General features: G+C 29.3%; 15 protein-coding genes and 1 pseudogene across 25 annotated transcripts; 11 read left to right on the forward strand and 5 right to left on the reverse strand.

Moving 5' to 3' along the window:
* The first annotated feature begins 29,908 nt into the window (after positions 1–29,908).
* Positions 29,909–142,661, forward strand: LOC113548490 (insulin gene enhancer protein ISL-2B-like). Of its 6 annotated transcripts, none has more exons than XM_026949387.1 (7): positions 29,909–30,243; positions 82,297–82,350; positions 118,234–118,335; positions 133,378–133,648; positions 136,370–136,495; positions 136,785–136,929; positions 140,363–142,661. In XM_026949387.1, the coding sequence occupies exons 3-7, from the start codon at positions 118,263–118,265 to the stop codon at positions 140,894–140,896; spliced, it is 1,149 nt and encodes a 382-aa protein (XP_026805188.1). In that variant the 5' UTR covers positions 29,909–30,243; positions 82,297–82,350; positions 118,234–118,262; the 3' UTR covers positions 140,897–142,661. The 6 variants fall into 6 exon arrangements, with proteins under 6 accessions (XP_026805188.1, XP_026805190.1, XP_026805192.1 ...); XM_026949391.1 differs by lacking the exon at positions 29,909–30,243 and adding an exon at positions 46,158–46,512 and having other exon boundaries at positions 140,366–142,661; XM_026949386.1 differs by lacking the exon at positions 29,909–30,243 and adding an exon at positions 46,160–46,512.
* Positions 142,662–145,905: 3,244 nt separating this feature from the next.
* On the reverse strand, positions 145,906–148,274 carry LOC113548897 (exosome complex component RRP41). Its single transcript, XM_026949997.1, has 4 exons — positions 147,963–148,274; positions 147,555–147,758; positions 146,280–146,489; positions 145,906–146,213 (listed from the first exon to the last, which is right to left on the reverse strand). The coding sequence occupies exons 1-4, from the start codon at positions 148,122–148,124 to the stop codon at positions 146,040–146,042; spliced, it is 750 nt and encodes a 249-aa protein (XP_026805798.1). The 5' UTR covers positions 148,125–148,274; the 3' UTR covers positions 145,906–146,039.
* A 5,226-nt stretch (positions 148,275–153,500) lies between these two features.
* Positions 153,501–158,683, forward strand: LOC113555274 (eukaryotic translation initiation factor 3 subunit C). Of its 2 annotated transcripts, XM_026959696.1 has the most exons (15): positions 153,501–153,633; positions 153,706–153,819; positions 154,800–154,932; positions 154,990–155,366; positions 155,445–155,569; positions 155,650–155,788; positions 155,863–156,125; positions 156,200–156,412; positions 156,481–156,634; positions 156,893–157,108; positions 157,196–157,336; positions 157,412–157,550; positions 157,638–157,831; positions 157,889–158,231; positions 158,306–158,683. In XM_026959696.1, exons 2-15 carry the CDS (start codon positions 153,727–153,729, stop codon positions 158,488–158,490), a joined length of 2,715 nt encoding a protein of 904 aa, XP_026815497.1. In that variant the 5' UTR covers positions 153,501–153,633; positions 153,706–153,726; the 3' UTR covers positions 158,491–158,683. The 2 variants fall into 2 exon arrangements, with proteins under 2 accessions (XP_026815497.1, XP_026815503.1); XM_026959702.1 differs by lacking the exon at positions 153,501–153,633 and having other exon boundaries at positions 153,641–153,819.
* A 3,365-nt stretch (positions 158,684–162,048) lies between these two features.
* Positions 162,049–168,251, forward strand: LOC113556878 (serine/threonine-protein kinase polo-like). The gene is made up of 9 exons (XM_026962091.1): positions 162,049–162,751; positions 164,171–164,415; positions 166,074–166,271; positions 166,334–166,429; positions 166,497–166,798; positions 166,872–167,081; positions 167,147–167,300; positions 167,374–167,620; positions 167,707–168,251. Exons 1-9 carry the CDS (start codon positions 162,653–162,655, stop codon positions 167,899–167,901), a joined length of 1,746 nt encoding a protein of 581 aa, XP_026817892.1. The 5' UTR covers positions 162,049–162,652; the 3' UTR covers positions 167,902–168,251.
* A 2,672-nt stretch (positions 168,252–170,923) lies between these two features.
* On the forward strand, positions 170,924–175,318 carry LOC113560544 (GATOR complex protein WDR59). The gene is made up of 3 exons (XM_026966479.1): positions 170,924–171,068; positions 172,216–172,339; positions 172,425–175,318. The coding sequence occupies exon 3, from the start codon at positions 172,433–172,435 to the stop codon at positions 175,190–175,192; it is 2,760 nt and encodes a 919-aa protein (XP_026822280.1). The 5' UTR covers positions 170,924–171,068; positions 172,216–172,339; positions 172,425–172,432; the 3' UTR covers positions 175,193–175,318.
* A 5,892-nt stretch (positions 175,319–181,210) lies between these two features.
* On the reverse strand, positions 181,211–186,909 carry LOC113550651. Its single transcript, XM_026952613.1, has 2 exons — positions 185,347–186,909; positions 181,211–181,502 (listed from the first exon to the last, which is right to left on the reverse strand). Exon 1 carries the CDS (start codon positions 186,659–186,661, stop codon positions 185,465–185,467), a length of 1,197 nt encoding a protein of 398 aa, XP_026808414.1. The 5' UTR covers positions 186,662–186,909; the 3' UTR covers positions 181,211–181,502; positions 185,347–185,464.
* On the forward strand, positions 181,526–182,795 carry LOC113550652 (THAP domain-containing protein 2-like). Its single transcript, XM_026952614.1, has 4 exons — positions 181,526–181,824; positions 181,920–182,155; positions 182,254–182,373; positions 182,444–182,795. Exons 1-4 carry the CDS (start codon positions 181,751–181,753, stop codon positions 182,614–182,616), a joined length of 603 nt encoding a protein of 200 aa, XP_026808415.1. The 5' UTR covers positions 181,526–181,750; the 3' UTR covers positions 182,617–182,795.
* Positions 186,910–189,157: 2,248 nt separating the features above from the next.
* On the forward strand, positions 189,158–189,775 carry LOC113560801 (annotated as a pseudogene).
* Positions 189,776–191,021: 1,246 nt separating this feature from the next.
* Positions 191,022–196,230, reverse strand: LOC113548401. The gene is made up of 5 exons (XM_026949264.1): positions 195,087–196,230; positions 192,285–192,407; positions 191,970–192,174; positions 191,587–191,827; positions 191,022–191,488 (listed from the first exon to the last, which is right to left on the reverse strand). Exons 1-5 carry the CDS (start codon positions 196,126–196,128, stop codon positions 191,321–191,323), a joined length of 1,779 nt encoding a protein of 592 aa, XP_026805065.1. The 5' UTR covers positions 196,129–196,230; the 3' UTR covers positions 191,022–191,320.
* A 4,204-nt stretch (positions 196,231–200,434) lies between these two features.
* Positions 200,435–202,350, reverse strand: LOC113560809. Its single transcript, XM_026966898.1, has 3 exons — positions 202,225–202,350; positions 202,030–202,146; positions 200,435–201,250 (listed from the first exon to the last, which is right to left on the reverse strand). The coding sequence occupies exons 1-3, from the start codon at positions 202,348–202,350 to the stop codon at positions 200,435–200,437; spliced, it is 1,059 nt and encodes a 352-aa protein (XP_026822699.1).
* Positions 202,351–202,761: 411 nt separating this feature from the next.
* On the forward strand, positions 202,762–204,469 carry LOC113550096. The gene is made up of 6 exons (XM_026951734.1): positions 202,762–202,818; positions 202,961–202,987; positions 203,602–203,700; positions 203,776–203,951; positions 204,057–204,231; positions 204,339–204,469. Exons 1-6 carry the CDS (start codon positions 202,762–202,764, stop codon positions 204,345–204,347), a joined length of 543 nt encoding a protein of 180 aa, XP_026807535.1. The 3' UTR covers positions 204,348–204,469.
* A 6,149-nt stretch (positions 204,470–210,618) lies between these two features.
* LOC113550273 (keratin-associated protein 5-3-like) lies at positions 210,619–210,999 on the forward strand. The gene is made up of 2 exons (XM_026952006.1): positions 210,619–210,681; positions 210,778–210,999. Exons 1-2 carry the CDS (start codon positions 210,619–210,621, stop codon positions 210,997–210,999), a joined length of 285 nt encoding a protein of 94 aa, XP_026807807.1.
* Positions 211,000–211,697: 698 nt separating this feature from the next.
* On the forward strand, positions 211,698–214,321 carry LOC113555530 (RNA-binding protein 25-like). The gene is made up of 2 exons (XM_026959920.1): positions 211,698–211,893; positions 211,977–214,321. The coding sequence occupies exon 2, from the start codon at positions 211,997–211,999 to the stop codon at positions 214,217–214,219; it is 2,223 nt and encodes a 740-aa protein (XP_026815721.1). The 5' UTR covers positions 211,698–211,893; positions 211,977–211,996; the 3' UTR covers positions 214,220–214,321.
* A 2,767-nt stretch (positions 214,322–217,088) lies between these two features.
* On the reverse strand, positions 217,089–219,631 carry LOC113550635 (40S ribosomal protein S3-like). Of its 2 annotated transcripts, none has more exons than XM_026952592.1 (4): positions 219,513–219,631; positions 219,399–219,436; positions 217,400–217,907; positions 217,089–217,326 (listed from the first exon to the last, which is right to left on the reverse strand). In XM_026952592.1, the coding sequence occupies exons 2-4, from the start codon at positions 219,429–219,431 to the stop codon at positions 217,130–217,132; spliced, it is 738 nt and encodes a 245-aa protein (XP_026808393.1). In that variant the 5' UTR covers positions 219,432–219,436; positions 219,513–219,631; the 3' UTR covers positions 217,089–217,129. The 2 variants fall into 2 exon arrangements, with proteins under 2 accessions (XP_026808393.1, XP_026808394.1); XM_026952593.1 differs by having other exon boundaries at positions 219,399–219,431; positions 219,513–219,618.
* Positions 219,632–223,412: 3,781 nt separating this feature from the next.
* Positions 223,413–230,910, forward strand: LOC113548083 (nucleoredoxin-like). Of its 2 annotated transcripts, XM_026948752.1 has the most exons (8): positions 223,413–223,533; positions 224,500–224,587; positions 224,660–224,847; positions 228,415–228,648; positions 228,709–228,806; positions 229,755–229,950; positions 230,011–230,220; positions 230,419–230,910. In XM_026948752.1, exons 2-8 carry the CDS (start codon positions 224,524–224,526, stop codon positions 230,608–230,610), a joined length of 1,182 nt encoding a protein of 393 aa, XP_026804553.1. In that variant the 5' UTR covers positions 223,413–223,533; positions 224,500–224,523; the 3' UTR covers positions 230,611–230,910. The 2 variants fall into 2 exon arrangements, with proteins under 2 accessions (XP_026804553.1, XP_026804552.1); XM_026948751.1 differs by having other exon boundaries at positions 224,500–224,847; positions 230,419–230,909.
* Positions 230,911–232,428: 1,518 nt separating this feature from the next.
* Positions 232,429–243,585, forward strand: LOC113560926 (ATP-binding cassette sub-family A member 5-like). Of its 3 annotated transcripts, XM_026967053.1 has the most exons (20): positions 232,429–232,513; positions 234,107–234,248; positions 234,337–234,498; positions 234,645–234,814; positions 235,145–235,449; positions 235,529–235,869; positions 236,243–236,753; positions 236,970–237,226; positions 237,372–237,611; positions 237,681–237,820; positions 238,111–238,434; positions 238,745–238,977; positions 239,408–239,660; positions 240,029–240,179; positions 240,529–241,215; positions 241,285–241,506; positions 241,602–241,762; positions 241,882–242,181; positions 242,245–242,465; positions 243,433–243,585. In XM_026967053.1, exons 2-20 carry the CDS (start codon positions 234,150–234,152, stop codon positions 243,546–243,548), a joined length of 4,893 nt encoding a protein of 1,630 aa, XP_026822854.1. In that variant the 5' UTR covers positions 232,429–232,513; positions 234,107–234,149; the 3' UTR covers positions 243,549–243,585. The 3 variants fall into 3 exon arrangements, 2 of the variants coding, with proteins under 2 accessions (XP_026822854.1, XP_026822855.1); XR_003406138.1 differs by lacking the exons at positions 242,245–242,465; positions 243,433–243,585 and having other exon boundaries at positions 241,615–241,762; positions 241,882–242,019; XM_026967054.1 differs by lacking the exons at positions 241,602–241,762; positions 241,882–242,181; positions 242,245–242,465; positions 243,433–243,585 and having other exon boundaries at positions 240,529–241,222; positions 241,285–241,500.
* Positions 243,586–243,793: the final 208 nt, after the last annotated feature.

The raw sequence follows: 243,793 nt of genomic DNA on the forward strand, positions 1-243,793 counted from the left end.
AAGACGTCGAACTGGACGTAAAACACAACACAGCAGCGATCACACTGGACAATTGCGTGTGAGATAGACACGGGTAGGCATGTTTCAACCGCGCGACCAAAACAACTATAATTTGCGACACACGCGAAGATGGCGGGCGTGCGGAGACTAGATCCGCACGGGCCGAACGCCGGAGAGCAAAAGCGTCGTATAAGTTAAAGGCTGGCGGCACAGCTTATATTAATTAGCACTCGCGGCAGACGGGACGGTGGCGAACTCAGAAGAGATAGCAGCGGGTAAAACCGGCTTGAGAAGATTCGGCACCCGTTACACGATCTAGGGGGAATTATCTAATTTCGATAAGGCGCGTTAATCGATCCGCGTTCGAACATGCGTGAACAACCGAATGGGTTGAACACAGTGCGCCGTCCGTGTAAAATAAAATCGAAAACATCGATTTCAATTTTTGTTCAAATTTAAAGTATTGGCGTGAGTGCTCGTTACAAGTTTTTGAAATTTAATAATCACATTAGATATTGGCGCGTAGACTAATTGACGCGGACACTAAAAAAAAAAAAAATACCGAGATATGGTACATTGGTACCTTATATATAAGATATCAAATATTACCTCAGTGGAAGTTTTATTAACAGCAGGATATTTACCGCTTTTATCGGTGTTTAAAAACAATCCAGATTCAGTATCAAGTCCTTCGAACGAATGCCTTACCGACAGGAACATAACTTTTAGTTAATGTTTTTAAATACAATTGTTTGCACATATACGTAAAGTTGTTCTGACGAGTTTAAACTGCAAAAACTATAAACTTTAGATACTTCTTTTGGTCATATGGGCAATAATGGTTTTATAGTTTTACAAAATGTGATCAACTCGTAATTTGGACAAAAAGGTTATGATCATAACTCGCAAAAAAATGACCAAGTGACATAGTCAATTTTTACTAATTCAATTAGATAATGCTAAAAGACAATTTGGTCAAAATGATAACGTATTAAGTATTTAAGTGATTCCTGAACTCTTTATTACACCTACCGCTTGAATACTTTTTCCACACATTTATTGATATGTTCTATTTAATACTTATATAACATATATAATATTATGTACAATATTTAATATTATACTTATATAATTATGAATGTTATTGTAATAGGTGAAAATCTGAAACAGGTATTAATACTCTGCAATAAAGTTGTCGATCAACTTTATTGGAGGGTATAACTGTACACTATATAAGTATGTACAGTTGCATATAATGTTAATATTGATTATAATTTTCGGACCTTTAAAACCTTTAAAAATTTAATAAAATTCAACAGTCTTTGTATAAGCAATATAAGAACTTTCTTCCATGAAATTCAAATGTGTGGCGTAGTTCATTTTTATAATTAAATTGACTGTACTGTTGTTAAAATAATTTCTTATATCTATATATCTATCTTATTTCTATAATTATTCATCGAATTTGGAGAATTATTGTTAACATTTTTAGTATGGTACATTTAATACATAACATAATTTTCTTAAATAATTTATATGCTTACCATTAAACACAATTTAAATAATTTAAATCCAGTGGTGTAAGCAGGATTTTTCAAAAATGATAAAGGACTTGAAAAAGAAATAGGTATGTACTTAGTAAGAAACAAGATTAGGTTTGATGTCTGAATGAATAAAATCGGTTCTTACTCCTCTCCTACTATTATATTAGATTCTGAACGGAGTGATGAATGTATTGATTTTACAAAGGTGTGTGTTTTTATATTTTATTTTTGTGTCTGTCATCACGTTTTGGAGTGGTAATAATGCTTCGATTTTCGACTTCAACTTGAAAAGGAAAATTCATCTAGTTGGTACTTTGGGGGGTCAAAAGTAAAAAATGTCCAGTAGTTTTCAAAAGCGTCGGGAAAAACCCTGAAAAAATAACGGAAAAACGGGAATTTTTGCGTATAACCACTTTTCGACAAAATCGAGTTTTTGATTTTGTTGTAACTCAAAAACGAATCATCGTAAATACTTGAAATTTTTACCAAATATTTATATTAGCTTTATCTATTTACGATTAAATTTTCAAAATATTTCGACCTTTTTTAAGCTACTTATAGACAATTTAAATTTTCTACTTTTCTAAGTTTTTTTTCTTGAAATGCTGATAAAAAAAATTTGGCAATCCAAAAAATCTTTAAAACTTAATACAAGGTTTATTATAAGTTGTACTTATCGTAGTAAAAAAACATCAAAAATCGTTAGTCACAATTTTTGTTTATAAGCATTTAAAGTTCAAATGCTGACGAAATATATCAAAATCACGAAAATTTGCAAAGAATTTTGAAGTTGAAAATTCATAAAATTTTTGTGATTTATACTTAAGGTTAAAAAATCCAATACTAGGTTATCCATAAGTTTTCCTTTAAGTAGCTGTAAAAAAAAAATTCCATTGTTAATATAGAAAACATTTTATGAGCGTATGAAATTTAATTTTTTACGAAATCGTGTAAATTAACGATATATTACAATTTAAATATAGGTAATAATATAATATATATTACTAATTATCATTGACTGACAAATCATCTCCGTTTAGAATCGTTTTTCGTATACAATGATACCTGCCGTTGCATTCAAATTTAACACATCCATTATAGAGACCAGTGACCTACCCTCCATCTCTACTATACAGCAGAGCGATACTCACTTGCCCACTTTTTTATTTTAATTATATTTTTGACTATTTTATTATTATAAGCAGCCAGCAGGTATAAAAAAATGTATTAAATATATAACATATTACACATAGATACATAGATAAATGAAAATAAATAAATAAATGAATGATTTTATAAAATGGATTGATATTCAAACCAATATACCTGCTACTATTCAAAATTATCTGAAAAACAAATACGGATAAATTTATCATCGGTTCTTATTTTTTTTTCTATTTAACTTCCTTATTAGACTACCTATACTATTTATGAAAAACAAAAAATTTTATTTTAAGCGTAATCTATCAAAAATGTGGTACTAAAATTGAGAAAATAGCAATAATTATTTTAAATTAAGAGGACGCCATACCCGCATGTGTTGTCTCTATCTTACTAACGTACATCATAACAAATTTTTATTCAGAAGAATACATTTTGTGATGTTAGCTTTAATATTAGAGTAAATTTACCTTATATCAAATTTAAAGATAAGAATATTATCTGGTCAATGACATATTCTTTTATTGATATTATCATTTTAAAGCGAGTTATGAACATTTTAGAGTTGTAAAATTGTACATAGCTATAACTCACTTTAAAATGATAATATCAATAAAAGCATTTGTCATTGTCTGGATAATAGTCTTACCTTTAAATTTGATAATAGGTAAATTTATTCTAATATTAAAGCTAATATCACAAAATGTATTCTGCTGAAAAAAAATTTGTTATGATGTACATTAGTAAGACAGAGACAACACATGCGGGTATGGCGCCCTCTTAATAAATTATGAAACATTGAATTGGAAAAATTTAGCACTTGACCAAAATATAGGTTCATCATCCCTGTAGACTGTAATATAGGTAGGCATAGGCACCCATACTCATAATACTGTGTAGTATTTATTTTTAAAGAATAACAGTTATATAGGTAACGATGACTATTGATTTGTTATTGATGAGTATTGGATTAGATAAGAAAAAAAATGCACGACGTGCCGTTGTGCCTACTTAGACTTTATAGCGAATGACTTATAGAAAGCATATTTTAGGGAAATTATAACTCCTTCCCTCTTGAGCACGTGTTATTTATTAATTATTTTGTTTCGATTGGTTGATTGTTTTTATTAGATTTATTTTTTTTTAAACACAAACTATATTTAATTGAGACATGTATAGTAATATATAATACATTAAATAACTACCTAGTAATTATATTTATTGGTTATATTCTCTTTAAAAAAAATTCAAGATACGCCACTAATACTGTAGTCTGTAGTGTATAATGCAATAATAATTAGGTTCATTATGTAATACTCTCCGTTGAGCTGTCCTAAATTTGGAAGGAAATTTATTGTCGTCAGTGATGGAACACGTATCTAACATAATGTTTAGATTGTGTTTATCGCTACTTTTGGTAATTTTTTTATCGTTTTAAACCGTTATGTATATAGTGCCTATATATAGTATTTTGGATTTCCGCAGCCCACAGGTATTACGTAAACGATTTTTGGCTGCTGTTATTACATAAACATTTAAAACGACTTGAGTGGAAAGTGGAGACGTTTATGATAAAAAAGTAGGAAACGGGTGTATTACCCTCCCTATAGTCTGTCAACTTGTAACAGGTGCAGCATCACGATGCCGATACACGGACACACGCAATCACACGGTCGTCTTCGCGCACGTTGAGCACAATAATATTGTCACGCGTTCTTCGTGTGTCGTGTGTCAGGACCCGTCGTCATCGTTATTGGACTATAATATTTTATTAAGCAACATAAAATAAATACCTTTCAATTGTCATCGTGTGATGTGTGTGTAGATAAAATGTACAATGCTCTCATATTTTTCTAATTTTGATCGTACGATACTATAATATAATATCTAGACAATATATATATTATATTATACACGTTACAGACGAGATGAAATTAAAAATATGAAAAAAACAATAGCTTTAAATAGTTTTAATCTTTAATCGTTAAAAAAAACGCGTTAATAAGAATAATGAAAGACGAGCTTTTGGGTAATCGGTGGCGAAGGTGAGATAATTAATCTGATTGTAATAACGTTATTACCATTTACCTATTATCACGGATTAAATATAAATTAATATATTAATAATATATTATTATATAATTTGACTATAATATTATTAGATAAACGTTAATTTGTACGATCCTGGATTATTTGGCTGAATTGAATATTCATTCAACAGCATTGGTTTTAAACTTTAGTATAACTGGTATTAGTGGTATTCATTGTTTCTAGTGTTTAATTTTTTTAGCAGAATCATCCTATGTATAATTTTTTTAAATAACAGTATCAGTATGTATTTGCAAACTTGATAAAAAAAAACTTGTTATTGTGAGTTTTTTACTAATTATACTAACAATTTCTTCCGATAATTGTTAATTTTTTTAGATCTAAATATGGAAATAATGATGAGTAGAAAAATTAACAAATCATCTACTCATATTAGATAATTAACTACTTATATTTTATTATGAACAACATTACTATTTCCTTTGAATGTTATACATTATATTTCACCAGCATCGTTCAAATCCATATTAAAAACGTTATTCTATTCGCCGTAAATTTTAAATTATTTCACTGACGTTTTATTAATAACTAAAACATTAATGCTCCAATTACACACACAAATGTATTACAGAAAATGGCATTTATTATGTACCCTTTAATATCCATTTTTCATGTTGATATCTGTACATAATATTATTATGTTCATTTGTTTTTGCTATTATTCAAATTTAAAATTGAAATTACCAACAAGACAAACATTTTTTTGACTTTCACAGACGTGATAGATTGTATATGAATATGATAGTAAGTAACGGCATATTTTATGTGGCTAGAAAAACTGAGATTGTTATGTATCTACATTTATGTATTTATATATTATAAATTTCAAGTGTTCAATTTGAATCATCATTGAATATTGGTATTGTGTATTTGTGTACAAAATTTAAAATATCAGTTATTGGCGTTATTGCACAAAATAAGAAGAATAGTTTAACCGCTTCAGTGATAAAATTCTTTCAAAATTATAAATTATTAGCCAATTACTGCAGCGTTGTCACTTAAACAGTGATCAGTATGATTGGGCTTGACCAGCACTTTCAAATAATGTCAGATCGGCCAGGGACACCTGTTAACACTGTATCCACATTTATGATAATATAAATCTATACATTATAGTATAATACGATTTAGAACCACTGCATTATACACTATGGTCTATGATCATATAAGATGATGAAAAATAACCATTCGAGCAGTTTAGTAATTTTTATAGGTACTAAGAATTAATTAAGATTTTAACTGACGATTAAACGATACTTGATTTACTATTAATTAAAAACTCTTGAAATCCCGAGAATACAACTTTCCATCTCGGTAGACAATTAGATTCTATTTTAATGAATTACAGAATAAACCTTATTTAAATAGTTTTCACCTTAAAGTTCTTATCTGGACAGTGATGGCTATTGGTAATAACAAACGTTACATTTTTTCCAAGATTTATTCTTTTAAATTTTAAATGAAGTTTATGAGAAATGTTTTATTGGTTCTTACAATTTTGCACTGATACTACTGAGTACTAATACTATGAATAGTATTTCTAGTAATTACGTAATATTATTAATTGAGTAAAATGTTTTGAGCAATTTATTTAAAAAAATGAAATTTTCAAAACATTTGAAGAGTTTTTAAGTTTTCGATTCAAGACATTTAGGAATTACTATTTCGATTTTAATATAATTTTATTTTTCGGTCAAAAAGGTTTAAACATTGAATTTAAGGTTCTTAATATTTTTTATGTTTTTAATGTCCAAATGTCTCTGCATCCAAAGGTTGTCTCTATTCGTTGTAAATCGAAATGAATTGCTTGGTGTATGTCATTTGGTATATATTATGTCATAACATGTTTGTCGTTTGGACGTAATAGCGATTTCTATATAGCCAGATGTGACAAATTTCTTGATCACATTTCCTAATTTTATTTAGGATAGTAGTTTATATAATTAAAATACCCATATTGATGATTAAAAAAAAAAAAATTGTTTAAAAAAATGATACTCAATTACTTTTATAAAAAGTTTACATTTGAAAATTAGAAGTTGATAATGTTTTTACAAAGTTCACGTTAATTCAATTAATGAGTTATAAATTAAATACAAATTAATAAATAATTAAATGATAAAACTTAAAAACTACCATATATTATAATATTATGTAATGATAAAATTGTTGTAGTTTGTGAGGTGGATCATAAATATATAAATATTTTCGCCAAATTTTTTTAAATAAAATATGTACTGTTAATTGAATGCTATATGTTATATATTAATATGTAGTGCAAATATTCGTGTAAATAGGTAAATTGCGTTTTGGTTTTGGTTTCAGATTAAAATTCCCTATAGGTATGCGAGTATTATATTATTTGAATTTTGGGATTTAAATACGGTTATCGATGTTTAAATATTATACGTGTTTAATGTTTAAAATATCATTGATAACTGATTCTGGCATTTACTGTTTTAATACTATAATCTATGTTTAATATTACATTTTTTTTAACGTATTTTATTAAAATGAAATGTATTAAGTATATATAGTTAAAACATACACGTGAATTGGGGGTGACTACCTATATAATAATCAAAAATATTGAATATGAGTAATTCGTTGATAATTCCTATTCATGCGTGTGTTGTTTATATTGTAAAAGTACATATGTGTAGTAAAAAAAAAACCATTAATATTATGCGTTTGATTAATCGATGAAACATATATACGACAATAATACATGCAAATACGAGTGTAGCCGTTGATATATAATAACTAATAACTAATAATGAATAACACAGAACAATATTATCATAAAATATATATAATATGAAATATAAAAAATACAAACGACAATACCAGTCAATATCTATTGCTTTAATATCATATAGTAACTAAATAATAATATGTTTGGTGGTTAGTTAATTGTTTGTTTTATGTTAGTTTATTTGATTCAGTCGATAGAACCGTTGTTATTGTTCTTTTATTATTTTTCAATCAATTTTGCAGTGGTTTTCTATTTTCTATGATATTATTATGAATTGGGTTCCAGTATTCGTAGTATGAATAATATAATTTAGTATCTTAAGTAAACCTTTAGTAGTTCAGTCTAGCTTTGGATTATTCATATTAATATATTGTACTCAGATTATATTTTATCATGTATTATATGGTATTACGGCGATTCTCGTTTGGTATACCTTCAAAACATTATGACGTGAGTTAGTATAAATTCAATGTATATATATATATATACAATATTGAATATACATCCATCGTAATGAACGTAATATTGTGATGTACGGTTTATATTAATTTGATTGAAAAACTGTATATACGACCGTATCGCGACCGTAATGCACTAACTGGTATTGGATATTATTTAATCAATCGTTAAAACGCTTTTCGTATACCTACCTAACGGAAAATTCTCCCATACTTTCAACTACTACGTCTACTCTTTTCGTGAATTTAATTAAATTAGTGACGTATACGCTAACACCGCCCTTGTTATTATGAATAAAAGGTATATCCTTGGAAAAGATTTTGGAAAATTTTGCCAGGGGCTATTTTTAGAATGTTAATTATTTGCTGGTTTAAAGTTTAAATTGCTTTATTTCCCAACAATATTTCTGCACGTATTATATAGTATACAATTATATAAAATGCGTCTTGTATATTGTACGAGATTCAAAAGTGTTTTGGTTAAAATAATTTACCGTCGTTCTTATTTAAATGGTTCTTTTTAAACTGTCTAAATCGTCATGTACACACAAATATACTATATAAATATATTATATAAAATATACGCAAAAAGAAAGTTTCTTCGGTAACGCATCTTTTTCAGAGCTGCCCTAACAAAATCGATCACGACACTCGATGTGTGAACGAACGAACGATTGAAAATTGTTTATTGAGCGAATTATCACTATATATTTGTAAATAATAATTTTTAAAGCAGTAAAAAACGAAATAGATAGCAATAGCGAGGAACAATTTAGTAAGCGTAATATACCTTTAATGTTTAACTATGTATACACGGAGCTAGTTAACCATTAATTATTAAAGCGTAAAGGTTTATATTTTCAACCTGTACACAGAACAAGTAAAAGTAGGAACAATACCGAGTACCAATTCTACAGAATAAATAGTAAAAGTCTTTACATTGATTTTATATAGTCACAGGTTTATCTAAATTGAATTTAAATTAAATTACCTATGAATGTATAGGTACTACGCGTGTATTCGATGTTTACCGTTCGTTATTCGGTGAAATTTGTAAATAGTGCCTCGAGTATTGGTTTTAACATTCAGGTGTCGGTTTATCATGATTCATAACTGTTAGTTTTCATCGGTTCATATTGTATAATATGTGAACTGTGCTGTTGAACCATTTGAACCAGTAAACATGTTAGAGTGTGGTTTTTAAATTAAAAATTATATCAAGGTCCATTGGGTAAAAGCATAGATTGAAATTGAATGGCTAAATAACTATATTATTACACATATGTTTTTTTTACCAGAATGTTTTTGAACAGCGGTGGTGCGAATCTTTTTACAAGAAAATTATAGCTGCACTGTGCGACACCTAGATAGATTTTATTTTCTTATCGCATCGACGTAGCGTGGATCCGTGGATGGCAGTATAATGATAGTATGAGACTTCAATACAAGTATAATTATAATTATGATTTGATAAATAGGTACAGCTATTATTTAAATTATAACCATTATTAAAAAATAAATTCAAATGATAGATATTTTAATAGCTTTTAACTATCAACATTAATTGTGTAATAAATATGTTAATGTTAGAAGTTAGAACTATACTATAGGGCTATTAAGTCTGTTTTTATAAAAAAATTTTCTTAAAATGTATCATATTCACAATAATGTATGCATCTGTTTTCACCTTTTGGTGTGGTAAAAGGTCAAATAATACTATAAAATAAAAAAATTGTGTATTATAGAGTAGATTTAGAAAGTAACAGTTATTTACTTGAAAAATTGTATGTAGCATTTGTTTAGAATGGGAAGACCTAATCATTTACATATACACGTATAATGTATACGTATAACCGAGGTTATGCATTGCAAAATAAAACTCTGAAAGTCTGAATGTGATGGTATATCAAGAGATTTTCGACTTAAGTTATTTATTAGTATAAAACTACATTCAGACTATTCAGAGTTATATTTATAATATAATTTTCAGGTCAGTATTCTCCGAATTTACACCACGCATGAGTTATTCTGATATTAAAATAAAAATTCGTAGATATTGCTAATATTTGTATTATGATTACCTATCTATATCATAAACTGTATATTAAATTATTTGGAAATATTATTAAGTTAAATAATAATGGAAGCATTATATTTTTGTTGAAAATTGGACAAAATATGCGAGATGGATAATTCAGCTAGTAAACTATATAAATATTATTAAATGTATTGCCCGAAAATAAAACCAAATATGATAAAAAAATAAAATTCATTTTACTAGTTTAAAGATCACGTATTATAATGTATACTAAAATAATGATTGGACATAGTGATTTAGCATTATGTAAATATAGATACTTTAAAAAATATTTAGATCGTCAATATTTTTTATTAGTGTTTGTTCTTTGGGCATTTTTTTTCAGAAAATCTTGCTATTTATTGTTCAAGTACATTGATATTTAAGCGTTTTTTTTTTTTTCTATAGTCTTCCAAAACAGCTTCCCGTTTCATGTTGTTAAAGTTTCATCAATATTTATTTTCGAAAACTACAATAATGTTATAGATAGTATATATATTCTTGATTCATTGTATTAAATTTTTTCAAACGTAACAATTTTCCGCCAAAGTGACCTTTAACCTTTATCACAGTGTCTATTTTCCACTAAAGGTTATATTATAAAAATATTACAATTTCGTCAAAAACAAAATTAATACGTTATTTTTGATATATTTTGTGAACCTAAATCCATCATATCGTAATGACTACGATACATTTTTCAACGTATATGTTATTATAGTTGGAGTTATGTTTGATACACAGTGTTTAAAAGTCTATTAGTATAATACACTTATTATTGTTGTGAAAGGGTTAAGCGTATCAAAGTTTTATAACCATTCTTTAAATTTATTACGAATAATATACCTAATGTATTAACAGTATAGGTACATTATAAATATTAAATGCACAAACATATTTATTCAAATTTAATATTACTTCGAAATAAATTAATTATAAAATTAATAAAATAGTTATTCAATTACATTAATTATTTGCTTAGTTAGACAATAAAATAAATATTTCTTATATAATGTGGTTATAGGAGATATTTTTATTCTGTACTTTTTTTACATTTTTTTTTAAATACAAAAGGATGTTTACATCTTTTCCAGATTAAAGTTTATAAATATAAATAATACCTTATTATGAAATAAAAATAAAAAAATTGAAAATACTATTTTTTGTTTATTAATTTATAATATTTTAATTTTTGACATTGAATAGCTAGGTATTTCGTTTTTTTGCGTACTTACTTGTATTTATTAGAAATATAATTTTGGGAATCTGCAGTTTACAAATTACACATACATTTATAATTTTTTAATGTTGAATTTTGTTTTTACACATGGAATACATTTTCACTATTATTGGATGAATAATTGTCGGGTTACCGGGACACTAAGTATAGAAAAACAAGATTTTTCTATGTTTTTAAAAATGTAATATGTATACATGAAATTAGTAAAGAACTAGGTATAATACAAAAACAAATTTATATTTAAATTTGCATTCACATTTCCATTAATATTGAGTGTGTATATTGTATATAGGTATCTAAAAACTTGAAAATTAGTTAAAAGTTTTATCTAAGGATATTTTGAAAAGTTATAAATATTCAAAGCATTGTGAATAAAAGGATATAAATTAACAAAGTATGATACACAAACTTTAATTAGAGCGATAAAATGGGATATTAAAGTTTTGATATTTAAAAGGAGTATTATTAACAATATTCAATTACTTATACATACTTACAAACTTAGGAATCGAAGCTATTATTATAAATTTATTACAAAGTACAATTTTAGAGATTTAAAACTATTAACTCTTATTTTCATTAATTATTTAACAGGAGCACATTTTTTTAATATTATATTAGTTATTTTATTATGCAAAAATATATTCAATTAATGATATTAGTCTTCTAATTTATTTTTTTAAATTTTTATACAAATTATATTTTGATTTTATTTTTAGCAAATTGGTAATACTTTTATTTTGAATTTCGTAAAATATTTGAGTACTTAACCAAACTAAAAAGTATTAATATTTAATCAAGATTACGCATGGATCGCAATAGTCAACAGGCAACAACCCTGCAGTCAAAAAACAATATATTTTTAAAATTTAAAATTGTCTTATGTTATAAGTTACTATGTTAGTAACAATAACCTTAATATTTTACACTATATACATATTCTAGTAATCTAGTATCAGTAGTATTGTACCTATATTACACACACACACGTATATACATAAATTATATGATATATGTATCATAAACACGTCATTTTTCTTATTCTCAAATAATCTGATTTAATACGACGATAATAATATTTTTAAAGCAATTCTCTTTATAATGTTATAAATATGTTATATGTTATTAGTTGTTTAAAGTTATGCAAACAAGTTAGTGTTTGAAAATATAAATTGGAATCATATATAATGATGAAGACGATTTTAATTTACGTTGTATTAAACTTCGTCGAGAATGAATTATGCGATAAAATAATATTCCTGGAAAAATTTAAATATTTGTAGATGTTATGTTCATTTAAAATGTATATGTTATTATGAGACATTCAAAACACATAAACCAAACAAATTAGTAAAATGTAAATTAGCAATTTTAAACTGTATATTAAAACGAAACAAATAAAAATTGTTTACACTAAATTTACCCCGCCAACTATGTAATTTAAAAATGATCATTTTGGTGGATGTTTTATAGCATGACTGTTAGAAAAACGGTTAGTATAATGAATTAAGGTAATTTAATTTGTTTTTAATGTTTCTAGACTCTGTTATAAAGAGGGACGTTACTGTATTGTATGCTATTTTTTATCGAGCGGCTACGATATTCAATCTGGGTCGAATATAATGGATTTAATTTAAAAATTTAATTTTTAATTTTTAATTAGAACAATTTTGTTTTAAGACATGTTTCTCATTTTATTTTGTTTGTTAATATTATGAATACTCTTTAAAAGTATATATAATTTCCTAGAAAAAAAACAATTACAACTTTTTATTCAAACTTTTTAACTAAGTTGAATAAATTACTTTATTTAACTTTTAATTTAACTAGTTATTTTTATACACCATATATTATTAAAATTTATTCTCAATGCTTAAAAGGTTGCATTTTTGTTCACTGTAAAAAACAAAAAATGTTAGATTTAATTGTTTTTAAAATGTTTCTTTGCATATTATCTTCTCATTTTTTCATTGAAATAATCTAATTTATTTAAGTATTACTTTGTAAATTGAATTTGTAAACATAATTTGTATATGTACTGTCATACCTGTCATATAATAAATTTTCAACACAAACTTATTTTACAATTAAAAGTAATGTTTTTAGTTTTATTCCCTTTATTTAAAGTGCAAAATCTGTATAAATTAACCCAATGAGTGTGTATGTCATGATGTTATGAGATTACAGACATGGGTAACATGAGTAAAAAGCCACTCATTAGTGACACTATAGGCGTGGGTTCCTATTAATTAATTTAATATAATTATAACATCGAAGACCATTTAAGATAAGGTGCGGGTACAATAATAAGTAGGTATTTAATAACGTTGTATTGATAATTAAAAGTACAGAGATAGAGATATAATTATTAAGGACTACGGTGTACGTTGTTTGTATAATACAGCGTAAGAAAGGAAGTCGAGGGATTAATTAACGTCATAAGATCGGAAAGAAATATCAATAACACTGTTCCATTTTTAGAATTATTCGAGTCGAAGCAACAGAATCTTACGCGGTGAGCGAAGGCGGATGTGTTGAAAAAGGAACACTGTGTGTTTTTATTTTATTAAGACTTAATTAGTTCGGACAATTATTTAAGAAAAAAATATTTAATTTTGTCATCTCTTAAAGTTTGATAAATGAGCAATTGACTAGACTCGACGAATTTGGTTGGGTTGCTTTTGTCCTTGATAAAGCGTGGTTTGAAACGTGATATCCCTCATATTTGATCCAGCGGAAAGCATGATTATATAGATATATAAACTGTATGCCCATATTTGTGACATTGTGGCTATGTCTGTATTTCCTATTTGCTAACCGTGTGTAATAATTATGGTATAGGTCGAGTATTTTCTTATTATAAGGTTTGAGGTTTATGAAAATAAGAGGTGGAGGTCGGTGGACGACGGATGTTCGTATTTTATACTTATTACAATAACGCTTTATACGGAATGGTTCAATTCTGGTAGAGCCTCAGAAATAACGGCGTCGAGAATTGTACGGTGAAGTCGGTGAAGGTTTCTGATAATGACACTATAAGACTGTTATAGGAGAAATGTGTGATAGCTGATGTTTGTGCTGCACACGTGATTTCAAGTTAGCGTTATAATTCGAGCACCAGTGAGGAAATAACGCAAAAGCTGTTCTCGCGGCGTCATCAAAATGAAAAAAGCGTCTGTTAGGGCGAATAATCAAAAATGTATTAAATGTCAAATTTACACGAGGATCCACTATTTTTTCAGAAAAATATTGTTTTAAACGAATTTTGATAGGTGTCAAAATTCGTTAATCGTCAATGTTGTAAATATTATTGGATAAGTTAGCTATGAGTAAGGTTATTTCTATCGTCCACGCGTGATAATAAAATTACGTTATTAGGTATTTATTTTTTTTTCAAGGCAGCGACGGTGCGCGGGATATTGTTGATTGTTATTGCACTGTCAACCAAACTCTTTTTACTTAAATATTTTCCATTGGTCAACATTAATGTAATATAACGCCCGTATACCTACTTATTTTCTCAGCGTCTGTTTGTTCGGTTATCAGATTTAAACAGTTTTCGCGTCACTATCTTCGAGTGCTAATATAATAATATATTTTAATGGCAGATCTAGTGTGATAGTATTCCGGAAAAGCGAGTCTAATTGTCAGGTATATATTTGTCATCCTCACCACGGTTTCTGGTCTAATGAAACGCGTTTTCCAAAAATTATGAGGTTATGTCAATGTAAGACGTATAACAGTCACATAATATGTTAATATGTTCACTGCGGCAGCTGTTCCTTATTATAGGTATTAAAGGAATAGACGGCTGCAAGCCTGCAACTGCACGGCCGTCAATTACAATTTTTTTTATAATATTTCATTAACGCGAGTGCATATTATCTATAACCGTATATATAGGTTTATAAAATCTAAGTAAAACCTTAGTGATAAATAGTCACGATAAACAAGCTGCGATATGATGGTTTTCAGAGTCGCAGCATGTTAATTTGCGCTCCTGGTCATTTAACATATTTCCGCCCTTGTACAAAATATTTACCCCCTCCCTCTCGTCCACGTAAACATATAAAAGATTTATACATTTGTTATTTTATTTTTATTAGCTATTATAATAGTTATTATATTTAATAAGAAAAAAAACACTGCCAAACTTATTATAACCTTACATAATAGTTTAAAAAATAATTGTAATTTTATACATTTCAAAATTTCATTTTTCGTATTTTTTTAGTAGCAAATTCATCTATAATATTTTCAAAATTAATTTTTGAATCCAATTCACGTTATATAATAATCAATATAATACTCATATTTGTCAATTTTTCCTGTGACATTTTAGACCTTAGATAGTTTTTAATAATTTTCAGTTTTCTAAAACTTCTTTCACAAGTGTTTCCTTTAATGGACTGATACAAAAAGACTAAATATTAAAATAGGAATAGTTATCTACTACCCATAAATATGAATAAATTGATGAAGGTCTTAAAAATATAAAAATAAAGCATTTAGAATCCTAATTTTAAATTAAACATGCAGCTATGAGTTAATAATAATAATCGATTCTGAAAATCATTATGTTAACAATTGTCATGCGTGCCGAGGTGGGGTGGTGGTATAAACAAAAGTTTATAAAGAAGCTTCTGTAAAATAAAAATAAATACACATTATCGGCAACTAACAGTTCTTAAAATATCACTCGGGCACTCGGTGTCTCGGTGTTATATTATAACGATATATTATTTTGTAAACACTTGTAAATTGTAATATTTTTGTACACAACACGTTATAATAAAGTACTATAGCGTAGATATTCTAGTATTATAAATTATTTTGCCCATATTCTAAATAAAATGTATGTTATTAATCATTGGTATAGGTAATATATGGTATATTTTATTCTGGATTTTGCGCCCCTGGCCTGGGCCAGTTTCACCAAGCCCTAGCTACGGCTTTGATGGTTTTAGTAAGAACGTATAGTCGGATAAATATAAAGTGTTATTGAGCATTATTCTAAGATACGTAGACCAGATATATACAATAGCGGGATGATGATAAGTTGTATGAAAATAGCAAAGGAGGGTTTACGATTTAAAAATTTGGCGTTGAAGAGATAGAAGAAAATGTACTAAAATACACCGATCAATGTAAAAAATATAAAGCATCAAAATAAATACTATATAGTGAGTGTATTTACTATATTAAATAGTGCAGTAATACATAATATTAAGTAAGATATACCTATCGTCTATACTACTTTTTTTATTTTTAAATTTAAATTTATTATTTATTTTTTTAAGATATCAATTGCGTGATTTTTTCTATCTTATAATTTACATTTGTTTTTTAAATTTATAAGTCATTAATAGCAGCTCGTTGTGTATAAGTTATAGAATTCTTATACTTTTTTTGAATATATATTTTAAAATTAATTATAATTTTATGGGTAACAATGGTTTAATTTTGAAGTGAGTTTATATATTAAAATAATTTTTAAAACAAATTTTAGTACAATTTGTTACAAGAACTGTGACCAATAATTATTTTACTGCATATTTTTTGTGGTAAGAAGTATCGTACGGATTTATAAATTGAGTTTTTAAAATCACAGATATGAATGTAGTACAATATATTCTTAAAAATGTTGTACGAATTTCAAAACTTGATGTACACATCTACAAGAATTTCGCGTTTTATATTCGTTACAAATCTTTTCAAAAAACTTATAAAACTATTTGAAAAGGTTTAACTTACCATATTATTGCAAAAATGTATTGCTATTATAGATTTTATTTTTATAAACATTAAACAAAAACAATATATATATATATATATATATAGTATTTTGACACCGCAGCACGCGCGGTGTATATACGTAATATACATATTTCTTTTGGTTTAAAGTTCAGTGTAGTTAATTGTATAAGTGGTTCTTGGGTGTTGAGCATCTTATTAAATTTGGCAAAACGATCGAATATACTGCATAGTTGACTGTACAAAATAATCATAATTTGACTATAGGTATATAGAATGTAAATACCGCTCGTGAAGTCATGTCTAGTCTCGCAGCAAAGCTTGTGCTTCTGTATGGTATATACTCGTATATATTATGCTAGTGCAGTGTTTCTCAACCGGTGTTCCGTGGAACATAAGTGTGCCGCGAGTCGCAACCGTGGTACACGCGTAGAGTATTATTAGGTATTAAAAATAGAAATTTCACAGTACTTAATTTTCGTAGTGTTCCGTCAAAATGTATGGTTATACGGAATATGCCGTGAGTATAAAAAGTTTGAGACCACTGTGCTAGTATGATCCATATTTAGGTGCCTTACCGTCGTATTTATAAAAGTATTTATTATTTATATATATAGTATATATTCTTTATGATTATGATATATTTTAAAATATGTTTACTGTTTTTTTACTTTTTTAAATAATAGCAAACATTTTAAGTTTCATATTTAAAATTAAAATATTATTTAAAGTATTTTGATATATTTCAAAAAAATACCTATACTTAATAGGTATTTTAAATTCTTAAATAGCAGTATAAAGCGACATAGCACATAGAGCTTCCATCTAAAATGTTGGTCTGTTACTCCGCCAAAATAGGTACTTAAGTTTATGTTATAAACTTATAACTAATTATAACCACTTCTTCGAAATTCGTTTTTATTGTATCAAAGTATTGCAAAAAAAATATTCTGTTTCAAAATACAAATTTAAAAAAGTATGTTATTCAAAATTTTAAAAATGGCAAAAATAATACATTTTAAGAAATATGTATAATATTTTTTCCAAAATAACATAAAATTATGTGAAAATGATATTTAAAAAAAGTTAAGACTTTTCAATATAATTGTGTATAGAAACTTACACGGATCGTCTTATATAATTGTACATACAATTTGTGATAAGAATTAAAAAACTAATAGAAAATTACTTTTTAAAGTTATAGAGTTTAATATTGTTTAATATACCGTATTTTACGGTTAAATGGTTTTAATAATTTTTATTAATTAGATAATATTAGGCTCTAGTTTTATTTTAATAAAAAGTTGAATAAATGTATTTTAAGTTTTTCAGATACGATATTTAAAGGTTGTTAAATGTATTGAATTAAGTTTTAGGTTTTACATTATTGAATTTGATTATAACTGTGAAATTTTAAGAGTAGCACATGAAAGTTAAAAGGTCCAAGAAAGATATTTTAATATTAAATAGATTCTCCAAAGAACACTAAACTATACGAATCTCTAAAAAAATAAATGATTTATTCAGATCTAGGAAATATCATTACTCGATAAAGTATATCATGTAAGTACTGGGATGTTAAAAATGTACAACATTTATTTATAAAATACTAAGTGATTGATTTTTGATTCTTGACTATGACATTACAACTGGACGGAACCAATTCTATACGACTTATTCAATAAACGTCACCTGACACCTTGTATCGTATGTATAACCACTAACCAGTCTGTATTTATATTATATTATATATAGGGACAGTATGGACGGTTTCTGCGCACAAAACACGTTTTAAAAACGAATTATTATATTTCAGCAAACAGGGTAATGGCGGGTGAATAGCAGCAGTATACATAGGGTGGTCAAGGGGTTGGATAAAATTAATTGCGTCCGGTCCTTATATATATATAAATATGTGAGTGTGTGTTTGTGTGTGCACGCGTATGTGTCTGTGTACGATTTGCCCCGTCGTCCGAAAAGATAAAAGAAAACTAATCAAAAAGTTTTTAATTAGAATTTTTTCCGCTTTGTATTGGATTTTGTTTGTGTGTAGTTGGCCGGAAACTAATTATCGGAAGTTTTTTGCTGTTATCCAGATTTCAGGGTTATGACGTGTCCGTTATTTTTGGGGAAATTGTGTTTGATATTCTTATTCTTGCTTTTTCGTTTCCCAATTACCGGTTACACATAAATAAGTGTCCTTAAACGTATTATAATAGTAGCATCAACGTATACACACTATAAGGGTTGTTGTTTATGTCATAATTAGACTGCAAATACTTTCAATTAGCGAAATTATGTAAATTGACATAACGTAATATCAAAGAATTCAGTAAAAAAAAAAAAATACGTTCAATAAATAAACCCCTTTAATATTTGTATTGTAAAAATTAAAATATTAACCCCATATGTACACAATTTATCAAAAAACTGTTCTGACAAATCTATGTGTAATAATAATGTACACTTTTCTTATATATCTATGTAGAAGACATCTACAGGTTCTAAAATAACGTACAACACCACATTGGAAATAATTCCACATATCTAATTTACTCAATTATAAGGAAATTATTATGTAACATTAAAAATATTTGTTATATTTATTATATCTTTTTATAAAAGAATTTTCAGCACAATTTTTTTTCAAATTAAATCTTTTAATAAGGAAGATCTTGTCAGATTTGTATTAGTTAGAACCAAAAATTAGTAATTATTCAGTTATTTAAATTAGTGTCACATTTATGCTTGTATATTATAAACCTATTCAAGGAAAATGTTAACCTTAGCTCTATAATTAATATATTTTTTTAAATGCAATAATATAATTATTGTAAAGATTTTAAAAAGAATATATATACAATATACTCGTATATTTATTCTTTATTCATGAGAAATTACGATTTAGTGATTATTGGTATTTTTCGCCAAGCGACGGTGAGTTTGAATGTGTATAATAATAGGAAAAAGTAAAAAAAGAAGAAATTTAGGATCGAGGGATTTAACACTATGTCTTATTGTAAACGATGTTGGCGATGCGTTGACCTTTTCCCTTACTTTGAAATTTGAACCTCATATTCGGTGTAACATGATTGCGGTGGTTTTATTCTTTTACCTACTGTATTTTGTAGTGTTCAATTATAATATTTATATTTTAGTAAATTAAATCGTGAGTTCTAAAATTTATTAGGAAAAAACAATAATGTTAATTTATTTTACAGAACTTACAAGAAAATAGTATAAAATTATAAATTAGGTATTAATAAAGTTATTATTATTTATTAAAGCTTTAGTGTAAACATCTATGATATTATAAGGAAATTGAAAAGCATAAATCAATGAAGTCAATGTATGGAATTTATAAATTACTATCCATTTTTTTTTATTTTCTCTTATTAAAGACTATATTACTATAGAATTCTAAATAATTAAGGAAATTTAATATGTTAAAACACTTTCACAAAGTTCTAATATTAGTAAAATATTGAAGCAACCATTTATCTAAAATAATAAAATGTCATATTATATTTGGGTTTTGATATTTATAAGAAATTTATACACAAAATATTCGAAATAAATAATATGCAATATAAATATAAAATATTATTATGAGATATTAATATAAATAACCAAGTTGAAAAATATTTAATAATAATAAGTAGATATTTTTCTGCAATGACATAGGTATTTTAATTAAAGTAAAACTAAAAACGTAATTACTACATATTACATTTTATTGAATGTAACAATTGCATATAATCGTCTTTAAAATCAAACTTTGATAAATGATGGTAGCGTTGTTGAATAATAATACAGATTTTTGTGGGTGTCAACTTTTAATTTAGAATATTAATTTATCATTGAAATTAAATAAACATTTAATTTAATTTTAATTCGTGATAAAAGAATTTTGAAATGAAAAATGTTTAAGTTGATAAATAGTTATAAATAATATTATAAATCATATATTATTAAGAGAACTCTAGATCCGCATGCGTTATGTCCGTTTTACAAATACATAACATAACAAACCGTACGTTATAAATAATACATTTCATTCTGTTTTGTTTAATATTATAGTAAATTGACAAATTATAAAATTTAAATATAAGAAATAGGAATATTATATAGTGAATCTCGTTGGTTATTTTTTATATACTTAAATTTTAAATCGAGCTATGAGAATTTTAAAATCTACAAACAATAATTTACAGTTACAAATTTATGATAATTTGCTTTAAAATTAAAATATGAAACACCTAGGTCAATTTACTTTATAATAATATTATACAATAGAGTTAAATGGATTGTTTAGAACATACAACTCGCTATGTTATTCGTTTGTAAGACGGAAACAACGTATTGTGATAAAAAGTATACTTATAAGTCATTTTAGAGTTTATTACATTTACGTATAGTAATTAGTAGCAGTAAAATGAATTAAATTATTTTTTTTATCGATAAGAAAAATACTGTTTTTAATTCTTATGTCACATCAAAAGAAGTTAAATAATAAAGTAGAATAGTATACTTGTGTACTCGTTATAACACCCCATTTTTATAGGTACTTCTTCACACTATTAAATTTAATTGTATATACATATTCTAAATTTTTGAACACTGGACAACACGTCGTTTACAAAATATTTTCGTTTAGAATTGTTTGTAATTTTTAAATTCGTTTTATGGCGTGTGCAAGGAAATCTGTCCTTTCCTATATTCCCTCTCCTATCATTGCACAGGTCTGCAGTGTTTTAAGCGGCTAAATTTGTCGGTAGTTTTTGGGGACGTTTTATGACATAAATCGTGCTGTGCCACCTGTACTGTTTAAATTGATACAAAAACCTATCAATTGAAATTATAAAAAGTAATATCTAATAATCGTAATGATTCCGGCGCGATATCTGCAGGAGTTTATACACCGACCCCGTCCCATAGCGGTATGATATACGTATATAATAGTCGGCGGTACCGCCGCTGCTGTCTATTCTCAACTATACGCGTGAAGGACTTCTAGCGAGGGTGGCGTTACAAAAATATAATGTATAGCAACGTGTTGGGTGGTCGTGAGGGGTGGAAGAAGCCGTGTTACGGTCGTGTCTTTACGATATCTTCTCCTCCACTCGTCCACCAAGCCCCTTTAAATGTTGATATCCGGTTGTTTTTCAATTTTTAATCTTTTAACGCAGCTCCGAGCTCTTATTTCTTATTAAACGCCCGGCAAGTCCGTTCAATTATAATTCCATTAGGTTGGTCCACGCGTGCGGCGCGGTCAGCGTTCAGCAACACACACACACACTTGCGCGCGTTTTACTCGCTTTAGCTATACACTTATTTATGTGCACACAGATCTCTACACATATATATGGTGTATATACAGGTCGGAATCGAATGTATATATTATTATATCTGAGCGCGCTCGTGCGAATGTGTGTGTAGGTATACTACCGTGTTAGCCGTTCGCTTTCGTGTAGGGCAATGTAGGGGGGGGGGTGAAAATGAAATAATAATAATAATAAAAAAAAAACAATAAAAACATTAGCGAAATTGAGCTACGCCCTTCGGAGATATATACTGTGTGTGTGTGTGTGTGTGTGTGTGTGTGGGTATATAATAATAATATATATACAAGGGAAAACGCGCAGTGGAAGAGAAATCTATATGTTGATTGGTTCGGCGGTGGTGGTCGTGGACGGTTTGGGCAAACGAGAAAACTATATATGTATAGGTGAGGGTAGACTGGAAGGCTGCGAGGGCAGTCGGAGAAGGATATATAATGGGCCAGGAAAAGGATATAATATATATATATATATATATATGTATATAAATGAAGTGTATGGGTGGCGGGTGAAATGGCGAGCGCGCGGTGTGTGCAGAAAGAGCGCAATTTAATTGGATTGGCAATAGATCTCTCTCGCAGCCGGTCGTTCCATTAATTTATGGAAAATGTATAATGCAAGGCGGCCTCAGACGGCAATCGAATTACCGCGGCCGCCACAGCACGCGGCCGCCCAACGCGCGCACACCGGTGGCTTTTCACCGAAATTACCAGTTTACCAGTACATCCTTCGTCCGTTGCTTCCGCCGCCGCGTCCGGTGTAATATACACGACGTTTTGAGTGTCCGTCGGCCGTTCGATCACCGGACAATGATATCCGTTGATTACCGCCTCTCGCGCAACGTCCGCAATAACGTTATAGTTTCAGTGTTCCGTGTGCAGCATTCTGTGAATATTGTTATCGTAAGCTGCAATGCGCGTGTCACAGCCCCTCCCCCCCCCAAACATTTTTAATTCGTTTAGTCTTTCAGGCGAACCAAAAAAATGTGAATTTGATGAAAAAAACCTCGTATTTTTTTATTTGGATCGTTTATACTAATATGATGATATAGACTATATAGAGAGTTTCAAGTTATTATTTCGCTCCACTGCTCCTAAAATTTAGTTTTAACCTGTCTAAATCGACTTTTCAAATTTTGACCGCAATGTCAGCGTAAATTGCATATTTTGGCGGTGAGACTAGATTTTGACTCGTTGTATTTAACAGTTAACTATGACTTTTAGGGTCGTTACCGATTTGTTCACTTATGACGTGCAACTCATGTGTGTTACGTATGGGTTATACTGTATATTGCACGTTGTATCGTTATACACATATTATCAGGCACGTATAAAAAATAATTTCTTGGGGGAGGGGGTCAAAATATAGCAATACAAATTGTACCGAAACATAAAAATATAATTTCTTCCTCGTTACTCGAAATTATTTTGAGCGACTGAACACCAAACCACTCTGTATACGTGCCTGCGTATTATAATATACGGTTTCTAACATCAGTCATCAACCTGGTAGCTGGTTAGCTTTTTCGCGCATTCGTCATTCAAATTTCATAGTCTTATCGTCCGCTCTTAATAATAATATATGTTATTTCTACGTAATATTATTATAATGTACAATATTATATTTTATAGAACGAGTGAATGTAATTATATAATAATTGATTGATAAATATATGACAACACCTTGACAACAAACCCACGGCTGTTTATAAGTAACAAACAAATTCAGTAAAGATATTCAATGAATATTTTACGCGTTATGGGTAAAGATTTTATTTTTGTTGACAAGATGAAATATTTCAATGGCTTAATATTATAAAATAGATAAGTTACTTTACTTTGTGTAGTACATAGTAAATCAGTTAACCAGTAAAATTCGTTTGAAAAGATGCTTTAATTTTAATTCGTATTTATTAGTTTCAATCTCGGAATAGTAGAAGAGAATGACAATCTTAAGCTTCTCTTTAAATTAAAAGAATGTTTCAGTCATAAAATTAAAATTCTTTACAAATGGTTTGAAAGTGCGAAAAAATAAACCATTAAATTAAGCTAACAATAGACGTGATTCATTGCGTAGGTTATAATTATGTATTTATGTAAATCTTTAACGAACTGCAGCGAGTCCTTTTCGTTACATGATTACTATTAATTATAATATAGTAATAACTAATATGATTTAAAACAATAAAGTGAATCGAAAAAAATTAATTTACGGCTGAAGATGGTCTTATGGATTTTTATTTTTTAAGAACTCTGAGCTGTACTAATTAAACTTCAAAATGTTACGTAAAATAATTATTATGGTTATAAAATCAGAACATATAGTAGTTTTAATTACATTATTGTCATTCTTCATCATCAACTTTTATATTAAATATCTCGTCTTAGGGTCGACTTCTCCCTTTTAATTAATCCTATCCCCTTGTTATTGGCCCTTTATATCTCGTCAACCACCTTTTTTTAGCTCCCCTTTTTCAATACGATCCACGTGACAAAATTATATTCTTCCCATGGTAAACCTCAACAACTAAAGTGTATAATAATAATATTTTAACTCTACTCATGATTTAATGGTTTTAATGGTAAAGTGTCAAATAATTATTAATTATAATTGCCCATATTATATATATATATATACTTACTATATTATTATAATTAATTTCGTCAAAATTAAATTTAATTCGCACAATATTAATAGAATTTTTAATTTAAAAGCTCATAAAAATATAACACAGGTACCTAATATAGTAATAAAATGGAACATTCGCATCCAATTTATTAAATGCATTTTGATGTTAAGAATATTATAATATTATGTATTTTTCAATGTAGTATGCTTTGTAGTTTATTGTTTATTGTATTAGTGATTATGTGCTTAAACGCCTTATTTTATATTATCGTTGTATTATACATTCCTGATATTTGTAATATCAAATGTGTTTAGAATGGAAATTATTATTTTTATCTATATGCACTAATTGATGCATTCATCTAGAAATTGAATTTGAAACCGATAAAAGGGAAGTTACTATATCACGTTTTGAAATGTTTGTAAAAATAAAATCTAATAACACAGCTATATAATAACAGACTTGTATAGTTGTTTCGATAATTATAATAACGTATAAGTACTACTAAGTGGTAGGTATTATAGTATAATATCATTGGTTAAATAAATATACATGGAAAATAATAAGCTTTGATTATAATATTATTATTCAATTAGGTTTATTTTTTAATACGTATACTTATACTACTACATAAATTATTTTAATATTAAACTTTTAATAGTTTTATAGTATAATATACATTAAATTTTATTCATAGAATAACGATTTATAAAAGTAAATATTTTAAGTAATTTGATTTATACATGAAATTTAATTTAAATTTTTTAAACTTTATATCTTAAAAAATTGATGATTTAACATTTTTGATCTCGTCATATAGGTTTTTATAAATAAAAAAAATTGTTGTTGAAAGTTTATAAGTAATCATTTTGATTGTTGTTATTTAAAACCTATTAATGTTATTATTCTTCCTAAATTGCTTAATTGAAGTAATGGTATATCTCTGTACCGTCTAGTTTTAGATTTCGAGCGTTTATAATGGATAAAGCTATTGTTTTTACAATGATATGTATTTTGTTTTTAGAAAATACTTTTTGAAACTCCTTCTATTATAGATTGCACAATAAACTCAAATGGTGGTACAAAGAGCTGATGTTAATATATTTTTGAAGGAATTGCAAGGAATAATGATAGAATTATTTTAATTTAATGTAAACCGTGCCATATTATATACGTACCTATATCTATTGTATAAAAACCTATATTTAATCATTTAATGAATTTCTGAAAAATATGTACACAATTTATTTTTATAAGTTACTAAACTTTAAAAAATAAAATAAATAAAGCAGTACTTGTATTTTAGTTATTTTAGTAGAAAATAGTATTAAACTTTTTAGATATGCAATTTACAACATTATTGATGAATATTCTACAATCTTGTTTAAATTTAAGTATTTATAAATATTAATTTATATCTTGAAATATATTTTTATAGCTGATACAATTTATGTATTTAGTATTCTGTATTTAACGCTGTTTTGATGGGCAGTCATTGTGAAACATGAAATTAAATCAAAGTCAGACATATTGTAAACGATAAGAATACTAATATTTAATAATGACTAAAAAGATGAATTTTGAGAATTTTTATTAATGACTAAATTAGCATCATAATTTAAATTTGTAAATTTAATTAGTTATTAAATTTGTAAGACCAATGTTCGATTCAACCAAATTATTAAAGTTGAAGACATTTAAATCAACTAATATATTCCTTGTTCCACTTGAAATCAAAAACAATTTTACTAATTTTATATAGTAACAAAACATTGACAATCGTTTATATTTTAATCACTTATATGTATAATATGCTTTAAAAATTTGATATTATTGTACAATAGTGCAGAGTTTATGAACATAGTCAGTACTTAATAATATGTAATTTATTATTTTATTTTCATTATATTAATTTGCGACATATTTTTACATATTAAACAGAATATTACGTATAAATTTATAAATTACTAATATTGCAGCACCTTAAAAAATCAGAGCTTTTGCTGGGAAAGCAAATCTTTTTTTAAAAAAAAAAAGAAATGTGAAATATAAGTGTAAGCGTGACAAATGATAATTAAAAATAAATATAGACTCATTTATACTATACAAAAATATTATAATCGAGCATCTAATGGGGTACAAAATCTAATAACAAAAGTCCAATAAATAAAATAGATAGACAATAAGTGATAAATATAGTATAGGTAGTAACTGAAATTTTATACAATCTAAATCTAATTGTTTTGTATATTTTATTAAAGTAGTTAAATTCTTAAAATTATTTAAATGAATATTAAAATGAAACACATAAATGTAATACAATATAAAATGTAATTTTTTGACTATAAACTTTAGTACAATTTGGTAAGCATGTAAAACCTGTATGTGATAATATAATGATAAAAGTAATAGTATTTAATATAAGCTTCAAAACTTATTAACCTAACTTAACGTTTGTATTGCAATAGTTAATTTCATACTCGGTTCTTAAGAGTTGTAAATTTGTAATACCTAAGTAAAAAAAACTAAAAATAATTTAATATAATTTAAAAATTAAATGATACAAATTTACATTTATATTTTATAAAAATATATTTCTCGTTGATTTGAAAAATTTTAATTTATTTTTGAATAATAATATAAATAAATAAGTCATACACTTGTATAATATTTATACATATATATGTATATATAATTATTCAAATTCTATAATTTTATGAAAAAAAGAAGATTGAATGACATTTTAATTTAAGATTTCTGGTAAATTATAACTTATAAGCCATAAGGGGTTTAGAATTTAGAATCTTCAATTACGCAGGTTAATGGCATTAGTAACAGCGACTAATTTAATTTATATTTAAAAATCTGGTTAAGATGCATAAATAATTAGTATTTTGTACTATACTACTATAACTCAACTAGTAAATTTTATTTAATTGATAATTCCAGGAACCAAAAGTAGGAAATACTTTTAAGAAAAATTGACAACAAAATTTTACAAACAATTTTGTAGTTGACGTCGTGGTATAATTTTTTTTTTATAGTTTGGCTATTTAAATTGTTGACTTTTTCATTATATTTTATTTATATTGATAAAATATTTTTTTTTAGATTAATAAAATATTTATACAAGATATTTAACGCAAGACTTCTAATAAGTTGTTTTTTCGATAGAAAAAAATATTAATATATATTGTCACAGTTATTTTTAACATTTTAAGTTAAAATGATAATGATATTCGTGTTAACATTTGCCAACTATTTGATGGTAAAAATGTAAAATAATAGGTATCTACTCGTATTATGATACCTATTATGATAATCAAAAAAATTATATTTTTTTTTTTTTTAAACCACGATCCATCATGTATTAACATTTATTAAATTCGATGGTGATTTTTGGTTATAGACATAAAAGTTTAATGTAACTAATATAAATGTGGTTCGTAATTCATATTTTAGTGTTAGAATAACATTATAAAAATAAACGTATAACTCAATAATTAATAATTATTAATTACACAACAAATGCCTATAAAGTTTATCAAGTACCATTGATTAGATACTTAACAATAGTTAATATTATCTTAGGTGATAACTTTTGTTTTTCTGTTTCTATTTTGAGATTCTGATTAATACTAAGAATATATTGGTTTTTTTTTCTCATGTTTTTCTCATTATTATATTATCTAATATTATTCTATAAACGCTTTTTCGATTTGATAAATTTTTTTAAAAGTTATAGTGATTGTAAACGAGTCTAGTTAGTAGTTTAAACAGTTAATTTTTCAGTTTTATCAGTAGTTTCACCAAAATCAAGTAAAAACTACCAACAAGGTCGACAATAGTTTTTCGTATGCATTGATTTATCATCGCTTTCAAAGTTTTAAATAGTATATTGCCATAAATTATAATAATATTTATAGGAAAAATTATCTCAGACAAGTGTCTAACACTGAACCCCCTTGTCTCTATGTTTTATTCTTTTTGAACTTGTATTGCATGATTTGATTTTTGCATTTTATAGTTTACGCGTTCAATCAATTGTTCATAGTTTTAGTAATAACATTGATTTTAGGTATAATATATTATGTTGAAAAATCAATGATGATCATAGAAGGTACATAAAATATTCTTAAAGGAATATTAATATATAAATATACATTATTGAAAACCTATTTTATTTTGTGTACACTTCAGTATAGCGTCATAATATTATATATGTACAACTGTACAAAGAATAATTAATAGTTATATTATTTAAATAAACGAATTGTATAATCGGGATACGTATTTGTAGTTTGAATAATAAATAAATACGAGAAGAACGATGGTAAATAAAGAAATAACAAATATTTAACACTGCATTTAAAATACAATTTTAAATAATACATTGCCGGTTGTATTTGCCTCTTGACTTGTAAAAATTACGAGTATTATTGTAACAACTGATTTTTGAATGGTAAACGTCTCATAAATTAAACTGTTTTTGTAGTTATATATTATGTTACTGACATTTAGATGACGAACATTTTATTGTTTCCATATCTTCGATAATAATAATACATTTACATATTTTGTTGATTTGTTCTCATATTGCTGTTGTCAGAAATCATGTAAATATGCATAATTTACATTCAATGATTGACATTATATTTTATCGACTACTAATAAAAATACACGTAAGTTTGTGGAAGTGTACATAAAAAAGTGATTCGTGTTAATAAATATTAAAAGGTATTACGTAGTTTTACATACGGTAAACATATATTTAAATTTTGTTTCCATTCGTGTATATAGGCGTTTTACTATATAAAGTCGTCGAGTGAAAGAGGTTAAACGAGTTCAATAAGCAATTTGAATGATCAAAATTCATAGTTATAGTTCGATTTTATTTTTCTAGATGTCTTACGTCAATGGATGTTTTTTTGCTGTGAGCAAATAATGAATAAGCTATAATTGGTTTAATAATGAAGCGACTTTTTAATTTTTTTTCATAAACAATTGTTATTAATACTGTGAAAGCAAATTAAAAATTCGTATAAGGTAATATTCAGTCAATCGAAAGAACTGAATAAAGATATTCATCTGAACATTCGTTTGAAGTGGAACACATGTGAAAATTAGGAACATCATAATCAACAATTGAGAAAATTAAATGAACTTAAACCGATCAGGTAAATTTTTAATTTTAAATCTTACGCTTTCAAACTCCGATCAAAGTCACTTTTTAAATGTTTTGATTGATTTATTAGAGTTAAACATAATAATATATAATATAATATTTTTAGTTGAAACATTAAGCAAGTGTATTCCATTATAATGAATTAATGTAATCTGCAAACAGATTTTTTTTTTTATAATTTTATAAAGTTTAAGGACCATTAAAAAAAAAAAATATATATTTATTTTAGCTAGCAGTAACTCGAGAGTCACATTCTGTCAGTAGTCCTTAAAGTTAGTGAGTGTGAATGTAATTTTTCGAAAGACCATTTAATATAAGAAAGTTCTATACATGTAATGTAATAAAGTTCTTCCAAGTCTCCGATGCCACCCACTTCTCTATTTGATGATGATATAAACTTCAAATGTAAACTTATATTATACTCTCCGACCATAGTTTAATAATCGTATTTAGTGGTCATAATCATCAGTCATTATGTTTAGATTAAGTATTTTATCGAGTATACACTCTGATCGAACGGCCTATATAAATCCTGTACTAAGATAAGACATTATATACGATTACTATACATCTCGTATTATAATATAAAATGTTTACAACGGTTTTATTATATAAATTAATGAATTTAACATCTAGAAGAAAATAGATTCGTTCAAAAGGAATTAAAACTTTATATAATAAACTTTTATTGTACATTTATACATGAAGGTATAATAATGTTGGATTGTTTAACTTATTATCTGATAACATAACTTTTTAATACAAGGGTGATCGATCCATTTCACACACAACACTAATTTGCTCGGTCGATATTATAACATAATACTTATACATATATACAGAGTGTTCAATAAGTTTGGAAACGATTATTAGATTAATTGGAACTAATAGACGATAACATGATATAATTAATGAGGTTATTAAATATTTAATATCATAAATGTAAAACAGTGTTTAATATTTTGGCTCCACGTAAGTATTAAAATATTCATATAGTAATTAAAAGTTTCTAAACTTATTGAAGACTTGGTATATATTATATTACCTATACAATGTTAAAAAAAAAGTTGTTTAATTTAGTTTGGATATACTTATGGTTCTAAAATGTTTCTATTTTTTATTTAAGCATGATTTTTACATATTTGATATTTTATGTAAATGGCACAATCCATAATTATAATTTTAAATTCCTAAGGAGAGTTTTTTTCTACAAATATGGGATAGATGATTTATTCTATTATTTCCTTTACATTTCATTTTAGATTGTAGTAAAAATAGCAAATTCCGCTATATTATTTAAGGAAATTGTTAAAAAAATATTGAAATACTTGAATTAATTGGGAGTATAAATATTAAAAAAAATTGCGTTTCTTTACTTATAACAATATTTGTAGAAACTATTGCAACATGTAGGAATATGTTATTAAATACGTATATCCTTATTTTAGTAGGCTATTAAGTAACTTTTAACAAGTATTTCATGCTTGTTTATTGATTTTTGAGATACCCACATTCATATTATAATAAAAGTATAGCAGGTGTACACAAAATATTAACGAATATGTTTATGAACTATTTCTCAGTCTTAGTTTTGTATTAAAATGTTTTTATTCTTATATTGTTTTATTATTTAGGTCAATACATTAAGGCGGTTGGTATAATGAGTTTTCATTTAAAGTTTTAAAATACATGCTTCAAAATCCAATGAGGATATTTTTAATTTAACGTTTTAAGTAGATTTATCCAGACGATATACACAGTGTTCTATTTAATATTGATATATGTATAATTACAACTTGTGATTTAATTTGATTTTTGTTCGTTTTGATCACAACAGTTATATCTATAATGTGCTTTTCTGATAACCAAAAGTCAAAGAAAACAAGAAAATATTATTATAAATACAGTTATTTATAGACTAATCACTTACCTTGAAACTACATTTTGGGTGGTCCATTCATTTGTACAACGATCTTGGTCTTTAGACGAAAATCCGGGTCAGTTATTTAATGTTAAATAACAAATAAATGGGTAATGGCTAATGGGTGTTGGATTTTTCTTGCAATGCTAATAAATATAAGTAATAAAACTTTTTAAATTTTATTTTTATTTCTGTTTTTTCTAAGTAAGAATGATGAGTTACACATTTTGTGACTGAATAATATTTAATTTATACAACTATACTGCGTACGTTTCATTGTGGTTATTATTATTTGAAAACTTTCAACTTTTGAAAAAAAATATATCTATTTTTGTGTTTTGAAATGTGCTTGCCTTAACATTTCAAGAAATTCTCTTTGTTTGTATCTCTGTATAACTAAATACCTAGAAAACAATTATATAAATATTTTAAAACATTGTAATAAAGTACCGTTTTTTAATGAAGATACGTCTGCGAAATTAATTAATAATATTTATGTAAAATACACTTTAATGATAAATAATAAATAAAATAGTAAATATGTGAGATAAATTCGAATATGTATAAACGAATAATTGTTATGAAAATCTTTTAACTGAAATATTTACTTCAAGTAATATAAAGTTTTTTTTTTTATCATGTACCTATGTCCTACTAATTAATATTTAATTATTTTAAAGTTTTATAATTTCAGATTTTAAATTGAAAATAGCGATTGAAATTTAAAATTGTGCGTTGATTTCAAAAGATTGAGTTTATTATTTAATTTATGATTATCTTTTCCCCTCTGCATTCCTAATAATAATAATGTAATTTTCAATGTACACATTTTTAAAAGAGAACAGTTTGAATGCATCATTAACAGAAGAGGAACCAAATAGATATCTGTTTACTGTATGTAGTTCGTAGCCTGTAGGTATATAAATAAGTGTAATTACAACTAGCATATAAACAAAATAGTTTATCTTTAATCTATATAATATATTTTTTCTTTTTATTGATGTTTTTGAATAATTCTAAGATTGATGTTTTGTAACAAAACATGTTGGAATTCACCTATTATAATACTATTATTATAGTGACTCGGCGATACCTACAACAAATATTGTATAGCCTTAAACGTTTGTTATGTATATGGTATATATCTATATATCTATAGTCACGTGGAACCATTGGTGCAACCAAACCAATATTTTTGGGTGTGCGCAAATTGTATAAAATTCTCAGACCTTCAGACCCTTCTCACTGAATTTATATTAAAAATAATTTCAAATATATATTTATATACCCACTATATTTATTTAAATATGAGTAAAAAAAAATTATAGCTTCTTGATTACCCAAATCAGTAATACCATTACCTACAATTATTTGTAGTCTGTTGTGAACTTTTTAAGTAAGTCAGGCTGATTTAAACCAGAAGTAGAATAGCTAGAAACTGGAATACCTATAGATCGTCAATTTATTTTCTAGTATTTTTTTTTTTTTGTATTTTAAAAATACTATAGGAATTTTTTAATATCTTTTATTATTTGTTTAATATTATCTATAATATAATATAGGTAATAGATAATATTGATAACGGCATTGATTATAGAATATAGATTAAAGAATAGTATATTTTATAATTAATGGTAATAGTATAAACATAAAAAAATCCACGAACAACACAATTTAACAGTTTACTTGTATTTTAACAAATTATATAAAACAATAATGTAAACGTGCTCACATTCACAAGCTATCTTATATCTTGCCATAAATAAATAAAAATATGGTTAACTTGTGTTATAATTAATAATACAATATTATTATGATTATTGTAAATTTATACCATAAATAGTTACGTATTTGTGACCAGTTGGCTGTTAAACACAATATTAAATAAGCTTAAGTTTATTTTATATTATGCTCTATAGCTGGTAACATAATAGGTATCATCGAATATAAATATAACAGTATAAACAGTACAGGTATACCTAGTACCAACAACATGCTTATATTTATAATTTATTGATAATATTTATTTCAAAACAATAAAAATATAATAGAAAAAAGGCTTTTTATTTATTTATTTATTATTATTATTTTTTTTATTGGTCATAAGTCCCCTGTGCACGCTCGTGTTGTGTCAAAACGCAGTACCTACATGTGAAAATATTGCATTCATATGTCTATGCAAGCATATTGATATTGTTGTTTTAAATTGTAACGAATTTACACAAATAACAAAAAAATTACCTATTAGTAAACATGGATAAAAATTACGTATTTTTTATGATAGACTAAGTATCAAAACTACTGACAATATACGCATGATATATGTACCTCTAATTATGATACATTATTTCCTTTGCGAGTATCAAAAAACTAATAATAATGTTGTAATATAATTAATATAAACACAATTTACTAGTTTTATAAGTGAATCTACCTATAATACATATAATATAAATGGATTTTAAACGCCCTTCTTCGATTGCGACGACTAATATCTAACCATCTAACCACAAGAGCGATCGGGAATCGACAAAATATTTGTTACGATAACTTGGACGAACAGAGAGGAGAACTGCCGTCAAATCGTTTTGACTTTAAACTCTAATTATAGTGGACGGTGAAAAGTAAACAAAAGGAAATTTTATTATTCTGTGCGGGACATTTCCGAAAACGATCAGTATAAGTACACTTTATAGGCAGACATATATATTACATTACGCGCGTCGAGTGCTGCGGTCAACGGATAACATAAAAAACACGCGTACCATATACTTAATATAATATATGGCCTGTAAACTATTTTTGGAAAGAGTGACTGAAGGAGTGCTCAAAAAGTTTCACGTAGCCTATATTTGTCGATCGAAAAACGAGTCTACAAGATATAGTATGAATACTATTACCCCTATATACAATACAAGAGGTAATTTTTTGATATTCTCGATAGATTCATGCGTATTATATATATATAAATATATATGAAATCTGGAAAAACTTCACATTGTCGTTGCAAAGATTTTTGGAAAAATACAAACAAGCCGAGCTAGTTTTCAGCTCAAAATTAGAGAAAGAGGGTTATTAATGACGTAATATCAGATTATGAACAAATAATGTTTTAAAGTATCTAAGTTAATTTTTTGTTGAAATAATGAGTATAGTGATTTAAATACCTAAATAGATCACCTTGTTTATGTAGCGTACACAAGTCTCTTCAAGTCTATCCGAATACTTGCAGTACCCAAGTGCACTTCGTGAGTGATTAGACGGAAAACATGTATAGGAATACATACACAAACTATAGACTGGACTTTTACGATAATTATATAATTTATAAAATGTATTATTAAGTAAGCTGCAGACTATAATAAACGTGTATTATTTACGCACGGTGTATATATATAATATACAAGTTCACCCCGTATAACTAACTTCTCATTTACAACTTTTACATTATATATTATTTACGTTCGCTGCATATGACGTATAGTTTCGTTTCCTAGTTTTTTTTGTTTAGTCCTTTATTTGCGAGAGTATGACTAAACCGACGAATACCATGCGCACCACGAGCATAGAACTTCTAATTACCGGAGCGCGGAATTTTGACGAAACGTCTGCACCGACTAATATGTGCCTTCTATCCATTTTAAGACTCGAGATTCATTAATTTCAAACCGAACCAGATCATTAATTCTGACGCGCGATTAATAACAGTGTTACACCGGTGTCGTCGTCATCGCCACCACCACCGTCGTCACACAGGAAGGCCTTTGTGCTGCATTTTTTTATTCTTCAAACACAAAGTTCATATTTCCCATCCGTTGCCATTACCTCCGCCGCCGCCGTTCACTAAACATAGGTCTCGCATTAATTTCACTTAAAATTGTCGCAGGCACGAGTTCTTAATTAAACAGGCCACCCGGTAATTTGTATAACAAGAATTAATTGCCGTTTTTAATTAAAATTTACAATAACAATAACGAGGGATAAAATAAAAAAATTGTATATATATAAACATAAGAAGGAAAAACGCAAGTCCGAAAAGGCCAATTATTATACACGACGGTAGCGTTAACTTTTCCCTTTGTTCCTGGAAATTAGGTAGTTTTTCTTCTTTACTCTTTTTCGAATAAATCTTACAACCTTGCCCGCCCCCATTTCCATGCACCTATCTACGCTCTTCTCCTCGTTTATATTACATATTATAATAACGGTACGTTGCAGCTGTAGGACGTGCGTAGTCCCTCGTTGTTGTGCTTGCGCGGAGACGGTCGCGTAGATTTGTTGTGTTTAATATATATATATATATATATAATAACATTTTGTGCTTCTACTAATCATCTAGAAATATATGGTTGTTTAAAGTTTTTAATTTTTTTAATGTACGTCGAGACTCGGACGTCCGGGAAACTTTTAGAGGCGGACATACCTTGTCAGTTTTGGGTGGTTCATATAATATACGAGGGTAGTTATGTACGACGTCTCTCTCTATCTCTCTCTCTCTCTATATATATATATATATATATCCGTCGTTTATACATATAAATAGTGAAATCACGGGAAATTACAGAGGGGTAAACAATTGCCGTCGTCGTTTCGACACCGCGTCGAAAATCCTTTCACGATCCCCACTGCCATCACCACTATACCGCCATTACGAAGGCTTTTAAATGAGTCGTGGCCGAAATCAAAAACAAAAAATCTTAAAAATACTATAAGAATACTTATTGCGTTTCTTTTTCACCGGTTCTTTTACGACGTTCCAAACGTTATTGTTTGTTTTTACCTCAAAATAGGGCAGTTTATACGCATGTATACACAATATATACATATCATATACTCGTACAGTATAATTATATGATATTATATGATTTTGAGACATTTAGTTTTCTGCAGCTATTAAGTTTAGACACCATATTGAGAGCATTCAATAAAAAGTTAATTAATGCGTTTTTTTGAAAAAAATCGAACATTATTATGTTTAAAACGACACTATGTATGTATAACTCTATATTGATTATTAAAATACAAATTACATAATTAAAACTAATATGGTATACTAATTTTGTTTGTGCTTTATATTAAATGTAGAAAACGTGATTTGGATTCTTTTATAGGATAGGGTATATACTAACATTTAATAATACATAGTGAATAAATGACCTAATATCAAACTTAACGGTAAGAAAATTGTGTGTGTTTCTTGTAGTTTTTTTCATGATGTTTTAATTTTTAAGCAACTTTTAAGTAAGTATTATGTAAAATATTACGATTTAACAACATTCTTAAACATTGAAATATCGTACAAACACACATAAAAAACAAATAATTTGCTTATCTTTAAGTTTGATAATTCACTATTTTTTCATAAATGAAATTTAAACTGTTGAACATCTAATTGCTATGCTGTACGTTTGTAAAACGGAAACCACACACCCAGATATGGTGTCTTCTTAAAAACGCAGAAACGAGATAGCGATAAACTGACCTCGGAACCGTTATTGCTATTTTCGATCTCGACGTCGAAGTAATGTTTAAGAAGGTAATGAATTTTTTTTCTTTATTCTATTCTCTTTGATAAGTTTTTTTTTTACTTCTACAAATGCGTTGGCGATTAGTGTTTATTATTATAATAAAGTAGGTTGGTCAAACCCCTCACTTAATCAAAAACAAAAATATATAGTTGAATTCGCTTTTAAAATGAAACAATAAAAATAGTAAATCAGTATTTAATAAAGACACTCCAGTTTTTTTATCTCTGTACAGAAACGCGCCAGACGAATACAGTGTTTTCCCATTTCCTTTTTCGTCGTGTATATACCCCATAATCGAGCAGTGGATATACCACAAATTACCCGTGCGTGCAAATTATATTGGAACGAAGAGCGAAAATTGAATTTTTTTACGGATGACGTACATGCAAAATCAAATCAATCTGAATATAATATAACAGGAATTGTAACTTTAAGATTAAAGAAAAAAAGCTTTTGTTGTAAAATTAATGAATTGCTTAATGATTACGCCCTAATATTCTCGGCGGTTTACCAATTGCGCCTAAAATTACTTTTTTATGTACGATTCGCGTTCTAAACATTTTAGGGTCAATAAACCAATTGTACTTTATACGTTGTACAATACTTAAGGAAAATGTATTAGTTAGTTATAATTATTAATTATATGATAAATGAAAACATTAATCGATTTTTTTTGTGAGTATATTTTTGATCGTCAATTATTTAAAATTAAATACCAGTTACATTACATTATAATTAATTTCATAAAATTCCCGATACTGTTATAAAATATATTATACTCAGACACCCAGTCACTTTAACCAGTAATTAATTGATCAATATATAAGTTTTAATTTTCAAGCACTTTAGTATGTGTTATACAAGCGCGATTGGTATACTAATCCTTAATCATAATGAGCGCAATTTGTATATTGACCCTAAACGAAAGTGTTGTGTTAAGCGCAATTGGTCCATGGTGCCTATATTTTCATCCGTATAATGTATTGAAACATTTGAAACACAATGTGTGTTATTGTGTGCACTTACTTTATACTGTAGTAGTATACAAATAAATAAAATAAAAAGGACTACGTTTGGCATTATTATTTATTTGTAGTAGAATAAAAACAAAGAGTTTAAAAGTACATGTAATATCCTTAAGGGATATTAGTAAGAAATACGTAAAACACGATCTGTACTAACAGGAAGCCGGAAGGTCAATGATCTAACAAAAAATTGGTCCTTCCAAAAGGAGAATGTTACGACGATCCTTGTTACTAAACTACACGTGCTAAACGTCATGTAATAAATTAATAAACCATATGTAATTATATTTTAAATTACCATACTTATTTGTATCTTGCAAATGCGTGTAATATTTCTATAAAAACTGACAAATCGACACATTTAGTTTCTATAGCTCTGTATGTGACGTTTTTATGGTTTTAAAATTGTATGCGTTTCACAGTGCTTAAGACTAACACCGACAGAGGATGTCCTTACCTATGATAGGTAATAGGTATACGGTATACTATTATAGTATTATGCGATGTAAAAATGGCAGATTTCTCAAATATTTTGTGATATTTTCTGCGTACGTACAATTGATTTTGAAAAAGTTTTAAGATTATGAATTAGAAGAGTGTATTTATTTTTTATCGACGGTTATTGTAATTCTGTTATTAGATATTGTTTTTATTGTACCTTATACCTGAGATTCTGCAGACTCTTTTTTAAAGAGTTTAATGAGTGACTAGTGGGACCAATTAAATCATTTAAGTCATTAAAAATTAGTGAATATTTCCCGAAATGGTAATTAGACACGTCATAAGTTTTAAAACACTCCTAAAAAATGTAAATTATATCTGGAATCTATGTTTCCGCACGTTCGGTATAGTACTTCTATATACTTAGTATACATATACTATATAGAAACTATTAACAACTGATAAAATAATATAGCCTATCAAACGTCACACTAAGATCATCATTCATAATATTTACTATTTAGGCATATTAATAATATATTATACCTCATACCAATATTTTTGTATATGTATCACTGTCAATGCGTCCTCGGTGTTTTCTCAAATATTAATTATATCATTCCCACGCTACAGTCATCGCGAGTATGGGGTAATATAGTACTCTCAGTAAAATAATTTTGAAAGTTTAATTTACTCTCTGTTAATGACAATACCTTCAAAAGACAGCGTCAAATTGTTTATATTTATTTGTGCAAGGTATATCTATAAGTAAAATAGTTGTGGTCGTTATCATTGTTTCTTTCGACGCGCAATCGATAGACTCGGTAAATAATCACATTGCAGCGTGCCGAACAAACCCTTTCCCAAAATCCAGACGGTCTTCTCTGTCTGTGGAAAGCTCGAGCTATACGCACCTATTATAGTGTATATTATGCATATTACACGTACCACTTGTACCGGAGTTCATTAAACGCGTTGTCGAGAAACACATATAGGTGCGGTACACAAATAACCGTTTGTTTTCACAACCCGCTAAATTTTCTCATTGTCGTCAAAAAGTGAAAGGAGAATTATTCCAGTGTTTCGAAATGAAATAAAAATGTATCTATACATCCGTAATATAATTATAATAACACGTACACTTGTCTGACCGTAAAATGAGTTAATTAATTTTTCTGTATCGAAATAACATTATCTAATCCACTAATACCTATATCAACTATGAAACCAAACATGCGTGTATTATGTATAATACATATATTATATTGTAAAAAATCGAATTAATATGTGAGTTATATAAGATTATAGATAGAATACAATTTAATAAAACACAAATGGGTACAACGAAGGCGTTTGACGATGCTTATTTTATAATTATTGTAATTGAGTATTTTAATTTCCGAAATGAATTTATAAGATATCGATTTCCACCATACTAATAACGTAGTGGTTTTATTATTTTTTCGAAAGATAATGCAATAATGGAATATAAAAAAATAAATATTTATTTATAATGGAGGTCATTACTTATAATTTATAAATTATAATTATGTGTACGTTATGTTACTTTACTAATAATAATTCAACTACGCTCCATTTTATACTTGTCCAAATTTTTTTAATTGACAGGATAAATCTAAAAAAAAACAAGAAATATTTTTCAAACCTTTTGGCAACCACACAAAGTCAACTTACTATTTTTTTACAAGTATACTTGATTTTTTTAAGGATAATTATTATCTTACTATGATTAAATAGTAATAGCATTGTGTTATAACATTATACCAATTATTATTACATCAAGCATACTGCAGAGTTAACAATATACAAACCAAATATAACAAACATGTCTTGATTAATGTTTAAAATTGGGAAAATGTTAACAACATTAACGTATTTATTTTTATATTATAATTGAGAAAAATATAAATTATAATACGACATTAAAAAATGAATAAGATATAAATCTCTGTAACTTAGGTTGCCAAGTGGAAATGATTGTATATATATGACACCCACTCGATCTAGGAAATGTATTTCTTAATTAATCTGTTTATTCCTTGTATATGGCTAATGATATCGGTGTCGTTCAATTTTTTTTTAAAGTGCAAGATTATATGTTTAATAAATGTGATATAAACATTTTTTTAAATATTTAAATATAATAAATTAATATCATGCGGTTTTTTTAGGCAAACATAATAATAGAATTTCCTTATAGCTATATATGTAAATTAAAATTATACCTTACAAGAATATAATAAACAGTTTTTTCTACGAAATCATAAATCGGAGAGTTCATTAACTGTTGGTTTATAATGCCGACATAGTTTTTAAATTATTTTTTAGACATGTTTTTCCAATTACAATATAAAAAAAGGTTTTACAACTATATTATATGTTACTTTTTGAAGAGTTTTTACAAACGTTTAAATTATTTTCTGAACTGTAAAACTAATTTTTACTTTATGAAAAATGTAAATAAAAAAATAATAAAATATTTCTTTTTTCGTTATAATAAAAATACCTTAAAAAATTAATTATAATATTTTAATACCATAGCTCTAATTTCTAAACTATATGTAAATCTACAAAATAGCAATGGGTTTAAGTACGATACAATTATTAGTTTATAATGTTATAGCGTTCAAACAATTATATACTGTATCTTGGGTAATATTATGTTTGGTCATAAAAGAAATAACCTTTTTATTGATCATAAACTTATTATATTTTATTTGGGACTCTCTTCTAACCTACATCCTAGTTACTATCAACCATTATATATGTATACAATACATATAATCAGATAGTCTATATACGAGAAAAAAATAATCTAATCATATTTATTTCAATGGATAAAGTAAGCTTGTAATATTTGAACTCGTCAACACGATTCAAAATTATAAGTTAGATTAATTTTTTCAAGTAAAAATAAATAATATTTTCCAAGTACTAAAATATTAAAGAGAAACATTGGAAAATTGAGTAATAATAATTGAATATTTACTACATACATAATTGTGTTACAAATATTGCTTGTTTATAAATTATAAAAAAAATCAATTAACCTATATATAGCTGCTCAATTTTTTTTATATAATTTATAGTATAATGATATTTAGACACTCTCTAAAACTGCAATCTCATATAGTTTCCATGAGAATCATTAATTTTATTGGTCGTTATTTTAGGTATGTTCTCTGTATTTCTGTTGCATAAAATGTATTTTATATACTATGAACTATAGTAACTACTGAGAACTCCCCAATTCAATACTATATAATTCCACCACCTTCATTTATACCATTGACTATGGCGACGACAACACGAGCATATATACGCTACCGCTAGTCGACTTTATAATATATAAATCGAGTGTGCATATAGACGCATAGTGAAGGAACTGCGCGCACACGGTATACACTTATTCAGCTGTATACCTACTATTTCCGCAGTGGTTAATAATATTACTATTTAAGTTCCTCCACTCGTTCGTCCGTCTTTGAATCTCTTGTGGCCCGATGTTAGGTGGGCAGTAAGATACTTTGCGCAATAGTTGGTCCTAAATTTCTACGCGTCTTTTTTCCTAATCGGAAAACTCAAAGTAGCATCGATCATCGATGACTGACGTTTAATACTCCGTTACCCGAATGGAATATATAATATATATATATATACACATACATAACTGCAGGGGTAACCAATGTCCGATGGATTTATGATTAAATTTTCCCCGACGCGTTTCTCCTCTCAAAAAACAATGATTATAAAAATTAATAGGATTGATGACTTTTTAAACGTCACAATAATTAATAACAACTAGGTGTGCGCGCGCGCTGACAAATGACGCTGTCGAGGCAAGATGGAACTTAAAGTGATGATTTGGGCCGCTGGAATATTCGCTTCGTTATTTCCACTCAGATATCACTTTTCCTACTGTCCGTCTAGCTATTCAATTATAATTTATATGATATTATCGCTAGGCGCGTACATATAATATGATATTTTATTATACGAAAACTGCAGGCATATGTAGGCTGTATTCCTATATGCTCGAAGATAGCTAAAATGCATGTTAGTGTTATATAATTACATAATTTACATCTAGAGTATATATTTGTTTTACTATTTTCGTGAAGAAAGGTCATAGTTTTCTAATCATTTGAAGGGGGGACTTGAGTACTTCTTAACCTAGTTAAACCTCCCAAATCCCTTGTCCTAATTACGCACCGTAACCGCAGAATAAAGAGAAAATAGGACAATGTTCTCGGATATATTATATAACCTAAATAGAATTCCGTACGGACACGAACGCACCTATATGATATAAAAAATAAATATGCACTCGATCGTTTGTGTAGATTGCTTGGTCACGGTTCGGTTTTTTTTTTTTTGTATTGTTTTTGATTTGAATTATAAAACCATGTAAGTACCTATATATATGCTACATTCGTATAACAAAACCATGTAATTTTCGCAGTTGTTATCGGTTTGTAGGTAAGTACGAGAAAAAAGTTATCCTCGGTAAAACGTATGAATATTATAATCACTACTTGGTTCATAAAAACAAACTGGATTACTCTGTATTATTATTACCATTAACGCAAAATGATTAACACCTCTTCGAGTGCGCGTGCATAGTTAGGTATACATACGTTTTCAAACGGTATGATAAACATCTCCGGAGAAACGGTTTTACCCGCTTTTTAAAGTTCGTTACACTCCACCCGAATAATAATATATACATATAATACGTTGTTGTTGTTTTAATTTATAAATATTTAATATGTTAATTATGCGAGTAATCCCGAACAGTTACCGGATTATATAGTGTAATATAGGTGGTATATATCCGTGACGACGAGTGTAAACAGACGCATGTATGCATGTATAGTATACAGTATACATATACTTACTATGTACAAAAGAAATCCAATGATATGTGCATATGCGCGCTACTACACTGATTCAAAGTATTTTAATTTACAACCGAAAATAACTTAAGAGATCATTCCACCCCTTTCCTAGAGCGCGATAAATTGCAGTTGTAGGTTAGGTATGTGTAGGTACCTATACTTATATTGTACATAAGATTATTAAATTATGTTTTACCAAAGGAAGAAATGTATTATGGCATAATGTATATTCAAGTATAAATTGTATTATACTTTAAACAGCTATATATGTATTCATGTAGTATACATCATATATATATATTTATTATATTACCGTGTGCGTCCGAGAGGAAAATGCAATACAAACAAATAACCTCCCCCCAACCATCAACACCCGAGTTATTGTAAAATAGTTTATAATTAATTTAATTCACGTTATTATAATACGCATTATTATAGTATGGTGAAATTTAATACGTCCACGAAAATCTAGTGTATGTACATAGACATAATATATTTGTATTACATGTGTAATTGGGCAGAACACGTTTAAGCCACCACATTAAACGCACGCGTACCATAAATTATTATTGGGCTTAAGGACTTTTTTTAATTTTGTCAAGAAAGGTCGTATAACAATGTGTTATGCGAGTGATCAATAAATATATTTTATAACATTAAGTAGCACCATTTAAAATTATGTTGAGAAATTGGCATAGGTTTGCATATTTTGCTGTTAGTGAGTATACAAAATGCATATTAGAGTATATAAGAAAAATTAAAAAAATTACGCAATTTTTGAATATAGCAGTGTTAAATAAGTTGACAAATAAAAACATACTTGGAATATTTCACTATTGTGAGGTTATATTTAAACCGATTTGACAAATCGATAAATCGCCCCGCCCACGCGAATATGATGTGTATCTATGCTTATTAGTTATTACATTCAACGTATGAAGTGTAGAAATTAACTTTAGTAGTTTTATTGTCTACATAGACCTTATACTTGTAATATAATGATTGTGGTATTATTTTTGTCCGTAATAATTTATTAAGAGACAGATTATTGTGAGCACCCACGACGTATTTTCATTACGTGAATTTCGATGTATATGATGAAGATGAAGAAAGAAATTAATTATCAAGTTTTTATTTCATTACATTTTCAAAATATAATATTTTTTTACATTATGTATTTCATATTAACGCTATCATTTTTTATACATATTTTTGAATATTTTGTTCCTATAATGATTATTGAATACACTTTTAAGTAAGTGTACATTTATTTTAACTTATAAGTACAATAATCACTTATTATAAGTCGTTACATAATTTAATAATTACAATTTACTTACTGATAAAATATATTTTTCATTTATTTACGTTTCGTGATTATTCAATGTATAACAAATTTATATTTTATACATGAATGATGTCTTAGATATAAAATAGTTGCTGTAAGAGATTTTTAAATATCATATAGTTCCAAAAATCGAAATACTTTTGGTTTATGCAGGGGTCAAATCAATTGCCACCCTTTTTCAAGATATCTTCAGAAATATTTAAATAGGTAAATAGACCTTTGTTTAAGGTTGTAACTTTTTTATACTATTACATTATATTTAATTTATTCCCAATAATGCAAAGAAAAATGTTTTCAGCGCCTTTCCAAGATACAGATACAAGTTCAAGAGCTTATTATTATAATATATTACTCAGTACTCAGAATAATTTCAATTTAGTATCTAATTAAATTAACAATATTTAATTATAATATTGCTGTTAGTTTTATCTGAATACAAATAAGATAACCATTTATATAGTTGTAATGTAATCGTCGAAAGTTGAAGCGTAATCAAATGTCAAAATAAATATTATTTTTCTAATGCTAATATTTCGCAATAAAATAAAAAAATCTTTAAAGTGATGACTGGATAACACAATATACAGTGAAAACGACAAATAAAATTCGGTTCCGTATTCGAAACTCCAAAAATTACGTCTGTTAAAATTGCAGATAGGAAAAAATAATGACGCCGCGGCGCAGGAGTCGGCGGTAGCGGCGATTACCGAAGACAGCGGCGACCGTAGCCGATGCGGTTTGCGCGGGAACACAGCGGATGGACCGCCACGCTCACGCACACCGCCGACGTCTGTCAGTCTGGCACCACGGCGCCCCGCGTGCACGATCATTTGTAGTAGGTACAGCTCCGCACCGGTCTCGCACTCGACTCGTCGCCTGTTTTTACGTTCAGTCTTCGACAAGCGTTCGGTTCGCGCGTTTACTCGTGTCCCGTTTACGCGTATATTAATCACCGCCAATCGTGTGTCGTTTGCCGGTTTCTTTTTTTTTTCAAACCGTGTCCGAAACAACGATATTTTTATCTAGTCAGAAAACACGCAAGAGAGAAGTCGGTCAGCCGCCGTTTCAGAGACGAACAGGTAAGAGTGTAAGACGTTATTTACTATTATTACTAATGCCATTAGCGTTATTCGTGTAGGACAAACTGGAAATAGGTGTAGATATAATAAATTATAATTTTAACTAAATGTGCATATATTACATGTATCGCAATAATAGAATTCGAATTTAAAACCAATAAAAAACAATCACGAATAGTGGTTATTTCTTTACGAGAAAAAACTCATTACTGAAACCCAAGGGCCATACGTCACGCTGTGTGATCATTAATACACGACCATGTATGTTATACGCCTCATATGCAGTGATAATCATATGATACAAAAGTGGGTTCTTAATAATTAAAATCGCATTATACCTCGAATGTGTCTTACGTATTTTAATATTTTAGGCATTTTCTTAAAAATATTCTCGTTAAAAAAAAATCAGTCTATCAGTGATGAGTTTATCCAAAAGCTTTTTTGAATATATCAGGAGGAAAAAAGGAGCTGTTCTTAAGCTCTGGGTTTTTATCTAATCTATAGCGATACACCTCTTTTTTAATTTCAATAGTATTTAACATTCTAAAATTTTCCATTTACGGGTTCTTTGGAATTCTTATTGACATTTATTTGTATAGTATATATTATTGGTACCTCTATATAGATATGGATCCGAGTAATACTAACTTTAAAAAAAATTAACACTGGTGTATGACATTTTATCTAATGTTATCGTCAAGGCGTAACCATCACTGCTTGAATTTTCACTTAAAGACAAAAAGTACGTGATAATAGTTTTTAACGACTCGTTAATTTAAACGGCTACCTCTGGGAACAGGTTTTTACTTATTACGTTTTATGAATTTACGATGTATTATATTCACTGTAGATCTGTTCCGAAATAATTTAATAGGTATAATAAATATTAATGGTCAACGTAACATATGCGCGTAATATCAATATAATAATATTTTACTCGTCACACAATGTTGCCTATAAATACGGACCGACTATTTTGTAATTTGTTACGACGTCAAAATGTACATAATCGCTATTGTAGTATCTAACTAATAAGATATTTAATTTTCTTAGGAAAAAAAGTGCGATACACGATATATTTAAATATTTAATATCATTAAGTGCCTATCGACTATCAACACGTTTAAGAATTGTAGTGTTTTTAAATTGAGTAGTGGTATACTACTATAGTATACTATTGTATATATGTTACTATCACATGGTCGAATACGAACAGTGACGGTCGTTATACTACTCATATCGTTCTACATAATATGACTTAATATAATAGGCACTAGGTACCTTTCATTAATTATTTGTTTATCTTTTCTTTCGACAATTGATTTTATATTACTATATTAGCTATAATGTAATATAGGTATATTAATTATTGATCAATTGAGTTGGTCAAACAAAAAAGATAATCATGAAAAAATGTATTATTGCTATTGATAGTTGTAATTTTAACTAACGCATTATGCATGTATGTAGTAAAGTTATAACGGATTAAATTCGATAGTGCGTATATGACTACTGAAGCAACAACTCGTAACTATTACCATTATTATTATGGAGTGGGTCAAATCCAATGTTATTCGTGTAGTGTTATGGAGATCGTTGGACATCTGTAATATTGGCGGGGGTGAAATGGGAAAGATAGAGATATAACGTAGCGAACAAGTGAAAATCAGTGTCTCGCCGTCGGAGGAGAAAATTTGTTTTCTTATTTTGATTTTCGTGTACATCCTCTCCCGGCCCACTGCCGTCTTTTTTCGACGGACTCCAGATGGTGGCGGTGGCGACGGCGTGTCTCCGCAGAAGAACGGTCTTTTGTAAAAATGTATATACAAAAACGGTTACTATATTATTATTATTATTATTACGGGCGCATCCAAAATCTGCGGTTCCTACAGCACTTTTTAACCGTGTAGTGCACGTCTCTCTCGACTATAGTCGCGGTTGCTGTATTGTATTATTATGATGTGTAGTTGTTGGTCTCGAGATTAAAGAACGAAAATCGTTTCCCCCTTTTTTTGAATGCGCGTTCGTTATCCCACGCGCGCGTTCGCGCGTATAATAATATATAATATCACACGCACACGCGCACAAAAGAGCCCTAATTACGGGACCGAGTCGGCTCTCCTGCATCATCGTTGCCGACGTCGTCGATAGAAAAAGGACACCTTACGTTCCTAAACGCGCTCAATATAAAATAATAATAATAATAATATCGCGTTCGGTAATATAATAACGCGTATCGTGGCGTGCGTGCGTGTGTATATGGAAATCAAAGAGCCCATTGTGGGAATGAGCTCGAGGATCGCGGTCGTCGGTATATACATATATATATAGGTATACACGCGCGCGATCGGGATCGGTCTCGCGGGGCCGGTGTGACGAGCGTCGGCGTCGTTGTGGGGGGGGGGGGGTGAAGGGGAGCGAGAAATTTTAATAACCGCCGCCGAAACAGCGGTGGGTCGGCGTGTAGCCTCGGCGGGGGTGGCCTACGGTTGTGTGTTTGGGGGGGGGAGGGGATGGTCGGTCGGTGCGAAAACGCAATTACACGGATTGTGTGCGTGAGCGCGGGCCGATGCGAGTGCGTCCGCGGCGCGCGTATAATTACGAAATACCGGGAATTAATTAAACACATTGTTGGTGCCCGCCGGTTAGACAATCGGTATAAATTACCCCCGCGCGCAAAACAATTAACCGGCGAAACGCGCGCGTACTCGACGCGGTGGTGCGGCGTCGCCGCCGCCGCCGCCGTCGTCGTCGTCCGTTACCCACCAGTAGCCGGTGGTGGCCGATTTGGATTCCGGGCCGGTGGCGTCCGAGTTCGATTCCGTCGACGAGTTTGTGTCCGCCCGTTGGCGATTTATTTAGTTGTCGCACGTTTTGGTCCGACGCGTGTCGCGTGCACTGAAATTGCGATACAATTATTTGACATCATCTCGACGCAGTGCCTACCCGTATTATTATGATATTATATTGATTGTACGTAGGAGTATATTACGTTCTAAATAATCGAAAATCCGTCGTTTACGCGATCTGCTCTTCACTGGCTTTTGGTTTATTCACGAGACGGCGGTGATGAAAATACTATCATATATCTACATTATAGTTATCAGTGTTTATCACGTATACGCTCTAATTTTTGTACTAGTTTTCTTATATCTTACGCATATTATTGTTTACAACAATATTTGCATTTTATTCCGCAGAGGTGTTTTTTACGCCTTAAGGCCTTTTCGTCTGTGGTAATCGAGGTCCATCGAATTATTATATACATGGTGGCGATAAGAGGATAATATGACTAACATATGAGTATAGTGTCTAAAACACTCGAACATATGTCGTTGTAGAAAGTGAATGAATAGTAGTCGAATAAAATCCGTCCCGTTAACACTTTTACGTGATTGAAAGAATTGTGTTCAAATATTCAATTATAATAATTGATTAGCTATGATGAATAACGTATAATTCAATTAATAATTGTTTTTTTTTTGTACTAGATAAAAATCGGTATTAAACAAATTTTTAATTATTCGATTAATTTGTACATATTGATTTCATTATTGTTGGTGAAATATATAAAATTAATTAAAATTGTAATGGGACAAATAGTATTCGAACAGCTGAGTATACAAAAATCTGGAACAGTTATAACATAATGTATATTCTTCTTATATATAAATGTAGTACTTGTAGTAGTTGTAGTGTTATACCTACTTACATATTTAACATACTCTAGAAGAATATATGTATGAATATATGGAATGTCATAATAAATCTATCTATCTTTCTATATATATTAAACGATTAAGTGAAGTATGCCGACGTATACTTACCTTTTTTTATTTATTTTCGGGTTACCCGTGTTCTCACTGAGATAACTCGATGATAATATCACAATAGGTATAAGAAAAAAAATATAAGGCAAACGGTGTTCTGCAGTCAACTAATCCAGTTATTATGCAACAAAGATATTACCAGATGATTTTAGCTTATAGTGTTTATATACATACATATATTTGAACGCGTATATTATTTATTCAAATATACGGTGACGAATACTTGTTACTATTTATATACTGTTCTTTATCTTATTTTTAAAACGTAATCGTGTAATAATCTTTTAAACAGTTGAAATCCTTTGAGGAAGTTTTTAGATAATAGATTTCCATTAGTGGTGTTTCTTATATACTGTGTAGTAAGCAAAGAGGAAGTGAAATTTTGTCATATGCTTCCACCGTATGTATCATGTAAAAGTATATACTATATAAAAAAACGTTCTTTGCACCCCTCTATCTGTTTTAGACTGTGTGTAGACGTTTTTAATCCAGTAAATAAACCCTAACCCAACCTTTCCGTCCCCCAGTTTTAGGAACCTCATTAGCTAAAGGTATTTTCTCCCTTTTCTTCCGATTCCCAGCCCGTAAAGCGAAGTTACTTAGTTTATTTAGCTAGAAGAACCCAATTAAATATAACAACTACAGAAGTTACCCGGGCGACGTTGACGGTTGAACGGGGCGGGAGAGGGGGACTCGTGATGCGGTAGGAAGGCGGGTCTGATTTAATTAGAATGTAAATTACCTCTCTCTGTGTCGCCGAGCTTATATGTGTATACAGGGCGGTTCGTTTAAGATATTGGCACTATTTCGTTCCTTGTTTTTCATCATATATAGTAAATAAAGATTTATTTTATACATTTGCGTACGATTTCTTTGTAATATATTTTTTGTGTAGAAATAAATATATATGTATAGTGTATACTTATACATATTATATATAATTAGGATTAATCTATATAAACATATGGGTTGTAAAACATTTATCATTAATTCATATTGTTGAAAATCATTTTAACATATATTCTATTCATTATATTTAAATTTTAGATTAATGTCGTGGTTTACCTAATCATTTTTTTTTCTTATTTTCATAATTTATCATTGAAATTACAGTATCAATCTCTGTCTATGTCTTATCACTAGGAAGGGGTAGAGTGTACCTAGCGCACTACTATACCCTCTTCTCCAAGAAGAGAATTTTTACTTGGGTATACATACGTTACTCCCGGTGGAGAGTGGTCCCGTCGGAGGAAAATTAGAGCATTTGAAACGATAGCGAGGGGGAATAAGGAGCTACAATATGATAAACATTTATTCACCAATAATTAAATAATAGTTAATTTTAACGAATCATCCTGTACGTATGTAACTATTATTATTGACGATGTACAAAGAGAACGAGAGTAGTCTAGAGGCCGAAGTGACTTTTTATCTTTACAACTTTTAATTATGTCGGGTATTACTAGTGAAACTTTTAAATCGATCATCAGAGCTGGCCGATTAGTTTTAATTAAACGGCAAACGACCTGACCCTCCTCTTATTTTAAATCGGTGAGCGGGGGGAAGGTTATTGTTCCGAGGAAGGGTTACTTTTGCGTTCCGTTGTTTTCCGGTTGAATACGGTACGGTACGAGGCGGAGACACGAGAGAGAACGAACCGTGCAGGATTAATTTACGAATTACTATTATCTACCCTCTTTTCTACTTGACAATTCAGTCTGTGTATAAAACGAATATATGCCGAAGCTCAGAGTACCTATATAGTGACTTTAATATATGTGTGACACGTATATATGAAAAATTAAATAAAGCTATACAAATTATAATATAATAAATCAAGGTAAAATTCGTATTATCTTAAATTTTACAATGCATTTAGATCATAAATAATTAAACACATTTTGTTAACAATTATGTCATTATTTAGTTATTATGATTTGATTTCTTATAATTTATAACCTATAAAAATTATGTAATAATTATTAATTATTATGCGTTATGGTTGTAACCAGATTATATCATAAAATGTGTTACACTGATGAAAATACTAAAAAAAATTAGGTTTGTTTTATACGATAGTCATGCTGTAAATAGGGACAAGCTCGAATGGTTTAAAACAGTTATTTACTTTTAATTAAAAACATTATTGAGATTTTTGGTCTTTTATTTGAAAACTGAATAGAAAAACGTAGTAAGTTACAATGAGAAAAAAATATTAGTTTAAAAGATCATTGCATTATTATCTTCCTACTTTGTTAAAATCCGACAATTCATTGAACAATAGCTGCTATTGGCATCGATTGATCGACGATAATGTTATTTCGCTCTACCCCCGACAACGTGGTCTGGATTTCTGTGACACATGTGCACCATGTGGTGTTATTTTAGCTATAAAAATTCTTCAATACTTCTGCACATATACATTCGACATGTGGTCTCTTTAGAGTTGCTATAAATTTCCATCTCTATCAAAACATCCGCAGTGTAAAAATCCCAAACGAGTAAACATTCCTGCAGGGGAAGGGAAAAAAATCCAATTTAAATGTCTGTGCAAATGTTATTTTTTATTTCGGGATTAAACTTTTATATTGTTTATTTTAATAATCGCATACATCGGGTTAACGAGGCATAATAATAATAGTTGTCGGCCGTATAAATAAAAAGAACCGGTGGGATTATCGTTGAAACAGTAGTGGCAATTGCGAGGAGGTGGGCTAATTAAACACAGGAAATTAAAAAAAAAAATAGAAAGAAAGAAAAATAATTGCGATACGTAATTAGCATGCCAGTGTACTATAACGTATAATACTTGGCGTGCAAAAAAATATATATATTGCATTCAGAGGGATAGAAGAGAAAGAGAGAGAGAGAAAGAGAAAGAGAGAAAAAAACAATTATCGTAAATTAATTTTGACCTCGGACGGAAATGGTGAAATTTTACTAATGGATTTTTTTAGTCGCGCTTTTCACTTCGCCCCTCAACCATTTTTTTCCTTTTGAATGGCTATTAATTGCTAAGTGTTAAAAACTGAATGATTTTTATTATATAGGTATGCGACATAAATGTGTGATTGCTGTGTGTTCACTAAATACGATTTAAAGGATTTGAAGCTTACACGCGATTAAACTGAATTATCAAATTTTACACTTTTTTAACCGTAACCTTAGTAGCGCGGGATTCATAGTGTAGTAGTAATGGTGGAGAATAAAAAATATATTTATAGATATTTAAAACGTGCATTTCTATACGAATATGTTTGTGGTGGGGTGTGATGAGGAAAAGAGTTGCAAACGTCTGTAGAGAAAAGGACAAAACCAAGACCATGTTTGACATTGTGCCATTTACTATAACGAGAAACAACAACAACTGAATGTAATTTAGAACGAGGGGTAGTAAGGGAAAATATAATACATATAACGATCAGTGGAGGCCCTGTTTGGACGGACATAACGAGATGCCCAGAATGCACGAACATCGAAGCCAATTGACGGCTAAACAGAAAATCGTACGATTATTTTTTTCTCAAATCGAAAGGACAGTCATAAATTGGCATATTTAGAACTCCCAAGTCAATGAACTAGAAATATAAAAGGTAATATTTTTCTAAGAAATGCTCTCGGCAGTTTTGTAATTCATTTCAAATTCTCGTATACATTTTGGATTTGTATAATATACAATCGTTACACGTTATGTAAGAAAACAAATATCTATTTTGTTAATTAATTCAAAACAGTAATTTTATAACTGTCATATTGATGAATGTTATTTGTATTGTGAATATCAGTGCAAGCAACTAATATTTTAAGTTTTAGTAATATTTCATTTGATAAACATTATTATACTAATAGTAATTACTATTAATAATAATAGATTAACCAAGATAAAAACTTTAGTAATTCTTACATATTATTTGTGTTCTTAAATTCATATTAAAGTAGGTACCTATTATTCGAATATTACTATACAATATCAAATATTTACATATTAAGTAATAATAATACTCATAATATGATATGAAAATTTGCGTTCAGAAAAACTGCAATCATGATGTGTTGTTAGCTTTAAAATGTTGAACGTATTGACTAATTATTAACATTTAAAGTTTATGGGCATATAAATTATTAACTATTTAAAAATGCTCTTACATATTGCCAAAAAATTGAAATGTAAAAAACCAACTATAACATAATTTATGGATAATGTACTTTACTTTATGTTAGATAATAAGTCAATTTACTAATATTAAATCTAACAACACAAGTTTAATTTTTATGAATGCGAATTTGCTATGTTCACGTTAGTCAGAGAAAGAGAGAACAAATAGTGCGCTGATATCCTCTTCAAACGTCAAAATTACGAATAATGTTGTATACATAATATAGGTTTTCGTTTGTAATAATTTTTTATCGTGTATAATAATATATCGTTGAATTCAAATTTATCATCCATTATAGGGAGCTACTCAATGATGAGGTACACTCTACACCTACTGTACTTCTTCGATTTGTTTGCTTAATTATTTTTTTTTTGGGCAGATGTATGATAAATTTAGTTTTAATTAAGTAAATGTATAAGCGTATAAAATGTATATACGTACTCGATAAAAGTTGTTCGAATTTCCTTATTGTACAAACAATAAAACGTTTTATCTAATTTGAAGTTTATTAATTAAATTTTAAATATACTCTCTAAAATATTATATAAATCTTAAATTGTTCATTGTTCATTAACTTTAACCGATAAAATAGGTGAACAAATCAACAAAATATAGAAGTGTAAAGTGGAACCGCTAAAGAAAAATTATTATTTATTACTAAATAGAAAACAATTACATTTTCCGAGTATGATAACATAGATGGTCGATTGTATGAACAAAAGCGAGCATACGAGCATTTGTAAATGTATGTTTATGTGTGTATGTCAAAATTACTTTTGCCATCCTCTACCGCTGCCGTCATCGTTACAACAGAGCAACGTGTAATTGAATTTCGGGCGGCAGCCCGGCGGAATTAAACGCGCATTCGACGGGTAATTGAGTTTTAATAAGTAAACAGCTCTCGTTCGGTGGTGTCTTTACGACCGGTTATGTGGCAAAACGGAAAATTGCTGGTTTATGCTAATGGTGTCGGAGATAAGACCCCGTCCATCGTCTGTACACACACACACATTTATATGTATAAAATTATGTGGCGTAAAATAATCGTTGATATCCAGTTAGTTTGTATTGTATATAGGTGGGTGGTATACTTACGGAAAGCGGAAAGAGAACAATATTGTTCATATATCGGTGTAGGATAAGGGAGTACCTAAGTGCCGTCACCGTATCAGTAAAAAAAATTACGAGCGTATCAATTAACACTATCTTGAAACTGAATACACGTCATCAGAGAGAAGTAGAAAACAAATACAAACACTTAGTCGCTAATGCTTTCATAGTTCGTTCGATTATTTTCCGTTGTTATCGAATTCTCGTGTTGTTTTATAATACAGTGAGTATATATTATATTATTACCGATATTTTGTTTGTATTTACCAAATAATCAATCTTTTTTTTTAATTTTGAAATTTTTCCCCAAATAACTCATCAGTGATAGAGAGGTTTAAGTCTTGACTTAAGGAAACATTATAGATACGTATTGTAGTCACACGTCTTGCGTGTGTACACAAACACAACTATAAGTAAATGACATCATAATACATGTATAGTTGCATGTAAAATTCATATAATGTGTGTCATATAGCCTATAGATAATGTTTAGATACGCATTTATTATTGGATTTATAGTTACTACTATATAATATTATATTGTGGGTACTAAACTATTGAAAAAAGGTGGTAATCCGATATTTGTGTTATAAATGTTTTAACATTTATTTTGTCAAAAAAAAATCGTTGATAGGTTTTAGTGTGAGGGAAAAATAAGAAACGAACATACTGAATGGAATAAGAGGTTTGCCAAACTCAAGCTAATTTGGTGGACACGTCTCGTTGGAGGTCTAACGAGTGGAGAAAACGGGTGTACAGGCAGTGGTTGCGGCTAGTAGAGGGTAATTGCTTTTGGTTGTGCCACACTTGTGGCTCGTTCCACCTCTCCTACATAGCATATTTTGCTCATCGACCAATCAACAACCTGATCGTCAGTTTTCTCATTTATCTCTCTCTCCCTTCTAGCCAAGAATCCCACGTGATCAGGTAATTTCCACGGACACATATCTTTTATTTATCGACAAATCCCTATCAATTCTGTTATACACGACAAATGGAATCAGTCGTATACTCAAACACGAGTCGAACTTGGGGTCGACCGGTACATATACAGCTATTGTGCACGTCGTCGAAATTCAAGAATGGATGATATTGTTCGGAAATCATCATTATACATCGAGGGTTTTCGTACACGACCTTTTATCCCGTTTACCAAGGTTTAGTTCAAACTTCTCTTCGTTAATAACGATGTAGATATATATATATATATATCAGTCAGCGCGCAGTATATAATAATTAATATTATGTATAATATAACCCGTTGAGGTGAAAACAATTTGGTTTGGCATCTAAAATGTATTATATTATTATAACATGATATGTATTTGAATTGGTCTAAAATGGATGGGCCATAATATATGTTTAAGGTTGTCGTCAAAATATATTTTATTGACAGTAATTATTATTCCTCTCCAGTCCTCCTCATACACGCACCAGTACTTAAATAAGTATAATATAAAATCAGTATTGTACGCATATGTTGTTATTTAAACGACACTGTTCGCCATGTCATTCTCTAATTAATGTACTTATTTCTGTTTTAAATTATTCGAAAATGTATAAAATTAAATTATTTATTACAATAAATTAAATATTATTATAATAATTTGTATTTGCGCCGTACAACTACAAACGTAAAGCCGGTGTTTAATGAAAAAATAACCATCGTTTTGGACACAGCGTATCAGAAAATACCTAACACGTTCGCGGTAAATATTTATCATGGCATCACGTCCTAACCCTCCATATATGTGTATGAATATGATAATCATTTACAACTACGGGGCAACGGTTTAATATGATATGTAATGTGTTGCTCTCGCGTCCGCATCGTATGTAAGTTGCAACTAGATATTTTTTAGTTAATTTGACGATGGCTAGGCGCGGGAGACGGTTACTCTGAGCGGTAAGAGCGGTGAAGGGCTGGTCGGTGGGTAATGCCGTGAGGAGGAGGAGGTGGATATAGAAAAGATCATTAATTTCATTTGCTTTTAATTATTTTCCCTCCTTTTGTGTGTGATCCGCGCGAGCGGACCATGCGGGCGTTATTACTACACGACTGCCGGAGTGATAATTAAAAATATTTATAATTAAATTCGATTGGAATCCTTTTTTCCATCTCCCTGCACCTCTTCCCACAGTCTCTCTTTCACTCTTTTTGTCCCTCACCGCGCGCGTGATTCGTCTTTCTCTTCCGCACCGTTAAGCGTATTAATGGAGTTTGGTGGTATTGTCCGCGATCTTTCCCCCGCCGTCGTCTCAGTTTCCACTGTCTCTTACTCACATTCTCTGCCTCTCACTCTGAACAATGTCAATCGGTTTTTAGTTTGGCCGAATTTAATCTAAATTGTCTATCGACCGGCGTGCAGTGGTACGGGAGTGAATTACCCGGAGAAATGAGTAGGTTTAAGCGACATACCGGTTATATTTGTGAGAAAAATATAGAATTTCCTAATGTTTAATCATTTATGAAATTAACGCTACTAGGGAAATAGTAAGTCATAATGTGATAAATGTGTCCGAATCGGATTAAACACAATAACACGAAAGACTACTTTTTTAAATAAGTAAGTTGGCACATGATTCATATTCCATGATTTATATACATGTGTTCACTGTAAATATTCATTCTGAACGTTAAAATGTGTTAAACTCAACTGGTTTGGTAATTAACATAAACAGCATGTTTAGACTTAAAATTCAAAACTATGGATTCTATAGGGTACCTTTATTATACTATAATATAGTAACATTAGTAACAGTATTTAATAAAAATTAACGTCTTAAGATAATTATTTAGAATACTAATTTTTGCTTTGTGCTATTTGCATCTTGAAAAAAATGCAATCATTTAAATAAAAATATATAATATAACTATAATAAACTATACAATTTAGCAAAGTTATATATCATCTTTTCAACATGTTCGGTAGTTAATGTTTGCGAAGAAGAATATTATACAATTCTTACTCTTCAATAAAGAAATTAAATAGGTATACTATATGGTTTTGTTCACATGTTGTTGTACTACGTTAATGGAAAGATGCTAACGATGTAACTATTTGAAGACATTTTCTTTGGCATCTAATATAGTTCTCATTATATCTACACAATGAGCGTGGCGTTGTTGAAACCTCAAGTGAATAACGACAGAAAATCATATGTTTTAATTACATGACTTGACGAAGTCCTTTAGCTAAGAATAATATAATGTCACAATTCACAAAAACGTAATTTAACTAACTATTTGACTATAGATTAATTGTTTATAAACAATTTTATTATCAATTGAATATAATTAAATTTTTAATCATTTTAATATCGTTTAAATCTTATTTTAGGTTGTCTATTATAACCAATTTGACTTTTATTTTTAATTCAAAATTACTGCTTACATTTTAAGATTATTTTTTGCGCTATTGATAGATACGTTAAATTTCTGTTTTTTCTCTAAAAGCTTAAGTTATTTTGTTGTTATTTAAAATATCATCTGTATAAACTTGAAATATTATTACTTTTATTGTCATTTCGAAATATTTAAACTGTTTTTAATTTGATTTTTAAACTATTTATAGGCATTTGAAATGTCCAAATATTTATTTTTTCTTGGTTTATATTTGTTTTGATTTAAGCTTGACTCTTTATCCACGGCTCCTAATTATTGTATAACAATTTGGAAATAGAAAAATATACAAATACAATTTTGTTTTTATATGCTGTGACTGAAGTTCAAATTTCAACGAAATCGGATATTTGTTTGTACAAAAGATAATAATTTTAATATTTAACCAAAAATATTAAACTGTTTTCTATTAAGTAGGTATATTATTAATATTTTTTAAATAACATTTAGACTTATTTTAGGCTATTTTAACTCGTACATATTGCACGTAATTTTTTATGATATCGATTTATCAGTTTTAAATTATAATACATTTATGATTTTTAACAAAAATTAGTTGAACCAACTAAATTAAGAAAAAACTAGGTAAAAATAATACATTAATATTATCTTAATCTAATCCTTCTCATTTGTTCAAAATCGTTTTTAATGTATTATTATGATGTATCATTTATTTTAAATAGGTATAGCGTATACATTCAGCAGCGACTTACTCATTGACTATATTAACGAAGGATATTCGAAACTTAATATTATATTGCAGAGCGAGTTCCGTGATTTTTTTTTTTATTATTAATTGGTATCTAGGTTATATCGTATTCAACAATGAACCAAAAGATACAACATAGAATTTCGATATTTTTTTTTTATATCAATTTGATATTATATGTTATATTGAATATACGTTTTTCGCCCCTTGTCCGGAGGCCTCGAGAGTGTATATTATTACAAAGTTTTTGGCGGTTATTGCGTCACGGCATGGCGACCATGTAACGTAAAATTGGCAAAAGTAATTTCCTCGATTCTCCCATAGTTTCTCTACCACCATGAACATATGGAGGGGCAGTGTGTGTGTGTGAGTGCGCGAGAAAGAAAGGGTGGAATAGTAAGAGAAGAGCAGGGAAAGAACGAGAGAAATGCATATAAAATATATAATAGTAATAATAAAAAAGGAAAACCGTCTGGGCGTTTCGGTTTATGAACGGTTTATTCGCCGAATACAATATTAAAAAATATACCGAAAACGCGAGGCATATTGTTCGCAAACAGGGCTGTGCGTTGTACGGATATTGACGATATTAAAAAGTGCCTTATATATAGTTATGTCCAAGACTTCTTATTCTTTTCTTTCGTCCCATTTTTTTAATTTACCGTTTAAAACGCTTAGAACGTCTCTAGGGTGATATTACGCGACATTCCCCCATTTTCAATTATAACGTATCTCTGTCCCCTACCCTAAATAACTTTGTAGTTTTGTGTAAAATCGAGAGATTTATATTGTTTATTCGGCAGTACACTGTACTATTTCGATCGAAACGAATTTCCCAAGACGATCGGATTCGATTTTATGTAAGGATTCCGGTAAAGGCCCCGTGGGTCATCGGGCCGGTGTCGCATTTAAATAGAAGATTCTTCCCCGCCCGTTTACTTTCGATCAGTGACAATGCAGCTGTTCTCTCAAGGAATAGGAGTAAAAGGCAAACCAGAAATTGGCTTTTCAATTTGTGATCAGAACGTGCTTGCTGAATTGGGGGTATGCACACAGTACACTACTCATATATCCGTGTACACACTTGCACATAAAAGGTCCTATGTAAATGTAAAGCCCTACGGGCGTCGTCAAAAATTGATAAAAAAAAAAAAAAAACATTTTCCTCGGGATCCAATTTTCCACGAAATATGAGGAGTAGGGGTTGGAGGTATTATTGTTGTCCGGTCTCTAAAATAATTGTTTAACGTACTCCAAAATTGGATCGGACCGCCGGGGTAGTATTATATTATTTTTTGATATGTTATTAAACCAGCATTGGCGGCGGAGAAATGAGAAAAAAGTACCGGGGACCAGAGAAACAATTTCCAAAACGCAAATAGTAGTCACTTCATTATTCAGTATCGATATAAAATACTAAAAACCATTTAAAAAAACAACAATGGCGAACCGCCTTTCACCCTCATTCATTGTAGAGTTAGGAATTGGAAGAGACCGCGTGCAGCCGATTTAAAGGAAGTAAAAACGATAAGCGTCGGGTGCGAGGGTGAAGAGTAAACGAATAAAAAACAGGGTCTTATAGAGGGAAAATTTGATTTGAAATTTAAATAAGTTTGTTTGTCTTTATTTATATGCAGCATCATTGTTTTGAAATATATTGTAAATAAATATATTAATAGCCATTGAGTGGAAAGTTTTGACTCTGTAATTGATACGAATATTTCATTCGATAAAGTGAATACTGAAAACTCTTTTCAACAATTTCCAAGTTTGTCCAAATTATAATATCAGATTTCTGATTTATAATGTACTTTTACAACATGTACATATTTCATTTTTTTAATAATTGTTTTAAGTAGTAGACTATGTAGTAATTAATTAGCAATATTAAATTACAATTTAAATAGAAACAATTATCATAGTTCTATAATAATAATAAATGGAAATAATCAATTTAACATAATAGCTAATACAAAAAGCCATCATCTGTGAATCGCTGTTATTAGTTATGATGTATAATGGGTATCTATGATTGAAAATAAAAAGCGTGTTAAATATAATAACGTATGGTATAAGTAATAACTTTAATAATATTCTGTAACAGCATTATATTAGATTTTCAGTTGTAAAATAATACATATCATGAAATTCTTCAGAATATTATAATTGATAATATTAATAATCATAATTCATAATTATTATTTAAGTGTTCAAATAATTTTTGGTAAAAAAGTAACTTTAAATTTAATTTATAATTTTTAAATAATGGCTAGAATAATAACGAAGAACGTCTATCGGAAGTGCAAATTATAAAACTCACAAAACTACTTATTTGGTTGAAAATTGTGTTTTTAAAAGTTTTGTATATATAGCTCAAAAGTATCTTATTGGATTTTATGTCCGTTACTTTTGCAAGTTTTCCAGTTTTTGTGTAGATGTAGTTACGTATACTATAGAAGGAAAGGTTATGACCGAGTAATTCAAAACTACCTACATTAACTGGTTAAATTTAGTGGTATTTGTTTGGTATAGTAGTAAAATAAAATCACACAAATATGAAACATATTTTTATATAAAAAAAAAATAATAATAACAAAAATGCTTAAAATTAATAGTTTAATATAAAATATCAGCTCGTGTTTTTTTTTTTTTTTATGATTTGTATTTAGTTTTGATATAAGGATCATACAAAATATAATTTAATTACTTTTAATTTGAATGGTATACGTAATATTCTGCTATGAACAACTTTATTATTATATAAAATAACATTGTATCAAATTATGTTATATTAAATCATTATATTATCCTTTTGATTATATGTTTTTCGATGAATTAATTAACTTATATTCAGACACTAAATTAAAATAAATAATAGCTTGATAAGTATTATATGTTATTAAATATTTCTCAATATAGGTCGGTGTGCATACCAGCAATGAAATATACATAATAAGACAAATTGCAGTTGTATAAATTGTATTTCAAGATTGAACTTAAGGGTTATATATTATACTTTACTTAAGATAAATGTGTTGAGATACTTAAAATACACCTTAGATGTCCACTTATGGTCAAAAAGAAGATAAAGATTATAATATGTGAAACTCAATGAATATGATCGCTTTTACACGCCAAGTGAAGTGCAATAAATGCGAATATTGTCGACGAAGCAATGACCCTTAACGGGTGACATCGGTACGGCATCGGCAGGGGGAGGATCTTTTAGATAGGAAAATCACTTTTAAAATAATAATTACATCATGTGGTGTTAATACTTTTGATGTTTTAGCTGATAGGTGATCAGAACTAGTATATATAATTTTTAGAATATATTAATTTAATTGGGAGTTACGATACATTGACACTTAATACTTATATTTTTAAATTATACACATTTTACAATGTATTAGTTGTAAATTACAAGCTCGTAATTCAAAAGACAAAAATATTTGTAAATAGTTAATTCCATATATAAAAATAAAACCCTGTGGGATAGGTTAATTTTTAATTTTTAATTCTGAGCCGGCTCTGAACAATGAATGTATTTGATTCGATAACGTATAATAATATTTTTATTTTTATTTTTATAATTGGTTATTGTTTTAATTTTAACTTACAGCTGGTATTACGTTATTTTTTAAATCTTTATTAGGTATATCCAAAACTAATAGTATAAAATTGATTTAAAAAAAAATTAATTAACGTTACGAAATTAGTAATAAATGCACAATATTACTGTGCTGTAAGAGCATAAATTAAAGTGCAATATTTCGTTTTATAACTATTTTCACAGAAAAATATAATATAAATTATCTACGGAGTAGGGTGTGAGACGATTTAGTGAAATTTTCATGTTGTACTAAAAACAATAACCACGGCACGTGTGACAGCGTTTTGGTCAATTACCCGGTCGTACACACATTTTAGACAGCACAAGGTAAAAGGGTGATTTCCGGCTTCCGGAAAAGCTCGACAACGTCAAAACTATCCTTGCTATATATATATATATATATATATGCCTCACCAAGGTAGTGGTGGTGGTGGTGGTGGTGTAACGAGATGTTGATTTGAAGGATTGCCGTGTATAGCAGTAGCACGCTCTTTTCCTTCTCTCTCACTCGCTGTATATATATATATACAATGTCTCTTACCATCCCTTTGTGGCTCTCTCACTTCCTCTCCGTACGGATAGTTTTTATTAATAAAAATGTCTCACCCTACCGTCCGTCAACGGCCCACTTCAATTATGGTCCGCTCAGTGGTTCTCATTCTATCAACACTATTATTATTATTATTATTTTATAACACTTTTCTATGGATAAAAATGTTATAACTAAGAAAAATATCGTCATAATTATTTAAGTCTTATTTTTTTTTTTGCTATTTATTATAAATGTATACCTATAATATTTACTGTAGGAAACTGAAAATAATAATTGTATATATCTATTTTGAAAAATGTTATAATACATGGTAAAATTAATTTTACATTAGCATATTAATTATACAAGTACTAATATATTTTGTAAATATGTAGGTAAAACCTTATTTCTAATTTTATTTTATTTATTTCTATATTATTGTAGGTAATTCCAAAATAATGTGTATGTACGATGTACGTACATAATTAAATCGATTAATTACAAATACTTTATTTATTATTTTCTACTATTTATGTGGCATTTTATTAATTAAAATAATTTTGCTTAGTAAATATGTTACGATACGTTTAGAAGACATTTATCATATAACAATTTTATTATTTGGTTTTTAAGAGTTATTAGAGTTAATCAATACAGTTTTCTGACGTTTTTTATGTAGACAAATATTACAAACAATTTTTATAATATATAGGTGCACTTTTCTGACCACTGCCATGTGTAGGGTAGCTTGGAGGATTATTTTTTTTTATTAAACCCACCCCTAGTAAAATTTTCCACTCTTACTCTCTGGTTTCTACTAGAAGGGACGGGTTGGACGTTATCTAATAAAAATATCGGTTGCACCCTTGGAGCCGTTTTCAATTTCGCAGGCGCTCGCCGTCTCGTGGTGAGCTAATGACTTTCGCCTCAATATACACCACGCCTACTGTTCTTTTTTTTAATTTAAATCTCTTCAGTCCTCCCTGTTTCGTAAAGAGAGCCAAGTGATGGGAAACAATCAAGGGGACGCAAACACTGTCAAAATCAGTTAATGGAATAAGTTATTTAATTTATGTCCGGAGATGAATGCGGAAAGTTTTGTACACCACTATACTTCGTAGTTATGATTAATCGTAAAAAGAAGCATATAAAAAGCATTAATGATATTTACCACGCCTATGAATAGTCAATAAGAGAGCCAATTTATCTATGATAAAAATACAACTATGAATGTGGTATAATAGTGAGATATAGGTTTTTGTTTAGGCAAAAAATGTCCAAAAATTTAATAAGTTTGTTTGGTTTGTGTGTTAGCACTTACGACAATGACAGGTGAACTAAAATAAAATATTGCCCTGCAATATTGGAATACCCATTGCTACTACCCTTCTCCCATTCCTTTGTAAGGTCCTAGGGATGATACGAAACGAGAAAAAAGCAATATAAACTACCCTCCGACCACCACCCAGGTCAGGGGTCGTCAACATTTGATATTAGAAAATTTAATTTCTTCGTGACGTCATCGGTTACGTTCCCTGCAGTTCCCACTATGATATTGCGAACATAATATATAATATAAACATAAAATAAATATATTATAAAACATATTTGTTGAAAATTAAATAGATTTTTTTTATGACTGTCTATAAAGAAATTCCATTTTTATACTTCTTCTTAATCAAATTGTATAGTAAATACCTATACTGATCAGTGATAGTTGCTAAGTTATTATATTAATATTACATTATGTTAGTGTCGTATTATTGGTTTTGCGAGTGAGGTCAACATTATTGTGAAATAGTTGAGTTTTTCACGAAAGTCTGCATCATATTAAAGATAATATTGTTTGATTATTTATATTCATCAGAATGATTGTATTTGGGTAATAAAAAAATAATAGTTATAATCACATGTCATTTTCATTTGTTATGAGCGTATCTCCTTATTTTAGCAGATAAACTTTTAGCATATAAGTAGAATGTAGAGCCCAATTAGTATTTCTGTTTACAATATTAATTTGGAAAGATATATTAAATACAACTAAACTAGATAGCCACATGTCAGTTACCACATTATTTAAATATTATATTTATAAGCTAAAAATGAAATAAATCGAAAAAATTGTTTAAATAAAATACATAACATTTTATTATTATTTTTATTGATTTTATAATACCAGGTTTTAAACTAAACCCTATTCTAGATTCTAGTGCAACGCTTATATTATTAGATGACAGTTACGTTATTATCATTATTAGTAGATGTATCAGTTGTATATGACACATTATTTAACCTATAGCCTATATAGATATTAGGTATTGTAACATTGTTACGACAATTTTTACTTAATCATAACACTTAGAAAAAATGTTTAATTACTTCCTATGCGATTGTGATATGATTTTAATATTGCATAGGTACCTATTTGAGTAATCACTTGAGATATAAACGAATTCATGAAATAAATTCTTAATCAGGAAACAAATTTTAATAATTTTTAATCCTATTTGTTTCTTTGATAAAAAAATAGCTATAATATAATATTAATATAGGTATCGTAGGTATTATGATTATGAATAATAGGATAATATCAAATTACAAATTCCTTACATTTCCTTTCCGACGGTTATAAATGTATAATTTCTGGAATTTATTAGTATCGATTGTACCTAAAATTGAGGATTACCGCCCGTCACATAACTAATATAAATTATATCCAATCTGTATAAATCTATCATTGTTATAATAATCAAAAGATATTAGAATCAAACATCAAGGATAGAAAACAATATTGAACGGTATAGGATAAGATCTAATGAAAAAAATTTTCACTTCGATAATTTTTCCATTAACGATATTTATATATAGTTGTCTTATAATAATTTTTAACGTCGGCTACGAAAACATTCGGTGGAAATGAAGACTGTGATGGAGGTTGCAGGGTAATAACTAAACTCATTTCACTTCTTCTCCTGCACTCGCTCTGTTCCGAACCTTATATATATCGTCGTGTGTATGATGAGAAATAGATTACTACCGTGGTGGCGAGGGTATGTGTTTTTTCTCTTGTCAATTACGGACCGGAAAATAACGAATGGTCACTAAAGATAAGGTTTCTGCAATAATAATAAAAATAAAAAACCCGGCAAATCGAAAATTCTTTTCTTGTTTTTTCTTTATTCTTTAAGCCAATACGTGTAATTAGATCCGTTTGAGAGATACAAATTTATTGCAGGATTTGACTTTTCAATTTATTGTATTACATTTTTCTGCGTACCTACAACATACGTGTATCCCCTGGTATACTAGTATATAATATATTATTATATTTCCAATACAAATATTACTTTTTTTTAAGTCACAATAGAAAGTCATTAAAAACTGCATTTGTCATAAACTAAAAAAAAAAAACGTAAGTATTTCATGTCACCCTGAGCGCACGCCGTCTGTTTTCTTCGGGGTCGGTAGGTTTTCCTTGAACACTGTATGACGACGAGTAAAGATTGCGGTTGCACGCAAACAAGAGATTCGTTAGGACTGAAGCTGCAGACAAAAACGTAGACCACTCCAATTACGTGTCTACTAGGCCTGTATGCATTCAATGAGCGCATGCAAATGTCGACGATGTCCTGGGCTGCCTCGCACGTATCCTTCCGTACACGGCGCAATTACCATGGACTCGGACGAGATTTTATTACACAAAAGATAAATTCGATGATTCCCCCTCATCATCATTCCACCACCCTTTTTGTAAAAATAACCCTTTAAGCTTTTTTTATTTTATTTTTCGTTATTATATTTTTTTTCCTTTTCTTTTACGGCCACTGGCTTTATTATTCAAATCGGCAATCGCGATCTCTTTTTATCTCATTATAGACGTACGCACACCACACGTATTTCAAATATTCTCCCGTACGAAATTTCAGTATTTTATAATCATAAAAAAAGAAGATTTAACGTACGCGTTCGGGTGAAAACGTAAGGGGAGCTCGAGTAATATAACGCCTCCGGTCGTGTGAATTAAATTGTGACGACACGATGAAAAAGGGTGTAACATTTTTGGCAACAGACGTTTGGTTGTTAGACATAATACAACGAACGGGATCATTTTCAAGTTGTTCTAGACGTATGTTATTTATTAATAACAATAATGTATCTTCCCAAATATGTATAGACTAATATATAGTGCCTACATTTTTTTTTTTATAGTCAACAATTCGCCTAAATAAGGACAGCAATTTCGGTTAATGTTTTGTTGTTATAAAGTTGAATTAATATAAAAGCGTCAGCTTATAAAACGATAAAACTATTACCAAATCTTACAAAATAAATTACGTTGTTGAAATATGTATCAATCTTAAAATTATTTCTATGCATAATAGATTAATATACTGTTATACTATATTCAATCTCAAAATAGTTTTTATGTTACACCTTGCACGTAATATCATATGGATGTGCTAGTAAACTTTGGTTAAAATGCATTTCAGTTGCGTGTACAGTTTATGTTTCGCTATAAATTTTCAACCCTTTTCGTGTATAGTTGTTTTATAATTGGCATAAATGGCAATTTCACGGATCTACCTACCTACCTATAGTAACACACTAATACATAACGTATTAACGTTAATACGTATAAAAAATATATCGTCTGGTCAGTCATTTTGGAGCTATTTTAGGTACAGTAGATAGATTTTTATTCATATCACTGATTATTTATTGTAATAATTAATAAACTATATAGTGTGTAACAGTTCCACTTCGTGGCTCTTATCCCGAGGCGGATGCAAAAACGGTTATGAAATAATTTTAATTGCGTTTTAATTTAACTTCATACATACATTCGTACCTACATTTTACTCCAAATAGCAGGTGGCTACAAATGATTTTTTTTCAATCTAAATATTTGTATGTAGTAACATAATTTATTTTGTTAATAATCATTATTAAGGAAAACTCTAGTTTATAAATTTTATAACTTTTTAAGTACGCTTAAATATACTTTTGTTATTGAATTAATTAATTATAACTAATTATTTTATGAGCTTAAAGAATCAAATTTAACTTTAAATATATATGAAAGATTAATGAATAATACTTATGAAGATTTATAGATTTAACGTTATTAAAACTATATTGAAGTTTTAAAACCTAAAATAACGATAAAGTTATCGTTAATTATTTTTAATTAGATTAAAAAATGGTTATTTGATGTTAAGATTGAATTAAAATATGTAACAATTTAAAATTAATTGCAATCTTCTGATTTTAAAAATAAATTGGTTGTATACATAAAAAAAATGTCTACAAAAATAGACTGTAACTAATTCACTAATTAAAATATAATACTTTTATATTCAAATAAATATTTAAGAATAATTTTAAAATATTATTCTAACAACAATTTTAAAATGTATATTAGTTAAACACTTTTAATGTTGTTTTCTAATTACTTTTTCTAATAAAACCTACTTTTATATTATATTAAATTTCATGATTTATACTTAAATTATATAGCATTGGTACTTCAGAAATCAGAAACTTAAATTATATGTTTTAATATCTAATTTTTTACTTTGGAAATTAATATTTTGAATAGATATTTGTAATTAATTTAAATTAAATAATGCATTCATTAATATAATATACTATATGTACCTAGGCACATAATGGGGTACCTAATAATGGCGATATATTTGATGTATCTTTTTTATAACCGATCTATAGTTGTTTTGTATTTTTATAAATTTTGGGTGTACAAAAATTAAATTTTGAATATTTAAGTTTTGAAATTGTTGTGATAATAATACATTCTTATCAATATTCTTCATCTCAATGAATACAGCCGTGACATTGGTTCAAATTTATTTATATACATGAACACTTATTGTTTTATTGCATATATATTCATGGTTATTAAATAATATGGAATTATTGAATTCAATATATTAGTTTCAATACATACGACTATAATACGAGCATTAAGAAGTAAAAATATACGAGTTTTTGATTTTTTGGTTTGAGTCTACAATATACATGAGCTATAATATAGTAATCGTTGGCACACGTTGAACGTTGCACCATTCGTGTGTTAAAAGCTTTTATTCAGACGCAGGAACGAGGAACCTATTCGAGAACGAAATGATCCGTAGGAAGGGTCAATGAAGAGGGGAATTAAAACACTTTCTGTAATTGACATTGCTTGTACAACATTAGGAGTCGGACACACCATTAGTGTACATATACTATATACATATCTGACCGACCACTCGAAATGCAGCAATCTCTCTTTATTTAAACACAGCCCCCGTTAGTCCGGAACAATCAAATAAATGAATTTAGTGGGGACATGACTTGTTTTTACTGTATACATATAATATATACCGAAATCTTGTTTTATTTTAAATCTTTATAGTCCGAGTTACGAAAGTAAAAGAGAGAGAAATAAAAGAATCATAATTTTTTTGAGTGGCCGTTATTCCAGACCGATTAATAACGCCGAACAAAATAGAAATATCTGATCGTGTTAGTCGTTATGAAGAAATTAACATTATACAAATATTATTACATCATATTTATTTTGAACGGTATGATGTTTTTAAGTTTAATTAAAACAAAATATTATCGTGTATATAACAGAGGAATATAAATGTAAAAAATGTTAGACAAAAAGTCAATATCTTCGGTCGTCCGATATTCTGCAACAGTGATAGAATAAATACCGTTTTGTCTTGGTCTCTGAACGGTTTACAAACAGACTTATGTTTCCGTGTGGGTTTTATATTAAAAGAAATGGGTCTTTTTAATGTCCCGAGTAAGCGTTGGTTTCTCTATTGGTACCAATAAAAGCCGACACGTTCTCTCTTTGACGTTTTTTGCCTCTCCCCACAACGCGTAGCGCCCATCCAAATCCAATATAACCCTATGTTGTATGCACTGCACTGCTGTACTTCGATATTTGCTCAGAAGACCATGACCAACTACCGAGAAACCGTAATATAGTAAGACTTGCGAATGAAAACTGTGGAATATTAAATAAATAAGGTCTTTTGTGATGTGCATGTATGTGTGTGTGTGTGTATGTATGTAGAATAGTAAATGACGTATTAACACTATGTATATATTTTTGCCTTTCCCGTGCTATGCAAAAGCATCAGCTCCGGTGACTATAATATCACTGTGCAAGTATACTGTACATATTATATATAAACGGATTTTGTCAAAAGAGGTTTTAAGACAAATGAAACGTTTAAATATACGTTATATTCGACTTAAAAAATTCAAGTACCTGCAGCATGCGTTCGAGGAAGGCAAGAAAGTGTATTATAAAAGTCTAAATAGATTTTGACATGTTTGCTGTGTACGTTTATACTTTATTTTCTGTATACAGTTGAATTTAAAAGTTTTAAGCTGGAATGATTTTAACATTAGTGTAGGACCGTTACAAATAAAAATAAATACAATTTCACAGCTGTTTACTAAAGATTTTCGATCAACAGTCAATACGAAACGTAAATATTTACATATCAAACCTGTTTCTTTCAAGCGGATACTTCTATGATGGTTATATTAAGGGCGCATTTTCTAATATTATTTCTAAAAATAGCAATAGGTATAATTCATTCAAATTAATTTTTACGATAAATGAAAAACCAAGAAAAATACTTTTATGTTTAGTATTTTTTATTTATTAAAAAAAGAGACAAGTATATATATTTTTATCGTCTAATGGAATATCTTATTAGGATTTAACTGTACATAGAATTTCTTAGTTCTTATAATTCAGCCGTTATTGTTGATTTTTTTCTCATAAATATGACTGGATCAAGATAAAAGTAATTTTTATTAAAAATAAATGTATCTATTTATCCTTTCATTTTGAGAATAGTTATTTCATGTTTAAAAATTGTTAATAATAATGACATTCTATTGTGATGTTCACTATAAAAAAATAAAATACAAGGAAAAGTATTTAAAAACGAAAATTATCATTATGCATGATAATTATTCTAAAGAATAATACACGTCTCTATAATTGGTAATACATGCCGTTTATATAATGCACATTATTAACCGCGAGAACAAAACGATAATAGTAATGGACGGAATCGAGTGTTAAGAGAATAATATGTAAAATAATATAATCTAATAATAACGAACAAATTATACCCAAAGTGTCTCGAACACGTATTTTTAATGACTTAGATGATTTCGATTTGCTTATATGGCCTACCGATCTATTAATTATTATTGTACAGAAGGGATAAGTAATCTCCACCACATAATATAATTTTATATTATACAGGTTATAACTTATAATACGATAACCCATTTCAGAGTCGCAGTATTGTGAACTCGCACACTCACACACCTGTTCCCAATACTACTTAAAACTTATTCTAAGTTTAAATATGTTTTTCAACGTTAAAAAAAAGTAATGTTTTATTTTTTGTCGTTTAACGGGTATGCATTCTGTGTTTATAGGTATATAAATATAAATATATATTACTATATTATGTACTAGCATGAGAGTTATTTTAAAATTAAGCGTACGCATCCGGACGATATGAAGCGATTAAATAATTTAATCGTCATTCAGTTTTCCAACATACCTATGTGGGTATATAAACACATTATCTATATCGCAGTCGTTGTCTACCGGTAAGTAATCGGTGGCGGCGCGCGGCGGCGGCAACCAAGTTGTCGGATAAGAGACGACGTTCGGTGGCGGGCGTAAGACATTCACATAATATACGTGTATTATAATATATTACCGTCATCAGCTGCAGGTGTCTTATTTGCCATCTCGATCTGACGAGTCGTTTTAAAAACTTGTAATCCGGTTGATTTAAAAAAAAAAATCAGTTTTTTCGTCTTTGTACGTTATTTATAATATTTTAATGTACATCTCATAGCGGCGGTAGTAGTATTCAAAACGAGTATTACCTACCCGTATAATATCTTTATAATATATTAATAACAATATTAACGTGATAGCCGTAGTCTTGAGGTCTTGCAGGGAATATAAAAACAAAACTACACATTACACAAAATATTTACTAGAGTTTTTTACAGTTTAAAATATTGCGATTAGCTAATGAGGTTGTCCCACGTATATCTGCCTCCGCACGCGTGTATATATGTATATACGCTGTAGCCTGTTATATTTGTACGAATTAAAGCGCGTCGTCGTTATTAAAATTAGAAACCGTTTTCGAGAGAACAAAGACGTGGCTTTTTGCGTTGTTATAATAATAACGCGCCGCCACCGCTGCCCACCGCCACCGATGAACTCTTCTCTGAGTCGTGGAAATCGGGGACGGGTAGTGTATACAATATAGAGGTGCGTATGGCGGCGAAGAAGGCGGTTTGTTAGTTAGCGAGTTAAGTTCGTCTGCTTGACGCGCGCGCATGTGTGTGCATGTATATAAAATATATAACATCCCTCTACCCCTAACCCTACCAATCCGAGCCTCTCCGCGCCACCGCCCGTCAGACACGGGTCGACAATATAATGAGGTTCGCCCCGGTTAAATTAGAACTCGGCCGGCGACGACGATGACGACGATGACGACTACGGTGTTAGCGACGAGGGCTTTTTAATGAGTATGAACCAATTAGACGCAGTAATAGAACAACGCGCCCAACAAAGACCCTGCTCTTCATTCCCCGCCATTTTCGGGCGACACGCAATATACGCGTATAATATGTATATAAAGTCGGCAGTGTGTTATATATATTTAATGACAAAAATGTGTGTGTGTGTGTGTGTGTGTGTTGTAACTTACCCTAGCTTATACACCGCTGGCCTGGAAATTCAGTACTCGATTTCGATTCGAAAATTAACAATAACTTTGTTATTAATGAGTAATTAAATATTGTAATACACGATCTTACAAAAGTGCGTATATCGTGAAATAATATTTTCGCGGGACTGCTATTATAGCGTGAATTACAATATAATATCTAATACTATTTACTGGGCGGTAGGCACACAATACGAAAATATCATTTAATTAGCTACTATACACAATATAGATCATATAAACATGCCGAGTGCGGAACCAAGACATGGCGCGCAAATAGATCATCGGGATGAACGTAACATTATATTTTACTCAAAAGGATTTGTGACTGAATTATAAAAATAATAAGTAACAAAATCACGTGGCTGATTGTTAGCAGGCTGGGGTACTCTAAATGGCAAAATTATTGAGGTCTCAGTTTTCCATTGTTAATAAATAATAATTATGTATTTAAATATAAAATTATCGAACATTTTTTTTTTCATTAATTATTTGTTATACTATAACAAGTCATGACTAAAATTTGAAATTAGAATTTTTATTGTTTATTACAGTTATTATTTATATTATATATTATTACGAATATTACCTATGTCAAGGTGTAAACTATTTACCTAATTTTGTTTTATTGCGAATATCGTTAATATTGCGCGTTTATACTACTGCAGCCGATTTAATTAGTTTCCATTTAGTTGTTTTTGCGATTACACGATAGTTACTTGTTTACACTATATATTCTATCCTTTATAACATTCTCGTTATAACACATAATAATATATTGGAGTTAAACAATACAATTTATAGCAATATTTAAATATTTATCTGCTTTACAATTGTTACGTGAAAAATGATTATTCCTTTTTCGAGACAATTATTATCATTAATATAATTACCCAACAATATTCGGTTTTAATGAATTCGTTTGAAATAATTTTTTTTTATCATTCGTGTATTGTCATATTCGTGGATAACTGTCCCTATCTCATTGTTTCGCCGACAAATTGGAAAATATATTCATCGTTCAGTTTTTAATTAATTTTTTATTGTCAATTCGTAAAAACATAAACACATAAATTGTTGTTTTATTATTCGATTTCAATTTGTTACGCGTACTCTATCATTTATTAAACACTCAAGAGTATAGAACTAGGACAGTGCACGCAGATAGGAATAAAAGAAATGCTGTTTAACAATTACTGAATATCCACTTACTAGTCGACAAGTGGAATAGTAAACATAATAAGTTTTATTGTACAGTCAAAATTAGTGTTAAATAGAAATATATTTATTTTTAGTTTGTTTCAATAGTAGGTACTTATTAAGTTCCAAAAATTTGATTAAAACTCAAAGTTCGCAGAGTAATGTTTCTTAGTATTTTTATTTTTTCCTCTTTATTAGTTGCTGAGTACGTTTAGGTAGGTTGTCTACCCGTTAGATATTCTGAAAAAAATTTGAATATTTGAATATTTTTATCTGAAGTATTGAGACTTGGGACTTGGACAATCATAAATCGATTTATAAAATAGTATGGTAAATATTATTGTACAAACATTATTATAATGAATTTCAAATATACAAGGTAATTTTTTTTCTCTATTAAATGAAAACATTTTACGTTATATTAAAATTAAACACACGAGGAAACTTATCCTATCTACATATTATATTATAGTTAACTACTAGTGTTTTATACTAGTTCTCCATTAAATACATAAGCAAACATGTTTATTCTTGCTGTAGCAATGTAATAAGTTATTTTAGTAACAGTTCTTTGAATAAAAAATTATAAATGATTATTTAATTGTAAATTATTTGGTACACGAGTTATTAAATTATTAAGTGGAATATATTTTTTTTTAATGTAATATTTATTTTGTTTATAATATTATTCTGTACGTTAATGACAACAAGGTTAATTTTGTGGAAAATGGTATAAAAACGGATAGGTATATTAGTTGAAACGTTGATAAAATGTAACAAAAAAATATACCAATATACCATTTCGATCCCAATCTTGGGAATCTATAGAATATCGAACTAGAAATTTTCTAATCCGTCACGGCTAAAAATAAATTGTGTAAATGAAAGTTGATCAGGAGATTTAATTTACACATTAGAAGTTGGTGTATACCTATAGTTTCTATGACCTTACGCAAATTCTACATTATACTTTACTAAAAAAAAAAAAGAAAATTATTTTATTTCGTGTGACGTACCGTGGTATATATATATATCACATCATCGCTAACCATGTTATTATTATTACGGCATCCCCGAATCGTTGGCGGCATATAACAGGATTGTTTACGGGTGCTCGCGCGTCCCGAGGGGGCGTCGCGGCGCGTCGTTCGCTCGGCTAGTTATTGATGAGAAGTTGTCGAAGAAGTATAAACGATACAATAATAATAACATATATATAACTGCGGACTGGAGTCTGAGAAAATAATACCTGGAGCGTTCCTCCAATTAACACAGACGCCATGTATACACCTATATGGCCATACCTACATATCTATAAAACGGTTGGAAAACACAGTTGTGGCTGCGAGCATAACCGCATTACCTCATTTGTGGTATAACTGGTATAAGCCTAGTCGCGCGTTTTCGGCGTCATCGGTTGGGTGACCAAATGAAGATTCAGAATAACGATAATCCGTGTGTGTGTATATGAGAGCCTTAAGGCTTTCTGTGTCTGAAAATCGCGCATGCACTTTAAAATAATACAATAAATGCCTAGCCGTGCTCTGTGGACAAAAACACTTGCTTCAAAGACAAATTTTAGTACAACAAAGTTCACAAACACCGAGCAATTACCTCACCGCTCCTTAGGTTATTTAAAAAAAAACTGTCGTCCACTCTTTAGTCGAGATATTTATTCACTATACCATTAGCCGAACGATACATGCCCCTAACTAAGCACGCCATGCACTCATTTCTACGATGAAACGTCGATTTGATTACTTTTTGAACGAGTCAAATATAATTGGATGCATAAAAAATGTGTGTGCACATTATTATGAATATACACCCAATTAAAATCAACCGCAATATAACGTAAAGTACGATGAAATATGATTAACAATTAGTTGTAAAGGTTTTTAAAAGATAAAATCGGGACGGTCGGCTGTGCATTCGTCACAAAACTTTGGAAGTATATCCGCCATACGATATTAATTGGCTTTTGTTCGTTTCTTGGGCCTTGTTTCTGTACGGGGTGTGATACGACTCGTGGCAAGACACCCTATACATAATAATGTTATACATAGCTACACACATACAACACGCGTGAAATACACAACTGCAGCGAACGATGCCCGTGTGAACGCCGTCTTTCACAATAATTATTATTATTATTATCATCATTTGTACGATTACCGCCGCCGCGCGTTATTATTATGTAGTTCCGTGCGCGCTACTGCAGCTTGTTAGGAGGGCACGCCGTCGTGCCACTGCATGCTCTCCGGTGCCAACCGCTCGGAGGCGTTGCAAGTTATAAAGCGGGCGCGCGTCTAATTAGTGTCTCGTGTCGCCGCCGCCGACACTCGAAACATTATTATAATAATAATGACGGGGACGACGACGGTGATACTACTACTCTGTATGCTGACGAATCGAACATCTGGTATTAATTATTATTATTTACCTCGGCGCGGGAACGGGAGTCATGCACTCTTTTCCTCTCTTGGATTTATGTATGATTTTGTTTTTTTTTTTTTTTAATTGGCCCTTTAAAGGTTCGATGCCGTGTTTTTATTGCGGCAGTGTAATTATCCCGCTCGTAATTACAAGTCCGTCGGACAACGTTGGTTCTCTCCGAAAGTTACGGGGTTACGGGCGTTTTCGCAGATGGAAACACAATTAAATAATATAATATTTAAGAGGTTTCCGCCGAAAGAAATTTTATTTGCACAACATAAATATTTTTGTCTTAATAACGTACTCGCGCTGGAGTCTCCGTTTATCACAAACGAGATGTGCCCTCAGGAATAAACAGAGCAAGCATATCACTAAACTAGCGAGGATTGTCTGCAGCGAATTTTCCGAAGCACCCGCGAGTGATAGAGAGATAGTTAGAGAAAGAGTGGAGAAGAGAGAGAGAGAGAAACAGAGCATTTTGTATTCTCGTTAGCGCGGCCCAATTAGCGGCACAACCCCACGTCAGACCATAAGGCGCCGTTTGCTCGTCGCCGCTATATACTACACCACCACCGCCACCGCAACCGTACCCTTAACGAGCTCGATACCCTCCCACCATCGCTGGAAACCCTCCCACCATATTACTAACCCCGAACGACCAACGTCGACGTTTGTGGTTTTTTCCTCGTTTTTTATTTTTTTTTCGCAAGCTGAGCTGATGATGTATGGCCAAGGCGGCTCCTCGTTGGCATCACATAATATTCTTGTTGTACTATATTATTATGTATATGATGCGCGCGAGAATTACCCTATATACTTGATCTTTGTATTTTTTATAATATAAGCATTTTAAATCATAGATATGTATATTTAATAGGTATACATACATGGTTTAAATTTGCATAGGTATAGCAAAGAAATTATAATTTTTGTCATTAGAAAAAATTCCGGTTATTTCTTAAATTTGTTTCTTCTGCAGAAGATCTGTATTATAGGTACACTATCGTTTCTTAATTTTTATCATCACGACTAAAATACGCATATTCATATCATCATCATTAGAACTACCCTACTACCCATTATAAATACTATTATATAATATAATTCATGTTATAAAGTTAAATAATACATTTATAACAACGAGATCGCTTCGATCTCTTACGGAATATAATACTATATATTATTTATACAAGGCGCACATGTTTTATATACATCTAGATATTATACATAAAGGCGAGAGTGACTTTAATGGTTTTGCCATTACTGGTATCCGGAGTCTCTTTATCCGTCTATGGTGTATTTTTTTTCTGGAAGAAAAATCTCTCCGTCAACTCTTAGATAGTTATATATGTACCTACTTAATACACAATATATATATATATATTAGATGCTGACCAAAAGATTCCATCACTATCCATTTACACTCAACACAAACACGAGGTGCCAAATATTTGATCTAAAGATGCTCGTCTTTCTGGATAATTTACGCGTGTCCCTTTTCTGCAGTATTTATTTTTCGCCCTCAGTCCCACACACATTATAGAAACGCTGCAGGTGGGTTCACCTAATGTATGTAGTATGTTATATACACAAAACTTTAAAATATTTAAAATAAATCACTATTATTATGTACGATCAGTCTGTTATGTAACTTAGACATTTTTTATTAAGAACGAAGATTAGACATTGACGATTGTACGTAGTGTAAGTATTTCATTGAGAATTTAAACACTATATTATTGAGATTTTAGTGTTTGGGCGTCAGTCTTTGTTGTCCCCAAAAGTTACACCACATTGTAATATAATAGTATAAAAATACACTCTCCAGAATGCGATCCAAAATATTCCCGTGCAATAATAATAATAAGGAAGGATGGAATATAATACAACAATAATAGAACCAATAAAAAAAACCAGTCGTATTATTGGTGAATGTGTCAAATTTTATAATATATAAATAAGGGACCTAATAACGTAATTATTATGAGATCGTCGTAGAGTGTAGACAATATTCATTTTGCAACTGACAAAAATAAGATTTAAATAAACAATCACACCCTGCACGTCACCTATACTATAATATACTTTATATGATGAAAATTCGATTTGACTATTTTGCGGTACTTCACGCGTTTCCTAATTTTAGTGTAATGGGCAGACAACGACGTGCGGTATAGAAATGATTAAACCACCACTTACGTGGTTCGCACGTGCTAATTCGCCGAGGCGTGGTTGAACATAATATTATTTTCTGCAGTGCGTATAATTAGTTTGGAATGACATCTGTGCGAACAAATTGAAGTGGCGAGCCGCGTCGAGATCGTCGTTTTTATTTCTCTCGGGTGGTCCTCTACCCCGCTCATCTACTTGCGTACCGCCACTTGTACCACTTGTACTCACCGATAAAAAAGATTTTAATGTTTTTACTTTCGTAGCATAAAACATTTAAACATAATGATATAAACGAACGATATGTCAATACTCGATATATATATATATATATATATATATATATATACCACTCTTGTGCTGTGATTTCATTTATAATACATTGCAGTACAAAGCGTTCTGTCGATAAAGTTAATTTTATTCCTCGACTTATAATCCGATTCTTGGCAAAGTTTAAACATATTTCATTATATGTAAACATAACGTAAATACACGCGTGATCACTTGTACTGCAATTCACGTATATAGCCGCGATATGCAGACTATATTTCAAAGATACCTATTCAACTGCAGCACTCGACCGCTATGCCATTCACTCGGTATTTAATAAATATAATATATCGGATTCTATTGCATTCTGGTAATTGTCCAATCCGAGATGGTTGTAAATTCGATGGTTATACTCGTACGTATGAAATATTATAATATCGAGTAGTTCTATGTAATATTATAACAAAGTAGTGCATAAACGTGTCGGTCTGTGTTCGAGTGCGAATCGGAACTGTCATCATTTTCAATAATCTGTCACTTTAAAAATAAAATAAAAACGCAAGATAAAATTAATTTTTATTAAAACGTTTTTATTTTTGATTTTTTTTTCGTCCGACAACCCACCTGCTATGCATAGATCATTCGTCCGATTTAGTGGCTAGTTGGTCTCGGCGGGAGTGCGATATATATTTTATTCGATAATTACCTCTGTATGCGCGGTCCATTGGTTTGACGTTCGTATGTACCTCGTATGCGTAGGCATCTTGTTTTAATATATATAAAAACATGGTATATTATGTAAATCGACAGTAAAATGCAGGCCAATAAACAAAAACGGATCTATTTCAATGCCTCGGGCTTTTCCGTGATAAATAACAAAAAAAAAATGAAATTCAACGCGGCGAAGTATGTCGGGATGAGAGAAAAAAACCTGAGCATTCAAAAAAGCAGTTTAACACTGGATCCTATATCATAGTTCTGTATAATTAATAATATGATACAATATTATATAAACCTGTTCGAATAATCCGTCCCTTAATGTGAACGTCACATAACTGCCTCCGGATTACGTTCTCGTCTCCCGTCCGCACGTAATCTCCTACACCAACAGCACTACAATAATATAATACAATATGCTTTATATATAAATACCTCCTGAACTATTATTATTATTTTTTTTTATGCTACGTTACAATAGGTCACTCGATTATATATTTTTTTCGTCTGTATCAGTTTTTTTTACTCGAGGGGTGGTGGTTGCTTGTTCGAGTAATTATCAATCATAAGGACACAAATAAAGTTCAACAAATACTATAATATGTTTTGTGACTACATAAAAAATAATAGAATAAAATAATAATAACGTTAATAAAAGTTATTGATTAGGAACATTTTTAACTTGTTCCGATGCATTCTTCTGGGAGAGTTTTGAACAAATACTCCGATGACATATTATCTACTCCACTAAACACTTTATATTGATGTTTCCCTCCATGGACTATCCAGTATTATTTCTTACACATCAGTCGATTCTATAAGAAATATAATATGTTTTCGTTAGAGTTAAAGTTGAAAGCGTTCACTCTGGAGTGAAGAGATAACATTGCTAACTTTGCAACAGTATTTTTATATTAGTTTCCATTAAGTACGATGATGAGCAATTGATTATGGCTGCAGGCACAGTTAGAATTTGGATTAATACTTGTTTTTTGTTGTTGCCTTCGTGTATTATAATACATACTATATAGACTCTAGACAACTCTATAGTCCGAGTTTACTACTGACTGCAGTATTGCAATATACGCATGATTAAATTATGTCTCCAAACAAACACAAATAATCGAAAACCGTCCTGCTTAAATTGAGCTGCTATTTCGTACTTATAATAATATTTATGACCGTAAAAAGTTATGACGACATAACAGACATTTTGCGATCGATCTAGACATATATAGCCTATAAATCATCAGGTAACCTGACCGACTAAAGAAAGTTAGTTAGAGACAAACTTTAAGTTGAAAATTAATACATTGCGGAATAAACTATGCACTTTCTGATGTGGTATTTTATAACGTATTTATATATACACATACGACAAACCAATATTTAAAATAACAAAAAATTGATGTCGCCCATAACCAAAACACGGAGCCAAAACGTGTGATATTGGGACAACTACTGCAATATTATATGCTATCAATAAACGCAATTATTATCTTCTAGTCCCGATATAGCAATTTCTATTATTTTATAATAATATATTATAAGTGTGTAATTTTTATTAACATAGTACTATACGTAAAAATCATTAATTTGCAGGATAATTCTCATAAAAATTGTTGCCGTATTTTTTCGAATTGACATACGCCTACAGTGTATATAATATATACTATAGCATTATAGCTAAAATATATTATATATGACAGTACCTATTTTTATAAATGATTTTTTTTTTTAGAATATATTTTGGTTTTTACAATGTGCTTAGAAATTATACGACAAATAAACAAATAATTGTAGTTGTTAAATAAAAAAAAATTTTTTTTCAGACATCTGCTGTATAAAGAATTTGAAAAGAAATTGTTGCCGTTATAAATGACTAGGTGAGTAAATTACTTAACAATATCGAAATTATAAAATACTTTTATATTATAATTTATAATTGCACTCGTATTATTCTTATGGATGTTAAATGTGACTCATATAATATAAGATTAATACATGGTGTAAGAGATAGAAAGGTTTATAGTAAGTACATATTTTTAAACACTCGAAATAGCTTTGATGCCAACTTATATGCCATGGTATTTTTTATACACATATATAATAAATAAATGTGTTTCGATTGTATACGTTTATAATGGTACAATTATATAGTTTAAATATTTAAACAGCTAAAGTTATTAAATTATTTTATGATCCGAATACTCGTGAAAATATAAGATATAACAATTTCATTACAATTATGTTCAAACGATAAGTAGCCGCTTATACATTTACATACGAGCGATACGCGTATAGTATAGGTACGCTTGTCTCTTACGTAAAATACATATTTTATACTATAAACATATTATTTATTTAAGACATTTCAAATTATAAGTTTGTCGTAAATGTAAAATTAGTGAACTAATTATTGTTAAAGACACGTTATGTATATTAAATCTATATGTGTCTAAATTTCTCATCTCTATGAAGACGAATGATATCGATCCATTGATAGCATTCAAACGAGATAAATTCGTTTAATATAAATTACATATTATTATGTAGATAATTATCAAATATTTATATTCTTAAATTTTAACTATTTTTACTAAATATGAGAATGATAATAATTGGGTATAAAAGAACATAACAGAATTACTTCAAGCGTAAATCTTAAAAATTGACATTTAGTTGAGAAGAGAAAACGTTCTCGAAATAACTCAGAGAAGTAATTAAGAAATTTATTAGAAAACTTATTATCTCAGTAATCGTACTTAATGAAATGAAAAATTACAACAAACAAACAAAATTGGGTCAATTAAAAATTAAAACATAAATTATTTACGATACTTTTATTAATTGGATTTTGTTTTCATTCAGAACAATATATTATGTCGATATTGATCATTATTTCGTATTATTAACTCAATGATCAGATTCGTTTTTTTTTTTTTACATCGAAGTTTTTTTTTAATTGTTCTTTATATTTAAATTAGTCAATAAACTCATAAAAGAGTATATAAAAAATATATAGGTATATATACTATACAGGTATGTATGATATATATGTATTAGCTGCATTATAATTGTACGCGTTATTACTCTCAAATAAGAAATAATTATGTTTAGGTATTAAAACCGATACGTTCCTATATATTTTATGCGTTAAGTTATTATTATTATTACACAAAAAAACGAATAATTTATCCGTGGAAATCATAGTATACCGGTGAAAAGAAAGGGGGGGGATTATTCTATAGATTTTTTCACGAAGGCACGCGGTCGATAACATTGAATCATGTCTCTATAAATAGATGTAATGCACTCGTATTCCGATTAATAACGGCATAGGCCAAGTGCACTGAAATTATAATAAAAAAGTACAAGACTTCCTCCACCGCCATCCGGAAATCGAACTATTATTACATTATATTGTTTTATCGTAGGTATATAATAGAATAATCTAATATAGCCATGTATGTGTATGTGTGTGTGTGTGTGCTTTTCACTGCCGCGGAGACATAGCACACATGTGTAACGCCGCATCGTCCGTACGGAATTCCCGGATGTTGTTGTTCTCGTCGTCAAATGTAATTAGAGCAGCCACACATATTATTATTATTAAATAACGGGTGAGCGAAGCGATGTGTGGGGAGGTAGAGGTTTTCTGAAAATACGGTTTACGCAATTATGCAACGTAGAAACCAATTTTGTGTTCGTCCCTCTTTAGCTTGTCGTGCCGTTCGCCCTTCTGTCGGTATGATATATATGTATATATTTGTATATATACCCAGAATTTGTGTGTGTGTGTGCCAAGTATATATTATATGTATAAATGTGTCGGCTGTGGGTGAGGGTGGAGAAGTTTCTGTCAAAGGGACGCTGCACGCACGCACTTGCTCGTGTAATAATGAAAATTAATACCTAATGGGATTAATTTAATATGTACACCGGTTGGCGTGAACAATGCACCGCGCGAATACGCACCGTCAAACCGTCAAAACGTTCCGTTTCCGCTGCCGTCGCCTCGGCAGGGGATTTCTAAAAAGTTTCCTTGATTAATTAAAACGTCCCCGCACCACCGCCCTCTTCACTCAGCCCGTATATTTTGGCGAGTCGATTACTTTTGACGTTAATTAAGTTTGATCTCGTGGGCGGCTGTAGGACCGCACCTTACTATATATAGATAATGAGAGATCCTTTTCGGTCACTGCCTTCTGGTCATCAAAAATGACCAATATATTATTACGTGTAATATTGTTTATTTTAAAAAGATAAGAGTACTGAGTAGGCTTGTGCAAATTTTTTTTTTATATATATATTTAGTTCAGGGTCCAAGTTTACTCGTAATAATCCTTTTTGCTCTCACCACTAATAAAACCGATATATATGAATCTGCGTATAATATAACATATATAGTATTATAGTGTATTAAATATATTTCGAAGATTAGCATTATAAAGTTGTAACATGCCCCATATTGTTAATTGTTATACTACTTGCTGCATATTTTTATAGTATAAAAATAGTAGCTACCTTCGTATAGTAAATCCATGTTTGGTATGGTATGTGGTATAATATCAATGCCGCTGTGTGCTGTTTTAATCGGAATTCATTTTAGTTTCGGTTAATTCGCCTCGAATGCCGCCGTCGCCTGTGCTGACAATGATGACCGTCCAACCCGACCCAGCAGCCATCGTGTATATCACCACGAGCACGCAAAAGTCTAGCAATTAAAACGACGTCCATTTACCCGCTCGTTACCGAAGCAACCGCAATTACGAGGAGCCAGGGAATTTACGCCGGATCGTAAATCCGGATCTACTCGCCGCCGCCTGAGTGCTGTCGTAATTAGTTAGGTCTTGCAGCTTTGCGCTACTAAAAATCTGGCCGTAGTAAAAGAGCTTTTGATATTGTTTTCGTTTAGTATCGTCAGTAAACCGCCCAGAGATAGCTATGATCTTTAATTATAATTTATATATTTATATACACATATGACATAATATTATATTATAAGAAACAAAGCCTCCCGATAAAAATCCTTTTCTATTCAATTTCTGTTTATCGTGAGAATTATGACACCCGACCGTTTTTTAATGTGCCTATAAGTTTTTTACATTTCTCAACTACGACACACAAACTTTTATTTTCTACTTTTCATCATCGGCAAAAGGAAATTCAGCAGCAGTGTTAGAATATTGATCGATAAATACTGTACTTACTTTTAGACGACTGACGTGGATATTGCATTTTTTCAATATTTCTCGCTGAATATAATTTTAATGTACCATTATATATGTTTATTTCATATAATATATTGTACTATGCTGTAGCACCAGGTGGCTGAAATCTCACTCTTTTAAAAGTGAAACAAATTAAATTTATTCTGTAATTGACTTTAACGGATACCAGTTTATGATGTTGGACGTTTTTGATAACACGATTATAAGTCGGCCCAGCCGACCCTCCATATTTATGTGATATAGGGATTATAAATAATCTTTTCAGATGGGGGTGAATATAAATATATAATAAAATCTTTCACAATATTTGTAGAAATATTACAAATATTATAAATAAATTACTTGTATTTTAAATTATTAACTAGGTTTTTTAAAGTTTTATTAAATTATGACTTCGTTGAATAAAAAATATTTATTATTTGTACGCATCGGTTTTAATTATATTTCTTAAAGAAAAAAATTTACATTAAAATATTTTTACTTGGTATTTGGAAAATAATAACTTGTTTGCCAAAATTTACCATTCTCAATAATATAATTGATTATCTCATGTATATACCTAGAAATTATAAATTGATATAATTAAAAAATTCGTCTAATTGTACTTACAATGAACGGTTAATAAAACTCAATTGCACCTATATATTAATGTAAATGTGTGTTTTTTGAGAAAAAAAAATCCTATAACAGTGAGGTGATTATAATCTATATAGTATGTATAATAGCCACTTCAGTCCCCTCTTGTAGCTATGTAATCTACGTGTAGATCGTTTAGAAAAAAGTAATAATAATGATCGATATACATTTTTTTTAAAGCAAGCCTCGCGATGTCAGACTGGTGACCGATATTGTGAGGCCAAAATATTATTAGAGTGCTGTGACGGGGATACCTATGCATGTATAAAAGGAGCCCGCGGCGTCGAACTTTAAAATCCCGAAGGCGAACGCGTGCCTCCGTCTATAAGTTGCAATCGCAACTCCTCTCGTCGCGCGACCTATATCTGCACCACTCTACCCACTGACTACCTCACCTGCACCGTCCGAAGTCGTCCAGGTATATGTACACACTTAGGGTGTATACCATATATACGCACTTTCCTTTATAAGTTTTCTCATCCATTACGCGTGGGTGTTGCTAGTCGGGATCGGCGGCGAAAAAGAGAGGGGGAGGGTGCACTCGTCGCACAACTTTAAAGCCATCCACGCGCACTCCCGTCTCGTGTTGACGGTGTATATACTGTATATATATATTATGGCAACGGTCGGTGGGGGCAACGGTGGCAGTAGTGGATGCCGCGCGCGTCCCTTATCGATATAACCCCGCGGTAACCGTGGTCGGGCGGGTCGCGGTATAGAAGAACCACTCTCCGGGTCTGCCGCCGCCGTAGTCACCACTCAAAACCCATTAATGGGCTCTAATGGAGCTCTCTGGTTTTTCACTCATCTCCCGCACGCCGCTTGTCCCACCCGATCCTCGGGTCCATTATAACGCCGAGCTCGTATACTTCTGTCTAAATCCTATCCGCTTACACGTTTTAGAGGAGAGACGAGACCCGAAGAAAGAGTACACACTCGCACACTCGTATATATATATAATGTATATGGTTAGAAGGAGAGTGGATGTTGCTCCTCGGTGGCAAACTCACTCACTGGCATATGCGGGGAGGACTAAGTGACAAACCGTTCGATTAATAATAAAAACCGTTCCCTTAATTGACTACAATAAGGGATTCGGGTACCGCTCCCACCACCAACCTTCCTCAGTTGCAGAGAGAGTATAGTACGCTCGGCTGCTACATTCGTGAAAAGTTAATGCGTGCCATCCCCTCTACAACCCGTCCGGTCACGTTTCCTCTTTGCCAACATCGTACGTGAGTACGCACACACGCACACTTACAATGACGGTCGCTTATGACGAAAACACAGAAATTAGATACATGTAGAAAACCCTCGACTTTACTGCTCTAATGTATATGTTATGTTTTGTAATATTATAATTCGTTTAAATTGCGTGTATGTATAATAATTTAATATGTTAGTAGATACTACGATCGTCTAAAATCTTCACTCTGTTCATAACTAGGTGTATTGACTAGTCTTTAATTCTAATGAAATATTTAAAATATGTCACTAACATGATAAATGTTTAATTTTAATATGTCTGGAAAAAAGAATGTAGTAATAAAGCGTTTTTCGATAAATATTATATTATTGTAATAAATTTGACTTTAATATATGCATATAAAATTAAATTATTGCTGTTCGATAATTCGAATCGAATTCTAAATGTACATATTTGATACGATTAAGATTCTGATCTTTGTGTTTCTCTGTAACAGTCATCAGGTGGTATACTATATTATGGAATTAGAAAACGATATTTGTGTCATGCTGGGGTAAGAGCGGTGTATCAAAAGCGTCGTCATTACCATTTCGAGTTTTTAATGACGCCACCAACCCGTGTCATAACAAACCCTCAATCAAAAAGGATTTTGTTATGATAATAATACCTCGAAGGGGTTGTAATTTAAAGGGTACTGACGTACTATGGCCTTTACTATTCATGATTTGCATACGATTTAAGTGCTCTGCAGTATGTGCATATGTATATAAAAATAAATCATTAAAACGTTTTATTATTATTATTTTGCCGATGCGTGAGAACAAACATTCGCTACAATACATAGGACAATAACGATATAATGCATTCAGGATAGAAAGAAAAAACCCGTGATATTTATTTGCACTCATTTTGTGATTTAATCCATTGCTCTTTGTACTGTACTACTGTCTACAAAAACACAGTACACTAGGGAAATCTATTTGTTTTTTTTATTATCCTTTCTTTCCCATGCGAAAGATACATGTAAATATTTCAGATCATTCGACGTAAACGATTATTCCACCAGTCTCCTTACGCATTATAGGAACTGAAAAATCGCCTATTCCGGCATCGATGATTTTAAATAAAATAAAATATACGTCTACGCTCGAATTCGTTTTAACCATTATCAATATCATCAAATTTAACTTCACTACTATTCCCGAAGTGGCACTACACATGTATAACATATATATATATACACACAAACAACCAGGGGTGTCATTTCAATTTTTTTTATTTTGTACGCATAAATATTGAGCAGGGCACTATTTATTTTTTTTCGACATATTTGATATTATTGTGATGTGGCCGAGCGGGCCAAAATTTACAATTTAGAATTTTAGGTATGCAAATGTATACCCTGTGTACCGCAAATGACGCCCCTGCATACAACACGACAATACGATGTGTGTATATATATATATTATATAATATAGGTAAGAAAAGTAACAAAAATATTGTTATGTACAATACATGAGTATACAAGACAGCTTAAGTGTCTTAGTATCTACATAGACTATAAGTCAACAACTATTTGTAACAACTTATACGATTCAAATCTTATTCGATCACACATATATACTATTACATATTTCGAATTCAAACAGATATTAACTACATAATCAAGTAAATTATAGGTTGAATTTTTATATACTATGATAAAGCATAGCGACAACATATATTATCTGAGTTCCATTTTTTTATGTACAGTTGTCGATTGCATAACTTTTAGAGCGTTTCTTTGTTTACACGTATTTTTAACACATAATTGGTAAGCTGCGTAGTGCTTAGAAAAAATATAGCTGTTTTAAATTTTTTAAAGCCGTTAAAAAAAGTATTTTTATTTTTATTTGCTATGATTAATTACAATTTAAAAAAAAATATGATGTTTTTAAAATAAATACAAATAATGACAGGAAATGGCGTTGTCATATCACATGTTTTATAACTAACTAATGACTAATGAGGTACGATAAAGAACCCGTTGTAATAATGATTTGGTAGAGTTATTTAGATCATTACCTTGACAACTTTCCTTAATTAACCTAATTTACATTTAAATATAAATCGAGTGATAAAGTATTTCGACAAATATTGAATCGTATTTTGGTAATAGTGTTTATTTTACAATCGAGATACAACAAATAAGAGTATATGTATACAGCGTAATTTATGTCAATAATTCATCAAAAAATACTATTTTGTTATTCACTTAAAAGCCGTAGTGGTATTACATAAAAAAAATGAAATGTGCCATATTTGTGACTATAATGGTCCCATATATCTTGGATGTTATACTTACTTACGAAATAAATTACGCACTGTAGCGAGAGCCAAAAAAAAAAAAAAAACAAACAAAAACAACCGTATTATACAACAATAGTACTCCAGACAAGTTAAAAAATATAATACAATTTGTCTGGCGCAAGTTAAATAAACAACAAAGTTCAATTGTATTTAGTGTAAAGACCAATAACACTGACTCGGAATATACGAGTAATATTACATAAATTATATAGTACAAATCACTAGTTAAATAAACCACGTATAATCAAACAACGGTCGCGGGGTCTGAATAAACATGTGTGTTAAAGAAATCGGAATTATTATTAATGCCGGAACGTATTTAATGATACTATGTATGTCTTATTATATTATATTAATGTTATGAGTATACTACTTATCGGCGAGAGTAAACATTTCCCGTGTATAGACGTATTTCCATTGTCTTTTAAGTTACCCGATGAATACGATGTAACAATGACATGGTACCGCTTGTTATAATAATAGGTACCTACCTATCGTTTAAAAGTTCTGTAGGCGGAGAAAACTTACATTTTGTTGGAGACTAAGTCCTATACCGTACATAGGTACCACTTGTACTTATAATATAGTTTTGGTGTTATTTTGTATCGTTTTGACGAACGACCTTCGTAGAGTAATAATATTATATGTAGGTATTTGCACGTCATGTGTACTCGTATATATACGCTCGATCGCGGTTGATATTCAATAGTAAACCACGAGGTGTAATTTGGCGGGATCGCTGTTATTTGTAAATCGAATCTATTGGCGATTGGATTTTGGTTTGGTGCCGGATGTCACACGGGTGTCCGTAAACGATGGAAATAAACACGCGAATCAATCGTATATAAATATGTGTAAGTCATATACGTGTTACTATAATATAATATATTGTTACTGATTGGGTTTGTCGGCGTTTTTGAACTTAAATGGGGTGGGTATAAGAAGGCAGTATAAGTGTTCGAGAAAACGAGCACAAAAGAAAAACGTAAGATGAAATTCCAAAGGGAATTTATACATGTACAAGAATAAAACGGAATTATGATTTATAATACTGACATCGATTGCTACCGTTCGAGGTGGATATTATGCAAAACGAAATTTCGCCCGTGTGTGTCCATCGGGATAGGAGCGTCGTAATAATAATAACAATAATAGTAATAGCGCATATATATAGGAAAGGCGGTAGAAGTAGTCGTCGTCGTCGTTGTCGCAAAGGCAATTTAACGGCAGAGTACGCAGAGGGCCAGCTATATATATATGCGTGTGCATGCGTGTGTATGTGTGTAAGGAAAAAGTAGGAGCAGCAGCAGCAGAGCAAGCAGCCCATGTATCATGTGTGATAGTTATCGATTAAATAACACCCGACCGACGGGTATTGGTTTCGGCGGCGATACTCGAAATTGGTTTTTCTTCCCCATTTCATTCATATATTAGATTCGGAAAACGATTTTCCTCCTCCTGTCCTACTCCGTCCCCTTTTTATCCCTCCGTCACACCATCTCATCCCCTCCGCGCGCGCGTCTCATTCATGACCTACTCCTCGCCGTGAACCCCCTTATTTAAGGTGTTTTCGATCAAACACTCCTACATCTCTTCGCAATATTGCTAAGAGGTTTTTTCACCCCGCTGCCCGTCGTTGTCGTTTCGACGTCCGCCCGCACCCGCTGCACCGGTGTTATATCGATTTGGACCTTTTCGCCGCATATGTAATATAACTCTCTCTCTCTGACCTCTCTGGCAGGCAGCAGGCAGGCTGGCTAGCCCATCGGAAATTCTAATAATAAAGTCAACGGAACCCCCTGCGGACCCGCATGGTCCACCACCGCTGTTTCCACTACTACCGGTATGAGTGGGAGTAAGAGTGAGTGAGAAAGATTGATAGGACGGGGAGAGCTTTTGCCAGGTTCCGGTTATTGCTCAATGTTTCAACCCTCGTGGAAATTATTGAAATTGGCGGCCGCAATGGGTATAACAATAACGACATTATATTATTATTATTATTATTCCAGAACATAATATTGGATAGGAAAAATAATACTTATTGGCTGACAATGGCATATATTATTACATTTATACGCATCACACAATTTATACACATATGTATCTCCGACATAAATCATCGATATACCTCGTTATGGAAGCTACTGTGTTTTTATTATAAATGCAAAATCGAATAACTATTTAGGAAAATTGTCTAGTTATCCGAACGATATAGGTAATATATTATAATTTGTTTTATAGATCAGAAAAAACAAGTAATAATGAAATTTCTATTGATCATAACTTACACGAATATTGCTATAAATGTTGTATATTTATAATGTACACATAAGTTTAGGGTAATGTTATAATACGATATCAATTTATTTTAGTGAAATACATGTATGTCAGACCCGTGTACAATATTGAAAGTTATTGGATATATGAAACTTATTTTACTATAATAATCCTAAATTATTACATTTTGCAATTTATACTGTTGTACTATTGATCATTATTTAATTATCATATTCATATTTATAATATTTAAATGTTTAATTATTTTTAATAAAAATAAAACCATAATATTATATATTATAATATTTTTTATTTTATGTATATAATATTATAATATATAAAAATAGATAAGATATTATTGTAAATTTTGTAAACACCGTGTATTGCAAAACAAATCAATTATTTTTTTAAAAAAATCAATTGCATCGCGTAAACGGTGTAAACCGTTAAAATAAAACTGAAATCGCCACCAATAAAGGTACTTTCCAATTTTATAATTTATCAAAGCGAAATTGTCCATTTTATTATTTAATTATTTTGAAACGATATTATTTTTTTCCGGCTAGGGTTTTGATTTTAAAATACATTTATAAATTCTACATAGGTATACCGTGATGTCATTACGGTCCAATCAGTTTTCGATTTTCATCAACGCAAATTGCTTTAATATAATACGGGTGACGTAGAGAGAACAACAAACAATAACCGGAAAGAAAATGAATATATTCGAATGTTACATACCACCTATATAGTATATAATATATACATCATACATTACACATAAACGCATCTATATACCGTAGACGGGGATAGTGGCAGTTAGGAATACATATATTTATATACATATAAGTGTATATATGTGTGTGTGTGTATATATTAGTTTGTGTTGAAATACCGAACTGTTGTAGCGGATTTTTTTAATTAATAGTAACGATTCGTGGCATGCGGGTGGGCAGTCGGGCGGAGTCGAGGGTTTAAAGCCATTCGAATTATCCGCGGACTGCCTTTTCCGCTAATGAAGCCGGTTCCGGAAAACTGCGTGGAAATTCATTACGTTCCCGATTCAGCACTCTTCCCACGTTAATTAAATCTACCCTCAGACCAGTCAGACCTCACTACTGCTATATTCCTGTACGTCCACCCATCCGTCCTACCACAATACCGGGAACACTTAAGACACCCAGTTTCCTCTATTTAATAAAATCACCTTATATATTACACAGAGTAGTATATGTACTATTAGTATGTGTATGTTGCTAACCATAACCCCCATTCTTCTTCACAACAGCTACTTTTTTACTGTTCATTTCATCCCCTAAAAATGTATGACTGTACATAATTAGTTAACATTTTTTTTTTTTACTAATAGCGAGTTAAAAATTAAATTAAAATATGTACATTAATAAGCTAATAATAGGTTTCGATATAATCTAAAAATACATGATTTATCGTTTAGAAAATCGTTTTAGTGTTAAACATACATTCATACATATTATATTTGATCTACTTGTTGTAGAATTATTTTGTTATAAGTATAAACAATAAATAAGTTCAACAGTATTATAATACAGCCAGGAAAAACGATTTCCAGTTATATGTTTTATCATGCGTTATTAATACGTCTTATATATACAATATTCGCATAAGTACCTAGCTAAAATCCCTCTAATCGAATTATTATTCTAAAACTATAATATAATATAGGTATCTCTTTGTGTATTCGCGAAGGAGTTAAATACCCCAAGAAATATTTTCGACTCCATTTTGGCATTTGATGTTTAATGTACAGTAAGAACGTATTATTCTAATTTAGTTTTAAATTTGAATTATTATATATATGAATGTATTCTAAAAAAAATGAACAATGCTTTTTTGTGTCAGGTGATATATCTCTTATAACTAGCGTGCTAGAAAAATAAATGGACTCTCTTATTTATAAACGTTTATTGAAATTGCCGACTTCACTTTGTAGCAAGAATAAAAAATATCTTGTCGAATGTTATTATAAACCGTAACAAGATTTTACACCGCATTTTTCTTTGATTTTTAGATTATATTTCATAGATATATGTATAATAAACAATATATGACAAGCGTGTCTAGATGGAATTGAATAACGAAAATTACAATTCAGTCAATAAATAGATGTCTAAGTTAAATTCGAATAAAAACTCGATGGTGAAGATTGTTTAAAATTCCGGTTCAGCCTAAAATATTTTAACTTCAAAATTTTAATCTAATTAACTGTACTTATTAACGTATAATGAATCATATATAACTTTTTTATTAATCCCACGGCTATAAATTCATAATCACAGAATAATATATTATATACTTTTTTATTTTAATGGTTTATTAATTATTTTTATATAAAAAGTTAAAGATTTTTTTTATTATATGAATATTTTGTCACGATGCCATTGTTCTCATCAATATCTACTTTAAAACACATGCCGAGATAATGTAGAATATATAAGTATAATATAGCATTACACTGAAGTGGTATAAACAAACAGTTTTTTTCTGTGAGCTAAACGATTATGTATATAAATAAAATAAAAAACCTTTTTTTTTAAACGTATTTAAATATACATACTTATAACATAGTGTATATATATAGTATACATATATATTTACCATAATAGAATATACTTATACTCGCATATAGAGTTTTGGTTGGTAAATAACTGATAATGAGATTGTATATATTAATACTACATCATATTACTTTTTTTAAATAGCCAATAAACACTTATTAATTTAGTATTAAAAATTCGATCTATTGGAATGTCATATTTGAATACTTTGTGGTAAAATCAAATATATTTTAACAACTTCACCCCACTGCAGAACACCTGAGCTAATGAAATTCTTACAAGCAAACAATGAAATATAAAAGTATCTAATAAAATACTTGCTTGGATGTCTCTTTATATAAAACAACAGTTATTATATATAAAGTCAAATAGTTGATAGACTTACCACGAATATGTCGATTAAAATTTAAAATTGACATTCATTTAAACGAAATTAATTTTAATAAAAACCTCTTTTTGAATAATTATTATTAGATTGCCGGTCGGCCGTTTGCATATTTTACTTATTTTTATTCTCCCTCAAAGACATCCGCCGATATATTTATAAAATTTTAATATACCGGAGAGGATGAGAAAATGTCGGGGGTTTTTTCCTCTCATTCCGTCGTACGATACGAAAAACCTAAAAGCTATTAAATAATGCCGTTAAAGACATTCGTTGTGGAATTGGGCTATATGGTCGGACGAGGTCGGAGAGGGGTTGGGACCTGAAGAGAAACGTAGTCCAATGGAAACTTATTTCGAGAGTGACGTCCTAAGTTACTGCCGGTCGCCGCAATAAAGTATATTGATATCCATGAAATATTCAGAGACGGCATGGCACGTTTTTTTTTTTAGATAGATTTCAATTTGTCTGAAAGCTAATATCGCGGTAATGTGCCGAAAAAAACATCGACGCAGCCACTACAAGACTTAGCTCTAAGCACTTTCGCGGATCTTTGTGGATTGGCTTTGTATATATAGATATATTATATGTATATGTATATAGTTATAATACAAATCCACAATAGAAACCCAAACGGAACACACTGCACTTATTTTATAAATATTATTTTATAATAATCGTTTAGACAATTTTTTTTAAACATACTATCTCGTTTTCTTGATCGACTTAAGTGATTATGAAAAAAATTATATTATTTATTGGATTTAATTAAAAATGCATCTTCATAACTTATAACATTATGGTTTTTGAGATTTTTTACCATGTAAAACAACTCATATCATTCAGCAGTATAATTTTATGAAAATATTTGTTACGAAATATCGCTGTATTTATAAATCAATAATGATAATAAACAGATTTCGATCACATGTATAAATAGTATATTGTATAATATATATATAATAATATCGTATAATTTATCAAATAAATATTTAAATATAGTTGACAAAATATAAACACTAAATAATATTCTAAATAACATCTGTGCACTTACTGTTTATTATTGTATATTAAATTTGAATAATATGTACAGTATAACGTTAATGATTATTTAGCATATTTATACACATTAATTCATTCGAAATTAAAAGAAAGCCTTATGATATAAGTGATATAATTATTATAATACAAGTATCCGCTTATTATTGGCCAAACATATGTGTGTGTGTGTGTGTTTGTGGAAAGTGGGAGCTGTATAAGGTTTCAATATCCCCAAATTGTTTTTCATATTATGTAACCTAACATAAATTTAACACAGTTTTTTTTTTTTAATAACATTTCATAACTCCTTTCCCACTTCCTGAAAATTTGTTCTGAGTACGGCTAATATAATGTGGTGACGTGCACAATTTTTTATATAAATTATTTTAATAAACGTCATACGCACGTACTTCGTGATATAAATATTATATTTTTTAATTCATCCAAATGGACGCGCACGCACACATGCGTCGTAGTAATTATCGTTGTAAACAAACGGCGTGGAGGTATTTGGTCGGTCGATCCAGCTGGTATACTGCAGAAGGGTCGCGAAACGTCGTTGTCAGGGTGCTGTGGCGGCATCAGAGGTGGTGTCAGTCATCGGTCGTCGTTCGAGCGTGTATACCTCATCGGTTTGTGTCTGTTGTTAATATAAATTATATGATATATTTATATATATACCAATAGATTATCGTTACTATTAATTATAATACGAAAAGCGCATACAGACACACGCACGAATTATATAGGCACATAATCCGCGTTATTTCAATCGATTTCATACAGGCAAACACAAAAACGGGGCAGCGGGTTTAAAATAAAAAAGTTTTTAAAACGACGACAACACGTACACACACACATGCACGTTATTATATAAATATGAGGGTAATTTGGCACGGAACCCAACGCCCCGCCACCCGGCACCCCATTGATCAGATAACGTTTTTAAAAGGCTCTCCAGCGGTGGAACCACCCTGCCACACTCGCCGTCACCCCTGTCCAGCCACCCTCGAGCGCGGTAGTTTCGAGAGGAGCTGCATACGACTGATTGAATCGAGTTCACGTCACTTGTCTCCGCCGGCGAATATAATATATATTATAACAACCGGGGCAGCCAACAGCAGTGTGTAAACGCGATTAATAAAATGATAACGATAATAATGAAAACATAAAATTGCGTTCGGGCCGTTATATTATTATATTATATTATAATACTTTATGTACCGGTACCGCGGTATAATAGCAGCAGTAGTGCGGTGTGCGTGTCGGGCTTTTAATTCCGGACCCATTGTGCTCGCGAGCGGCGGCCGTTCGAGTACGGCAATTTGGGGACCGCATTGTGTACACATAATCGAATTAGCCTCCGTATGTACATGCGTATGTATATACTATATACGTGGGTGTATATATGTGTGTGTATCGAGCACGTGACTCTCCGCCGATGCGCTCTTATCGCCGCCGAGCGGACTGCCCGTTCAGTGGCGGAGATGACTCAGAGCGGTGGTTGGACAATTTTTCATTCGATAAACGACGGGCGGGCAACGACGATGACGATAAAATAATAACGCTTAAAAAAACAGACGTTAAAAAAAATTTCATTCTCACGCACCAAATCTATTCGACGTGCGAATGTCGCATTTGTAGTGACGTACACGGAAACTCTTACAGTAATTTTTCGGTTCGGCATTCGCGTATAATATTATACTGTATGGTAGCAGGTATCTAACCATCATTCGGATAGAAATCGATAAAATAACAACTATTTATTATTAATATTAATTATTTATTATATACTCTCGTCCAGATTGCAGTATCCAGTGTTTATTATTTCCATAATCATCGTCGAGTATCATTTGTAGCCTTATTTATAACATAATATACCTAAAAAATATACAATATATACCTATTATACCTAATATAATATTATAATATATTAGATGGATGATGAAACGTTTAATTTTTTTTTCCATACGTAATACTATACAAACTAATCATTAATCCTACGCAATATATCAGAGACGTATTTTCAACTTTTGTATAAATACCGGTATTAGAAAATAGTCCTTAGTAGATTATATGATTATACAGTTATATTCATAGATATTAAAAATTCCATGGTTGATTTAAAAAGATAAATATTGATTCTCATCTATAACGGTTATTTAAAGCTGACTATGTATAATAAATTATACCTAAAATATTGTGTACCTACACTTATTGTAACAAGTATACTGTATATGCGTGTAGTATGTGTTTAGTCTTTTCTATAACCATCTTCAATTGTATTATAATATAATATTAAATTAATATTTCAATAGCTTTAGTTATCCTATCCTTTTTTCGGTTTTGCATGAGTCCGATACGTAAAATTAAGTTTTTATGTAAGTACTCGCACTATTTGTATAATATGCATATATTCTACCTACATATATAATATATTGATATTATATCTGTGTATTATAGTAAACTGCAAATTGCAAATTATAAGTGTATAAGTTTAAACATATTATATTAAAACAAATATTTGAATTCATCGCGATGTTTTAACCAACTGTGTGTAGTGAAAATTTGTTTATTTTCAGTAAAAGTTTGTTAGGTTGTTTTCAATAACGTCGTAATTGACAATTTAATATATGTTTGTATACATAATATAACAGGTACTGTGAAAATTTAACGGTAAAAAATATTCTTTTTTTCCATAAATTATAGCCTACGTATATTATTTTATTGTTAATCAATAATGAATTCATTTTTTTATTCCATCTCTATTTTTCTTCTTCGAAACTAGAAAACTAATACAATCCAAACTATTGAATTTTTTTCAGACAACTTAATTAAATTTTGACACGCAGTAGTACAGTTTCAATTAAATAAAGTTTGGAATTAATTTTATGATATCGATTATAAGATGTTGATTAAGAATTACTTAATGATGTATAACTGCAACGTTGTTAGAAATTAACTACAAATATAAAGGTCAACTGTATCATGGATGATTGGAAATTCATTAAAATTAAAATCAGTCTATATGGATGTGTAGTGTTACTGTGTCAACCTCTCAACTTCTTCCCCTGAGAATTGTTTTAATATTTTTTAACAGTATGAATTGGCATATTAGTGAATCTACTATCCGCTGCCTTACCAATAGTATTTTTTCGGGACAGACCTGCAAAACCGTAAAATAAAACTTATTCTGTATTTTTCCATGCCAAGACCATAAAAATATGTATTCAAAATTACACTACTACTACAGCTATATTCGTGGATATGTACGCTTATTTTTTTTTTTTTTTGGAGGGGGGTATTTTTCGCGCGTAGTAATGTAATCATTTCATCTTATTTATACCGAATCTTAATCAGTAAACCTAATTTTCAGTAGATTACATTATTGCTGTCATCTACTATAGCATTTTGCAGCTACAATTATAAATAACTGCTTATCATTTATCTAATAATACAACTTTAATTGTATTAAACAGTTATTGTTGTTATAGCACCTAATTCGTAAAGTATTACATACATAATTTATTAATAATTAGGATTTCATACATTTCATAATTAATGAAATAATATTATGTTTTTTCATTTTGTGAAAATTTATCATTTCTTGTACGTACGCCATTAGTTATTTTCACAAACATGTAGGTAATATTAAAACCTTTAAACACGATTAGTAAAAAATCATACATTTTTTATACTTATAACTTACCTTGATTCTGAAACATCGAAACCCCGTAGTTATTTTTTTCCTGCATATATTTATTAAATCATCATAACAACAGATTGAAAGGAAAACCCAGTTGTACCTAATCTTTTATATAAACTTTTTCGCAAATGGGTGAAACCACCTCATTAACAAAATTAGTTTGTTAATAATATTGCAATCTCATTTTACGCTTTGTGTACAGAATCAGCAATATAATCTTTGTTGATTTGAACAAACGTTTTTTTTTTTAATTTTAAAACCCCTCGGTTAGGTAGCAATTAATTTTGCTTATTTAAACAATTATTATGTTTGTAGATCATTAACAAAATTAGTTTGTTGATAGTACAACCATTTTGTGTTCCTTATTATTACATTATTATAACTATACTCCATTATACGTGCATACCTATTATGTATTTATATATAGAGATTATATTATGTTTAGTTTTCGTTACAATAATAATTAAAGTGAAAGATATATTAATCTATTTTAAATTGTAATTATCTATTAACCTACATATCGGTATTAAATCGTGTGCAATCATAAACTGTATAAATTATAATTTTAAAGAAACTCTATTTTTCCATATTAAATAAAAACATATTATACATATACTAGTATATTATATACACACTTATGGTCCATTTAGAGAATCTGATATTATGTTTTTATATGTTTTCGATTAGTGACGGCCGAATTAATTAAAATACTTACCCATTTATATACAATATACATAGAAATTATGTATACCTATATGACTATATACAGAGTGCGGCATAAGTCGGTTCCTACTGTTAATAGTAATAATAATAAGCAGTTTTTCGATAACAAGACAGTGGGAACCGACTTATGCCGCACTGTGTATTATGCACAAGTATTATGACATATAGTATTTCTATTAGGATTTAAATGTATTTCACAATCACGTCGTAAACAAAACGCGTGTCGTCAACTTAGCCACAGTGTGTAGTTGCATTTACGTATTACTCATGTAATCATTTCGGATATGATATATTAGTATACAGGTACTTCGATTTATTTATAATACGAAATACGTATTTGTGTGGTTTGCACGCGTTAACTACGAGTAGGTATACTGTGCTAATCAGATGAATGCGTAGGATTATTATTAACACAACAGGTGGCTATGATCGATTTCTTTGAAAATTATACCCGGGCATTGGTGTTCTTTGAAGGCCGATATACGTGACACAGTGTCTAGTGTTTAAAAACATACAATATAATTAATATTATATTATATTATTTATACACAACGCGCGTGTATATAAACGGTGTGTATATACGATTGCAAGAATATTTGGTTCATATAGATCGTACAACCGAATACACTGCAGTACAATGTGTTGAATATATAATGTGATTATTAATTTTTTTTTTCACCGAGAAATCCGCGCACGGTCGGTTTATCAATGTTATTATAGGTATTGTATTCGGTTTTCTTCTTCTTTTTCCTTTGGATCGAAGCCAATAACTCTACGCATAGCCGCATATAGTTGCATTAACGTTCAAGATTTCAAGTCACGCGCACAATCCGTATTTGGGGATTTATGTAACGCGTCATGTGCGCGTAAGGAAGTATAAACGCAACCCGCAAGTCACACACACACTCCCTCACACTTATTCACATACACATGGTCATACGCATTACACAGTGGTACACACATCACATATTATATTATATATACACGAGTTGCCTCTACTTCGTACGACGATATGTCGTACCTATATATGCGTATACGAAGAATTAGAATTCGTTGCGTGCCATATAAAATGAAAAAATATATCATACATGCAAAATTGGAAAAAAAAATATAGTATTTCTCGCCCTATAAGACAGCGGTAGAGAACACGATATGACCGGGTTTACGCGAACGAAACAACAATTAAACCTCGCACATGCCTTATATGAATTTAAAAAAAAAATAAGTAACAACCAATAATAAAAATGGTAGGAGCAGTGTAAATTGTGAGAAATCAAAAGAAAAAGAAGAGAAAAAAATTGAAAAAAAACTTCCGTCGTTTTCTAGGTCCGTGGGATGACGACTATTACTGCACGTCAGGCGGATATAGCTAACTGTCTCACTGGTTCTGACGCGGGAGAACATGTACTACCTACATCTGGGCAGTTTATAAACCATACCGGTGACAACGACTGGTGCAGTTGCATTCTCTGCACTGCGGTGTATCTGCCCCGCGGTGACAATAAGTATATGATATTATTGCTTACTGCAGCAATGTCAATTGTTGATGACCGGTCGATCGTACAATCGACAGGAGCTACTAAAACTCGATTTTAAGTGTGCTCTAAAAAAGGCTTATAACATGACGATCGCAACGGTTTACCTAACTTCGATATCACTACCATATCATCACGACTTCGGTTTTGCAAATTCCCACGGCTCTCAACAATATTGTTTAGAACGATACGCATAACAAAATGGTTAAGTTTATTTTTTTACTTAATATGTTTACATAAGTAAATCATTGAACGTCGGTTATATCAACAGTAATTAATTTTATTATTTTATACTTTTATATTAATATCCATTCGATGTAATATGGGTAATTTATCTAACCGGAATATGATAGGTATCGCGCAATTTATAGCATGGTCGTTTATAATTAATTCGAAATGTGGTTCATATTAAAATGTATAATATTTTCCTACATTATACATTATGTTTTTTTTTTTTTTTTTTTAATTAATTCTCTATAAATTTCCATATGTTACAGGTAATATCATTACTATACCTTAATGCTTTTAAATACATTTGTTAACTGAACGGAAACCCGTATTCTTTAAAAGGTTAGTTTTTTTTTTATAAACATTTCACGAACACCAATTTATCTGTGCACTCATCTTTCATTTGGTAATTTTCATCATACCTATACCGCATCGAGTGTGAACGATTAACTGGTTACCACAATAGCTGGTTTGTTTACAGTATGCGGATAAATAAATTGGTAACGGATATAAAAAAACGGATGCGTAGCATATACTGCACGATATTTGTATTTACGCGTGTCATAAATGACCTACGTGACTACTAGTGTTGAAAACGGACCGAACATAGGTTTTTAAACAAATAAAAACCGTACATAGTAAATTAAATACGATTAATATATGGTTAATATCTGCAACGTATCATTGCGTTGTGTATAAGCTTTTCACAATTACACGTTACAACAAAACCTGATACTTACCGTGTATTCAACAAACTGAACAAACGTATGTATATATACTCATACATATCTTCCTACGAGTTATATCGCAAACGTCTGATTAGTAAATGAAAAAAAAAAGAGCTAAAAAGTAATTAGGTACTATAGTGGCATGGCGTAGTTATAAATTGGAAATATCGAAGAGGAGGTCGAGACGAACGAACACATACGGATATACATCGTCGACGGCGACGGCGGCGGCACCCAAGTCTCTCAACCGGCGGCCGAGTTAATTGGACTGTTCGTCTGTTCGGATAGCTGAATGCCCACGTGATTAATGACAACAAAATATCGCTGGTTCTCCGCACACGCTTGTGTGTACATACTTCGTCGTCGTGATAATTATACGAAACGTATTATAATACTAATATTAATATTATTATTACACGAGTACCAGCGCTATCGGTAAATGAATATTATACGCTACGACGGACCAGAATTGTTCTTGATTTCTATATCATATTTTATAATAACTATGTACATAAAGTATACATTGTATGTGGTTAATAGGTTTTGGGAATGAGGTTTTCCGTTTCATCGACCGGTGGACGGGAAACGCACTAGCAATAGGGTTAGAAATGTATTTCAAGGAAATTAAAATATATTATAATAATATGTATATAATATGTGTACATACACTTTACAATTTACATACATATACGAACACAAAAACCAGATTAAAACGTGACCGTCTCACATGATTGGCTTGTTCCGAATTCCGTTCAGGGAAAAAAACAATTTAAATGCTTTAAGGTTGCACACACAATGAGGCCCATTGTTTGGACACGATCTTCGTGTGTAATAGGGGAAAAAGTGGCGGTGGCAACGGCGAGGGAAAATTATTATTATATTGTGTGCAGTGTCCGCGCCGAAGCAAAAAAAAAAACACTCGCGCACACACAGCCAGTGTGTACGGCGGCGGTCCCGTAAATTGTTTTCGGATTCATATATTTTATAATCGAACTAAAACTCGAAATTAATTCATAGGGTTAGTATATATACACTTCACATGGTGGTCGTGTCCCAGTGGACGGGGGAAAATGAGTCCGGGAATCTCTTTTCCCACGGGCGTTCCCCCCCCCTTTTACCTCACCATAATGACGAGCCTACTACAACTCACCTCTCACCCACCACTAAACCCGCCAGAATTAATAAATGCATTTTTAATACATTGTACACTGCAGCTGCGCACGAGTTGATTTTAATATGATTGATGTCCAGTTTGCATAATATCTATTATAATGTGTAATGCGTATTTAAGAAAACATTTCGCTTCAGATATTAAGCGTATCGACTGCGACAAATGATTTTTTGCAGTATACGAATTTTATCAGTGTTAAAAATCAAAGCGTTCACGCATGTGTATAGTATATTATTCATATTTTATACTTTAATAATATCATGATTATTGTTTGTTAAACGTCAAGCGAAAATTGTACATATCATAACAAATATGATAATGAGATGTATGTGAGTAGATATAGGTATAATAAATATGGTATATGATTATATAGTATTATAAACCATATATTATTACATAGGTAATATAATATTGTAATTAACGTGAGTACATCATTTTAGTATAATATAGATTAGAAATCAGGTAAAATAACGTTTAAAAGTATAGCTTATAAATTTACATTTTAATTTTAATTTTTACATTTACTTTTTACCAAATAACTTTTGAAATGCAAGTATGTACATACTCTTAGCGGTTTTCAGCGAGCTTGTTTTCGAACAAATTCGGTATATATTTTTTAGATATTTAGCAGTTGACGAAGCGAAAAATGCATTAGTCTTAAAATGTTATGTTTTTTTTTCATTTTTGATGATAGTTAATTCTATAGATCGTACGTGTTGCTTTGGTTGCTTTGAAAAAGTAATTTTACAATCTTCTCTGAGACCACAGTAACCTTTTATTCCTTTTATTTTCGACAATTAATATGACGGTGATTAAGTGTCTGATGTAGTGGACGTAAGAAAAACCACTGCAGCATTGGCTATAGAGAGGCGGTGTATCCTGCATAAGTCTCTCAAATCTCAATTGTATCAATTACATTAATTATTGTAAGCGCGCCCGCCAGTAATCCAATTACTTGGAAAAGGAAAAAAATGTAAAGTTCACTTTATATTATGATTATATTTTATGTCCGTTTTCTCTTTTATATATTATTCATTTTTGAACCTTAAGTTTTCAATTCAACTAATTGGTTCGTTTGGGCGCGCGTGCGCGGGGATGGTTCGCTTTGTTATCTGTCTCGCTTTTGTTAAACACAATATTTATTTTTATTTTTATTTCTCTTTTTGCCGCGCCGCGTTTCTACAGCAGCCCCTACTCCGCAACGTCGTCGGTCGCGCTCATAGACCCCAAAGACCGCTGCCAGGAAGAAGAGGAACGGAGAAAAACGAGTGGCGACGGCGATGGCGGTGGAGTACCAATTAACGTGCTGAGCGGACTAAAAGTTAGCTCTTTAATAACGACGATAAGTTTAATTGTTCTCGATAGCCACCGCCGCTGCCATTGACTCAGGATGGATATATTTTAAAGCGAAATGGTTTATACGCGCTCCACTCGAGCCGATTTTGTTTTTAAACGGCAATAATTAAAATTAAAGAATAATTCTCAATTATCGTAATTAAGTAAATACACGCGGATATAATACTATTATATACCTACGTAGGCAGCCACAAAGCACGGCGGCAGCAGAGTGTTCTTATAATAGTATAATATACATTATTATTATTGCATTTTACGGTTGTCGTTAACCGCCATTGTATACACGCAACAATATAATAATAACAATAATAATAATATTGCGGTCGTTTTTCATTAACCGCCCTTTTTAATTCATTTCGCGTAAAACCTCAAACCCTTCAGTTATTATTATTATTCACCTCCGACGCCAACGTTTGTTTTTACCATAATTTTATCATTATATCACATAACCGCGTCGTCCATTACTTAGACAGTCGTCACCATTAACTTTCGGTAATTACAAAATGTGATATAATACAGTTAGATTATAGATATACTCTTATATACCGTGCAGTCCATCCGAAGTAAGAACAGAAATCATTTTTACCGCCACACGTTTCAAATAAATCATTTTAAATTAGCCTGACGAGTGTGTTTTGATGAATTTTATATAATTATAGTTGTATCATATTCGCTTTGATCGTGATTTGTGAGCGTTATAATAATATATAACCTCACTGCGGTGACTTTCTGTTATCGTTTCAAAAACGCGACTTCGGGTGGTAAACTTTTAAAAAATGTATCGACAAATAATCGCATTTTTGGTCAAATCAAGTTCGTACTTTGTTGAAGATTTCATCAAACGCGCTAATTTACAATTGTATACTGGAGCTCGATCACTCACTATGTTTTTATCGAAAACAAACCATTAGTTATGTGTTGTTGAGCAGACGTCGCGGAGTTTAAAGTACGGGACGCATGGTCTCTATCCCGGCCCACCTGGTATGTGTATTAGCGCCTAAACATTTATTTTTATTTTACGAGATCGACCGTTGAATGGTTTAAAAATAAAATGACATTCTTTTGTCCACTTTATATATATATAGACGTAATGTCTTGTCACATTTTACGCCTTAAAAGACGTGTACTCCAATGTCTGCATTCTCATCAATCGCTTAACTCCGTAACATTTAACAAGGTGTAGGTGTATTGTATAATGTGTATATAAATATCCCTAAGGGCCGTAGCTGTTTTTAATTTTCCTCATAAAACTAACACAGCAGGATAACGGGTGAGTGATCCACTCTGTAAATGTATGTGTATCCTGATTCCGAATATTCGAAGTCGTAAGTTCATAACATTATACCTGTATTATACGCGATTAATACGAGCCCATCATTATCTCGTCGTGTTTATTTTTCATTAAAATTAAGTTATATTTTAGAATGTCTGAAAATATATGAAAATCTAATTCATCGCACTTTGTGTAATAAACTTTGTTACAGCCCAATTCTCATTAATAAGTAATCCCTTCCCAATTAACCCATCAGACCCTAAAGAAAATAAATTATACCTCTTAAAAGAACTTCGCCAAGTTGATTAATCCATTCAGTTTTTTGAATTAACCTTTTTAAACTCCGAAACAATCTCGTCAGGAAATCCTTTAATCGTGTTACGGAAACTTATATTTTAGTTACAACGATTTGATTTACTATTAAATACATTTTCGGCTTTGCTTATTTTATCAAGTATAACAGAAATTTGCACATAAACGTGTTAGTTAAATTCACTTTGTTGTACGCTGTATTATAGTTGGCGGAGTATAACGTTCAAAACAGAATCATGTTAACTGTATTGACATAATGGAGGTATTACTTAACATAATTTAGTTTATCGGTTCGCGCTGCACAGTATAGACTATATAAGGTTAGTCGATTCTGTATAACTTTTTATTTGCGGTTTACCGGTAATTTCCATACCTAAGGACAAAATTTATATGATGAATTTAATAAATTATCGACTTGTAACTTTCAAACCGATAACGATGTCGATTTTCATGCTGGAAAAATTACCAAAGTTTTTTATTTGCACATTATTTGTCTTAAGTCTAATGGATTCGCTACGTATTTAGCTGTTATGTATTATTTACAAGTGTTCGGTACGATTTAACTAGAACGAATTACAACGATGGCTGGTGTAAAACTTTGAATCCCCGACATTGAAGAGATAATCGATATGTGTGTATAATATGTTGAATACTATTAACTATTAAGATAATTTAAACAGAATCACATTTATTTATTCTTATTTTATTATTTCAATATTAGTAAAACGTATTTAGCTGTTATACTTTCTAATGCTCGATATCTTTGTAGTATAGAGTTTAGGGATATACTCGACGTATAGTTCTAAAAATATGAACTACCAGAGAACGGGTCGAGTTACAAGTGAGTGAAAAATAGTTTTGTTTTTATCGTATTAATAGATACAACGTAATTTTTCGTTACCAAGAGTAGATTTTAATAAGTCTGTCTTTTAAATTTATTGTCAATATAAACGTAGAAAACATGCTTTAACAACGAACTATAATTATATTATAAATGTTAAGCGTTTATGACAATTTTTGTCGTCACAATTTCGTGTATCGTTAATGCTAACTTTTGGTATGCCTCACTAAAAGATCAACGCATACTCAAAAAATCTAAAAGACTATAAAGTGTAAAATATTACCGATATAATGACAGAGTAACTGTCGGTGGCAGCGTCGTGATTGTAGTAGATTGTTTGGGTGCCTAGTTTTTAAATTAATTTCAAATAATTGATATCGCCATTATCGTACCAAGTATAAATAGTATGATATAAATTATATATTGCATAATTATGCAATATTATATTAACATATAATAATGAAATTTTTAGTAGCATAATATTATATCACGTGTAAAATCTCGGTTTTTTTCATATTTATAAAATGTTTGATATGCTTAATATATATTATATAGAAACCAAGCATCTCGTTAAACGTAAATTTTAAAAGTATAGAGTGAGTATACATATGTTTAAATTTCAGACTATATAGTATTCTAACTACACTACTTGTTTATACTTACTTGTAAACGATATGCACCTACTTAAATACACGAACATACTATTGGTAACATAAACATACACTAATACTCAGGAATACGAATAATATGATGTACGAAAATCGAAATGGAGACGGATAAAGACGTTGTCATATCGGTGCATATATATTATATAAAGATATAGTATTTACCTATAAGGCTGTACCTATATATAATTTATATAGGTATAGCCTTATAAATATATCTTTGTGTGTGTAGGTATAAGCGGCGGTCGAAAAACCGACCCAAACGTATATGCGTATTTTATTTATTATTATTATTATTTTTTTTTTTTTGTGAAATTGTTTCCGTTTTTGACAGACAATATCGCGTTATCGGTCTCGGGACAGTTTCGAAATTGCCGTGCCGTATAATATACCTCGCGCGCACGCACACATACAAACAGCAACAGAGCAACGCACTCCAATCGAATTCCCAATTTTCCGCGCGGTTTATCCCGGGGATGATAGCGGGCCGGTCCAGACGGAAAATTGGCCGTTACACATATAATATATAATATATATGTATACACACTACACGCGCACCCACGCACGGCCTTCCGCCCGCATCGCCGCCGGACAATAACGTGTACGTATACAACCCGTATTCTTTCTCAATCAAATCGCACTCTCCTCCACCTCTGCCCATCTGACCATCCAGCCGTTAACCCCAAAGTCGATACACGATCGCCCGCTCGCCCGTAGAAAACATTATGTTCCGGACAAACCTTACCACACATAATTTACTGTGCAGTACCGACCTATGTCTTTCAACTATGGTTTACGAATTTTTATTATTATTGTATGAGTTATGTATGAGCTATTTAATTATTAGAATAATTACCTAAACACGTAAAATTTGTGGTTATAAAAATCAAAAACAAATCAGAAATCGTCTACTGATAATGTACGCTTGACCTATGGTATATTTTATTTAAGATATTAACACCAAGCATGCTCAATGCTCACCCTATTTTTTCCAATAAAACAAATAAGTCGTATCCTGATTTTTGGTATTTTTAAACATACTTATGTACTACTTTAAGAAAAGTCTTTTGTGTCTGTAGCAATACAAACTTCTGTTTTTTTTTTTTATCAAATTATCTAGTGGATAATTATTTTTTAATTTTGGTGTTAATTTAACTAATTCAACATTTAAACGAGTTGTTTTTCAGTTTTTCAGTCTACGGATAAAAGATCATAAAAATGGTTTTTAATTTAATGTTAATTATATTTGGAACATTTTTCCAAATTATAAATATTGATAGATAAATATGAATAATATGAAAATACAACTTTGAAAAACAAATGTTCCTTTTTTGAAAGTGCACTCCTAGATCAAAGAAATATTACACTTTTGAAAATATTTAAATTTGGTCTTAAAATATATTTAAAAACTCCAAAAATTAGATTTTCAATAATTGTAATTTTAAAGAAAAGGGAGTGAGCATGCAGAGTGATTTACTCTGTTTTATATTAAAATGTGCATCTATGACTTACCTTAGTACCTTCAATGACTAATTAACGGACTTCATTAAAATATTTACACCAGTCGAAAGTGGTAGTTTAAAACGCGTGCATGGAGGCGGACCTTCGCACGAACGCGATCGTTTTAATAAAGCCACTGCAAATAACACGCCGATTTTATTGTTATTATACTCATTATGCCATCGTTACCTAACTCTGTTGGCAGGTAATTTTTTATATCTAGAGCTTGTTTTTCAAAAACTGCTCAAAATTGTTGTATACCTAAATACGTTACAGCGTACACACATCATTACAGAAATGTGTACAATCATCACCACAATTGCTTCTGGACCATCCTACGAAAGTCCCTCGACTGCAATTACCGTATTATACAGACTGTACGCAATAATGTATTATATAATATTACTAGCTTAATAACCCGGCTTCGCTCGTGCCATACTCGATTTATATATATATCGGTTTTTTATTATAGAATTAAACTAGCCTAAATTAAATAATGAATACAATGAAATTAAAAAAATAGATCACTCATAAGAGTATTTGGAACAATTCTGTAAAAAAAAAAAAAATCGTTACATTATTTAAATAACACTCTAAAAACCCGTAACCTTTAAATATAATCCCTCCTCAGATAAAAAAAAATTAAAAATCAGGCAATTTGATGACACTCGGGAGAATATTTGAAACAACTTGTGAAAAAAATATTAGAAAAAAATGAAATAGTGTCATCACAAAATAGAAACATAATAGAAGTCTGTTCTTTTTTTATAATGATTATAGTAAAATTCTAATTTTCGTAAGTTTTTAAAATTATCTTGCAGTCTCCCTTGCGTTTAATTAACGAATTTGTATTGTTTATCAAAATATTTATATTATTTTTTATGTTTAGCCAATGAATTTAATTTATATGTATTATTATATTGTTAACTGGCTTGTAAGGAAATAAAACGTTTTCAACAGTCATTAAAAATCGTGCTTTTTTACAATCGATTAAATAAGTACAACATTTTATTCCGCGCGTTGTTCCATAACTTCGTAATAACTCACTGTGGTGTCATCGTCTATTGTTTTCTTTTAGCTAGGCGTATAAAATAAATCGGCATTGCAGATAATTTATAACGCATTAGGACGTGAATATAATGTTCATTTTTTTTTCATCGCTTTTACTCATGTGCAACGCGCGTAAAATATGATGTCCTGCAATGTTCATATTTCATTTATATACAGTCTTATAAACTTCTGGACGCTGGATTGTCAAGCGAACGATTTAATTTTTATAAATCGAAAATATATATACAATATTGACTTTTATAGCATGATGTATAAAATCATAATAATTAATAATCTATATCAATATTTTCTAGGTCTTGTTCCTTTATTGTATATTTGGCAATACATAACATAATATTATCTATCGATGAGACTACGTGTCGATGAAAATATATCTTCTATAATATTTTTACCGTCGTATAACATTGATACAATATTATAATTTCAAAATCCGTCTACTTCATATGAATGAACTGAACATATAAATAATGTGAATAATGTGCAAGCACTTATAATAGAAAACACACGGGCACAACGTATTATTATAGTATTATACCATCTATCTATATTCAGTCGTTCAAAAAAGCAGTGTAAAAATATAAATACACCGTATAGGTATTGACGTATTGTAATTTTTCGTTTCAAAAGTTCTTTTATAATATATACTATATATATATACAGGAACGTGCGTAGTAAGAATATTTTTACAGCTTCCCAAAAGCTTTCGGTCTCGGGCACTAAAGACAAGGGAAATCAAAATCGAATCCGATTGGATTGGCTAAACTCGAAAAGGTTCTTTTTCCACCGGAGTCGTCCCCCACACTTTGCGCACAATGTCCGCGCCACTGTTTCCGTAGCTGCAGAAGTGTATATAGTTGTCTTCTTAAGAAACCCGAACGAAAACACGAAGCTTTTAAAAAGCTTTCGGGCATCGGAATTTGCGTAATGACGCTAAACTAATGTATCGGAGGTAATAAAACGAAGGGGAGACCGAATAACGGCGGCGGTGGCGGCAGGGTGAAAGATAAACACAGAACAAGAGAGAGGCATTAACTATAAAAGTAAATGGAATCTTTTAACGGAATTCGAGAGTATTGAATGTGACAGGGACGACGTCGCGCGCGCACAGAGTAAACCGGGGTGAGCGGTGGTATAGAGGAGAGCGAGATAGATGACGACGCGACAACGGCGGTGTGGAATGCCGCATAAGAGATGGAGAGAGAGAAATACAGACAGACAGACGGACGATCAGAGGACGGAATGGAAGAGAGTTTTTCTAATGCATTTCGCATTTTGTGTGTGCAGCGGACGGCGCATTAACACAATGCCAAAGTGGAAAACCCGTGTTATTCTTTTTAGAAGCGTCTCCGCGCACAGTATCCTACAGACTTATCTACCACCGTCGCCGCCTCCCCCCGATGCACACACATACACACACACACACACACACATATATATTTATATATTATATACACTGTTTTAGACTTTAGAGATCGGGCTCATAAATAAATGGAACCGGCGGCAATATCGTTTAAGGGGAACGACGTTCGTGTGCACACACACACACACATATACGAGCGGTCGTAGCGTACAACTTCTGTGAAGAGGCGGGTTAGGGGAGGGAAAAAACCGCAAACCACTCTACAAATTAATTCTGGGGGCTAGGAGAATCAATACGCCCCCCCTCAACAGTCTCTTTCTATCCGTTCACACATACACACGCACACATGCGTTCGCTCGCTATGTCTTTCGCTCTCTTTTGGATTGATTGCCTCGGTGGAAAAGCTATTTTCATCAACGCTAATGAACAATACGAATGGGTTTTCCGCCCGGCAAAAGCTTTTACGACGAATGAGATCTTCCGCCACCCGGACCACGGGAGAACTGCGCGCGTATACGTGCAAGGCGAAGCGGGGGCGGTTGGCGGGTGGCGTGCGCGAAACGTGTGCCGGCTAATTGTGAATTGGACGCGCGAGCGGGACAGCATAAATTTGATCAAACTGACGCTTTTAGTGGGATTACCAATAATCCTGTGCAATATTCATTGTTCCTCCCCTCCCTGCACCGCACCATCATCAACCGACACGTAGGGCCGTTCGCGTATCCTGCTCGTGCTAAACTCATTAATATATATACAATATACATGCACACACACACATTCACACATAAACGCTTTAAGTAAGTGTAGGGTAATTAAATTTTTTTTTCAAATTACCAATAGTGTGTCGACTAATTTTGAATTCAATTAACCATGTACCTAAATATACGTTCGTGCGTTAGAGGTATAAAAATAAATTAAATAAATGAAAACATTAATATCCTCTGGCCCTCTGCATTCGGTCGCTGCAAGTCCGCTGCTCTGCCACCGACGACACGTACGAAATTATTTCCATAGCATTGATAAATTTCTTTTCAGTGTAGGTATATCCAAAATCATCTTTAAAATAGTATTAAACCATGTATGCTACTTCCATGTAATACTCTGTATATATAGAAACATAGGTATTTGTATATGTATTATGTTTATATATTATAGTGCTGCGAGAAAACACTTAAACAAATTGGCCAAGTTTTCCGAGTATTTTGTTTGGCCTCAATTACTTTTATTACGTAAAACATTAATATAATGTTTTTCGAAAAATGAGTTTTTATTTTGTCACCATCAATCATAGGTTATATTAAAAGTTAGAGGTGATGGATGATTTATCGTAGAAAATTTGGTACTATTTTGATATAATTATTATTATTTTATCCATACCAGAGTTGTGTTATTATCTTTACACATAGTTTATTATCAACGTCTATATGTAGCTGAGTACAAACTGTGTTCATTTTCCTTTTTAAACAAACTATTTTGATTAGTTTAAATATATATTTGAAATGTCAATCTTATATTTCAACTCATTGAACTGTCTAGACTCGCTGAAAAATTTACCGTGCACTGCCTTAGTCATAGACACGGTGAATGTATTAATTATATCTTCAAAAACCTCAGGTATATTTGTTTAACAAAATTAAATACTATAAAAAAAATAATAAATAATATTATATTAATAGACACTAAACGTCAATAAAAATAAACACACGGGTATGTAATATTTGATTGGTATTATATATGTACCAATAATACCTATGCGTATATACAGTATACACTGTACACATTAGTACACTTATGCGTACATACATATGAACATACGTTCATGTATACATAACGAATTCCGCCCTTTTTTGCATAGTCGGTACCCAACGGCGTTTCCGTCGCTAATTTCCGGTTTTCCCCAGTTAGTTCCGACGAACTCCTATTCCATTTCCTCTTTTTTTAAATCCCATATTAATATAAAGGTTCCATCAGATCGATGAGCCTTGAACAGAATTAATAACAGTCAGCGAAATTTAAACATCACAACAGCCGATGTGTACGTCACTATAAAATTCATTAAAAAAATGAGTTAGTGGATAGCGAAGCAGTGAGGGAAATCCAATTCCATTATTATTATTTTTTTAAATTAATCGAGGAAACCCGGCGCCATTGCTGTTGAACACCTAACACAACTATGTAATGTTTAATTATAAACATTTCATTAACTTTTAAAAACCTAATGGCTTTTTTTTGGATTGTTCGAAATCGACGGGTTGGTGGTTGTGGAGGGAGCGTTGCCGCGGTGTGTCGGCAGTGGCGGTGCTTTCATCAAAATTATTACTGTGCTTTGGGGAGTCCGTTTTTTTTTCTGTTATTCATTAAACGAATGATACATCAATTTTATCCATTGTGCCGTTTGTTTGTTCAGTAATTTCCAAAATTAAACAACCGAAAACCTATATATATATAAGCACGCCTGCACCGAATATTGTCGGGCTAGAAATGGGGGAAATTGGTTTCTTAAACGCTAAACTAATTTCATTTCATTTCTTGATTGCTGTTGGTTAGGCCCGATTGTTATACAGTGGACTGCTGGTGATTTATTCAAACCTACCCCGTATATACGTGATTTTAACACGATAATTAGAAGTCATTTATGGAAGTCTGCGTTTTCAAACGGATTTAATTCAATTCAAATGCCTATACACGTCCATGTACGACGGTGCTTGTTAATTGAAATATTTGTTCCGTCATTTTCTAACTTATTCGCAATCTCACGTTCCGTTTAATTATTTCCCGCAATTTCCTTTTGCGTTACGCATAAAACGCGCAGACGGATTTTAACTTTATTCTATATACCATCTGTTTACCGTTTTAAGCAGTGGACGCTTGGCAATTGTGTTCCTAAAAAAAAAAAATTAATAAATAAAAACCCATTAGACTAATTTAGGGAGCCCGGATGTTAATGACGATGCATATTTATTTTTTTGTATTTATAAATACGGCTAAATCGGAAACGAACTCATTTATCATATAAGTAGTGTAATATTTACATTGTAACTATTTTAATGTTTCCACACGATAAAAATGAACGCTACTCCATTCTGCTAAGGTCTTTGATGCCTATTAAAAATTTAAAACATTAAAGTGTATTCTATAGTTCAATGCTTATTTCGAATTTAGATAATTAATTAAACCACGAAAACTGAAACATAATGCAAACACAATTGCTAACAAAAAATAAAATAATAATAATAATAAATACCATTTACAAATATTTATTTTTCAAATTTAACTTTATTCTAAATTCAATTCAATTAAACTACCCACAGAACACTAAAGTGGTTTTTTTATAAATAAGTTCGAAGTAATTTTACCTTTTCAACAATTTTACTTTTATAGGATCTAAGTAATTACATTTTATAAATCCTACCGCATAACAATCAAAACTTAGTTCTCATTACATTAAGAGTTTTTTTTTAGTTTTTTGGTAACTGGCAAGATCCATTAAATAAAAACCGTAGATTAAATTCAAAAAATGAAATACCCCATATTATAGAATGTATAAAAAACATTTTCATTTCATTTTAAGTTAAAACTAAGTACTATATTTTTTAATAGTTTATCACGATCAATATTATTGAATATTTTTTTTTTTTTTTGTAAAGTATAGGTGAAAATATCTATCCCGACAAATTTAGATAAAACATTAAATTTCTTGTCAAAGCGATTTTATAATAAACATTCAAAATTATTAAAACACTGTAATCTAAATAAACAAAACGATACGGTGTAATATAAACTAATGAACAATATAATATTTTTCCGGGTGTTAATTCACTGTCAGCTTTAATTTCAAAAAATTACATTAAAAAAATCGTATAATTTGAACAAAATATAAAATTTGAATACAATCAATTGAAATTGAATACAAATCATTATGTTTACGTGCTTACATCTATGTTAAATTTGTGACGAATACATATAGCTGGTATGAAGACTATAATATATATGTCGTTGTAGTCTACTAGAATGATGTGTTTGATAACGTAGAGAAGGAAGAAAAAAGGTCGAAAATTGAAAATTCACATAGGACTCACATATTGTTGGAGGTAGAAGAGGGATGAGGGGTACCACGTTTTATATAAATTCTCTACTGATTGAGACGGAGCGGGTAAAAACACGTTTCTCAAAGGACGACCTAATTGTGACGATTGCCTATCGGCCGCCGCCACTGCCGACAATGAACCGTAATGAAACGATTGCCCTTCGCTTCCGCCGAAAAGGGACTGTTGATTGGGTTCAGGAGACCGTGGATAAACCATCAGCTGCAGCACTCTATCCTTCCACTCGTCCCCTCACAATGGTCACCCATCTAGATTTTTATTTTTATTATTGTCGTCGTTGTTGTTGTTGTCGTCATCATTACATATTATTATATGATATACAAATACAACTATCGAATGTGTTTCGAACACTGGTACAAATATCACGCTCATAGTGTATGCGTACGGTGAATATTTTTGTAATATTATAACCGACGAGGGATGGGGGTCGAATATATCGCAAAGGGAGTGTACATCGAACAGACCATGAAAAGGTTTTCTTTCATTAGTTGTTCTTAAAAATCGGTTTTCTATAAACGTATTTACACACACGCGTACCCATACCTGTATAACGTGTTATCTACATACCAGATATGTACAAACCAGTGTATGCATTATATACATATAATATGTGTAGATAAGTTTTAAAGAAAAAAATATATTTGAATTTTTTCCCACTGCATACAACTAGTGTAGCGGTGGTGGTAGTGAAGAGCACGCGCATACGTGATTATAATGCGGTTAGGTTTTATGTAAAGGCAAATGAAGCAAACGAGTGTTCAGTTCGCAATCAGCGGTGGTGCGGGAGACGGTCGAGGAAATACCGACGCCCGTCGGTGGTGGTGAATTGGAGTTGATTGAGTGTACCATCGAGACGTGCCTTTTTGTTGAAATAAAATGCGTTCATTATATTGCTTACACACACACATACATGCAACACACACACACGCGCGCGCTTGCGCAGACAGGCACACGAACGTATGGAGGAAGAATTGCTGCCGGGAAGGAGAAATAATATTGGTCTTTTTTATTTTATTTTTTTCATCAGCGAAACAGGTGGACAATTTAACCTTAATACGAGTTCTGCATAGGGAATTACTGTAAAAACTTATTTTTTTTTAGCCCCGGGATTTCTTTGATTATTTAGAAGTCGGGAAAAAGAACTTCGTGATTATCGGCACGTTCTCGACAAAATGTTAAAAAAAAATAAATCCCAAGATTTAACACGGCGTTTTAATAATAATAATAATATATTCTCACGATAGAGAATTGGTTCACGTATGGATCTATAGTGTATATATATATATATAGGTATACTTCCTAACCTACTATACGAGTTTCTATCTAACGTCTTATAAACGCTGTAGAACTGCTTTACAATTGTAAGGAATCAATAACACAATGTACAAAATATACAATAATTTTTTTTTTATCGTCATCATTAACTGCACGTTGTGGCTAACAGTTAGTATATTTTTAACCGTTTCAGATGGACTGCTATAGAAATGGACGCCCGGTATGGATGTCCGTAGAAGAAACACCGTTGTAAACTGTCCGACTGATACGACGATGTTGAACATTGTAGAAAACGGTAAGTCACACGTGAATATTAAAAATCAAACCCCGCCCCAGTCGAGCAGATATATAATATACGTATATTTATTGTGTGTACAATGTACATAATATGTGTGTGTGTGTGTGTTGCTGTAGTGTAGTATTATAGTCGCGTGTCACTCGTAAAGAAAGAAAATGGAACATTTCTGTTCCATAATGCATCCGACGTTAGGAATACGGGTGTTAAATAAATCGTGCGCGACGAAGAGTAGAAAATGCGCGGAAATGAAAACCGACCGTTTTGGCCCTGGAGAGGGAGATGAAGAAAAAACGACGGGTTATTCCTTAGGCGACCATTTTCCAAATTGAATATGTGTGTAACAATACATAACCCTTTGTTTTGCGTCCGTACATGTATACGCGAATTCCCGATCGGAACCCGACCCCTCTCACACCACCACACCAAACCCTCGGAGTCGTCCAAATAAATATATATATATGTGCTATGTAATATGCTCTCTCCAAAGTTTTTTTCCTCCGCCGTTGTAGTTCTCCTCTTATTTTTCTCCCGCCACTCTTAGATTCTTGGATTTACAACCTACGGGATTTTGGGTACACCTATTTAGCGTTCCGGTTACGAAATTATTAGTTACACTTCGTGTCGACGGTCTTAGGGGAGAGTAGGCAGCACATATTTAAAATCCGCAATAACACACACATACACATGCAATTTATATAATAATACAAGTTATAATCAACACACTGCACTATTAGTATTACTACTATACTAAATTATACTGCTACCTATATATATTATTATATTATATATTTATAAAACCGCTGCGCGTGTGGAGTGTATTAGAAAAATGTCTCTCATCTGTCCAAACCAAAACTCGTCTCCGCTCCAAACGCGTCTGTAAACCGACAACGTCCGGCCCCGGTATAAACGAATATTGAAAATCCCTCGATATTAAATTGGCTCTGTGTGAGAAACGGTTATATCCGCCGCGTTCCGTACACATTTAATATTCTCCGATCTCCCGGACGACGGCGACGACGATACACGCGCATTCCTTCTGGTTTTAAAGGTCTCCTTATACATAAATATATATTATGTAATACGTAGTATGAGAGGAGTAGTGTAATATAATAATATATTATAGGAGCGTGTGCATAAACAGCGGGGATGAGGTCCCCACAATCCATCCAAAAGTCATTTCTGGATACTATTAATATATATATTTTTATGTATAATAATAATAAATATTGAGAGAAAAATAGCTCTCTTTTGTTTATATTTTATTGAAAAAATATAAACATTTATTTATAAATCCTTAAACCGAAGAATGTTTCTTCAATAATAAATGTATACGGTGGTCGGAAAATGCGCTTCATTCCTTCAGATTATAAATGTATACATACTTATTAAATACACTTAGTAAAGAGGACATGTGTACGGTATACACTGCAGTGGCGTATGAATGAAGAACAGTGCTTAGCTACCGATTGTATGTAGGATGTGTGCATTTAAAAATTACATTATGACTAATGCTGTGTGGTGTTTTGGGGACGTATAAAAGACAAGAGAAACATACATTTTGTAGTACTTTTCTTTTTGACAAAAAAAAAAAAAAAAACAAAATTGAATATCATTACTGCATGGATATGGTGTATAGAACATGGCTATATTATATTATTATAACTATGGAAGATTACACGAAGAAAATGATATCTTCTGTTTGTTTTAATTTTTCAGGATAATACTACATTAGCATACAAATATCACATTTTGAAACGAACGATAAATTTTGAAATGTTAAACACTATATTTATTAACAATTAGTTTTTTTTTTCTCAACGCAGAAGGAGATTTAAGTGTATTATATAGCTGTAAGTTTGATCTTTTAAGTCCCTTTTTTTTCTGTTAACGCTTTTTATTTGTATTTTCTTTTGTTGACGTTACGTGTAGAATTTTTATTTTCAATATACATCTTATATCTAGACTATCATTATATTTCGACTCGCTAAGAAATCGTGTCTTTGAAAATAATTTGTGATGTTAATCAAGTTTAAGTTTCATAGTAATTAAAAGCCCTCGCGGTGAAATTTTTGTACCATCACTCAATCGTTTAATACGCTTAAATATAAAAACGGTTGTTTATATCAGAGTTCACGAAAGTATATATTTCCATTGGTAATATTTGATTGATTAAACAGAAATGAATGCATCAGAGTAAAATACGACCGAAAACGATTAATGTATTATAGGTTCTGATGTGTTTTCGAAGGCACACAGTATATTTTATTCCGTTTATTAATATAGCTACACGGGAATCGAATAGTTTTCTCGAGTTAACCAAACATACGACAGCCAAACCAATTTATCCTTATATATATATATATATGTGTGCGTGTGTATATTATATACTCCTCCGGGGTCTGCGTGCGTCGAACAATATTTACTCGTCTTTCTTACATGCCACCCCGTTAATCATGTGCGCCCGTTTGTACATTTTCGCAAGTAAACGTTGATAAAGATGAAAAGATATTTGTTCAGGATTATTTGGATTGATGAAATGGTATATATATTATATAATATGTTGGCCTGTGGGGATGTGGTAACAACTTTTTTAATAGATCTATATACCCGATGACCTCGGTTGCCGGCGGCGTCTTTTATTCGGTGGTTCTATGAAAATTCGAAATTTCTACATAAAACTGAATAATCATAATATCGTTTTGCAAAATTATCAAACGGACTCGTTTGCGAACGTTCGAGTACATAAGTTGTGTATGTATATTGTATATTATTTATTTTTAGTACACATACACGTGTAATTTAATACATCTCACCGCCATTCAAATACTAATCCTGTATTTAAAATAATAGTAAAAAAAAAAAAATATGAAAACGTTGCTGGAATATTTGCGTTTCGACACGTAGCCAACAATACTGCGTCAATTCCGGGAGAATTTTCGAGGACGCGCGACCAATTCAATTTTCTATTCACGGCGCGATACGCAGTCTGGTGGAAATAAATCGATCTCGCTAAGTTAATAATAATCCGGCAACAACACGCGTCCATTTTTATGTACGGCCGTAATGCTATTACGTTATTATGGCCTACGAGCGACGTTTAAATCGATGCGCGAGCATTAGAAGGCAATAAGCGGAATTGAACACAGTGTGCCACTCACTCGGACCCTTATATTATATAGATATATGTATCGAATTATCCTTAGGGATATGTCCGTTTTCTGCAAACTTCTACTGTTTTCTTTGGGAGTTTTTTTTTTTTTTTTTGAAAAATCGAGTTTTTAGAAAGCGGATGACACCCCGGGGAATCCCCCGTTGAATGGATTATAGGCAGGATGAAGAAGGTCGGGCGTTCCTCTCTGCTCTAAACGGACAGCGTGCCCGGACACACCTTCCGAATGACAAATAACCTTATAACTGTCGGCCCACAAAACGTTTTTCCGTGTAAAAGCTGACTTCGGCTATTACGCTCGTAAGTCATAATGTTTTTGTTTCATCTCGTGTTGTGGTGGAGTTCCGATCACATTGATATATATATATATATGTTTGGTATACGCCTGTTACAGCACATAGTGACTCTAGAGGGCAAAGAATAGGACCTAAACAAGAGACGGCGTCCAGAAAAACGTTAGACCCCGAGGAATTTATAAACCATTGCTATTTTTTGACAAATAGCCAACTCAACTTTGCCAAACATTGTGTAATAACGACCAATCATTGTCTATCTATACTCGTAACATTTTATTGTCTAGGACACAAAATCGATTAAACTGCAAAGTAAATACAAAATATAATTCGATATAATTTGAATCTAACAGCGATATATACTTTTTGAGTGCAATGCCATCTCATTGCAGTTGATTATTAACACGTATAACGTATTCAGACTTCGATCGAAATCGTCGAAAAAAATACTTTTATGTAATAGGTATTATAATTTATAAAGATAATGATTTGTATCATCAAACAATCAGAAAGTTAAAGTTTTTATCAATATATTACATTAGAATGTAACTGATATGTATACAAAAACTTTATTTAAATTAATACTACGCGTGCAATGCATTGGCTTAGTAACGCTCCTTGATAAAATCAACCTGTAATAAATTCAGATTAACGTTAATTAAATGTATCCAATTGTATACGCAACGTGAACAAAACAAACTTAGTACGCTGTAAAATTAATAATCTTTCATTTTACTCGCGCACATATACAACGGCTGAATTGAAATTATTTTTCAATAATCTTTGCAGTAAAACCGTAACTATAATTTTATTAATTGTTATAGTAATTATATATTATATTGTTATAAACTTACGTTTAGATTCCATATTAAACACTGCAGGAATAATTAAAACACTAAAAACTAAATAAAATATGTATATATCTGAGAAATTATAGAAAATTCCCCTTTGTGGTATAGCGAACGACGAGGAATTTCAAAAGATATAAAAAATTATTATTATTGATATAATCAATGAAATATTAAAATTTGAATTCAGCCACATATCTACTTTAAAGTTTGAATTTGAACAATGCAAATTATTACTATCAGCATACATACTATGTATAAAACACGAAAAATAGTGCCCTGTACTCGGCCCCATCGAACTATATTATCGAAGCTCAAATAATATATTTATCTACAGATTATAGACTATAATATAATATCATAAATGTATATCTGTGTACCTCGTAATGTTCATAATTAATATAGCTGCGACTAATTTAGCGAATGCTATAGGATATCATATTATTATTACCTTTTATTATTATTATTATTATTATTATTATTATTATTATTATTATTTAGCATTGTGCTGTGCCATGTGTTTTGAAGACGCTAATTAACTCGTCCAAGAAAATTCATTAACGGACAAAAACGGCTCAGGCCTGTTTATTGTGGAATTAATTACTTGCATATTAAGCAACGGAGTTCTCTGAGTTTGTTTGATTGTTAGTCCGCGCGTGTGTGTGTGTGTGTGTGTTTCTCTCTCACTCACTCTATCTCCTCTTCGTCCCTTTCCCTGTCACTCGACTCCCTTATACAACGCACGCGATCTCTCCCCCGCTCACCATCTCCTTATTTTCTCATCTGCGTCAGAACCGAGTTTCGATTAATAGTTTAATTACGTGTTCCGTTTGTTCGTGGCTCCGTTGTTTTACGATGGGCAACCCGCAATCGCACGCAGGTATTTATACACGCGAAAGAAAAGGTAGCTGCAGCAGTGTGGCGTAGGAGGGTGGATGACGCAAACCTCGTTGATTATAATATCGCCCGAGTCCGGCGAATATTGCTTGTTTACCGGCCGAAGGAAGGATAGGCCGGGGTATAGTACCCTGCGCCTATATATATATATGAAGTCAAAACGCCATTTCGTCTCCCATTCCCTTTCAAAAGGCTCGTGCGCGCGCGCTCGTAATTATACGTGCAAATGTATACACGCCCGCGCGTGCGTGGATACGTGTACGAGTTTAATGCAAACATTGTTAGTGCGACTATACGGTAGTAAGGGCTAAAAAAATAACGAAACACAATTATAAAGGAAAATTTTAATGATGCGGGGGACTTAGGGAGCGTTTTATGTTGTGTGTAGTGTGTACACCACCCGTACATAATGTTTACTTATCTGTACAGCAGTGGCCGTGAGCAATTAAAGTTGGCAACCAATTAGGAGATATATGTGTTTGTTTTAAAACGAGTGTATAGCGGTGGTGGCTTTGACGGCGTAGTGTAGAAGGAGGGGGAGGTCGAAAGAAGGGATAGGCTATTGCAGACAACTATACTGCAAATAGGGTCGGCGGGGGGTTTATTTAAATTATACATAGCAGCGCGCCCACGACCGCCCCTCTAGTCGAAAAAGAGAAATTCAGGGAATACGTCGTCGTTGGGGGTGGGAGGCGGTGTGTGTGGGCAGGAGTGGGACTCGAGTCTTTCTTAATGAGTTGCATCGTTAGCGGAACGCCCGAGCGCTTTCCGCGAAGGTTTTCGACGTTGAAACGGGAAACTGGAGGTTACTTTTCTCTGTTTAATCATTCGCCACAATTACATAGGACACCCTGTACCCTGTGTTTTGATGTTTTCGCGCGGCTACAGTGGTATTGATATGTGTGTTTGTGTGTGTGTGTGTGTGTGTGTGTGAATATATGCGCGTACATAGTAAAGAGGGGGATAATGAACCGCGGTAATAGGAGGACACTGGTTTAATTAAAACGGCGTGGTGGGCACGCCGCACGCGCGTTTCGCGGAGCCACGCGCATTCCGCGAGTTGTCGGAAAACGTCTTGCAATTAACCGCCGCCCCGTCAACATAATATTATTATATCAACCAGTGGCTGCTCTAGGGGAGGGAACCAGGGGGTTATGCCCCCCCCAAAAGAAAAAAAATCCAAAAACAAACAGGTGAATTTAATAATAATATAATATGTATATGATACGCTTATATTATTACAGTTTATTATTATAAACTGTATAATATAATATAATATAATATTTTAAATTATATTAGTTTACTAGATATCAATTAATTGTAAATTCTCGTTAGCCGTTATCTAATATATTCGCGTAGTACACTAGTATGTAGTATTGTAGTATGAAAAAGGTTTTCCGATGGGACTCTCGGATTTTCTATATGATATATTTCTAATTTGGTTGATTTCTTATTGTTAATATGTTTGACACTTTGACGACTGTCGTATTTAGACGTTCAAATTAATATCGTTTTAAATATTTAATTTTTGTAGCTTCATTTTACCAAAGCCATTTTACACGAGCAGACGACCAAAATAGTTACCATTGTAAAAAATTTAACCTCTGGCTTGTAATTTGTATTGTAATGATACGTATTATTTCAGCATATTAAATTAAAAATTATTTGATTAATTTCTTTACTCTAAACTCTTTATTTTATTTCGATAAGTGTTTACTATACTATAATTTTAGAATTTAGATTATTATTTAAAAAAAAAAAAAATGTTTTTATAAATTAATGTTTTTAATGATTACACTAAACGACTAAACCATATAAGTTATATACAATGAATTATTGTATACAATAAAAAACGATTGTGAACGGAATGAACGGAGACGGAATTAAGTTTCTAATATTAGTATGGAATTTTGACAAATTTTATAACAATTCTAACTTCAAATGCTAAAAAAATATAGTGCATATTATATATTTTAAAGTTTTTTAAACTACTGTAAGCCATATTTTTACCTGCGTTATATAATAATTTTATATGGTAATATAATCAATTAAATATATTTTTATTTTTAACATTAGGCATAATATAATTATATAGATATAAATTTAAGTAAAACACCAATAACTGTAAATGTTTTTAATCTCACTTTAATGAACAATTTTAAAATAGCATCCCAATTCCCAATAGGTATTTTTATATTTTTGGAAGTTTTAGTTAAATTGAAATTATATCAAACAGAATATGGTCATATAAAAATCAATAACAGCAGTAATAACATAAAATCATTAACCATTAAAAAAAAAAAAATCATAATATGATCTCAGTTTAGAAAAAATTTTAAAAGCAATAGATAATTATAACCTAACCTAACCTCGCTCTCATGCACATTCATCGAGACAATCTATAGACATAGATAAAGTTATAGATAGATTTGCTAAAAATAAAAATCGAAAATTAGAATTTGTTTTATAAAATATAATTATTATATATATATTTATTTTATATAGTTTTTTGCACTAATGATTAATGTGGGTAATATATGGCACTAATTTGAATAAATATATTATAAAATATTTTTAAAAAAATTGTGTGATGTTTATGCCCCCCCCCCCCAAAATCAAACTCTAGAGCCGCCACTGATATTAACTACTGTAATAGAAATATTAGTATACCTACCTATTGCTTAATGTTATCAAACATACTTTGTAGTGTGGTTTACCGGCCAAACATTGTGATAGATCGCGATTATGTAGACAATACTCGACGGTCGTATGTCGATAGAAGATCGTTGTATATAGGAATCAAACTCTAATTGCATTGTTATTCGATGCACAACTATTACCACTGACAATGGTTGAGAATATCACGCCAAAGTTTCAAACAAATCATTTACCTAAACTATTAAAACGCTTGAAGATATAGAATTTCGGTTGTTTTGTAAATCCTATGTTTACAAAGGTTAAAGCATAACATAATCACGTTTGTATTGTGTCAAATACAGGAATTAAGTAAATAAATTAAAACCATGTTTATTGGTAAATTGCAAACTATTTACACTAGCGTAGCGTGTACGTCCATGATACTAATTAGGTTAATTGGTGTTATAGTCATGTATAAAATGTTTATATACATGGTAAGGAAACCTAGAAGTTAATAGTTGAAAAGGGTGTGTATAGTGTATACGCGTGTAAATTAATAATTTCGTACTACACCTCGGTCGACGGTCATGGTTTATCGTATATCAAATAAAATTCTAAGACGAGCTGCAAAATATCGTGACTCAGTATATTTTAAAAACCGAGGAATGAATGAAATATTTTAATTAATTAGTGTGTATTAATAAAGTAGCGCTTTTAAATCGAATTCGGGTAAGTGACGGCTGTCGGTGGTAGTTCGTTTGAGTGCACTTAATTTCTGAGAAACGTGTTCAAACCATGTTTCGTTTGACGAAAGCAGATTCGTTATACTTTTTCTATACAGCCCGTAATCGTGTTACTAAAAGCTCGTGCTCTCAAATCTCGGAGATTTCGTAATCTAAAAAAAAAATAAAATTTAAAAAAAAAAGATAGAACAAAGAGTATATATTAGTATACACAAAGTAATAAAAATCATTATGATGTGCGGCTAATTGTAAAATTATTTTGTACCGAAAACAAAAGCTCCGATTTTAATCCCAACCATGTTAAACGTCAAAACCCCTCCGTGAGGTGTTGAAGTGGCGCGCGGGGATAGGATTTGTTATAATAAAAGGCTTATAATTAACGGACTCTCCGTGGCCCTTTGCCGTCGTTTTAATATAAGCCTGGCCAGTTGACCCGAACGTCCCGTCTTCCCTCCCTTCACCCATTTAATTAAGGTGGCCCTCCAATATATATTGTGGGAGGGGGAAAGGGATAGCAGTTAAAGTTTTCTCGCGCCTTTTCCAATTTTCCATGTGACCCTCACCGGTCCCGTCCCGCCCGTCTATATATAATATATATATACGCATGGTATAATAATAAGCCGAGAAAGTAATTTATTTCCACTTCACCCTCCGCCACTGCCACCACATGCACACTTCACCCCCGAGCCTACCATCACCGTCGTCGACACCCCTGCACCCCTCTTTTGTTATTCCTTTTGAGGACAACGATGGAAAAATTGCTTTTAATCCTGGTTCACCCTGCTCCGTCCACTGTGATTACACCAAGCTTTAATAATAATAATAATAATAATAATAATAATAATATTATAGTGTTTTTTTTTTATTCGTTGTTCACTGACTTCAGATTAAAATAGTTTAATATTAACGCGGTCGGCTTCTTCCTCCGACAAACCACCGCCACCCTTACGCCGTTGTGGTCAGATTATTATTATTATATATATATAATGTATACAGATATATAACACTAATGACGCTATTATATAATATAATATAATTCTCAAAATAAATGTCAATTATCAACTCCCGATTTTTGCTGGTGGAAGATTTTTGACCTTCGTTGTGACTGTGGTATGGTGCCGCCTTACGCGTATATATAAAATATAGAGTAACAAAGTTTTGTAAGTCGGTCTGGAAACGTCAAGAGACGCCCGACGAGGAAAAGAAAGTGGCTGTGACTGCGGCTGCAGCGTTAAGTCTATTTTCCAGTTGTCCGGTAGTAATAGCGAATACGTGTAACCTGTCTATTGGGCAGGGAAAAAAGATGGATTTATTCTCGACCGGCCCAAAACCTAAATGGAATCCGAATGTAAAACCTTTTTAGCATTACTATTATAATTTAGCTGCGAGCTTTTATTTTTTTTATTTTGTTTTGTTTTTACTTCTGATGTACATATATATATATATGTATTATATTTATATTGTATATATGTATATTTTGGCTATCCTGTCTATTGGGACTTGTCCGTCTTCGTTTACGCAGGAAAAACAAATATAAAACACTCTCCATTATCCTACTGAACCAAAAAATAGTGGTAAATAAAATATAAATAACAGAGTTGAAACCTTTTTCCGGTGAATTTATTTTTTTTTTACGTCCAAAACTTTTCGATTAGCATAAAAAACGCATTAAAATTATTGGAATCGTCACAGTGTGAACAGAAAAAAAATCTCATAGAGTCGATTATTTGATTTGTGCATTAACGGATTAAAATCAGAATATTATATTAATACATTTTTTATTATTATTATCACAGTCTTATAAAGAGAATTGTGGGTCATATTATATGCAGCAATTCTATACAATGGTCCATTAGTATTAGTTTTTATAAATATTAAATTTATTTAATATATATTTTTGAAATCCGAATCAATAAAAGCAATCATCAAAATTGATATCCTCATTATCATAAAAATATCATAGTATACTTATATAAGTATACTTTACATAATATTTAATGCATCTCGTGTACTTATAAGTATATATTTGAAAGTTTTCTTACGCTTTTTAATTTTTATGGTCGTTTAAAATTGTATTTATTTTTCCTAAAATGTCGTTACATTTAAAATATCTGCGCATGGGATATAATATTGTTGTATTTGCATAATTTAAATGCTCATTAAAATGTAGGTATATATGGTTTATTTAAAACCGGTGTGCTTAATTAAAACTTTTTAAGCTTATTAGAGTATAAAAAATAAATGTAATATTATTTTTCTTCTTCGTATCGTTCTCGTTAATATAACGGATCGATTAAATTGTTTTTGTTTGTACACATAAATTAGGACATAAATTAAGTGTCTTAAAGTGAAGTTTATTCCGTTACCTAAACATAAATTATTTATTTTTCAATATACCAAGTAAGTGTAAAGTTATTGTATACGCAATACGCATAAAGCGAATATAAGCTTTATTTGGGTAGTTATTCTGTTATTTTTATCGAACTCCGTTCATAGTATTACTAACAATTAATATTGTTATAAAATATATTAGATGCAATTATAGTGTGGTGAATTAAACCATTTTTGTCGTAATTTCTTATTAATAATAATAATAACCACCGAAAAGAAAAAAATTTGACGCCCGCATATTTTTTTAACGTACCAGAATCAAAAAAACACAAATAACCACATTAAATATATATGTATAAGGAAAGATAGAAAGGGACAAGTAACAAAAAAATGATATACGACGTGTTCGTAAAATGTTTGTTTAATTTTAAAACTTTACCATATCACAGATGCCACATCAAACCGTCGGAGAGAGGTGTCTCGACGCGCCCGGTGATGGTGAAATGAAAAAAGTTCTAAGCGCGTTTTATTATTGTATACGTTCTCTTTTTGTACAAAATTAATTTTAATTTTAACAATTTCCGAGCGAAAAAAAATCATTAAAACCGCTTTAGTCTCTTCTTCCCCACATCATCACTTCCCTGTTACTCTTTATACCTCGCATGTTTGCCGGCTTGGTGATGGTGGTGGTGGTGACGGTAGTGGTGGTTGCAGCGAGAAGTGGTGTGCAGGGGCTTCATTTTATTTTTCTGTTAACCTTTCTTTTTAACCGTACTAATTAAATCGGCGGTAGCAGTGACGGTGGGAAAGAAAAAAAGAGAAATAATTAAAGTATATAATTTCCTTCTCTCCGCGGGCTCTCGGATTATTAAAAAAAAAAAAAAAACCGACAAAGAATAATACGGTTTAGAAAATGTTTTTCCACGTTTTACCCCTTCGATCCCAACCCCGTGAGACAAGTGAAGGGGGTGAAAAAAAAGAAATAAAGAAAGGTAATTAGTTAAAAACTAAGATTAATTACGTCCACGTCGTGACATTCGTTTGCTGCTACAGAAGCAACGTGACTACGAAATCCATTTCGTACCCGGATTGTCCGGCTCCTAAGGGCAGTATAAAACCCCTCGGAAGCTTAATGGAAGCCACTTTTCGTACAGGACAGAAATCCTTTTTCTTTTTTAACATAATTATATTATTTTTATTTATTTATTTTTAACAAAGAAAGGGGAGGAAAAATCGCGCAAGACTTATTTTGAAGGAAATATCTCGATCAAAGCGCAATAAAAAGCGATTCCATTAACTATATATATAGGTATATAGGTACGCGTTCCGTGGCCAGCGAGATTTTATTATTACCGGAATCCGCCGCGGTAAGTGGATTATTATGTTGCCGACATCAAAATGCCACACGCTCATATACGAAAAGACCTTGTAATATTTTAGAATAAATAAATTAAATTAAATTTTTTTTTTCACGTTTTAAAATGCTTTTAGAGACGTCTTATCGACTGATCAAAGTTTTTCGTTTTATTTAATTCAATTTTTTTTTACCGATTCAGCTTACACTCTTTGCTTTCCTGCGAAAAAAGACCCGCTCACTTAAGTAGTCGTACATTCTTCTCGTCGTTTGAATGCATTTTGTATGCTTTTTATTATGCTTTATGACAATTGTCGAATAACCTAATACACAGATGAAACGCGTCACATTATTCAAAAGCGCGTAGCATTTTTTTCTTTTATTGTTATTGTATTATTCAAGTGTATTATAAATCATTTTTTATACTTTACTGTATATCCGCTACATATACTTAAACATTCACTTATCTATAAATATAACAATAATATTATGTTTATAAATTATCAAACATTTTTTTAACATAAATAATTATCATGTTTATTTCGCTTGTTATGTACTTAAGGATAATATATCGTACGATTGCGAACGGACCTTTTCCAGTGACACGATTGCGAACGTTTTTACCCGACTTTAATTTTGCGGTGTTGTCAGATTTGGTGTCAATAACAAATTTTTAAATAATAATTTTAAAAATAATCAAATAGTAATAATATAAAGGTTTTTTGCTATTACACCATGCCGTGGCGATGGCGATAAGATAGATAGGTACGATTGTTTTAATTAATTAACATTTTAAACGCTACATACCTATTTGTATAATTTTATTTTAGTTTGTAACGAAGAGTTGTTCTTTTAATTGTATTATTAATACCAATAAATAAATGTTTAAAATATTCAGAAATTATAAACTTAGCAACGTAGTCTAAAAAAACGTTCGCAATCGTTCGATTTTCGGCTAAAAAAACAAATTCTCTGACTAGAGTTATTCGTTCGCAATCGTGTTGTACCCGTACTTAATTACTAGTACTATATTAGATAATCGTTTATATATATAATCATTAATTATAAATAGTCAATACATGCAAAACTTTATAGCAACGTATATTAATGTGTGTATAACGCAAGCCTATCCCATTAAAATGATACACTTACCTTTTATTAATATTATAATAATGTATATTAAATTTAATAAATATATATATATATTATACACTACTCGACTTGAACCTGATTATACTTGAATAATATTACCACGTTGATCGGATCTAGAATTACCCACACATAAAACGACTGCGGTTATAAGTAAATGCACTATTGTAAAATAATTTACCGGTAATTTGAATTTTTTTTTGTAATCGATAAAATCGTCCTATATATATATTTATAGAAAGTGAGTATTGGGGGTGGAGAGAAAATGTGAGGGGAAAGTCCGTTGTAAAACAGCTTTAAGTATTGTCGTGTCTCGCAAGATGTAGTAGTAGTGAAGAAAGCGGAACTTTCATTAAGTCGATTTTGGGATTAAATTGATGGACGGTTGAATGGGTGGAGGGAAGTGGCGAGTAAAATTCATTAAAGTCTGGAGGATGATGTTCGTCGGGCGCGGGAATCGGATGTATATATCTATACAAATTAAATGAAATTTAAATGAAATAAGTTTAGAGCATCGTTTATGAGAAGTTTAAAATTAAGTTTGAAAAGACGGATGATGCATAATGTAATGGCGTGCAGCGTGTAAGAGAAGGTGGTGGTGGGTGAGCCGCTGTTTTACAAGCGCAGTTCATGGTATTAATTTTTATTAAAAAATAAAAATTAGCCGGCACGTAATTAAAGAGCCCAGACGAAACCTCTACATTGTGTACTTTAATTTGCAATATTTTGTTCGGCAAATTTCGAACAATGTTACTACGTTACTTTGATATTGACAGCGTTGCTTCTGCATATATAGTAAATACCGTCGTTTTTTCCTCTTCATTAGTTACAACAACATCACTGCAAAACAAATTTTCAATTGTAATTGCTTATTTTTCCTTTCTTTTTTTTTTTTTTTGTAAGCTAATCGTTTGGAATAAATGCAATTTTTTTAAAGCTTTACGTTACCATTACATGATTTATATATTTACTTATAATTTATTTATTTTAAAATACAATTATTAAATGATATTAAAAAAAAAAAAATAAAAACATATTGAAAAATATTATTATTTGTTATTGAATTAAAAATACACACAACTCTTCTTAATGAGTTATCAAATTTTTGAAAATACAAACTACCTATATTTAGAGATTAAATCAATCAATGTACTTATTATAATCAATTATTATGATCATAATATAATTAAACATTATATTATTATAGAATGAGTAAATTGAATAAGTTTAATCAATGAAAACCATCATGAACAGAAATAATGCGATGTACACTTTCCACTGCTTACATAATTAGTTTTTATAAGTTTTACCAAGCGGACTTAGTCTACCGTAATAATTCTCTGATAATGATCTTTCAATAATTTATTAATTAAAACAACTGCCTGATTTAAAATTATTTTACTATCTTAAAGTACAATTCCATGTATTTTGTCATAGGTACTCCGCGAGTCATTTAGGTTTCATACAAACGTATTTACTACGTATATTATATGATATAATAATAATATTTCCTTGGTTAATGTTATTGTTTGTATTTAATAACTCTTACGCCCCCGTAGTTGTAGAAAAAAATTTGAAGAAAAAATTGTAATAATATTTTATTTTTTGTCTTTTATAGAACATCAACAAACAAACGGCGGCGTGGTGACCAACGGCGGCACAGTGACTGCGACCACGTTAACAGGTTTAAACGGCAGCACGGCAATGATAGCCAGGGAGTGCGCCAACTGCGGCAAACGCATCACCGAACGGTTCTTGCTCAAGGCTTTGGACTTATTTTGGCACGAGGACTGTCTCAAATGCGGCTGCTGCGACTGTCGCTTAGGCGAAGTTGGATCAACGTTGTACACCAAAGCCAACCTGATACTCTGCAAAAGGGACTACCTTAGGTAAAGATACTGTGCCGCAGTTATTTATTAATCTTATTGGTTGTAAAATTTAAATATACGTGACTCAAACTCAAACCGACATACAGTTATACCATGTTCAAAATATATTCGTCCACATTCCGCGTTATAAAATCGAAAAGAATCACACGTTCGATCTTAATACGTGATCCCCTCTGATTGTGCAATAGAAAATTGTCTCCTTACTTATATTTCCTTTCGATATTCGGTTATCCGATAAAAACATTGTTTCGAATTCATTGTTGTAAATTTTTCCCATAGCTGATCAATCAGGAATTTCCGTAAACGACTATAAATGAAAAATGTAAATTCTATTTCCTGTCCACGATGTTTACATTATTATACAAACGGACAGAAGTATATTATTACACATACACTTACTATATGTATACGTATGCTATAAAAGCTTTACGGTACAGCGCAATCGTATTGTTGTGTCGTTTTTCTTCTATATACATACGACGGGAGGATAAATGGTACAATAGAAGGACGAGGAGACGGTGACGCTGGTGAAGGGAAAGGGTTTAATTAGCGCGAATGCCGAATTATCAGCAATGGAAATAAAATAAAAATAAGTCTAGAGGATAGCGTCGAATGGGCGCCGAGTGCGTGGGAGGAGAGACACCTATTCCGGATTCAATTAAATCCGTTTATGAAAGTGATCGCGGAAAGTGGAAATTACGATTGCAGGAGAAGAGGGGGACTGTTCTCTCTCATACGCTCGCTCACTCACTGTCTCTCTTTCTCTCTCTCTCTCTCTCCATTGCCCGTCGGCGGCTGTTGAATTTAATTAAAACCGTATGTCGGCCAAAACTCCGCTGCTTGGCCCAGCACAAAAGTCAACTCTCTGCCGCTGACGGAAAACACAATCTGCACGTATATATAAACACACATACACACACACACACACACACACACACACACACACATATCATCCAGCCAAGTTAATACACATATATATTATATGTGTGTATATAGAAATGGGGTAGGCCGGCTGTTTTACTATTATTATACATATACATACCACTCCTTTAACTATATGTAAACACACACATACACAAAGATGCCAGATACATACCCCTCGGCGTGTGGACGAGGCTTCGTCATTCGCAAACTTCTCTCTAATGAATGGACAGGACAATGTGTCGTCGTTGTCGCGTTTGGACGACCAAATTAATTTGACGAACGAATATCACGTTGCCGTCCCCCGCAAAACGAGTATAAGTAATAAGACCTTTCCGCCAGATTGATTCATTTTTTGAATATTCGAATAGTATATGTTATTCGTCATATGATTTTTTTATTGTTTGATAATCAAATGTTAATACAACGAAATTCAAATTTTATCATTTTTATCAACACATATAAACATACAACAGCCAACAGGAAACGCGAACAATCGTTGAAATTATTTATTTATGCGCCCGTATACATGCATATAATTACAAATTAGAATTTTCTATTATAGTCGAACGTGCATAATAATAAGCAAAAACGTGTTGTATGTAATAATGGATTAGGAAATAACGACGCGGTCGTATGAATTAAATTCTTTAATTATTTTTTTTTTTTTTTTACATTTTCTTCGTATCCATATAATTTATGCACTATATTATAATTTATACAGATAGGTATAAAAACTGTTGATTTATTTTTTGCTCGAACCGGTTCGGAAATATGGACTTATTTTTAAAATTTTTCATTATTTATTAAAACGCCGAAACGACCCGGTACGTTTTACGCAATGTAAATAGATATCGGTAAAAATTAAAAACCTAATATCCGAGCATTTTTATCATCAAAATGAAAAAAACATATAAATCAACTATGTTGAAAAAATGTATTTTAAAGTAGTGCCCATGCGGCATACAATAAGAACGACGACGACACAATAACTGGACACTCATCATATATACGCGTACACATATTTTATGTACATTATATTATATTTGTTCATATATCTTAATATTTATATTCTGTGTATAGATCGTAACGAGATAATACTGGCTAGAGGCATCGACATATGAGGTCGGTCCGCTATAATATGTGTATCAAAAATGCATTTCGTTTCGGCGTTCTGTATATTATTATTACAACGCGAACATCTGTTGTGCAAAGTAACATTACGGTTTATGTATGGTTTAAATGTATAACACAAATTATATTATAGTTTATTAATATATACTGTTATTATAATATTCTATAATATCCTGCGCCGGGCCAGAAAAAGAAGGTGTACCTGTACATACACACACACACATACACATAACGCTCGCGTCTAATAATTAAACGTCAAAAATCCATTAAATCGGTTTATCAGCGTTACAACTTACAATGTAGTATGTACCTATAGTAATGTGTAGGTCCTACACGGTATACATATTACATATATAATATAGACGCCGAGAAAATTAACGGTTATATTACATACGTATATACATATATATATGTAGCCGATATTATAATTATTATCGTATATTATTCGAACAAATTTTTATCCTAAATTTATATATCCCGTTTTCTCGCACTCACCCCCGACCAGCCATGCACCACACCGGGGTTTTGAATAACGGACGCACACGCGCGCGTAGGTATAAAGAGTACAAGTGTGTGCGTTTTATTTTACACGGACAAAACCCGCCGCAGTCACTTAATCGCCGACACGATATTATAATATTCATGTGAAGCTAATGTAATTTTCAGGTTATTCGGAGCGACCGGCAATTGCGCGGCGTGCAACAAGGTAATACCGGCGTTCGAGATGGTGATGAGGGCCAAAAACAACGTCTACCACTTAGAGTGTTTCGCGTGTCAACAGTGTAATCATAGGTAAAAAAAAAATATACGTAACAATAATAAATTATAAATATATATTATACGCATCGTGTATAATATATAATATAATATTATCGCATATATTATTATACGCGATTTAAAATATAACCCATGTATACATGTGTACGACGTTATTACATTATGACACTCGCGGTCGTAATGCGTCTGCCCGCTCGTGTCGGGCGTGTCGAGACGATACGAAACGTTTTGCACTTTAATTACGCACACGCTTAATATAATAATATAATATATTAATAACATTCACCTGGTCGTATGTTTACAGGTTTTGCGTGGGCGATCGTTTTTATCTGTGCGAGAACAAGATCCTGTGCGAATACGACTACGAGGAACGATTGGTGTTCGCGAACATGGCCACGTACAACTCGTCCAGTCTGGCGCACATAAGAAGGCAAGTCAGTAGATTACAGGTAGGACATTCGATGGGGCAGCCCTATACTCGCACCACAACGCAACACAACCAATACACACACACCACACACCACCCAGCACTTTAACGCTTACCCGCGTACCGAACACATATTATACAGATTAATCCAGTGCTGTGTTTAGGGTGGTAGTTAAAACAAGACATCTTCGTGTTTTTTAGGAGTACTCCGAGTACTTTCCTAAAATTTATAAAAATGATTCATATTTTCAAATTTAACTTATTTTATTTTTCACTTAAAATTAAAAGATGTTTAAATTTTAAAAGATTAATATATATTTAAATGATTTTAGCCACATGAGCTATATAAAAAAAATAATATATAAGACTAATGTACCTATTTAATTTTTTTGTGATAAGTTTAAAATACTATTTGATTTTTATCAAACTGTGTTGAACTGTTGACACATAATTTCAATATTTCATTGCAGGTTCTATATTATGTATACTGTTATAGTCTATGTACATTGTACCTGGGCACCTGGCCTATAAATCTTCGTATGTATTTAGCGATTACACGATCTCCGTAAGGACGCTCTATATCGTCTCAGTTTCTGTTACCTATCGGCTATATTTTATATTATACATAAATGTGTAAAAGTTTCGTAGAGCTATAAGCTAGATCGTTCAAATCCGTTAATTTTCAACTTTGCTTTTACACTCACATACGTATTCGCCGACTTGAAAGATAATTTGTCAATATAATTCTGTATAGGTACATCATAATAATTAAATTTACCAAGTAGTGTCTCTCCAAGTAATAGGTTAGATTAATAGGTACTGATGTTATGTATAGAGACCTAGATGTATGTATTGAATTCGACTACGTGGTTTTGTGTAAAATCGGCGCGAGAGTATTTCCCAGTAGAGACATTTATCTCGCAACAGTTTTCGCTGACAAATCTCGATTATACATTCCTACAGACTACGACATTATCTTCTATACTATCTACAGATTCTACAGAATCACCAAACACCTGCATTTTTTCCTAAATAATCTCTTCAAATTTTGATTTTTAGAATTTTTAAGTATAATTAAAAACTATAAATACTAAGTATTTTCAAATACAAATATTTTTAATGTCATTCAAGATATAGGTATGCCTAATGATAATTCAAAACTTCTTTTTGCAAACAAAATACAACATTTTAAATGTAAATTGTTAATTTTTTTTTACGTTAATTTAACTAATTCAAAATTCAGAAAAGTAGTTAATAAATAAAATAAAATACAATAAAATAAATGTGTATTTATTAAATAATAATTAATAATTATAACAGACTATTAACAGTCTTTAAAAATAGTTTTGTAAAAAAGTTAATATAATATTATTTAATATAGTATTTACTTATGTACTCGGATAATTTTTACAGATTGTAAAATGTTAATTGACTGTAATATCAACTACTTAAATTATTTTCAATTAATCATAGTTTTCATACTTTCATACATATTATTTTCGCGGACTTAAAATACCCTTAATGAAAAAAGTTGAATAACTCAAAACTTATTGCTCATTCGAATTTCAATTTAGATACCCTTCGTTTTCAAATCAGTCATCTGCTTAACATTTTACTAGAAAAAAGATGGTTCTCATGTAAAAAATACATTTAAACTCCCCTCAAAATCTAAAATAATAATTCTTAAAAATTTGATATTTAAATGCTTACAAATAATATTATAACTATATACATAATACAAATATTTTGTAATTGGTATATAAAGAATATATAACCTAGAGATTTTTAATTGAGCGAAAATATGTTTATCGATATTTATAAAAAAGAAAACTAAAAGATAAATCAAAATAATTTTCAAATGTCGGTGACCATGCTTGGTGAAATGGTAAATCACTGTGTAGTATTTACATGCATTATAATTTATGTAAACGCGTTCAATGCCTGTATATCGGAGGATATAAATGATAATCGTACACCACCGTCACAATAAAACTACACGGTGTATTTAGACGATGACTGTGTTTCAATTTAAAATTTTACGATCCTACATTAATAATTGCGATAGCTAGAGTACTCACAAAACTGACAGGCACATTTATGCGCGTGCAATATAAATGGAACTTTCAGACTCTGGAAATATCATAAAAAATGCATCGTATAGCATATAAAACAACAACTTTTTTACCATTATAGTATGTACGGCGTACGTATATGCACCCGAATGTGCACATTACTTATCAACATAAAAACGTTTAAATGTAAAGGTTTTTAAAGTATTCCGTAGGGTAAATAAATTCAAAAACTGCATGCATCATAGAGGAGCTGTAAGAAATTGTACTCTTAGCTTACTTACTATATTCTCGATTGTATATATTATTAATATTAAATCATGAAAAATTATTATTTATTTTATAATAATTGCAATTTCTGCTAATTGTTATAAGCCACTTAAAAAAAAAAAAAAGTGAATGATGGCATAAAAAATATTTAGTAATTAAATTAATTAAACTTTAAATTTCAGTTATTAAAAAATTAATAATTAAAATATTCCTACTAACTACCTACTGCCGAATTGATTCATTATATTAATTAATATACAAATTGAGGATTAATTATTTTTATTAATGCGAGGATTATTGGTTTTGTATAATATATAAATAATTATATTATTGATCACACTGCGTGTGTTGTCCTAAAGTGAAATTATTTTAATATTCAATATCCCTTATACTGTTTTAGACTCATGATAAAGATATTCAAATTTATAATATATTTTTCTTCTTATCAAAATTCCGTTAGGTAAGACATATATATATATATATATATATATATATATATATATATATATATTAATATTGCATAATAATAAAATCTTTTCGATTGTCGCTATTGTTTTGTTAGTGAACTGTATTGAAATAGTGGCCTCTAAAGGAGGAAATGACTCAATTTCGGTCCAAAGTCAGTTTAAAGACGTCGTCAAAAAAAAATTTACTTAAGTGTAAACTAACACGTGAATTATATTACTTATTTATGAGTTTCCTATATTTATATCATCTCAAATTCGCAGAGTATACTATCTACATACGACCTCCCGATATACTCATAAATTCATAGTATTCTCACGCACGTATAACACACACACACACACACACACACACACACACACAGCACACCTAATCGAGAAAAAATCATTAATAATATTTAAAAAAAAAAAAGCCGAACAGTAAAAAAGGGAATTCCTCGCCATCTTAGTAGCACACAACCGTGGTATATACCTATTGACCATTATCTAATGATATATTATACTCATTGGGACAAGGTTTCGACAGGTTGTGATCAACAAATTGTCATAAATCGATCGATCGACAACAAAATAATATAATATTGTACTAATACGACCACAAACGAACATTTTCATGTGTTTTCAACTCCGATTTTCTGTTTTGTCATTTAAGCAGCCAGCGGCAAACGAACACGCCCACGCAACAGCAGCAACAGCAGGAGACGTTGTAGGACCGACCGACGAGGTGGACCGGTGCAGAGCCACCTCGGTCGAACAACAGCAACGGCGACCACTACCATCATACGACACAGCCGTCATCGGTTACGGCGGCGCAACAGCACCACCAGCATCAGGTCAGCAGCAGCAGCAACAACAACAACAGCAGCAGCAGCAGCAGCAGCAGCATCAACAGCAACATCATGTGCAGCAACACCAACAAATGCAACAGCACCACCAGTTCCTGTCTGCAACAGCCGGTGCTACAGTGCTGTCTGCACATCAATCAACAGTCGTCATGGGTGGCGGAGGAGTCGGTGGAGGAGGAGCTGGAGGCGGAAGTGGACGAGTCGACGACGGATCGAGCGGTTACGGCAGTCCGGACTCCGAGACCGGCATCGAACCGTCCACGGCAGCCACCGCCGCTGCCGCAAACATCGGTGGTGCTATCATCGCGTCCTCGGCCGCCGCGGCACCGCCGGTACAATAATCATCATGCCACTGTTACGCCACTGATTCCAACCGCGGTATACACATACGGACCTCGGTAACCTCGGTACCCTCCTCCACTGCAAAACGCGACATTATCGTTCTTACGTCTACACGTCGTCTCGTGCGTCATTTGCAGAGTAACAGTCACCTCTAACGAGGACCGCGGAAAAAGTCTGTCTAAAATTGTGTGTCGTCCATCTTTTCGCGCCCGACGATGACCGAAATCAGTTGCTAACATTATTTCGTCATCGCGTTATGCCCCCACATACGATAATATTACAATAATTATTGTTGGTACCTATATACCTATAATATTTAATGATAAATAATGTTATTGTATGATTATTGTCGATGATTCGTACGTCGTATCGTTCTAGTCTCAAACGATGCCAAATTTACACACACACATGCACACACATATATATATAAATATACTATATACCTATTGAGTATATTATAATATTATGGATGTTGATTTTTTTTTTCATTTAATTTTGTTTTTTGTTTTGTTATTATTATTATTATTATTATTATTATTATCATTACTATTATTATTATTAATTATTGATTATATTATATAGGTATACTTAATGAGAAAAGCAAATGTAGTTACAACGAATCAGGCACACCGCGCACACGTGAAAATAATAGGAGTTCGGTATGAAATATTAAAAAAGTTCAATCGTCACCTTACCAATACAATATATATTATATTCTATAATATCACGGTCACACATCCGAGTGGCATAACGCTGTTCATTTCCGTGTATATAATCCGTTAAATCCTGTAAATCATTTTAAAAACAATTCGAATCGTTTTAAAATAACATTTGTCGTGGTTGATTTTTCGAACTAAAATATCGTTCTCTCTTATTCGGTTGTCTATATTATAATATTATATACCTACGAATACTTTCCCTCGAATACAATATTTAACAAATCACGCGTTTTGTACATAACATGATACATTTAATTAAATAGGTATATAACGTTGACCGACATTAAAGTTTAATATTATAATATCTTAAAAATACGAAACAAAATAATAACCATGTACATTTTCAAATGCTCAAATTATAACAATACGCCCACGGGCAGAGACGGTTTTATTATTTTTCATTGTTATTAAATATACTAATTTATAATACATAATACGAGTATTCGAACTGTATTTGAGGGATTATTGTTAATGTAAATTATTATTATTTATTTATTATAAATGGATAAATATCGTGACCCGTTGATGTTTTTTTTTTTTTGAAATGATTAAATAAGCGTTTATACCATTTCCTAATGAGATTTTTGTGGCAGACCTCCTCTATCCCTGCCCTCTACGAATCGTGTACAGTACCGATTTAGGTAGTATATATATTATATGTATATAAAATATATATACATATATTAATAAATATGATTACTATTTTGTGTATAAACGTTTTATTGGACTAGTATGTTTTAGTTGTTTTTTTTTAATTTTTTAATGTATTAAGTTATTACACCTAACTTTTAATTGATACTTGTTGTTTAGTATACAAAATATTACGGTTTCCTGACGAAAAAAAATTTAAATTTCATTACTAAAAAGCGTCCATTTACCTACTAAATGTTATAAAAAACAAAAATATATACAATGAGATGTTTTGATTTGTTGATATCATACTTAATCAATTCTCTTTTGCTGCAGTTTACAGCTTATTAATATTTTAAATGTAACATATCCGTTCAGAAGTTGTATACGATTGTTGGGATAAAATAAAATCTGATCTCAGAAATATTTGTTTTTATTTTACATATAAATATAATATATGCATAATATGATATACGATAAGTATATTTTCGAACTTTCTACCAATCATGCTGAAGTACCTAACTACAAAATAATGCGTTATCATTGACTAATTATTTGGATAGGTGTCGATTATATTTTAATACAACATTATTATTGTTATAGTCTTATGGCGTTGAACTGAATATCGTCATGTTGTAAATAAAAAATCTATAGTTATTTATTTTTTTATTGAATAAATATAGCTTGGATTTAAACCACTTGGTCGTTTTGACCATCATGAATCAAACAGAAAAAAATCATGATATTTTCATAAATAATTATGAAAATTTCATTGCTTATCATAATTATCATAAGAATTATTTGCGTTCAGTATTACTACTCAACAACATTTGAAACAAGGTATTTTGATTAAAATTATTTTTAAACTAATTGTAAAAATACGATTACTCAAACATGAAAAAATTATTATATTAAAAATGGTAATTTCCCAATAACCTGGTTCGGTGATGTACTTAGATCTGAATTATGGAGGTTTTTTAATTTTTAAATAAGCAATTTGCAGGAAAAAATATACATCTCATAAAAAACTAATTCTTACTAAAATTTCGGGGAGGGGGGAGTTTTCCCCCATAACTGCTAGTATGCCATGACCTGGTTCATATTTTTCAAACCAAAATTCACTTATCATAACCAATTTATATGAAACAACATTTTTAACTCTTTCAAATTAATACAAACATGATAAACAATGCTTCTTAAAAATCTATCTTACTATATCGTGTGCACAACGCACAAGGAAAGTCATAAAATAATTGAACTATATACCTAAACGACTGAAAATAAATATTAATTATAATACGTTCGCGTATATATATAATTTTATTATGAAAAAATGAGCTATAAGTATTACTATGGTAATATAAATATTACAATATATTATATTATATTATTACATAACATTACGTACTAGTGAGTATTAATATTGTACCTATACCCTATACCTAACTAGTAACTACCTAAAATATGCAAAATATGACCATAAATTGCATACCCAAAACGCTGTATAAAATGTATAGGTATAATATTATGCTTTATAGTAAAAGTATGATTACTAAATGTCTTCTAGATATAGAAATCACTAAGTTTTGTTGTAAAGAACGGCTGTAACACTTAAAATAATTCTATCTCCTAGATATCTCATATCTGAATTTCTCAGATTTATTTTTTGAAACAAATTATAGAATTTAAATTGTGAGTATAACATATTAAGTTCTATGTACATAATAATATATAAATAAACCGTCATCTAGTCTGTAATAAATGAGTAATAAGTAAAACTAGTGATATGACTACAAAATTTTGGCATGATAATGACATTTTCAACAACACTCCTCACCCAGCCTTATATACGGAGATCTCAGAGGGAGATTCGTCTTATTAAAATTATTTTTTACATTTTTTACTAAATACCAATATTATCATTTACAGTAATTTAATACTTAATATTGTGTACTTCGTACAAAAAACTATTTTTTTTTTTTATCACATTTACATAATAAAATACATCGCTTTGTCATTCAATTTTGTATATATCTTGTGTTGAATCAGAAATATAATTGAAAAAACGGAGATTTTCTCATTTCTAGTAAAATATTAAACCTTAACTTTTTCTCCTAGCGCTGTAATTATTTAATTTTGAATTGCCAAGTTTTAATATTTTATGCCTCTTTTAGCCTTTAGGTGTTTGATTGGAGCAATCCTGAGAGTACTGGGTTGTATTTACCTAACAATTCGATTATCGCTAAAAATTTACTTTTTTTTTCTGTCTTGTTATTGTCTTTGTGGCCACGAAATGAAATATCCCCAGTTACGAAGGTGTAATTATAATTTTATCTTATACCAATTTCCAATAATTTACTTCATGCCTTATTTGTTTTTGTGAATTTTATTGACTATAAAAGTCCATATGGCATATACGCCATTTTATGAGGTACAATCGAACTTGGTTAACTCAAAGTTGAAGGGACCGGAAAAAAGTTCATGTTAATCAAATTAAATTTCAAAATACATATTTTTTAAAACAGTACAATATATTAATTCCTATGTATTTATTATATGTTATAAAAAATATTTACTATTTATATATTATGTATAATTTAAAAAAGGTATGTATAAACAAAAATTATTTAAAAAAGGTATTTGTTTTTGTTTGAGTCTTACTGTTGATCGCAGCATTTGCAATGAATCATTCTATTTTATTTAAAGCTTTGAAAAGTTCATCATTGCTACGAACTTAACGAACATTTTAAGGGAGTAAACAATAAAAATTTAAAATAATATCAAAACATAAGGTTAGGGTTAATATAACGATGAACAATAAATGATTGGTGAACCCATCAATAAACCATTAAAATTATAATTATAAATTGTATAATTATTTTGAATTATATAAATAAAAAAAAATAATAGTCTAATAGTGTGTCATAAATTATTAAAAGAAAAACATTATAATACTTTGAGCGCCCTAAGCAAACGGATCTGAGTGTATTCACATCTTCTGATCCCTCTTAATTATTCAACTGTATCTACTAATACATTTTTCTTTTTTTTTCAATCTTAAGGAACAAAACAATGAAGATTATTTCTCAATTTAATTATTCCTGAACATTTATAAATATTGATGGTAATAAATATTTTATGTTACTAACTTATTTTAAAAATAATAACTTATTATTTATTGTATTGTTAGTTATTAAACTGTAATATTAAATATTAACCTAAATGTAGATCCAAAATAAGAAAAACCTAAAATTTATAAGTAATAAAAAAGGAATATAATCTTTTCTAATTTAGTTAAAAACAAAAAGAGAATTTTTGGTAAAAATTTGGTGAGTATTTATATATATATATAGTATAATGCATTTAAGTTTGAATAGTTTAAAAAATAGTACAAGACTGCTTCACCAACAACCTTATTTTTAAAACTTTTAATAAAATGTTTGCTTAAATCAATTCTTAAGACAGAAATCATCAATAATATTTCAATTTCTACAAATTAAAAACTTAATATGTCTTGTCTTTTTAATAGAAATTTAATTTAACAATATTTATTTTTAACTAGTTATAATTGTTCATTGACTTATTCAAAAATATCTTAAAAGTTAATTAGTACAAAAAAAATGATAACACATTTCTGAATAAAACTGTTTTTTTATTTTTTTATTAAAAATTAATTGTTGTCATAAAAAACAATTTATTATACACATATTTTTACACGCAATACAAATTATACAAACATACATATCAATATATCAAGTATGAACATGCAATTTCAAAGTTAAGCATTTGTAAGTTAAATATTGTACTCCTCAGTTCCCCAATTCAAAGCACCACCTATCTCTTCATAATGTTTTTTTATGATTTTATTTAAATTCTCATATATATAGCGACATCCTCGAACAGCTTCTGATAGTACAGGTTCTAAATGATTGATGTGAATTCTTTGTGACGTTTCTAACATGGCAATCTAGGGTTTTAATTAATAAAATATGTTTAATAACAAACCAATTGAGGATAAAGCAAATGTGTATACCTTTCCTGAAATTGGCAATATTGCTACTGTCAGACTGGGTCCACCCATTGTCTCTTCTAGATGACTTATATCCACAAGTGGTGTTTCTCCATTAGCCAAACTTGATGTACACGAGATCACAAATTCTTCCATGGCAATCCCAGCATCTATCAGGGCTAATGTAGCTGCATTAACGCATACACTATAATTTCCTCCATCTGATTGTAAAACCTACAGTTAATAAAACATTTAGAATGTACATAACAATTCACAAACACCATTCATAGTCTGTAATAGAATTAATAATTGACATGCAACCTATATGCCCACTGAAATTTAATATGCTACAATTGTAAAGATAAATTTAATTCTACCTCGACAATTTTGTCTATTCAATAATTAAGTTATTAATTAACAAAGAAGAAAAGACACACAAAAAATACAACAGTAAATCAAAAAATGTAATCAATTTAATAAGACACAAACTTTAATATTATTTGAATTAAAAATAATTTTTTAATAATATATGAACATGGAATAGAGAAAATAAGTAAAATAATGATTAGAACTTAATATCAATGAGCATCTAGTAACATATTATTTATTATTTATCAATAGGAAACAGATTTAAATGCAAATTGCATTTTTTTCTGAATGTCCGAAAACATTGCTTTCCAAGCACAAAATTAATTTCATACATCAAAGAATTAAAAAAATATAACTTTTATTTTACATTTTTTTGACATTTATAGTCCATTTTTTATATTTTTAAGTCATTTTTATACAGGAATATTAATAATATTCAATAAAAATTAAGCAGCGCCTGATTATACAGTGCTATTATGAAACGCATGGTGAAAGTAATATATATATATATATATCTAAATTGTATATTCATTTTTTGGAAATAATTTTTAGAATAAAAAGAAGATAGGATGATGATGAAAATGACACAAATAATTAATACATAAGAATAAACATGTATATAATTAAACAAATTTTTTCAAGTTAGAAATAATTTTAAGAGCATTTAGTGCATTTTTAAAAAAAATTGCTGTTGTGAGTGCATTACATTGGCGTTTTTCTTGTTGTTTAGAGTATTTAAATCCGTTCCCTACTTGTCAATATATATCAATATTATGCTTAAACACAAATTCAAGCACTAATAGTTTTTCAAGAAATCATTATTAGATATAGATTTAAATTTTTAATATATCATATTGGAAGCCTAGTGCAAATATTAATTTAACTTAATTTATACATAATTGTAATTCTTAACAAGTGTCTAACAATTACCTGGACAAAAATATCAATCTGAGATTTAGGATAAAGGTTGGTTTTGATTGCTGTAGCCATAGCTTGTTTGAGATGCAAAGTGAGCTCAGCCGATTTGTTGTCTCTAGGTCGCCGTTTCCGTTCACTCCTACTGAACGTGGCCATACTATATTGACAGTTGATCACTGCACTATCAGTGGGTGCTTTAGACCTATTGGTTCGAATCTAAATACATATCACTGAGTTATTCTCAACAAAAATCTTATTAGAACAATGGAATGTAAGTCTTTCAAAGCATTTGGACATATCTGCATTGACTACAATTATAATTCAAACGCTAATCAACTAGCACAGAATTATGGGGGTTCATAATTAAGACGGGGTTGTCTGATGGACGAATGAAAGTCAGTAATGAATCAAAATACATACCTCGTGAGGTCCGTAGACAGCCGCAACAACCTTCGTATTGCCTTGTTCTAAGTACGCACTTCCGTCCGGTTGATTGAAAACACCCATCTTGCAACGAATCCTACGCAACTCACCGGATCTCCTACCATCCGTCCTCAGACCTTGTCTACTCAAAAGATCCATCGTCGTATACTAATGTGATGAACTAATGATTGACGATATAATTATTGGTTTCGTAAATTTCGTTTTTTATGGAAATCGATTAAGTTTGACAATTTGACATGAAACATTTGCATACGGTCCTTACTCTTAGTTAATCGACGTTATCACGATATCACTTATCAATACGTTCAGATAGAACTTGATTCAGATTGTCGTGCCGACGCCGGTAGCACGTGGTTCGTTAACATTTTAACAATACTGCGAACAGTGTTAACACAAAATCTATTTGTCTTATGATCCCATTTATTATTCATATTATAGGTACTAAATACTAATGTACTTTAATAAATGTTATAATAATTCACAGAAATAAATAATTAACTTATTATCTATATCTGTGATTTATTTTACTTGTATTAATTTTAAGTACTGTTATTATCGTTACTATTATAAATTATAATATTTAATACCTACTAAACATAACATTAAAATCAATGTATTTAGTACTTAGGTGACTATGGCTAAGTAGTCAATGAATAATGACACAATAAGTTAGATATCTTAGGCTCCTAGCCTATATTATATAATAGCAGTCATTATCAAAGTTGACAATAGCGCCCCCCCCCCCCTATGGGCGTTGATAGTCTTCAGTGGGACGGTATAAGATCAAAGACTACTGTTTTTAAGATACACTACAGTGTACAGATGGTAAACTTAAAAAATTTTAGGGACTGAAAATTGTTTTTTCTCAAAGTGGCTGGTGGATGAAATAAGTTTGAGAACCTATGTTATGAATTTATGATATAGTTTTTACTCAGTTACTCTCTCTTGTGTATCTGACAACTGTATTAGTAACGTAATATTAGAGTACTAATCTTCATAGAGATAAATTCATAATATGTTTATTGTCTATGTAGGTACCTAGAATCTAGATGACTATACATGACTGATATATGACTATTGACTATAGCTACTTGTGTTTTAAAAAAATAAATTAAGGCAAATTTGTATACTATTTTAGTAACCTTAAATTTAATATTCTGTGTCCTGATTTTTTGATTTTTTTAATTCTTCACTATTTAATATTATTAAAAACTTTTATTTTATTTTTTACTAAATTTTAAATAATTATTTGTTTTTAATTCAAAATAATTGCAATGATAATAAATTTATTTATTTAATGGTAAGCATGCAGAAACGATTTATCAACCTATATCACCAAGTGATATATTTTTTTGATACAGCTATTAAACATAGACATATATAAACTAGTTTATAGGTCTATGCAATTAAAGCCATTCATTTTACTTGTTAGTTGTTAGTATTAAAGTAGGCTGATATAATTTTTTTCGAAAATATTTCATTTATAATTTTATTATTTTTTATTATTTAATTATTATAGTAATGTATATTTAGATGTCAACTTCAATAACTCAAAACTTTATAACAAACCGTATAACAGTAAAAATTGATTCAAAGTAGTACTTAAAAATAGATAATATTTTAAGTTAATCAAACATGTTATATTACGTATTACCATTGATTATAAATACTAGTACTTATAATCAATGGTATTACGTATAGGTATAGTACCAGTGGAGGATCCAGGATTTAATTTTTGGGGGGGCATAGTCCAAAACGCAAATCTTAAATTTTTCAGTAATTCACAAATACATACAAATATGTGTATTTAACTTATGTCAATGGGCCCCCCTTAAATTCGCCACTGTATAGTACAGTTTATAATAATATAAAGAACATAGAAGTTTAAGTTCTAGTGAAAACCGTTTTTAAATTATAATTAAATAATTAACATATTGTTTAAATGTCCAAAGTGAAACTTATGAGTTATAATGTCTATAAAAATAATTGTCTTTATAATTTATATACTTTATTTTTTAGATTTTATGGTTACAGTAAGAAATACATACATACATACATATAAGAATCTTATATTACATTTTTAAAAAATGATACGAAAAAAGTTACTATACAGTTTTAAAAACAAAATAATTGACTAATTTTTATAAATATAATAAATTGTATGAATTTTGTCGAAATATAGTGACTATAGATTTTCGATATTTTTTAATTGGAAAATTAACAACTTATGAGGCGCCTTGTATTAAATTTTCAAGCATTTCTACCCAGAAAATGTTAAATATATATTAATAAAAAATATTTTAATTTCTTATGCAGTTATGCCAATAAATTGCTCGAAAATTGAATCCTTAATAAAAAACAATAATATAAATATTTGGTGTAAATTTCAAGCCTCTACAATTATTCTATTCGTTTTCGAGTTACATAAAAAAAAAAAAAATCAATTTTGTAAAAAATTGGATGCTATACAAACACCCAAATGTGTTGTCTCCGTTTAACAAATGCAATATATATAGCAAAAACTAATTTATGCGGGAAACAACCAAGAAGGCTAGTCATAACTATAAGATTCGGATTTGAAGGCAAAAGCCTTTTTTTAATAATAATAATTTTTATATAAAAATGTGTTTCATTTAATATCCAAGTCGATGAATGTATATTTTGCCTTTTTTACTTATAAATTCCTTTTTTGTGTTTAATTTTCAATTTATCTACTAATAATTTTATACTTTTATATACGGCATAGGTACGTATTATCGGTACAAATTGATAAGTCTATGAAGACGATGCATCGTCGATGTCAAGGCCGTAACTGAAGAAAATTTCGTGGGGTGAGTTCAACATTTTTTTTTTAATATAGTTAGGTACTGACGTTTTATAGTCAATAAACCATATTCACCACTAAAATATTTGTACTTTAAAAAACTTCGTTGAGCCTGTCGCCTGTGGGAGTAACCCTTGGTCGATGTTATATTTAAAACTATTTTAAATAGGTTTTATTATCGGCAATATTTATCGATATTGCTCTAGTTTGGCGCGCTCTATTATACGGAGTGCGTTTTCATTCAGCGTTTTTACCGCGCGTCAAAACCGCTCTAGTGTGGCGTGGCCCTAAATACTTTATTGAGTTATTAAGATTAAGTAATCTTAATTTAGATAATTATTTATGAATTCAATACTTCTCAATAACTTCGGTAGATGTAAAAAAATCTTTTTCTATGTACAAAAATATTTTGAACCCAAACCGTCAACGTTTTACTGAAGACAGCTTATCTACCTAAGTACATGATACCTACTTACCTAGTGAATTTTAATTTGTCTATATAAGTTTTTAGTAAATTTTGTAATTGCTTTAAGCTTTAATATTTTTTTATACCAATTAAATGCTTTTTTTGTCTATTTTCATATTTTAAATGCTTTTTTTTTTATTGATTATGTCGCCTTCAAATCTGAACCTTAGACATAACACTCACAAAGTCACAACTAAGAAACGGAATTTTCACCATATAAAAAGGAGAACTTGGGCTGTGAAATATCGTTTTTATTCTTTCGATATCAGTCTTACAAAAAAAGTTTGAAAAACAGAAAAATAATACATTTTGAAACAATAAGAATGTTTTTCATTTTCATGTTGGTGATATCAAAAAAATAAAAACGACATTTCTCAGACAATTTTCTCAACTAGGTGTATGTCTATATTGTACCTATATCAATTTGGAGTCTTAACTATCACTACAGTATACCTATGCCGTACAACCTGTTTTTGCTATGTTATACATATTTTGTAAGACGGAGACAATTCGTGACGAGTAGACGTAGCGTCCTCTAAATATTATGTTTGTTTTTTCGGACTACAAATATATGTTTAATGCAAATAGTGCATTAGTCATTACGCTCATTTCGTTATCGGTTTTTCGTGCACAAAATTATATCTTCAGTTATATATAGGTAATGGCGGCCCAATCGGACCAATAATCGTGGTATAACAAATACAAATTCAACTTCAAGTAACTAAATCTATCGTTATATTATTTGCTCACGCCTAAGGTAGGTAGGATATAAGATAAAAAATATAAGTACTCGGAAAAATGCATTTTTGAATATTATTATTTATTATATCATTATAATACCTACATGTTATAATTTAAATATTATTTTATTTAGATGTGATATTAATATATTATGTTCTTTTTCAAATAAAAATTGTTTTTAAACTAATATTTTGTTTGACTAGTTTGAGGTTTGGACTTGAGAGTACAAGTAGTATTACTAATATAAAATTAAAAAAAAGAGTACAAAGTTTCATTGGTTTTAGACCACGTTAACAAGTAATAATCTTTTAAAGTTTGCAATTTTATAGTCAGTAATGAGCCAGACACGTATAAAAAAATATATGAGTGGAGTTTAAGTAAGTAAACCTTAGATCATACAATGATCTAAGTTGTAAACAATATTCAGATTATCAAATTTATTCCTCTATGGCGGGGTGACGAACCTTTTTGGGGTCAAATGCCAAATTTTCTCAATCAAAGTTTTGAAAATTTTTCATGTCCCCAAAAGAAATTAAATTTTCTAAGTTTAAAAATAAAGTTACTAATGTATTATATATTATTTTATTAAGTAAGCTCTCCTTTTTTTTGTTATTATAATTTTTAAAATGTATACAATTTGTTTCTTTGAATTTCTTATAACAGTTATAATCAAAACATAACAAATAACATAATTTTTAATAGTTAAAAATTTTTCACGTGCCATTGACATTTGGTTAGCGTGCCACATTTGGCACGCGTGCCGTAGGTTCGCCACACATTTCATGTATGCGTGTCCTGGACCCCGTGGTCCTCAATGTGTTCCACGAATTGTATCTATAATTAATTTAATTAAAATCGTTGTTGCAAATTACTTATTACAGCATACAAATTCTCCATCTTCAGAAAAATGTATTATCAAATTATTACTATAATATATAGATTAATTTTTGTTGATTATTATACAGGAGTCAGGAATGACAATATGGTAATAAAGGTATAATATCGATTATTTTGGAAGTCGGACGATATTGGCGATAATATTAAGATTATTATGGTTAAGTAATGTTAGTACCTATTGAATTTATTTAACTATTTCAATTAATATGCATTTTTAAATAATAAAATATAAATCAGTAAATCAATACATTATAATATACAATATTTTTATAAAATCATTGACCATTGTCAAGAAAATATCGTTCAATTGTAGTAATAATTACTTGATTACTAATAAGTATAAAGCATTTATACCCATAATATTATAGACTATAGTAATCAGTATATAATATAATGGTTTACGTTTATCTAATGTTTATATAATAATAATAGTTAATGAACATCATACCATTACTGTTTTTATAATCTTTTATTATGAAAAAATGTGATGGCGGTAGAGAATTAATATACATTTAGACACCCTGACGACAGGCTTTTATTTTGGCTACACTGTGGTGTGGCGTGGTGTGATATTGTTTATCAACATCGCCGCATCGCATCCACGCTCACCAGGGACTATTCCCCATTTCCCCACCATTACATTTAATCACTCTAGTTGCAAGTTGCAATTTTGTCTGTGTGTCTTTTCGACTTCGACTCCACGTTTTTCGTGTGTCTAAGTATAATACATTTTATTTGTGCATAATTAAAACCGTTGTTTTATATCTTCATAGTTGTGATTTGTTTTACAGATTTACTAACAGTTATCAAATATGAGTAGATTCTTTGCAACCGGCTCGGATTCCGAGTCTGATACATCATCCGAAGAAGAACAGGTTATCCGCCAACCAACAGCGAATTTCACTGTAAGTAACATTCAGAAACGTTAAATACTTTGTTGAACACTAATTCAATATAACACCGATATATATTTATTTGTTACAATAATATTTTGGATACATTGATCAAAATTTGCTACTGTGGTAGATACTGGCACTATACTGTAAAATATATTTCTTTTTGAATGTCATGTATAATAAGTTGATAGTAAATAATAAATAATAATAATTTAGCTTACCTATCACATTTATTAAAATCTTTCTATTATATTATTTTACAAAGGATCATTCCCAATGAATTGGGATTATTTCCTTATGTTAACTATTAGTCATTGAATAAAAATGGAAAATTAACAATGAAATAAATATTTATAATTGGAGGATTAAAATATTTACCACTTTTAAAATACAAATATTTGGTGGTTAAATTTATTGTTAAGAAGATAAAGTGATTTTAATATCTTAATTTTAGTTGATTTCAATGTTAGTAGCAAGTTGTTTTTCATATAATTATACATTTTATCATCCTTAAAATAAATGTCTTCCTACATATTATTTTTTAGGTAAATTTAAATTTTAAGCATCAAGAATATAATATGATAAATATAAGCTAATTAATAACAGTTTTTATTTATCATATTTTAAGTTCTAATTTGAATTCCGTGTTTCAATTCTAAGATATCAAAATAAACAATCACATTTATAAATTATTTTTTCAATATCGTCTTAACTAAGAAAAAATATATTTCCAGAAAGTTATTATCATATGATTATCTTATTTTCAATAAATTAATAAAAAAAAATTTTATTTGGATATAATATTTTCTTAATATTTTATTTTGTAAAATAAAAATAATTACTTTATAAAAGTATATTAGATAATATATTTGATCATGTTTTTAACTTAAATTTATTCATTTTCTACAACTAAACCATATAACTAAAGTAACCAAAATTGTGTGTACAATGCTTTAGTAATTTACCAAGTATTATTATGTTGATTGTAGTTCAGTGATGATGAAGAAGATACAAAACGTATTGTACGGTCACTGAAAGAAAAGCGATATGAAGAGTTGACAATGACTATTAAGCAGATCAGAAATCATAAAAAAATCAAAGATATGAGTAGCTTACTGACCAGTAAGTTGATATAAACTCTTAAATCAAGAACCTTAATATAAAATAAAATGTTTATAGGCTTTGAGGAATTAACCCGTGCATACACTAAAGCATTCAATGCAGTAATATTAAAAGAAGAAAACGGAATAGCACCACGGTTTTTTGTTCGTTGCTTAGTTGAAATGGAAGATTTTATTAATGATGTCTGGGATGATCGAGTTGGACGTAAAAATTTATCAAAAAATAACTCTAAAAGTTTGGCTTCCCTTAGACAAAAATTTAGGAAATACGTAAAAGATTTTGAGAGTGATTTGGCTAAATTCAGAGAAAATCCTGATCTCCCAGATCAAGAAGAAGACCAAAAAGAAGATGAAGATGTAGATTCAGATGAAAGCGAAAGTGAAGATGAAGCTCCGGCTGCTTCTTTCAAGAAAACTGAAGAAAAAATACCTAAGGTTGAAATTTTTTTATTATAGTTTAAATTTACTTATTTTTCAATTAAAAATGATTTTTATATCAATATTTTAATTCAGGTACCAAAAGGTGGTGATTCTGACAGTGACGATTCATTTGATTGGGGCAGTGATTCAGAAAGCTCTTCTTCAAGCAGTGAAGATGAGGGCCAATATCAGAGTATCAGAGAAAGATTTTTGAAAAAGTAAGTTAATTTTGATTAACAAATAATGCAAATATTTATTATTCATATTTTCATATCATAAAATATATTTTTAATTCTAGATCAACTGACAAAGACGATGAGGAAAAGAAAGAGAAGAAAAAGGAACGTAAAGAAAAACCTAAAAAACTTAAACGCGAAGAAGAGGAAGAAAGTGATTCAGAATGGCAAAAGGTGCGAAGAGGAGTTGCTATTCCGTCGGTAAGTCAATATTTTTAGTATACATTATTACTTACAATGATATTTTATTGTTCAATTTTCATTTTTTTTTCCAGGAAAAACCCAAAATGTTTGCTAAAGATGCAGAAATTACTCCAGAGGCTGTTTTACGTAAATTAACCGAAGTTATTGCTGCCCGTGGAAAGAAGCGTACAGATCGAAGGGAACAAATTGAACTTTTGCACGAATTGTTATTGATTTCAGAAGCTCATAGTTTAGGACTTGGATTAAGAGTAAAAATTAAAATGTCAATTATTTCTTCTATTTTTGATTACAATCCTAAAGTATCTGATGCTATGAAACCAGAAATTTGGACCAAGTGTGTTAATGATTTTATAATTATTAATTGATTTTCTTATTATTGAATATTAACAGATCATAAATTTATCTTAGATTATTAGATTGTATCGTTGAACTTCTGGACTTAATTCTCCCCGTTAAAGATACAATATTCATTGGAGAATCGGTAGCAGAAGATGCTGAGACATTGGACAAGCCTACTTTTAGAGTACGAGGATGTGTGCTTACAATTGTTGAACGATTAGATGAAGAATTCACAAAACTTTTGAAAGAATGTGATCCTCACAGTAATGATTATGTTCAAAGGTCAGTATTTTGTTTTTTTTTTTATGTTCAGCTTCTATAATTTAATGCATTTAATTATAAATATATAGATTGAAAGATGAAAAACGTGTGTGTGAAATTATTGACAAAGTTCAACTGTTCTTGGAACACCAAAATATTGAGGCGGAAGTCTGTCGTATTTATATGCGTAAAATTGACCATCTCTACTACAAGTTTGATCCACTGGTATTAAAGCAAAAGAAGGTAGAAATTTATAAATTTGATATATTAGTGTGTATTTAATTAAAAATATTTTCACTGTTATCTTATACTTTTTTATTTCTTTGACTTCTTTAAAATATAGATAGAGTAATTGTCTTTTTAGATAAAACTTGTGTTATTTATGAATATTTATTAATTTATTCAGTTACATAAATCAATATTAACAAGTGGAATATTTTTAGTAAATATTTAATTTGAACTATGTTAGTGTAATTTTAATTCACTATAATATAATTTTAGGGAGAAATTCTTGCATCACATAAAACAAATGTTCAAATAATGGAGAACTTATGTAAATATATTTATGACAAAGATTCTACAGATCGTTTAAGAACAAGGGCAATTTTGTGCCATGTTTATCATCATGCTTTACATGATAATTGGTTTCAAGCAAGAGATTTAGTGCTTATGTCTCATTTACAAGAAACAATTCAGCACTCTGATCCTGCTACTCAAGTATGTATTATATAATAATTAGAGTTGGCATGTTTTTGACTGGTATCATCCAACTTATATATATGATGTTTTTTAATTAAATTATAGATTCTGTATAATCGTACCATGGCACATATTGGTTTGTGTGCATTTCGTCAAGGCAACATAAAAGATGCTCACAACTGTTTGGTTGATCTAATGATGACTGGTAAAGTTAAAGAGTTATTAGCCCAGGGATTATTACCACAAGTAAATATTTAATAGTTTTCTTAATTATAACAGCTTAATATTATTTTCTAATATTTAAATATTATTTTTGTGAAGAGACAACATGAGCGTAGTAAGGAACAAGAAAAAGTAGAAAAACAAAGACAAATGCCTTTCCATATGCATATTAATTTAGAACTCTTGGAATGTGTTTACCTGGTATCAGCTATGCTTATTGAAATTCCATATATGGCTGGTAAATTGAATTATAAATAAATATTTTTAAATAAACTTTATACTATGTAAAAGCATTTATTAATCGCATTTTAAAATTTTAATCTAGCTCATGAATTTGATGCTCGTCGACGTATGATTTCCAAAACATTTTACCAACAACTGCGTTCTAGTGAACGTCAGTCTTTAGTTGGCCCTCCAGAATCGATGAGGGAACATGTTGTTGCTGCTAGTAAAGCAATGAGAAATGGAAATTGGTCTGCATCACGCAATTTTATAATTAATGAAAAAATGAATGCCAAGGTATAATTTGATAAGTTTTATTTGTATTATTTATTAAATTAAGTATTTTGTTAACAGGTATGGGAATTGTTCTATGAAAGTGATAGAGTGAGAGATATGTTAGAACGATTGATAAAAGAAGAATCTTTGCGTACATATCTGTTTACATATTCTCATGTTTATAACTCTATTTCAATGAAGACATTATCAGAGATGTTTGAACTCCCAAAAAGCACCACTCACTCTATCATTTCGAAAATGATTATTAATGAAGAATTAATGGCTTCTCTTGATGATCCCACTCAAACAGTCGTAATGCATCGTAGTGAACCTAGTAGGTTACAATCACTTGCTCTGCAATTAGCTGATAAAGTTAATAACTTTGTGGACTCCAATGAAAGAATTTTTGAAATGAAACAAGGTAAATAAAAATTATAAAAAAACTATTTGATGTAAATATTAAATAATTACATCTATAATTTATTTTTCCTTTAGGAAACTTTTTCCCAAGAGGAGGTAATCAAAACCAAGGACAATACAGACAAAACTTTGGCCGACAAGGTGGTGGTGGACATGGTGGACACGGCGGGCATGGTGGGCACGGTGGTCATGGAGGACATGGTGGTCATGGGGGACAGGATTGGAATAGACAACGACGAGATAACCGTAATAATTATTAACAGTTTTAATCAAATAGTTATTATTTTCTTTTTCATGAATATTACAGTTATAAGTATAAACTCAAACCATATAGGCAAATATTTCTGTTCAACTTTTATATTGATTGAAATTTGTGTAGAATAAATTTTTATTCTATAAAAAAAATGAAATATTTGAAATTTACAATTAAATATTATTTATTAATATTTCAAATCTGTGTTTTTTTTTTCAACCATATTTGTTATAATTTAAACAATCTAAAACGTTTTAGATGTTGCATGTCAAATAAAATAATTATGTATGATTAAGGACAATTAATAATAAAATATCTATTCTATTATTGTCCTGTAGAGTATATAACATGAAGACATGAAGTATTTCTTCTCGTTATATGATCATCTACTAACTAAAATACTTAATTAACCACCTGTACCTTAAACTGAAATTTTATAAATTTTATAATATTATTAAAAATTAAGAATAATATTCAACCTTTAAAACATATTCATAAACCATTTATGAATTCAGGTGGCTTATCTTGATGTTTTTCAATTTTGATTTTATTATTAAAATTGTAATATGACTGTTACCTCAATAAATATTGAAGTCCAAAACTTCAGTCATTTTAATTAAATTTACCGTATATGTAATAACCTACTTTATAAATAAACGATAATAAATTTCACAATCATGTATTGATAAATTAATTGTTCAACTTGTGCTTTGCAACTCATGTGGTCTTCAATACTACAATTTAAAACAGTGTCATTCTGCAGGTAGTAGTGTATTGTATTTTATTAGGTACTATTTCAGATGTTGAATAAACCTATACATCTATGTTGGTATATTATGTTTGAATTCGTCAATGCAGAATTTAAGTTTGCTAAATCTATGTTTTATTTAAAAAATGTATTTATATAATCAATCTGACAACCCTATTTGCATTACCATTTAACAATTCATATAGTAGGAATTATAATTTTGATATTATGCTATTTAATTAATTTGTCCAATACCTTAACCGTAGTACAAACTTTTATTGAGTGACACAACAACATTTTAATTGTATCATCCACATATTTTAATCACTCAGTACCATGATTCCCTCTCCACAAGAGCATCACATCATTTCATGGAAAATTTATTCTACTGCAGTTCTTACTACAAATAATAATTATTACTTCAATAAAAATAATTTTTCATAATAATGTAAACTACTGCTATTTAAGTATTTACTATTATTCGTTATCAACAAATAATTCAGATAATCGATAACTTTTAAATATTAACATGTATCATATAAGTAAGTATTTATATTATATATATATATATATATATATATTTTATATCTTAAAAATATGATTCACATTTGTGAATTTCTAACTTTTTTTATACTTAAATACGTGTCACTTTAGTGTGAATGATAGCTCGTTGATTAGTTGGTTTTTATTATCTTAAAGTTTGGTGTGTAAGTACTAAGTGATTATAGAGGAGAGCAGCATTTTCGTTGATTTAAAGTAATTTAAGAACTCATTTGAGACGATTGAGACGAACCATGGTACGCCACTAATTATACGCTGACAGATATTTTAGAAAGCTTGTATTGTTCTTTTATTTGAATTCGTAGCAGAGCCTCAATTTACGATACCATACGCTCATCACAGTGATTGTAGGAAAGTTTTGTATAAAATAATTTTGTTTGTAAGGTTAAGTTAGAACGAAAAATGAAGAAACCAGGTTAAGCGTATATCTAGTGTATAGCCTACGTACTTAACTTCCGTTGAATGAGGAATGATGACTTTGTAATTTATACGGATTACGAGTAGACAATTATGAAGTCTAAGTGTGAGGAATTTGCCTAATAATTAACCCCGAAAAAATAACTCCATATGAGATTTTGTAAGATTTTAAATGATAATAATTGTTTAATATTTAAAACTAAAATGTATATTCTAATTAATAGGTATACGTATATGTGAATATTTTATAAAACATTTAAATTTTTAAGTGAATTATGATTTATGAGCATTTCCAGATATTTAATATATTTTTTTTTATTCTTTAAAAAGATAATCGACCATAAGTCTGTGATACAATAGTTTTTTTAATTTGATCAATCTTGTAGCAGCATCTATTACTGGAAAGTAAATTTTTTTAACGTAAAAAACTTCATTCTACAAAAATTTGTATTTGCTATGATATAATAGCATTGAATTTAAATTTTATAAATTTTTACAGTTTACAGTGAATTATCTACTAATAACCATGACAAATGCCAATATAGTACCTTTAGTATTAATTTATTTTAACAGAATAATGGACCGCACATAGCATACTTGTGCAGAGGTCCACGAAGATTTATCTAACAAATGTTTTTCATTATATAAATTTGATATTTACATAAATCTTGATAAAAAAAAAATTAAAAACTATACTTATATTAATTTATCTGTTAAATTTGCTGAAGTAAAAAACTATTCATTTTTTTAACTAAAAATCATCTTAAACTCTATTATTTATTATGTTAGTTGGATTAATAATATTGCAAAATATTAGTAAAATAAGGCTCTGGAGGGATCTATTACCTTCATCATCCCTTAAGGCCTTAATGATGCTCTTGCTATGAAATGTTATTAAATATCAAACTGTGTGTTATCATATTACAGAGTATATTTGAGTATCTAAACATTCTAAACCATAGTCCATAGAGTAACTGAGTAATTACTTTATGACCTATAACATATTATGTTAATAAGTCGCTAATAATTTAAATTTCCGATCCAGAAGTATAGACAAATCATAAGGCTGAATTCATTCATGGGTTTTATTTCATGTAAAGAATAGTGCAATTATTGTAATAAAAGACTTGAATTCGAAACCCGGACTGTGAACCGGGTGTTGGCGCGATTACCCCATACGGTAGAACATAGACGATAAATGGACATTTCCCCCTATTTTTTTTTATAAATATAATAAGTACCTAAAGGATTGTCTACATAAAATATAATTAATAATTAATAAAAAATGGCTAAAAATTACGACATAAAAATAATACCTTTTGATAACGATGTAAGATTGTATACGATTATAAAAATGATGATGTCTTAATAATATAATCAAATAATTTTTTTCAACCCAGAAATTGATTAGGTTTTGGTAACAATTTTAGATTTTAATGTTAATAGGTAATACAACAGGTATACTAGTGCCTACAATTATATTTTATTTAGTAAATCTTTTAAATATTACTAATATTTTATTGTTTCAAGTAGTTTGCTTGGTCAAAAATAAACATCTATAATTAATTATATTTATGGAAATGTTTGAAAATATTGGGCAAAAAAAAATTATTTCATACCAAACAATATTAAAATAACAATGGTGAGTCAATAATAAAGTGGTGCTCGGGGGGGAGGGATAATGCCCGCGCGATTCATAGGATAGACGTCAGACGAACGAATTCTTTTTTATTTTGTCTATGCCGTTACCGCGCGATTTATTCTTCCATGACCAACGGCCGTTCGTCTACACTCCGCCGCCGCCGCCACCATTCGCCATACGGTGATGTTCGCTTCGCACACTGCGCAGTGATCGTTGTCGCACAGCGCTCGGTCGGTACATTCGGTGGGCGGTGTGTTTGCAAACGTATTTTTCAATTTAACGGTTATTTTCATAACGTCTTGTTCCGCGACTGGTGCTCGTTGTCTGCCGTCGCCGATAAACCCATCCACGACTACGATCATTAGTTGTCGTACTACTGCAATAATTGGGACTTTGGGAGCCGACGATCATCAGACCGAACTCGCGCCGATTTTTGTCATTCGACGTGCGCGCAAACACGCACATAACCTATTCGCCGCCACCCCCGAGGCTGCCGTTTTACTGGTTCGCCTAATCAAACAAAACTGTATTATTATTATTATTATTATTATTATTTAATATTTACCATCATTACTATCATCATCAACAACGTTGCAACGGCTAAATCTTATTACACATACGTTTTGCGTTTCCAAGTATCTTTGTTAACGTATATTTTCTGTCGTTCAACACGGTAGTCGATACAGTATTGTTAATTTTTGGAGGTACTCGTTTAGTCAAGTCCGTGGTTGCCACTCGTCAGTCGTTCCGATACCGAACGAAAAACAATTACAAGTTGATATTCCATTGTCAATAGCCAAAATGTCGTCTAGACCAAAAGAAGAAGAAGTCCGAATTCCGGACGTGATTTACGACAACAAGACCAACAAGAAATATCAAAAAGGCAATTTTCTCGGAAAGGTAACTTGAATTTTAAACTATGGGTTTTGGCGTTTAAGTCTGCGTATGCACACGATGTTTTTTAAAGAATTTTATTAGGGCAGGGGGTTGACATTTTTGTTTTATTTACGAGCGTTCTAAAAATTTTATGTCATTTAGAAAAAAAAAACGTTTTTTTATGTACCTACTTATTGAAATTTATAACGAAAATTTTTCGGTTATAACACTTGAATATGTACTTCAAACGCGCGTACCTGTTGATTTTTTAGAAAGTCACCCTTTATCTTGCATTTCATATTAATTAGTCACCGCATCCTTCTGAAAGAAAACAATTTAAATTCTAATGTACTTGTTATATGATTCTCTCATTAAGTTTTATTACAAACCAAAAAATGAATGAAAACAATTATTGGTAGGTAGTGCTATATTTTGAAATTTTAAAATGATAGCTTTACGGATGAAATAAGTTTTTCATTTTTTAAGTGGGTATCTAAAAAATAACAAATATCATTAAATTTCAATTAAATCTAAATGTCAGGTTAAAATAAGTATCATTAATTTATGTGAATATTTGCATTGTTTTTGACTATTTATGTGTAAATAAAACCAGATAAATATTTGGAGAACCTTAAAATATTTGAATATAGATTTAATATGGGTTCAAATAAACTATTTATATTACTTATAACATCCAACAATTAGTAATTAAGTATATATTTATAGTATACTTTAGATACTCTTATATTATAAATTAAAGCTTAAGTATATGAATCTCACTATTTAAATTTTATTTTAATCTTAACTTACCTACATAATTGATTTTTACCTTATAATTTTTCGATATTTTTATTTTGACATACTAATTACATCAAATTTAAAATAAACGATCAGCCATCCATATATTTAAAATTATTATAATAAAAATATTTTTGATACTTATTAATTGTTAAATCATACATATTTACAAGGTTTCAAATTAAGTGCAATAAAATATTTTTCATAAGAACAGTTCACAAGACTAGTTATTTTTTTTAATCTTAAATATTTATATTTTGCTGGCTTAATACTGGAGCTATTTTATGTACAATACATATACCAAGGCCTTGATTTACTAAATCATCATTCAAATGTGACTTATAGGATTTCAATCATCTACCTCTATTACCTAATTAATATCACTTATGCACAACATATTTTTAAAATTATTTTGCGTTTAATTTTTGGATTATAGGTTATTGAAATTTTAAATAAATTGTTGTTCTTTGTTTATAATATAATTGTTGAAGTATAATATTGCTATACATTTTTAATAACAATTGTGAACTTGAAAATCTATAGTGCAGGCAACCATAATATTCTTGACCAGTTTACTGGTCTGGAGCAGTTGGTACATCTATGTGCGGTAAATATTATTATTTATAACTACATATATTTTTACAGGGAGGTTTTGCAAAATGTTATGAAATTGTTGATTTGAAAACCAAGGAAATCTTTGCTGGGAAAATTGTTTCTAAAAAATATTTATTGAAACACAATCAAAAAGATAAAATGACACAAGAAATACATATTCACAAGATGTTGAAACATACAAATATTGTTACTTTTCATAGTTTCTTTGAGGATAATGACTTTGTTTATATTGTTTTGGAACTTTGCCGAAAAAGATCCATGATGGAGCTGCATAAGTTAGTATTTTAATAATAAGCTGAATTTTTATAAATATTATAAATATACACCTACATACTCTAATTTTAAATAAATAATGTCAATAGACATTTATTTTTATTCAAATGACTAAATTAATATTACGATAATATTATTCAAATAATATTTTATCAGGTTAGATAACCTATTGTCTTGTATTTATTAATTATAATTTAAAGTAGAACCTTATTAATTCAGATTAATTGGGTGGGTCACTAGGTTGTTCATTTTAATGAAAGTCTGGATCAAACAAAATAACCAAACAATGTGTATTAAAGATTTAAGAATATGTATTATAATGTACAAGATACATACACAGTATTAGGTGAATAAAAGAAAATGTGAATGCCAATATTTAACTGTGATAACTTAGAAATAATTTGTAGAATTTGTTTTAACTTGTACTTTAAAATGTTCGTCTCACAAATTTACAATAATAACAAATTTGTCCAGTTTTTTATGTTTTTTTTAGTTTTCACATTTTTTAAAGATTTAAAATTTTAGTATTAAACAATAAGAATTAGTTTATTCAAAAATATACTATTTTATAGTAGAAATGTATTATTTAGTGTTGATTCTTAGATAAATGTGTTATTAATAATTAATATAAATACAATTGATTCAAGTTATAGTAATAAGCAATTTGTACATGTAACAATATAACATCATACAGATGTTCAATTATAAATTTAACTTAAGTATTTTATTTTTATAACTAGCATTTTGCTTTAAAATGAAAGTTACTATAATAAAATAAAATTCATATTTTCATCAAATATAAAATTTGTATTTCAACAAAAAAACAATTATATTTTTAAAAAAAAACTTTAAATTTCATGTCTAATAATATCCTTATAATAAATTAAAAAATAATGATCCGATTTTATTTCAACATTTAATACCCCTTCTAATACAATATTTCATGATAATGATTAATAAGTAAAGTTAATTTATCTATGCAATTTTCTGATTTAGGTCAAATATGCTAAGGAGTTATTGTCATGCAATCTGTAAAGCCTAGTGTGTCATTCAGTATCAGGTTTCTGAGTTTAACACAATATTGATTTTTACTAGAATTTTGTTGACAAAGTTGTTTTGAATTGGAACTTTATAAATAATTATATTAAAATATAGAACCCCGCTATATTTTACCTTTAATAATTATTTATAGGTACCTCCCGTATTGTAATATTCTAATTTGATCGCCTTTTTTTTACAATTTTTATTGACACTTGTGTTTAATATTTTTTAAAAATTTTAACAGAATTATTCATTTAGTTTAGTTTGTTTATAACAATATCTAATTAATAATTTATTTTAATTTAATAAAAATCTGTTAGTTGGCTAATAAACAAAACATAATAATGTAAATATTCTAACTAAATGTAGTTATTGCTGAAATTGCAGATATATTGTTCAATAACATTCTATTTTTTATAAGTATTTTGAATATTAAAAACCACATTTTTCCCTACCTTGACCAACCACGGCTATATTTTTAATTGGATATTTAAATAAAAAAATTTTAATAATAAAAATAATAATGATTGAATTAGGTAAACTCTGTAAGGTAGATTATTGAATTTATTATACTTACTATTATTTATTATTCATTCTATTAATTTTTGTTTTGCTTTAGGAGAAGAAAAACTCTTACTGAACCGGAAACACGTTACTATGTATTTCAAATTCTTGAAGGGACATTATATTTACATAATCAGGGCATTATTCACCGTGATCTGAAATTAGGAAATTTATTTTTAAATGATGAAATGGAAGTGAAAATAGGAGATTTGGGTTTAGCCGCTAGAATTGAATATGACGGACAGCGTAAAAAGTAATAGTTGTTTTCATATTGTATTAATCTGATTAAATTAAATAAAACCTAACTATTTTTAGAACACTATGTGGTACTCCAAATTATATTGCTCCAGAGATTCTTAGCAAGACTGGTCATAGTTTTGAAGTTGATGTTTGGTCCATAGGTTGTATAATGTAAGTTTTCTAAGAAAAATTATTAGTGTTCTTAATTATCTTTTATTCATATTGTATTATATTTAAGGTACACACTATTAGTTGGCAAACCACCATTTGAAACAAACTCTCTGAAAGAAACATATGCCAGAATTGCACGATGTGATTATAGCTTACCACCCCATTTAAATAAGAATGCCAGTTCATTGATAAATAAAATGCTTCAATATGATCCTAAAAAACGTCCTTGTGTTTCTGATATAATGAAAGCTGATTTCTTTACTACTGGTTATATGCCTAAAAAATTACCTGCATCATGTCTTACAATGGCTCCTCGTTTTGATTCTATCAATTACAGAGAATCAATTTCGAATCGCAGACCACTCAATGGTAATTATTTAATTGGTTAAACTCAACATTATAAAGTTTTCTGACGTGATTTTTTCAAAAAAACTTATTTTAGAACTCAACAGCCCCAAAGCTGCTATCATTAAAGTTGCTTCTAAACCTCAAGATCCAGTTAATAAATTGCCAATGTTTAATATTCCAAATAAACCAACTACTGGAAATGGAGTTTCATCCAATGATTGTAAAGAATATATGATGTCCCTTGAGAGAGAATTGGGAAATTTATTAAAATGTAAACCAACTATGAAAGGATTAAAGAATATGGGTATGAATCTGACAATAATATTAAACTCTATTGGCAGTGTACTTAACATATTTTGTAAATTCTAGAGGAAAACACTGATCCAGCCGCTCAACCTCTGATTTGGGTTAGTAAATGGGTGGACTATTCTGATAAATATGGATTTGGATATGAATTGTCTGATGATTGTGTTGGTGTTATGTTCAATGATTTTACCAGAATAGTACTTTTAGCCAATCTAAAGTAAGGTTTATTTATGTTTAAATTTTAAATTAGGATTTTAATAATTATTGCCTATTTTTTTTTTTTTTTTTAGAGATGTCCATTACATAGAAAGAAATGGATCAGAACAATACCATACAACTGAACATACCCCACCAGCATTAGAAAAAAAAATGAAGTTATTAATGTACTTCAGGCGTTATATGAATGATCATCTTATTAAAGCAGGCGCTGATATATTAGCAAAAGACGCTGACCAATTGAGTCGTACCCCATATATGTACCAGTGGTATAGATCTACTTCATCAGTTATTATGCAGCTTACTAACGGCACTTTACAAGTATGTAACATACTTATTATATTGTAGTTTTATACTGATATATATTATGTAATTCTATATATTGGTTTTTTTTCCCATTTTTTTAGATCAACTTCACAGATCATACAAAAGTAATATTGTGTCCGTTAATGAATGCTGTAACCTTTATTGAAAATAATGTTTTCCGCACATACCGTTTTAATACAATTGCTGAACATGGTTGTAGCCCTGAATTAGGAAAATGCTTGGAATATGCTCACAAAAAAATTGGATCAATATTAAAAGATAGCCAAGTACATTAATACTTGATAATTGACGAGTATATTTGATTTATAGTTATGATAATTAATGAAAAACCAGTATGTTAAAAGAGCTATATTTAAGATTGTAAATAGTTACTATTATTTTTTTTTATTTTTCAATATTAATATTAAACTTTAAATTAAAATAGTTTCATTTATTATTATTTTTATTATTTCTATTTGTGATTTTTGTTATTTAAAAAACTATTATTTCATTAAAATATAGGAACTTAAGATCTAAACATTTAGTTACATTTAAAGCACATCCAATTTTGTTTTTCCTTGGTTGCATTAAAACAACAATGTTAAATAAGATCTTAGTATAATTTATTTAATTTTTACTTATTTTGTGAATGAAATGAGCTATATTTAAGGATAATCTTTAGCAAATTATACTAAGAGTTATCTTGTGGTTATTTTCTAATAAAAATTGTTAAAGATTAATTTTATTATATTTCATAACTAATTGAATAATTTATACACAATAATTTTTTTGTTATACTTTCATAAATAAGTATTATTATTAGTTTTGATTTTGGTTCATGATAATATATGTTTTTAAACAATATTATATTTTAGTTATGTGACGTAAAATATATTTAATTTAATCTTTCAATTTGTATATGAAAATTGTTGTTACAAGTTTATATAACTTGACTACATTTAACTTAATTCCATGAATTGACAAATGCAATTTATTTTATCATGAGACCAGGTCAAGTCAATTAATATTAAATCAAATATTTGTAAAGATGTTTTTCTATATGAATTATATGATTTTAAAAACATTATCTTAATGACATTATAAAATAATAAATAATATATATTATAATTTAGTTCATTTTCTTCTTTTTTTTCTTAAATAATTAGAATTTTTAAAAATCAACTTATTTTATATTTAATATTTTAAAGAATCAAATATACGCGGATTTGCAATTAATATTTTACAATAGAACTATTTGAGAATGAGAAATACTAATTCTAAATTGTGGTTTTTACCACAATGGAGGTAATATGTGACACATTTTATTTAGATAATTTAATTAATTTAATTTCATCTTTTTAAATGTGGCAAAGGGCTTAAACAGTTCTATTTTAAATGTTACTCCTAAGTTATCTTAGTTAAAATACAGTTTTACAACTAACAATCATATATCATAATTATTTTTTATTATATATCATTTTTACTGCAATTTCAAAGATTATAATGTAATACAGTAGTCTCATTAATCCTGGTTTGATGGGACCAGATCAAAATTATTAATGATTTTTTTTGTTGTGCTTTATGCCAAAACGGATAAGTGAAACTGCTGTATGTATTGTAATCAAATAATTTATTTAAATTATCACTTGGGGGATAAAAAAGTTTTGCTGAAATTAATTTTTTTTTATTTCTGTAATTAATACAATAAAACAAATTATTAAACTAACAATTTTTTATTGTATGTATCAACAATGACTTGAAAAATTGTTGACTGTCATTTCACTACACGAACAAAAAAAATTTTTAAAAACAATATTAGTTGGTTATTATTTGTGTATTTGTGTAATCTTTAAAGTTATACCCAAAATTAATTCATTACATGGACACCAATTTAAATTGTAAGCCACAATTTTAGATCTACTTACTACCTATCTTAATAAATTTTTGTGAGTAACTACATGTTTATAATGTTAAAAATTTGAAAATTTTACTGCAAAAATGTTGTTTTCAGAAATAAGTAGTTTCCTTGATGTCGTGTATCATTCATACCACTAACTAAATAAATGTACTTTTGCCTCTTGGTTCATCATATTCATCATACATTCATACTTATTAATAAATAATAATAAATGGATTTAATTGCAAATTGCATTTTGTTTCTAAATGTCCGAAAATATTTCTTTTCAAGCATAAAGTTTATTTCAGACGTCAAGGAATTAATAAATGTAACTTTTATTTGCAATTTTATGTTTTAAGTGATATTTATATAAGAATGGATATAAAATTGCACATAAATTTAGTTAAAGCTCATTCTTAATAATAAAATTAAATATTATTTATTTTGTCTTGTCGTACTTTTATTTTTATTATTAGTATATATTTAGTTATGTTTTTACCAATCAGATAAATACGTATGAAGACGTCGTCAGCTATAATACGGTTTACCAAACGAAATTAATTTCAAATTATTGTTGACACGTCTAGATACTTGGTAGTTGGGATATACACTTATGCCAAGAATCAAAATATATTTTAATTTGTGATGCATACAATTAGATAAAGATAACGATTAACTCTTCATCTAAATCATGATTTTGTATTGCACTATTTGTACTGTTATTTTTTCTTCGTCAAAAATAATGTTAAAAGCATTTTTTAAAAAAAATTTCTGTCGAATGAATTAAATAGTATTTTTAAAAATCATTTTCATTGTTTTTAGAGCATTTAAATCCGTTCCCTACCTATTAATAATTATATAATAATATAATTTAAATATTCCACCAGTCTAACAGTTAACTATTTCGTCATAAGAAATTCGAATGTAGATATTGTTAATCTTAAAACGGATGATTACAGAATGTAGAATGGTTAGTTTTCCAATTTACTCTGGTCGTATAACTCGTACAAAAGTTAACATTTTTCACGTAGGATACTGGATAATATGCAACCGCAAATATCAACTAAACCCTTTCAGTAACCTTTACGTTTACTTGAATTCTAGCTGCCGTCTGGTTCATAGAATAACGGAGATAATTTTAAAAAATGTGTACTTTTTAAGTTTATTGTCTATGGCTTTAAGCTCAACTTGTTTAAAATTAATAATAACAAATACCCAAGTTATTAATAAGTAATTAATAATTATAACCGACTTTTTGTTATCAATTATAATCGGCCACATGTCGCAAATGACACTTTTATCAACATAATATGATTACAGGTTGATGATAGTAAGAATACTAGGAACAGTCATGTCATAATTCGTATTGTTTTGGAATATAAACTGCTTTTTTAAGTCTTTTCTATGACTGCATGGTAGATTTTTAGATTTTTTTATTGAAAATATAATATTCTTATGCAAGGTTTATTATGAATCATATTCGTACACTATTATTACGAATTTTTTATTTATATGTTTCTTAATTTGTGTACGCTGTTCAATTAATAATTATCTTTGGATTTAAAGGTAAAAATAAAAGTTTTATTTATCTAATAGTTAATATACTAGGTTCTTATATATTTATACTTACAGTTACTATTAAATATTCGATTAAAATATTATTGTTAGTTTATTACTAAGAAATAATTTTATTTGATTTGCATCAGTTGTACCTTCATTATTGGTTAAATAATAACAATGATTTAAATGACTAATCTATAGTTTTCCATAACCAAATTTTACTTGTGCTTGGTTTTTTTTAAAATTTTTAACTATTCAGAGTATTCTACAATCATTTATAATATAAATGTTTTATATCATAATTTCAAATTTTCATCAGTGTTATTTATCTAAAGGTCTAATAACTACCTAATTTTGTTTTTACGTCAGAGTAAAATGAATTTCGATAGTATAGGCACTTCTGCACTTACTATATTTAATAACAAATAACACTCAAAAGTAATTTTTTGAATTATTTACCATGGTAAAAAATGAATTTTTCTTTTATGACTAAAAAAAACAACTTTAAAATATGTTACATAATGCATTACAATTAAACATTTTATTATGGCTACAGAATCCCCCGTTTTCTCAAAACAACTATACGTACTGTGTTACTATTTATTATAGGTAATTAAATAAGATGAGAAGTGTATACAATTTAAGCGTTAAATAATAATTAATTTACTACTTATATTTAATTTTAATTTTAAAATATTTTCTATTTTTTTTTTTTTATATTGATATTATATGAGTAAACTTAATACTTTCTAACATTATTTTTAGTTATTTTGTAACTATTAATACTAACTAATAGTTTCTAATTATTATTTTAGTAGTAACAACAATGGTTAACTTTACATTAATTTTTTATAATAAAGAGTATTTTAATTTTATGTATTTTGGGTACAGTTTTATTTTTATATTAATATTTGTGTGCTACATAATTATATCAAATTTAAGTAAAATCATTGGTTTAATAATATAATATAATTTTCCACTGCAAAATCAAGGCTATTTGGTTAGTGATTATTACTAGTTGGATATTAAACATTTCAATTTTGAAAATATGAATTTTTTTGGAGGTACTATTGCTGTTTACAATAAATAAAAACGTATATTGAAAAACATCTATGTTGAATAAATAATATCTTTTAAAATATTTTTTTTTCAGATTACACTCATTTGAAAAATAAGAATATTTTCGTGAAGTAAACATGTGAATTATCTATTTCCATCAAAGGTTGTTAACAATGATTTTTATTTGTAAATTCTAAATTAAAAGTTTTGAAATTAAAGTAAGAAAAATACATTTAATTTATTTAAATATTATATATTTATTTTAATGAATGTATGTAATATGTTTATTTTATTTATTTCTAGATACCAAAATGGCTACAAGGTGGAGTAGTGACTATAATGCTATTGAAATTAGAGATTTTGATGCTCATAAAATGGCTATAGATTATACTGGGTCCATAGTTTTGTTAGCTGGTCGTAAAAAATTTGGTATTGTTGAAATTTATAAATCATCAAATATTCTATATCCCAGAACTTGTAAATATGAAATTAAAGCTCTTGAATGGAACCCGACATATCATAACCAGCATTTATGTGCATTGGCACAAAGTACCCAATTGCAATTACTAAGTTTAAAAAACAATGTTAATCTTGCCTCTTCAACTAGATTAAATACCCATACACGTGCTATACTAGACATAAATTGGCATGGCTCTGATCCAAATACCCTGGCTTCATCGTCCATGGATTCATTTGTAAATATTTGGGATATTAGAGACAACACTAGGCCAGCTTTATCACTTTCAGCTATAATTCCTGCATCAAGAGTGCGATGGAATCATTTAACTAAACACTTGATAGCTACTGCTCATGGCGGAGAAGTAAAAATATGGGATCAGAGAAAAGCTAAAAATCCAATCCATTATATTACAGCCCATCTCAGTAATATACATTGTTTAGATTGGAGTTATACAAATGAAAATCAATTAGTCACTTGTAGCCAAGATTGCACTGTAAAGTTTTTTGAAATAAATGATCTTAAGAAGACTGAAAATGTTTTGAATACCATCACGCCTGTTTGGAGAGCTAAATATACACCATTTGGTGATGGCATATTAATTGTTTTGGTTCCTCCTGAGAAAAGAGTGGATAATAATTTAATACTGTGGAATTTGAGTTCCATTAATTCACCCGTTCATACATTTGTTGGTCATTCAGATACTATATTGGAATTTCAATGGATGAAAAATAACGAGGATAAAACATCTGAATATGAATTTATTACATGGTCTAAAGATCAGACCATGAGATTATGGCACGTTGTGTCATTTCTTCAGGAAATTCCTTTGGACTATATTGAAAAACAGAGTGATGATAATTTGGAAAATGATCAAACTGCACGAACCTCTGATACAAGTAATGTATCTAATGATGCACTTAACGATATTGATAATGTAAACTTTGAAAATGAAGGCCAAGATGGAAGTTTTTGTATGTCTGCTAGTGATGATTCTTATAATACCGAAGATTGTGAAGAACCTATTGTAAATTTACACCAAGAGTTTCTTTCATTAAATGTTGGTTCAGAAATCTTCATTGAACAAAAGGATCCAGATCGACGTATATTAATAGCTTTAGTAAAAGTCAATAATAATTCAATAACTATACATATGACGTTTCCATTAGATTACCCTGTAAATGTTGAACCTCAGTTCCAAATTACCAAAAGTACATATGATGCGAGTATGAAAAATAAAATTCATAAAGTATTATATGATTCAGCTATAAAACAAGTCTCTAAAAACTTGACTTGTGTGCAGTTTTGTCTTCGTGAACTTGTTGTATCTCTAAGGAAGTCCCGAATATCATTTTCAGAGTCACAATTTTCTGAAGATGATAAAAAAACATACTCGATGTATTCACAATCGCCATCCCATTATGATCGTACAAGTACTTACATATCTAGCCAAGACAGTTATAATATTCTACAGCATAAAACAATGGGTTTAAAATTTTGTAACAACGGTGCATTGTTGTGGTTTAATAGTCCGCCAAAAAGAAAAACAGACTTTTTTCCATCTATTTCTTTACAAAAAATAGATAGTGCAAACCACACTCCACTACAAAAACTTCAACCTTACTGGTTTAGTAATAGAAATTCTCCAACTGACGGAAGTAGCCGAAGTTCAAAAAGTTATAGAAAAGACAAGCTAGATAAACCAATAGTTTCAATTTATGATGTGTCAAGTTTATTTCCAATTAATAAAGACTTAGCATCAAAATATGAACTTGATATATCTAATGTTTTCAGTACTTGTTTAAAAAATGCTTGGATTACTAATGGCTTTAAAAGAAAAGATTTAGTTCAAACTTGGACACTGGCTGCATATGCCTGTAATACAAAATGTAACTTAAAAAAAAAAGTCACATCATCCATTGACCAAATTAATAGTTGGAGAAATCATCCATTCACCATTCATTTAATCGATTCATTGATCTCACATTATGCCAATCATTCTGATTATCAAACTGCTGCTTTATTATGTTGTGTGTTTAATCCAAATCCAGCTTTAAAAAATATTGAACAAGATAGGACACCAACACCCGTGTATACGCGTTCAAATAGTTTATCAGAAGGTTTTACCTTTTCTAGGGGACAAGAAGAATCAACTGAATGTTTTGAAATTTCCGATAAAGGATTACTATTAGAAGATTCTGATTCCCAGAAAAATATATTATATGATGTATACAAAAAAATATACATGGATGTATTAGATAATTTGGGTTTATTAGATCAGCAAACCAGTGTTAAAAAATTTTTAAAACAACAAACTCAAAAGAGTAGTGCATTTTTTTACAAATTCATTATTGAATGTTTAAAATGTAATGACTCCGTAAAAGATGGATATTGTCTCCAGTGTCAACAGTTTAGTCTAAAGTGTACATTATGTAATTCTACTGTAAGAGGTGCAGCTCATGTTTGTTTAAAATGTGGACATGGCGGTCATGCTAATCATTTGATCCAATGGTTTAGTAAAGAATCTTTATGTGCTGTAAATTGTGGGTGTTATTGTTTGTTTGAAACTATGTCTATACTTCATATTAAACGATATGACTCCAAAGATGATTGAGGATATTGTTTAATCATTGCAATAGTTTTCATTTAACTAATTTTTATAGTTCCTCTTTCTTCTGCTGAAGAACCAAAGATAAATCACATTTCAATTTATTATGTTATTTAAATATATATATATGTTTATAATGGGTAAATATCTTTGTATTTTAAATATAAGTAAAAATCTGTTAATTATTGAATTGTTGAAATCAAATATATCTATGTTTATTTTATGTAAATAAGCAATTTAGACTTTATTTTTTTTTTGTATTAATCTATTTTTAAACTACTAAATATTTATATTTTATAATAATAATAATGTCATCACAGTTGAAAACTCAGTACAAAAATGTACTTAATAACTGTACTAAAAAAATAGCAGATGACTTTTTCATCTAAACACCCTAATTTTGCTAGTTTTATGAAATTTTTAATTGGGCTTACAGTGAATGGCATTTATCAATATTATTGAAAAGCAAAGCAATTTAGGTTATTTTATATTAGTTAGGATGGTTAAATGATATTTTTGTATTTAAAATAATTATATTTACATTTAACTGATTGCAAATTCTACAATAATTGTTTGAAAATTGGTCAGATACTTAATTGTATGTTATTTATTTCACCAGGACTAGCATAGCTTTTTGCAATTTTAAATGTATATATCATTAACATTATGGTAGAAAACAGTAGTATAATAAAGCTAAAATATGGTATCAAATATGGTACGTCATACCAAACCATACTAATGTTTTTTATATCATTATATGACATAGACTGCTTTGTTTTTATGTCATTTATTATTAACTATGAAAAATAATGTAAATAGGTACATATTTGTTTATGTTTACTACATCATAATGTACCTGTATACCTCTGTTAAATAGTTTATTAATCATAGTTTTAATTCCTAATTCTAAATAATTATATTATAATTAAAATAAAAAGAATTATAAAACAAAGGATAAAATAAATCTATTGTAGATAGGTATTTTATTAGGAATTAGTACATAGAATATAATTATTTCAGTTGGAAAACTATAGACTGAAATGTGGTTTTAAGGAGATCCCTGTAAATACAACAAACATATTTTAAAACATGTTGATTTTAAGAACATTTCAATTTTGTATTCTTTTGGTACATACATAAGCAATATAACATACTTTTATTAAATATTAATTATGGTTTTTTTTTAATATTACGAAATTGGCTAAGTTGAATTTTACGATTAATCAGATGATTGAGACATTATATTAAAACCCAAGCTAAAAATCTCTTTGTTAAATTACTACATGAAGTATCAATACCTACTATGAATGAATTTATACCTAAATATAGTAATAAACAGTAAACACTAATGTTTATTAAATAACAAAATCTAAATAAATAAATGTAAAGTGTGTTAATTTTTTAAATGTTCATTACTTCTTACCTTAAATTATTTTCATATTATCTGGCAAGCAGCAGTCGTGGCTCTCAGATTTTAGTTTTTTTTTTTTAGGGGTGACGGGGAGAGAAATGATAATAACTGTATTATATTTTTAAAGTGATTTAAGGGATTTACATGATAGTTGGTGTAGTTTGTTTGATTATTTAGAAATACCCCTGCTATAGTGCTATCTCTTCCAGAACTACTACTACGCGCAACGTACAAAGTATGAATAAGTAAAAAATTTACTGTAAAATTATAGACGATTACGAAAGCAAAGAAATGCTTAAAACATATTAATAAATAAGAAATTGTTTGAAAAAAAATCTATTCTCTATTCGAATTCCACAGAAAAATTTAGCATTGCTATTTAAAAAAAAAAGTAAGTTGTATTGTGAAAATTAGCGTAGACACGTGTTGATTTCAAATGCATTTAAAAAAAATAAAATATCGTATTTCATACTCGAATGCGAAAAATAAAACAACAAAATTATTAAATACAAATTAATTAATTTAGTTGAAAATCTTAGAGTCCAAGAATATACGTACGTATCTGCCGTATTGTGAAATGCCTTCATCAGTATAGCCACTTTTTAGTTAGATTACCTATCCTAATCTATGTTTTATGTATCAAAACAATAAATAAGTTCACATCAATAATTTTAAAAATTAATTGAGCAAATTTTTTCAGTCCTTCGTTTTAGTTATATAGGTACTATTAGTAGCATGCACGTATACAGGGGAAGTTTAACCCCCCCCCTCCGAAATTTTTTTTTGTATACGTGCCTGATTGGTAGTTAGTACTAATATTATTTTTATAAAAATATAGTAATACATAAGTATTTTTAGCGTTTACTTGTAAAGTATTATACATGGGTATTTTTAATTGTGATTTTAAATACTATGTGCTAGATAACCCATTAATTCGAATTAATATTTAAATGATAAAATACATAAATTATATTAAAGTTGTGACTTCTGCTGCTCAATGAAAACACTGAAAACTAGGTATATAACGGTTTTAAGTTTTATTTTTATTAATATTGAACTAGGTTTTTTGTCTTTTCACTGCTTTACTGAACTTCCTGATGAGTGATATGTGATAACCTATTTTTATGGCAGATATTATAATTATTATTAATATTATTAATATTATTATTAACAAATTAAATATAATTAATAAATACTTAAAAGTTATTACTAATGTTGATTATCAACTATTAATTATTATGTAGTATGGAGTAAAATTAAATTATTCAAAATGACACACATTACATACCTTTTTTCCATTAACCATATATATTGCCTTTTATTAGAGTTGAAATTATTATTCAAAGTTAGGTTGGACAGTGACTTATCCAGAGGGGTGGCATAGGAACCATAGCCCCCCTCATTGGCCGTTTTTGTTATTTTTTTTTAAAAGATTTATATTTTTTATTCGTATACATGAACGCATATAGTATTACAGTTTGTGCCCCACGTTTGCTGCCACATGGCCGCCGGCAACCCAAATGATTTTATTTATTGTGAAGCCACTTGGGTCACCGGCAACCAAATTCGACATTAACTTAAATGGACTTTATTTTAATACGATTTAGAGATAGAAAAGTTTTTACTGTAGGTAGTGTAGACAATAAAAATTATGTAAAAATAGTGTGGCCCTGGAGGGATGGATGGCATGCTCTGAAATGACTTGGGTCGCCGGCGACCATGTGGCAGCCAACGTTTTAAAAGACATTTTAGATATGCCACTGATGTTGGATATTATATTATGAAATACATAATAAAAGATTGCGTTATCAACTACACACATATTTTTCAGATTAAATGCATAGTTTATACAACAAATTCCAAACAATACATAAACTTATTTCTTGGTAACATTTTTCTCGGGTTAATAAGTTACAGTTTTTAAAATCTATTCATCAATAGATCATAGCCCATAGGTAAGTTCTAACTTTTAAGTTTATAATTTCAAAATTACGAATACTGAGAACATCTGGGCTTAACTATTATTTGATTTTTAATTGATAGCTATTTATTTTGTATTGAAGCTGGGGACTTTGTACGAGAATATTATTAAATTATAATATTTAATATTACCTAATTAATTACAAATGTATGTATTCAGTTGATCGTACAATACAGCTCAAAGCTCAGAATAATTATCAAATAAAAAGCAAAATATGGAGTATATTTTATAAAATTAAAAAAAAAAATTTGTCGGGCTGAATTAAGAATAAGAGAATTATATAGTTACGTTATTTGCGTGAAACTAATGACAACCCGTGTTATTTAAGCATTCAGACCATTCAGTTAGTATTTATGTTCTTAAACCGTTATAGTAACATTATTTATTATTTGAGTTTACATATTATAATTTGTTCGCGTTAATATAATAGTTAAAAATCGATGCAAGGCTAACATTTAGCAAAACAATTAATTTGTTTTGGCTGAAAAAATGTCTCCATTGCAAAAACATTAAATTGTTTAAAAAACTTTACAACTGTTCATGTGAAATTCATACAAATGACAAAAAATGGATGAAATTTTAATTTTATATAGCATGCAATTATAGAAGACATTAAGACAAAGGAGAAGGTTTGGAAATCAGAGAAAAATATCAAACTCTGATGAACCAAATACAAAATACCAGATTAGTTGTTAATATACAATGGAAATTGCTCTAAGCCCCCCTAAATTACGTATCTGTCGGGTGATTCACTTGCAAGCATGCCCCAAACATTTTTTAAATTAATAATGAATTTATTCAAAATTTTATTTATGAAAATTGTATACTTACAAACCATTAAAGTATTATTAAAGAAGTATTCCGCCGTATTTCTGTAATAGCCATATACAAACTTCTGCTACTCAGTTAAATTGTATACTTGTATTTATTATATTAATTAATAAAATATATATTTATGTTATTTATCAGACAACTTTTGTTGTAACAATACTGAACTATATACTTATAAACGTATCTGAAATAAGTGGCGATGGTCATCGTTCCGAGTGTTCAAACCCACTTGCCATAATCGTTGTACCTTGATACAACGTGTCAAAAATGTTAGTAATGTTTTAAGTCGTTTAATTATAAACACTACAATAAAATGTGAACCATTGTTTAGTTTAAAATAAATTCAGTATCTAACCAAAAACGTAAAATTCAGGTAAAAATAATAATAATCTTATTAATTTTTTGAGACATTTATGACATAAATATAATGTGATTTCGTTGATCAGAAACGGTGTTCATATTCTTATTTCCAATCCAGAATGTTTAATAGGCACCAGCTATCAATGAAGTTAACTTTTCTACTTTACCTATATTTGAAACTTAATAAAAATATGTCAATATGTATAGGAACCTATAATAAAAGGTTGTTTTAAAATTAAAATAGTAAAATTATAACATTTCTCCTTAAAATTTCCCCCTCCCTCTAGCCTTAGGTTAGAAAAAAAAGTTTTTGTAGCGCCTATGAACTATAATATAATATGTATTATAATAAAGATTTTCAATTATCTATAGTTATTGACTTTTGAAAACAACAAAATAATAATAAAATGTTGTCGAAATTAGTATAGCTTATTCAATCAGAATAAATGATAAGTAGTAAGTACTATTATCAATTATGCATTCATATATATGTATATATACATAAATACCTATTTCATATTAGCCATTTTTTTATTTTCTAAGTAGTAAGTACCTACTGTGTAAATAATTAAATTGGACAATTCGTTATTATCACTATGACAATAGTATACAAAATACAACGTTTTACCAATAGCCTATACTGTTATACTACATAACATAATACACGAAGAATGCCAGCATGCTTTTATCATGAGCCATTCATTATTTTAGACTTTAATTAGTACATATAACATATATTTTTCATTTCATTTTTTGAAGAATACATAAAAATGTAAATATTTCATAGGAGTAGTTTTTGGGTTATAACTTAAGTTTAGATAAGTGGGGTGGTACAGTTAGTACAGGTATACCTTGAAAAATGTAGGTTCACTACTTCATCATCTAATACTACATTGAGTACCAATAGTACCATATTATATGTACTTGTCTAATAGGTTAGTTTAGTCTGCCAACTATCTACCGTATATCTAAAATTTTTACAAATTCTAATATGTACACACCACATAAAAATCAATGATGGGACCAGTGTAATTAATAACCTAAATTTATCACGTGCAATTAAAAAAGGAGTAAATAGTTTCACACTCCCAACTAAGTGTTATATACTCTTTCGGTTAAGGCCAAAAGGTATATATATGTTGTAAAAGAGTTCGTTCACTTACGGATTGTATTTAAAACCACACAAAATCTGTTTGACTTTAAGAAAATATTTTATTAATTATTTTATCATAAGAATATTTTAACAACACAGTATTATTCGAATCGGTTACTTATCCACGACTAACTGTTGCTTATTCTACGTTCTCGTCTTGGCGACGCAGTCGCAAAAAAAAAAAATACACATATTGCTTACACTACTCTATTATTGTATAATATGCTTACTCGTTTAAAATGTGTGCAAGGGTTCCTAACATAAGGTATTAACACACAAGAATTTAAATATTTTGCAGTTTTGTTTTATTCTTAAAGGCTTAATAAAAATCATACAAATGAAATTCTTTCCATCACACTTAAATGATAGTAGTAAAAGTATAAAATAAATTATAAAATAACACTATGACATTTCCTAAATTAGTGCATATCTGGGTCCAATAAGTTCAAAAATAGTACTATCTTACTCGCTTGTATTAGTCATAGCGTTACGGAGTGAGCGCAGCGAGCGAGTGGCGACGCTGGCATCACTGTAATAACTCTTTTTACATTGGTACCACTGGTAATTGTGGTGTTGGATGCACAGATATGTATAATAAACTAGATTGCTAACTGATGATAATATGCGAAGTTATTATCCGCCATTTTAATCGAGGCCGATGTAGATTTTGCCTTATCAATTGTTGTTGTTGTCTGTTGACTTGTGTACTGTACTACTGTGAAAACTCAAAACTGAGTAGTTGACACTGTTGACAGTATTGTTGTGTTCTGTTTTTTGCAATAGGTATATTGTTTTGAGACTTAATATTTTTATGCTATTTTTCCAATTATGCCATATAAGTGCTGTGCTGATGGATGCAGTAGCAAGGACGGGGTTGTTGGTTCAACTACAAAATTATTTAGGTAACTAAATACTTTACAAAAAAGTTATCAAAAATAATTAGCTCTACTGAAATACACTTTTAATAATGTGTTTGATATTTTGTTTTTAATTATAGATTTCCAATCGATGAGTTAAGGAGACAAAAATGGGTGCACTCTATCCAAAGAGATAACTTCATTCCAACAAAATTTTCACGCTTATGCAGTCTCCATTTTAATAAAAGTGAATTTGTTGAAGCCCCCGAAAAACTTATATTAAAAAATACAGCTATACCATCCAATTTCGATTGTTCCAAAAAAGCAATAAAATGTTTAAGCAGCAACAAATTTGATCACAATTATAGTTCTTCAGGTAAAATTAAATTCTTCTTTACATTCAATGTTGTATTTGTACTACTTACCTATTACTACTACTTACCTATATTAAGTAAATTACATTTTTATCTACAGTTTCTTCTTCATCAAATATAATTAATATAATAACTACTTCTCCTAATTTACCTATTGATTCTGGTGTTGAAAATGCTGGGTGTAATTATGAAGTTGTCGATCTGACTTTTATTGGACCTAGTAAGTTAAATATGTTAACAATTTTAATTTATATACAATAATGCTTTGTCATGTATTAAATTTGTTGCAGATTCCAGCCAGTCACCTCATACCCCTACATATACACCAACACTTAAAAGAAAATTTAAAAAAAAATTGTTTGATACACCAAAAAAAGCCAACCTCAAAAAGCGAATTAAACTTTTACAACAAACGGTTAGAAGGCAGAACACAAAAATAAATTCACTTGAGGTATTTACGTAAATGCTAACTGAGAAAGATTGGCTTAGTCTTAGTACACACTTAATAAGTTATTATAATATGTGAAATGCCTCTAGTGATTAGTGATGACTGATTACCGGATGAGTGAAACTTAACTGTATATTTATATATTAATAAACTATATTGTAATTTTTATTAATAAAAATTATTCTTATCAGCAATTGATGTCTACTATTGGATCCTGTACTGATAGAGAAACTACTAATATAATTGAAAAAAATTTTACTGAGGTTTTTTTAAAAGATATTATAAATAATGGTAATGTGGCTCCTACTGCAAGGCGATACAGCGAAGAAGTAAAAAAGTTTGCAACTACACTTTATTTTTATTCTCCAAAAGCATATAACTATGTTAGGTAGGTATATATCCTCAATAACTGAAACAATTATATATTTGAGTTACAGAAATTGTAATTTTGAAAAATAAATTGTAATTTAAAGGACTTCAATTTCTTTGCCTAATCCAAGTGCTATACGAAATTGGGTATCAAATATAAATGCTGAAACTGGTATTTTACAAGATGTCCTATTAGAAATAGGTAAATTTCCCAAAGAAGACAAATTTTGTTGTTTGATATTAGACTCCATGAGTATTAAAAAATCAGTTCAGTGGGATAAAGTTAGTCATATGTATGTATTATTAGAAAATATTATTCATAGTTGAATATATTATAACTAGATATAAATTTATAAATTAAAATTTTTTAAGGTTTGTTGGTTATTGTGACTATGGTAATAGTTTGACAGTTGAAGACTGTGAAAAAGAGTCAACGGAGGTTTTAGTTTTTATGTTGTCTAGCTTAAAACAAAAATGGAAATGGCCAATTGGGTATTGGTTTGTAGATAAAATTAAATCAAATGTACAAGCTCAATTAATTAGGATTGCTATTACCCAATGTGATAAATTTGGGATTAATGTTGTGGCAGTCACCTGTGATGGAGCATATGCTAATTCTTCAACTTTTAAAACTCTAGGATGTGATCTAGACCAACCTTTTGATTTTATCAAGTCTGATTTTTCGATAACTTCAACTAAAGCTAATGTTTATTTCACACCTGATGCATGCCATAATGTTAAATTAGCTAGGAATGCTTTGGGAACACTAGGAGTATTTAAAGATTCAAACAACAGTCTTATTGAATGGAGATATATTCATAAATTATTTGAACTGCAAAACGACATGGGCTTTAAATTGGCAAACAAGATAAACTCTTCACATATAAATTGGAAAAGCAATAGTATGAAGGTAAAGTTAGCAGTTCAAACACTTAGCAGTTCCGTCGCAGACTCTCTACAATTTCTATCCAAGACCTCAAAAGATTTTGAAAATTGTGATGCAACAATAAGATTCATCAGGGTTGTAGATGAGATTTTTGATTTCTTGAATTCCAGAAACCCATATGCAAAAGGCTTTAAACAACCAATTAATAAACAAAATATTCAATACTTAGAAACAAAAATGAAAAATAATATTGACTATTTGTATTCACTGAAGACAGCTACTGGGCAAGATCTGTGGAAAAGTAAAAGAAAAACATTCATATTAGGTTTTGCTGCATCCATAAAATCTACTATAGCTATAGCAAAGGATTTGTTAATAAATCAACATTTTAAATTTATTCTGACATACAAATTAAGCCAAGATGCAATAGAAATTTTTTTTGGATTTATGAGAGGTCGATTGGGTCATAATAATAATCCTACCTGTTTGCAATTCAAACATGCTCTAAAAAGTACTTTATTGCACACTTCAATAAGACTTAGCTCAGGAAACTGTACACTGATGTCACCTCATGAAGATTCTCTTTTTTCAATCAAATGGAAATATAAAGCACCAGAACAAAATTTAGAAAATGAATTTGATATTTCATTGTTAGCAGAACAGTACAATAAATTAGATTTTAATAGCATCACTATTGAAAATATATTATATTACATAAGTGGATATATTGTTAAAAAACTAATCCCAACTTTGAAATGTGATGGTTGTATTGAAGCTATTACAGATCCATACATTGAAAATGATCACGTTTATCAAAATAATACCACACCAAAATATTTTACAATTATGAAAAACAGAGGCGGTTTGAAGTATGCTTCTTATGGGGTATACAAAATTGTTAAATTGACAGAAACATTATTTAAAACCATTATGGTGGATAAAAAACAAATGTTTATTAAAAATATGGATTTAAAAATTATGATAAATGTCCAAAACTCACTGGCGACAGACACCACGCTATTTCCAAAATGTGATGCTTGCTGGAATTCAACAGATTTATTGGCAAGACCTCACAAAATCGATATTATAAACAAAGTAACCAGAACCTATCTTAACGTGAGATTATATTCTTACAGTAAAATAATAACATCCTCGATTATGAAAACTGCTAGTAAACGACAGAAACTCAGTAAAACCATTTTATTTTATAACATGTAAAAATTGTTAACCTATCTGAATAAACTATGTTAAAAATTGTTATTGATATTTAGATACAAAATTTGTTTAAATAAGAAAAATAACGTGCAATAAAAATTTGTTTTATAATTTAATTATTTATTTTTTTTATCGGCTTCCTTATCAAACAAATCTAAGGCCGTGATAAAGCCCATAGGCCTCGAATTAAATGGCTGCTGTCTGCTTCAACTAAACACATTGATAGGATGCAGCAGTTAGCAATCTAGTTTATTATACATATCTGTGGTTGGATGTGTTATAATTTTCGGTCCGGAAGTCCGGATCCTTATGCAGTTATATTAATACAATATATGTATTTTGTCTTGGTTATGCCTGTCTTTTATGTCTTTATAAGTTGTAATAAATTTATAATCATTGAGTTTGACTAACATGTTTATGGTTAAAATCATCCAACACGTACTTGTATATATCTTGAAGCATTTTATCGGGTTGCTGCGAGATAAATTTGGTAAGCTTTTCGGTGGCATCGGTGGACTTCGATTGATTGCGTACGGTTGACGCGGACGTTGACTGCACCTGGTTCTGTGATAATTCCAAAATTGTTTGTAGAAACTTGGCATCCAGTTCGATCATGCCGATCATTTTGCCAAACTCTCGAAAAACTTCCACAGTGTTGAATTTGTCCACGTTCAGAGTATCAACCAAATTGATATTATTGGCGCTCATTTTCAACGTTACACCCGTTGTTCTCTCTGCCTCGGTTTTCAGATATCCCTTACAGTCTATAAAGTCCTGTTTGGCGTTATTCGTAACAAACCACAATTGAACACTATCGCCGCGCACTACGTTTGTCTTGAGGTTGATGGCGTGCAACATGCCTTTCAGTTTGCGCCGAAAACCATGATATTGGTAGTTGCACATAGCATCACCGGTCCACGTCACAACCAACATTTCCAATCTGTCTAAACCCAACTTTGATTTATATATATCTTGTATGCTATTATATTTTTCATCTACAGCGTTCCGTTTTAACTTGGTTCTACGTAAATTCTCATTGGTCAACCTCAAATGTTCCAGTTCTTCAGTCAACTCGATCACACGATGTTCGTGTTCGGTGCTTCGTAAAAAATATGTGTGCTTTTCTTCATCCAATTCCGCGTTTTCGATTCGATGCTTCTCGATTTCACGGTTTTTTTGATCGAGTTGTTTGCGTAGTTGTAATGTTTGTCTCTCGCAGTGTTTCAATTGTTGACGCAATTCAAGTTCACGTTTTTTTATATTCTTATCTTCTTGATTATTTTTCGACAATTGTTCACGTAACGCCTGGTTGTTGCGTTCCTGTCGTTCCTTCTCCTTCACAAGCTCTTTCAACGCGTACTGTGCCTTTTTTAGTTGCAACTGGTATTTCTTTTCCGCGTGTATGAAACTTACTTCCGATAATTCACGTTGATATGACATATCTTCAGCGTACGGTGTATTATTTGATACAACCGACGAACATGTGGAGTCGTCGAAATTCCATACAATTTCAGGTCGCATTGACACAGAACATGGTGACTCTACAACATTCGACGATGACTCTACAACGTCAGATGGTACCTCTGCCATGGTGTCGGTTTCTCTTACCGTCGATATCTGCGTGTCATTGACGAATTCAGTGCCCAATGTCGTGATAGTGTCCTCGGTACTACCAGCAATGATTGGCGAAATGTTTATCGATTCCTTTTCGTACACGACCCGTTCGTCTAACACAATTTTAAATTCGAACAAGTGGGACGATTAATGACACTACAGTGAAACAAAAGCGATGACGGTAACTCGAACATTATGATTATATATCCGTAACCACGCCCAATATCCCCAAAGACAGGCTACGCGCAATAGGCTCGGAAGCGGTACAATACTATCTACATGACAAAATATGTCATGCATTATTATTTCACGGACCGAAGTTAAGAACGTTTCGTATCAATGCTGTCACTTATGCAATTTGAATATGATACGCGAGCGCGCGCGTTTACAAACTAATAATTAATCGAAGCTCCTGTTTCCTAAATCTTATGTATAGAAATAAATTAACTAAAAAAAATCTCTTTTACAACATAGTTATAATTTATATTTATTGCATTATTACTTTAGATATGACGTATAAAGTTATGCATATGGTATATGAATTATAAATACACATAAATGTATGTTAATTTATAAATGACAATACAATTTGTTAGGTTTTCAATTTGCGATAACAATGTGTTCATTTGTAATAATATAATTGATTAAAATACAACATTTAGATTAAAGACAATTTTTATAATTGATGATTTAAATTAATATTATAGTATTCGTAGATAATGGACAACTAACTTATAATATAATATATATTTTTTTTTAATGAAATGTCATATAATGTACATATTATATTTATATATTATGTAAAAAGGTCATAATTACGTGTAAAATGATGAAACAAAATATAATGTATACCTAACAATTTAATAATAATAATAGCTTATTGCCATCATTAATATAAAAAATATAAATATACGTTACAAATATAACTACAATATAATCTATACTCACAAAAATAATAAATGTACAAAATAATTAAACAAATATTAATCAATATATTTGATACAAAGATTTTTATCATTTTATTTTAAATGATTAATTTTTCATTTTTTTTTTTTTTTAAACCATTTCGTGCTGTAAATTTGGATAAATATTTATTTTATTTTTTCGATGTTGAAAGTTTTATTTCTAACGAGTCTTCATTAAATTTTATTTTTTAAATAGTTATTTTTATTAGACCTAAGTTTTAAATTATGAGTACAGAGTAATGCTATAGAAAAAAAACCCACTAAAAACTTCGTACTCCACCCAAAAGTTATATACAAAAAAGTAATATTAATACCTATATATTGACGAAATTAAATCCACTTGAACATACGTGTTTTTTAAATTGGAAAAAGGGTGCTACAACTCAGGAGTGGATTGTGAACTAAATTCAGGCCGGGAAATTAAAATTTATCAAAATTTTTTTCTCGTTTTGCTTGAATTTGTTTTTTCTATTTACCTATTTCAAAACTATTATGTAAGTAGATTTAATTTGATTACTACTTAGTACTTTCAATATTATAAAAGTATTTCAATTACTATTTTGCTGTTTCTTTTAACTTCTGTCTTATTCTAACAGTTCTAATGAATTATATTAATACATCACTAATACCTAAAGGGCAGAAAAATAACATTAGTAGGTAGGTATAGTTGAATAGCTCAATAGTTGAAACTAACGAAATATTAATAATTATACACTGTGTTTTAATGGTTTAGGTATAGTAGGTACAATAAGTATAATCAGGCCCGGATTTATAGAACAATGGACCCTGGGGCAAATAGTTATTAAGTCACCAAAAATTTAACAAAATAAATAATCTAAAATATTTTCAAATTGTATAGATATGTAACAGATGAAAAACATTTAAAATAAAAAATTGTAATTATTACACATAATACAATATTTAAAATTTCCATAAGTTATGTAAAAAAGTGGATATCGCTCTGCTGTAATGGAGAGCATAAGGTGACCCGTCATTTGGTCCGGTAAATTATAACCGGCGACAATTGATCCGCGATATTTGATTCGGATCAAAAAGAACCTGTACCCAAAAATATCCTGCTAAAAAACGTCCAGTAACAAAAAAATATGAAATATGCTATAACAGAAACAATTTCTACAAGAAATATCATTTAAAATGTGTTAGGCCAAACTTCTGTTCCGGTAATTGGACAATTACCAATCATAAGATCATTGTCAAGGACTATTCAACGGACTCGAGTAATAAAAGAAAATGCTCCAGTTAATCCATGTAATACCAAAGACTTAATTATACCTGAAACATATAAATTAACTAACAAAAACGAAACATTTTTGACATACGATAGTGGTAGTAGTGAAAGCATAATTTTAATTTTTACTACTCAGTACAATTTAAATATGCTTCAAGAAACAGATGACTGGTTTGGTGAACTTTTAAATCTGTTCCCTCTATATTTTCACAGTTATATACAATTCATTGTTACACACGTAGCTTAGTTATTCCATAAATGAATATATTAATGATTAGTCGTACAAAAGAAGCCTATGCTAAAGTTTTAAGACAACCAGATCTGAACCCAAAATTTATTAAAATAGATTTTGAGTAATCTTTTATTTCGGCGTTCAAATATATTTTTCCTAATGCACATATAAGTGGATGTTTTTTTAATTTTCACCAGTGTGTATGGCGTAAAGTACAATCTACTGGGTTACAAAAGAAATATGCAGAAGACTCAACGTTTGCTCTCCATGTTAAACAATTATGTACTTTAGCATCTGTACCAGAACTTGATGTAGTAAAATCTTTTAATACTATTCTAGCGTCCCAATATTTTATTGATAATGAACAACTATTTGAACCATTAGTAGATTACTTTGAGGAAACATGGATAGGTCGAACAGTTCGTAATAGAAGAAGAAAATCATTATTTCCAATAGAAATGTGGAACTGTTATGATAATGTAATTAATGACCAACCTTGAACAAACAATGCTGTTGAAGATTGGCACCATGCTTTCAATGCATCTTTGGGATGTCATCATACGACTATTTGGAAATTTATATCTTTTTTGAAGCAAGAAGCAGGAGCTCCAAGAAGCAAAATTAGAAAAAATTACTCTGGGTGAAAATAATCCTACAAAAAAAAGAAAATATAAAAATATAGACCAACGTCTTAAAAATACAGTAGAAAACTATGAAACTACAAATATCAATACGTATTTGAAGGGTATCGCTCATAATTTTAATTTATAAACATTTGTATTCTATATTATTACTTTTATTATGACATTTTTAAAAATGATGAAAATGAAATAATAACTATTTTTTATAGACCTACCTATTTATATTCTATATTACTTTTATAATGACGTTTTTGAAAATTATGAAAATAAAATAATAACTAATTAAAAAATAACTATGTATTTATATTTTATATTTTTTTGTTACCGGACATTTTTTAGCAGGATATTTTTGGTACAGGTTCTTTTTGAACCGGATCAAATGTCGCGGATCAATTGTCGCCGGATATAATTTACCAGACCAAATGACGGGTCACCTTATGCTCTCCATTACAGCAGAGCGATATCCACTTTTTTACATAACTTATGGAAATTTTAAATATTGTATTATGTGTAATAATTACAATTTTTTATTTTGGAACCGACAAATTACTGAAAAAAGATGTACTTACATTATTGTATATTTCAATATTTGTTCAATTAACTTCTTGAGTTCAATATATATTGTTATAAGCTATAAATGTTATAATTATAACTTTATTTTCTTAACATTGAATAATCTTAATTAGATAACTATGACTCACAAGTTAATTTTTTCTTTAATTTTAAACTTCCCCACTTTTAGTTTATTGAGAGCACATTTAGCATAAGCAACATGTTATTTAAGTTCATTATTCACAAATTGATGTAAAATCAATTCATATAAATGTAAAAAAATAACTAATTAACACGATACAACCTAACAACCCGTTAATATAAGTAAGAACAATTAAATTTAATACGGTATAGCAACTTTATGTAACAATATTATAAGTTTCATTAGTGGTCAGTGAAAAACTCGCAGGTACCTATGTGACTGAGGAATATATTATATTAATTATTTATATTTTATATTTTTAAGTAGGTATGAGTGTGTAAACATTTTCAAAATATGTAAGTAATATACCGATACCGTGATGTAAAAACTTAAAACTAAAAAAGTTGAGAACTGTATTACTGCAATATAATCTATTTAATACATATATATGTATATTAAAACATATAGATATTTTATTAGATATACATATTTAAATAGTAAGAACTTACGTTTTATGAACTTAATAACCGATTGTTACTGTATCTTACATTCAATTATATAGGTAAAAGGTACTATTTATTGAAACAAAACATTAGCTGGTACCTATATAGATTTTATTACTTATAGGGAAACATTTTTAGCGGTCATTGGATAAATCATAAATGCAATTGGTATGTGGAGATAAGCATTTATATCAATATATAATTGTCACTAATTTTTAACCATTTTCTCTAAAGCGTATATTATAGGTGATAACAACATTAAATTTAAATTTAACACAGTGTATATAAAATACAAGAACAGTTTTTATAGATTATGTATATTATATTGAATCTTATTGAAATTAGTTTCGTTTAAAAATCTTCAATATCAGTTTCCAAACCATTAAATGTTGGGTGATCCATTCCTAAGCAGCTAGTCACTGTTTCATCTTCCCCGTGTGGACAATCGTCTTGTAGATCGCATACCCATTGTCGTGGTATACAACTACGTGCATTATACGTATTAAAGTTATTCAAGCACTAAATAATAAATAAATTATACAATATAATTAAGAATAATTTGTTGATATTAGAATGTATATTATGATTATGTGTAAATAATATATTTTTGTTTTTACTCTAAATTCTGTATATCTATCACAGTGTGAACTCCAATTGTCGCACACACGTTCGTCAGATCCATCGGCACAGTCCTTAATCCCATCGCAGACTGCACGGAGACCTATGCATCCTGTTCCTTGCCAACATTTAAAATTATTTTTCGTTATACATGTTTGGTCTTCTCGAGCGTTGAATTCACCAAATCCGGGTCTTAGTCCACCATATGTTCGACCACAATTGAATTCATTTTCATCCCATCTGTTGTTTGGTATTATATTTTTATTTATATAAATTATGTAAGTTTTAAATATATTTACACATAATTTATTTATTTCACGAATAATGAAAATAAAATTGTATACATTTATTTCAAAACTATAAAAATAATTTTTTTACTTGCCCATCATCACAATCTACTCGTCCGTCACATAACCAAGAATTGGGTAAACAGACGGACATTCTTCGAGAACGACATCGAAACTCAAACTTTTTACAAGTGCCACGGTTATAATACCAATTGTCGTTATTGTTGTACAAACCAATGGAACTGTCTCCTTCATTTGTATTATCTACTGTATTGTAACAATTGTATTCGTCATCACCTTCTACAATGGTTGAAAAAAATAAAAACATAATATATAAATATTAAATTTATTTGGGTAGTAAAATATTATATGCTACGATATAATAAATACATATACTTCTTATAACTTACCAAGACAGTCTTTTTGGCTATCGCATAACCAACCCAGAGGTATACAGACATCAGAATTTCGACATGGATACCCGTTGTAAACCATTCCATCTGTGAAACATTTCACTGTATTTTTGATTATATCTGTGAACAAATTTATTAAATTTGAATGTATACAAATATTGATTATAGATTTGTTAATAAAATAAGTATTACCATCTCACTAATCAACAAACTATAAAATGTAAATATTTTTATTAAATTTAGTCAAGCAATGGTACCTGTATATCTTCCCCCCCTAGATGTCAGCCAACATCAAGACAGTAAGACACCAAGGATATAATACAATTTCCTAGCTCATTATTTTCTGAACACTTAATTCCACAAATCTACAATAAGTATGACCTCTCTCACTATACAACATATTATGAAAAATATATCCAATATATACATTCTCATCATTACTCTTAACAGTCTTAACCAATAACCCCCATTATTATTATTACAGAAGCACTAAATTAAGATCAAGCTACCAAAAATAATTGATTAAATCTCATATTGTAATTTATTTGTATATATGTAATACATTTTAAACAGTGTATCATAGTCTTAGTAATCTAACAATTACTTATAAATTGTAAGTATACTATTAATGTTTTATGTTTAATCGTATTTTTTGAAACTGTAGGTTTATAACTTAATATTAACCTTAGAAGCTTTAACACGTATTAAAAAAAGTATAGAATAAAGTATAAGAATAAGATAGTTATTAATTATTAGGTGTATAGATATGTTTCAATTTATAACTTAATTATTGTTTAATATATAAATACTTTTACATAGTTAACGTTTACGTGATATGTAAAGTATACAAATATATATATATGTAAATTAGTAGTTAAAAAAACTGAATTATTTTAAATTCGTTGTTTTTTATTATTTAAAAATTAATTATATGTATGACTATAAAATTATTCATATTTAAATAGGTCGTAATAAACTAATAACTAATAAATAATAAACTACATATTACACATTGGTATTTGGATTGGTAAGAAATTAATTGTTTTTTTAATATTTTCGTATAAGTATATTAGGAATAAATTAGTTTTTAGAAATATATATAGTTAATTTATTTATCAAATGATTTAAGTACAAACGATTCTCGGTTCATCGATCCCTTGAGAGATCGTCGAACTACAACATCTTTTTTTTCATAATATCCACTACTTGAATAACTAGATATATAAGTACTTCATTAAATTGCCAATTTAGAAACGATTACTAATACTATATTGTTTGCTAGCTATGGTATAGCTATTGTAAGTACCTACCTATTATTATAGATAGTTTAGTCATGTTTTTCAGAATTGGTGTTGAATCTTGATACATATATTAATTATTATTGTTATTTATAAAGTTCATTAACATTGCTGATTACTGTTGATAAATTGATACAATGATAATGTTATGAGTATTATGCACTTAAGCAGTAAATCTTTGATAGAAATAATTAATCGCTGCGTTATTATAAAAGTACCATAAAATTAATCTCATCTAGGCAATAATCTGTTTTCTCACACTACACCTATTATCTAAGTACTTATGTATATATTATTTTGTCCAATTAAAACAAAAATAATCATCGATCATTGTACATGCGCAAAATAACCAATTATATTTTAAAACAGTACATATAGGTGTACTATAATTTTAATTGTTTTTATTATAATGACTTTTATGGTACACCTATGTTACTATTTTGTAAATGGTACTGTTGGTACATCGCATATAATATGGTTTTATGCCTAGAGTCTTCAAACCTTTTTATTCGAGAGTCTTAAATCTTATTAAAAGCTCTTAGTAGACCAAAATAATATGAGGTGATTTATATTAATGAACATAAAAGTATAAAATACTCATAAGGTATTTTAGAAAACAATAACGTTTTTTAAATACATATTATAAATAATTTAAAGCCATTGCCTATAAAATAATATTTCTGGAAAAAAATTATAACTGTTAATCCTATTTTCAATTGTTATAATTTTTTTTCAGAGTTTAATGTATTTTATAGATCTATTAATATTAAACTTTTAGCAAGTAATTATTATTAGACAATATTTAAATTTTAGATAATCCGAGCACTACGTAGTGGACTAAAATTTAGTAGGATATCCTAATTGTACTATTTCAAAATTATTTTGTTTAAGAAGCAAAGAATAATGCTTCAATATATTCAATATTATGGTGTATACTGTTTTCTGTTAAAAAATCAAAACAAGTCTTTAGTTTTTACTTATTATTATTATTTTTTGTAAATTGGGAGGTATAAGCTATAAATCGAATTAATATTATTTTTAAAATTAACTGGAAAACGGGATCTCAAAAAACCAAAAAGTATAGCATTAAGTCACATTATTTTTTATAAGTGTTTGAAGATTGTAATATCTCAGTTCAAATTACTCGTGGAAAAATCAATTAATTCTTTATAGCAATGTAAATATGATAAAATATAAATTACAATATCGTTAGAAATATATTAAGCTGTTGACGTTTCCACTTAGAATTGTTTTTTGCATATTATATAATGGTTTAACGTCGAATTCAAATGTCAATCTACGTCCACTACAGTGACCAGCTACTCAACGACAAGATACACTCGAACCCTATACTATGAAAACTACAAAGTAACTACCGAACGGTACTTCAAGACTGAATTTTTGCTAGCCGGGTTCGTAATTTACTCGCAAACAGGGTGTATGCAGGGTGCATACATCCCTCTCACCAGCCGAAAACCACGTTTGCAGACGGGCGTCTTACCGTATGAGTCGCTGTGGGCGTGCTTGGCATCGATTTGGAACGAGGTGGCCGCAGTGTCCACATCAGTCGCGTCGGCGTACGTTCCGCCCCCACCGCTGCGTTCGTCCAACATGTCCGTCAGGTTGGCAGTACCGCGGGGATAGAGGCCACCGGTGTATATGAAAATAGCGTTTTCCGTTCGGTTTCCCTGCAGGTCGGCTTGGTGTTGCTGCATGACGGGAACGGCGGGCGAACGGCGGATCTTGACGGCCATCATCTGGTCGGGCGGCAGGTCGGCCAGCACGAGGTCGCTGACGGGGTACCGGAGCGCGTACCTGGCGTACGGGTACGCCGAGTACCGAACGCCGCCGACTTGCTTCGCAGCCGTGTCCCACGCGTCGCTCGCACCCGGCGGCCGCGGTTTCTTGTATAGCTGAAACACGTCCACGGTGATTGCGGCCGCAGCGTCCATCCCGGTTTCGGCTAAAGACGGCCGCAAACCGCGCAGCGTTACAGAGACGTGTTCCGCGGTGACCGATCGGTGCGGGTCCCGGCGGGACGGCTGTGCGCCGAACCGACGTTCCATGGACTCCTTGACCGCCAGAATGGTGTCCAGATCCGATTCCGGGACCACGAATGGCGTGGCCACCTCGAACCGACGACCGCCGTCGCACCCGAACCGCGCCACCTGGTCGCCGTCGACGAGCCGGGCGAACGTGCCCTCGTACACCCGGTCCGCGGCCAGGTCGCCGGCCACCATGTAATCGCCGCCACCGCCGCCGTATTTCTTACGCGCCGACGCCACCGATTTGAACATGACGCGACGCCGCTTGTCCGGGCCGTTTCTGAACAGGCAAACTCCGGACAGCCCTCGTCCCTCGGGCAGGCCCAGTCGGACGGCCACGCTGTCCAGGGTAACCGCGCCGAAGGTCACCGGTGTCGTCATCACCGCCACGGCCGCCGTCATCACCATCATCACCGTCATCGTATTCATCGCGACCGCTGCGGCGGAACGGCCGCGCACAACCATCGCGTTTGTCGTCGGTGCTCTGCCGATAGACATTATACAACAAAGTGCGCCACGCGAACATAGGCGGCGTATTATATACACGTCGGGCGCTTGACGTGTGCGCCGTATAACGCAATCTGTGCGCACAATGTGCGATGAGGATCGTCGTCGGCAATAATTTTATAATAGCGTCGTTCATTGTCATCGATCGATCAAGGTCGACGTCGTCGTGCGGCGCGCAATCCTCATCAGTCGAAACCTTTCGTCTCGCGCGCAGTCAAAGCCGTCAAACGGCGTTGTGTGTCTCGCGCGTTCGAATCTTTCGGCCCGTCATCGTATATTATGTACGCGCGTCACGACCGCCCGCGAGGTTCCGCGTGTACCCTCCCACCGCCATATCGTCATTCTACCCGTACGCCGCCGACACCGCACACAGGAGGACGTATTATTATTATACTTTTTTTTTTTCGTAGGATTTCGTTTTGTATTTTTTAACTTTATGATACGGATACACGTCGTGTTTACTGGGAACAATATTTTTTCGGTAAATCGTCCGCAAAAACACGACCGAAAAAAACGTTATACAATCATCACGCACTGTTTATATTATATTATTATATGATTCGACGCGTGCATGATAAACCGTACCAAATAATATCGTAATAGATTCTATATACATTGTATTATTATAATATTATATATATATATACTTCAAACAGTTCAAACAATAACAAGACGATACACTATAATGCCTCGCGTTCGGTTTACTATACTTCGTAGTTTATGTGCTTGAAAAACGTTACACTCGATAATGCGTGTTTACACATTATATTTTATACAAAATAATATATTTACTGCTGAAATATACCACTATTTTAGGTAGTATAGCCATATGGGTAATAGGTAGCAGAGACCTGTAGAATGATTATAGTTCGTATCGAAATTATAGGTATGATATACCATATAATAGTCGATGTAAAAATAATAAGATATGATCTATAGTGAAAAACGAGTGAAAACAAATTGTGTCATACGAATGATAAATTGTAATGATATCATTTGTATCATATCTAATATACGAAATTAATCTTTCTCGAAAAATTCTGAAATGCGCGTTTTGCTCTTGATTATTAATTAATGTGCAAAGAGTTATAAATCGTAAATTCGTAACGTATTAAATGGCGTTAAGTATAGGCAATATAGGTACATTGCCGTATAGGAAAGCATTTGTAATTGATGGTGTTGGTGGGGGGAGGGATGTAATAATTTTTATTTGTTTGTCTCCGTCGTGTTTTAATTTAAAGTTTATTAAACTAATTTTAAATGACACTAAACGAAATAACTGAAAGTAGTGAAACTGATCTTAATGTTTTTATAGTAATTAATCCCTGGCTAACTGCACGCTGATGTGGAATGATTGGAATGTGCAGTAATTAGTACAACTATCCAATTATAAAATGTAATAGTGTTTTTTTTTGCCAATTATGTATTATTTTCGTGGGCTTTTTTATTGACCGAATTAAATTAGGTGCCATTTTTAAGAATAAAAAATAAATAAAATATCTTATATCACTTTTCGTACTAATTAAAAGAATATATACAATATATTAGTCCACGTTACTAAGTTGATCACCTAAAATTTTGACAACAATTCATTTTTTTTGCTTATACGTAATTTTTGTGTAAGTAATTTTAATGCTAGTAATCAAGGTTTAACTTAGATAATAAATAAAATCAATATTCTTTATTTTTACATTGAATATCGCATGTTTGTTAAAAATGCATTTGAAAAACGCATGAACAAAAGACATATAGATCACAGTTTTCGTATTTAAAAAATGTAATAAAAACTCATCGTTCAATGTTATATTATTATTTATAATTTATAATTATACATGACCTATATAAATATACCTGTATACTGTACCTTATCTATGTCAAAGATATACGGTATACGGTTTAAAGTTTATACATAACGGAGATACTTGCAGGATAAGTACATATAAACATTATTAACACATGTTATTTGAGTTATTAAACCTATTCTCTATAAACCTCACGAATCACGAAATCTTCAGATCGTGTGGGCGTGTATCCGTATTATCGTTAAGACAATAGCTTCGAAATCACCGTATTTTGTTTAGTATTTTTATTATTATGAACCCAACGGGTCGTTTCATTGCACATTTTTATTTACACTTAGCTCATCGTAACGTAATAGAACGAAAAATATTTATTATTATTTACACAATTATATCTAAAACGTTCGTAAATGTTATTATGTGCGCGGCGCGATTACACGAGTCCGAGGGTATCTCGTACATAGACAGGCAGGCACACCACCACGGCACGCATATAGCTCTTGATCGGTTTCACTAGTGGTTGACGTGTGACGCCCTGATTTGTACGCAGTGAAAAAATGATCATAATTATACGATGTGACTTCAGTGTAATACCGTATACATTAACCGTAACCGTGTATTAAAATTTCATACTCGATTGTTTAACACGCAAAAAAACGAAATCGATCCAAATGTTTTGTCGGATTCGTTAGTCATTAGGACGCGACTATGGTATCGATGCCTGTAGAACAGCAACCGTGGCATTAAGCCGATTAAGGCCTTTTATTGCGGTTGTGTATGACCACAGTAAAACTAGGAGTCAAACATATGTTAAGCTCGACCGACTTTCGGAAAGATGGGCAAAAGGTATAAGAGGAGGGTTGTACTAAAACGTGTACTATATTTGTGTAAGGCAGGGTATAAGTTACCGATTTCGAGAACCAATGGCGTTCGAGTACATCGAACAATTTTGACTGGCGCTGGTCACCTACTCACGTTCCCGCGGTTGGTCCCGGACGAACGAGTGTGTTGGACGTAGGTTTGTCGTCCCGCGAAGACTATGACCTAACCTGACCGACTGGTGGTGACGCATGACTGCGATGGTTGCAAAGGACAACGTACGTACAGATTGGACAACGAACTTCATCGTAACCGGGCGTAAAGCATGGAAACGACGTCCAGGTATTATACGGATGGCAGTGGTTGTAGTGGCGCATATTCGGGTAAGCGACAGCAGAAGGACAAATCAGGCACTAATTAAGATAATAAATATGCCTGCCAAATTTTCAAGTAGGTCGAATTTTTTCAGAACTAAACCATAGTAAAAATAGTGAAATGTATAACTGTTTTAAAAGTTAGGTGTAGATTCCGTGAACATTATTCTATCATATTTGTACAAGTTTTAAAAATACCGTTAAAAAGACATAAAATTAGTTGGTTTTTTTTTTGAAAAAAAAACCGTCTTCAGGCCACAATGCGAGTATGATAAAATGAAATTGACTTATTTTTTTACATTTTTATATGCCTCTTTTGAACCAAGATCATAATCTTACAACTGTCAAGTAATTTCAACTACTATAAAGATTAAAAAAATATTTTATTTATAAAATATTTTTCAATAATAATTATTGTAGTATATTTATTACATTTTATTTGTTTACCGGCGCAGCATAAAATTTAGTCAGGCCAAAAGGAAAAAATAGAGCCACGGCGGCCCGGCCATACATATATACCCTGGTACTTGAGGCCCTGAGATACCTCAAATGGCATTATTTTACTATGAATATGAAAGAATAAGGTAGATTGAAAATAATTTACATAGTTAAAATAAAAAATGGATAATTTTTATTTAGATAACTTATTTTAATATTTCCCGATTCTAGTTGTTGTTAATTTTTTTTATCGGATTCAGTTTTAACCGAATGATATGTATAAATAATAAATTTATTTTTACAATATAATATTAATAGCATGAAAATGTGCGTGAAAACATGATGATTCGATTTAAGGACCATAAATGGCATCAATTATTTAAGATTTCGTTCTAAATTCTCAACGAATGTAAGAATAAAATAATGACTACCATTTACCCGCATATTATTTTTGTACCTATTTTCTACTGCGATATTTTTAATTTAAAACAGTAAGCTAAATCTTAATAATATATTACTGTAAACTGCAGTGATATCAATATATCATATATACACAATAAATAATAATATATTTCAGCATAAACATATTTTATTATAACAAACAATACCTTAGGTATACCTTATTTTACATGTATATAGTTAATTATACATATTTAGCTGTGCATTATGTTTTTGATTGAAAACTTGATTGGTCATTTGTCATCTCTATACATTGTATATGCGTGTGTATGTTATATATTGTGCATGTAGTATATCTGCATGGTTCATATTATAATATGTTGTCTGGGTGTACTGTTCACATTATATAAAAGCGTGAATAAAATGTACTATTATTGAAATGCCATGCCGATTCGGTTGCACATCCGGTTAATGCCAGCACTTGCTGGACGAGCACTTGCCACACGAACACTTTCTACACGAGCACCGTTTCTGCGATGACGAATTATTGCTACTGCAACGGCATCCCGACGACGAGTATCCTACAGTAGAATCCGTAGTCAGCGTTGGCGTCGCACCGGTGTCGTCGTACACGGTGCAAGTGGTGCTACCGCTGGGCTTTGCGATCGGACCGACCACCAGTGGCGAACAGGATGGCGTTTCGGTCTGGTAGCCAACGTCTGCGTAACTGGGCAGCGTTACTACAGGTCCGGCATCGTCCACGGGTTGCAGGGCGTCGTCCTCGAGTGCCAGCAGTGCGTCGGCTTCCGTTGCCAGCGCGGTTACGTCGTCCGCGAACCGCGACTTGCATGTCTTCAGCTCGACGATGGCCTTGTCCAGCGCATAGAGGCCCTCCTCGTTGACGTCCGAAACGGTCCGTGGTGGTGGCAATGCGTCTCTTGGCATGGCGACCTGCCCGAATGCCAAACGTCCTTCGCGCACGTCACCCCGGCACCGATTGGCCTCGGCCTGCGCCAGCATCAGCGACACGGGATCCACCGCAATGGCCGTGGGTGGGCCACAGCACCCGTTTCCGGTCAGATCCGCTGCTGGTTCGTCTATGCCGTTCGGGCCGGGCGTGTCTTGGAATACCGGAGTTCCGGCGAGCGGTGAAGCTGCCCCACACGTGGTTTCCGGGAAAAACGCGCCACCTCGTTCACCGAACAGAGGCAGTGCCGCATCCACGCCACCACCATTGCAGCTCTCTACTTGAGCCTGATTTGCGGCCATCGAGGCCGGCATCACCTGCGGATACAGAATACTATTTTTTGAAATTATTTTAGAGGCACTGAAGATGTTATAACGATAGTAACATTAAATAAATTATTCGAATTTGTCTAAATTTCTTATAATTAATAATCGCAAAATCGTCGATGCTGAAACGTCCGAAGACTAAAAGTTTTTTGAGTATCATCTCTAGCGGGAAGAATTAACTTTATCGTCAACATCTTAACCTGTTATGGGTTTTAAAGCTTTAAATATATAACATTAAAGCTGATAAAAAAATGCAAGTATTTAAAGAATTTTTTTTAAAATTATTTTTCATTAAGATTTAATGTTCAATGATAATTTAGTTTGATTTAACCTTGATGCACTGGATTAATAAATAATTAGTTTTAAACTTCTTAATATTTGTAACTTATATCATAATATATACGTGATATACTGCATGAAATTCAGCTCTAAAATATATGATAAAGAAATAAAGTAAATAATTAGTTTTTTTTCATAAGCAATAATTATAATAATAATAATAATTCTCTACATATTATCCTAAAAAACGTATTCATGTTATTTAAAAGTAATTTAATTCTAAATAAGGAGAGTTGTGTATTAGCATTTATTGATATTTTAATTTCTTTTAATATAGAAAAATAAATAAGCTTTGGATTAAGTCTTGAAAGGTATTATTTAATGAATATTTATATATATTTGTGTGTGCGTGCGTATGTATGTATATACTATTGAGTATTGACAGTTAACTTCATCCATATACATCATATACTGTAGTACTGCACACTTACCCGTGTGTTTACACAAGTGCATGCATTTTTTATTGGTGTGTATTCTTGAGCACCCGGTATTTTAGTACAGATGACACGTTGACCAGGTTTAGGAATTAATATTTTTGGTGTTCTAATCTAAAGATCAAATATATGTTTGTATTAGATTAGGTACTTAGACTTACTTATTTTGAACTTAAAAATAATAATATTTACCAATGTAGGTTGGCAGTTGCAAAGTTCTTGACCAATTACAGCTCCATGGCCGGTACTCAACCACGTAGAGCATACCACCAGGATTAGAAACCACCAGAATTTCATGTTTCTGTTTTTGTACAACATTTATGATAAGGAAACGTCTGAAAATAAATTTGAAAACATACTTGTATAAATTGTGTTTTATATTTTTCGTTAAACGCCAATTATAACAAGTTGGTAAATAAAAAGAAATAGTAATCAAGGAAAAATGTTTAAATACGTGATATATTTTTTAAAAAAATCAATAAATTATTTTTGAATCAAAACAAAATTGAAGTTTATTAGGATTTATGTTATTATAAACACAAAACGACTAAACAATAATAATTTGAGTCCAAACAATAACAAATGATCTTTCGGAAATCCTTGGTCACACTTATAACCTTATATATAGAAATGTATATATGGGTGTATTATATGATTTATATGTTATTATTATATTACAATAGTCGACTATACTCTTTAATAATTTTTTGACAACGAAATTGCGTGAAAATGGTTCATGTTTACAGTTCTATAGAAATGTCTATTATGGCATTTTTTACTTTACAGGTAATAATTGATATTTATTAAAATTCATAATTATTAAACATTAAAGTTTATACTCGTAAATTCTATACTTATAAGATACATTTTGGTCATTAGTATAAATGTATAATTTAAATTTAAAATAAATATATTACTGTTATTATAGATTATGGATGCATCATCTTCGGGATTGGTAAGTTTATATATTATATATACTTACATAACAATTATTACAGTTACAGACTTTTTTAACTTATAAACTTGTTTAATTACTATTCTGGTATGGGGAAATTTAGAATAATAAATACAAAATACTATTTTATAATACTATTATTAAGTTTGACTTCTGCTGTATCCAAACAAAATGTTATGAAAAAAAATCGATTAAAATATATTGAATATGTTATATTTATATTAAATATAATTACTTTATAGATCAATATTTTAAAGTGTGAAAAAATGTAAAAAAAAAATTAAGCATAAATTTATTATATATAAGTTTATTCATCCGTAAACTCCTCATAATTGTATCTCGTTTGAATATAAAAATACGTGTTTCACGGTGCATATTATTTTTTTACTAAAAATGATCTCAAGGACCATATAAGTATGTATAATATATTAATATGCCTATATTGTATTATATTACTGCAAAGAAAAATACTATAGATAACTTAAACGTGCATATGTTTGTTCATATTTACATGATAATAATTATTAAATTATCCTATAATGTATTTTCTTCAATAAAAAATAAAAATTAAAATTAATTCCAACCTGTATCCGGTGATTTTATTTTTTTTTTAGTATTTTTGTCCGATGTGTGGTTTTTCAAAATATAACTCTTACAATTCCCCAGGTCCAACGTGTTCCTGTATGAACACTATGGACTATCAAAATTATCAGGTATCAATAATCTTAATTTAGTAATATTTTTAATTATTATTTGCCAAGCCTACAATAATATTTATCATTTTCCAGAATTCGGTTTGTCCCACAAATATCCCATATCCTTATTGTAGTACTCAAAATACTGATACAACCAGTCCGTCAACATCGGGGCAACCGACTGGCAATATCGTTGGTTCTTCTTGTGATTGCGGTAGATTTCCGTATGACATTCAAGTTCCGCCTAATGTTCAACCACTACCGGCAAAGTATACTGAATTATTTTAATAATAAATTACACATTGTCACTGAAAAAAGTATAAACTATTATCTGATGTCTAATGAGTAATGGTCAATTTGCTCCTACAATATAGATTGTCTTATCCGTATGTTTCTGACGATCCATCCGGACCATGTCAACAAACATTAAAAAATTTTGGATATCAGTTACAAGTACCCGTACCCACCGGACGTGTCCATAACTATGGTTCTATTAGTGGAATTATTGACAAAACATATAAAAAGTGCTCTCCGTGTCCTTGCAAATTGGTGAGACTGGATAAATAATAATTATAATTTATAATCACATGATAATGATTTAGGTATTTAAATACTTTTATAATAGTATTAACATGTATCAAATAATTTTGTTTCAGCCATATTGAAACGATAAACGATGATTAATAAGAAAAATATTAACTGCAATACCTAGGTATGAGAGGGATTGGGAATCCACCATGCAATTAAGCTTCAGCGGTTATCAGTTAGTATAGATCTTAAAAGAGACCAATTTTAAAATAAAAAAAATTTGTAAAATATAATTATATTTTATTTTTGTGGTTAAAAGTATTTATTTATAAAGTTAAGTACTTTTGTTTTATTTAGTTAAGTTAGTACTTGCATAACCCTTTTACTATTCTAGTTTCCTAATAAATTGAAGATAATAGATCCATCAGAATAATAACAAATTGTTCAACAAATAGTAACTAGTTTCGAATAATTAATGTTTGAATATTATAATTAATAAGTACCTAATAACAATCAAATAATATAAAAATCAATAATTTATTTTTTTATATTTTTTGCTGTATTTATTATATGATACTTAAACTGAACTTATAAACTTCTAATGTAATACATGGTTTTGTTGTAGATCTAAGAATATATAAATTTAATTTTTATATTGTGAATAATAATATATTTTGTGATAATTATTAATAATATATAAATAGCCAATGATAAATATGACTTATGCATTATAGCTATGACGATTTGAAGTAAACATTTATACCGAAAAAATTGTTTCAGTTGAGTATTTAACTAGAATAAAAGAATTTAATTATTTTTAACATATATTTTTTATATTATTGATATAATATCATTGCAGTATAAAAAAGTGTGGCAATTCGTAAATGGACAACTGCTTACATTAAAATTATTTTTCAGATCTAGTCTTACTCTTTGTAGATTTAGTGTATACTTTTATTGTATATTTATTTAAAAAAAATATTTATCATATTTAATAATATACTTTTGACCCATCGCCATTTAACATTTATATTAATTGGTAATATTCCTATGTCCTATATTATTTAAAATTATGAGGTATTACCAGTGATATTTATTAGTAATTGAATAATCAATGATTATCCAGAGGTCACATGAGAATAGTTGGCAATTTATTTAAGTAATGAATTTAACATACATAAATGAACGATGTGTCCACAATAAAATGCGTTTTAAAAAGCAAATAACATGTAATTGATTATATAAATATACAATTATGATATAACTGCAGTCTATTTCGAGTAACGAACAAAATAATTAAATTCACATTAAAATAATGATCATAGATAAATTAGAGATATTAGGAAAAAGTATTAAAATTGTTTACAAAATAGATGAATTTATTTTTAATACAAAACAATTAAACAATAGGTAAGAAGAGCAGGGAGCCCTACGTATAAATACAGCGTAAAAGGTTCACAATATGATTAAATACAAAATTATGTTATAGTATAAGCCAGAAATTTCAATCTATTCTAATTTTTAAACGCAATAAATTATTAATCATATTAAGTTCATCAATGTTTATAACTATAGTTTTTTAAAAAAAAAACAAGAGAAAAATAAAACCCCGTAGGGTTATGAGTGTTATGACTATTATGACTAAAGACAGGATTCTCGTGCAATTGCATCTTTTTATGGCATGTTCTAAATCCTGTAGAAACAAGCTACAAATTCAAATCAAGAGATGAAGATTAATTTAAAGGAAGTTTTATTTTGGACAAAATTGCACGTTTCATGTTTTTTTTTATAAAAATGTCCTTATTAGTAATTAGTAATTAGTACTTTTGTACAAATATTTTTGCTCCATAATCTATCTATATTATCATTGCTATATTTTGTTGTTATATGAAGTATTGGACTTTTATATCTAATAATAAATATATATATATATATATCGATAATCGATATAATACGACGTATATGATGATACTACTACAATTTTGTCGATTACATATACAGTATACAAACACAGTACTACAGTCTATCCGCACCAGCCGTAGTTAACTCATGTTTTCACAATTAAAACACATATTATAGGTACAGAAGATATAATTTCACAGAAAAAAAACTTGGAAATGCACGTGATAATAAATTTTAATTAAATATTTTAAACCAGTTTATTATTATTTTATTTAAATTTAATTTAATTGTTTAATTGTTGTTTAATAAATACTTTATGTAAGATATTAAGATAACAGTGTTGTGTAATTTTTCACACCACCTTTATTGTCAACGACATACAAATATACAATAATATTGTCCGTGTTGTTTATGAGGTATTACACGAGGCGCGTTTTTTTTTTATTGTGGTGTCCCCAATAGGCCTAATCCACATCGTAAGCGAGAACGCGCGAACGTTGATCGACTATAATAATTGATATAGATAGCCAGATTAGTAACCGCGCTTTCTCGCGTATAAAATGTATCTTATACGCCAATATAACATATAAGTAATATAAACAAATAAATATTGAATTATACATTGAATAAAAAGGTATTAATTAATTAATTTAAATTTATAATTTTAGTTTGTCGTAGCACGGCATTTGCCCATTTCCAGCTTACTAGTGTTGAATTTAAATGCGTGTCTTAGCTTCTAAAGAAATAATTGAGGCTGCAGGCGCTGGGAAATTATTAGTCACATCGTAAAGTAAGTTCAGGGAGTTAAAATGGGTTAAAATTTATTTGAGAACCTACTTATCGGATTTTGTATTAAAATCCGGGTAAAAATGTTATGGACTAATGAGTTACATATTTTGCGTTTAAAATCAGATGGCATTGTTTGTGAGTGTTGTGTCTGTTATGGGTACAATGGTTTGTGGGCTAGGGGTGTGATGTACAAAAGTGGGACAAATCATTTGCGTTCAAAATCGGGTAAAAAGTGTGGTAGTTTATTAGTTTTGCATTCAAAACCGTAGGTTCAATTGTTTATCGGTTTTGTTTCCGAAACCGGATACAATTGTTTGCGGGTTACGAGTATGGTATACCAAAAATGGATCAAATTGTTTTTGAGTTATGGGTTTTGCGTTCAAAAACCGGGTAAAATTGTTTACGAGTTTCATACCTGAAACTGGGTAAAATTTGTGAGTAACGTGGGTAAGGTGCTATGTAAGTGGTTTGCAGGTATATGAAAATAGGGTTACATATTTTGCGGGTTAACCCGTTTTTACTCCCTGAATTAATAACGAGACGGAACTAGAATATAGAAATTATGAATTATACGTTTTGATATAATAATTAAATACCATTTTGAATCATTAATAACCAAAAATTTTCGATTATAAATTAGCATAGTTAGCATATTTAAATAAATACATTGCAAGTTTTTATGTCCATGAAATATAATTTATAGAAAAAATAAATCGTTGTTTGGAAAAAAAAGTAATTACGTTACATAAAAGATAATACCCTTCCTCCGGTTATGGTATACTATTATTTAAATTCAACACTTTTCCAATTCTAAAATTATACTTAATACATAAATATTATTATATAATAATAGGTAGGTATAATACTCTATACTATTTAAATCAATAATAAATATAACAGTCTATGATGTAATAATGTTATATTGTAAATATTTAAATTAGACAGATAGCAAATGGAGCTGGGCTATTGAAATTACAATACTTTAGGGTTTTTAGTCTATACATAAAAATAAATATTACTCATAAAATAATGAATAAATGTTTTACGGATCGCAGACTAATTAGCTGATCCGCTTGATTCTATATACTATATAGTATATAGGCATATCGCATATAACATTTTTTTTTAATCATGCGCAAGATAATGTAATAATGACATATTTTAATAGTAATTTTACAAATATTTAGATAATAATTGGGTACACCTTATAAAAAATATAATGAATTCCATGGTATTTGCACCCATTATAATATCAATATATTAAAAATATATTAAAATAATTGAAACAATATACAAATTAAACTATGTATCATTAATATATTATAATTTAGCTCAATAAACAACCCTAAAAATAAAAATACGATTTGCGCTATTTTACGAACTTCAAATATTACACTGCGTATAAGATATCGAAAAAAATGGATAATGTGCATATAAGTGTGTGTATTGCCGGCCAGCGATAGTCGATGTGTTGGATGATTAAGTAGTGACTAGTGAGTGGTGCCGCGTAAAGGAATGACAACTAAATAAAATAGTAAAATAGTAATATTAAGATAATAAGATATCAACAACTTACAGCAATTCTTATACTATGGTCTATGGAAGTCCAATTCAGTCTCCTTTTCTTCAACTTTTACTTCTTAACATTTTTTCGGTAACTGACTCATCATGACTTGAAATTTTCATGGCCCACCGGGTTTAACTCGGTACCTGATTCATGGAGTCAATCCGGCCCTACCAAAACTTATATAAAAATAATTTCCTACCATCTCGTGGACTCGCAATAATTTTTCTATAAAGAAACAAGAAAAGTTAAAAAGAGATGCGGAAAACTTTTAGAAATTACAAATAAGAACTATAATAGAAGAAACATAAATATTATTTATGAAAATAAAAACTGGTGTACATTATTTAAATATTTTTTGAACGAAATTAAAAATTATAACAATAGTAAGAATTAAACAGTTTAATGGGTATATTATAGTTTATTAGTTCTTTATATATATATTAAAAGAAAATTAATAACAAACATTACTTAGCCAGCATATTTATTCTATTAGCATTTATTATAAATTATAATATTAAATTTGAATAAATAGTTTACGTTTTATATTATGTATTTATGTCTATAGTTAACATACAATAATAATAAATAATATAATAAAAAATAAAATAAAAATTTTAATATAATTGTTACCACAAAATATTAATAATGAATTAAGTATTACGGTTGTATGGATACAAATCAAGGGTTGGGGTTTGGAATTTTGGGATCTTTAAGTTCCCCTTGCACCTCCCTTGTTGCATCAATGAAACCAAGATAAATTGGACCACGGATTAATGAGCTATAATAGAAGCGCTTACATGCAAAAATATTTTGAAATTAAAAATTTAAATGAACTATATAAGTATAAAATCATCTAAATTAGTACAATATTATTAAAAAAGTTAAGAAAGTTTCTAACACCAAGTTTCTATAAGACCGTGCCTATACTTATGTCAATACATTATTCGTACTATCTATTATCTATCCATCGGGGATCGTTGTAGATAGATTCGTTTGTTTGTGATATAAATAACTTAAAGTTAATCTAAATATTTTTAAATTGTCCTTGTATGCCTACCTTTAATAAATAATAATAAACATAATAATAAAAAGTAAGTTCTTACTAATAATATTTTTTAAATTATGACATAACAACTATGATCGTTATTTTTGTTAAAATATCCAATTTTGTGAAAATTTGATATAATATATATATTATGTAGGTACATAAAAAAAGTTGTATATATTATGTATGTATTTAACAATAAGTAAAATTGTTGAATACATACAAAAAGTACCAATAACAAATAAAACAATTGAAGGGCTTATTCAAATTTATTTATTTTTATTCAATTTTAGTCAAACCTTGAATAATATTTTCTTAATGACTTAATATTTCAATGCAAGACAGTTAAACTTAAACAAAATTCAAACTTTTCAAAATATTGCTAAAAGGAAACTATCAAATGCCCCACGGCCCTCCTTATGTATCAAATTGGAGATTTCACATAGATCTAAATCTAAAAACGTTAAATAAAGAAACCAAGCATTATTATAAAAATTGCCACGACATGCTATCTTTTCATACAAATCCTCTAATTAAAACTAACCCCGATACCCGGCAATCCACCAAGGCAATTAAAGAGTAACTGGTCTCGGGATATTTTAAAATTTTACATGATTACCATGCTTATTTAGACTATTAAATTGAAAATGACGAAACTAGATGGCTTCTTTCATTAAATTTTACTCATGGTATTTTTAATTCATAGCGTATATGCTGATATTGTGTAAACTGATACAAATTGTATGTCACTCTTTTAAAAAAAAATGTCTTGAAATACTTTATTGATATCGAATTCAAACAAAATAGTATGTATAATATGTTTAGCGCATGTAAAGCACGAATTCAAAATCAAATAAGAATAGTGTATATTTTATGTTTATTGAAAAACATACTACCGAATCGTGCAGAAACGATAATAACTGTATAATAATATTTATTTCATGGAAATTTAAAACAAAACATTTTATTTAAATATGTGTCTAATTGTTGTTTTAGACTGATATATTAAATCGAATACGAGCCATATAATATTCTCATTTTACGTTCGTTATACTGATACTATAATAATTCAATATTATTGTATACAATTTCCGCTGTTTAAAATATGTCCAAGTCCAAAGTTTTTCCGATTAGTCTTTTACTCGTAATTTTTGTAATCGTGGTTCAGGTAAGTTTATGTTGTATTTATATTATTAATTTTTGGTTTCTATAAAATGGAAGTCTTGTAATAATTTTCCATGTTTGTCTATGATTTTTTCTTTAGACTTGCGTTGTACCTGTTAATGTAAAGTGTGGTGGTGGCGGTGGTGGTTGTGGTGGTGGCGGGGGTTGTGGTTGCGGTAATGGTGGTTGTTGCTGCTGTTGTGGAAGTTGTGGGGGTGGATGCGGTGGATGTGGTGGATGCGGTGGATGCGGTGGATGCGGTGGATGCGGTGGTTGCGGAGGGCATACGTTATGCGGTAGCATTAAAGGTTGCATTTGTTAACTAAAATAGGTAAACAATAATATTAATACTGTGCAATTTCTATATCGATTACGAAATTGTTGATAAAAAATTATCATATTGAAAAATTTCCCACTTTTTTTATATTAAAAATGTTGTTTTACTCCTATATTTCATGTTGCTTATATTTTAATATTTACATAATATTCTCTTTCTGTAGTTATATAACATTCTGTATAATACTCGTATGTTGATCTTGTTGAGATTTTTTTTTTGTGATATAAAATATGTCTATTATAAATAATAATTTATTTAATAAGAAGTATTTAATCTTGTAAAAAAAATTTTGAGTGTATACATACAAATATAATACATTTCATTATTAATATACTTAATGGTTTTTTTTTAAATATAAGTCAATCATAATACTAATATACCAATGTAATACAGTCTAGTTGTGATAACTCCAAGTTAAAGGGGGATATAAAATCACTTCGAGATATACATATATTATAATAAATTATTTGAGATGACTTATTCAAATTCATCAACATTAAATAAGTTTATTGTTATTATTATAACAATATAATATTTATATTATAATATATTATAATAGTGGCAATAAACATTTTGAAATTGAGTGGACTTTAGTTACTCTTCCATGAAATAAAGACCTTGATAAATACAACAAACATTATCATTTTTATCAATTTACAATTTAATTTGTTTTATACTTTTATCATAAAATTGCTTTCTTCTAAAAAGTGTGTTTTATTTGCATAAGGGTAATTTATATACTTGTATAGTGTTTAATGACTACTGTAAGACATTCGAATTAGTTCAGCTTGTCTTATTCTTGCACGTTTTAACTTTAAATTTATGTAAAAACAATTCACTGTGTTATATTACGTGGTGATTAGACGTATGGAAGTACTGGTAAGATATGTTATGATAGTATTTTATAGTATTCTTTAAAATAATTATATCAATATTAATATTATTGTTTATTTAACTTATAGCATTAATTATTTCACATATTATGGATGATCCAAATTTAAATACTTCAGCATCTTCTGCCGGATTTTTACCAACCACTTCGCCAAATTATTTAGTTATGCCGTTCACTCCTACTGTGCCTAGTGTCCCAATGCCTCAATCTATGGTTTGGTCTCCAATGCAACAAGCTCCATTAGTTGTACCTGTAACACCTCATGTGGTCTCTGCCCCTCCACGTTTCAATCCACGCGCTACTCGTAAAAATTTCCGTCAGCCAACGCCTTCAGAACCACCCATTACTGTATTTGTTGGAAACATTTCTGAAAAAGCTCCTGACACTATGATTAGACACATTTTAGCAACTTGTGGAAATATCGCTTCTTGGAAAAGAGTGCAAGGATTTGGTTTTTGTGAATATTATGGAGCTGAAGCTGCCCTGCGTGCCATCAAAGTTTTACATGATATGGAAGTAGGCGGTAAAAAACTTGTAGTGAAAGTAGATGCTAAGGCGCAAGAAACATTAGATCAGTTTAAGGCAGAAAAAAAAGGTGCTGATGATTCTGAAGAAAATCAACAATTTGAAGTATATTGTAGACAAAGAATTAATAGTATAATTACAGAGCACAATGATGAAATGACTAAAGAAGGTAAGCAAAATGAAGAAGAAGACAAACCAAGCATAGTTGATGGTGTTGGATTTGATATGGTACCAAATGAAGATGAAAAGAAAAATTTAATTTTTCGAGAAATAGGCAAGTTTCGAGAAGTCATGAAAAAACGAGAAGAAGAAAAGGAAGTTGAAAGAAAAAAGAAACAAGAAAAAGAAAAACTAAATGGAAGACATGCTACTCCAGAAAGTCCAGATTCTGAAGAAAATAGAAGGATACGTCGCAGAGAAGAACGAGATAAAAGAGATAAAGAAAAAGAAGAAAGAGACAAAAGAGAAAGGGAAAGAGATGAAAGAGATAAACGTGACAGGGAAAAGAAAGAAAGAAGAGACAAAGAAAGGGAACGAGAAAAAAAAGATAGAGAAAAAAGCATTGACAAAGAAAATCGTAAAGAAAAAGAACCAGAAAAAAGCAGAGGCCACTACGATAAAAATAGATTACGAGAAAAAGAAATGGAAGAAGAAGAGCTAGAGTTAAAAAAAGAAGATGATAGACGAAGAGAAAGAGAAATAGCATATCAAGAGAAACGTAAACAATGGGAAATCAGAGAAAATCAAAAAAAAAAGGAGCTATCTAAAGAACGTGCTAAAAAACAAATGATAGAAGAAGAAAGAGAAAGAAATGCCAAAAAACTAAAAGAGTTTTTAGAAGATTATGATGATGAAAAAGACGATCAGAAGTATTATAAAGGCAGAGATTTGCAAAAACGAATTGAACTGCGTGAAAAAGAAATAGAAGAAGATGGAAGAGATCGACAAAAAGAAAAAGATGAACTGGAAGCCATTCGGGATAAGATATATAACGGTGATCATAAAGATCCAGAATATGAATTTGCCAAGATATTAAAAGCCAGAGAGGAAATGTATAAGCCAAAATTATTAATAGATGTTGCAGAAAAACAAAAGGATAAATTAAAACGCTATGAGATGGAAATTGAAAAAGAAATTGAAAATCAAAAAAACATAGAAGTTGAACAAGAACGCCAGAGACATATCATGGATAAGGCACTAACACCCAGTCCGCAGCAACCAGCTACACCACCCAGTGTTGAGTCTCAAACACCTCCACCTGAATTCGCACCTATGACCCAACCTACCACTATGATGATTAAGAAAAGAATGGATGTTAAAGATGTATTTAACAACGATGATGAAGAATTGCCTAGGCCAAAAAAAAGAAAATTGGTTCCTCTTGATTATACTGATAAAAAAGAAGAAGAAAGTAAAGCTGTCGAAGAAAAGAAAAAAAGTATTCGTCAGTTAATTGAGCGCATTCCCACTGATAAGGATGACTTGTTCTCGTTTCATCTCGATTGGACTGTAGTTGACAACCAACTGATGGAAAAACGTATTAGGCCGTGGATAAATAAAAAAATTATTGAATATATTGGTGAGCCAGAGCCAACACTGGTAGATTTTATATGTTCAAAAGTGTTAGCTGGTAGTAGTCCTCAAGCTATACTCGATGATGTTCAGATGGTACTTGACGAAGAGGCTGAAGTGTTTGTTGTAAAAATGTGGAGACTTCTAGTATACGAAGTTGAAGCTAAAAAATTAGGATTAGTTAAACTAGAAGAAAATGGTCATAAAGACCCGTAGTGTGTATAATAAGTTATGTATTAATTTCTGTAAATATAATATAATTCATTAATATTGTGAAAATTGAAAATCTATTTACATTTTTTTCCAATATATTACACATTATAGTTTTTTATTGAATCATTTTTTTTAACAATATCTAATTGATTTAAAGTTAAAATATCTATGTAATTTAAAATCCATACTATTTTTATTTTGTTTGACTAAAATACGCTCCGCATTTATATTATTGTATTTAACATTACAATATCCTTAAACATTATTTCACCTATTATGTACTATAAATATGTATGTATTTAATTATTCTATATTTATTATCAAATATTTAAAAAATTTGTGTTAAAATAATTCAATGTTGTCCTCGATTAAATACAATGAGTATACACTATGCATCACAGTTTTGTAATTTTTATGAATCAGACCAAGTTCTAATATTTTCATAAATATGTTATTATTTATGTTCAACTATTTTGCAACTAATTTACTACTTACTGGAAAAATATAATTTTAACAATACTACTAACTATTATAAGATTTCAATTATTTCTATCTTTTAACATTAGTTATTCTTTAATAATAACTATATGATTAATACATAGTTTTCATTATTACTGAAAAAGTTAAAATATATTATATTTATACATTATTTTGTATCTAGATCTTTGGTCATGTTTAGGCTAACCTAGACAATTGATAATATAGTAGTATTACTATAAGTAATCATACATTTTCATAATTACTGATTAAAAGTTAAGACACAAGTTTAAGCATATCTCAATATTTGTCATAGCATTAATTAAAAATTACAGTTAATGTATTTTTCACTAAAAAATGTAAAAAACATATTTAATTTAGTTAATTAAATTAAACGTAGGTAAAATGTTAATTAAAATGGATTACTTGAAGTTTGAATATTCAATCTACCAGCACTTCTATTATTGATATAATACAAGAATTGTGAGACCAAAGAATTTTATCCTTTGACCTCTATAAATTCTATTGTTAGCTAGTATAGGCTATATCGTATAGATATCAATTTTAGTAGTTTACAATTTGTTAAGTAATTTATATTTTAGGGCTTAAAATAAACAAAATATTAAACATACTAACAAACCAATCTACAGATTATAATATATGAATCACTATTTGCAGAAAGTATACATGTTCATTAAACTAAATTTTATTTGGGACAACTGTCTACACAAGACTTGGAAGAAGATAATTGTCAAAATAAGTCATGTTATTATAAACAGGGACGTCTTTAACCATTTTGAGGCCCTGGGCGGTGGTTTAATGTGGCCCCTACGAATTGGACAGTACTATTTTATTAAAACAGGTAAATAAGGTGTTGGTAGGAAAAAAAAATATTGAATAATTTAACTATAAATTATTTTTATTATTATTACTATTAGCGATTATTCTTTGATTTTTCTCGAAATAAGTTTATCGGTAATAAATATCAATTATCGGTTGACGATCTGGTAAGAGATAGGGGACCCCATCGATCGCGGGCATATGCCTAATGAGAAAAAGAAGCCTGACTATAAGTCTTTTAAAAACAAAATTCACTTGAAATTTTCAACAAAAAAATTAAGAACATGATGCTAATGGCCATTTGAAAAAAATAAACATGTCCTGTTTTCGCACTTAACCTTTTTTTTTTTGTGTTATAAGCAGAGGTAATTTAAAAATGATTTTTTTTTATTTTTAATTATTACATTTCAGGTACTTAATGCCTGACAGTTGTTACATAATTTCTTTAATTAAATTGCTGCTAGCAGATTGGCCATTGGTAAATTTGCACTAAAAATAAACATCAGAGGAAAATATGTCCATTATAGTTTTATTGACTAGTAGTTTTTACACAAAATATGTATCGAAGGTAGAGAATTACAAATTCAGTGATAACTCAATTTCGTCAAAAATTGGACATGTTCCCTTTATGCAATTAGTGATTCATCAATGATATCAGTGTTGTGGTAAGCATATTTTAAGCCCTACATGACCCATCCACTATACCCTATATAATATAATATTATATAATCTAAAACTGTATGGTAGTTAAGAATTTTCATTAAAGAACATAGGCCATGAACAATTTAATATAAAAAAATTCTATGTTCATTAACTATCTTTCATCCATACAAATTTTAATTTCAAAGTTCAACATACATTTCTAGGGCTAAACAATTGCATAAGATAAAATAAATGTTGTTCACCACACTACTGTATTATAATATAAATATATATTTACACATTTAATTTGTAAAACAAGGTTCTTACCTCATGCCAAACTTGATATGAAAATTCAACTAATATCAACAAACACCAATAGTAGGTATATCAGTTGTAATAATAAACATAAATTTTAATCATCTTAATAAAATTTTAAGTACTATTTATATTTTTATTTTAAGACTATTGATTAATTCGGAATTCTTTATAATTAAATTAATTCTATTTTTGTTATAAATAATCCTTAGATAATTTGTTAAAACTGTTTGAAATAAAATAGGGGTTCTATTAAGTGAACATAAATAAAAAAAAATTAAGAAATCTTGTTCAAGGCAATCGCTATACTCATATGCATATAACATTTTTTCGGATTTCATATTTTTGCAGAATAATGCGCTATGAAGCAATCTCAATATTTTTTAAGAATTGAAAATTTCCCAGAATGTTTTTATCGTACACTATTATCACGTACAAACTTAGAAACCGGTATACAATACGGCAAAACAGTTTTTGTTTTTAATTGTTCTTGTAAAAATTACAAATTGCTATATAGAACATTATTACCGCCCACCCTTCCAACTGTTGATACTAACATACAAAAAGTTAATAACTAAAAATAAAATAGAATCAAGACTTGTGTTTAAAAAAAACTTTAGTTTATTTTATACAATCATTTCAACCAACAACAGGTACAACTGGAACAGCAGGTACTGCTACTTCGGGTTTAGATTTAATATCACTGGTTGGTGCTATGGGTAGAATTTCTTCCTTGGGTTCTGCAACGCTGACATTATCTGGCAAAGGCTTCTTTGGGCCAAGTTTACCTGTTTGGTCCCATGGCAACATAATTTTTACCTTGATACCCAAAACTCCTAAAAATACATACATATATTTAATTATTAATAATTTTCAAAAAAAAAAAAAAATAACGTTTACAACAATTACCTTGTCTTAACAAAACGTGTCTAGTAGCCACATTAACATAATCATTGCATGGGTCACCACTGTGAATCATAAGTCCATCAACAAATTTCATTGACTTGGCACGTTGACCTCTTAATTTACCAGACACTACAACTTCACATCCCTTAGCTCCACTTTCCATGATGAATCTCAACACACCATAACATGCTCTCCTGACAGCTAAACCACCAATCAACTTGTAACGTAATGACTCAGCTTGGGCAACAGCACACAATCCACGTTGTGCTACTTTCTCAGCGAAAAGTTCAACTGCCTTGTCTTTGAAGTCAAAACGTTTTTGAATGAGAGATGTAAGTTCACGAATACGGCGTCCCTTATCACCCAATACGTTTTGGGTACGTGTTGCAGAAATAACAATTTCTGTGCGCGATGGAGCAGCACGGACATCAACACCAGAATAACCATCTTCAGCAAGTTCTCGTGTTAAGAACTCGTTGAGTTCTGCACGTAACATACCATCAGACACAAACTAAAAAAAAAAGACAAAACTAGTATTATAATAACTGATATATTTTACATCAGGTATAGTACCAGTCTAGTGATTAGCATTTTGTCTATTTTATTTTTTTGTAGGAAAAATTGATTTCACCATACAAATGGTTTTTAAACAACCTATTGAACTCAACAATTTGAAATTTACTGATCAGGAAAATGTGGAGAATATATTAACTTTCACAGCAAAAATTACCAATTTTTTTTTCATCAACTGTCTTTTAATTTATCTTAACAGTTTAATAGGTTAAAATATAAATACTTATTTTGAAAAAATAATTAATAAACAATTGGTGCTTGATTTATAATTGTACAGATTATAAATTTTTTTTTTTATAATTATACAATAATGTATAAATGTTGTATTGTCTTATTTTAACCCATCAGTAGTTGCGTATGAGCAGTAGTGAGTGGTGCTCACTCGATTTCTATTTATACCTTATGTTATCATACCTGGGAATTTTTCTATAAATAATATAACCCAATCTAAAGTCTTGTGTTGAAATGACAATGGATTAAAATGGCCAGTCCTGACAAAAGTCTGTGCCACGCTATAGGTACTATTATGTAAATCCAGTCAATCAGTATTGGATTATAGTGATCCTAATTAATTATTCATACCAGAATTTTCACTTACACTTCGAATAATCACTTTTAATAGTAAAAATAGGAGAAGTGAGCACCGCGCTCATTGTGCCTAATCATGTTATAAATATTAACATGCCTACTGATGGGTTAATGTACCTCTAACATCATTAGTTGTCTGCAGCGTGTATAAAAATGAATATTTAATCTATTCCAAAAGTAGGTTTATACATAAAAAAATATCCTGCCAAATGCAAATGTATTTTTAATTAATAAATAAAGTGAAGAAGTAACCAGAATGCTCACAGGAGAAAAAATGAAGAATCAACGGTTTGTTTTAAAACTACTCATACCAGTAGAATATTGGTCTCTGATAAGCAATAATATTTTAACCGTAAATATAGATAAGTGAAAAATAATTATTATACCAAGTGTACAATTTAAAAATTTTTTATTAAGGTCTATATTATCTTTTTAAATATATTATAGCTATGTATTTTGTTAAAATTAATCCTAACATTGTCACAACTATACTAGATTAGGTTAATATTAATCTAACAATATTATCATCTATCATTTGATACAGTTGTTTCAAATCAATAAGCAAAAATTAATCGTGAATAGCAAATACATTTTTATAATAGACATTTACAACTATATAATACATTCATTATGAAAGAAAGATACACTTTGTAAATGGCATACGATGACAGACACATGCAGTGATTAATGATTATTGTATCAAAAAGATTTCAAGAATCGAGGTCACTTTTTTTTAAATTTTTATAAAAAACCATGTGTTGTAAGATATCATTGTAATAACTAAGTTATTCAAGTCTTAAATAGTGAAATAGAAAACATGCTAGATGCATAATATACTCACCCTTTTCTTAACAGAAGTCGTCTTAGCTGGCATCTTTTCTAAAAAAAAATGTATTTCACATAAAGTACTTGAAATGGAGTTTTTAATACAATATAAAATTTCTAAAAATCTTACCTTGCTACTTATTTCCGAGGGGCAAGGGCAAAATAAAATTTGACGGCACGCTACAATTTTCAAGACGTAGTCCAAATGGCATTAAAAATGTTAACCAAACAATTTCCTTGACGAAATGCCAACGTTACAGTGTAACCAACACAATTTTAGACAGTTACAGAAAGTATAGTTCAAAAAAACACATATAGATAACGTGGCATATGCTTAAAAATTATTTCCGTAATCATATTAGTTATTTTTTAAATATTAAAACCGCGATTGGCGCGATCTATGATTTAAGCCTTAATGCATACCGATGTTTGATAGGTGTATCTTAAATCGTGTCGCGAACATTATTTTGTATTTTTGTAATCAATATTATTGTAGGCATCACGAGACTCACAAATTCACGATGACTATGAGGAAATTTAATATCGATGAACTTGGGAAACGCAATAACAAAAAAATTCGGGCTGTTTGTTTATTAAACTGTAACCACAGAATAAATTAATGATGTTCCTATACTAATTCTACTTCATCTTTGAGTCGATTTCACAGCTACGTAGTCTGCCATATCGTGCCCTAAAATTGAGATCTGCTCTGGAAACCTTGGAAATGGAAGAAATGTCTCAGTAAATCATAATTAGTGACTGATAATATATTTGCTACAGCCTCTATTCTATAGAAGGCACATTATACGACATACTAATCTGTGGACATACCATAGACATAATAATTAATAGGTACAAAATATGTACAATATGTTTCCACGTTGATGTAAATTTTGCATCGTGCGTAGACGTATAACAGACTATTATACTGATACTTATTTATAGCCTTATATGTCTATGCCTGGTCTATGAAATATCCATACCTATTTAGTATTTAATATAATTAAAAGTATACCAATGCCCAATGGGGCAATGACTCATGAATCATGACGGTTCGCATAAACAATAGCCATAATAATAAATCAATAGTGAGCTAATGGTAATTTAAAACATTATTTGGTGGTCCGTGATAGGTTCATTAAATTTTAGCGAATATTAAATGAATCAACTTTTTATGTAAATCGGTAAATTATTTTATTGGGTATTATTTATTTAATAATTAGTTATTAGATACCTATAAATAATTACCAAATAATATGAATATAAATATAATAAAAATTATAAAGTATAATGTATCTTTACGTTGAAGTACGTTTGAAAAAAGTTAAGCCCTTGTAAATCATTTTTTTTTTTTTACGATGCGGGGACTGAAATATTGAGCTTTGAATCAAATAGAATATTTCATATCTCACTATCTAAAATTCTCAAGAGTTTTTTACTCATATGTTATTCAAATTGAGAAATATTATTTTATTTTGCTATTAGGTACCTTAGTACCTAAGGGCTATGAATAAAATTATAAAGGAAAAATTGTTTATATTTTAAATCTTTAATTCTACATTTTTTGTTTTTATTTATATAACTCATTAGGTACTTATTAGTAATAAACAAATAATTTTTAATAGATTAGTGTGGTGAATAAATATTAAATAATTTATAGGTAAAAAGAAGAGGAAAGGACATCCGACATTTTAATTCGTTTTTATAGTACTTCAATAATTAGTATACTTACTTATATGGCTTTATATAAAAAAAAATAATTATTAGAAATATTTATATTTACCTAAACATTGAAATTGTATTTTACCTACATACATTATTAAATATTTAAATTGATATTCTAAAGTAGAGATTTGTCATAAATATATTACGAGCATTATTGTTTAAAATGTTTTGATAGATAGGTACTTTTATTATTCATAGTTTCATACACAACAATTGGTTGGATTATATGTAAGTAAAATAACAGAAAAGTGATACTACTAATTATGTATACTAAGTATTAATTACTAAACGTTTTTGTATTATGTATTTATAGGTAAGTAATACAAAATAATTCTGAAATATTTTCATAAATTAGTAGTTACTAGTTAAAAAAAATCAGAAATTAACTGAAGTTTATTCAATACTTAATTAATTAATGTATATTAATTTGTATTGGTATTTGAACCTATTCAGTATTTACAATAACATAATTCCATAATTAAATATACATAATTCTAATAAAAATAAAAATGATTGTAATTTTTATCAAATTATGGAAGGTTTTTATGTAAACAGTCTCTTACGTCTTAGTTGAATTTTTAGTTCTATTTAACCGATATTGAAAATACAATGTGATGTAAATATGAAATATTCTACTTCTAGTACTTTTACATTCAAAGAAAAAACGTATTATAAAACTTGAATTTTTTTAATATACAAAACCATTACTATTTCAGGTGAATATCTACTTTTCTAATTGAGACTTAAGAGCGAGAAGAAGCAGGTAAACCAAAGTGTAAAGTGTCAAGTAGGTACTTGAAAGACGAGATGAATGGTATGTTGTATGTATTATAAGTCCTTGACACTTACATTTTCTATAGGTATTTTAATGATTAATGGGTGTGTCAGCATGTCAGCAAATTACATTTAGTCTACCCCTTTGTTTTACGTATTGCGGACTGTCAGTTGATATTTTAATATTTAATGGATTTTAATATGCAATGTACTTCTTAATAAAAACTCTCAAATAATATAAACAATAAAACGATTTTATACCTATGTCCCTTGATGAAGTCAAAAATGTTTATAATTTGGTATTTTGCAATTGTGCTTGATAATTATCAATTAAATACTGAAAATAAAAATGTATATTATTAAAATTTAAAATTTAACTAATTATTATTTATATTTCGAGTGCTAGAAATAGTTAAAAGTATTATTTTTAATTTTCAGTTTGCGCGATACTATATACAATCATAATAGTTATATAAGTTGTTAGTATAATGATTGTAATATATATAAAGAAATTAAAAAAGAAAAATTATAAATAATAATTAAATCATTTTTACAGCACTTCAATAATAATAATATTATTATAAAATCGACATTGGCGTCATTAGTTATATACAATTATTAAACAATAGTTAGTGGTAAAAAAAAAATGGGTAAAATATATAAATTCGTGAAATTATACACACTTATATAAAAGTAGATTCAGCTTAAAACTTGAGCTATGCCTAGTCTAATATCCATTAATTATTATTTATTTTATTTTAGATATTTATTCTTGTAAAACATTGCATATTTCTATAATGTGGTACTTCACGAATCATGAATTTTCCTCAACAAAAAAAATATTCTAAAAAAATATTTCTTCACAATATAATTTATTAGGTGAATATTTTATACATTTTCATCACGAATTTCAAAATGAACAAATTAAATGAAAATAAATTATAATATTTTAATTATATTTGAAATTCATACTTTAATAGGTATTTAGATATATAACAAAAAAATGCATACCTACGTATATATTATGTTTATGGGTGGCAAAGAGTAAAGTCAATAAGGACTATTACAAAGCTTATAAAAAAATGATTGATAAGGATTTAAAAGTTTAAACATATAAAGATATAATTTCAAAATAGGCACCGTATTAAAACTTTAGAAATAACGAGTTATACTTAGTTATTCAAAATCATTTCATGATTTATTATTGATTACATTTTTTTTTTTTAGTGTACTTACCAATGTACATCACTATCCTGCGCCGGCGAGTAAATTAAAATACGAGCATCTTACAAACTTGATTGGTTATGAGATATATTTATTATATTATAATTATTTTAAATAAAATAATAGAAATTTGAAAGCTTTTTACTTTTTAGGAAAAAGGGATTTCTCCCTCAGGAGTGGCATACTGCTTGTATCTGATATGTGCATACATATATATTCGTATAAGATATATGTAGTATAAACAACGCTGAGTTTTACGATCCCTTATCCCTATTCCCTTTCACCTCGACAATTCAGTATGCTTCATAATGTCAGTCCGTGTAGTCTGTCGATACTTTATAAAAGATACGTTCTATTGTTCACAGACAAAATAATGTTCTTTAATGTTTAAAATTAATTAGAAATTCCAAATTTGTACATAAATTAAGGTTGGTATTTATGTTAACACTATATTTAGTCAAGCATTGTAGACAAAGTCAAATATATAGGATTAAGGTATATGATTTCCAAAATACACTTTTGACTTAAACAAATTTTGTACTTTATAAAATATTCAATTAATTAAATGAAATATATCCTCTTTTGATTCATAAAAATTAAATTTAATAACTAATATTTCAAATTGATAATCATAAAATCTAATTTTTAATGTCTTCATGTATAGATTTAAAATGTATTGATTATTATTTATTAGTTATTATCCTTTAACTTTATAGTGGATTCAATACTATATAGAATATATTTTGGATATCAATGTTTAACGTACAAATATATTCTGTTTTCTTTTAAATGTGACAACTTTTGATTTATTAAAATATATTTATGAAGTAACATCAGAATAGATATCGACTTAAGTATTACATACTATTAAATGTACTACTATCTAATCAACAGCATTAAATTTAATGAAACATGAAATCTGTACCTACAAAAAATTGTATTTGAATAATAATTAATTACAATAGATATTTAATATAATTTTATTTTAATATTGATTTGTACCAATCGAAAACCTATAAGGTATTTATTTATTATTCTCAATTATATTACATTATTTTATGATCAATTGGTTTTTATATTTAAATTTATATAATTTTATATACCTACCATTCGATTTATAAGGGGATCAAAAATGTTTTTGGGATAACTTAAATCCCAAAGTCCTTATTTACTATTTTGATAATACGGGATTCTAACCACACTAAATATATATTGTATGTACGTTGTATATTGTTTATACTCTTTTACATTTTAACTGTGATCTTTGTATACAAAACTAATATAACCCTCGGGCCCGTTGATATTTATTAATATAAACAATATACAATACATAATTCAAACTGTTCCTGAATTAATATAATATATATATACAATTTTGTTATTATTTTTATTAGGTATTTAGGTAAAAATGTTAAGAAATGGCTGTTGAATTATGTTTATCAACACGTTTAACAGAACTTCTCGGTGATCGTTTGCTATACGGTTCGGAGACAGTGGAACTAAATGAGTTGACGTTTAATGAGTCTTTAATCGCATTGTATTTCGTCCCATTAGGCAGTGAAACTGTCACAACCGACGACCGGGCTCTACGTGATCTATATAAAACCGTAAACGAGAATGAGAAGACATTGAATATTATACAGATTTGTTATCCAGACTTATCTGATGACCGCAAATATTTTGATGAATTAACCAATGATGTTCCATGGTATTCAGTTCTTTATGAACACGCGGAAAAGAGAGTAAGTAAAAATATGCAAATTTATCCTACACACAAATATTCTATTATTATTATTCTATTCACAGAAATATAAAATATAAATAAATAATAAAATTATTAAGCATAATTTCTAAATTTAACAAAAATATATTTAATTTGATTAATTATAACCATGATGTATATAGTTGGTTTTAAAAAAATAATATTTTTAATGCTCATCTAGTAAAAATATTTTCACTTGACAATTCTAAAATTTGTCAAGATTATACATTTATAAATGTTGGGTATAAATAAAAATAAAAGTACGATTAAACTTTAAAATATTAAATATAAAGTATATTCAATCGGTTGTTTGACGATATAACTCATTTGGGATTTAAAAGTACTTTAAAGTTAAAACTATAAATCAATTATATATTTATATCGTTTAAATGTTAAATAAATTAAACAAACGAAGAAAATTTAAATGCGCTTAAAAAAACCGCAAAAAAATAATGGTCTGCAACAATAAACTAAATTAAGACTCCATTATTGTATATTTTTTAAATAATCGATATTTTCTATTAATATTTTCTCGCAATAAATAATTAAAAATAAATAAATATTAAGTACTTTATATATTAATTTAGTTAATGAAAATGGCATCATATACTTTAAGTAATATTTATACATACTACATAATACTCGTATAATGTATCTATAAATAATATAATACTATGATGTATAACAGACCGTAGTAAAAAATTAGTAGGGTGTTCACTTTACTTTTGGGGATAAAGTAGTATTATACAACAGAGACCTCCTATGGTCGCATTCCCCAAAGTACGATTTATTGTAACTCCCTCGGGATTCTCACATTTTAATAACAACTAGTCCCTCTACTATCCTATATCATTCTCATTTAAGCTTTCATGCACACCACTTCTCCCCAAGATTTGGCACCCTCAGTAATTTTTTTTTTGCATTTTATTACTATGGGGTTGTCAGTTTTGCTATAGTGACTTTCCAGCAGTCCAGCATACACCTGCATCCATATACATTAAACATAACGGGAAAACATTTCTGATTTATTGCAATATTACGCATTCAATAACCCTTTCTCAATGCATTGTAACACTTACACCTCTACTATTGTTGAATCAATACTGCCATAAACATTACCACATAAATGATACATTATACTTTTAATTTTACTGTTTAAAGGAAGCCATTAAATAAAACACTTTTTACAACAAACTTGTATGCGTGCTTTTTTTAAGTGGTTAACAATATTGCAGTATATATGAGTACTATTGATTTTACGCTCTTTTAAAAACAGTTTCAGATGTATTCTGATAAAAATAATTAATTAGTATTCAGTTAGTATTTAAAAAAATATATTCGATTAATTGTTTTAATACATAATGAAATTTTTTTTTTTATTTAATACTCCACACTTACTTTGATTTTTTTGGAGTTCAGTAAAAAAAAATGTTATTTTAAATTGATTTAATTTATTATTATTTTTTTATTATACACCTATTTCATTATTTGCAAAATTATAATTATTCGTTAGTTTTATGAATAATTAATTTTTTTCAACAGTTAACACGAATACTTCAATGAAATATTTATTAATATTTATTAATTATCATAATACACAGAGAAAATCGCAATTTGAATTCTCTAGTTGGTTCTTATGAGATAAAAATACACATTTTTATGGCCTATGATTTTTTTAACCTTAATTACACACCCAATGTGCGTACAACTTTTTTTTCTTGTATGTAAGCCACCTATTTAAATCTTTTATATTTTTTGCCTATTTTTTTTTTTAATACATTTTGGTAGCTTAATCAACTTTATAAGTCTAAAATTGACCTAATTACAGTAATTTAACAAAAAACTAAAAAATGCGCGTGATTTTCAGTTTTTGACTATAACTCTGAAAATTAGACCATAAAAATATGTATTTTTATGTCATAGATAAGAATCAACTAAAAAACAGAATTCAAATTGGAGGACTCTATGCAGAAATATTAAGTGTTCTCAATTAGCGTTTACACACTATAATATAATAAAATATATTATGATCTTACTGATCTTAGTATTATATTGGGAAAATAACTCTACTATAATATTATTACATACAGTCTACTTTAATAGGTGTTCAAGGCTGTAATTGAAAATTAATTTCAGGAAGGGTTTTAAGCTAAAAAATTGTTTATTCTAGACTGAAATAGTTATTTTACTACCGTATTATTAATACGGGTAAGTTTGTAAGTTAATAATTTTTACCAAAAACAAATCTCACAAATTATATGATCATAATTATTATACTAATTTGTCATGTAATATATTGCTGGTTATTATAAATTTATAAACTTATAGGCCATTACAGATAGGACATATAGCATGATATAAATATAGGTTTAAGGTAAATACCTAAAGCTTAAAATCAATCTAAACATTTTTTAAATGTAATTGGATATATTAAATGATTATTTAGTGAAATATTTCATGTATTTTTGATTAGTATTATTTTAAATAACATGAATAGTTCATAAATAGGTATTAATAAAGGAAAAAAATATTAATATATATATATACTTAAATACAATATCTTTAGAAATAAAGACTGACAGATTTTCGCCGTGCTAAATCATTTTTCATCAATTATAAAATGATTTATTATTAAAATAAAATTTAACACATCATGCATGGTAGTGACCGGCCTACTCAAAGACGAGGTGCACTCGACACCTACTATACAGTCCGGATTAGAAACTTAAAATATTTCACTAGTTTTAAGTTATAATTTCCACACATAATGAAATTTTAAGTAATTTATAATCAACTAATATTTTTAAATTGTTTATTATTATTTTTTAAAGTTGATAGCATTTTTAGCTTGGTTAAAAAGCTTAGAAAGTTAATACAAGATCTCACATTATAAGTTATTCTCACAGGAAGTTATAATTTATAAACATTGTAAATAAACAGGCACAGTTTTTTTTTTTTATAACTGTTTGAAGTTCAAATTTTAACGGAGCTCGTAAAAATTAAGAAAATTTGTAAATTATTTATAATTAATAAATATTCATAAATATTTCAATTTTAGTATTTAAGGCTAGATAATTTAATACAAGATAACTTGTATTTTTTTTTATTGAAAGCAAAACATCTCAAAATGACAAAAACAAAATTTGTTTATAGACATTTATAAACGTTAAAACTTTAAATTTCGTCTACATTGGGCACATAAGCAAAAAAAAAAAGAATTTAATTATATTGTTATAATTTAAAAATATTATTCGAAGGGACTTAACACATTTCCTTACTACGTACTATATTACCATTTACTAAACGTAGTGACATTTTACAAATATTTAGATTTTATATAAGCTGCTTGTACTACACACCTATACATGATTTTATAATAAGTACATTGATATTACCTTATTAAACATTAATAACAGCTTGTAATATAATGAATATATGAAATAATATTATAATAAATAATAATTAATTAATTAAATATGCAAGTACCTATACTAATAATTATGTATTTATATTATTTTTGTTTTTAAATCTATATTGTGGTTTTTAGATTCGTTTGAGACACAAATATCATGTTGGGAATGCAGAAACTTTGTTAATTCTGAATGATAGCTTTTTAGAAAAAATTCATACTCGAAATGGTCTTAAACTTTTGTCTTGTAGTGGAAAAAGTTTTCCGTGGACGAATTCATGGAATGAAACAATTTGTCAAGAAGCTTTGAAACTATCCTCCTTGAATGAATCCAATAAGACTATTTATGGTCTATATTTTTCTGCGCATTGGGTATTAATTACAATATAGTGTAATAGAGTAATTTATAAAATGTATAAAATGTAATTTTAGTGTCCACCATGCAAAGCGTTTATTCCACAACTTATTCATGCTTACGATAGTATAAGAAAAAGATTCCAGTTCGAGATCATTTTTGTCAGTTCTGACAGGTATTGTAAATATAAATTGTTTCTACACTATTAATAAATTTAAGTTAATATTATTATCTTTTATTATTATATACTTAAAATTTATAAATAATAAGTAATAAATATATTATAAAACAATTAAATTAGAGTTATTAAATAATTATTGTTTTATATTTTTTTAAATACTAATTGTCATTTTAGATTCTGAGCGGAACAAAGTAGAATGTATTGATTTTATAACGATTAAGTTTTTTTAATTTTTTTTTTTTATGTCTGGCCTATTCTGAAGTAAAAAAAAATTTCCGATCATCCACTTGGAGCATAATTTGTAGACTTACAAATGGATATTAGATCTAGTTTGTACTTTAGTAATTTCTTAGAAAAAAAAATACGAACGTATGCTAAAAATTTAATATCATTATTAAAATAATTGTTTGATAACCACGATAATCAAAAAGTTTGACAGGCTCCGCTGGTGCTCGAATTGTTTTTCGTATACAATGGTTTATAGCAGTAGCGCCAAACAAAATGTTGAATGGTGTTAATAGTCACCCTATTTAAATTTAACCCATCCCACCCCAATATTAGTGTTATTATAGTGATTTATAAGATAAATTCATTCGTTATTCGTATACCACTCCTACCATCTCTAAAAATTTAGTTAGTCAGACTTTAACCTCAAGTTCGGTGCCACTGGTTTATGGTATAACTTAAAATTCAAATTTTACATATACATTACAGTGACCTAGTCAATGACAGCGTATACCTCACACATACTGTACAACAAAGTGGTTACCTATTTGTCTATTTTTTTAATTTGATTTTTAATTGAAAATAATTTATAACAGCATGTATTAAATTATTTAATAAATTACTTAATAATTATAAATAAGATAAGATTTTCTAAAAATTTATTTTGTATAATCAAATCAGTTAACTGAAAACGGAAAAATATATTTTTTTTTTTAGAAGTGAACAGTCTTATAATTCTCATGCATCATCAATGCCTTGGCCTTCTGTTCCATACTCAAATACTACTTTACGACAAAATTTAACTGAATGTTTTAACGTTCGTGGTATTCCTTACCTAGTATTAATTGATTACAATGGAAATATCATCACAGAAAATGGTCGCGCGGAAATTACAGAAGACCCTGATGGATTGGTATAATAGTTTTGTATTATTACTTACTAACAATACATTTTAAATTTTTATTAATTACAGTATTTCCCATGGAGAAGACGATTTGTTTATTCACTTTCCTCAAGATTATTGCCAAAACTTCAAAGGTTCCCAGCTGTTGTGTTATTTATTGAAGGAGACCAAGAAGAAGAATTAGAATTGGCCGAAGGTGTTTTGTTACCTGTAGCACAACAAATTGCAAAGACCCGGTCAAACGCATTATATGATCTTTTATTCTTTATAGCACCTGACGTACGTATAATTATATAATCATTGATATACAATCAATGTTATAGTACTTGTAATACATCAATTAGACATTTATAAAATATAATAATTAGTAATATAAATACTAATATATGTATAGATATATTATATTCTATAGAATGATTATGAATTATTTTCATAATTAATAAAGCTCAAATTTAATATTTATATTTAATTTAATAGGATTGCACATCAGATACTTTAAGACAGTTCACAAGATTGACTGATGACACAGCTCCGTTGTTAACCCTAATAGATATACCAATGGCGAGAATTTCAGTAATGGAATATGGGATTCATATTACAGAAAAATCTATAATGAATTTCGTTCTGGGATTTTTTGATGGAACAATGAAATTTACACCAATGCTTTAAACATTTATATATATACAAACCTGTTTATTATATTATAAAATGTTATAGAATCTTTATAAAGAGTTAAGTTCAAAAGAGTAAAGACTATACTCCCCGATTAGTACATTTAATTCAACTATGTGAAATCAGAAATTTGTATTATATCACGTAGATATATAATATAGAGCTCTCAAATTAGAACGTGAAATATTATGATCACATGTATATTTTTAAATTAAAAATCCGAGAATTTCATTTACGTATAATTAATTGGTAAATCACGAATATTTATTTCACGTATATTTAAAACATATAATATTTATTAAATGTATTAAATTATAATATTGTATTAATTAAAAATATAAATTATAAATGTTGATAATTGTTGTAAAAAACTGAAAATTAAAAATATCTGTACTAACTATTCTAGAAATAAATACATACTTCATAAGTAGTATTATACTATTATCATAAAAAAGCAGGACGGGTGAACCAAATGCTTCTAGTTCAAAATTAATAACTGATCACCCATAACTGCTGTGTAGAAACTAGAAACCATTAAAATAGGTAAACTAATTGCACAGAAAATAAAATTTCTCGTGTGATAATAAACTCGAATATACCTATATAAAAAAAATTAACGTTAAATAAATTCACGGATTCACGTATTGTTAAATTCACAGAATCACGTGAATTTTAAATATATAGATGAGTCTTTAAAGACGATTATTATTATAATATACTTATTTAGAAAATATAAATATGTTTAGATAAATATATTAATTAATTATTAAATGTGTAATTATTATACTAATAAGTCATAAGTCATCCACTTTTATTATATTAATTGTATCTAATTATAATTTTTTTTATATAGTACTTATAAATTGTATTCAAATATAAAAGTTACAATACCTAATAATAGTTACCTATTATTATTTTTAAATTATAAATATAAAAGATACATGAAAACTGAAATTAGAACAAGAAAACATAATATTATAGATAAGTATTATTATATTAATGACTAATGAGTATAACATTTTAAACAATTTTAATTTTATAAAGACACATAAAGTATACACTGGTAATAATGTTAATGTGATGAAGCATAATCAAAGATGTCGAAGCTTTGATAATTAAATATGATAGGTATGATAAAATAACATTATATATTTGAAAATGTATAAAAATTTTTTATGGAATTTAGTATTTAAAATTTATTTAACATTTATTTATTACGTTAGAACAAGAAAATGTTGATTAATGTTCATATTATTTATACCTATAATTATTATTATTGAAAAAAGTCATGTAAATTTGTTTTTTTTACCACCTTACCATAATTTTCATCACGCCTTCGAGTTATCTAAAAATTAACAATGAACTGTAATAGACGCCACATAATGGCTTATATAGATTATGTAAATTATGGCGTTATCTTTATAGATGACTGGAAGAGGGAAAATGAAAGTTTTATCAAACTCATTTTTTAGCTAAATCATTCATCCATCGTCCATAAATGTTATGAAGTATAAACTACTATTTATACTAAATGAGTGGACAACGATAATAAATTATATTTCAATATTATTCTTATTATTGGTACCTATTTTAAGAATTTTATTAATTATAGTAAAAACAAAGATGAACATATTTTAAGATTACATTATAATATAAACATTTAAATTTTCAACTAACATTATCAAAAAGAAACAAGCAACACTTTTTATTACGATTAAAAATGTATTTAATGGTATTTATTCCAATATCACACATAATTTTTTTAATTCAAATATTCTAATAAATAAGTACGAGTACGACATTTTTATGCATACACTTCACAAGAGTAGACGTACATTTAACGTGTTTATTGCTCACTTATCTTATCTCGGCGTTTAGTGACCAAATAAAACGAGTTCAGGTAATAACAAGCATTATTACTACTACCTAATTATATTTTTGTTTTTAATAAATTAGTTTATATATCTACCTACAAAATACAAAAAATAAATACATTAGCTGCATTATTATAAACGCAACAGTAGTTTTTTTTATAATTTACTAATAATTAATTAGTTGCATACACTATATTGTAATGTGTATAAATTATCTTAAGAGTTGTATAGTTTCAAGGTCATAATAATACTATATATACAGTTAATTTCTAATATACTTTTAAATTATAATTCAGATTACTATACTATTGAAAATACAATTTAAATTTTGTATTTAATAATATTTAAAAAATGTATTTGATTTATATATTTTACAAACAGCTTAATCTTTTTTATTTATATTATTTAATTCATCAATGATCTTCGTTAATTTATTATGACCTACTTATATCAACTATAATCGATCATGTCATTGTCGTCAGTTTGTCACAATCAGAAGATTTTTCGAATATTAAATGTATTCAGAATGTTCCCGAATAATTTAGCTACCTATTTTTAATTACAATTATCTGTATATTTCGATTATTTCTATTAATTTTGTTTCCTATAGAGACCCATACAAAAACGTTAAAAATTATTTTCATAAAAGTAAAATTATACATACTATAATAAATATTTTAAAATGCTTGTAACTTGTTTAAAATTTAAATATTTAAAAACATCTACATAGATTATATAATTATTATAGTTAAACATGAGTTGTACTTAGTTAATGCATGAAAACGTTGTTAAAATATACGTAAAGAATATTAATTTTTTTTCGAAAATCTAAGCAAAAAAATTAAAAGCAAGACAAATATGCAGATGTAAGAATATTAAAGAAAAAACGCACTTATATATTTTAAATCTCTAACATTCAAAATATAAATGCATGCAACTACATAAAATAAAATGGGGACCAAATAAAAAAAAGTTTTATTAAATCACAACTCTGCTAATAAAATATAATTAAGGACCCGGATTTTATGCAAAAAATATTGTTGAATATGCTCATATTTATGAATACAAAAATAATAATTCATAATTGGAATAGTAAATATTCAATTTAAAAAAAGACTATTGAAATTTAAATTATAATTGAATTTATATAAAAATAAAATTCTAAATAATATCAACTAATAATACTTTTTATCCGTCAAATTATAACATTTTTCTGAGTATTATAAACAATTTATTAGGCGTAGGTATATGAAAAACTATTAATGATAGGGTATGCGTATTAAATTGAATGTATTATTAACATATTTTATGAACAAATAAGAATTGTATACCTGACTTTTGTATACGTATGCAAATTATATATGCTACAAACAAGTTTAATACATAACCCATACGTATACTAACGTATTTAATACTTATATATACATATATAGTTATACATTATATATAATTCAAGTAAAAAGGCAAGTTTAAATTATAGGTTTTAGCTTGGAAAACGAAAAAAAAGTCATCAGTGTCCCCGCTTGACTTATTAGATATTCATTACTTAGTAGAACCTTGGGAACCTTTATCATAAAAATCAATAAAATCATTGTTAAAATATTTACGTATATGAATAGGGCTGTCTTCAGTTGTCCGTGTTGTTTCAATTGAGTTCTTAAAATGAAGTTCTCAACGAATTTTGAATTTTGGTACCAAATAAAAGCAATGACAATAAGAAATATGCTCATTAAACGGAGGGAAATCAAAAAAACATTATCTGTAAGTACATTTAGCTTTATTAAAAAAAAAAAAATATATAAATAAAAATAACGTGTATAATTTATTAAAATAAATTAATATTATTTAGGAAATCGCTATTCCAGTGTACACATTAGGACTTTTAGTTGCGATAAAATTATTGATACCTAATCCTCATTTTCCACCAGTAACGGTACCTCAAGAATCTCCTGATATGTATAATTATTTATACGGAAATATAACTGTAGCCCCGTCGACAAAACATGTACAGGTAAATTGAATTATATAGATTATGCCATTATGGATATTAACTTATGTTAAAATACAGGTATTTATAGTAATAAATAATAATTCATGCATATTATAATATACTTGTTGAATGATAACGTTATAATTTAATGTGTAACCAAATTATAGATTTTTTTAGAAAAAATGAATGAAATTTGGATGCAGCGAGACGGAGAAAAAATTAATTTTAGTGTTTATCAAAACAAAGATGATATATCTGAAATACAAAGAAATAATCCGGAAATGGTTTACATAGCCTTATTATTCGATGATGATCCTATTCAAAATCATTCGTTAAGGTTTTATAATTTTATACAATTTATTAATAATATTATTTTAATCAGTAATAGTAACATACCTATATAATTATGTTGCATGATAAAATAACATTGATAAGTTAGTTATTCAAACATTTCGTAAGCTATAGAATAGAGGCAATAGAGCATTATTGTGCATACGATTAATTATTTATCAAAACATAATGTTGTTATATTTTGTAAACAAAGGATAAACTTCAACTTAATAACGAAAGGCGCAGCACATGTTTTTAATGAAATATTTTATTTAATTATTCAAATTAGACAATTTATTTATATCAACTAATCCTTATTTTATACTTGGGTTTTTAGTTATAAGATTCGTACTAATCCGTTTTACGATTCATCACCATTACCATCTAAACTTTATGGATCAAGCCATCAATGTCGAAAAGTATCTGCTAATAAATTAACGAAAAAGTTTCTCCATCGGCATCACCATAATAACAATCTACATAATGAAGAAATATTATGTCCAGCAATTCATTACATATACTCTGGATTTATAGCCCTTCAGACTCTAGTTGATATCACCAAGATTTCTCTGGTTACTAATTCGTCTATAACATTACCAGATTATAGTTTTGTTCTTTTTCCTAAACCAGCTTATACAGCAAGTGGGTGTGAATTATATTGGTTATACTTAGATAGATAATTTTATTAAAATAATATTTGTAAAATCAAAATTATTTACAGATTGGTTAATGGTATTTCATATGGTTATACCTCTTTATGTAGTGATTGCTTTATCGCAATTTATTACATATCTTTTAGTACAGTTAGTTGGCGAGAAAGAAAGGAAGATAAAAGAAGGAATGAAAATAATGGGTCTTAGAGAATTGGTATTTTGGTGTTCATGGTTCAACATCTACGCAGCTTATGTAGTAGTACTTTCATTAGCCAGTACTATAATATTATACTTACTAGGAGTTTTCAATAACACTAACTGGATTTTAATATTTTTATTAGTATTTTTGTACTCGATTACAGTGATTTTCTTCAGTTTTATGATTTCTCCATTCTTCGACAAATCACGAGTAAGTACCAGCTATATTTTATGATATTATTGATATTAAATATTAGTGACATACGATGTAATATCAGTAATATAGGAACATATTTTAAAATTAAAATTACTAAAACCTTCTTAACTTATCTCAAAATGTTTATTATGTATTAAAAAAAAAACGATTATGTCTTCAGAAGATATTTTATATTTTTATATTTATAAAAATTAGTGGATACTTGAGACTTCAGTCACTCAGTTTCATATTATTATTTACTTACAACAAATGATTTAAGGGATTTTATACCTTCTTGTATAGTATCAAAAATACAATAACTATTTAAAAACTATTAAAAAATTCTACAAACTTTTAAAAGAAATGTTTTTTTTGTTTTTTTTTTTAGACAGCTGGAATTCTAGGAAATTTTGTACTGAATTTGATAAGCCTTTTGTATTTTTTGCATAATTTTATTGACCCGTCAAGTAAAAAACTAATGTGGTTAATATCCTTATTAAGTCCATCGGGTTTTGCATTAGCTATTGATAAAGCTATGGAAATGGACTTGGCGGGTGAAGGCCTTCATTTTAGTAATATTTGGGATGGTCCAGGAATGTCGTTTGGCGAAAGTTTAGTAATCATGGCATTTGATGCACTTATCTACGTGATTCTAGCTTATTATTTTGACATGATTTTGTCAAGTCAATATGAACGAAATCGTTCTCCTTGGGTTTGTTTTAATACTTCATATTGGTGTACTAAGGTTCCAGAATCAATAGAATTTGATGAAATTGATAGATATACCGTCTCAAATCCTGACTTAGAACCTGTACCAGAGTCCATGAAAGAACTTAAAGCAATTCAAATAACAAATCTCTGCAAGTCTTTCAAAGGATCAACAAAAAATGTTATAAACGGTAAATTAATTACCTATATTATTATTTATATTTATGAGTATATTAATTAATTTAAATTCATGAGAAATAACAAAACATTTAAGTTTACATAAAAATATTATTGTATTTATTTAACCATGTTTTATGATGGTAGTCGACTTAAAATATCAAACAACTATTTACATAACGTACATACACTGTTTATATTACATTATACTATTATAATGTTAATTTCAGGTATAAATATGACAATATACGAAGGAGAGATAACTGCTATTTTAGGGCACAATGGTGCTGGCAAAACAACATTATTTAATATACTAACGGGACTTACTGAACCAACATCTGGCACAATAAAAGTATTTGGCTATGATGTTAGAAATTCATCAGATGTGATTAAAATAAGAAGAATGATTGGGGTTTGCCCTCAATATGATATATTGTTTGAACGACTTACTCCTAGAGAACATCTAAAATTCTTCGCTACTCTTAGAGTAAGTATATATTCGTAGTTAACAAAGAATATTTAAATTATATAATCATGTTCAAATAGAAAATTAGTATACATACTCTATACACAATACAGATATGTATTATTATGTAAACTCTGTGCTGACATAATGTTTTAATTTTATTAAGGGACTAACTTCAGAAAAAATTGATGATGAAGTTCAAAAAATGCTTTTAGAACTTTATTTAACTGATAAAGCAGATAATATAGCAAAAACTTTAAGTGGAGGACAGAAACGAAAGTTATCGGTTGGTATCGCAGTAATTGGAAATCCAAAGATCATAATACTCGATGAACCTACCGCAGGTGTTGATCCACCAGCAAGAAGACATTTATGGTCACTTCTTCAAAAAAGAAAAAAAGGAAAGGTATTTTTATAACAAATAGATATCTACGAATAGCTATTTATATGATGCATATATATATATAATAAATAGGTGATACTATTAACAACTCATTTTATGGATGAAGCTGACATCTTAGCTAATCGTATAGCTGTAATATCAAAAGGATGTGTAAGATGTTGTGGTTCTTCTATATTCCTTAAAAATAAATTTGGTATTGGATATCATTTAACGTAAGTTGAAAAATTTAAATCATTATATACCAATTCGGAGTAGGTGCATAATATTTTTAAAAACTAACTACAAAAAATAGTATTTTCTGTATAATTTTGAAATTAGTATATGATTATACCTATTAAAATAATATATCAAACAAATTTAATTTATAACAAAAAAAAAATATAATATATATTATCGGGTTAGCGAATCACGTATAATTAAAATATATTCTTACAAATATATCTTTTATATTACTACATTTAGTAAAAATTACATTAATTAACGAATAATCTGATATTTTTAGATTAATTCTAAATAACAATGCAAAAGAAAATTCGATAATAAAAATGATTAAAGAACACGTACCAAATGCAGAACGAGCAAGACGCCATGGATACGAGTTATCTTTTGTACTACCATATGACAGTGTGAGTAAATTCCCGCTCTTGTTTAGACAAATTGAAACAGAAATTAGATCTACAACTAACGACTTGGGTATTGAAAACTATGGTGTATCAATGACTACATTAGAAGAAGTATTTTTGTATCTTGAACAAGGCCAACATGACAATGCTGGAAAATTAGCAATTGAATTATTAAAAGGACAATCGGTGACAAATTTTAATAGGTGACTGATATTGATATATTATTATTGGTATATAGTATTAACTGCTATTAGCTAATAAGTTATGAATTAATAATTATAATAGTTATAACCCGAGCTACTGGTAACCTTCCATTTTATAACATTGAAAAGCACTGTAAAAAACATTATAACTTATAAGTATTAGTATTCTATAATAATTAAGAAATTATATAAACTTCTTGCCCTGCTTATAAGTTAGTTGTTTTATTGTTTTCATATATAAATGTTATAATTCATAAAATATTATACAGAGCATAATTTATTTATTTATAAAAAAATTTTTTAATTTCAGGGGATCAATTGATACAATACATAATGTTACTGTGAGATCAAGCATTATATATGATCCAACTAATTGGAGTACAATTATTGCCCTGCTAAAAATGCGAACCAAACGAGTATTACGAGATGTTCATAAGCTTTATGTTATGATATTATTACCTGTCGTATTCTTAGCTACTGGAATTATCTTAAACAAATTAAGTCATGAAATTCAACCAATACGAAATATTACTTTAAATAATAGTATGTATATCTTTATGTTAATATATTACTCGTTTAAAAAGTTGTTAATTTTTTTTTAAATTTATAATAGAATTCTTGATTTTTTGTTTAGTTACTGCCATAAAATTTAAGTTAATATTTACTCGTATAATAGTTAGATTGAATATTAAATAATTTAAATTAATTTAACAAAAAATATAACAAAACAAAAGCTAAGATAAAATATTTTTATTATTTTTATTGTGTAAATAGTATAATGTTATTTCTGGTCTAAATGGACATGTGTATGTGTAATCATGTTTCATGTAATAAAATTGAACGCGTGTAACGCGGGGTTAATAGTACCTATGTATAAATATATTATTTAATTATATTTGTTTTTATTACATATTTAATTTACTTAAGTGTTACATTTATTTAACTGAATATTAAGTTTTTAAATAATTTTTAGATGTATATAAAGAAGACAGTCGACTAGTTGTAACTTCTGAAGAATTTTCAAATTATTCAACACTGGATTCAGATTTTTACACTGGCACGTTTTCCGGATTATTAGATTTGCCTTCCCACCTAGGAGCTTTGCGAGAACGGCACTCATATAATACAACTTATTCATCAATATTAGCACTTACAGTTTATTATAATGACTCATTTATACATTCGTTGCCGATAATATTGAATTCTATCACTAGCACCTTACTTGGGTAACTTGATAAAAAAAAATAAAATAAATCATATAAAATATTGATACTTATATCATTTTCAACATTTATACTAATTATTTTTCAATACAGGTCATAAATATATCGTAGTATTATAGTACATACCTATATTATAATATTAAATCTAGTTTAAGTAATTAACTTGATTTATTATTATATTACAAATTAAATTTTGTATTTAAAAGAATAGAATGCTGTGTTTCTCCTATCTTAGATAAAAAGTACTCTAAAATGTATTGACTATAATTTATAGCCACTCATATGACCTATATAAATGACCAATACAAAACAGTATCTTATTAATCAAGTATCAAATGTCTTCATTTTTAATATTTAAATTTATTTTATAGAGATCAAATTGATATTAAAACAGAACCGTTTAAAATGGAATACAAGCAAAATGAGTACAGTTTTAGTCGTTGTTCATCTGCATTTTTCTTAGGAATAGTATTTGTTTTAGTTCCTGTGAGTTTATCTGCTGATCTAGTCTATGATAGAGAGGTAACAGTCAATTAAGTTAATGCATAAATATATATTTTATTCGTATACTGTTAGATATTAGTGTTAAATTCTCTTAAGCATATTATTATATGTATGATTTGTTTAAATACATGCTGTGTTTGCATTTCATTTTTATTTTATTTTTAATAGTTTTACAATAATAGTTTAATACATACAATGTCTATAAGTGAAATGTATGTATAAAATTATAAAACTATAAATATCAATGCTTGATAACTAAAAATCTCTGAGTACCAATTAAATTTAATATTTTATTTATTATTTTAATACTAAACAATATGTATCAATATATAAAGCTGTAAGATTTTATTATTTTTATATTTTATAGATTAAAGCCAAAAACCAGCTTCGTATCAACGGTGTAACTTTTATGCAATATTTCAGTTCTTATTTTATTCTTTTAATTTCAATGTTACTTAGCATATTCTGTATACTTATAATTCTTATAGCTTTATTCCATGTTGAAGGTTTAGATTCTCCTTTTGCAATAACAACCATGGTAATATTACTTACAGCATATTGTCCTGCGGCAATATTATCTACTGCGTGTGTATCATATTTTTTTGAAAAAACTGATTCAGTACAGTCTATACTACCAAATGTGACCTCACTAATTGGTGGTGTACCATTTATAATAGTAGCTTCACTAGATATGCTGGGTATACTTAGTGATTTAGGATTTGCACTTCATGTTCTATTTTCTTCCACTAATTTCGTCTATGTGCCTTTCGCCATAATTTACTTCATAAATAGTGTATATCGGGAAAACGATGATCATGTTCCTTTTATAAAATATGTTAATAAAGAAATAGTTGCAATTTTAATGGGTTGCATAGGCCAAATTCCAGCATTATGGGTTATTTTAAAGATATTAGATTCTAAATCAAAAAATAAAAAAACTTCAACAATTACTATTGATACTCAAGATGAGGGTGACGATGATGTAAAAACTGAACGGATCAAAGTAAATAATATTATCAACGATCAAGTGGATTGGCCAGTAATTGTTGTTCAGGTATTCAGTGCGTAAATAACTATACATATTATTTCAAACTCAATTTTTGAGTATTTTAATTTTATATAGAATTTAAAAAAAGAGTTCTCAACCCAAAATTTGAACTCAAATATAAATTGTCTAATAAAAAAAAAATGTACGAATACAAATAATGAGAGAAAACTTGCAATTCGAAATCTATCATTAGCTGTAAATTCAGGAGAAGTTCTTGGATTGTTAGGTCATAATGGTGCTGGAAAAACAACAACTATGCGCATTATCACCATGGAAGAAAAAGAGTCATCAGGAAAAGTTTGTAAAACATTTAATACTCTTAAAGTCCATTTAATTTAAATTTATGTTATACATTTTTGATAATATATTTTTTTAACCGTCTTATATTTAAGATATTTATTAAAGGACATGATATTCAAGAATCTGTAGATATTGCATATAGAATGATTGGATATTGCCCTCAACATGATGCTTTATGGAGTTCATTAACAATCAGAGAACACTTGCATGTTTATGGTGCTATTCGAGGAATCTCAAAAGATCAAATTAAAAAGTAAATTATTATTAAAATGTTGGTAAAAAATAAAAATTGATATTTAGATGTAATTTTAAAACGGTTTTATCAAAAAAAAATATTTAATTTAACTGTTTAGCGTGTTTAATTTTTTTTAGTATTGTCGAAAAATATATTGAAGGCCTTCAAATAACTGAACATGCAGATAAACAGGTTAGTTGTTGTTCAGGTGGAACAAAACGAAAATTAAGTTTTGCTTTAGCAATGATTGGAAATCCAAAGTTGGTATTGCTGGATGAGCCTAGTACCGGCATGGATCCAAGGTCAAAAAGATATTTATGGGACGCTATAATTAGCAGTTTCCAAGGATCTAAAGGTGCAATTTTAACCACACATTCTATGGAAGAGGCAGACGCGTTATGTTCTAGAGTTGGAATAATGGTTAAAGGCCAACTCAGGTAAAATTATTTTCAAAGACTTTTTACATTTAATAACTATAAAAAAAAAAAAACATTTGATAGATGTTTGGGTTCCACTCAATATCTAAAAAACCTTTACGGCGCTGGATATACATTGGAAATAAAATTAAAGCCTCGCGGAGACATGGATGATGTTAAAAATTTTGTAATAACATCATTTCCAAATGCAATTCCAGAAGAAGAATTTGCTGATCGATTAGTATTTGGAGTTCCTCAATCTACAGTTGAATCATTAGCCGATTGTTTTTTGAATCTTGAAAATGGTATTTAATTTATTAGTTGTTATTTTAATATAATAGAATTTCATAAATCACTGTACTCAGTACTAAAAAAAAAGACCATAATATAATACTACTGAATAAAATATTTATATTTATTATTTACCCACATCTGTATCTGTATATTATACTTATATTACTTATATTAGATTAGGAATAATTATAATTTAATATTTATAGTAGAAAGTGGTTCCCCCATAAATCGGTAATTTTAAATTTAAAAAAAGCGGACAAATAGACAACTAATCTGTTGTAAGTAAAAGTGCCAATTAGGTCGTTATTGAATAGGTCATTGTTATAATGAATGTATTAAATTTGGATTCAATGATCAAATGCTATATATTAAAAATGATTCCGAGCGAAGACAATTGTCAATTTGTTAGCTTATATTTATATTACTAAGTAAATTAATTTATTATGTATTTATTTTAGTATTAAAATAATTTATTATAGTATGTCGCATACCGGACTATACGTTTTAACCCCTTTTCCAAAAACAGTGTACCACAATGTCCATTTTATTATATTAAGATTACATATTAGTAATATCATAGGTTAAATTAATTTTTTCCGAAAACATGGCATTTATTATATTGTCAATTATAACATATATTATTGTAGTAAACTTTTGAGTCACTACTGATTTACCATAGAACGGTATGAATATAATTCGTGGTATAATTAGGAAAATCCTTAAAATTAATCTTTATATTTTGCACACACATATAAATATATATTATAATTTATAACATAAAATAATATTAGCTATTAGTAAAAAAAAATATCTGCAGTAAATCTCATCAGTCCTTTTTTTGCTTATAATACATTGATTTATAATATAAATTTGTCTGCTAATTTTATTTAGTAATTTATTTATAGTACTAGGAACACATGTAGTTACTGCAATAATTGTTACTTATTTGAAATATTAACAGTTCTATTGATTTTTCAGCTAAAAATATGTACGACATTCAAGAGTATAGCTTTAGCCAAACAACTTTAGAACAAGTATATTTGAAATTCGCACATTATGAAGATAGAGAAGTAATTGAAAACATTACAATGTAAATTAAATCATTTAATTAGGTAATTTTTATCAAACCATATATAGATACTTACATTTAACTCTTAAATAAAAACTTAGAATTTTAGATTGAATAAGTTTTAGTAATATAATTTATAAATTATATAAGAATTCTGAATATTTTAGCTTGAGTGCTTTTAATTACTCATTTTAAGTTATGAATTATTAGTAGATAGTAATATAAATAATGTATAAATATATATTTAAATTAACAATACAATTATATTCG

The sequence above is a fragment of the Rhopalosiphum maidis genome, chromosome 1 (genome assembly GCF_003676215.2).
Source record: "Rhopalosiphum maidis isolate BTI-1 chromosome 1, ASM367621v3, whole genome shotgun sequence".
Taxonomy (NCBI): Eukaryota; Metazoa; Arthropoda; class Insecta; order Hemiptera; family Aphididae; genus Rhopalosiphum; species Rhopalosiphum maidis.

Excerpts from the sequence above, each read along its gene's own strand:
- LOC113550651 (XM_026952613.1), bottom strand. The coding sequence starts at position 186,661 with ATGGCAGAGGTACCATCTGACGTTGTAGAGTCATCGTCGAATGTTGTA.
- LOC113548490 (XM_026949387.1), top strand. The coding sequence starts at position 118,263 with ATGGATGTCCGTAGAAGAAACACCGTTGTAAACTGTCCGACTGATACG. Across the intron at positions 133,649-136,369 it reads TGCAAAAGGGACTACCTTAG|GTTATTCGGAGCGACCGGCA; the intron begins GTAAAGATACTG and ends TGTAATTTTCAG. Across the intron at positions 136,496-136,784 it reads TGTCAACAGTGTAATCATAG|GTTTTGCGTGGGCGATCGTT; the intron begins GTAAAAAAAAAA and ends GTATGTTTACAG.
- LOC113548897 (XM_026949997.1), bottom strand. The coding sequence starts at position 148,124 with ATGGATCTTTTGAGTAGACAAGGTCTGAGGACGGATGGTAGGAGATCC. Across the intron at positions 147,759-147,962 it reads CTGTCTACGGACCTCACGAG|ATTCGAACCAATAGGTCTAA; the intron begins GTATGTATTTTG and ends ATATGTATTTAG. Across the intron at positions 146,214-146,279 it reads TATTGCCAATTTCAGGAAAG|ATTGCCATGTTAGAAACGTC; the intron begins GTATACACATTT and ends TTAAAACCCTAG.
- LOC113548083 (XM_026948751.1), top strand. The coding sequence starts at position 224,524 with ATGGCTGTTGAATTATGTTTATCAACACGTTTAACAGAACTTCTCGGT. Across the intron at positions 228,649-228,708 it reads TATATTTTTCTGCGCATTGG|TGTCCACCATGCAAAGCGTT; the intron begins GTATTAATTACA and ends ATGTAATTTTAG. Across the intron at positions 230,221-230,418 it reads TATTCTTTATAGCACCTGAC|GATTGCACATCAGATACTTT; the intron begins GTACGTATAATT and ends TTAATTTAATAG.
- LOC113550635 (XM_026952592.1), bottom strand. The coding sequence starts at position 219,431 with ATGCCAGCTAAGACGACTTCTGTTAAGAAAAGG. Across the intron at positions 217,908-219,398 it reads CGACTTCTGTTAAGAAAAGG|TTTGTGTCTGATGGTATGTT; the intron begins GTGAGTATATTA and ends TTTTTTTTTTAG. Across the intron at positions 217,327-217,399 it reads ACACGTTTTGTTAAGACAAG|GAGTTTTGGGTATCAAGGTA; the intron begins GTAATTGTTGTA and ends ATGTATTTTTAG.
- LOC113556878 (XM_026962091.1), top strand. The coding sequence starts at position 162,653 with ATGTCGTCTAGACCAAAAGAAGAAGAAGTCCGAATTCCGGACGTGATT. Across the intron at positions 164,416-166,073 it reads TCCATGATGGAGCTGCATAA|GAGAAGAAAAACTCTTACTG; the intron begins GTTAGTATTTTA and ends GTTTTGCTTTAG. Across the intron at positions 166,430-166,496 it reads TGGTCCATAGGTTGTATAAT|GTACACACTATTAGTTGGCA; the intron begins GTAAGTTTTCTA and ends ATTATATTTAAG.
- LOC113550652 (XM_026952614.1), top strand. The coding sequence starts at position 181,751 with ATGCCATATAAGTGCTGTGCTGATGGATGCAGTAGCAAGGACGGGGTT. Across the intron at positions 181,825-181,919 it reads TCAACTACAAAATTATTTAG|ATTTCCAATCGATGAGTTAA; the intron begins GTAACTAAATAC and ends TTTTAATTATAG. Across the intron at positions 182,156-182,253 it reads TCACAATTATAGTTCTTCAG|TTTCTTCTTCATCAAATATA; the intron begins GTAAAATTAAAT and ends TTTTATCTACAG.
- LOC113550273 (XM_026952006.1), top strand. The coding sequence starts at position 210,619 with ATGTCCAAGTCCAAAGTTTTTCCGATTAGTCTTTTACTCGTAATTTTT. Across the intron at positions 210,682-210,777 it reads TTTTTGTAATCGTGGTTCAG|ACTTGCGTTGTACCTGTTAA; the intron begins GTAAGTTTATGT and ends TTTTTTCTTTAG.
- LOC113560544 (XM_026966479.1), top strand. The coding sequence starts at position 172,433 with ATGGCTACAAGGTGGAGTAGTGACTATAATGCTATTGAAATTAGAGAT.
- LOC113548401 (XM_026949264.1), bottom strand. The coding sequence starts at position 196,128 with ATGTCTATCGGCAGAGCACCGACGACAAACGCGATGGTTGTGCGCGGC. Across the intron at positions 192,175-192,284 it reads TAGCCAAAAAGACTGTCTTG|AAGGTGATGACGAATACAAT; the intron begins GTAAGTTATAAG and ends CAACCATTGTAG. Across the intron at positions 191,828-191,969 it reads CGAGTAGATTGTGATGATGG|ATGGGATGAAAATGAATTCA; the intron begins GCAAGTAAAAAA and ends ACCAAACAACAG.
- LOC113560926 (XM_026967053.1), top strand. The coding sequence starts at position 234,150 with ATGAAGTTCTCAACGAATTTTGAATTTTGGTACCAAATAAAAGCAATG. Across the intron at positions 235,450-235,528 it reads TAAACCAGCTTATACAGCAA|ATTGGTTAATGGTATTTCAT; the intron begins GTGGGTGTGAAT and ends AATTATTTACAG. Across the intron at positions 241,216-241,284 it reads GGCCAGTAATTGTTGTTCAG|AATTTAAAAAAAGAGTTCTC; the intron begins GTATTCAGTGCG and ends AATTTTATATAG.
- LOC113560809 (XM_026966898.1), bottom strand. The coding sequence starts at position 202,350 with ATGTTGTACAAAAACAGAAACATGAAATTCTGGTGGTTTCTAATCCTG. Across the intron at positions 202,147-202,224 it reads GCAACTGCCAACCTACATTG|ATTAGAACACCAAAAATATT; the intron begins GTAAATATTATT and ends TTTGATCTTTAG. Across the intron at positions 201,251-202,029 it reads GCACTTGTGTAAACACACGG|GTGATGCCGGCCTCGATGGC; the intron begins GTAAGTGTGCAG and ends CTGTATCCGCAG.
- LOC113550096 (XM_026951734.1), top strand. The coding sequence starts at position 202,762 with ATGGTTCATGTTTACAGTTCTATAGAAATGTCTATTATGGCATTTTTT. Across the intron at positions 202,819-202,960 it reads TGGCATTTTTTACTTTACAG|ATTATGGATGCATCATCTTC; the intron begins GTAATAATTGAT and ends CTGTTATTATAG. Across the intron at positions 202,988-203,601 it reads ATGCATCATCTTCGGGATTG|TATTTTTGTCCGATGTGTGG; the intron begins GTAAGTTTATAT and ends TTTTTTTTTTAG.
- LOC113555530 (XM_026959920.1), top strand. The coding sequence starts at position 211,997 with ATGGATGATCCAAATTTAAATACTTCAGCATCTTCTGCCGGATTTTTA.
- LOC113555274 (XM_026959696.1), top strand. The coding sequence starts at position 153,727 with ATGAGTAGATTCTTTGCAACCGGCTCGGATTCCGAGTCTGATACATCA. Across the intron at positions 157,109-157,195 it reads ACTCTGATCCTGCTACTCAA|ATTCTGTATAATCGTACCAT; the intron begins GTATGTATTATA and ends ATTAAATTATAG. Across the intron at positions 158,232-158,305 it reads AATTTTTGAAATGAAACAAG|GAAACTTTTTCCCAAGAGGA; the intron begins GTAAATAAAAAT and ends TTTTTCCTTTAG.